Consider the following 204,226-nt stretch of genomic DNA (forward strand, 5'->3'; position numbering starts at 1 on the left):
TGGGTTGGAACGAAGCAAAGAAAAAGTGTACTTCTAGTCGCACAACATAATTCGGACTTTCAGATTGCGCAGTCTTCAATAGGCTTGAATTTTCGTGCAGTCCTCGGTTTTCAGAGCGGCAAGTGAGATGTCCAAGACGTCAGAATAGGTCGATGAATACCTCCTGGAGATGGCAAAACCTGTGTGGTAACGTGTTCTCAGAAAACAACAATGTCTAGTATTTAGCCTTGTGCACCCAAAGCCTATCGCTGTGCATACTTTAACAATATGGGCGCTTTGCTAGCGCCAGCCAGGAACCCTTCAGTATAGATGGAGGCCGCCGCAGTGGCTCAGTGGTTATGGAACTCGGCTGCTGACCCGAAAGACGCGGTTCCGATCCCGGGCGCGGCGGTCGAATTTCTATGGAAGCGAAATTGTATAGGCCCGTGTACTGTGCGATGTCTGCAGGTTAAAGTACCCCAGGTGGTAGAAATTTCCGAAGCCCTTCAGTACGGCGTCTCTTAGAGCCCGAGTCGCTTTGGGACGTTAAACTCTGTAAACCGAACCAATCAATATAGAGTAACTAGCCTTGGTCAATCCGTGCTGCTTTTCCACCTTATGTTCTAGCGTTCCGTAAGTTAGACGACAGTGACTGGAATGTGTCTTCTGATGCGGCTGTGTTAGAAACCATTAATTTTTTTTAAAATCCGGAATACACATGCAGTGTTTCGAATTCCATGATTATGAATGGGAGCCAATTGCAAGGAATAAGGAGAAGAACTGCACTTATAATTGCGGTCAACCAGCAGCATATCCTTTCAAAGACATTTCCAAGTCGCGCGATAGGACCAAGTATGTCTGTCGCGAAATTTTAATGGCCAGCACCTTTAAAGCGCCTGTAACAGCCAGTCAGACGTTTTGATTTGACTCAAGGTGAGTGGCGGAAGAAGCAAACTTGTAAGGAAGACAGAAAAAGCCGGGTCAAAACTAAGCTGTAGACAATGATACTGCGTAAGAGCGGACTGTGACAGCTACACATGGAACACAGCCAGCGCAGACTTCGAACAGTGCATCGGTAAGTCATGTAAGATCAGTTCATAGCAAGCAATCCGAAACGAGCGCCTATCTCTACCCCTGTTTCATGGGTATGCATCTGCGCCCGGTTTGAAAGGTTTGCAACAATGGAAAGGTAGCCTGTCGAGTCCGCCTTAGAAAATTGTGCAGTAGCCACAAATGATAAATATGGCCTGAATATCGCCACCAAGATTAAAAGAGCTGTTACAGCAAGTAAGGTTTATTCTTTACGAAGATCCCAGATTTTACCGCGGTGCAGGTTATCATGTCGTAGTCAGGGCGGCCGTCCTTGGACCTGCTAGCCACCTCTGGTGTCACAGCTGCAGGAGATCAGGGATTGATTGCAGCTTAACCACAAACAGCCCGCGCCACAGGCCGACGGGAGTTCTTTCAAGGCTATCAGCAGCTGCGTTCACGGCGTCCGGCTATACTCACAACTCCTAGTCCAGGAGAAGGCAACGTGATAAGGATCGGTGTCCCATTTCGTGCCATTAGAGGTGCCCTCCCAGACATCCTCTGAGAGTGGGAGGTAGCGGTCTCGGTCTTAAAGGAGATGCCCTCGACTCAGCGGGGCAAGCTTAGCCGGAAACCAGACACCAAGTGACAAAAGGGGTGGTCGTTTGGCGTCCAGCTTTCGCCGGTCGCAAGCCAGAGAATGGGTCCGAGCCAAAGGCTCACGTACATTTTTCTTTTGCAGAAATGAGAAGATACAGTGGGTTTTCAAATCACTCCTACGAGCACATACAATGTGATTTACAACGTACAGGGTCGCTCAAAATTTCCTAGGCCACAGGGTCTGCTTTTGAGCAGTATAGTTGGGAAGTTACGACACCCGCGAAGCTCATAATATCTTTAGAAGGTAAAAGAAGCATTGTTCTAACCTCTTACAACCTTGGTAGCCTTGTCGACATCTGAAGTTCCAGGATATCCTGAATAAAAGCAGACCTTGTGGCCTGGGAACTTTTTACCACCCGTGTACAAAGCCAAACATGCAAAGTAACACTAGAAAGAGGTAGAATACAAGAGAGACCTTGCACCTAAAGTACACTAATAAAAGAAAGAGACAAGCAAACAAAACACAATATGTTCACCGGGCACTACGGCAGTCCGACGACCGGAGGATGCTGGCGGAGCCTTTCCGCAGGCTGGGACGCGCTACCTCGCTCGTCCGTGGCTGGGCCAGTGGTGCTGACCAAGGGGTCGTACGGGTGCGCTTCTCCGAAGCTTAAACGGCGGCACGGGCTGATAGACAGCGGTCAACGCCCTTCATATATAGGCGTGCGTTGAGTCAGTTCTTCGCACCAAGGCAGGTGCGCAGTTACACGCAGTATTAACAGTACAATTTCCTCCTCATTCTTTCGCCGGGCGCGCGTCCTTATTGGTCGGGCGTAGAAACCGTTTTCCAGAAAGTGTGAGTTCGTTTTTCCCACCCGTTGCAACTGGCGCGCGACTGGAGTGAGACGGAATAACTCAGCACGCTGAAGACTACGCCTTCTCCGTCGGCTATGCGTACCATTTACTCCGAACTTCTGGAATTATCGACGGCTTGCGCGGGCAAGTTTCCTTTGGCGCCGCGTCGGCGGACGATGTGGAGGGGGCAGCGACACACATAAGGCTATAGGCGCACTCTCTGGGGTGCTGTTTCTCCACGGTTCCAGAATTCGATACTGCGCGCATTGGCGAGATTGCTTCCGTGCCGCTCCAGTCTTCCGAATGTGCGCCGAATTTTGTGAAAATCGGTGAGCTGTAGGTTTCGAAACGTGAGGTTGGCTTGCGAGCGCATGAGAAGACCACGCGTATGGAAGCTGCCTCAGCGCGCTCGTAGCTTATTTACTCGCAGATTTTGCCAGAAAGTACAGCCACAGTGCGTAACTACATTACCTCGCTTCCTTTAGGCAGTTGTACGTAGCAGAAGCGCGATCACTTCAAATAATGCTTTCTGAATCCACTGTGGAAGAGTAGGGCGCACTTCAGCGCTAAATTTAGCATACCTTATCACTTTTAAGCGCAGCACGCGAAAGTTCCTCCTTCGCACCTTTCCAGAGAATGGAATCGAACCTGTGCGCACCTCTCACATCGCAAAAATAAAGGGGACCCAACCAGGCTCATCCACACGATATGGCAACTTTCGATCAGACGACACTGTACTCCACTATAGGTATTAGGGTCAATTTGTGGGAAACAGTTTTGGCAGCGTTGCAAAGTCACGAAGTGCATTCCTTGAGACACTCTGGAATGCTTATACAGGAAGATAAGAAGAACGGTAAGGTAGTTAACTGCTCGCATTTTTTTGCACGGCTCTCTCACCGGTGGCAAAAAAACCTCGCAACGTCACGGCTATTAGTCAGTGAGTCAGCATCATGGTGGCAGTCTCTGCAGCGGCGGCATGCCGAAGTGGTCGTCGCACAGAAAGTTCATAACGCTGCTTTTAACGTATAAAATGAAGCACACAGTCTTATGGGGCGCAATAAAACATGCATGTGCGTTTCTTGAAACTTAAATGTACTCTTAATTCTCGAATGCTGCGTCGCTATGCCGGCTTTCCGTAGTAAGGCGAAAGAGTGAAAAAACTTTCGTTTTTTCGTCTCGATAATGCCAGGCAGCAAATTCTCTTGAATACTGTGCAGGAGATTTCAGTCGACTGAATTTCCCACCTTACCCATAATGAAATGACGACCCTCGTAAAAGAACGCAACTATACTTGCGTTTTACTGAAAACTTTTTGAACGTCAGCACTTCGGCAGGCAATAAGGAAGAAGAAAGTGCAACATGTCGGAAAGCAGAAAGAAAGCAGGCGCAAAAATACTGTTCACTCCACTTTTGATAGAGGCGTGCCTGCGGTCGTGACTCGTTGAGTTGGGGGCAAGAAAGCGGTGTAAAACGTTCCAATAACCTGCACCGCCAGTGGTTAGGTTATAGTGAAGCATGCAGGTGAGCAAGTAAGGGAAGCCTTTGATGTCACTTCAAGCTGAGCGGTCCGCTGCAGGCCTTTGCCCAATTGACTTATATACGGGGTGTGTCACGTAACTTGAACCAAGGATTAAAAAGGAGTGGCGCACAGGAGCTGGGAGAAACCAACGACATATCGTTTCTCGTCGTGTGGCGCTCCTCAGAGTGTTTAGAGAATTCTGCTTAATACGCTAATTAGCTAAGATTAATTATGCATATTTTCTATTATTCACTTTCGGGTCATGTGCCTTACCTTAAGTTTGCAAAGTAGGTTAAGAAAGGACCGATGCAGTTTTTTGCAGCAACGTACCTCCTACGTGGTCCTTTTAACGGCATTTAAAAAAAAAACGCGAAATATGAAAAAAGAAACAACGTAATTGCGCGGTTACGCTACAGTAACGTAACGCTGCCAAGCGTGTCCTGAGTGAACGAAGCGTGCGCGCTCACCGTCGCAAATTGAGCGGCCGACGCCGTTCTCAACACATTCTTGAAAGTCCGTCAGAACATTCATCCTGAACATAGAAAGCGTGCGCCGTGATCTGCGATAAGTGATAAACAGGCCATGGACAGCCAATTCATACGGATCTTCTTTTGTTTGTTGGGTTTTATGGCATATAAGCAACTAAGGCCATCATGCCCCAAGCTCAGGAGCTTCTATTTAAAGATCGCACAGGCAAAAAAAAACGAAGGGAAAGCAGTGAAGTCGCGTATTTCAAGGTAGCCTCTTTTTTTTTATCATTTAGCAGCCCGTAGAACTGAGCAGTGGCCGCTCACTTGGGCACGGTCAGCGCGCCCGCTTCGTTCTTTGAAAACACTGTTGGGAGTGCTGGAATATAGTAGCGCATGAGTGCAACTACGTCATTTTTTTTTCATAATTAGCGCGTTTTATTTAAATGCCAGTAAAAAGGACCACGTAGCAGATGCGTTGCTGCAAAAAACTGCGTCGCTTCTTTCAACCCCCTCTACAACTTAAGTTAAGGCACGTTACCCTAAAGTGAATAAGGGAAAATTGGCATAATAATCTCAGCTGATAAGCCGATTAAGCAGAATTGAAAAAAACAATTGACGATGTTTGCGTTACTTCCTAATGCGAAATTTGAGCGCAGCACATAATCTATTTCAGCTTTTCGATAGATTGAGGCAAAGAATTCGAGCAAGACATGTGTGAACAATTACAGACAGCTTTTTATTTTTCACACATAATCCTTCCTCAAGAAAAAAAAATCCGCTAACAGTTTTTGACTGTCATGACGGAAGCTTTGTGGTCGGAGGAATAGACAAATATATGCTCGACTTGCTGCATCAATGCCTGGTTCTCAAAGAGGTCTATGGAAGTATTTTGCGAGGTTGTCACAGCCATGGAAGGCGTTACGAGTGAGAAGAGCGGGATGTTCTCCCACATGAGTGGTAAGGAATTCCTGTTTGTTGATCTACATATCAACATTAAAGTTTGATTTGGTTTGGTTTGGTTTATGGGGTTTAACGTCCCAAAGCTACTAAGGCTATGAGAGACGCCGTAGTGGAGGGCTCCGAAAATTTCGACCACCTGGGGTTCAACGTGCACTGACATCGCACAGTACACGGGCCTCGAATTTCTCCTCCAAAGAAATTCAGCCGCCGCAGCCGGGACCGAACCCGCGTCTTTCGGGCCAGCAGCCGAGCACCATAGCCACTGAGCCACCGCGGCGGCATATCAACATTAAAGTCCCCACCCACGATGCCACCCTGGCAGGTAGCAGTTAATGGCTGATCGCGAGAGTTCGCTCACCGTTGTCAGCGCTAACGTATACAGCCCACATCTCACTCTTATCACACCATGTACATGCGCGGACAAAAGTAAACGGAGCACGCAACTGCCCTCGAATATGTTTCACCCGTCACCTAATTGAAATTACCAGCGGTGGTACGCGCATGCTGGTAGAGGAAGTTGGTGGGCTTTCTTATTGACAAACAACTCTTCTTCATTACCAATGGAGAAAGCGTGATTGCACTTCGAACGCAATAGTGTGCTCCGTTTACTTACGGCCGCACCTGTACCCATAAGCGCGATTCAGGCGTCCACTGTCCCAGTGAGGCAGTTATGCACATTTCCTTTCCTTAAAATGATCGGAGTGAATGGATGGATGGGAACAACTTTATTACACACACAAAAAAAAATCTTCCAGGGTGGTCGCACCAGGGACATTAACGGGATCAACGGGCCGCAGTGGCCAGCGGAGCCCTGGACTGAGGGCAACTGACCATTGATTAGAGGCGGACGACTTCGACAGAGAAGGCTCCTGGGGATAGAACCAAGACATTTCTGAAGATGTCCCATAACCGCAGGAAAAAGCATTAGTCAAAATAAAGTTTTCCCTTCCTTCCTTCCTTTACTCGTCCAGTAGTCCACGGGCTTGCACTTCACGTAGAGCCCAATCCACCAGCCATTTCTGGCCGGCGGGCTGAGCGGTCCGCAAAGCAGCCTCCCAGGAAGAATGAGTGGGATTGGGGATGGGGGTACAGCCTTTGGGGAAGGAAATTCCCAAAGGTAGTGGAAAAGTGTTGATCTGGGCACGCCACAGGCGGTACAACCACGAGGAAAGGTGGGGTGAAAGCATGAGAAATGGTGTAGGGAAATAAAGCAGCCTGTCTGTAATTGTCGCCATGTGGCGCTGGATGAGGGCGACAAGGTACTGTGGGGTGGTGGCAGTGTCATGCGGCTGAGTTTGTAGAATGTTGTGAATTGATTATATGTAGAGCGGACCGATGGAGCCTCTTGTGCAGGGTTGGGTGCCTGATAATCCGGGGTCTTTGAGGAGAGTTCTCGGGCCAGCGCATGAACGCGCTCATTACCGGGGATCGAGGCATGCCCAGGGACCCACGACAGAGTAACCGTTCGGTCGAGAGAGGTGACTGTGGCACGAATATGATGTGTTCCCGGCTGCGCCACGCCCTTTAGGTAGTGGCGGTACGCGGCCTGGGGATCTGTGTAAATTTCGGTTACGTTTTTGTCAATGGTGGAGTGGGCCTGAGCAAGTGCGATGGCGGCTCCTTCCGCTCCTGCAGGCGAATTAGTCCGGACAGTGGCGGCGGCCTCCACTTTGCCGTCTTCATAGGCTGCGACTGCCATGAAATATCCTGGTTTCGAATTTTCTTCCGAGTCGACATAAAGGATATCGGAGCGGTTGCTGTATGTTTGTTTTCGTGTAATAGCTGGCTCGTGCCTGCCGCCTACCCTGATGGAGACTAGCGCTCATAGCGCGGTAGGGGCTTCTCATATACGTGATCCAGAGTGCGCAGAGAAATCATGCAAGGTGTAGGACTTGTTGGGGTGAGAATGGTTGGATTGAGACGTAGCAGTCGCAGTAGGCGTTGTCCTGTTTGTGTGCAACTTAGGCGGACTAATTGGTTGGTGCGTTGAGCCTCTATTAATTCGATCACTGTATTGTGGGTGCCAGTGGCCCGGAGACGTTTCGGGCTAACCGTCCGTCGAAGACGTAGGGCGCAGGTGACAGCCGCGCGTATTAGGATGTCTGCCTGTTGTGTTTGCCGCTGAGTGAGTATGTGGTACGGGAGGTGGCATGTAATGCGGCAATTGATTAGTGCATTTGTCATATTGAGGGTCTGGCGTTCAGACAGCCCATGATTGCGTGCTGCCACGCGCCTGATAAGTGCAGCGACCTGTTCGGTCTGTCTTTGTCAGAGCTGAATGGTGGCGGCCGCATCGAGTGTGTTGTTAATGATAAGGCCGAGAATCTTCACCTGAGGCACAATGGGCACTGGATTCCCATACATGTGCCGTTCAATCTGGGGGTCACTGGGGAGGGGCTTCAGCTGCAGGAGTTCCGATTTATTTGGAGAGGAACGGAGTTCAGAAGAGCAAGTTGCTGGGCTAGTTGGTACTGTTGCATCTTGGTGGAGCAGCGCAAAGGACCGGACACAAGAAACAAGGAAGGACGTACACAGGCGCTGACTATCAACTGAATTTTTATTTCGAAATACAGAGAATATATACGAATCATAAGGGCGTGGAACATAGATAAAAGGGCTGCTCAGTCACCGGAATCGAGAAGACAGTCACGTCAGTGGATAAAGCATATTGGTAAATGTAGTGGCGGTGAAAGACTATAAGAAGAAGCTGAAGGTGTAAAGGCCATGGCGCGAAATAACTGATCATGAATTTTTAAAGAGGCAAGAAAAAGGGGGGCTAAAACCGCGAAACAACTAGAAGTAGTAAAGGCCTGCGACGAATAAAAGTTAACCTTATGTCACAATTAAAAGACCAAAAACCTGGAATAAACATTAAAAACAGGATGGGATAAAATCAAACAACGCAAAGAGTCAAACGCATGCCCTGCTGTTCTCAGAAAATCCAGTTCTTTTTGAGATAAACTAATGGATGGTATACTGACACAGTGGTCTTTCGCACGACGGATGTTGCAAGCCTCAATTATTTCTCTCGACGTACGATCTCGTCCTTTCCCAATGATTGCACATTGGTCAAATATTGGGGCGCAAATTTTTCTTTCACATTTTTTACAGTGCTTGGCCAGATTTCCAGTGATGGCTATATTACCTACATTGTTATTATGTTCTTGAAGTCTGACATTGATGCACCTTCCCGTTAGACCAATGTATTCCTTCCTTATCTGTACAACGTTAGCCACGGTCTAAAGAAAGTTGGGAAACGCACAGGCGTCGACGTGGTTTTTTCGGCGTTCAACAAGCTCGCCTCTCTCTGCAGGAGAGTTAACAACCAGCAAGTTCACCGTGGTTGTGGGCAAACGCACAGCAATCCCCATGTTCCTTGTGCCTCCGGTGTTGTGTACTCTTTGCACTTATCCTGCGGGAAGGAATACATTGGTCAAACGGGAAGGTGCATCAATGTCAGACGTCAAGAACAGAATAACAATGTAGGTAATATAGCCATCACTGAAAATCTGGCCAAGCACTGTAAAAAATGTGAAAGCAAAATTTGCGCCCCAATACTTGACCAATGTCCAATCATTGGGAAAGGACGAGATCGTACGTCGAGATAAATAATTGAGGCTTGCAACATCCGTCGTGCGAAAGACCACTGTGTCAGTATACCATCCATTAGTTTATCTCAGAAAGAACTATATTTTCTGAGAACAGCAGGGCATGCGTTTGACTCTTTGCGTTGTTTGATTTTATCCCATCCTGTTTTTAATGTTTATTCCAGGTTTTTGGTCTTTTAATTGTGACATAAGGTTGGCTTTTATTCGTCGCAGGCATTTACTACTTTTAGTTGTTTCGTGCTTATAGCCCCCCTTTTTCTTGCCTCTTTAAAAATTCATCATCTGTTATTTCGCGCCATGGCCCATTACACCCTCCGCTTTTCCTTATCGTCTTTCACCGCCACTACATTTACCATAATGTTTTATCCACTGACGTGACTGTCTTCTGGATTCCGGTGACTGAGCAACCCTTTTATCTATGTTCCACCCCCTTATGATTGCTATTATTCTCTGTATTTCTAAATAAAAATTCAGTTGACAGTCAGCGCCTGTGTACGTCCTTCCTTGTGTCTTGTGTCCCGTCCTTTGCGCTGCTCCACCAAGAAGCAACGGAGGCCTGTGTTTACAACGTTGTGAATGCCAACACCAATGAACGCCGACGGCCTGTGGCTTCAGGCCACCACAGTAGATTGGTTGGCTGGTCTATTGGGGTTTAACGTCCCAAAGCAACTCAGGCTATGAGGGACGCCGTAGTGAAGGGAACCAGAAATTTCGACCACCTATGGTTCTTTGACGTGCACTCACATCGCACAGTGCACGGGCCTCCAGAATTTCGCCTTCATCGAAATTCAGCCGCCGCGGCCGGGATCGAACCCGCGTCTTTCAGGACAGCAGCCGAGCGCCGTAACCACTGAGCCACCGCGGCGGGGCCCACAGTACATTCCGTATTATCTCAGATAAGTTAGAAAACATTCCGTTTGTTTATCTGGAAAGTATGCCCTAGATCAGGCAATTCGCATCCGGAATTGACGCTATGTGTCTTCTATTGCGCCAGGTTAGAGAGCGTGACAAACCAAACAACACTTGGAAAAAAAATTCATTCCATTTATTACAGCTCATCATGAGAATTCCTTGCTGTGATTTATATACCGCGGCTTCAAGCGTATGTTATAAAGAAAGCTAAAGCTGCTTCCACTCGCATCTCTCTTCTCATCTGTTGAGCGGTGACAAAAAGTTGAATGCTTTGGCTTCTGCCGGACAGCTTGTCCCAGTCGCGGCCCAGCACTTTCTGGCATCGCTGCACAAGGGAACAAATATTTTTGTTCGCGCTGTCCCGACCCCCTCCCAGATTGGTATATTACATTCGCCAAACTGACAACCTCCACATTCGTTTTTCAGACGCGTTGGTTAGCAGTAAACACGCGGCGTTTTAATTGGAAAGACGTCAAGCCGCTGCATTCGCGGCAGTAACGGCTTGCCCTCTTTCCAATTAAACCACGGCGCATTTACTTGTCTTCATCAAAACGGCCACTTTCGATAGCGCTATATGCGTGATGCTTTCACTACGAGGCCTGTCACGCCATAATATTCTGTCTGCTGTAAGAAATTCAAAGAGAGACGCCGTGTACAAGGTTCCGTTGTCAGAACGGACAGCATACAGAGCAGACCAGCCATGTACGAATCATTCTCAGTCGCTTTTTAAAGCAAACACTTTTTGTGCCCTTGTGAAGGCAGCTTGCATCACTATCTGAGATATCCCCGGCATGCCTATTGTTTCAAACAATAACACGCCCACAGAGAACTTATCAATTTTCCTTAACAACTATCTTGCAGATATTCCCACTCACCTCCCTTCCTTTGTAGAGGATACACCGCACTTTCTCCGCATAATAGAGTCTCAGAATGACGCTTCCATTATCCCAGCAGACAGCATACTTGTCACACTTGACGTCGCCGCTTTGTACACAAATATTCCCATAAATGAAGGCATCGACGCACTCTCCAAAATTCTAACTCAAAGTCCTCACCCGCACGAAACTGAAGTGTACCTCACGCTACTTGAATTGGTACTAACACTCAACTACTTTGAATTCGATTCTTCTTACTACCTTCAAGTATTTGGAACAAGCATGGGCACTCCCTTCGCACCCACCTACGCGAACATTTTTATGGGGCTACTAGAATCTAAACTTCTAAATTCATTTCTAAAAAAAGCACTTATATACCTGCGTTACATAGACGACATTTTCATGATATGGGAGCATGGGGCTGAGACCCTGAAGGAATTCGTCACACATTTCAATTCATGCCACTCCAGCATTAAATTCACCTTCAACTCCTCGAAAACGCAAGTCAATTTCCTTGACACCACTGTCCATTTAGAAAATAGCAAGCTCAAAACCACACTTTACAGGAAGCCTACTGACCGACAACAATACTTAGATTTCACTAGCCATCATCCAAGACACTGCAAACAAGGTATATTCGTAGGACAGGCAACGAGACTAAGAAGAATATGTAGCGACGACGACGACTACCTGAAACACCTCCACTCGCTAAAAAACATACTAATCACCAGAAACCATCCACAGACAACCCTTAATAATGCGTTCCAACGAGCAACCACTTTGAAACGAGATGTAGTTCTTAAAAAACGAACAAACGCTAATAGTCAACGACCTCCTGCACTTATAACGAAATACTCAAACGCGCTTCCAAACATAAACAATATACTGCGGAAATACCACTCCATTTTAACTGGTAACGACCGTCTCAAGAAAATAATTCCCGACGCACCAAGGGTAACATACAGACGCAACACAAACCTGAAGGACATCCTGGTGCATGCTAGGCTCGATAAGAAACCACCACCGACAGTAACTTCATGCTCTCGACCTAGATGCAAGACATGCAAACATTTACAAAGGGACACTACGGTTAAAAGTACGGCAAGTGATTTCAGTTTCGATATAAATACTAGTTTTGACTGCACATCGTCCAATATTATCTACATGCTCCAGTGCTCCTTCTGCCAGAAACAATATATCGGAGAAACTGTGCAAACAACGAGTGCCAGATTAAACGGGAACCGGGCTGACACAACACGGAATGAACAGAAGGCAGTGTCGACCCATTTTAATCAAGGCCATCACAAATTCGACGAACTCAAATTGTTCATTCTTCAGTGAGGCTTCAAATCGACTAGGAACAGAAAATACAGAGAAGCATTCTTAATCCCCAAATTTAAAACACTGCAACCAACAGGGATTAACATGTCCAGAGGAAACCTGGAATCTCTCAGGTACATTCCAGGGTTAGCATAATTTTAAACTAACAAATGTCTTGCACGTGGTAAGACCATTTGCTAGAACCTCGCATAAGTATATTATCGCTCTTTGCACCCTTCCCACCTCATATCTTCCACCTCATATCTTCCACCTCATATCTTCCACCACATTTCCGGCCTTCACACCCTCTCGCTTTGTTCACTTTTTTTTCTCTCTTTTTTTCTCCTAATCCCCTACTATCAGTTCTCGGAAACCATGACATTCCTGTTATCACCTCCGTCCCCACCTTTTGGCTTTCTCTGAACTCGAGCCATCCCCCCCCCCCCCCCCTGCTTTGTCCTTCCTTGGAAATTCGCCCCCTTTCTTTCTCCTTCCAGTGCCAGCCTATTTTGTTTGCCTTGCTCTCATTTCCCTGTACTGCGCTGACTAATCTTCTTATCTGAGTCTTACAGGTCCACCCAGCACCTACCCCCCCGTCGCAGCCCCTTCAAAGCCTTTGTTCATTACACACCCCCCGGATGTAAGTTTTTCCACTATTGCAGCTTAACGAATCAAAATTCACCACCCTCCCCTTACTGATACGCATCCCCTCTCACACCTCTTTCCTTCCCCACCCCCGGGGCCTTCCTCCTCGGAGCGAAGGCCCTATTTAATCCCTGCCAATGATGAACGTTTTGCCCAGACGAAGACAAGTCCCCTTGTCGAAACGTTGGCTCAAGCAACCTGAGGTTATCCCCTCCCTTGTTCATTTTGTGATTTCCTCCTGTAGTGTTATAAAACAACACCAGAGTATCGAAACGCAAAAAAAAAGGAATTTTTAGGTTCCACTGGAACCTCACAACGAAAAATAATACCCCCTATACGATCGCGGCTGCCCGTATTTCGCTACACGGGGACCGTGGACACCTGTACAGTCTTTTAAACACCACAAAAATACGGGGAAACAATCCGGGCGTGTAGGGAGAGGCCTAGGAATTACGCACTTCCACATGACAGCCTAAGCCGAGGGCAAACCAGAGGATTTAGGCGCCTGCAAACTAATAGCTCTGTCAAGCGGGTAAATTAAGTGCACTTACGGAGGGTGTCACTCGCTGTAGGTGCCCTTTGTCAAATTAAATGTCGCAAATGGAGTGTCACTCGCAGGAGAGTGCACTCCGGCTGGAGTGCGTTCACTGAACACACGCTGCAGGCCGGGTGCACAACCTCGACAGCAGCGATTTTGAAAGCGCAATATGTATGGTGCACAAAAAGCGCTCCCAAGTTTATTTTCCTTCCTTTATCACTGTTCTAAAAAAACATTTCTTCGTTATAGCTACCGGCGAAGCAACACACCAAAGGTACGCAATCAGATGCAACTACGCTGCCCGCCGCCATCTTGTTTGGCGTCAAAATTCATGACAGACTTGGCTGGTCTTGGCTTTTCTTCTCTTTTTATTTTCTTCTTTGTTATAAACTGCTTAAGATCGTTTTATTTGCGCTATAAAATCAGACAGTCAATTTTTGAGTTTTTTTTTGTCTTTTTTGTGGACCTCTTCACAAATTCCGCTCATTTCGTGCCGCCATTTTTTTTACTACGAGTCCACTTTGCCTTCCCGTTGAGAACCTCGTAGCCTAAACTATTACTCGAGATGCCTAAGCGCACTCCCTGTAAGTGCACTTAACATGTGCGCTTGACGGGTATAATACATGTCCAAAAAGAGCACCACTATACTCCAAGGTATGGCGCAAATTATACAACTGTGAATGTGTCTGGTGCGGAGACACCGCTACGTTATAGCACACAACCAGAGGATGCAGGTCTAGCCCCTTTATGTCTATAATAAAAAGCCCAATTCTTGAGTAGTTGGAGGACCTTCAAGTCGACTCGGACCCGAAGTGTTAGCTCAGGCTGGTAGAGCGAGCTGAGCATCTGAGGCCAACGGACTCCTAGACCAAGGAATGCCGACCACTGCTCCCTCACCAACCTCTTCCTAACTAACCACCCCTAGCACTGTCAACCTCAATAAAGTTTATCAATGAATCAATCAACCGAAAGGCACGAACTTCCGCTTATACTTTCAGCCAAATAAATACAATATTTAAACGTTCATCTTCATTTTTTGAAAGAACAATGATGAGCACTACACGGCAACTTCTTGCACGCAGGTTATGCTACCACGCTAGCAAAAAATGGGAAGATACTTGTCGCGGCCATTCGCGTAAATACCTGAAATCAATGAAACAACTTTTAGCGACTGCCCTTAGCGTGCTTCTTCAATTGTTTCGTCAATCTTCAATTGTTTCGTTTTCTAGAATTCTTGAAGCACTCCCATGTTAAGAGATAGCCGCCTTCGAAGTTGCATCTTAATCCGCGTAATTAACGTAAAAGTGTGATGCTTAGCGTGGAACTCGTTTCTTGTTCCACTTTTTTCTTTTATCGCCATAGCGTAGAGTAAAATTAAAACTGTTATCAGCTCCATCAGTTCTGTGCAGCCAGCATGTGAAACGGAATACTCATACATTGTGTGACATCCGGGGTAGCTTTGCGCCAATCCATAGCAGACGCAACGTGCATGCTCGCAAACCAGAAAACAAAATTGAAAGAACAAGAAGAGAGAGAGAGAACAAACATTTAGTGTCCAACAGAACAAGAAAACCCTTTTTTTTACAATCTCGTGGAGAACTAATTAAGTGACACAAAAAAAGGGCAGCATCTGTTCTAAACTGTTGGTTCTACTGCACGTAAGGTCCCAATGTCTGTGACACAGATAAATGACTGATACATTTATTTCCGATTACCTGTGCCCGTGTTAGCAAGACAAAATATTTGCCTGAGGAGATGCAGTTGTGTCCTTAGGATTTGCGAATGGCTAGTCTGCCTTTTACATTCGTTCCTGACCGTAACTACCACGGCGTGGCACTTAAGAACTTAGTTGCAAAGAGCTGAGGTAATGCTGATCAATTAATTTCTCCGAAAAATGCTCAAGCAAGACAGCTAGGTTAAGTGCAGAGGGGGGGGGGGGGGATAAAATGCCTTTCTTTGTTTTCATGACTTTCGGTATTATTTCATCCGGCAGTCGTTTCGCGAAGTGAAATTTTGTTACACAGGGCAACGATAAGCTGTTCAAAGTTGGGATATTGAGCAGTAGTAGAGCCTCACAAGAAAAAAGCTGCAAAAAATGCACAAGCACAAGAACGAAAAAGAAAGGTTAATGAGTTTCCATGTAGACAATCGGTCGCACAACTTCAGAGGGCGGGTACATAGCAGTTTACGTAGTGTTTTTTTCACCCCTCAAGCTTTCAAGGCTGTTGTATTTAGCAGACTATGGAAGGGCTAAATATCCAGAAAAAAACGCTGCAAGCCGCCAGTTTCGTGCGTCACTGGCAATGTGTGTCAGTTTATTCGCCGTTGTAGTGGCGTGTACGTACAGGTGCCCACAAAAGTTTTCGGAACGCGAAGATTGGAACAAAACTTAATTTCTGAGCAGTTTGAGCATACATCCACGAACTGACGGATGAACTCCGTACTTTCCTCCGCCAACAACACGATACACTTCTTAGTGCCTGTCTCTGCGTTTACGTACCGAGAAAATTAAGACATTTTGTGATTTCGGCGTTCCGAAAACCTTTGTAGGCACCGCTACAGGGCCGGTCAAAACTCTCCAGGCCACAGGGTCCGCTTTTGAGCAGTGTAGTGAGGCAGTTACAACACCTCTGAAGCTCAAAATATCTCTGGGCGGTAGAAACATTGTTCTAACCTCTGAGAACCTTGATAGCTTTATCGGCATTTCAAACGCCAGGATATACCGACGAAAAGCAAACCCCGTGGCCTTGCAATTTTTGACCGACCACGTACATACGGCAGACAGACAGTTGCCTTAAGGCTGATGGATTATGCCTCGTCACATCGCATGAAAAGTGCTGAACACTTGCCCGAGCATCGCGATGATAGCACATATGGTTTCCATCTTTTAAATCGTGCACAGCTTTTAGGGCGGGGTATAGCTGTCGAGAGAAATTTTGGAAGCATGTGAAATCAGGAAGTGTCCTAGTGTCACTTGTATGCGTACACCTTCTGTTTTTTAGAGCGCAGCTCTTTGGCGTCCGTTCCTGGGTTTCGCGTCGTCGTCGGCGTTGTCGTCGGCCTCGTAACCAGCTCCGCCCCCCTTTCATCCCCCCAGCGCTAGCAGCGACCGACTGATACCGCTGGATGCCGCTGACGCCGCTAGAGAGTCAAGATAACGTGACTGCATAGAACACCGTCGCCGCCATGCAGAAAGAGGAGGAAAGGGTCCCCCCCTGTTCTTGTGTAGCGGATAGGGTGCTCTTCAGTTGCCGACGCGCCGGTTATTTCACGTAGGCCCCGGCACGTCGACGAATACGTGACCACCTTCCCACGGCTAGACCTGGTTCTTAGCGCTGCGGAAGCGAAGGTATCATATTGTTTGTGTCGGCATCGGCGGCGTTGTCCCTGAAACCAACTCCGCAGCTGGGGTTGACTCACTGTTAGTGGAGTCTTTGTTAAAGGAATTCGTGTGAAAAATAAAAAAAAAAATTCTGTGATAGCGCATACATGTGTTGCTCGATTTCTTTGCCTCAATCTATCGAAAAGGTGAAACAGCTTATTTGCTGCGCTCAAATTTCGCATTAGGAAGTAACGTAATCGTCGGTAATTTTTTTTTCATAGGCAACGATTGAAATCCTTTAGAACATATCTAATCTCCTCAAGCACTCTTCCTGCTCATTCATTAATTTCGTTATCCTTCACTGGTTAAATTTTACATTTTGTTATCATCGTTGTTTTGTACAATATTTCAAGGTTACCGCAGGCATGCATTTGCTCATTGAAGGGACATATTCCTATTTAGCTGTTTTGCAAGCGTAGCGCCCGTGCTGTCCTCTCCTTTTTCTGTGTGCTGTCTCCACGCTGCGTTCGTTGTCGCAATATATGATTGCAGGCATTCAAAATAATCTTTTTTTTAATTCGAGCTGTTTGCCATCAGGCATAATGAAAAAGGAAAGAGAGTTATAAAAAGGAGTGCAAACAAGCCTCGCTTAAAAAGCGGCAAAAGTTCGTGATATAGCGATTATCTAGAGTCCACTTGGTATAGTCGTCTGCAACGTCCCATCGCAGGCCAACCTTTCTCTGACCTCCTTATCAAGTGGGCCCGCCGGTAGTTAAGTAAGCGTAGCGCGTCCTACATTCAGACGTTAACCAAATATGTTTACCGCTGCACGTGGTTTTAGAAGAGAAAGAGGCAACTAAAACTTTACAGTTAATAAATTCAGTTTGCGGCTGCTGTATTATTGCGCCTGGGTATTTTCTGTCTTAAAGCATTTTTCCCGGCCTTTGTTTTTAAGGAGTTACTGGTAACATTTCAGGATTCTATGGAGACAATCTTGCTAGAGCTTGGCTCACAGCGTTAACGGTGTCAGCAGGATTTCTAGCTGTGAGAAGTCTTTTTCCGCGAGCAACAAACTTCGTAACATTTTCTTCGTTTACTAAAATATTTATTTAAAGAAAAAAATCTTCGACCCCACTATGAACTGAATAGGTCATCGTTGCACAGAATAATTTTTTTACACTTATAGGGGTTGTAGGAAGTTCACACCACCGGCTTAAAATTTTTCATATTAGTAATTTGGTGAATTTAGGGGCTTTGTACCATGTGCGCCGTAAGTAACCTCACTTTACAAAGGCTTTAGTTCCAAGTACTACATATATTTTCGCCATATCAGTTTTAAAGTAAAAATGACGCTGAGGTAATTGTACTCTTAACTTGTGATCAAGAGTTAAATGAGTGATCTTCGCTTCGCAATTGCAGAGAAATTTCTGGCCACATTGGGAAGCAATCCGTGAGGCTTACGAGCCACTAGCACTCGGTTGCCATCATCTGTATTGCAAACGCTTTTAATATCTGCAGAAACAATCATCTCTGAGAGAGTACGAGATTGCTAATGATCTGTTTCGAAGACGTTCACACTCGGTTGTACTCAGCTGATGTGTTGAAAAGAACTATGGAGTTCTTAGAACATGCATTGGAATTGACGGCAAACCATGACGTATGGAAGACATCCCCACCAATAGATGTTTTCGATTCTAAAATCAGCATACTGTAGAAAATAAACCACATATTAACGCCGTGGTGAAGAGTAATTGCCATTGGGAAGATTTCAAAAGGCAGCTGCAAGTTCGCGAAAAGTAGGAATCAAATGCAATGTACGCCAGGTGCCCACTCCTTTCCTGGGTGCAGTCCTGGAATCTAGGTGGAAACAGGTATCGTAGTCCCAAATGAAATACAACACAATAACAGGCGCCAAGAACAAGTGTCCCCGCAGGACCACCGCCTTTGTACCACGTAACCACGGCGTAAGAATTATGATGATGATGAAATTTTATGGCGCACGGGCATCTGCGGCCAATGAGCGCCATGTCACAAGGTTCTTTTCTTCAGCTCAAGGTGGTCAAAGACTCATTTCCAAAGCATTTCCCCCCAAAGAAGCCGAGAACCAGACAGGCGAGAGCTTGTATACATTGTATCACCGGTGGGTACCCGGCGGCACTGATGATCGAAGCCTGCACCTTCCCCTTGTGAGGCGGATGCTAAAACGACTACTCGGCCGCTGCGGTCCAATCCTACGCCTTTTACAAAGAGAGCCGCTAAGGCGGGGGTAACCGATGCCTGAACCGTACTAATAACGTCGCTCTCAATGTCCCGAACACTCAGTGTGCCGAAGGTTGAGGTAACTTGGAAAAGAGTAAAAGGCTCATTATATAGCATACGTATAGGGGCTGCTGTTTAAACCGCTTACTTGGTGAAAATGTTTCATCGCGTTAACGGAAAGACCTTTCCATGGTGGCATTGCACCTGCACTGCAAATTCGCAAGGTTAACGCCATTTACACCATAAACAAGGACCAACTCACACGAGACCTTTTAGAGGAATTCGCGATCAGCGACCTTCGATAGCACCAGCTGAAAAATAAAACCAATTTCGAAAGCCAAGCCAGTCATGAAACCCGGATCAATATGAAGCGCAGCATACAGAACGCCAGACGACTTTTAGAGAGCATCAACGCCATGTCAGGATTGCGGAAGTCATCAATATTTTATGTGTAAAACTTGCACCGTGAGGTGTTGCCCTCACCCGTCTCTCATCCGTTTGTGTCAACTTTCACAAGTTCATTTCCTTCCAGCAACTGCATTCTTAGTGTAGTTGAACCCAAGTTCAAGTTTTAAATGTAGTTGTGTGGAGCATTTTTGAAAAAGCATCGGCTAGAATGAGGGAATCTTGTTTCAGGTATATCTTGAAAGCATCATTTCTTGGGGCGACTTCCTTGTTTTCAGAGCAGAGTGTAATGAATAGAAAAACTGTGACTTTTTTTTTCTTTGTAAACTTTGGTGTGGAATAACAGAGTAAAAAATTAGCTTTAATTCACCTGCTCAGGCTCATCTCTTTTCGTTTGGCCTTTTTAAATCGCAGTTCCCACAACCTGCTTGCCCTCATTATAAGCCGCCAATGCCTCCGCGCATGCGCGAAGGGAATTTCAAACGGGATGTGCCTTCGACTTAAACCGAGTGAGTAAGCGCAAGAATTGTGAGCCATGTCTCATATATTAATGTCATGTTACTACAGGTCCCGTTTTCGAGAAAAGCCAGTGATCGTACTTTTCACGAAAGAGGTGGTCGCCCTACCATCTGCTTGCCACCGCGTTGTTGCCACCCTCATGGCAGGCGGCAATGAAATTATTTCAAGTAAATTTTCTGCAATTATCACTTATTGACTGCAGAACTTCGCATAAGCTCATTGGTTGAGAGGCAAACCCCGTCCATTTGAAATATATGTGCAAACATGAGTGGTGCTCGGAAAGAGCAAGATGGGTCTCATAAGCCCCACAGGTGGCTCTGTTTGAGGCTGCCACCTGGCGGGAAGTGAAGCAACGCTTTACCACCGCCCCACCGCACGACAACTGGTGTGAGGACTCCCCGCAACCTATTAACGAGAATGAGTACGGGCGCGAAGAGTATTTTGGATCCTATTGCATTTTATGCTTAGGTTAAGAGTCGCCCATAATTCCTCGTTGTATTCTGGTACAGCGCCATCGTTTTGACGAATGTAGTGTTAGCACCCATCGCGGTGGCTCAGAGGTCATAGCGTGCGGTTGCTGAGAACAAGATAGCGGAATCAAACTTCCGCAGCAATGGCTGCATTTGGAAGGAGGCAAAATGCAAATGATGCCCGAGTGTTGTGCACCTCCAACGGGAATTGAAGAACCGCAAGTAGTCAAGAGTAATTCGAAACCCTTTACCACGGCATAGCTAATAGCCCGCTTGCCGCTTTGGATTTGAAGACTTATTCAGCAACACCGCACGTAAAGAAGCGGAACCATTTGTTAGACACACAGTGTTTTACGTAACCTGAACCAAGGATTTAAAAAAAGGCGGCACATCGGAGCTGCGTGGGACTGGCGACGCATTTATTCCTGTCATGTGGCGCTTCTCAGAGTAGTTTTAACATTCAAGTTTACTAGTCTCATCATCAGCGTGACTACGCCCACTGCAAGGCAAAGGCCTCTCCCATGTCTCTCCAATTAACCCTGTCCTTCGCCAGCCGCGGCCACCATATTCCCGCAAATTTCCTAATCTCATCCGCCCACCTAATTTTCTGCCGCCCCCTGCTACGCTTGCCTTCTCTTGGAATCCACTCCGCTACCCTTAAGGACCAGCTGTTATCTTGCCTTCGCATTACATGCCCTGCCCAAGCCCACTTCTTCCTCTTGATTTCAACTAGGATATCATTAACGCGGCTTTGTTCTCTCACCCACTCCGCCCGCTTCCGATCTCTTAACGTTACAGCTATCATTTTTTTCCATAGCTTGCTGCGTTGTCCTTAACTTAAGCTGAACCCTCTTTGTTAGCCTCCACGTTTCTGCCCCACAGGTGAGTACCGGTAAGATACACCTGTTGTATACTTTTCTCTTGAGGGATATTGGTAAACTGCCATTCATGATCTGAGATAACCTGCCATATGCGCTCCACCCTATTCTTATTCTTCTAGTTATTTACCTCTCATGATCTGGATCAGCTGTCACTACCTGCCCTAAATAGACATATTCTCTTACTACTTCCAGCACGTGGCTACCAATTACGAACTGCAGTTCCCTTGCTAGGCGGTTGAACATTACTTTGGTTTCCTGCATGTTAAATTTTAGCCCCCCCCCCCCCCCCCCCCCCCCGTTCTGCTCTGCCTGTCTAATTCATTGATCATGCTTTGCAGTTCATGTCCTGAGTGCCTTAGGAAGGAAATGTCATCAGCGAATCGCAAATTACTGAGGTATTCTCCATTAACTCTTATCCCCAACTGTTCCCATTTCAGGCCCCGGAATACCTCCTGTAAACAGGCAGTGAATAACATCGGCGAGATCGTGTCTCTCTGCCTGACACCTTTCCTTATTGAAATTTTATTGCTGACTTTATGGAGAACTATGGTAGCTGTGCAATCGTTATAAATATCTCCAATATTTTCACATAGCACTCTTCTACACCATGATTCCGAATGCCTGCATGACTGCTGAGGTTTATGCTGAGTCGAATGCTTTCTCGTAATCAATGAACGCTATATATAGGGGCTGGTTATATTCTGCGCATTTCTCTATCATCTGATTGACTGCGTGAATATGGTCCATTGTCGAGCATCCTTTACGAAAGCCTGCCTGGTTCTTTGGTTGATTGGAGTGTAAGGTTGTCCTGGCCTTATTAGCGATTACCTTAAGCAAATACCTTGAATGGAACGGACAGTAAGCTGATTGGTCAGTAATTCTTCAAGTCCTTGGCGTCTCCTTTCTTGTGAATTAAGATAATTACACTTAGAAGAGCAGAAAGTTGGGCAAGTTGGTTGATATGCATACTGAAAAAATTGCGCAGAAAAAACGAGGACGCCGCAAAGACAAGACCAGGACGAGCGCTAACTCACAACTGAAGATTTATTCCGAGACACATGCACATATAAACAGGAAAAAAAAACTAATCATACCAATCTGACATCAAGAACATCACATGTCACCCCCCTGCGTACCCGAGTGATTTAGCCAGAACTCCCTACCAGAGAAGCGGACGGAAGTCTGGCTGACGCATGTATCTCCGCTGATACGCATATGAAATGCTTCCATGAGTTCCCGCACAAGTTGGTCTCTATGCCTAAACAGAATTGTTGTTTTTTCAAAGAGCGGTTTACACTGCCGCTTCCTATCACCGGCATTACAAGTGCGGCAATGTTTTGGGACGTTGTCAAGGGAATCTCCCCTGAGTAGTCTTCGGTATTCACCTAATCTTTCGTTGACACATCGCCCTGTTTGGCCGATGTACACCGAACCACAAGATAGCGGCAGCTTATACACAACTCCCCTGGCGCAAGGAACGAACGGGGCTGTGTGCTTGATACTGCACTCAATTTTTCTCCCTTTCCTACTGCCGCCTCCTTCCTTCTGGCTGCTCACCTGGGAACAGATTGAAGCCAACTTTCTAGGGGCGGAAAACACAAGAGGGACGTTGTAGCGTCCGGCTACGTTCTTCAGCCCGTGCGCCAACCTGTGCACGTATGGTATAACGGCGACCCTTCGCCGGTCTGTTTCCCGGAGTTTGGGCTTCGAACCTGCCTTGATCCACCTTGACAACCACCCGCAGGCTTCCACAATTGTTTGCGGAGGGTATCCACTATGTTTCAGCCTTTCGAATTGAGACGCAACACTTTCGTTCATGACATGTGAGCACGACTTAAAGACGGCCGCCTTAAGACATGAAGTGACTCTCCCATTGCAACGCAATGTTGTCAACGTGCTCAAATTGTTCAAAGAGTGTGGCCCCGGTCTCAGCTCCACAGTAGAGGTACCAAGAGACGGAATGCTCCAGTTCCTAGACCTGTCATTGCATTTTCGCCCCAAACACGTTTGCTGGGCATACCATCCCAGGGCCAAGAAATCATTGCTTGATTACTCATCTGGCCATTCCAAAGTCATAAAGAATGGGATAGTCACTTCATGTCTTAAGGCGGCCGTCTTTAAGTCGTGCCCACATGTCATGAACGAAAGTGTTGCGTCTCAATTGGAAAGGCTGAAACAGAGTGGACACCCCCCGTAAACAATCGTGGAAGCCTGCGGGAGGTTGTCAAGGTGGATCAAGGCAGGTTCGAAGCCCAAACTCCGGGAAACAGACCGGTGAAGGGTCGCCGTTATACCATACGTGCACAGGTTGGCGCATGGGCTGAAGAACGTAGCCGGACGCTACAACGTCCCTCTTGTGTTTTCCGCCCCTAGAAAGTTGGCTTCAATCTGTTCCCAGGTGAGCAGCCAGAAGGAAGGAGGCGGCAGTAGGAAAGGGAGAAAAATTGAGTGCAGTATCAAGCACACAGCCCCGTTCGTTCCTTGCGCCAGGGGAGTTGTGTATAAGCTGCCGCTATCTTGTGGTTCGGTGTACATCGGCCAAACAGGGCGATGTGTCAACGAAAGATTAGGTGAATACCGAAGATTACTCAGGGGAGATTCCCTTGACAACCTCCCAAAACATTGCCGCACTTGTAATGCCGGTGATAAGAAGCGGCAGTGTAAACCGCTCTTTGAAAAAACAACAATTCTGTTTAGGCATAGAGAGCAACTTGTGCGGGAACTCATGGAAGCATTTCATATGCGTATCAGCGGAGATACATGCGTCAGCCAGACTTCCGTCCGCTTCTCTGATAGTGAGTTCTGGCTAAATCACTCGGGTACGCAGGGGGGTGACATGTGATGTTCTTGATGTCAGATTGGTATGATTAGTTTTTTTTTTTTGTTTTTTTCCTGTTTATATGTGCATGTGTCTCGGAATAAATCTTCAGTTATGAGTTAGCGCTCGTTCTGGTCTTGTCTTTGCTTCGTCCTCGTTTTTTCTGCGCAATTTTTTCAGTATGAATTAAGATAATGTTAGCGTTTTTCCAAGCTCTAGGTACGCTCGAGGACACAAGGCATTGCGTATACAGAGTGGCTAGTTTTTCTTCCACTAGTCAATTAGATAAGGATAATTACGAAAAACTTTTTAACATTCACTTTAGACTCACGTGAGTTTCGTTAAATTGTAGAGGTGGTGGAGAAAGAACCAAACATGTGTTTTATTTGTCGCAACATGTACCCTACGTGGTACATTTTTGCCACGCCGCCGCGGTGGCTCAGTGGCTATGGTGCTCGGCTGCTGTCCCGAAAGACGCGGGTTCGATCCCGGCCGCGGCGGCTGGAATTTCTTTCGAGGAGAAATTCTAGAGGCCCGTGTACTGTGCGATGTCAGTGCACGTTAAAGAACCCCAGGTGGTCGAAATTTCCGGAGCCCTTCACTACGGCGTCTCTCATAGCCACAGTCGCTTTGGGACGTTAAACCCCATAAACCAAACCAAACCAAACCAAACATTTTTGCCAGCATTTAAAGAAAGACCTTGAAATATGAAAGCACCGCGTGATCGCGATCTTACGGTGCCGTATTTGAGCGGTACGAAACATGTTCTGAACGAAAAAAAAACGCGCGCGCTCACCGACTGCAAATGAGCGGCCGACGTCGTTTTCTGCGTAGTCTGGAAATCTGCGTAATCACATTCGTTCGCAACACAGCAAACGCGTACCGTGGTCTGTGATGAATGATAGGCGGGCCACTGACAGCCAATTGAGACAGAGCTTGAAATGAGGTTTTGGACAGACAAAACAAAAAAAGGAAGAAAAAGCCGTGAAGTCGTGTAGTTGAAGGTAGCCTCCATGTTCTTTATTTTGTGTAATTGTGCAGCCCGTTAAAATGAGCAGCTGCAGCTCAGTTGGGCACGTTCAGGCCGCACGTTTTGTTTGTTCAAAACACACTCGGGAGCATTCGAATAACATTACCCATGAGCGCAGTCACGTGGTTTTAATTGCGTGTCTAGGGAGCTTTCTTTGAATAACTCGCAAAATTACCGCGTAGGAGATACGTTGCTACACTTGCAAAAAAAAAAATTAATCCGTTATTTCTTAATAGCCTCTACAACTTAACAAAAGAAACATCACCATGAAGTCAAAATTAAAAATTTTGGATCAAAATTTTATGTAATTACCTAAAGGGGGACCTAAAAAGTAGTCTGCCGCTGCGGTGGCTCAGCGGTTATGGTGCTCGGCTGCTATCCCGAAAGACGCGGTTTCGATACCGGCCGCAGCGGCTCGAATTTCTTTGGAGGAGAAATTCTAGAGGCCCGTGTACTGTGCGATGTCAGTGCACGTTAAAGAACCGCAGGTGGTCGAAATTTCCGGAGGCCTCCACTACGGCGTCTGTCATAGCCTTAGTCGCTTTGGGACGTTAAACCCCATAAACCAAACCAAAAAGTAGTCTGCGGAGCGCCAGGTGACGCGACACAACATGTCGTTGGTTTCTCCCAGCTCCTATGCGCTGCTTTCTTTATATCCCTGGTTAAATTTGCATGAAACATTCTCTGTATATGCAAATGCATATTCCGTCATGATGTGCACGTTTTATTGCTCCAGCACTCAGAGCCCCACCCACTTACTTTGCCACTGTCTGTCTGTGACGCAGGTTGCTAGGGAAAAGCAACCTGAGTTTAACAAGTCCTATCGGTGGCTGCAGATGCTATCGGAGTCCAGTGGTGCGTCGCTAAAACGACGCACCACTGGAAAGGTAGGAGGAATGGTAGGAGGAATGGCACCAGGAATGGTACCAGGAATGGTACCAGGAATGGTACCCGGAATGGTACCCGGAATGGTAGGAGGACTCCTAGCGAATTATTAATGTTAAGTACAGGATCACCAATTCCGCATACATGGGCACTAAACCATTAACTTTATCGCCTAATGGCCTTAAAACGGAGCCTAAGTGTCTCGTCCTGTTTTAGTGCGCTGGGACTATGGAGCTCACTCACCGAACTTGCCGATCTTTGTCAGGACCTTGCTTGACCATCGAAACCGGTCCTGGAACCGGAACCGAAAAGAAAACAGAAGTGTTAGCGCACCTAATTCGAATTTGGCCTGACTACCCAAAATCGCAATTTTTTTTCTGATAAGGATTCCTTTCACCCATCATCCTCTCTCCCCCCCCCCCCACCACCCCAGGCACCGCGTTTTTAGCACTATCGCTGAGGGCAGCCATTCGGCGCTGCGCACAAGAATGGAAAATAATAGTAGAAACCATTGGGTCAACCAATATGGCGGACTTATGAAAAATGCAAAGCCCCCCCCCCCCCCCCCCCGCGCTTTTTACGTTCAGTAGTTTTGGAAATATGCGACTGCTAATTAAACCAACCCTCATTCCTCTAATAAATTCGAATGGCGCTTTCTAAAAAGACCTGGGCTGCTATGAAGAGACTAATCTTTTCAATCGACTTGATTCCACGTGCGCAAAGCACGGCGCCGACCTGATGACCGAGTGATAACACAGGGGTGACAAAGCCCAGCCATTGACAAAGAACAAAAAGAAATAGTTGAGCTAGGATTGTTCTATTGTCTCGGCCATTAAATGCTGTTTGCAGCGGCGTAGTAAGTCGCTGATGCAGATCTGCGCTGCTATGACTTGAGCAGATATTTGAGCCAATGATATCCCCCAAGGCCGCGCTGCTAAAGCCAGAGTTCGTGTCGCGACGAAAACGTGCAGATTGGAAGACAATAACAACCACAGCGAGCCAGTTCTTATCTCGGCTATGGTGTGCTCAATTCAACACTTTCTGCCTATCAAAAGTGCGTACGCCCCATAAATGCGTAGACATGCGGAAAATCTTTATGCCTGTCAAACAAGGTCATCTTGTGAGCGTCGGTGACGCATACGGCATAGCATCATTGTCCTTCTCCCCCAAGGCCGCGCTGCTAAAGCCAGAGTTTGTGTCGCGACGAAAACGCGACTCACGGCGAAGGGGCCGACACCTGCAGGTCGCTCGACGCGCTCGTCAGTTTACGCGCGCACGGACGTCATTCGAAGTGCAGCTGCCGGTTATTAAGTTAGCCGCGTTCCGCTCCCTACATCATTCCGGCCAGCAGCGAACGGTGCGCCCACCAGCAGCCAGGTTATGTCCGTGGCGGCCCTACTGATCCTCCTCGTCGTGGTGCTGACAGCGGCGCTTTTCACGTAAGCCATTCAATCAGTGATATCGGGCACTATTGCAGGCCCCGTATAATAGAAGACTACATCTGCGAAGGATGAAACCGTAAAGAAGCGCCAATAAAGGGCAAGGATTCGGCGTACTTATTCGACAAAGTACAAATTGGCGGTGCATCAAAGAAACATGCGAAGAACATTTGTGGACCCATTGCACAGTGACAAGATAAAGCACATAGATAGGAGCAGTTTATTTGTGGACGGGTAGAGAGTGTAAATATGACAATTAACCGTTAACTCTTCTGTTAACTCTTTAAGATAGGAAGAGTTTTAAAATTGAAGGGGACATTTAAGCTCCGTCTTAAGGTTATGACGCGATAGCTTTAGTGGGTTAATGCCCATATACGCCGAACTGATCATCGTCTGCTTAGCATTCCTAGATCGTGGCGAATACTCACACTACTACCAGCGCAGTGGCTCAGCGTTTAATCGATGTGGCATTGCCGTGCGATGGCATTTGCTGCCATCGGTTGGGCTTTTGTGACCCAGGTTGCTCTTCGCTGGCAACATTCCAATAGAAATCATTAATTTAACCACCAACCGCCACGGTGCTCAATTTGCTCATAATCCCATGGGACATTGTGATAGCGTAGTAAGGTTACGTGACATAGGTGGGCTACCTGCCTCCAAGGTTGCTCCTCTGAGGACTTTTCGCGGATTTTTCGCTCATGATCAAAGACGCCGACTACGCCGACGCCCGATATTCTGCGACAGGAACTCCTTAATGCTATCGGATTAAAAATGATAAACACGTCATCCTGATCAGAAACATGAATGGGCACGTTGAGCAACTCGATGAGTGAAGGCACAACAAAGGGAAACTATTCATCGTAGGCAAGACTTCATTATAGTTATTAGACAAAGGAAGTGCAGGGATCTGTTTTCCCTATTCGCACATAATGTGGGAATAGGGAAAACAACAGACAATATTTAACTACAGCATTGTTGCTGAAGATATTTAAGAAAGGTTAAACAAAATGGAAAAAAACATGACCAGTGTTTCTAAAGTTAAGGCCGTCACTATAAACGGATCACTGTCGGCTGGTGCTATATGGAGAGAAAAGCATACTTAATCGAGGATGAGGACAAGATGTTTATCAGCAGCAAGCAAGTGTCGGACACAGTGCAACGAGTTGAGAGTGAAGTACCACAATCGGAAAGAAAGCCTGCGGATATGACGCACTAATTGGCTTAATCAAAAAAGAAATGGAAAGCGTAGAGGAAAAGAACTACTGGAAAAGCAGAAAGATGCCTCGAAGCTGGCGGAATGCGTACATTAAAGAGGCAACTCAACTCACGAAACAGGCATAGATGGTGCACCGAGCGGCCAAGAGGGCCGGGGATAGTCTGAAGGGAGTGGACAGAAAATGGGACAAGTACCGACCACGCAGCTTTGTTGTCCGCGAACTCATACACACGAAAATTAAAACGGAAAGTGCTCGTTGGATGATGGAGATGAGACAAAAGAATAACCGGTATACACACGAGCGATGACGTCCCTTTCTAAGTTAAGGCAAGTGCGCACACGTCACGTCTTCGAGAGGCCGCGCGGCGACGCAGCTTACGGTTTTGCTCCGTTGGCCGCCATCCGATCGAGGAAGGCACCATTCGTTCGGCCGGAATGTTATGTCCCCGTCTCTACCGGAGATGTGGTGGCCCTTCGCTTTCCCTGGCGTGCGCAGGATGCTGCCCACTGTTGTTTTTTATTTTGTTTCCCATCTTTGGATTTCCTTTCTCTCTTATCTCCCTTCATTTCGAACTTCTATTTTTTTTTCCTTGCTTAGTCTTTCAGGGCTCTGCTGTCCTGACACCAGCACAACCACTATACCTATACCCCTATACCGCCGCAGGGGGGTATAGTTTTGGCCCCTTTTTTTCCTCTTTCACCCTTTCCATTCTGCCTCGGAAGCCAGGCGGCCCCCTTTCGGCGGCTCCTCGCTGCCCATGTGAATAGTTAATCAGAGAGCAGGTGTGGAGTTTTGGGGATCGGTGACGTCGTGCACCTCCTTTCCACATTCATCCGCGTCGGGATCCCCTGCGTAAATACAGCTTTACATAAGAGTTCCGAATACATACACGATTTTATAAAGGACGAGGAAGGCAACAATTGAAATGGCAGCGCGTCTTTGGACTACATCGGTGGGGTAGTTAGCGAGAAGTTTACAGAAAATGGAGGCATGCTCTCTAAGCCAACAGACACTGCGACGCTTAAGATGGCAGACAAAAAGTTAAGTTTGAAAGACATGGAGCGGTGGACAGCGCTATGAAGAATTTCAAAGAACATAGCAGCCGGTCATGCTGCAATTCAGATAAGGTTGATTACTCAGCTGGCGCCGAAAACTAAAGAGGCATTGCTGCTCAAAAACATAAAGCAAGGCTTTCAGAGTAAGCAGGTACCAGAAGATTCGCTGCGCAGCAGACTAAGTTTAATTTATATATGTAAAGCAGAAAAAGCAATTACTGTCTCATACAGACCAATCATTATTAAGTAGGTTATATACCGGCTTGCTATGCAGGCTATTGCTGCAAACATGGGTGGCGAAAAATGGAAGGCTGGGAGAAGCGCGAAATAGTTTCAGGCATGGCAGACGCTTGGAGGTCAATCTGTTTGTAGTAACACAGCGTACGGAAACAACTAAGACGCAAAAGAGCCGCTATGGTTGGGTTTTCTGGACATGAAAGGTGCACATGACAGTACTGCGAGACTTTCTAACGGAAGTGGGGCTAGATGCCGAAGTAGTAAATTTATAGCGGTGGCATTCAGAGATATTAGAGTGCAAATAAACTGGCGAGGGCTAAATAATAAAATGAAGGGGGACATTGAACGGCGTTCACGACAGCGGTGCCCCTTGTCGCCAGTGCTGTTCAAGATATATGTAGAAAAGAAGGAACGCAAGCTCGCAAGCTAGAGTACAGTACAGCTGCGTTTAATTTAGCCTACATTCGACATGGGCAAACAGTAGGCCAATGTCTTCCGGGTTTACTTTACGCAGATGAAGTGGTACTCTTTGCAGGTAGCCGAAACGAGCTACAACTCCTCTCTGATATCAGTAAAAAGGCTGCAGCTAATATTGAATTCGACCTCACTGTTTGGGCGTTGTGGTATTTAACCATAACGGGACTGCAACAGTATTGATACAGGGGCGTCAGTTAGCCCTCGTGAAGAGGTACGGATAATGGGGGCTGTGGATTCAGCGAAGAAAGAGAATATTTAAAGTCCCATGATGTGCATCTCAGGTCGAAAGGAAAGAGCAGCGCGGCTATGATGAAGCATAGAGCTCCATAGAGATTCAAGAGCTACGAAATAATACGAAGACTGTGGCAGGGTGCAATGGTCCCGGGAGTGAGTTTTGCGAAGGCGGTACTGTGCTTAAAATGAGATCTCGTTCAAAGAGATTATCCAAAGAAAGGTGGGGAGATTAGCGTTAGGGGCCCATGGTAAAGACAAAAAACGAAGCTGTACAGGCATATATCGGTTGGGTGTCCTTTGAGGCGAGAGAAGCACAGAGCAGTACATCGTTTGAGGAAAGACTACGAAAAGTGAAGAGGTGGGCAGCCGGAGTCTTCACGTATTTGTAGAATTAAAACGCGGACGGAAGATAGAGGAAAACGACTAGAAAGCTTGCGACAGGCTACAGAGGCAACAGGGCAATAGGGAGAGAGCAAGCTTTATTTCAACAGGAATTCAGGGCACGCCCCAGGGTCCCCCAACATAAAAAAGAAGGCCCACAAAACAGAGACTGCAAGTTGTTGGCAAGAAAATGGATAAAAGAATCATTTCGTAAATACAAAGCTGGTAAGAATGAAAACCGCAAGGAAATGCTCTATGATAATTCAAGAAGCAGAATACTCTTATTTGAGGGTAGATCAGGTTGCCTTAGAATCAGGCAATATAGGACCAACTAGGAACAGGGAGATGACATTTGCGCAGCATGCGGGAGCAGTGTTGAAGATATTACAGATGTTCTGGGAGAGTGCAAAACTAAGCGAAGGCAAGTCGAAAGGACATATCAGCCTTCCAGTAGCTCTGGATGTCAGAGATACTGCTGCAGGGACGAGCAAATGAAGACTATTATTGGGGCACAAAATCTGAATGCGTAAATTGTGCCAAACGCCACAGAAATCGAATGTAATATAGATTACGGCATGAAAAATAGCCTCTAATGATGGGGATCTAAAAATTAACTGAACAGGATTCAAAGTTTAAAGAAGGTGGTGTCCAGTTACAAAAACAAATAAAATAATTAACCACTTTATTGACTGGCTAAGGAGGCACTTGCCACCACCGCAATAGAAATGGGAGGCCAGTAGTAATAAAACTAATAATGATGATCATTTTGACCATCATGCCGATGATGATACAAGGGAAGTGAAGTAAGAGGTGTCTCTCGACAGCTTGAAAAAGCAACATTCCGCTCTTTTGGCAACAGCAAACAAAGTAACGTATAAAAGGCAATTGACTCAGACAGACAGTAGGCGCTTTGATTATACTGTGCAAAGTGCCTTATAAAGATGCGATATAAAAGCCGCACTTTACGTATCTATCTCAGTGTATAGTAGACTCTCCCGATGAGCGCACTGCACTTTCCATCATGTTACTAGAATGTTACTGGTATGAGATTGAATATAGGGTTGTGCAAGATGCGTTATTAGTCCAGTTGGTTCATACAGCATACTGGTAAAAGATGAATTTGCAAGACAGGCAGGACGGGACAGGCGCATACCGCAGTCTCATTTTACGAGTGTCTGACTTGCGTAAGCGATCTCACTGTATATACAGACTTTTCAAAATTATGCTGTAAGGAATTTTTAGAAATCATGCGCTGTGCACGGATGCCGTATCTGCACGAAGGTTATATAAGCAAGCGGACAGAAAGTGACAGTATAGTTGTGGTCGTAAATTTTTTAACTAAGGGAGCTTAAATGGTTTTTGTACTACAGTTGTCTTACAGTTGCATAACAAACATTAAATGTGAATTTCGAGCATCGTACACACAGTAATGTAGCGTAAAAATGGTCCGAGATATTTGCAGAAAAATAATTTGCAGAAAAAGAAAGGTGATATAACATAACCCAAAGTCAACCAGTGAAAGATAAAATAGAATTATTGTGAAGGAAATCTGTTTTATGAGCTTAGGTATGCTTCAAAAATTAAATTTTTGGTGTAGGAGATAAACACAGGTTCACTACGGCATTTCCTACTTTCATATGCTATGAAGATTCTTCTCGTTAATTAATCTTTACCACGGCCCAACAGCTGTGTACGGTTTGGAAAGCGAAACAAATCTTTATAGTTTATTTATTTAATTTGTTTATTTTTATCCTCAGATCCGTAGAGGCATTCCAGAGGGGAGTGGGTAGCAAAATGTACAGCAAACAAAGTTTAACAAACGGAAGCATAAGTAATTAATCCTGCTAATGCAATTTCAGCGAAGAAAATAAATTCATCACTGCAGATTAATACTCTCAGAGTTTATACAACGCTCGCTAACAAACGTTTTTCATGTTAGTAATAGAGACAATTTCATTAGAAAGATCATTCTATACACGCTGCAGGTACAGGGAACAAACGGGTGTTAGAAACAAACTGCATGCTTATGGGCATAGCAACTTTGTGGGGATGATCAATGCGACGCGATCTGTAATAGGGTGCATAAAGACACTACTGTGTAGGCTGAAATGACAACATAACGTGAAATAGGGTTAGCTGACAACCCTTTTAATGCGACAGCTCCACTGCGGCAGCCACTTCGCCCCGTCGAGCGTGGTCGCACCTCGGCCGTATGCCTGTGGCTGCAGTGGAAACCCGTCATCCGTTTGTAGAGGAAGGAAGTGGGAGTGAAAGAAGAAACGGAAAGAGGGGCCGTAATGAAGAAACCGAAAAAAATTACCCAGTAACTGTCTCACATATTTCGGTCAGTAGCATATTGACGTCAGAGATTACCCAAAAAAATCGTCAGTAGCATTACATCGCTTAACCACAGCTAAGCCTATGGCCTAAGCGTAGTGATGGTCTGTAGTTCGCTAATTAATGAAGAAGTAATTCTCTGTCATCTTTGTGGACCCCCGAAAAGCACCGTACAGGAAGGGAGGAAGTGGGAGTGAAAGAAGGAAGAGGGGCCGTAATGAAGAAAATGAAAATTGTACTTGAGGAAAGGAAATTACGCAGTAACTGTCTCGCATATCTCGGTGGACACCCGTCATCCGTTTGTAGAGGAAGGGAGGAAGTGGAGTGAAAGAAGGAAGAGAAAGAGGGGCCGTAATGAAGAAAATGAAAATTGTATTTGAGGAAAGAAACTTACGCAGTAACTGTCTCGCATATCTCGGTGGACACCCGTCATCCGTTTGTAGAGGAAGGGAGGATGTGGGAGCGAAAGAAGAAAGAGAAACAGGGGCCGTAATGAAGAAAATAAATTTGAGGAAAGGAAATTACACAGTTACTGTGACTCGACACCCCGCGACGAAGATGAAGGAACGCCCAGCGAAACGCAGCGAGGAAAGACTGACTTTGCAATTCGACTCAGCGAGTTCCACTCGGCCAGCTGTAGCTATTGCGTAACTTCAGGTTTAACCATAGCTAAACCACAGCCAATCTTCTGCTGTGAAGCCAATGACTGAAGTCTGATATAAGCTTTAATTTGCGTTATACTTGCTTCCTGGTTACAGTTAGAAATCCAACGAAGTTATTTTGTAATTAGGTATTCATGTAATTCAAGTAATTAGGTATTCATGGCAGGATCCCAGACTGCTGTTTAGTATTCTATCTTTGGACTTATTAAGGTTGTATAAAGAACTGATTTCAATGAAGATGATGCGTGAGAAAAATTGCGTTGCAGATAACCGAACGTTTTGTTAGCTTTATTGACTATGTAATTTAGGTGAAGCCTCTAAGTTTTGTTAAATGTAATGTGAATGCCTAGCTATTTATGAGATTCGACGGTTTAAAGTGTCATATCCTTCAGATAGAATAAGAGAGGCAGGCTAGGGGTACGGGATACACGCGTAAGATTGCATTTGTTGAAGTAAGTTCAGTTAAGAATTGATTGCAGAAATTAATTTTAGCCGTAAAGTCGCGCTGCAGGGTGTTAATATCATTATCGCTTTTAACCTCGCGAAAAGTAACGCAGTCATCGGCGAAAGAACGTATGTGGGATGACACATAGGGAAGATAACTGATATAAATTGGGAACAATACTGGTCCGAGAAGAGAACGCTTTGGAACATCAGGGAGTACAATAACGAATTGATGAGTTGTAACCGTTAGCAGAGGCAAATTGTAGACGATTAAAAAGAAAGCACCCAGTTCATCTGAAGAGTTTATTCAGTACTTAGGTGACGTAATTTATGAAATAACAAATAATGGGAAACTTCAACAAATGCGTTTTATTCTTGCACTGCTCAATTTGCGTGCGACGCGACGAGGAATTCTCTCCAGGCGTAATGTTAACACGGATTCGTGTCCCTCCTGTGTAAGTACAGGAAACGAGCAGCTTCTTGTTTGTTCCGCATGGTGGATTCTTAGCCCTGCCTTGGCCTGCTTCTCAAGTTTCTGAAGTCTTCAAATCTTGAGAGAAGCAGAAAACTCGACATCAACTTCAAATTTCACCACCACTCTCTTCAACTTGCGTGAGAGCTTGTGCATATAAGGCAGCACCTAAAACTTACCTGTCTCTTTCTCTGCTGTTTCACTTGCTTTAGTGACTGGATTCTTCTTTTTATATGTTATTCTTAACGGCCTATGCTAGTAGTGAAAATCACAGCACCCTTTAGCTTGCCGGCGCCCCGTGTTAAAAATTTGCATCATGCGAGAGGACTATCGAAGCAAATAATGAAGATATTCACAAAACTATAGCAGGGCATTTTGGCGGCCCAATAGACTTCGTTTAATTGTCGTACATAACCACTCTTCAAACAAATGAACTAATCCGCAATACCTTAGCTCTTCGAAACCTTCTTCTTCAGTGGCACACGGTGGTTGTTAGCACTAACAGTTTTTTAACAGAATTAATTATCTGGGATGAATGTTAAAACAGACGGGCTATATGTAAATTCTGCAGCCACCTTTGAATCTCCTCAGGTTGTTTAGTCTAGATAATGCATGCATAGAACTTGGGAAATAAGTTTATCACCTACTCACTAGTGTCGCAGATACTCGGAATTTTCAAGCAACACCATCTGCAGCAAACCGATGCTAAACTTGTTTCTTCCATATGCCTTAAGCAGTTCTGCGCGAAAAAAAGAAAGCGTTCCGGCCATTCTTTCCATTTCATAACAAGTTCGCTGGTTCACGCTAAAAGCGCGAAGGCCGTATATCCTGACCCTTTTCAGTCATGCCTGCTGTCACCCAGACTTCGCGCACTTTTAGTGGGAAGCTCCCAGACACCCTTAGAGCGTGTGGGGGTAGCGGTCTCGGTCTCGAAGGAGATGCCCTCGACTCAGCGTGGCAAACTCAGCGGAGACCAGCTACCAAGTGACAAGAGGTTTTTGGGCGTTCGGTGCCCAGCTTTCGCTGGTCGCAAGCCAGAGAATGGGTCGGAGCCAAAGGTTTACAAAACAAAACAAAGTTTATGCAACAAAGAGACGATACAGAGGATTACACAATCACTAGTGCAAACACATACCAAGTGATTAACAAAAGAATGCAACGCGTGCAAAGTTAAACTCGAGAGAGAATACAATACACAGGCAATATTGCACCTAAAGTGCACTAACACAAGAGAGAGAGGTAAACAAACAAAACACAATTTGTTCACCGGGCACTGCGGCAGTCCGACGACCATGCAGAGTTCCACGACGATGCCGTCCCGCAGACTGGCGAACGTTGCCTCGTTGGTCCGATGCTGGCCGAGTGGTGTTTTCCCGGGAGTCGGACGGGCGCGCTTCGATGAAGCTTAAACGGCGGTCCGGGCTGACTCATAGCTGTCAGCGTCCTTCTTTTATAGGCTCGCTCTCACGTCTGTTTGTTCTACGCGCCAAAGTAGGCGCGCACATACACGCAGCATCTCCAGTGTAGTTTCCCTTTCTTTCTCTCGCCGGCCGCGTCCCCATTGGTCAGAGTCAGGAGTCGTTTCGCGAAGGTTCCAGCGTGTTCTAGCGTGGCGCCGGCGCCATATGCTCTGGGTCTCCCCGCTCCCCCGTAACATGGACACCGACATGCACGTAAACAGGCGACAAGCTCGGGCTCGGGCTCTTGAGAGACAACACGGCTCCCGACCTGGTGTATATTATGTAGACGTAGCAGGCCCATCGCCCACGGGATTTTACACGGCCGCTGTCGTTCACCAGGAAATGCACGTTGATGGACTCTCTTTTCGAGCCCCGAATTCAATGCGAGCCGAGGAAGTAGCGATAGCGCTTGCTGCCGCCCACGCCAATTCGAGAATCATCATTACGGACTCCCGAAAAGCATGTGATCATTACTTGGCAGGGGAGATCTCCCCCTTAGCTGCTTGTATTCTAAGACGGACTGCCACTGATCCAACACCCAAAAGAATCATTTGGGCTCCTGGCCACCAGGGCGTACGAGGTAATGAGGCCGCTGACGCGGCTGCCCGAGCGCTTACTCACCGGGCTCCTCATCCCAGCTCTTCTGGCTCGGAGACTAACCAGCCGCTGCTGCGATTCAAGGAAATTATAACGCATTATAGCGACATCCACCGCCTTTTCCCGGTCCCTGCAAAGGGGCTGAGTAAGACGGAGGAGCGAACTTTAAGGCGCCTGCAGACAGGTACTCTACTCTGTCCTGCAATCTTAAAGCATTACGATCCTAACACGGATGGGCGATGCCCACACTGTGGGGAGACCTGTGACACGGCAGTGCGCTCCCATTGAGCGGCCGTGCCTGTGATATCTTCCACATGGTGTGGGCATGTACTCAAAATCCCCACCTCCCCCCTTCCCCTACCCCTTCCAGAGAGGCATGGGAGACTGCCCTTCTCAACTGCTCCTCGCTTGAGTCCCAAAGGGCTCTGGTGAAACGGGCTAGAGACGGGGCATTGTCATGCGGTGTCCCGGACTAGGGACGCCGACCATGTAGCGGGGCCACTCTGTGGCTCCCAAACTCTATTTCAGTAATTAAAAGTTTTCACCACCACCGTCGTGGCGGCGTAGCCGACGTCCGAGTGCAGAGGAGGGGAACATGTCTTAGCGCACGCAAGGCTTCCCCTTCTTCCCCCCGTTAACAGTAGAAACAACTCGCATGTTCGAGAGAGATCGGCGTGGATGACTCATTCCTTCGGCGCACGCCGTGGCAGTGGAGAGAGAGGCACGCGCTCGGCGGGGCTTTCCCTCTCTCCCGTTGGGCTCGCGCCGGCGAGACGCCGTGCGCGCGGCGGTTTTTCTTTGTTTGTTTCTAAAATGCGCCGAATTTTGTGACACCTGCGTCGCTTAGATGACAGCACTGCTCTCTTTAAAGATTGATAAGTAGTTTTTTCTTTGTGAAAATGCTCTTGAGTTGATTGAAAAATTAAACTTCCTTGCTACGCGAACCTATGAAGCCTTCCTGACGTAATAAGGGTGAAACGACTGTATGGCAGCTAGGCGAGATTCAGTGACACTGCCTACGAAGCCATTCCTATTGACTGCGTGAGTACTTTCCAACGTCGCACTGCAGGAATGAGCACAATACTACTAATATAAGTACGTTCCACTGACTTGTATTTTTTTAGGCGAAAGAAACGGGGACTTTTGGAGCCATGCGAGCGTGCTAGGGACCTCGGCATGCAAGGTTAATTGCCGGCCAAAAGAGGGGGCACTTTTGGACCGAAGCAGGCATTTCAGGGAACTTGGCATGCAAGGTTAACACACTATCGATGACGGTTGCTGATGCGAAAATAATCGGTATCATAGCACTTACTTTAAAGCTCGCTAATACAGTCTTGTTTGCCTGACAAAAGCATACAAGACTACGTGTTTAGTGAGCCTTCAGTACATGCTAATTTACTGATCCTTACGAGGCACACGAGATTGTCAGTCTTCCTAAATCTTAAGATTCTTCGCCTTCAATCACAGGGCCGCCCGTATCCATTAAATTGTCCTTCTGGGGCTGTCGTCAGTCAAGTGGTCAAGTGCTATTATCGGCATAAATTAACTGATAGTTTATTTTCCGAAGAAAGTCCCACGAGATAAAAAGCAATGTCCGTTAGGCCGATAGTTGGAGCTCCAGCATGATCACAAATTATACCCTGTGTTCCTGCTAATTGGCCGTTCAGGAAACTTTCAACAGGAAAATGGCGCAAAAGACGTGGACAAAAGAGACAAACACGACAGGACCAGCGCCAACTTACAACTGAATTTTATTTCGCACCAAACCCGCCTTTATTTAGGCCAACACGCCCTAACATCCGTTTAATCACGCACGGCAGTAGAAAAGATCACTGTAAGATATCTAACACATGAAGCGCGATAGCAACCACGTAAAATACTATCATGGCTAAAAATAAACCAAACAAAAGTATAGCAAACAACACTAAAACGGTCATGGCCAAGCAACTCTTAAACACCAAAAACGATACACACTCATGAGCGATACGAGATGACCAACAAGAAACGTGGAAAAAAAAAGGTGAAGAATGAAGCGTTAAGACCAAAGCAGTGTCAAAGGTAAAAAAAGGTTGAAATGGATGAAGAGTGCGAACCTTAAAATTGGAAACGAAAAACCAGCAGCCACATGAATTGTAACCGATGACCAACCAGAAAAAAGATGGACGCGAAGCTGAGACCAAAGTCGGCGTCAAAGGTATAAAAACGAGAAAAAATTTTAAACGAACAACCAGCAGCCATATGAATGATAACCGATGACCAACAAGAAACATGAAAAAGGATGAATGCGGAGCTCAGACCAAGGTCAGCGTCAAAGGTGTAAAAAACGAGAACAAAAAACCGCGCAAAAACCGCACATCGTCAAAAAATCGTCAAAAATTGCAACCAATGCCAAAGGAAAGAGCGTGCACAACAAAACAAGACGAAGAGCCTACAGAAAACTTTCTAGAAAAGTGTACTCCTCGTTGCTAAGCGTAATGGATGGCTTGCTGACGCATCTGCTCCCTTCTTTCCTGATGTAAAAGGCTTCGACCACCTCTCTCTCAACGCTTCATTCTTCGGTCTTAACCCTTCATTCTTCACCTTTTTTTTTTCCACGTTTCTTGTTGGTCATCTCGTATCACTCATGAGTGTGTATCGTTTTTGGTGTTTAAGAGTTGCTTGGCCATGACCGTTTTAGTGTTCTTTGCTATACTTTTGTTTGGTTTATTTTTAGCCATGATAGTATGTTACGTGGTTGCTATCGCGCTTCATGTGTTAGATATCTTACACTGATCTTTTCTACTGCCGTGCGTGATTACACGGATGTTAGGGCGTGTTGGCCTACATAAATGCGGGTTTGGTGCGAAATAAAATTCATTTGTAAGTTGGCGCTGTCCTGTCGTGTTTGCCTCTTTTGTCCACGTCTTTTGCGCCATTTTCCTGTTGAATCATGAACCAACTAGCCCAAACTAGAGTTCTTCAGGAAACTTTCTTTGACATATATGGGCTTCTACATGCTTTGGCCTTCGTCTTTGACAAAAAGAAATGGCGCATTGTTAACGAGCTCCAAAGAAATCCAAAGGTTTTATTTTTTCATCCATTGACCAGACACACAAAAGACGGACTAGAGCATTCTCGAAGGAGGTGTAGTATGCAGAGAGTAAAAAATCGTTACTTGTCCTACAGTCATCCGCCTGGTCTCAGCACCTGTCTTCCTGTTTTCGGTCGGCAGTATATTTTAATGCGTGAGCGTTAGAGGGGTCAGTGCAAGCGGAAATGAGGACCGCAGTCCCTTATAAGCCAGCGGCAGGTGGCTCACATGCAACGATGTGCAGGTGTAAACCTACCCCCCGGGCTACGAACGAACTTACTATGCTACCCATACAAACTTTGTCTACTACCTCAGATATAATGACTTTTTTGTGCTAACCTCTTGCATAACAAACATCTCTGCGTTAACCGCGCATGTAAGGAAAAAACGTGTGCTACTTCGGATAGAGGAAAGTTAAATGTGCCACCTCCGATGTAAAGAAATTTTTGCGCCTGGACCTCGGGTGTAACAAATTTATTGTGTTGACCTCGGATATAACTAACCTAATTGTAACATCGTAGGAGTGATGAACTTTATATCATAGCCACACGGGCAGTCTAACCGTGGCTAAGCCTAACCACGCTTACTGAACCTAATTGTGGTTATCACGAATCACGGTTCACCTTTGCCACATGGCTCGCCATCGTTCTTAGTTACGGCTACAAACGGCCCCTTCGGTGCTTTGAACGAAGTGACGCGCTGATCGGCAGAGCGTGGAGGCATTTGCACATATCTTAAAACACGGTGTCCAGAGTACCGTCCGACGATGTCGTCCAGTGGCAGCACTGCCTCCCTCCATCACTGTACATTGTCGTGTTTCCGGCAGCCGTCCTTGCCAAGGCAATATCTCTACGGCGGATCGCAGGCGCCAGCGTCCAAAAACTCTGTGTTAAACTTTCTAGCTCTCGTCAATAAGAAGTCCTGGGATAAGGGAATGTCAAAAACGAATCTTTTTTGACGATAGCTGACATGTGCGGAGTTGATGGTAGGATTAGTAACTGAGGTACAAGCTAGTTTATGTTCAGAGCGGCGTAGCAGAGGCCGTCAGTGCATCGCGGCTGATCCAAACTACTTGTACGCCAGTTCCACTGCTAAGGCGCCGCTCAAATCGATCATTTAGTAAAACACGTTGCGGGCTAGTTGGTGATGCATTTCCTTTTCTTGAAATTTGCCCTGTCATGTCTATCTGGGTATCGTCTGAAAATGTAGCGCTGTTTAAGTTGGAAGAAAAGAAAATCGATCATGTATTTTTTTTAATAAAAGACAATGGGGTAGTCAGTAAGGTAGTTTCATGAGTAGACCACATGCTATAGCGCCGGTCAATTCAAAAGCGCACTCCGCTGTGGCTTCCATACGAAAAACGTTAGGCCCAGTTAGGCGAAAGAACTTAGGCCTAGCGACGACTAGGGAGCAGCACATGGTAACAGCGCCGTCGTCTGCCGCGCCCGCGGTCTGCACTATTCGGGTAAGCACGTGCAATGGGGTGCTGCGAGCTCTAAAAATGCTTTAACAATGCACAATAGCCGGTCTTTTTTGGAAGTTAGAGCCCTGTAATGCGTAGCTTGAGCACTGCGGGACGGTTCTCCAGTACGCTGTGTCTGCGCCGTCGAACGGTAATCGAAGGCTACGTAAAAGCGCCGTCGGACGATACAATACACAATGTGTTGGTCTTGAAACAGAATTTTGTGCAATAAAGTATGTCATTGAAGCGGGCCAGCTGTCATTGAAGTTTTTCACACCCGGACGCCTAAGGGTACTCCCCGTCAACAGACGCCGACATCCTGTCGGTTAGCGACGCAAACCGAGGTCGTCAAGCTCGGTTCGCGATAACCGTTGTTAGCATGTGTAACCGCAGTTTCTTTCGCGTTTTGAACAGTAGTAACTATAGTTAGCCAAAGCCGCGGTGACCTTACCCGTGCTTAAGGGCGCCCGTGTGACAAAGTTATTAGTGGGTCAACCTGGGATATAATGAACGTTCGGCTGTGAAAGAGGTGAAACGACTCGCTGAGGACCTCCTAAGAACTTCGCACAGTACACGGGCCTGCAGAATTTCGCCTCCATCGAAATTCGGCCGCGGCGGCTGAATTTCGATGGAGGCGAAATTCTGCAGGCCCGTGTACTGTGCGATGTCAGTGCACGTTAAAGAACCCCAGGTGGTCAAAATTTCCGGAGCCCTTCACTACTGCGTTCCTCATAGCCTGAGTCGCTTTGGGACGTTAAACCCCAATAAACCAAACCAAACCAGCCTAAGAACTTTATGTTCATAACTTCCCAAGAAGGCCTCCTGACGTATAAGTGGGATGAAAGGGGTCAGCACTAGCATGAAAACAAAGAAAGCAAAAAACCTGGAAGGCAATGAAAAAAGGCAGATCCCAAATTGGCATGTTACAAGCGAAAAGACATAGCAAGGACTACAAAAACTAAAAAACCAGCGGAAAGAAGAATATTGCACTCCAATGTGAATTTTTATACGGCCTTAAAACTTCAGCATTGTCGATTGAGTGGCAAGAAGGCAGGAGATTCTAGTCAATTATCTGGCGCTGCAGCGCGTGACATATGATGCGCTTAGACTTGACAGAATGACACCATTTTTGGAAAGTATGGAGTATTCTTACGCTGGCCAGCGCCTTGACATTAGCTCAACTCGTGCAATCCGAAAAATTCAGGGGCACTTTTCCGCACCACTTTGACTGCCTGTGTGGCACTGGCGATGCCATCACTGAATGACGTCAAACATAGTTAATGACTAATGAATAATTACTTTTAATGACTAATTACTTTTTAATGACTAAATACTAATCAACTGTTAATTAATTACGCTTAAGCTGCGCCTTTAGGAGTTGAACGCGACAGCGTGTTGTAGCGTTGCCAGGGAGCCCACGGAACGGCATCACCCGTTCGGCGCGATGCGTTGCCCTTTGAACGCGACGCTCTTTGAGGGAAGGAAATGACGCTCTAATTCTCCGTCATCTCGGTGGACACTTCAATCGCACCGTAGAGAAAGGGAGGAAGTGAGAAAGAAAGAAGAAAGAGAGAGAGGGGCCGTAATGAAGAAAATGAAAATTCTATTTGAGGAAAAGAAATAACGTAGTAACTGTCCCGTATATCTCGGTGGACACCCGTCAAAAGCGTGACACCTGTGCTGACAACCTTCTGTCGACCACGATGAGGCATTAAAGGCTTTCGCCTCATTACCACTACAAAGCCTGCGGACGAAGCAGTATACATGAGGTCGTCTTACGTAGCTAGCGTCGATACTTCAAAAACTATGCATATTGGTTGGTTGGTTTATGAGGTTTAACGTCCCAAAGCGACTAAGGCTATGAGAGACGCCGTAGTGGAGGGCTCCAGAAATTTCGACCACCTGGGGTTCTTTAACGTGCACTGACATCGCACAGTACACGGGCCTCTAGAATTTCTCCTCCAAAGAAATTCAACCGCCGCGGCCGGGATCGAACCCGCGTCTTTCGGGTCAGTCGTAATGCTGCGTTCAGCTTGTTAGTATACTTTGAGCTCTGAGAATTAACACACCTGATGAATTTCTGACAAAACAGTCGACTGCTCAAGAACAACAAAAAGAAAAACATGTAGTTGAAGGTAGACAACTCCAGAAAAAAGAAGCCTCTTTAAAAAAAGAAAAAAAAAATTATGTGTTCACTTCTAGGGCTCGTTCATGGGTCCTCCTATATAAAGCAGGAACATTTCCTTTTTTCTACTGCAATAGCACGTATGGCCCTTCGTCTGGTACTTTTTGATAGCTACTTGTTGCCCACGAGGTCAATTGGCTTGCTAAAGGCCAAGGGTGATTATGGCGAGTAAAAAAGTATTTCGCAAGTTTCTAGAGACGTTGTTCGGCAGACATCACACTACTGTTGTCGAAGCCGTGCATTTACTTGCAACTGACGCAAGCAGTCGCTTAAAGTTTTCTTGCGGCTGTTGTACAGGCCCAAATAATATAGTAGGTAACATGCGAGCTCGTGCCGATGCATGCCGGCCTTTTGTATCTCGTTTGTATCGACCTGCACTACCATCATTATATGCCGGCCCATACCGTAGGCAAGCGCGACTGGGCTTTCTTTTAATTTTTACAGCAGCCACAGGCGCGCTGTCGGTGTGGAGTGGGAAGTAATTCTGTTTCCGTTCGCTTTATTTATAGGTATTCATATATTGGAACCTCTCATTGAATGTCCTGTTCCGGCGTGATCTGATCGCCCCGGAAAAATCGTATATGGTTTGAGAAACGAAGCCGTTAATTTATGGCTTGCGCTTTCTACCTTTCGCTTTTGTGTGACGCTCGAATAGGTTTGAAAACTCCCCAGCGTCCAGCGTCTGCCACGAGTTCACACACTTTTGCTGTCGCAGTTGGATTACCTACCCCGTTTTTGACACTTCGAGCATTTGTCAAAAAAAGGGATCTCGCTGACTTCAATATGCGCACTTGCCCTTCTTATCGGTTTGATGACACCGGTATTCATAGCCTGAATGCTATGGTCACCTTTATATAGGCAGTTTCAAGGAGAAACCGGGGACAGACCTATTGTGTTTCTACTGAAAAGGTTGTAAGGTAAATATGTTCCAAGCGCGGAAAATGTTGCAGCATTTTACCATAATGCTCTTAAAAGAATGAACGCAATACATCTAATATTATTTAGTCTTGTGCGATGAAGCCTGAGAATGGGCCCTTTAACGCGACTACTGGGGCCGAAATTTTTACGTATAGAGTTAAGCTAGTAAACGAAATAAAACAACGTAGATGATCGAATTAATCACGCTGTCATAACTACACTTCTAGCCTTAGCAGCCATCCCACGATCGCTGTGTACTAAAGACAATAACAACATTCCTAGTCTAAGCAACAGCGCAAACAGACACGCAACACTGGACGTAACAGAAACCATTGTGCCTCGTCTGTTAGGGCTCTTTTCAAAATGCAATACCGACTAGCTCTGCTGTTCGTACTGCTACAGCTGCAATTTTACCTTTCTTTCGTGGCGGCTTGACTTTTCTTGAAATCGAGTTATTTGATCTGCACCTCCTCCATGCTTTTCAAATCAGTAACTTGATGCTTCAAGCAGTGAGACGCATTCTCATATCCGCGTTCACTTACTAGGAGCGCCAGAATTCTCAAAGAGAGGAAAAATACCTGAGATGCAGCTACCGGAGGAATTTCAGATAGCCCTCGTTTTTCGTCAGGCGCTGTAAATAAAGTTTCAGATTTTATGCTCCGTATTTTATCCTCTTTAGTAACCTCTTCGTGCTGAAGAGAATTGAAGGGATCCAGCTTGATCAGCAGCAAAACATTCTGCCCATTGTTTTGGCGACCACATGCACTCGAATTTCCTTCTGAACTTTGCCTGTCTTAATAACGGAGTGAAATATAAACAGATGGTTAGAAAGTGAAAAAAAGGCACTGTTTTTGTTCAAAAAACGGTGCACCAAAAATATCGAAAACTATAAGTAAGGCTTTAGAAACTGTGCCTACACTTTCTCTGGTATGAAATAGAATTGCGTTTCTGAGAAAATCGCGAATGACGAACATCGTCTCCTCCATCATTTAAGTTTTAAAGCAACGCGAGAAATGGTGAGACATTTTGATGAAGTAGGTTCCCATACGTCGCGATCGAATGGTAGACACCACGTTTCGACAGCAGCATGGCGGCAAGAACAACCTTCTTTGCAGCGCTAAAGAAAACCAAGAAATCCAGACGCCACCACGGCAAGTTGAGGAGGATCCGATTCTTCTGGAAATCTACCGTCTCACTCTGTGAAAAAATAAAACCAGGGATGCTGTAGCTGACTGGCTCCTTGTTGGCATTAAGCTTCTCACCTCCAAAAGCGACACATGAAGCTATGATGGAGGTCGTAGTGCAGACAATTTCGGCTACCTGTGGTTCACTAATATGCACTGACAATGCACAGCACGCGGATGTTCTTGCATTTCGCCTCCATCCAAATGCGGTCGCTGCGACCTGGACTCGATACCGCGACCTTGAGATCAGCGGTTTAAATGCTTAATGTATACATTCAAAGCTTACGCTCCTAGAGTTGCTTATAACAGTGGCTCACCAGAAGCGGTTAGCAAGGCGCCGTGTTCTCCACAGCGCGAGGCAGTGCATTTACCAGAAGCCCCCAAAGTCAGCCTGAAGCTGCAGTCACTGCTTAGAAGAACAAATTATGAGGTAGCCGGAACAGGGGCGAGGGATTTAAAATGAACAAGTCGTTCAGGCATGTTCGAGAAGCGTCGTTGATTAACCGGTCTCTCTCGCTGTCGAAATTTCGGTTACGTTATAGGCATTCGTTTCCGAGAAAGTTTCAATGGTGTTGAACTCAGATGAGTGCGGCGCGCAGCAGTGAAAGAAGAATGACGGGTAGGAGAGGAGGGAAGGCCCGAGTGAATATTTGCAGTACAGATATCGGGTATGTGCTGGAACCGGAAAAGCGGTTTCAGTAATGTCAGGAACATAAGTCAACGAATTTTGAAATAAAAATATATAAAAGCTGGGTGCGCGTTTTTAGCGGGATCACTTTGTTTTTTTTTTGTTCAGTACTGCAGCTATGCGGCAGATCAAAGCTAGACTGCTCGGCTGTAGTCGCATTGTGCGACCGTAGGCAATTACGATAACTGACCCATGCGTGCCTCTGAAGCCTAATAAGAAAAATGATGGACCGTGGTTCGTAACACCTGGCTGATACCGCTGCAAGGAACGCGGCGGAAAGCGCCTATGACTCGTACTAGAGTACGTCTCGTGAGTGATACAGAAATCACTCACAGGGGAGCAACGATCACTGCAACGATGGGCATAAACCGGACCCTTGCCCGCAGTTGCCACACAAATGTACCGTCCCCTGCGGAACAAAAGCCCAAAATATAATTTTTATACGAGCTACACTCCTCTTCCCACGTCTCGCAGACTTGGTAATTTACTGGAACAGGTATGACAAGTGCTACAGCTACAAAACGACCAAAAGAAAACGTATGCTTTAGGGCCAGCTAATACATTTTTGTAAAGCTTTTATTCATCTTGAGCGTCAAAGTCTGCGACTGCCGCCTTAATCCTCATTGTGAAACATTTGCAACGACAGAAGGACAAGAGAAAAGTCTTAACAAAGAGCAGTGTGTTCCCCTTCCTACTTATTCAGCATAGGTAGACTCACGCTAAGCCAGTAAGAAGCGTGGAAATATTCATTGGAGATACCAGATGCACTCTGAGACGCAATAGCTACATATTCATCGGGCGCATATATGACGCTCAAAAAAATTTTCTGATCGGGCTGGAAGTAATACACATCCTTCCCGTCAATACAAAATTAAAAAAATCTGCTTGTCTCTGTCAGTCTTAAGGAATCCAATCGCGTCGTCGGCGTTCTTAGGGAGACAATAAGGGCAACTCCACCAAGTCATTGTTTTTTTTTAAAACATTGATTTTCTGGCGCTCACTCGCTATGGTGCCGTTTATCAGGATGCGAAATACGCATTTATCGCAAAAATTTGGTAAAAAAATTTTCCCGTCAGTCACTTAAGAACTCTACACCCTTACCGAAAAGGACAGGTTGCTATCGTTCTGAAGCCAGCGGCGGAATGGCGTAATGTCCGGAATCCAAACTGACAAATAGGCCTCAGCGCATGAACTTTGCATGAGAAATCGGCCATTAGTTGCGACGACTGTATCTTGTTTCAAGGTATTTTCTAGCTTAAGCAAGATCTTTTTTTTGTTCAGTAAGAATGGTCTCCTTGTGATTAGCAAGCTGTAAGCTATGCGCCAGGCCAGCCTCTATTGATCTTCAGTGCCATTTAACCTGATAAGGTCCGCGAACTGAAAGACGAGTTTTATCTCTAGCAAACGCTTTCCTAAACACTCTTGCTGCACATCGTTTCCTGAGGCTTATCACACGCAAAGGGTGGCTCGTTTTATGGGTTTTTGCAGTAAAAAGGGTGTCAGGATAAGGTTTCCGCACTTACAGCTTGCGTAGCTTTACAACGTCGTACTTATGAATCAGAAGTGCCGGGAAATAGTAGAGCCGTATCTGATCACCACATCGCGCATCCCGTGCGTTGCAAAACCTTCGGCGGCGTTACACCAGGTAGAAATGAACTATCTTGAGAGTACAGCTGCAGGGCAATGAGGCTGATTGGCACGGGGGGTTTGGTTTGCCGTTTCTGTTTTGTTGTGTTTCATGCTTTGTGCGCCTGCGCGTGCTGGGTTGAAGCCTTTATAAGCACGAGTATTTCCTAATAAAATTTCATTTGATAGTCACCGCTTGTTTGTTTGAGTGTTTCTTCCCCAGTCTTGGTTTTTTGCGCTGTACATAATGTTTAGCTCTTAAAATTTGCCGCATTCTTTGAAACCTGACGGAACTGTGCCACAGGTTTCTTTCTTTCGTTTCTTTGTCCTTCTGCGAGAACTCCGTAATAAACACATTACTCAATTAGAGCGAGTCCAGAAAAAATGCGCGAAATTCGTGCATTACAGAGCCCTAGAAAATATTAAGATTAATATTTCTGCTTAAAATTGTTGCAGGCGCGGTAAATTGTACGCTCACTTGATTGTATAAAGGTCATATGGTGTGTGAAAAACCAGACACCCTCAAAACAGTTCCCTGGCCAGAATATTCGCCCGCACAGAAGGATTTAAATAGATTCTTTCCGAGAACAATCGCAGATAGGAATTCCTCGCCGGTATCAGTGATTTAATGTAATACCTTTGAAAACTGGCTCTAAAATAACGTACTTAAGGAAAATAAAGAGCGCACAAGAGAAGACGGGACAAGCGAGGAGACACAGGCAAGCGCTAACTTTCAACAGACGGTTTATTGCAAAATCGGAAGCATATATACACATGTCCAGAAAGGCAACAAAGAACAGGATCGAAGATAACATCAACAAGACACACACCCCCTCGACAGCCATCTGCTTATCGTGCCAGATATGCAAGCTCTTCTTTCGACACATTAACGAAAGGTTCACTGACACAATACGGTCCAAAACGCACGATGTTCGACGCTTCAACAATCTCCCTGGTGAGTTGGTCGCGGTGATGGTACAAGATTACAGTATCTTCAAAAATTGGACGGCAAAGAGGGTCACAGTCACATGTCTTGCAATGCAAAGCCAGATGCCCGACGACACCACCTCTGACTTTCTTCGCATGCTCTTTTAGGCGTACGTTGACGCATCTGCCCATTTGCCCGATGTAGAATCTACTACAGGACAAGGGGATCTTGTAGACTACCCCCAGCCGACAATGAACGTAGGCCTGCCTATGTCTGATAGTCCAGTCGGGCCTGCGCATTTTGACCGGGCAACTCATTCTGCACGATCTCCCCAGCCTCTCAGGAGCCGTGAACACGACCTTAACATGAGACCGCTGACCCACCTTCTTGAGGTTGTTTGATACCTTATGCATGTAAGGTATCACCGCCAACTTTTCTTTGTCTCTTCTATCCTCTTTCTTTTTCCTGTCCTCTGCTCTTTGTTCATGACCCAGGCGAAAAGCTTCCTTCCTTTTGCGATGCAAGCATTCAGCAACCGAAGCTATCACGTGAGTCGGATAGCCCGCGCCCTGCAAACGTGAAACTTGCATGTTTAAACCCTCCTCGAACGTATGCCGGCATGACTTGTCAAGAGTATTGGACAGGAGCGAAAGAACGATATTTCTTTTGACAAGTTTAGAATGCGCTGAACTGTATGGCAAAGGGGGCTTGTTAGCTCTGGGCTCGTATATCCAACAGGCATGGTTCTTTCTAAACCGCAGCCGCAGGTCTAAGAACCTAATGCTGTCATGCTCAGGCATTTCAGACGTGAATTTCAACTGGTAAAAACAATCAACAAAAGAATTTAAAATGTGCTTGACAATAGGGTGACTACTAACGAGAAGATTAGATCGTCTGACAGGAGCGTCAGTAAAAACAGACAGGTCAAAAAGAATTAAAGAGTCATCCACATAACGAAAGATCTTTAAAATCTTTAGATCAGTTAGTCGCTCAAAAAGAGCCTTGTCAGAACGAGCTAAAAACAAGAGTGACCCTCCTGTCAGACGATCTAATCTTCTCGTTAGTAGTCACCCTATTGTCACGCGCATTTTAAATTCTTTTGTTGATTGTTTTCACCCGTTGACATTCACGTCTGAGCATGACAGCATTAGGTTCTTAGACCTGCAGCTGCGGTTTAGAAAGGACCGTGCATGTTGGATATACGAGCCCAGAGCTAACAAGCCCCCTTTGCCATACAGTTCAGCGCATTCTAAACTTGTGAAAGGAAATATCGTTCTTTCGTTCCTGTCCAATGCTCTTGACAAGTCATGCCCGCAGACGTTCGAGGAGGGTTTAAATATGCAAGTTGCACGTTTGCAGGGCGCGGGCTATCCGACTAACGTGATAGCTTCGGTTGCTGAATGCTTGGCTCGCAAAAGGATGGAAGCTTCTCGCCTGAGTCATGAACAAAGAGCAGAGGACAGAAAAAAGAAAAAGGATAGAAGAGACAAAGGAAAGTTGGCGGTGATACCTTACATGCATAAGGTATCACACACCCTCAAGAAGGTGGGTCAGCGGTCTCATGTTAAGGTCGTGTTCACGGCTCCTGAGAGGCTGGGGAGATCGTGCAGAATGAGTTGCCCGGTCAAAATGCGCAGGCCCGACTGTACTATCAGACATAGGCAGGCCTACGTTCATTGTCGGCTGGGGGTAGTCTACAAGATCCCCTTGTCCTGTAGTAGATTCTACATCGGGCAAATGGGCAGATGCGTCAACGTACGCCTAAAAGAACATGCGAAGAAAGTCAGAGGTGGTGTCGACAGGCATCTGGCTTTGCATTGCAAGACATGTGACTGTGACCCTCCTTGCCGTCCAATTTTTGAAGATACTGTAATCTTGTACCATCACCGCGACCAACTCACCAGGGAGATTGTTGAAGCGTCGTACATCGTGCGTTTTGGACCGGATTGTGCCAATGAACCTTCCGTTAATTTGTCGAAAAAAGAGCTTGCATTGCAAGACATGTGACTGTGACCCTCCTTGCCGTCCAATTTTTGAAGATACTGTAATCTTGTACCATCACCGCGACCAACTCACCAGGGAGATTGTTGAAGCGTCGAACATCGTGCGTTTTGGACCGGATTGTGCCAGTGAACCTTCCGTTAATTTGTCGAAAAAAGAGCTTGCATATCTGGTACGATAAGCAGATGGCTGTCGAGGGGGTGTGTGTCTTGGTGATGTTATCTTCGATCCTGTTCTTTGTTGCCTTTCTGGACATGTGTATATATGCTACCGATTTTGCAATAAACCGTCTGTTGAAAGTTAGCGCTTGTCTTTGTCTCCTCGCTTGTCCCGTCTTCTCTTGTGCGGTATTTATTTTCCTTAAGTATGTCATACCAACATGCCCAAGCCTCATCTCTTCTAAAATAACGTGGTTCAATTTTTGGAGTTATAGTGTGTATTTTTGTGTATTTCGACACCGTTTCCCTTTTTTTTTATTTGTTTGTTCCTCGGTTGTCTGGCTCTGTGAGTGCTGTATTAAGCTGCTAGCTATCCTCCTTGGTTGTTATGCCCTTTGTGTTCGGGCGAAATTTGCCTGCCGTATTTTCGATAAGTGAATACATGAGAAAATGGAAATGTCGGACAAAGTAGCCCATAAGTTGGCGTTATTATGACGTTATTTCAAAGGCGAAGGGGTACTATTAATGCCATGGTTGCTGCTTAATTCGCCTTTAGCAGCAGTAATGATGATAACAAGTCCTTGAGCCACCCGTGTGACAGGAGCAAAGTAATATGTCATCGTCGATGGTTAGCAGGTGAGCGCGGGAGGTTTGGCTTAGACTGTGACTTTGATTTCTACTCCTACGCTGACGCCAGCGCTGATCATCTTTGAGGACGTCACTTACATAACTACCGGCCCGCCGCTTTGGTTCAGTGGCGTCCAATGTTCGAGTTCTAATATCGAAGTCACGGGCTCGATCCTGACTGCTGCTGCAGTATTTCAATGGCCACGCATTCCGAGGACGCTGTCATGTGCTCATATTTCGCCCTAAGCTAAATAACCGATGCTGTGGAGATTATTTCAGAGCCGTTCACTACGGTATGCATCAGAATTCGTGTTATTCTTTGCGACAACAATAAATCAGTTTTTTTTCAGCTCTTCAACCAATCAATGCAACTACCATAAACACATCCTGTTTGTAGTAATGTCTCCAATGTTTTTCTCTCCTAGCGTGATCTACAGCGCGTAATCCAATGCGAAACGCCTGGTTGCGGCCACTGTCTAGTACAGGACGCTTGTTTCTACATCAAGTGTGTTCACAAGACCTCAAGAAACAAATATCCGCCTTTTCTTAACTGCTGTCTCGAGCCCAGCGCCGGCTCAAAAGCCCAGCGCTGTTCCACTGTCTGAGTGTCACAAATACCTTCTGGCCCTTTCTACTTTGGTGTTGGCAACACTCCCGTTCAAATTTTCCTCTGCTTCAGGTGGCGATGGAGACACTTCTCCTACTTCAGGAGGATTGGGATCCCTGGACCGAAGCCCAACCTGATATGGGGCAACATCATGGAGTACCATTCCACGGTGAGAGCTCGGCACAATGTTTCTGTGCACATAGACCGGCACAAATGGCGCTCGCTCTAAAATGGAGACATCTAATTTGTAGCAGGATCTTGCATCGCTGGTAGAGCTCACACTGGTAGAACCTGAGGTAACGAAAAGCAGCAAAGAACAGAAGTTTTGTCTTACGAACAAAACGCGTACAAAGTCGCTAACATTTGATCCTCTTGACTTAGCATTCATTGCGCATATATTTCTGGCTGGTGGTTTTTACCCTCGGTATGTTACTACGCCTGATTGCCTGCGCACGATAGTGACCGTCTAGGATGAGGTCCAAGGCAGCCATCACTGTCTCTTTTTCACTCGAGAAGCGAGAGAAAAATTCGGCACGATTTTATGCCGGTACCTTAGCCTCTCTTTTCAAGCCGGAGCAGAGCTTTGTAATAATGTTAAAGCAATTATCTGTTCGTATTCGTATGCTGTTATGCATTTCGCATTCCTTTTGGTACCGATTGACCCATAATGTGTGGCGTAATAGCTTTCCGCCAGGTGGGTCCTTAGAGTAGCCATGGCAAAAGTAACGCCAGTTATTAATTATATTCTTTCCTTTCTTTATGGAGATCTAATGTTTTGAAGTTGGTAGCAATATTTTGGCGATGGAAGCAAGCAGTGAGTGCAGGGCAGTTAGTTTATTTAAGCTAAATATGCGCAATACTGCTTACGTTGAAGCCACGTTTCAGGTGCAGTAAGGCATTCATATCAGACTGTCGGCATAAGATTGAAGTGGCTTTCGCCGTCGCCGACTCTATCAATCGGTGCCGTGCGCTTTTGTGTAAATCGGTAGCGTTCTTAAAGGTTCATTTTTTTTGTGAGGGCTGAACCATATTTATAAAAAAAATCTCGAGTAGCCTTCCAGGTAGAACATTACTAGGTTAACATCTCCAGCAATTTAGGGGACTCTCCTTCAACATTTGTACCTCTCTTTTCTCAGGACCACTACAAGGTGATCGGCAGGTGGATTAAAGAGTACGGTGATATCTTTGGGTAAGTGCAAAACAAAATGCTCATTCTAGCGTTTCACCGAAATAAGCAAGGTGGAGTTGACTCAATCGTATAAGGAGAGCTTGAGGGTAGAGTATCCGACTCGATCGTTTGTGGGAGCCACCAGTTTCGAATCCCTATGCCCTCCAAAAAAAAACACTCGTTGACTACTAATCAGAATGTCCGCATACAAAGGAGAGCCTAAATTTGGAAGAGGATAGGGATATGGTCGAGGCATGAACACACATAACTGTCTGTCTTTTAAGCTGACAAGTGCGCCTCAAAAAAAGTGAAACGCAACATGGCCAGACGAGGGTCTTGTATGGTTGTAAGATCAAAGAATTCTGTAGAATAGGGTCACCGCGGCGGCTGCAGTGCACGGCAAACTAAAAGCGATGGGGGGAGGCCCTGATGATGAAGCTGCCGCCACTTCGTTGTTGGAAATGACGGCTGAACACATGATCACATCTGTGTGATCAGTCAGGCTGTAGAGTGATGTACAGGTAGGCTCAGATATGTGTTCGAATATTTGGCCTTCACTGTTTACAGAATTTTGCAGAAATCACTGTGCTGATTGTCTATGAAGTGCGAAAGCATTCGTCGTGATACAACGCAAGTCACTAGGAACACAGCTCCGAACTGAGAGTATTACGTGGTATCATTCTACACGCACGAAGTACGAAGTATTGCACGATTGTTGAAAGCAATGATGATTTTATGAAAACAATGGACTCGCATGTAACCCCATAAGCCCTGTTTCGTGGTTTTCTCTCATTTGGGCGTGCGTTTCTCTTGTACCGCGCTCGCGGGCCTGGAATATTTCCTGGGTCACACTTGCCTAACGCCAGTCCAGTTCTTTCTTAGCCTTATGACCAGTGTGCACGCCACTGTGGGTGCCATAGAAGTGATATAGTTATGCAGCTGTCAGACAGGCAAAGTTAGTGTGACTGCCAGCGGCTGCATTTTACCTCATGAAGTGTCACTGTGCTGACACGGTGCTACACTGAGAAGATAAGTTCTATTAGAAATCTACGTTTCCGGCAACGTACTACGCACTACAAATGCACTTTCCCTCCCGTATTTATGTAAGACGAAGCCACTATGCCTCCCTTTCACGATAGGTGCTTCACAGGGCAAAGACACGACGAAGTTCGGTACGATATATTAGGTGCTGTGCTAGCATTTTGAAGCTCACGCAGAGGTGCACGTACTTTTGCGCTGACCTGCCTGAAGTAAAACAAGGTGTCGTTCACTAGCGTTCTTCTCTCGATGATTAGGCGGGTTAAATGCAGCGCTTGTGGCGTACTGCACGGAGGTTCCGTCAACAGACGGTGAGAACATATATCTGGACTGGCAAGACTGGCAAAAAGTGGCGCAGTGGTTAAGCTACGCGCCAGGGCACTGACAGGTGGCTATTTCTCTCACAGCCACCAGTAGCGATTCTAAAACCCTTGTTACTCTTTCCAAGAATCCTATCGCAAACTAGACAAAATGAAAGGATTGTTGCTCGCGGTTGGCGCGTCTGCAGTAGTGTTTTCGCATTAATAAATTCAGTGTACAAAAGCAATTGAAGACAACGTAGAAATTCACAGAAAAACAAAGGGTGACACATGAGGATGTGTGTAATGCACTATCTCTTGTTTTTTCGCTCTGAAAGCCATATTTCAAAGACAAAAACCAGGAAGTGCATCGCTCCAACGAGCGATGCACTTTCCCACGTTTTTTTGTTTGTTCGACGTAGAACACTTCTATTAACTCCAGAGATATTTGATGATAAGGTACAAGAATTGCGCCGCATAGCTTCGGAAATTGTTTCTGAAATACCGTGTGCGCTCAATTGTGACCGCCTTTGAGAGAAGGCCACTCTGAGCACGTTTTCTAGCACATGTAGGAGATTTCTAATTAAAAACGTCAATCAATCTTGGAGTTATTGGAAGCATTTTACAGGAGGAAAGCCACAGAGAAGTCTGTCCGCCACCCGTCCGGCACGGTATCTGGAAAAAGACTCGTCTTTTTTTTTTTCGCCATTACGTACGAGAAGGGAAAGAAAAACTCAAGCACTTTCGTGCGCAATTGAGCGTGCCATCCAGGTTTTTTTTTTGTTCGTTCTGCAGTTTTTATAGAACTGTTTTAGGCGGTTTAAAGGACTAAAGATATAATGTGTCTGTGCTATACGGATCATTTTGTTTCTATTTATTTTCTTAATGTTTGGATATCATCACGGGACGAAGAGAATATGTGCGTTCTTCATTGATATTGGGAAAAAATTGACTGGTGTTTTAGCGTGCTTAGGCAAAATTTGAATTAGGTGCGTTGGCAGTTCAGTTTCTGTTCGAGGCTCGGTTTTCAACGTAGAGCGGTCTTCAGACAAGGATCGGCACTGCGATGGCTCAGTGGTTGAGGCACTCGTATACAGAGCCGTCGTACCCGGGTTCGAACAAGACCGCCAGTAGCGACCGCGTTTCGATGGAGGCGAAAGGCAAAAGACGCCCGTGTGCTGCTGTTGTTGCAACTGAAAGGAGGATGAAAAGGAAATTGCACGGGCCTGCCGACTGGATCGAGCTGAGCCGCAACCGCTGCCACGTGCAGAGCAAATAGACGTGAGTTGAAAGATATGAGAGGAAAGAGTGAATGAACAGACGCGCGTCGTAACAACCGTGTCCGCCGAAGTGAAGACGCTGCAAACGCAGCGCAGTGAAGACGCTAGCTGCAACAGATACCCCCCCCCCCCCCCCCCCCCCATCTGCTGTGCGATATCAGTGCACGTTAAATATCCCCAGGTGGTAGAAATTATTCCGGAGCACTCCACTACGACACTTCTTACTTCCTTTCTTCTTTCGTTCTGTAGTGTAGGGCGTCTTCGAAGGCGCTGCGTCGCGAACGGCTATACCGGCTAGGTTCAGTCCTGAGGCAGCGATCAGTCCCAGCGGCAGCGATCAGCGCTCACGCATGAGCATCGGCGCCGTTGTCTTCGTCGTCTTCTCCCTTAAGCTAGCCGCCGAGGGTTCGGCAGCCGAAGGCCTGTCTTACAACTTCCCGCGGGCGAAAAGGCGCCATCCTGGCGTCCTAGGGTGATGTGACGACGGCAGGGTCGTAGTATGGTTTGAGACGGGTCAGTGGACGGAGTAAGGGGTTCAATCAGGTAGACGGTGAAGGTCTGCTTAAGAACGCGGTAGGGGCCCTGGTACTTGCTGAGAAGTTTGGAGGAAAGGCCGGGACTTGAGGAAGGCACCCTGAGCAAGATGAAAGAGTCAGGAAGATAAGTGGGAAGAAGGGCAGAGGAAACATGGGTGCTTTTTTGTTGCTGCTGGGTGCGTGAACAGAAAGACCGAGAAAGCTGGCGGCTTTCTTCGGCATAAGTGGCGTCTTGAGAAATAGTCAATTCAGAAGCATCAGGGCGATATGGGAGCATGGTGTCCATTGTGCAAGAAGGCTCACTGCCGTAGAGGAGAAAGTATGGAGAGAATACGGTGATGGCTTGAGAAGCGGAGTTATAAGCTAAGGGCGATTCCTCTGCGCGAGGACGCACATGCAGTGACTCGAGGCAGGTCTTTGGAACAAGAGTTGTAATGTCACATTCTGTCGCGGCAGGGGGTCGGGCGTCGTTGGGTGAGCAGGGTCAGGTGATCCTCGGGCAGGTGTCAAGAGAGCCGGTGTCAAGAGAGAGAGCCTCGGCGGTCGTGCCTTCGTTAAGTAGGCTCCCCCGCGTATCCTTGTTCCCCCTGCCCCGCCACTCGATAGGAAGGGTTGTCGAGGCTACCCGCGGTGAGCGGCGTGGAATATGAGTGGGCCCGTGAGCGGACCCTACAAAGCATAGGTGAGGAAAGGCAGAACGCGGTCCCAGTTGCAGTGGTCGGAAGCTACATACATGGGCAGCATGTCGCCAAGAGAGCGGTGAAAACGCTCAACCAGGCCATTTGTCTGCGCATGGTAGGCGGAGGTGGTGCGGTGAACGATGTTGCAGTCCTCGATGAGAGCGTTTACAACTTGAGATAGAAAGGCCGGACCTCTATAACTCAGCAACACTTTGGGAGCACCATGGCGAAGAATGATGCGATGGAGGATGAAGGATGCAATGTCGTGGGCTGTACCAGATGGTAAAGGCGACATTTCGGTGTAGCGGGTAAGATTACCGATGGCAACAATGATCCAGCGGTTTCCGGCTGATGTGCTATTAAGAGGGCCGTAGAGGTCAATGACAACACGCTCGAAGGGTGCGCTGGGCAAGGCAGCGGTTGCAGAGGAGCGGCGGGTCGGCGAGGTTGGTTTTTTCGGTGCTGCCATGCGGTGGAGGACTGAACGCACTTGTGAACATAACGATGCATCCCACGCCAGTAGTACCGATGTCGTAGGCGGGTGAAGGTCTTCAACAAGCCGGCATGGGCACACTGGGGATCATCGTGGTAGGAAGAACATATGAATGAGCGCAGATGGGTCGAAATGACAAGCAGCCACTTGCGATAATCCGGAAGGTAGTTTCGGCGGTAAAGAAGCTCGTCTCTAATGGCGAAATGGTGGGACTGACGACGGAGAGCACGGGAAGGAGATGGAGACGATTGGCCAGATAAGAAATCCAAGAGGCAAGTGATCCACGGGTCTCTGTGTTGCTCGGAAGCTGTATCAGTGGACTCAAACGTCAAAGAACGCAGGGTGGATATGCAATGCACTGCCTCAGATGGCAGAGGGGAACGTGAGAGGGCATTAGCATCGGCAAGGTTACTGCCGGAACGATAGACAATGTGAATGTCGTACTCTTGAAGTCGCAGAGCCTAGCGCACCAGTCGACCAGAGCGATCTTTCAAAAGAGGACAACCAGCGGAGGGCGTGTTGATCGGAACGTCAAAAGGGTGCCGGTATGAGTCAGGACGGCATTTGACGATCGACCAAAGGTTCGCTAAACACTCTTTCTCGGTGATAGAATAGATGGCTTTAGTTTTTGTCATTTTTCGGCTGGCGTAAGCGACAACATATTCGTCAAAGCCAGGCTTGCGTTGCTCGAGTACTGCACCGAGGTCGACGCCACTGGCATCGGTGTGGGTTCCTTCGGAGAATGAGGGTCGAAATGACGCAGAATTGGCGGAGTGGTCAGTAGGCTACTGAGTGTCGTAAAGTCTTCATAACAGGCTGGCGACCAGGCCGAAAGGTCATGGCCAGAAAGGAGCTTGGTGAGGGGGTCGATGATAGTTGCGGACAAAGTTGCGGACAATGCGGCGGAAGTAGGAGCAGAGGCCGACGAAGCTGCGGAAGTCTTTTGCAGAAGTGGGTTTCGGAAATTATGCTACAGCTCGCAACTTTGCCGGGTCCAGGATCACACCATCCTTTGACAAGACATGTCCAAGAATGGTGAGATGCCGAGCCCCGAAGCGGCATTTTTTGAAATTGAGTTGGAGGCCAGCGTCGGCCAGGCATCGAAGAAGTCTCAAGGCGCTGGAGGTGAGACGAAAAATTCGGGGAAATGTTTTCAACGTCATCAAGCTAACGAAGGCATGTCTCATTTAAGCCCGCGTAATAGGTTGCCCATGATGTGCTCGAATGCGGCGGGGGCATTGCAGAGGCCGAAGGGCATGACATTAAATTGGTAGAGGCCGTCGGGTGTGACGAATGCAGTTTTTGGGCGATCGGCGTCTGCCATCGGCACCTGTCAGTAACCAGAGCGCAAGTACAATGAAGAGAACAACTCAGCACCCTGCAGGCAGTCGAGGGCGTCGCCGATGCGAGGGAGAGGGTAAACGTCCTTGCGTGTAATTTTGTTTAGACGACGGTAGTCGACGCAGAAACGGATGGAACCGTCTTTTTTCTTGACCAGGACTACCGGCGATGCCCACGGGCTGTGCGACGGCTATATCACGTGGCGCTCGAGCATGTCGGTCCCCTGTTCGTCAATGATGCGACGCTCAGCGGCTGGCACGCGGTACGGACGTCGGCGTAAAGGGGCATTGGTGCCAGTGTCAATACTGTGGGTAATGGTGGTTGCGCGGCCCAATGTTGTTTGCTTGTAGTCAAACGAAGCTGCAAAGCGGTGCAGGACGGCGACAAGCTGGGCTCTTTGGGTAGACGTCAGGGCGGCGTCGACGGAACGGCGAAAAACATCCGGAGAAGATGGACTGGCGATGGGAAGAGGTGTAAAGGCGCTGACATGAAGGCCGGCCGTGCTATCAACGAAGGGGTATGCTAAGGCCGGCTCGAGAAAGGCAACACTACCAAGCGATTGCCCACGGAGTTAAGTGGTAGGGCAGGAGAACGGTTTGGACACATAAATAATGCTTGAGCCACGAATAATTAATTGTAAGCACGGCATGAGGCAGCAGAATAGATTTCTGGTTAGCGCATCGTGAAGAGGGCGTATAAGTGACAGGTGCGTCGGAGGGAGCAGCACAAGAGGCACCAGCACTGTAGAAAAAGGCGGTAAGTCTGTGTCCTATGAGACGACCAAAGTAGCGGTAGCAGCACCGTGTACGTCCAAGGGAGTTTCACTGAAGGGCGATAACTGAATCTGAGCATGCGCGCAGCCAATAACGGAGTGGTGTGTAGAAAGGAGGTGCCAACCAAGGATGACGTCGTGAGGTGAGCGGGCGAGAACGATGAACTGTATTGTGTAGGCGACGTTCTCGATAAGCAGGCGGGCAGTGAATGCGGCTGATGGCCGAATGTCCTGAGCGCTGGCGGTGCGGAGAGAAACGGCAGGTAGAGCCGTCGACACTTTTTTTGAGTCTGCGACAGAGGGTGTGACTAAGAACACAAAACAGCTGCGCAAGTGTCAAGAAGTGCTTCGTCGGTGACTCCCTCACCGAACACGTTGATAATGTTGGCGGGCACGGAAACAGGTCTTTAGCGAGTCGCTGGCCGCGCAGTTCTTGCCTCCGGAACTGCGGCCGTTAATTTTCCGCTTGCATGGCGGGTTGGCGGCGGAGCATCGGAGAATGGGTTCGTCGGCCAGGGTACGGCGAACGGTGGGAGCGGAAATGGTAACTAGGAGACGAGAAATCCGGAGGCGGTCATGTGACGCAGGCGTGGAGGACGGCGGAAGATCGTACGGCGGCTCACGCCTATAATTGTACGTATGATGGTCGCGAATGCGGAACAAACGAGCCACGTGGCCAGCGACTCCACAGGCGTAGCAAATAGGGTGGTTGTCTTGCGTGTGCCAGGGTTTGACAGGCTGCGGCTGAGATCGTGGCCGGGCAACCGGACGATAAGTTGGAAGTGTAGGTCGCTGGGGTTCTAACAGGTGGTGAGGAGGCCTGTAGAGAGGAGCAGGAGGTGAGGGCCGCGGTCGCAGTACAGCATCAGCGTACGTTAAAGGAGCCGCGATCTGTTAGTGCTGAGTAGATGGAGGAAGAGGGGGCAGTACCTCGGTGACTTGCTCCTGTATGACACGCTGGAGGTTGGGAGTGAGCGGCGGCGCAGGCGTAGATGAGCCGGTAGACAAGCATAGCTGACGGGCGACTTACTCACGGAAAAACTGCTGAATGTGCTGGAGGAGCGACGGGTGGTACCGAGCACTGTCCCCGGGAAGAGCCAAGCTGAAAATGGTTGCCTCTTGAAAACCGGCCCGCCGTGTGGAAAGGCGCTGTTTGCGCAGCTGATCGAAGCTTTGGCAGTAGCTTATCACATCGGAGACAGACTGGGGATTCTTCGCGACGAGCATCTGAAAGGCGTCACCATCAATGTCTTTCAGAAAATTTCTGATCTTGTCGGCCTAGCTCATGAAAGCCTTGATGCGCTTGCAAAGGTCCACAGCATCTTCGTTGCAGCTTGTAAAGTTTTCACCGCTTTGTTGTGCCCGACTGCGCAAGCGTTGCTCGGCACGAAGCTTACGCACAGCGGGACTGCCAAAGAGCTCTATGAGGCTGGTTTTATGATCCGCCCAGCTGGAGATGTCAGCTTCGTGGTTCCGGAACCACTGGTTGGCGACGTCGCTCAAATAAAACATGACGTTAGTGAGTTTGACGCTGTCAGCCCACTTGTTATACGCACTGACGCATTCACTGGAGGCGAGCCAGTCTTCTATATCGGTATCGTTCGTGCCGCTGATGATCGTAGGGTCGCGCTGACGGATGGCACCGGAACAGATGACAGCAGTGCGAACAGGCTGGGGAGGTGGAGCCATGGTGTCGGGCAGCGTGGTAGAACCTTGTAGCCTGGGCATTGGTGCGCATCTCGACGGTGAGAGCAGGCGACACCTCCACGAAGTGTAATGTAGGACGTCTTCCAAGGCGCTGCGTCGCGAACGCCTAGCGGCACAGTTCCGGTACAGACCAGAGGCAACGATTAGTAAAGAACACGCACGAGCATCAGCACGTTGATTCATTTTTCGTCTTCCGCCTTAAGCGCGAGCCGCCGATGGTTCGGGAGCCGAAGCCCTGTCTTACACTAGCAAGAAATATCTGCTCGTAATAGCAGTAATAATTGATGTTAAGAAAACCAAAGGCACTGTATCCGCCTCACTCTCATTGGGCACCTAAACAGGGACGAGGTGGGGGAGGGGGGGGGGCAGGTAGAGAACTAATCGAGTCGGGTACGAGAAAAGGAAGGAAGATGGCCGCGTTACACTGGGAGGATTAAAGGTGCACTAAAGACGATGTTGAAGTCATATTTTACCGCGGGAACTCGATTTACACGCCCCAAGCGTTCTTACAAACTTTGAATTATTGCAGTCTGTGGCCGATTTCTCTATTACATCAAATTAAACATCCGAGCTGCTGCCTTTCTTTTTAACTCACCGCCGAGAGTTGCAGGAATCAATCAACGCGTGGAGTGCCGTTAAGCCCGCAGGCGCGTGGCGGCTTGTCACATTGCGATGTGCACAGTTATGCCTAAAATAATGTGTGCCCGCGTATTTTTATTTTCATGAGCCTAATTTGCGGTTATATTGTCTGCGGCTGAAACTATTTATTCACAGAAGCCTAAAATCAAAATATAAGGACAGCGAAGTCGCCACGCGACTGGCTGAACCGGCCTGCACGCGTTGGTGGACTCCTCCTACTATAGGAAGTCAGTTCAAAATAAAGGCGGAAGCCGGGACGTTTCATCCGATTTTATGGGGAAATAGGCCAGACAGAACAGTAATTAGCAGTTTTTAAGAATTCTCTGAGCGTGTATGTTGAGTTCCGGCGGTAAAAAAACGCGCTGAGGATGCTCTTAATGCACCTTTAATACCAATTTCAAGCACTTGGAGTTCTTTGTACGGTGACATCGCACAGCTCATCGACGACTGTTTGAGCTCCCCTCGATTGAAACGTGACCTCCGCAGGAACTGAACCACCGTCCTTGTTCTCAGAACGTTAGCATGATAAGCACTGGGCCACGATGTCGGCTATTAGAGGACTGTACAAAGAATGGAAAGGCTCTGGAAGAGGCCTTTTCAAATGTGGATGTATTGTTATATTGCAGTAATAAGTTGCTTTTTTCTAAGATCTAAAGCGCTCCTCAAAAATATTCAATTAGCTTGGACTTTAAAGCAATATTGTATAGGGCATGTGTAAATTTCAAACTTTTTCATAACTTTGCAAGCCAACATGTAGACTTCTGCAAACTACATAATTTCAGTGCTTCTGAGCTACCTCCCTACCAAATGGAAATAAACATTAAGGCGGGTCATAAAGAAATATAAGCAGTTCAGTGGCGTTGCCATGCGAGAGGACATAGCAGCTGTATGCCCAGGCAGAGACGTGAGCCTGAAAGAAAATAGGAAGAGAATTACAAAACAAAGGCAAAGGTTCTCTGACGTTAGTGGAAACCGCAGCTGTTATGAAAGTGACAGCTGAGGTGCCACGTCACAATCCTGCTATGGCGTGTTTCACTTCCGTGAGGATTCTAGCTGTCATACACATTGCGCGGTTGATGAAGGCGCAGGTGCGCGTACTCCTGGCGGTGTCAGTGTTCACATTGTTTCGCGCTGACCTTCATTTTCGCGCGCTCGCGGTCGCGCAGTTATTAGCGCCTAGAAATTTTCGGGTAGGTGCGCGGAAGGTACATAAAGGTCGCACTCTAAGGGGCCAGATTTCGTTCCGAAATTCTTCCGAAATTCCGGAATTGCGCGTCGTGCGTGCACGACTTCGCCGCGCAACTGTGCGTGCGAAGAAGAAGGGAATGCCTTCGGCGCGCACGGCCATCGGCCCCGGCTCAGTGTTAGCCGTTCAGGCGACGCTGACATTATTATCAATGGCTGCCGGACGCTTAAGCAGCGTCTACAGCATACAATAAAACAGGACACAAAGCTTTAAAATATCGTACAGGAAAAAAATCGCAGTGGGTACTGGCATCGTACCCTATTGCCCAGTACGTATTTTAGCCACCACAGGAGTCAGTCTATGTATCACTCGCAAGATTTCCCTTCAAGTTAGGCTTTCACGCCGTCATTACGCAGGAGTCAACACCCGAAATAGTTATCAGCTCTGAAAATTGAAACATGGTTTTTGAGTAAAAGAAATGACAGTAATTGTCTCATATCTCGGTAAACACCCGAACCACGCCGTAAAGGGATGGAGGAAGGAGGGTCTGGAACAAGAAAGAGAGAAAGAGGTGCCTTAGTGGAGGCCTCCGGAACAATTTCGACCAGTGGGGATCTTTAACGTGCGCTGACCTCGCACAGCACATGGTCGCCTTTTACGTTTCGCCTCCTTCGAAACGGCCGCCCGCGTACTCCTGCTCAATAGACGAGCGCCTTAACCACTGAGCCACCGTGGCGCTGATACGCACTTCGGCGGGAGCAATTATACTGTATGAGAGACGAAGCGCCGTGAACAGACGTGGAAAGTTTGATCGTCGGAGCGTATTTACTGCTTTCGAATCTCCTAAATTTCTCCATATAACAACTAATGCACGCAAGAAGTCTAATTCTAAACATTACTTGAGTTATCTGCATAATGACGATCACGCCCATGAATCTATGCAGAGAAGAAAAGCTTGCATTCGTGAATTCAGAAGCCGCTGCGCTACGATCGGCGCGAGCCGCTTTTTCAAATGACGTCTCTGGCGCAGCAAGGACGTGAGGTAACTTCGATCCTCGATTCTGTTATGTTTTATCAATAATGTGAAGGCTCATGCCCAATGAAACGCATAACTTGAGCGAAAGCCCACGGAGGCCATTTAGGGTGGACGGATCGGAAACGCGGAAGGTGGCGCACACGAACCAGTTCTGTGTGCCGATTGGTTCACTGTCGACCGACGCGAGGCAAAGCGGCGAACACCAGGAGAAAATACCTGATGTAGCGAAATCGGGGCGGCAAGTCCTGTTTTAGCGCTGAGTGCATGAAGAAATGGCCGCTGGACGATGTTCTTGTATTATTTCTACGTTTTTCTCTCTTTGGAGCTACTCCTTAACACTTTTTAACGCGAGAGAGTGTAGGCGCTCATGAGGCGGTGTAACCTTTTCGCGCACTTATGGTGAGCACTCGCAGACACCCTCAGAGCGTGTGGGGGTATCGGTGTCGGTCTCAAAGGAGGTGTCATCGACTCAGTGTGGCTAAATACGAGGCAATATAATATGGTGTCGTTAATTAACGGTAGTAAGCGTGACATACTAAATGTTCGATTTAAGAATACCACATAATGACAGAGTAAACTTGAGGCTTGAATTGACTTGTCATCAAAAGTTATAGGTATGTTATTGAAAGCACTCAACCACACCAATGTCCTTCGGAGAATTAAATTCCTGTTCGTTTTACAGCAGTAGTTAATATCTGTGTAAAAGAAAGCTTGAAATAGGTTGAAATCTGTATGTCTTGCATTGGTAATGATGCCCTTTAAATCATGACGTTCACATATACTTAGTAACCGCAATCAAAAAGAGCACTTCCATACTATTTGCGTGTAGTCGGGTCCTCGCTTGCAGAAGAGATACCGCAAGTGGACGCCTCTTCTCGGTTTTGGTTATTGAAAAAATTACTTCATAAAAAAGACCTCTGTGCCTGTAGCTTTCCTGCTCCTTCGGCTGCTTAAAAATGAGTCGGTCGGTCGGTCGGTCGGTCGGTCGGTCGGTTGGTCGGTCGGTCAATAAAATAATCATATTCATTCCTTTGTTTACTGAACTACAGCCGAAATAAATACAAACGTCACGTACCAAGTGCTTCAGGGAAGATTTTAAGTAATTATCACAATAGTGTTTTGGAGGTCAAAATATGCCTTAGTTCAGAGTTCCACGAAAACTCTTCTGGCGAGGAAATGACATCATTGTGAAAAACCTAACACTCACCAAGAAATTGAAGAACAGGGTAAAAACAAATTACAGGAGACGGGTCAGGGAGCATAAAAATGACGTTGCCAAGGGGCGCACCGAAGAAAACGCCCTGGCAGATCACCACAAAAGCACCAGTCACATTATCGCCTGGGACGCAGCCAGTATCATATCCACCGAGAAATCATTATCATCACGCCTACTCCTAGAGTCATTCCATATCCAATCAACTCCACACACACTTAATCGGACACGTGGGCCCTTGCCTACAGCATGCACATGCTCATTACAGCGACCTTCATCAGTATAAACACGGCATATCCGTTTTTCGTTTTCATATGTGAACAAGGGATCCGTAGGGGCCCCGAAACGTCATTTGTTTTTACCCTGTTCTTCAATTTCTTGGCGAGTGTTAGGTTTTTCACAATAAAAATGTGCCTTTTTCAGCAGCGCATTACAAGCGTTGGTGGACACCAGAAAACCGGTGAATTGCTTTGAGTAGTGAGCTGGTTACCTAATTCTTAATAATCACTTTTAACTATTACAGCTAGGGATTCTGTATTTGCATAATAGCAATTACAGAATTGTAGCCAGTCGTTATTTATAACCATACCAGTTTCTATAATTTAGTAAACGCGATTACCATTAGCACTTTCGCTGGACAAAATTTGACTTTCTTGACTAGTTACATGCCCTGCAAAGGTTGCTTTGCCTGCATGCTTTTCGAAACAGAATGCATTTTGGCATGATTTAGCCAAATGTTGTCGAGCCACAGCGCCGAGGCTTATCGCGTTTTCGAGATTCTATAAACTGAAATGGTTATTACTGAGGACCGGCCACAAATCTTGAATTGTGGCTAGGCACCTAAATTTAATAGTAGAAAAGTTAGGTAATAGAAATTAAACAAACACCTTATAACATAAAACGATCAACCGGCTTTCTGGTGTCTGCCAGGACTGGTAATACTATGCCGCAAAAGCGACATTTTTATTCCAAAAAGCATATTTTTAAAAATTACTTAAAGTATTCCCTCAAACACCTGGTACGAAAGGTACAGGTGCGGCCAGAATAATACGTAGCACGCGAAAAGCGGCCAAGCTAGCAGAAACTGCATCTAAGCGCCACCTATCAGAACAACAAAGACACCCCTGGCTATCCGCGCGCAGCGAGAGTGCCTGCCTCCGAGACCCCCTCTTTGCTGCAACCCTGCCGCTATCTCTGCAAAGCGGTGGCCGCGCGGACTGAAGGGCCGAGATAACACGTAGTGCCAAAACGGCCGTCTTGCGCCCGTTTGAAGCGCGCGCCGCTCCTCGATGCGAGAGACGGGGCAACAAAGCGCATGGCGCTGTCAGCAGAGTATCAGTCGATTATAGAGCAAGGGATTGCATGCTATATGCTGTGATGTTGATAGGCCTGAGGAAAAAGTGGGTCCATGCTACCGGCGCCATCTCGCCGCGACCAAATTAAGATAGTTCCTGTCGCCACTGCTAGGCAGCGCGCATAAGAACGTTTCCGCTCCTCCGTGACCCTTCCTGTGCTCCGTATTATTCTGGCCGCACCTGTACCTGGTGCCTTGTATAACGTATAGCCTCATGAAAGCAGCTGTTTACAGTTGAAATCGCTTATGATAGTCTTTATTCTCTGCACTTGTCACCTAATGTAGGTCAGCTTATGTGAACGAAGAAAGGCGTCAATGAATGTTATTCGTTACAAAAACAGTTGCTCCGAATTATCGAAAGTTTTATTCAGAACTTCTATATCAATGATCTCCTGATTGCGTGCAATGTTTCGTGAATGTCTACATGTTATACAGTTCAGGAATGAATTGCGAAGTAATGTTTATGTCTTACAGGCATTGCCAGAATTGAAGTTTAATACCGCACCATACATGGCGCGTAATACTGAACGATGAAATGCGAAGCAGTGCAGAAGAAGATACAGTACAGACCTCTGAGCCTTGCTCTCTTTTCAAGGCTGAGATCTGGACAGACTTGGCAGAGCGGCAGTCCACAGGAGATTTATTCGCTGCCTCCGCTCCGCACGCAGGCTGTCCTCGTCTCTTCGGGCGCATCCTCTGTTGTCTGCGAGGATAAATCGGTCAATCATTGCCATTTGGCAGAAACCACATGAAGTTACAATGTGGAACATGGAGAAAGCAGTTGGAAGATTTCTAGACGACGGAAACTCCAACATGAATGTAGGCTGTAGTGATACGACGAATGCCATATTTAGATAACGCTCATAAGCGGTGCCACAAGGGGATGTCGGGACGTCCTTGGAGATTAGTGGCGACGTGCCACTGCCGGAGGATCTCGGGATGTAAAGCTTCCCCGTTGTTCTGCTACTAGACGGTAATGATGTCGCGTAAATAAACTAGAGGCTTTGTAGTTCATAACAATGCAATGCGTAAGTTCCACGACAAAGGCACAGTAAGTGATCACAGGAAAGTTCCATTTGCGGTGGTGTTGACAGCAACACGTGGTGGGAGGTAGTAGCAATATATGTAATGTTAGGTACTAATATACCAGTAGTAATAACAGAGTAATATTAGCATTACTACTACTATTCCTTGTTTATGAGTAGTTGGCGAGCTGCTTACTTGATCGTGTCGTTAAGGAGGGGAATTGTCGGTGCCACTTTTGAAATCTGTAGTACGATGGAAAGTCGTGGGTACTTATCCCGGCAAATTCAAATGGTGAGGCGCAGGAACGCACAAGCAGTTGGGAGGCGACAACTTCGAAAGTGTTTGGAAGTCACACCCTAGCACACCGCTTTTGAGATTTCAGGCCCCTTGAGTTTGCTCTTTGTAACAATACCACCGGGTATATTCTTCTATTTTGTTTCACGGCTATGTCGCTCACCTTAGTGTTGCGCGTGACGCAGTTGTAATGAGTGTTTCCAATCACCACGCAGCTTCTATGACGGGGACGTGCCATTTGTCGTGACGATGGACCTGGACTTAATAGAGACGGTCAACATACGCCACTTCAAGAACTTCATGGGTCGAGGGGTGAGTGGAAATGGACGTAGATTTGTAAAGCTAGTGGTTTTAGGCTCCATTGCCTTTCGGGCTGAAATAATTGAAGATGTTTCATTACAGAACACGAACCTATGATATACAGTAAATAGGCTTTTCTGAGATGTGTTTGTTACGAGAAAACAACCTTTACTCTGATTGTAATAGACGTATATAAAGTAAGAAGTGCACCAGGATTCTTCAGTGTGACGACTTCGCAACTACGCCGGAGAATGGTGTTTTTTACCGTTGAAAGCGAACTTCCCAAATGAATTACATGAACGTTATGAAATTTATTCTAGTTTCATGCCAGCTTTTCGCCACCATTGGTGAGCAGCAAATATGCAAAACGGAACGTGATAAAATCTCGAAAGCGCCGTTGTTAGGTGCGTAACCTATAGTCTCTCTTGTATTTTGGCAGAAAAGTATCATCAATAATTCGAGCAATAAAATAAACGTACGATGTATTGAGCATCTCACCACAGACCACCGCTCATTCACCCCATGTCACCAGAGCTCTAGACCCGATAGCTGCCACTGCACCGCCCCCCCCCTACCCCCGAGCTTTGGCCTAACCTAACTGGGGATCTGGTGCTCACGACAGAGACATGGCTTGTGCAATGAAATGTTTCTCACTCACTCACTCACTCACTCACTCACTCACTCACTCACTCACTCACTCACTCACTCACTCACTCACTCACTCACTCACTCACTCACTCACTCACTCACTCACTCACTCACTCACTCACTCACTCACTCACTCACTCACTCGTAGGCGCGAAAGAACTTTTTTCATTGTAGTAAAGCACGTCTAATAGAAAAGAAGAAAAGTAAAAAAGAACATGACGAAAAACAGCCTTGCTTCCCATGCAAATTATGGTACCGTGAATACAACTTGACAAGCATAAAAGGAACAAAAAGCTTTTAATTTCAAAGATAATTCAATAAAATGCAAGCATCAGAAAGACACTACATTGTTACAAAACAATAAGGAAACACCACCCCAAATATGAAATAAAAAACGATTTACAATTTTCGTAAACCATACTCTAGATGCTCTAGGTGCCCTAATCAGGTATAAAAATTATTTTCCCGCCATAAATTCCTCCAGTTCGGTTGAAAGTTCGTTTTATTCGCTCACGGTTCGTGACCGGCTGTTGCTCGTCTTTTCAGCTGTGTGGTAGCCGAGCGTTTGGACAACAGAAGTGCACCTGAGTCAAGCGTCATTCTAAGGTTTGAAAACCTTCCCGAATCGGCTTCCAGTTTGCAGACGTCAGATGGAAGGTTCCGCTTCTGCTTGAGCAGCTTAACAAGGTTCAGCTGCAGTCGCAATGAATTGCTACAGAAAGTTGTAGCCGCAATTAGCAACAGTTTTGTGTAGCTTCAGATCTGAGTACGCGTTCTGTTTTGCCTAGTCATAGGCTGCCCGACGCGGACAGACCATCTGTAAAGTCAGAGGGAACGTTTTGTCGGGTCATTGCTCCATTAAAGCATTTACTGATTGCAGCCTGCTCTGCTAAGCCGAGGTATTAAGTTGCGAACCTAAACTGAAACAGGATTGCTCCAAGTCGAAAGGCAAGCGAAGCTATGCAAAGGAAGCTTCAAAAGAAAAACTACCGAGTGCCACTTGGGACGTCACTCGTCTCACGCAACATGAGATAAACGGATGTCATTTGGTAGCTAAATGAAGTTGTATCTTTTTAACAAACGCGACATAATCATACCCAAAAATTCTGGACAACGCCATTTTTGAGGTGTATACCTTTTATGAACGCAATTTTTTCATATAATGTAAGATTTCACACTAACAATCAATGTATTCGCAGAGCATCAGATGGCGGTCTCGCAATTTTTTTCTGTTGACGTTTTTGGTGCCGTCAAAAGTGTTTTTTTTCTGTTGGTTTCTAAGGCAGTCTTTTCTGTTCGATTCGATCTATGGAAACAATTTAAAAGAAAGATTTTGCTACATATCAGAAGAATGAGCCATCATCTTTGATGATTCCATAAGAGTAACAATTTTCCAATTTTCAAAATTTTTGTCCGAGCATGATGGACATGATAAACTGGTGCTCAGACCAGGATTTTCGTCGAGAGCAAACTAAAAACAACTGCCTGCATACGACGCCCACGAACAGCGAAGAAAAACTGCGAAGCCGTCGCCCAGTACTACCGAGCGCAGCGACTTGGAACGACACATTGCGATGAGACCACCGGCTTCGGCGGGGTCGCATTGCGTGATGCTCACGGCGTACAGGGCGCTGGAAATGATTCCGGACAATCTCAGAGCATTACTACGGCCGCGTAATAGTGCGCACAACCGCGACAACAGAACAATGGCGAACCTCTGGGCATACTTGGAGTAGATAGACCTGACGACCCGCTTTGTCATCGCCACGTAGTGCAGGCGTGCCGGGCACCCGCCGTGTGGCCTGCTTACAGTTGTGTAAGCAACAATGCAAGCGTGGCAACCCCAACATGCCAGGTGAAGTTTCCGAAATTACAGCTAGAAAAATTTGACGGCAAAGATGTGTCGTGTCAAGAATTTAAGTGTACAGTACGAGGAAATGGTTCAGAAGGATGAACGGACTACAACCTTGGACAATTTCGGATACTTAAAAATGTGTTGTGACTGTCGAAGCAGCAAGAACGCACAAGGGCCTTTCCCTAGCATCGAAGTACTAGGACGACGCCATATTGCTGAAATAGCGCTTCGGCTCAGTGATGCTATCGAACACGCTCACATGGAAAAGGACTAAGACCTTGAACCTTTTGGAATCACTAAAGACATACGTTCCCTCTGACAGTTATGCGATACCCTTGTCTTTCTCCTGTGTGTTGGAGGTGCTCGTCCGGAAACAGGTCGCCTACCTCGCACTGGTTTACTCCTACTACAGCGCGCGCTGCGGAAAGAAATATTGCTCGAGTGTCACCGAGCCGTCATGTATTAGGAGGCCTTGGAAACGTCAGCACGGCGCACGAAGCGAGCTGTATCTCCGTGCGTACTGTCAACAGAAACAGCTGCAAATTACACTCCGTCTTTATTGTCAAAGTTAATTCAATTTCTGAGGATTCAAGCGCAAAGCTGGAAGAGCTTGCTTTCACAGCAAGGGGCAAGCAAGTAGCACCAGGCATCAATGCTCAAGACGTTGAAACCAACTGGGAATTAAAATAACATCATTAAAACAAAAGCAAAATCCTCAGCAGCTGCACTGCAGCTATCAGGAAGAACAGATTGTTGTTTCATTTGTATTAAAACAGGCACGAAGCGCCGCCTGGCGTGCTATTATTTCATGGACAATGCAGGACAATGCTTTCTTCGGGAAGGTGCTGCTTCCACTCCATGTAATAAAATCTCTTTTCCTACTAGCGCGGAAGCAATATTAAATGCATTAACTGCGCAGGGTGGCATGCGGCAACAGTGTGTATTAGAAAGTCAAAGTTAGTGTGTCTGATGGGGTAATGGCCCCAATAAATTTGAAATCTATGACGGAAGAAACGCACAAACGAGAAGTACCCCTACACACGGTAGTGATATTGTGTGCCGGTGAAACCAAAGCGGTCTGCTTACGTACTCTCTTCGAAAGCGAAAGCCAACGTTCATTCATTACGAAGCGAGCATCGGGAAAACTCGTTTGCAGAGATCTTGGCAATGAAACGTTGAAAGGTCGCTTATACGGTGGACATAAATCAGCATGAGTGTAATAAAGTAGTTGTGTCGCTGACCATGCAAAACCAGAAGATTCATCACATAGGAGCTCTTGAGATAAACAATCTACTTGTACCTTTGCTTGGCCAGCAGGACCTGTGATAAAAAAAAAAGATGACGACAATCTCCTCATTGGGTCAGGGTATCACTGGGAACTTGTAACTAGAAGAAACACGCAGCTCAACGGGAAACTCCTAGCGGACGATATTGCCTTTGGCGGTGCATTCAAGGACCAGTAGGAGTAAATACTGGCGACTCACAGTGCATGCCAACAATTGCACTTCGCATATCACTTGCCGAAAGGGAGATTACAAACTGCTTGGAGCGCAATTATCAAAATAAGGTTCCCATCTTGCTCGGAAAGCCTGAAAGCCTGCTCGGAAAAAAAAAATCCAGTCACCTGCCAGCCCCATCGTCCTGATTTTGAAGTGTTAATGAAGCGTCGTGACAAAACAGAACGTGAACTTCTAGAAGCCTTTCATAAAAAGAACGAGGAGATGATTGCTCTAGTGACAGGTTAATTGTTGTTCACCGAAGCGAAATGGTTTTTCTTCATTCATATCTATAAACACGTGGATGTTTGCGGTCCGCTCCTTTGCGCATGGGTAACGGAGTCCCTATATAAACGCTCTTCTCCATATAAAGCTTTTTGAAAGTACAGAGCTTGTCCCGTTCTTTTACCATGCCTATGCTCTTTTTTTAGTGCTGTGTCTTTCTCGCATTTATAAAAAAGCTAGGAACCTCTTAAGCGTGGCCTTTATGCAAGTGCACAAGTGGGCCTACGCCAACAATACACTAAATGAGCATTTGCGACGGATGACTGTGAAGCAATAAAATTAAGATACCAGCAAGGTTGTTCTTAGGTTGTTAGGGCTGCCATGGAATCACAAAACAGACAACATCACAATCACACAACAGTCCAGCAGCTACCTAAGCCTGGAACAAGCAATAAAAGGTCTCTCCTCAAGACCACAGGAAGACTGCATCATAGACTTGAATATCTAGATGCATTCTCTGTCTTGACAAAGGCTTTAATCCAAGAGCTGTGGAAAGAAATGTAGAATGATATGCTATCCTACTACGCGATCTGAACACAAAGTGTGTGCGGTGGGGCGAGGCACTACACGAATTGAAAAGGATTAAAGCGCAGCGCTGCTACAAATTAGGCGCAATCGAGCCTGCCATGAAAACAGACCTGGACATCTTTGCTATAAGCAGCCCAGTAGCATACATGTGCGCAACAAAAGCGGATGAGATTAGAACTTCGATCATCACAATTAGCAAGCCAAAGGTCATCCCGATCCTACGAGGCTGGAACTGATGGCGTGTCGTGCAGACAAGCCTGAAGGAGCCATGACGGGCGACACATTTTTGGACTGATTAGACAATCGCGTTGTTTTGGATCACGGAAGAGCCCACTTAATGGAAACAGTCTGCAAGGAAGCGTGTAAAGAAACTTCAGCCCGAAACCGACACCTATGCGCGGAAACATTGTCCTAGATCAGAGATTCCTGCGGATCTCATGACCAGAAGTGTTATAGCTGATCAGATTATTTAGAGTTTCATTTCGTGGGAAGAATCACCATGGATGAAGGCGACTGAACACACCCGGCCGCGCTCCTCGCTTCCAAGGAACATTCGGAGTAGATGGAGAAAGAAGAAGAGTGAAAATCCTTCTAGCGACAAGTGTCCCTGAAGTTCCAACGCTGTCAGACGCAGTTCGGCACAGCAAAGCAAGAAGAGTGTGCCGAGTGTTAGTATGGGTCCTACGGTATATCAACAAGTTACGACATTTGAACGCTAACAAAGGTTCACTGACGGCGTTTGAACTGGACGTCGCCAAGAGATACTACGGCAAGCTCAGCGAGAAGGCTTGAAGAGCGAAATTCAGTGCGTGAAAAGAGGAGATCGCTTTCCACCAGACTAGACACTGAGCGACATTCCAGTTCTTACTTACAAGGACCGTATTCTTCGAATAAGTGGCAGTCTTTGACAAAGTGACAAGCCCTACGACGAACGGTATCCCATTCTACTGTGTAGCCGACTTCGCCGGGCACAACTGCTCGTGCGTCAAGTACACCACCAAGTGCTACACGGAGAAGTGCGAAATACTATGGTATTGTTTAGAGATAAGTACTGTGCTGTACAAGCCTGCTAGCTAGTAAAAATAATCATCAGAGGTTGCGTAGCCTTTCAATTCTACAATGAACGATCAATCACTGAAGTAACTGCACTGGTTCGGTGTTATATAGTGGCCCAGCCTCAACCCTTTGACGTCACAGGAGTGGAATTTGCAGGACCACGTCTGGTAAAAGGAGAAAACTCGCTGTAAACTCCTATTTAACACCTTTCACTTGTACCGAAACATGAGAAGTTCGTTTGGAGTTTGCGAGAGACATGACAGCGGAGTCATTTTTGATGACCATCAGGCGTTCATCTGAATAAGAGGTGTACCTAGAGCCATGTGGAGTGGCAAAGCGCTTTCCTTGAAAGATTCCAGTAGAAAACGTTTATAAGTCTGAAACTCTCTCCGGAAACCACAGGCGCTTAACTACTTTGCTGAGCCATGCATAGAATGGAAGTCCATAGTGGTGTGTGGTCCATGGTGGGGTGGCTTTTATAATCGGCTGGTGCCATCAGCCAAAATTTGCGCTCAACACGGTTATTGGTTTCAAGTTTGCTAGCTACGACCTCTGTAGACACAGAAACTGTCTCGAACTCAATACCTTTAATGCACGTCTACTGCGAACAGGAAGAAAAAGAACCTCTTCATCCTGCCTTCTTCTAGGCAGCAATACGCGTGATGGTATTCACAAGCATGGGGGAGAACAAAACTGACCAAATGAACATACCCGTTCAAATACTGCGGACCCGAAAGCAGGACACCACAAAAGTCTTCTGGCATTGACGGTCCAGAGAGTATGCTGAATAACAGCGAACTGTTAATCAGAATGAACGGCAAGAAAAGCCGACCGAGGAAGACGACTAGATTCTTCTTCGTTAAAGTCTTTAACCACGGTAGCAGCGGAAGATCTCAAAAGAACCTGTTTCGGGAAAGATACGGCAAGGTGCAATCCTTACTTGTGAGATAATCTGGAGCATCAATCCTCAGGAGACCAATACAACTCTTGTAATGACTAGAGTTAAAGTAAAGAGAAAAAATGACCGAATGCAATTTTGAGACAAATGTGTTGCAGGACAGTAAGCGAATCAAAACCACCCCAAGTTGGAAGGCATAGTAGCAACCAGGGCTCGAATTAGAAACTACCAAGCGCACCTTGGGACATCAGTCTTCTCACGCAAGCTGCAATAAGGGGGTGCCTTTTGTATTCGCTCAATTTTCTGTTTTTAACGATCGGAACACATTATTCAACCTTGGATAGCACTCGATAATACAGTTAGGCTTCGTATTGCTTTGGGGCTCTTTTGAAGTGACTCCCATGTTTTTGCTTTCTTTTCCTGTCAATGCTGTTCCTTATCCTGGCACGCATTCCTGGAGGACGGCACAGGAAGGAGCCTCAAGTGACAAAAGGTGCCCTAAAAACAAAACTTTCTCTTCTTTCTTAGCTCACCATGATGGTGGAAAAAATGCATCCCTTTTTGGGGAAGTCGATAATATACCTGGACGGCTGCAAGTGGAAAAGCATCCGGAACACGGTGGCCAGTGGCTTTAGCGCAGCGAAACTAAAGCTGGTAAGTTGTCTTCCTACACTCTAGACTTTGCCAGTTAACGTCGCTGCAAAGTGCTGTGGTTATTCCGCTGTGCTATCATGTAGTCATGTGGTTACTTTTTGCTCATGGTCGCAGGCCTCACTACTTATTTCAAGCTTGGGCAAAACTTCCATCATATGAATTTAAAACACTAGAGAACCACTCGCAAGAAAGAACGAGAAGGCTGACCTTATAACACTGCAGAAGGAAAGTCAACTGTCCGTGCAAATAAAGCGCCACAAATATACGAAGCTAAAAATGAAGGCTACCTGATTAAGTGATCCTAAGAAACTCGAAATTTTCTCGCTGTGACACGGTCTCAACTAATGATATAACCCAAGCTGTCACTGCTCGAAAAAGTGTGGTGGGGGCCATCGGGTTGTCTGAAGAAAGCTTTCTTTGGCAGCTGCCGTAGCTGTATATGCGGCAGGTGGAGAAGTAAGCAGATTTATTCTCATTTATTAAGTTCGAGCAAAAAAAAAACAATTCTTCAATTTACTTACATGGTGTAATATGCTCCGCCATGTACTTCTTACAACTGTGCGTCCGATACAACTGTGTGATGAAATCAGTATCTCCAGAGCAAAAAGCTTGATTGGCGGCAGCTTAAGTTTTACAAAATGTTTGGAATAAATCATTTTTCTCTCTTTGTTTATTCAGATTTTCATGTGTATGAAGAGCAGCTCTACGACAAAAAAGTTACAAGCGCTATATCCAGATTTTAATATTCTCTACACTTTTTCAAATCCACTTTTAAAAACATGTAAGAAAACACGGAATTTGTAAAATTTCTCAAAATGTTTCTGAAACAGGATGAGAGGAAAGTGGCAGAAATGCAGAAACAACATTAATTGCAGAATAATAAAATTTAATTCCTTCCATTAGCCACAGTTTGCACTATTGGCACCAGATAGAGAAAGCAGTGATATGATAGAGTGGATTTTAATGTCATTACCATTGTTACGGTATTAGTATATGGCTGCCTAGCTCTGGACTCGCCTAATTGAGTGCAGCTGTACGGTCACATGCCTAGGTGTCAGTTGTGTTGTGTTCGCTGTGATGTCTCTTTGTCTACAGATATCATGGCAAGGGGCCAGTGCTGAAGTAGTCAGCGCCAAACAGGAGATATTTATAGCAGCTGGTGTTATGTAAACATGTTCTCCCGGATGCGGCTTAGGCAGCGCGTTGCACTGAATTTTCCGCGTCTAGGAGCATCTGGGCCGAGGTTTCCGGGGGTATTACCGCGGAACTGTGATGACAGCCTTTACAATGATCGAAGTGCGCGGTTTTGGTGATTAGCACCCACAGGGAGCTGCTTAGAAGGCTAAAATGATAAGGTTGCGTTTCTGTGCGCCCTGGAGGCGTTAGTCAAAAACGAATGCTTTGTTTGTGTTTGGCAGGAGGGAGACTTTCCTCACATTTATACGAACACGTATGAGTGCGGCTTGAGCCGAATATCCAAGGGAAAGAGGCGGTTTTGTGAAGGGAAGGCTCTACTCGTTGTCTACTTTTTTTCTCGGTGTTTTTACACTTTTGTTCGAACGGAGGACTCAACTCAAGTTTTATCGAGGTCACGAAAAATGTGCGCTTCAAAAAATGGTCGGTTTGACTCGGGACTCAGTAATCTCACAGCCTAGCGCTGTGATAGTGAGCTCGTTCGTATATAGCTTGTTGTTCGCTTCAAAACGGTCGACGGCAGTAGTGCTTGACGGTCAGGTGTGGTGTGGCATTGCGCGGTCGAGGCGGACTTCAAGAATGCCGCTAGCGCCTTCCACATCACTGCAGATTTATCGCTACTACTTTGCGGTTGTAAAACATTTCATGCTTACATGTGCTCTCGGCAGAGAGAGAGCCTGCAATATTGCCTTTCGCTTCTGGACATAAAATTTCCGCTGCGGCGTATAAGGGCCCTATAAGTTGTGCACGTCTGCAATGAGTACATCCAAAAAGGCCGCGGAGTTTTTAAAACACGTAATTTTCGCTGCCGCCGTGTTTTAGACACGGGAGATTTTGTGCGGCTCCGTCTTCGCCTTTGATAGCATCAGAAGAACGTGCTATACGATGAAAGAAACTCTTTAACCTAGCTATAATGCTTAAAGCGGAGCTGGTTTATTTCCATCGCAGGCACACTAGAAGATACAATGCAATGAAAAGACCTTCTTGAGAAGTCTTTCGCGAAAATAAGTGCGAGTCATTGCCATTACAAATATCGAATAATGTTGTTACCGCGTGCCTCTCATAAACGGCGGTGCCTGACGCGAGGGATTTCTTTGGCACACATTTTATATTGAGTTTTTCACGTCTACAGATGATGCCTCTACTGGAAGAGGATGTCGCTCTCCTGCTGAGCTTACTCGAGGAGCACGCCAAACTTGGCGAGGAGGTGGACATGCTGCACAAGTACGAGCAGCTGGCATTGGACTTCATGTTCCGCGGCTCATTCGGTTTGGACGAGCGATTCCAGGGAACGTCAGGACACCCGTTTGAAGCCATCGCGAAGTCTGCATCCCGGAAGCTGATGACGGGCACTCTACATATGGTCGCACGTGAGTCTACACTCTACGGACACTTCTCTTCAGTGCGGTAGTATTATCTTAAACTATGCGCTGCAGGCTTTCTAGTCCGAAGTAATGCGAACCAGAAAATGGTTAGGATTTGCTGTGTTCATCCATACAGTGTTCACTGCAGTAACTAATCTCAGCCTTTCTGCGTTGCTAAGCACCCTTTCTCCTTTGAGGTCGACCCTGTGCTCCCTCACAAGTAACTCCTTAGAAAGGCGCATATTAGGTGGTGTGTCACCCTGGCGCGCTGCAGATTTGATGAAGCAATCGGGACGGCAGCTGTTTGGTTCGCTCGACTTTGTCCCTCGAATGCTATACTGACAGGTGGCTTATGTGCAAGAGACTTTGGCAGAATTGGAAGAGTAGACGAGAGCTTGGCATAGAATTCGATGGCATCACATATGGCTTCAGGCTTACACTTACCATGAAAGCCCCCCACTGTAGTTGCGATGGTGCTCTAATTATACTGCCGCTGTGCATGACTGATAATTGCCTTGCTTATACAGGGCAAGTCGTGTGGAAGGTGGTGCACGCTGGCGGATTCGCCTCCTATAGTGCAGTACAAGAGAACTGAATGCAATTTAATCGGGCTTCCTTATAGCATTTCTAAATCAGGAATCAAGCCTCATCGTGTTCAGCACTTGCATTTCTTACATCATATCCTTAAAAAGAGAGGGCGTGCTCATTGAAAGTGAAGCTTTGCAATTAGTATCACTTCCAAGCCGTACTAGTGTTCGTTCATTCTTCTCAGTATTTTGTCTTCTTGCGCCCTGTATTGCATCATGACCTGCAAACTAGCGCAACTTTATGCAGTAATAAATGTTTAAAGAATTTGATTTTAATAGCGCATCGCTCGTAACGTAGCCTGTGTGGCTCCTTCTCCAGAAAGTACAACTGCCTTCGGTCCTTTAGCGAAGCCACTCTCCTGGCTTTCCCTCGTTATTGATAACGTTGACAAGGTCACACGGGAGACAGCCAAAATAATCGAAATACGAAGAAGGGACCTTTCGGTGAGTAGAAAAATTTTAATCATGTAGAGGCTTTGTAAAGATCCCACAGCGACCAATCATGGCTGCTGTTGGTGATGTCTTTTTCACGGTTTTGAATTGCTTAGCATGTGTCAATGTGAAAATTTACCGCTTTTCTCTTGCGCTGCCTAAATGGCCGAGGGTTGGATGAAAGGTGTGCGTCCTAATATGGACGAAGATCAATTTTTTGCAAGAAGCGAACAGTTACTTTATGCTCTTCGCCAAATTTTATTCCTATATAATGCCCTGCGGCTTCTCGACGGCTGTGAAAGTTGGTAAAAAATGGCGATCTTTAGAATGAAAAACCACAGTGGTGATTCGCTTTGGAAGTTGCTCCGTGTTTTTGAAAATTTTAATCTCGAGTCATATGTACGCGCACATATGACACTGCGGCTGTCTACTGCACACTTCACAAGGAAAAAACGGATGGCTGCGCTTAAAAAATAAGTCTCTGCTTCAAAATAAGCACTGCTTCTCTCGTCCGAAGATATTGAAGATGGAAGAGGATATGGCTTGCGCGCATGACTTGCTTTGAAACAGTATTGAAGTGGGATTGTTGTGATTGATAGCAAAACGGGTACATACGATAGATAGATAGATAGATAGATGGATGGATAGATAGATAGATAGATAGATAGATAGATAGATAGATAGATAGATAGATAGACAGACAGACAGACAGACAGACAGACAGACAGACAGACAGACAGACAGACAGACAGACAGACAGACAGACAGACAGACAGACAGACAGACAGACAGACAGACAGACAGACAGACAGACAGACAGACAGACAGACAGACAGACAGACAGACAGACAGACAGACAGACAGACAGACAGACAGACAGACAGACAGACAGACAGACAGACAGACAGACAGACAGACAGACAGACAGACAGACAGACAGACAGACAGACAGACAGACAGACAGACAGACAGACAGACAGACAGACAGACAGACAGACAGACAGACAGACAGACAGACAGACAGACAGACAGACAGACAGACAGACAGACAGACAGACAGACAGACAGACAGACAGACAGACAGACAGACAGACAGACAGACAGACAGACAGACAGACAGACAGACAGACAGACAGACAGACAGACAGACAGACAGACAGACAGACAGACAGACAGACAGACAGACAGACAGACAGACAGACAGACAGACAGACAGACAGACAGACAGACAGACAGACAGACAGACAGACAGACAGACAGACAGACAGACAGACAGACAGACAGACAGACAGACAGACAGACAGACAGACAGACAGACAGACAGACAGACAGACAGACAGACAGACAGACAGACAGACAGACAGACAGACAGACAGACAGACAGACAGACAGACAGACAGACAGACAGACAGACAGACAGACAGACAGACAGACAGACAGACAGACAGACAGACAGACAGACAGACAGACAGACAGACAGACAGACAGACAGACAGACAGACAGACAGACAGACAGACAGACAGACAGACAGACAGACAGACAGACAGACAGACAGACAGACAGACAGACAGACAGACAGACAGACAGACAGACAGACAGACAGACAGACAGACAGACAGACAGACAGACAGACAGACAGACAGACAGACAGACAGACAGACAGACAGACAGACAGACAGACAGACAGACAGACAGACAGACAGACAGACAGACAGACAGACAGACAGACAGACAGACAGACAGACAGACAGACAGACAGACAGACAGACAGACAGACAGACAGACAGACAGACAGACAGACAGACAGACAGACAGACAGACAGACAGACAGACAGACAGACAGACAGACAGACAGACAGACAGACAGACAGACAGACAGACAGACAGACAGACAGACAGACAGACAGACAGACAGACAGACAGACAGACAGACAGACAGACAGACAGACAGACAGACAGACAGACAGACAGACAGACAGACAGACAGACAGACAGACAGACAGACAGACAGACAGACAGACAGACAGACAGACAGACAGACAGACAGACAGACAGACAGACAGACAGACAGACAGACAGACAGACAGACAGACAGACAGACAGACAGACAGACAGACAGACAGACAGACAGACAGACAGACAGACAGACAGACAGACAGACAGACAGACAGACAGACAGACAGACAGACAGACAGACAGACAGACAGACAGACAGACAGACAGACAGACAGACAGACAGACAGACAGACAGACAGACAGACAGACAGACAGACAGACAGACAGACAGACAGACAGACAGACAGACAGACAGACAGACAGACAGACAGACAGACAGACAGACAGACAGACAGACAGACAGACAGACAGACAGACAGACAGACAGACAGACAGACAGACAGACAGACAGACAGACAGACAGACAGACAGACAGACAGACAGACAGACAGACAGACAGACAGACAGACAGACAGACAGACAGACAGACAGACAGACAGACAGACAGACAGACAGACAGACAGACAGACAGACAGACAGACAGACAGACAGACAGACAGACAGACAGACAGACAGACAGACAGACAGACAGACAGACAGACAGACAGACAGACAGACAGACAGACAGACAGACAGACAGACAGACAGACAGACAGACAGACAGACAGACAGACAGACAGACAGACAGACAGACAGACAGACAGACAGACAGACAGACAGACAGACAGACAGACAGACAGACAGACAGACAGACAGACAGACAGACAGACAGACAGACAGACAGACAGACAGACAGACAGACAGACAGACAGACAGACAGACAGACAGACAGACAGACAGACAGACAGACAGACAGACAGACAGACAGACAGACAGACAGACAGACAGACAGACAGACAGACAGACAGACAGACAGACAGACAGACAGACAGACAGACAGACAGACAGACAGACAGACAGACAGACAGACAGACAGACAGACAGACAGACAGACAGACAGACAGACAGACAGACAGACAGACAGACAGACAGACAGACAGACAGACAGACAGACAGACAGACAGACAGACAGACAGACAGACAGACAGACAGACAGACAGACAGACAGACAGACAGACAGACAGACAGACAGACAGACAGACAGACAGACAGACAGACAGACAGACAGACAGACAGACAGACAGACAGACAGACAGACAGACAGACAGACAGACAGACAGACAGACAGACAGACAGACAGACAGACAGATTGATAGATTGATAGATTGATAGATTGATAGATTGATAGATTGATAGATTGATAGATTGATAGATTGATTGATAGATAGATCATCATCATTTATCATTTATTGACCCTTAAAGACCCCTGGCTGGTGGGGCATTACATAAGGGGGGGGGGGCGTTACATCACAATAATACAACAGGTCACAATAAGTGCCATATTGATATACTGGCTCTGTTTAGATGCAGAGAGAGGGGAAAGGCAGGGATGGTAATCAGAAAGCTTTCCTGTTGGCTACCCTTCACAGGGTAAGGGAATGAGGGGAATTAAGAGGGAAGAGAGAAGGAACGGGAAACACAGTCACAATCTGTCAATCAAGGCAGTTTCTCTCATAAAACAAAGCAGTGTTGTAAGCCTTGATGGCAGACGACTGCTGGGGCCACGGACCGAGGATCTTGGCCTCTGTGAAAGGGCGGGGATCAAGGCAGTCCAGAGCACAACGCAGCTTATGTCTTTCGGCTACGAAGGCAGGGAGGGCACTCACACAAGAGATGAGTGATCGTCTCTTCACATACACAGTTTACACAAGAAGGGCTGTCGGCTATCGCGATCAGGAAGGCATAGTGATTTGTGAAGGGCAACGCGGAGCCATAGACGACACAGTAACTGCTTCACGACGCGCTACATCACATAGAAGACGGAGGCGCAGACCAGGGTCGAATGCCCTGAGGTGTCGGTTGCAGAATTCTCCCGTGTTCCATGCTGAAAGTGTGAGCTCCAGCATCAACGAGCGAAGCCCACACGCTGCGTCAGCTCTCGTTATAGGGATATTGACAGGGATTCCGTTATTGTGAGCTTCGTCGGCCTGTTGATTTCCATAAATACCGCAGTGGTCCGGGAGCCACTAGAAAATTATGTGATGTCCTTTCAGTGTGACGTCAGGTACAGCTTGCGGATTTCTGCAAAGAGTTGTTCGTGTGACCCGCGGCGTAGTGCAGCTTGCGGGCCTTTAAGGGCTGCTTTAGAGTCGGTGAAAACTATCCAGCCATGTGCATATTCTTGACTGATGAATTGAACTGCAGCCCATAGGGCAGCCAGTTCTGCACCAGTTGAAGAGGTGAGATAGGTAGTCCTCACTTTCATTAAAATAGGCCTGGCCGGTATCACCACAGACCCAGCACAACTTCTTGAAGTCACTGAGCCATCTGTGTAGACATGTATGCAGTGTTTATGGTTAAAATGCAGATGATGCAGTGTCGTTTGTTTGAGAGAAGGCAGTGATAATTGAGATTTCTTAGTGATTCTCGGAATAGAAAGGTATACCCGAGGCTCGTGGAGACTCCATATGGGTGAACATGGTCTTGAAGCATGGGTGAACTGCGATGGAAGATAGGCACGATGAGCTTGAATTACTTTTACAAGTGCAGTATGTGGTCTGAGTACGGGAAGAGCTGCAAGATGATGACTCGGAACTCGCGTGAGGTGCCGAATGTACGTTCTCATGGTTTCAACATCAATGTATGAAGCAACAGGAGACTCCCCGGCGACAAGAATAGTGGCTGCCGTTGAGGCCCATTTAGGTAGTCCAAGCAAGACTCGTAGCTTGCGCTTGAATACTTTGAACTGTCTGAAGGCTTGTCTTTCTAATATTGCTTGGTACAAACGATGGTTATTCAGTAAAGACTGAGGCTGATTCTTGATATATTTATTTCTGAAAGTTACTCATCAGGCCTTTCATCACCCTCAAAGTACTCTTTGTTCAGTGAAATGTGCTTGTCCCACTGTTTTTGCCAAGCATGGAAACCATGGACGAATCCGTTTTTCAAAGCTTGTGCTTGAAAACCGCATTCTTCGCCGTATCAAAATAGCGGCCCTTCCGTTCGTTTTTTGCCATTATGTACAAGGATAAGTCGCAAGGGACCAGGTCAGGACTGTAGGGTGTGTGAATAACTGTTGCTATGTTTTTCCGAGCAGGAAATTGAGCGACACTGTTCGCAGTGTGAACCCTTGCATTGTCGTTGAGCAGTTTCCAATTTCTTGTGGTAGAAAAATGTGATCACCATTGCCTTGTTTGCCGACCTTTGCGCCTTAGCCTTCATTAGTAGAGGCTGTCCTTTTTCAACCCACTGAGCGACCTGGCACGTCATGGCTGGATCATAGCAGTAAACCCAAGGCTCGTCTGCAGTAATAACGGTATTGCATCTGTCTTCGCTCTCCTCTTCTAGACAGCACTTCCAGTCAAAACAAGCGACTGCACGGTTTTGTTTCTGGACTGGCGTAAGCAGGCGGGGATCCACTGCGCACAAATTCTCGACATATGAAGGTTTTCTTACAAATTTTTGTGGGAGCTTCCTACTGAAATCTTCGCGTATTGAGCAAGTTTCCTGACAGGCAGGCGTCCATAACTTTTGACCATTACATCATCTGCCTTGATGGTTTCCTAAGAAAAGGTTGTAACAGGTGCACCATCACCTCCCTGCAATTCAGGGCCTTCCTTGCCCTCTTTGAAGGCCTTCACCCACCGAAAACAAGTCAAACGAGACATAGTGTCCTCACCATGTGAGCGCCAGATCGGCGTAGTTTTGTGTGGCCGTTTTGCTAAGCAGCTCACAAAACTTGATAGCGTAGCGTTGTTCACGCAAGGTCGACATGGGTCACACAACCAGTACGCATCGAGGGGATGAAATACTACCTTCTGTTTGAATGAATATTCCTGCCGCCGAATTCGAGCCACAGCGAAGCGGCATCTGGTACAAATTGGTGGAGCCACAACGCTCACAAAAAACGCTGAGAAATGACGCAGCAAGCTCATAGCAAAGAAAACTACACCGAGCCTCAGTTTTTACTGGACAGCCCTCGCATTCCGGATCAACGTGGACATGCCACTGTCCATTTTAAGATTCTCATGTCCCACTGCCTCTGCGGATCAGTGGCTATGGTGCTTGTCTGCTGGCCCCAAAGACGCGGGCTCGATCCTGGCCCAGGTGATTGAAATTATCCGGAGCCCTCCGCAGTGGCTCTCCTGACAGGCTGAGTCGTTTTTCTACTTTAAACACACTAAATATAACCACAAGAAAGGCGCTGCAATATGTAGCATCGGGATAAAAGCAACAATAGACCCAGCACAGTGCATTAGTGTCTTTGGAATTTTTGCAGGTTAAATCGTCGCAAAACCAGCTATTTTTAAATGAAAGCGAAATGAAAAGAAAGCCAGTGTGCTATGCGATGTCCATACACTGTAAAATTCACCTCGACAACAGCGTGGTAGATAACGCGGACTTGAAGTGAAGACGGGGCATGCGCAGACTACAGCTGAGCTTTAGTACAAGGAAAAAAGCTTAATTTATACGTCAAGAGAGAACCCTAAAATAAAACGACAGGTACCGGCAATCAGTGCACCTATCCATAAAGGCTGGCCACGTGGGACCCCCCCGCCAAAAAAAAAAAATCAAAAGACAAGTACCGGCAATGCCCTTCATTACTGGTTCACCGTTTTTTTTTTCTTTTTAAGGGTTCCACGTGCAGAGCCTTGACGGATAAGCGCTTTGATGGCCGGCTGCGGTCGTTTCCTTTAGAGCGTATAAATTAAGCTTTTCCTGCACTGAAGCTCAGCTGAAGTCAGCGCTTGCACCGTTTTTATTTTCTTCAAGTCCGCGTTGTCTGCAGAGATTATGTTTCTCTTCTGAGACTAAGAGCACGTTGTGAGGTGGTTACGCAATTAGCTTCCCTGTGCTCTTTCCTCAGTTTTGTGAAGTTTGCGTTGGCGTCCGCAAGCTCACCGCTGTAAACATGGACCTAGCGCCTTTGGTCCCAGCTCCAACCACCCTGCTCCTCGATTAGAGAAGGCGGTTCCTCCAAACCTTAGGCCCCTGCTGCAGTGGTCTAGTGGTTTGTGACTCATTGTAACCAAATTCGTTATCAATAGCCCGTTAACATTGGTTCATTCGTGGAATCATCATGTGGTTTTTTTACACAACTCTTTTATGTTCACAAACTAGTAAAGCATTCGCTTTCATAACCTGGGAAGACACGGTCAAAATGCAAGCATCATCAGGAACCCATTGGGTTAGTAACGACCCCCTTGGAGAGTTCATGCCCGTGCTAAAACGCGCCTTACTCTTCCTGAAGGCACTGACGTATCATTCGCTGCTTTTTTCTTGTTCCTTTTGTCATAAGTGGGGGGCTTCTTGAGTGTCGTAAGATCTCGGTATTTACGCTAGAAAGTAATTGATTTCTTAACGTGCAGTCCTTTATAGGGCACAAAAAACACGGTGAGCATTGTCTTCATTGCTGGACGCAACCGTATATATTGTTTTGTGCAACAAGATATCACAAGTACTGTTGTTCTGTTTCAGTTATGTATATTTGTGGTCAAATTGTCTACGGAGGGAAGGCAAACTTGCCATACAGTGATGTCCATTCCATGTAGCCTACTGGAAATACCAATATTTTTGTACGATGAATGAGAACATCTATCTCTATATACGTTATAAGCTTGCAGGCTTCTTTGGATAGAAGTATGCCAGGTTTGATTGTGGAGTTTGCCCAATGGGGATCGACGAGTAAGCATTCGTGCTACAACCTGGGATCGGCTGACTCTTTTAAATTGATTAACCGTCTTTTACTGACCTGGGCATCACGTTTTCTCTAATTCTGTCAAGTACCGAAAGCCTGATATACTCCAAAATCTGCTGGACGCTGAACACGTCGAGGATGAAAAGTGGACGGAGAACCAAAAAAGCAATGGTAGGATGTGTTTTATCTTTGCTATACCTGATGAAGAAATTTAGCAGCTCTTCACCCGCTGAAGCATCTAGGAAGGAGAAATGTAGCGAGGAATCATCTTATGCTAGGCTTCTGGCAACCTAAAAAAAACAGTGTTGTTTCACTGCGTATTTTCGTTAGCGCTTCGAGTTCTGTTACCACTGAACTAAACTTCTAGCTTAACAAACAGTGGCATGAGATTACTTAAGTCGGAAATGTGCAGCATCGTATCGGGAGCCATATTGGTCTTCTGAATGACCAGTTTATACATGTTCTACGTTTCGAGGCAAGCACCGAAGAAGAGGAGAGGCCAGCAATTCCCCCTAGGTTGACAACGAAGGTATTGCGTGGACAGGTTCATCAGCTGATTCTCGGGAAGATCTGCTTGTGGTCAGCGGTAGCTACGCGTAATAGGCAGCGGAAGGTGTCCCATAAACAGCTTCTGCTGTACTATGCTGTGCAACTGACTTTATGCTGCAGACTACATGTGAACGTACTATTGCCTGCGCATGCGACCCCAGTGCAGTCATCTGCGGAGCGCATTCCATGTGACAAGTTGACATGTTTGAGTACTTTCAAAAGATGGCCCAGGATCGTAGCAGGCAAACTCTAAAACCGACCTCTTTTCGGCAAACTTGGAAAGTGGTAGGTGGAGGCCAAAGATACATTTTTGTATTACTAAAATAACACTTTTCAACTGAAGAGCAAGGAGCGCCGTGCTATCAAGTGTAAGGGCCGAGTGTCAAAACAGTTGATTGTTAACAAGCTGTGTAAGCGACAAGAACCGACCAGATATCCTGTGACAGGACAGAATTATTTGGCATGAAAAGCTTCTGGTATGACATGAACAGCACTAGCACGGAGCTAGTGGCTTATTAACATTCCTTGAGTACACCTGTGCTTGGTTTCTGAACAGGAAAATAACTTCTCTAAAGTTGTGCATAAATTTTGCAGGATGGGGACTAGCGGAAAAGAAAGTAACTTTTTCTGCGAATCGCACGGAGCACGCTTGTCGTTTCATTCCTCAAAGCATTTTGTTGAGCTCATTTTCTCTACTGCACGAAACACATTATTTTTCCTCGAGCTGAAATCTCCCAAATTTGGTCTATTACTTTGCCCCTAAAGGAGGCTATCAAAATAAGCAGCTGTCTGCTTATACGTGTTCTGCATGCAATGTAAACAGACAGTTGTGCGTAAATTTGGGCTGCCTCAGCGCTAGGCTGGTGACATATATTCATCTAGCGCCAAAAGGCTTCTGCAGACAATGTTTTTGAAGTGCATATTTCTACTGGTTCTCTGCTTTTTCTCCGCTAGAAGTACTCAATTCCAGGTCGCTGACCACAGCTGAAGTCATCACCGGCGCAGTCACCCTCTTCATTGCCGGGTAAGACTAGAGAAAAGTTTGCCGCTGCTACACTATACGAATTTTAAACTCGTCAATTCCACAAGCCACGTGGAAATAGGCTGTTCTTTTCTGTACATCTGGTGCTTTGAGAATAACCTCAAATATCATGATTGTCATCATCGACACGATGGTGCTGAGTTAAGGTTATCGTGTTTGAACGAGTGTACGGTAGGGAATAGAGTGAGCAGTGCCATTCAAAAATGCCGAATCCGACAACTTCTAATCTCCCTGGCAACTTAACCTATGTGGGAATGAAAATTTGAGGCTTTATTTTTCATTGTTTGATTAAAGTGAACATATCTTTGTAAAAAGGGACTTACTGCTCTGGTGCCCATAAATCTGGCCCATAAATATCATTCGGACAAATGTGAAAGGAATGAGACGCTTTTTTTTTACTTTGTGGAAAGACGTCAAATTAGAAACGCCCCTAGAAGCTTCAGAAGCGTGAATTCCTGGGCGAGTTTGTTCATGTTTTAGCAAAAGAAAACAACAACCAGGGAAATAATGGGACGCAGGCACAAGACAAGTTGTCAGCTGAATCACGGTAAATTCCTCAAAAAGCACTTATATAACTTCATTTGTATATCATCGTTTGCTTCGTATAGAGCACTACAACTAGTTTATAGTATTGCTCGTTTCACAGCTGCAGGAGCTTGCTACATGTCCTTATTAATTTTTTGCACTTGATGCACCATGAAGCAATGTATGAAATTTATGGCAATTTTTTAGTGTAAAGCTCACGACACTAATTATAAATAAACTAGCTTTCGCTTCGGCGAACGCCTTGGATCTTGTCTTCGCGGTTAGCATCTTTCTCAGCCATAGGAATTAAGTCTACTTCTTAAAGGCTTTCCAGCTTGCACACTTGTTAACACTGACAGACCGTATGTAAAATGATCGTAATGGTTCCGCTTTGTTGGTTTTTCTACCAGCAGTTGACCTGTTCTTTATTTCTGCGCGCAATAAACTAGCCAGGCATGTAGTGAAAGATCCTCTTTGATTACAACGCGGTTATTTTGACCTTCCTCTTCAACAAGTGCTCTGACTGAACAATGCACCGAAAGAGACAAGCGCAGCATCAGCTTATCGCTTCTCTGAGCTGAGGTACGACTCGTTGCAGCCTGTCACAATATTGCAAGACCTGCCACAAATGGAATTCTAACCTGTCGCCACGGCGTCGGATTCAGTGGAGCTGTGTGTTTTTCTTGCCTTTAACAGCCTCGTATAAAAGGTTTATAGAAAGGGCGGAAACAGCGCAAACACATACACGAGCGCCATGCGGCAAAATTAACCTCACTGTCGAGCAAACGTGACGTACACGAAAGAAGGATCATTTCTTGCTTACCTGTAGGCTCGCGAGATCACTAATCTTACCTGTCTGTTTGCGCACTTTAACACAGGTACGAAACAATAGCGACATCTTTGAGCTACCTCACTTTTGTTCTGGCTAAGTATCCGGATGTGCAAGAAAAAGTTCGTCAAGAAATTCACAATGTCGTGGGCACAGAGGTAAGCAACAAACAGGCCCAAGTTGCTGGTCTGCGTGCATGCGTCACTACTGAGATTGATGAAATACGTTCTGACTTCCCGCTGTCTGGCTTACCTATCGTGGTCGCGGTACATCTGTCAGGTGCTTTTCTCCCTATAGCGTGTTGCCGTTCTCGAACTGTGCGCTAGTACAGCATGCTGCGGCCCTCTTTCATTCCCTACGCTTTAGTTTGATGCTGCCATCTGTCTTCCCGTGTTCTTTATTCATTTTGTCCCGCCGCGGTGGCACAGTGGTTACGGCACTCGGCTGCTGACCCGAAAGACGCGGGTTCGATACGGACCGCGGCGGCTGAATTTCGATGAAGGCGAAATTCTAGAGCCCCGGGTGCTGTGCGCTGTCAGTGCATGTTAAAGGGAGACTGAAGCACTTTTTTTGAAAATCCGGCTGGCAGCGGCGACCTATAGTTTTTCATGCTGTATGCTCGAATATCGCATCCAAATAAGGCAAAAACAAGCGCGAATTGACTTTTTTAGCAGAAATATGCGGCCTGTGCCGCGGGGCACGCAGCGCGCCGCGCCGCCGCCCGTGATTGGTCAAGCGAGGTCGTCACGTCATTTTGAGGACTGGAGAAGCTGCCGATGCGGATCCGGCGCTGCGCTGAGTGCAGATCGCAGCTTTCCGTGGCATTGTAATAGCGAATATGGCGACTATTTTTTTTACTGACCTCCAAAGAAAAGGATACTACAGTTTGTTCATTCCACGTATCACCTGAAAGCAAAAAAGACACGAGCAAAAAATTCTACGCCTAGCACAAGCATACGCTAGCGTGAAAGACACGTACGCAGATCATGCGTAAAAGGTGCCAGCACAACCTCGGCTGGTATTCTCGGAAAGGAAGGGGTGCGAACAATACTCAAGTCAATTACCACCACCGGACGCCTCCTGGCTCGCCCGAAAGAGCGTCATCCTAAAGAAAAGGCTCAAAGCGCTGTGTACAAAAAATCCTATTCTCACTACCCGGCGTAGGTTGGGGCAAGAAAGTATTTCAAGGAAACGATGAGGCAGCACAAAGCTGATGTCAAAATTAGCGAAGCGCAGTGGCCAAGCACTGCGAGGCATGTGACCACAGGATATTGAAGGAATCATTGTGCGCTGGAAACCAAGCTAAATACGCGCACAAGGCTGCTGCTTCACTCGTGGCGCGTTCAGCAGATGCCATAAAATATTAATCGCTGCCTCGGAAACGTTCGCCCTTCCTAGATTTGCAGTTTAGGTTCAGTGAAGTAGTGGCCAACTATATGTGTGTTTAAAAGCCAAGCTAGCTGCAACTCGTTCGCTGCCACAACTTGAAGAAACCGACTAAGGTTGCGAGACATGATGTTTTTTTGCAAAAACTTGATTGGCATTCATTTCTCTGTTAAATTTGCATCCGAAATCAGAACGTCGATCGCTTTCATTTTAATCGCTTAGATACGATTAAACGAGATGCCGCATATGAAGAGCTTCAATGCTTGCTTGCTTTGCTTTATTGTGTTTTGCTTTGCTTGCTTGCTTGGACACGTCGAACCGAGTACAAAATCACTAACCGAGCCTTGCTGAGCACGCCTCAGGTGGTCTGGCCGCACCTATAAGCTGAGAAGAGCAACACATGCTTGAGCATCTATTAGGTTTCTGCAGGGGCGTGTTTCTAGTGAGCATATTTCTGCTTTTAGAAGAGGCGCTTCTTCGAAGTGGTGACACGCCTCTCATGCGCGAGGAAATGAAAGGAACTGCGTCATGGTTCAGCCGCGACCGAAATCTCCAGAGATCACATTAGGGACAAGCTCTGCATGTAGCCGGTCTCACTAAAGTGCTTCGAGCAGAGTACGCTTGCTTTGGTCGGCTTGAATTCTTCGTCAAAGCAGCGAGCGCTTGCGCTGCGAGCGTATGATCTTGCGGAAAACAGTGGAAGACGACACAGTCGCGGGCGTAGTTGTTCGTGGACACGAAAGCAGAGTAGTACCTCGTGTTGAATCTGATTCTCAAGGTCGGCTGACACGCTTTGTACGTCACAACGCACGCAGTACGAGGAACAACGCATGCAGCACGAGAAACAACGCGCGCTGAAAGCTCTCTCGGGCGCGCCGAAGTATCCCCGGCTCCTCAACGTGACGTCACGTTGGCCGACATGGACGAGGTTTCCCTCTCCGCTGTTCTCCTCTCCTGCGGTCGCGCGCGGCGCGGGAGATTTAAACATCGCGTTTTTAATTGGTGATTGCGCCACTGTTCTGGACAAAATCGAAAAAATAATTTCACAGACGTGATCAGCAATGACACTACTTCAAAACCCTAAAAAATTAGCTGATTCGAAAACCGCCTCAGTCTCCCTTTAAAGAACCCCAGGTGGTCAAAATTTCCGGAGCCTTTCACTACGGCGTCTTTCATAGCCTGAGTTGCTTTTGGGCGTTAAACCCGAATAAACCAAACCAAAAAATCTTTATTCATTTTTACTATGCACAAAGGTCTTCAGCAGGCTTCAACTTGTAAAAAAAGTCTGAGCATTGTACAAGTAAGACAATGTCGGCAGCTTACACTTCCCAAGTACGCCCATTAGTGTAATAAGCTGACGCCATTTGTCACCAGCATCAGGAGGTAGATATAAACTGTGTTAAAGATAGGATAGTAACAGCATTTAGATTCCTTTTCGACGCAAGTGGCGGACGCGTTTCCACCACTGCTCCGAGTTCTAGATGCTTGAATCTCGCCGCAAGTTGTACTGGTCGAAAATGACTCGCAATGTCATGAACAATCAAACGAAGACGGAATCCGCGGCTGACATCCTTTATGACAAAACATGTTGAGCAGGCAGCCAACAAAACGCAGTAATCTTTGTTCCTCAGTGCAGAGCAAAGCGTGAACTGCTGTCTTTTCTTTTTTTCCAAAGACAACATCCGGGTGGAAAAGGTTTCTTGTGGCCTGTTTTCTTGTCGAAAGAGCGGTATTTTTCTTCTTCTGTAGTGTCTTTTCTATAAACGCAAGGCGTTTGGGTTTTCATTATGTGCTTTCCTTGTTCTCTATTTTGTTGAACCGTGATGCAGAATGATATCTGGTTTTTGCACTCCTGCCAGGCTTTACAATTGATGGCTTCGCAGCCTTAATAAATAAAAATACTACCACTTTCTATTTCTTACCAGTTTTAGGATAAGTTGCAGATGGCGGGTGTACAAGTTAGAAAACTTATACATTAAAATATTGCAGCTCTATTTCCTTCCGCTGATTCGAATACGCTGTTACATTGAGGAAAACGAACTGCCAGCATTGAATGCTTGATATAGAACTTCCTGACTCCTGGGTTGCGCTACTTTGTCAAAATATACTACGTGCTACTTCCTCCTTCCAAGCATGCCCAACGTGAACTTATATGCAATATCTTGCATTTTCGCGAAAGCACCAACCAACCTAACACGCGTACAATTCCGCTCGGCCGTTTGCCTTTGAATTAAAGCGCAACATCTGCCACCAGGGAAGTTTTCTTTAGGCGACTGTTTTTTCTCCACTTTCTTCCTGTACAACAAGCTAGAGCATGATGAGATCCTATTAAGAGCGTTGTACGAGATTATTCTTTGCGGGTACGTTTGCCTTAATAAAGAAAATGGTTGTGTTAAACATGTTGCCTTGCTTGAGCAACAATTTAAGAAAAAACGCATCGTTACAAGTTACATTGGTTCCTGCTGTGCGCCAAATCATGCGGGCAATGTTAGGAATGGTAGTGCGAAGAGTGGGGATGGTAAGGATCATGCTGGACACCGAGTCCAACTACTCGCACAAGCATGCGCTCCTTAATGGGTTGTTTGTAAAATTTTAGGAAGATAGGGCTTGGTTTCTTATAGAGGTGCCCGTAAATTCGGAAAAAATCGGAATTCTACGTATATATTCAGGGTTAGGAGGAGGTGCTTAGCGCCGGAGGATATACCAGTGAGTACGTTGAGGTATGAGACAGTGTCTTGAGTGGAGACGCATGGATGCAATCCAAACATGAAAGGGGGGGGGGGGGGGGCAAGTTGTGTCCTTCTATGGAGTTCTAGAGGCGTATACAAAAACCCGTTTGAACAGCTTTCCAAGGTAGCAGGTGAGGGAGATTCGTTGAAGTGCTGAGATGGGTGGCGGTTTGATAGGCTTTGAGATTAAGATATTTTCGCGTGCTTCCATTTTGGCGGCAGATACCGCAAAATCCATAGTGGGTCACTAATATATGTGTGAGAGTGAAGAGCGTCGGCGGAAAAGTTGCGCAGAATGGCATTGGTGATTTTACCTGCCCCTGGTGCGCTGGATGCAGTGATGGATCGTACAGGGGCGTATTCATCGGTACAGGTGATGAGGCCGTTTATTTTGTTATTAAGGTGGCCTGAATATCGGTTGAGGGCGGGGAGTGGGTGATGAGAGCCAAAGTATTGCTTGTTGAGGTCTTCGATGAGAGCTTGGCCCGTACCCTTGTACTTGTGGAGAATTGTTTGGAGGGCTCGGTTGGTGGCGGTTTTGGTGGCGTAGAGGGGCACAAGGCTTTTGAGAATGGCGCAGCTTTGGAATCTGCCAAGCATTCTCCAGAGGGAGTCGCAGACAAGGAAAAAGGTTGTTGTTGTTGTGCCTTCCCTACGCCCCACTTCTTTCTCTTCTTAACGCCATCTGTTCACGAAAACTTGCTCTCTCAATTTGTCTTCCAGGGCAAACTAGATTTTGATACACTAATGAAGAAGCTGGAATACTTGGACCAAGTAATCTACGAGACGTTTCGGCTGTACCCTCCTGGCCTCACGTAAGTGTTCCGCCAACTACCGACGATGTTTTCAATGACCGCCAAGGCTTGCCGAAGAACGCTATAAGATCAACGTAACCTTTGGGCTCTCCAGCTGCCTCTGTAAAAGTGGTAGATGGACAAATGCCAAACATGATTTACCAAAACTGCTCCACTAGTGGAACATGGGGGGCAGATTCTAAGTGACGGCGTTGCAGTCCTATTATTGCAATACTAACTTCTCCTGAAATGTGGGTCATTCTACTTCTCCACCAGAAGGGCAATTTCCTGCAGGCTGTCATTTCACATCGTCTGTAACAGTAAATCTAGCGTAATGATCACAACGACCTAAAATTCGATCATAAAGGTCGAATTAAAGAAAGAGGATTCCCACAGTTAGAGACCTTTTCCGTCTCTTTTTCACGTTAGACTTATATGTTTTGATAATCCGGCTTCTATGCCTCGGTATTTCAATCTTGCTAGATGAGAACTATACCTGTAACAATTAGCATGTCGCTGCAAGCGCACTCAATTGCGCACTACCTCTGGCTATAAATATGCGACATGGCTGACCGTAGCAGAAGAGCACAGCACACATACGCGTCGTCGGTATCAAAACCCAATGTTTAAGATGAAAGCACAGATTTGAGAGGTAGTTTGGGGTGTGTACAAACCTGAAGGTGTGTTTCTGTAAGAAAAAAAGCAGGCGCGTCACAAGAGCGCAGCCAAAATATGAACACTCATTTCTTACTCTTGGTCTTTGCCGCATCAACTATGGCATACACTTTTCACTTTTACCACGCACAATTCAGGGCGCAAAATTAGATAGTAGATGGCATTTCACTTCAGCGGCCTTTGAGCTTTATTAGTTCATTTATGAGTACAGCTGGGACCATATGAGAGCGAACACGGCAGCGCGTAGCCTCCCCACTTCGCAAAGCCCTGCCATCGACTGCCAACGAGAATGGGCGGCACCAGAGGCATGCGCGGAAAGAGCAGCGTAATGAGCATTCATGTTTGCCGCGATTCTCGCTGCATTTCGGTGACAGTGGTCCGCGCAGTGTGGTGACCACGAGCTCCTGTGTTCTCTCTAATATTTCTTGTCTCTGTACATTAGACAGGTCTACATGAAGGCATCATGTAAATGAAGAAGTATATTTCAGTGGCCTGAAAGCTTCGCTAGTGAAACCACTGCAACATGGTTTAGTTTTAAAAACTACCATACGATCTACAACTCATTAAAAGAAATGTGGGCTCGGATTGTACATCTGTGCCCCAACACAAGCTCTGACCGGCTGAAGCAACCTAACCGGGCAGGAAGTGCATGTCCAGCTAGGTATTCCCAAGAGCAGCACTTGACTCAATGTACCTAGGTGGCATTTCGTGCTCAACGTGCAAAGTTAAGAGCTGACCATGTTGAGTGGGAGCGTTACAGTTGATGTTCCCTAAAATTCATTAGCGTAACCTGCTCTCGTTCACCTCTGCTGGACTATGAGAAAACATCATCGTGTTTTCCTCGGCCTCAGTGTATCTCAGGGCACTAAAATTTTTCGTTTCGGCACTAGAGCTCTAGTTCTATCCCTCCGTGAACACCTCGATGCTCACATTGACCAGTGCCACGATGTTGGCATAAATATACGCCAATAGGCTCCCCCGTCTTTTACTGCTTAAAGGTAAGGTTAAATGACTTTTTTTAGAATTTGAGGTTATACAAGAATTAAAATGCAAGAAGCTTGCAGGCAAAGCGTTCCAAGTAGTTTTGCGCCAACATTTAAAATGGTGTGGTAATCGCCAATTAAACACGCGACTATATTCAGGCTTCTCTTCACTGCGTTGGAGAGGTGCGGAGAAGCTCGTGATGACGTTATTGTTGCCGAAATTTCAGACTTCCACTGCCTTCGCCCATGAACTGCCGTGCGTTTTCCAACGCTTACAATTGATGCTCCGTGGGCTTCACCTTCGGTGGCGTTGGTTTCCTTCCTTGAAATAAGGGTTTCTTCGATGACGTGACGTCATCTCTTCTCGTCCCTGCGCACTGGAGAGCAATCTGTATACGCCGACGCGGCTTTGTTCTTCGGTTGCGTCACTATTTCATATCTTAACAGACAGAAAGACTCCGCATGCCTTAGTTACAAGTTCTACACATTCATCGCACTTAAACTCGCGGCATTCTCAATACTCTTCAGTTGCCTGTGTGAACGGCCGCTGACCACAGGCAAATGACATAGCTTTTGCATCTAATTTTACATACGTGCCCCCCCCCCCCCCCCCAAACGCCCCCAATATTCTGAGAGTCACGTGGTGTTGCAGGTTTGTGACGAGGCAGGCCAAGGAGGACTTCGAGTATAAAGGCACGCTGTTCAAGGCTGGAACTTGCTTCATGGCGCCTCTCTACCAGATCCATAGGGACCCACGCTTTTGGCCCGACCCTCTACAGTTCGACCCGGACAGGTGGGAGTTCAATTCTTTTGGTGATAAACGCTCCGTGGTGTCTTGGTGGCTTTGAAATTCTGCTGCTGATCCCAGGTCGCGGGTTCGATCCCGTTTGCGGTGGCAGTATTGTGTGACAGCAGAGAAGCTTCGTCAGGGAGAAAACCCGTCGACCGGTTTCGACACACCTAGCAGGTGGCCCCACCTGCCATATGTCAACCGTCCTTATCTACCCTGCCCTCTCTGCCTCCTCGTCCCAGCTTTCCATCCTCTCCGTCTTCATTTAGAGGAGAGCAGGGAGAGGCAGGACTAAGCATGGCTCAGCTCACATGAAAAAATCTAAGTGATGCGAGCAACAGTATTAAAAGAAGCGATCAGAAACAGAAAAGAATCTGAATTGGAAATTAATCACAGTTGGAAGAAAACCAAGAGTGGAATTCGATGGAAGCTGAAATATAATCAGATTTAGAATAGATGAGCGATAGAAAATAGAGTGCTGCCGCATTTGCTCCCTATCAGTCCAATAGATGACCCCTGAATGTTTTTGACGGAGGCAAAAAAAGAAAGAACGCGGTTGTGATGTGCGCCGTCAGCGCACATTAAAGAAGAATGCGCGGCCTAAACTAACCCAGAGCCCTGCACTACGGCGTTCCTCATCGCCCCACCTCCCACCCTTCCCAGTCTAAAACTCTCCATTCCCAATAAAAAAGGTAGAAATAAAAGCGAGAGAAAGCCCGCACCCAAACAGGTGTTATCCCTGGAGGAAACCAATGAAATATGAGTGAAGAGAGCCAAAAGTCCGAAACTAAGTTGCAAATAAATGCCAATAGCCCAATAAGAAAATAAACCCAAAAGCACAGAAAATTCCTTTCTCCCAAAAACGGTCGCTTTAGGGCCTCAATTGCAGCATAAAAAATATCAATCCTGACGGCTGCCTTTCTGCATTGGGCTATGATGTCTGCCAGTCATCTGCTTTCTCGGCAAACAGTGTACAGCATTTTGGTGCGCTCATTCGCGATGCGAGTTGTTTCTTTGCGGGTCGTGGTATCTGCAGCTTTTAAAGACTTTTCTCAGTGCTAAGGCTGATGTTAGTTCGGAGGCATGCGTCTAGTTATGGCGTCTAACAACTGAGAACTTACACACCGCTGTTCTTACTACAGGCTATATCAAGTTGCCAAACATTGCCAAACAGGACGGAACATAGGCAGGCGACAACACAGGGCGGTGTTGTCACCTGTTTGTGTCCCGTTCGGTTTTGCGGTTTTGCTCCTCACGATGTCCTACCAACTGGCCTGCAACCACGTCCTTTTAAGTCGAGAACTAGCCTACGAAGTATCGGCGAACGCACAACGTCATCCAGTCCTTCATTGCGGAAATGGTTCGCCCGCACATGCAGACTTTGTCAGTGTTTTGCTGTAAAATATATCTGGCGGCGTTGAAAAACAGTCATTCCTACGATAACAAGATAAAAGAGCCACTGAGTCTCATTTAGTGAAATTTTAATGCGCAAACGACATGAGGACAAGAAGATTCCAGACATTAGTATTGCGATTGCAGGGCCGTGACAGTGCAGTGTTTAAGGATGAGATGCTTTAAGCTCCCATTGTTAACGCGCCGCAGTTGACCTTGGCCCCAGAGCAAAGATGGAACCCAGAGCCGAACATCATCATCATCATCAGCCTGACTACGGCCACTGCAGGGCAAAGGCCTCTCCCTTGTCTCTGCAATTACCCCTGTCCTTCGCTAGTTGCGCTTAATCTCATCCGCCAACCTAACTTTCTGCCGCCCCTGCTACGCTTGCCTTCTCTTGGTATCAACTCCGTTAACCTTAAGGACCAGCGGTTATCCTGCCTTCGCAGTACATGCCCTGCCCATGCCCACTTCTTCCTCTTGATTTCAACTAGGATGTCATTAACCCGCGTTTGTTCTCTTACCCACTCCGCCCGCTTCAGATCTCTTAACGTTACACCTATCGTTTTTCTTTCCATAGCTCGCCGCGTTGTCCTTAACTTAAGCTGAACCCTATTTGTTAGCCTTCACGTTTCTGCCTCACAAGTGAGTACCGGTAAGATACACCTGTTGTACACTTTTCTCTTGAGGGATATTGGTAAACTGCCATTCATGATCTGAGATAACCTGCAATATGCGCTCCAGCCCATTCTTATTCTTCTAGTTATAGGTGAACCTAAACAAACTTTACCAAGCCAGCCTTTCAATCTGCCCAGTGGTACCTTGGGGCCTGCGCTATCACCGGAGCAGCGCATGCGTCAACAACAGCGTCTTCGTGGTCCCGCTGTGCGCGAAGAAGCCTACGCTCTGTGCTCTGAAGAACGAGCGGCGCACTCGCCGTCGTGTGAGCGAACCACGAATACCGCGCGCGTTTCGCAATACCCGCGCTCTCGTGCTGACCCGTAGCGCCATTGTTCAGCTCGGATGGAAACCCGTTGTCAAGCAATGAGGGCATTGCAATCTTCTGCGCGAGTTACGATTCAGATGGGTATTTTGCGTTTGTCCGGGACGAGACCTTGCCATGCAGCGATGTTCAGCCTCTAGAATCAGCTACGCCAGTACTGCAAAACATTTCATGCTTGCGTATACTCTCGACTACAGGCGAGAGTTTTTTTGTTTTTTTTCAGTGTGACATCGAGCCTATATATGTTAAAAGTTCATTTTTCCGGGCTAGGCCCGTTTACGTAAATACGAGGTGCTAGTTCGCTGCAAATACCGAACTAACACGCGGATTTATACCGCGTTTGGTTTTGCTCGACACTTTCGCTAATAACCGACCTCATCATGCATGCATGTTGATGCTATGTTTTGTTATCCGCGGATATGGGGCGGAAATATCATTTCACTCAAATTCCACTTCATTCATATTCTTTATTCCTTCATAATTGCCTTATTCCGTCACTGACACCAGAACCCGCCACACAGGCGGATAGTTATAAATGAATAAAATCTGACGAAACAGATTATATCATGAAAGCGTTGCGTTCATTACGTACATTTCATGCACTGCTCATATATATGCGTACAGTGCAAGGCCACGTTAACTGTTGCGAGAATGCAGCACACCGAAAAAGATAATCTCACTCTTCTCGCTCTTTATCTGTACACATGATTCCAACTTCAAATTCGTGTTTAACGCTGCTCGAGGTTAATAAAAGTTATAAGCCCATAAAGCTCACGAGGGGCGGAGGTTTGTAAATTAATGCTGTAGGAGTAGCGTTGCCAGCTTTTCTGCTTTGTTTTTTGCGCAAGCAACGTAACACTCCCTGCGTGAAGCTTACCTGGACTGCAAAATGAAATAAAAATTGCGGTTCTAGTTTTCTCACTGATTCGTTGTACATGAGTTTTCATTGTTGATGGCAGTGATTTTAAATCCTCTCCAAAGAAATGTGCTCACAAGGTCCGATGAAATCAAAGAGCAGACCTGAAACGCGAGCAGAGCAGCACATAAAAATAATGTTATGAACTGCGGAGAAAACGCAGGGGCCGTCCGTTATGTTTAAAAATTACACTTTTCGCACTCGTGATAGTATCAACTGCTGCAGTTTTCCCGCTATCTGGACTAAGATCTTGTTTGCCTTTTTCCGTTTGAACCGTTTTGTCTGAGCTTCATTTGATGCTCGTAGTGCGTCACTGCCTCCAGAATTATGGTGGTGTTGATGAGTGTAATGAATTCGATTGAAGAAATCTGGGCGCAGAAATCACAAGCAGGCGCCTTCTTCTCAAGGAGACCGTCAAGCTTACTTCGGTTTTATATAAGCGACATGTAACAGTACGGCCTAAAGAACGCCGAAGCACCAAGTGCATGTTAACTGTTAATATGCATGTTAAAGTACGCCAAAGGAGCCACCGCAGTTTGTCATTGGCTAGGACGATATTACTGACGCCGAGGTTACAGGATAAACACCGGCCTCTGTTGGAATTCAGCCTTCATTTCAAAGCAGGTGCAGCGGAAAAGACTGGACGAATGTGATACTCGCTAATGCGAAATTCGAGGGCAGCTGTTGCGGCGTTTGCACAATAGGCGATCACATGCGGAATATGCGCAGCCGCACGCGGATAACACAAGGCAAACGTTTCGCAGCAACGAGGGAGGAGACAGCGCTGCAGACGAAGCGTGCCACAAACCACCGCTTGAACTTTTTCTCCTTTGCTTTCTTCCTTGCGCTCTCCTCGCTGTCGCCGTACCTTCTCCTCTGGTTTCGTCCTCGTGCTATGCTAGCTGCCGCCATTCCGCCGCTTTGCTCTTTGTCTCCAACGCCGGTCACGACGGCGAAGCTGTACGCAGCAAAGGGCGCTAAAGAGCTGGGCCAAGGTAGATGTACTATGGTAGCGTAGGCTGCATAGAAGCCCATACGTTCAAAACATGGCGGCTTGTGGTGCGCAGCCAGCGCCGTCTTCGAAATGCGTGGACAACTAAAAAGTGACGTCATAATTAAAAAAAAACGCGACGTCGAAGTCACGTGTTTTAGTGACGTCATATTCGTGACGTCAGCGTCACGTGCTGCTTGGCGGGAAAAATAAACTGCTGAACGCCGCGACGCTTCAGCGCGACACCCGACAAGAGAACGAAGAAAGAAGACACGACGAGTGCCGACCACCAACGCTATTTTTAGGTAGTCAGTTCTCGTTGTGCCTTTTTCCTTCGTCCTCGCCTCAGGTGTCGCGCTGAATGTCACAGGTGTAGCGCTGAAGCGATGAAATGTGACGCCGCCAGACAGGTTATCGCTCGCACATCGTGCAACCGCACACCTCTTTTTTGCGTACGGGGGCCCCATGGCCACAGACGATGCCCTTTTGGGGCAAAAGCGACAGAACCGCACCCAACCGAACGAAACTACACAGAAGCGCTGGCAAAACGAAAAAGCGGAAACTGTACACGAACGATGCACACCAAGAACTCGAGCAACAAGCAACGAGGAAAAAGTAGGGCTAGCAGAATCGAGTTTCAAGCAAAAGCAAGCAGAATGGTCAAAAGATATGACCAGGGTATTACATCAGAGCACCGTCAACCTTGCCATCGTCCCGCTGCCATTGCCGCTGCTCTGAGCGAACGCTGTCATAAAATTTTTACAAAGCAAGCGCTATATTTTCTAACAAAATGCACACAACTAAAACATTTTAAAACGGAATCACTGCAATTGTTTTTGAATGCTTTTGAAACCCAAAATATGTACTAATTATTTTCCTCTTCTAGTAGTGTTTGTCCACTCATTTCAGTTTGGCGCTTTAGTTCCACCACTAATTTGATGTCGCTAGCACTTGGTTCTGGACCGCATTCAAGCCCCGGCTTCGCGACCTATTTCAATTGACCTTGGCTGGGCCGTAAACGCACCGTATTTGCCGATAGTAACCGAACTGCCTAGACGGCTGCGGCCGCGGCAGCGGGCTCTCAGCCGAGCTTCGGCGCTGCGGTACCCGACGCTGGCCGCTGTTCCCCGGTACGAGTTTAAACTGGGTGACGTAAGTCCGCGCTCTCGCCCTCCTCACAATTCCGCATATTCTAATTTCCTTCCCTTGTTGCTTGTAGTAAGATAGTGAAAGTTCGAGGCGTACTCTCCATGTCTGTTGCTTGACGAGCAGTGTTTACTTGCGCAACTTCTGAGTAGAGTAGCCCAATGGGTTCGAAAATGGTTCATGGATTAGAAAAAAACACGCATAGAAACCTGGCTGTTTCCCATACCTTTCTGCTTTGAGCCAGTTTAGCAGCCAGCAACAACTGAAAGTCGCCGACCACTACACCACACTGCCCGTACCCAGCGCAACGTAGCCCCGTCTTATGCGGTTGTTATAACAATAGAGCCAAGAATTCCAAACATTTTGTTGAGGACAGCCTACAAGGCGCGCTGCATTAGCGACGGTAACAATGTTTCGAGGCAGAGGGCTACATGACCAGATCAATTTCGCGTGCTCTCTGTCTTTCGTCGGAAGGCACGTGCTGTTTTTCGAAACGTTAGGCTGCAATAGCAACAATTCCCGTGACCTATGTGGATTCTTTTGAAGGGTTCGATAAAAACGTGAGTTAGCCCAGAAAGCCGGTGACATATGCGCGGCAGCGTAGGCACACTCGGCGTTGTACTGATAAGCAAACATTTTAACCCACCATGAGGCGTCGCTACCGTATACCTTAAACACTTCAGCTCAGGAGGCTCATAGATCGATTGATCGCCAGTGTGTCTTAGGATACTGCAATTTTTCTCTTAAAATGAGTACGAAATTGGTGCACTTGCTTAATTTTCGTTGAAAAAATGTGGAGTGCTGTACCACACTGCGTGGTGTCATTTAATAAAACTAAGGGCACTTGCACTCAGCAGTCGTCTGAGTGGATGTAGGGATAAAATGGGTCGGGAAAGAGGCATATCTTTGGTGGATTAGGCAACTTTGACTACCAATGTGGCACTTTCGGGAAAACTTTCCGAGTGGAGGTTTAACACATGATACAAAATAATCAAGGTACGATGCCTTAGGTAATGCTCAAAGCACAAAAAAATTGTAACAAAAGAAGTATGAGGAACGCAAATGCATTTTTTTAGTTTTAATGGAGAGCCAGACACCCAACATATATTCAGTATTCTTGATAATGATGCGGCTAATGTTTACAATCAAGCGTTCTCCGCAAGGTCCTTTACCGCTCTTTTGTATTGAAACTTCAGATTCGCTCCCGAAAACGAACACCAACTGAACAAGGCGGCATTCATGCCATTCGGCATGGGGCCACGCAAATGCATCGGCAAAAACATGGCCATGTTAAAGGCGAAGCTGACCGTGGGCAACCTGCTACAACGTTATCGCTTGGAACTTGGCCCGTCGCAGATGGTGAGAGCGTTAATGCGTACACTTTTGCTATTTCCCATTCGGCACTAAAGTAGTCTCGTACACATTAAAACAGTCTAGTAGGCCGCCACTGTGGCTCAGTACTGCAAACCCGATAGACGGTTCTCGGCTGTTAACCGGATAGACGCGGGTTCGACTCCGACCACTGCGGTCGCATATCGATGCAGGCAAAATGCGAAAGGCAGAGTGAGTGCACGTTAAAGAACCTCACGTCGTAGAAATCATTCTGAGCCCCCAGCTACAGCGTCCCTCATAGCCTGAGTCACTTTGGGACGTTAAAGCCCGCACAACTAGAAGAGTTTAGGCGGATGGTTGTTATTTGTTGTCTTTTGCTTCCAAACAAACAGGCCGAAGCAGGGCAAAAATGATGTCTTGAAACTTACTTCATTTGTATGCATTGCAATAACTGCGCCCGCACGCATAGTTGCGCCTGCTCGAAAAAGAATTTGCTTTTCTCGATCGCTGGCGATAGGTTTGATATCTATCTTTTCTTCTGCCATTGTCTGGCGTTTGGTCCTGGCTTTGCTGCGCGTGTCCTTTCAGCCTAGCCGTGAGCGTGCTGTCTTCGTTAAAGCCCAGTTTTTAGTCCAGTTGCCGTTGTGCGCTTTTGCCTTCTCGTCCTTCGTCTTTTTGACTTTTTTCTTTTAAAGAATGCCTAAAATGTTGGTTATACGGAAGTAACCGGTTTTAGTAGCGCCCTAAGCGGGCGTTATAAACTGTTGATGTGACCTCTGACTACTTTTGATTTTATTTGACGAAGCTTAAAGTACCAACACTGCCTGGTAGTCGGCGTTCAGCTCTCTCGAGGAGTAACACCAGCTCTTCAAGATGCATCCTGGGCAAACCCAATACATTAAGGAGCGTCTCTCCTGTCCTCTCTAGCTTTCTTCACCGTTTTATTATTAAATAAAGGCCAGTCTTCACGCTTGGCATCCATGGGCCGGCGATAGTTTAGGCGTGACGCTCTGCAGTGGATGTATTTCGTGCTAGATAGCATTAATACCCATAATAAGGGAGTACTCAATAGCATTCACCCAGGCACAGCCATACCGCTGCAAAGGAAATACATACAGCTTTCTCAGAATATTCCCAGCTGAAGAAAAATTCGGCTTGGCCTGGGGTAATCGTTATTCAGTAATTCGTCCCTTTTTGCAAGCTTACTCTACCTTTGGACATTTTGTTAAAACGCATTTGGATTACTACTGCTAGTCTAAATCTTCAGGTTATCTATACATGGTGCGACAAAGTTGTTGCGAAAATTTATCAGGTATTAGGGAACGTGTGCTAATTGAATGGTAGATTATATCGGACTATTGCTTTGAAAATATGGCGGCAAATAGATGGTATGCTGTCTCCGATTACCATAGATAATCTATTGAAGTGGATCTATTGCATAAGTATAATGTAAATGGATTATTAGTGGATGGAATCGCTTGGATCGTAACATCACCTGCACTCAATCCTTATCAAAATTCGTGTCACAGATAGAGCATTTCTCGTAATGCACAGTGGCGATGCAGCAACCGCAACCGCGAATCTAGGGAAGAAGGCAACCCCTTCTAACTTGTCATGTACGTGTTTTTGAGTGCATTTTGAAATTGCGCCTACCAGTGTCAAAGATCTGTTCTGTATAACCTTTTGCTATGGCCAATTCACTTTTCCCTGCCTTTGCTTTTATGCCATGTTTGCTGACTTTGAATAATATGTTTATATTTGTTTTCTTTTTGCACTGTACTAATTGCCCCTGCTATGGTCTTGCAATAAGATCAGCAGTATTGTAAATAAATAAATAAATATCCAATGAACCAAACTGTGTAGAGTTATCAAATAACAACATTTTTTTTTACAGGGTGAAATGAAGATAGGATCTCGTGCGATGCTCTCTACGCCGGTCAGCGGATCATGGATCATATTCCATCGTCTGAAGAAGCCGTAGTGTTGCCAGTTTTTTGTGTTCGTCAACCAGTTCACAATGTGTGCGATTCAAGGTCATGATGCATTGGCCTTAATACACAATTTTAATCGCTTTGTTTCTCTCGGATCTTTTACAACCTAATTAACGCAAGCCAAGAAGCCGTCATACGTACCATATTGCACTGTTGGCATTCTTTCCTCATAAGGTGATTAAAACAGCAAGATCGGCCAGTTAGCTTCCTGGAAGGCGTTCAGATAAGCGCCCCTATAAGACTAACATCTTCAGCGGAGTAGCGCTGTGCAGCGGAGTTGCCAGGCACCGCTTTCGGAAGTAATGGGTGGTAGTAACAATTTCCGGTTCGTGGTGCTATGACATCTTTAAAGCTGATTCTCTTGACAAGCACCAATGACCTAACAGGCAGATCAGGTAGGAACAGACCATTTAGGAATTGACATCCTCGGTCCTTTCACTTTGTGGCATGCCGGAAACAAATGGATCATAGCTGCTAGAGAATGTTTGACTCATTACGCCGAGACCAGGGTGGTTCTTGTGACACAGCTTTCGAAGTCACGGAGTTTTTCATGCGCAACATCTTCTTGTGGCATGGCGCCCCTTCGTACCTGATCACCGACAGAAACAGCGTTTACGGAGCCTCTAGTCACCACATTTTCCCGTGCTAGCGCTAGAGACCCCGTTACGCAGCAAATCCGGCGTCGGTGTTGACGGCGTTCTGAGCGAAAAATCACGAGCCTGGTTCTTGAAAGTGGTCCCCCAAGAGCAACCTAGGAGGCAGGTGGGCCACCTAGGTCACGTGACCTAGCGGCGCCATTACACACTGCCCACCGGATTGTGAGGAAACTGCCCACTGTGGCAGGTGGCAGTTATATTAGTGATTGTTCGCTCAGGAAGGGCAACCTGGGCCGCAAAGGCCCACCGCTGGCAGGATCTGCCATCGCAGAACACCGGCGCATTGCTTAACCGCTGCACCACTGCGACAAGAGGGGTATGAGGACTCCCAGGGATCTAGGAGTGCAAAGTAGAGAACGACTTTCTGCACAAGTGAAAATTAACTCATAACGCTGCAGTGCCATACCCCTCAGGCGGAACTCAAGCGTCCCTTCAAACTCCAGGCATAACCACTCTTTTTCGTCTTTTAGTTTTTATTCTGTTGTTTCTCATAGTATTTGTCCCATTGTACATAAATGTTCAATATGAAATTACTGCAGTTCAATTTTAACCAATCCTTTATGTATTTCCATCTCGTTTTGTGTTTATTTCATGCGCTTAATGTCTTGTGCTTTCGAATGGGAGCAAGTAGGGCGCGGACTCTGTCAGACATCTATTTGCCTTTTAGCCTACGCCCTAGGCAACTGTACAATTGAGTTGTCTGAATAAACACTTGGACTGTGATTTATTCAGTTCAGCGGCACGACCCGCCGCAAGACCCCAGCCAACCATCCACAGAGAAATGGCCTGACCGAAAGAGTGCGTTCAGACGGATCGATTGATCTGACCGAACGATGTCCACCACAAAACTGGAGGTTCCTCCGTATGTCGCCTTTGCCTACAACACTTCCCTGCAGATTGCAATGCAGCTGCAGTCATAAGCGATACAACCCTTGTCTTTCCAGTAGCAAATGACTAGAAAAGGAAAACTAAGTCAGTGATTAGTAAAAATAATCAAGTCAATCAATGGTAATTTTGCCACCATGGGTCCTTGAGAGAGCATTATTTTAGCAGCAGGCGACATCTTTGGCAGAACGAGGCGCTGTGATGTTCTTCAGGAACTAAAGCATAAGTAGTGTTTTTTTCCCTTTCTCTAAACCTCCACGCGTGGTCTCAATCTTTTTAGCACAGTCTGAATATAAAAAAGAAAAATGTTGAATATTGATTACTGTGTAGGAAGCAAGAACAGAGCTTTCAACAGAGACAAACTGCGCTGGTGTAATAAGTCTTTTTGGTGATCCTAAGGGCACCCACGGCAGAATAGTAAAGAAAATGAAAGGAAAGTTTAGGGGACGCATAATTTAAAGTCTTAAGTCTGTTCGCTCTGCTTCTGGTCCTCCGTAACTGCTGCTCGCCGTATGCGCTGAGTTTGTGCAGCCACCGATACTTCACATCACATCACATCACATCACATCACATCACATCACATCACATCACATCACATAACACCACTTTATTTTCCTTAAAGACCCCTAGTTGGCTATTAGTCACATTCTGAGCAACAAACATCCGTGGTCGCCCTCTCCACTAGCGGAGATATTTCACGACACTATGCGGCATTTATTCTCATCCTATTCAATTCAAATGCGTGGCACTGTCTAAACGCACCTGCGCACCACAAAACATTGCAGCCAACTTCCGCCGCGTTTGCCACCGAGCTCGGCATTGTCATGTGACTAGCGCATGTGCTAACTGCTAGCGCATGTGCATGCACCCATGTCACGTCCTTGTGACGCCCATGACCAAGTTACGTCGCCCAAGTCAGGTGGTCATATGAAGACGAACATCCCGCGGGAAATCATGGCTCGGCCATGTTACTTGCCAGCGCACCTTCAAGTCGGTCATGTAATGTGGTCTCACTACATCACGGCGGCCAGTCAGCTCTGGACCATGTCACGTGACTCTTTGACGTCATCACTATTTGACAAATCAGTGCTAGGTTATGTCGCATGAAGTTGTGACGCCATCACTCATCGACCAATCAACGCCTTTTAGGTCTCATCACTCCGTGTTTTTTATGACTTACCTCGCTGCTTTTTTTTTCTAGATGAGGCTTCTACCGGTATCGCATTAGAAAATGTACCGAACCTCAACGGCGCACTCTGTACACGAGCGTGAAGAGCTATTACCAACACATAGCCGGAAATTCTGGACAAGGGCAGTTTTCCTTGGGAAATTTTTTATGAACACCTTTTTATATAATGTAACATTCCACTATGGCAATCAATATATTCGTAGTATTCTGTTTGACAGGCTTCCAGTTGCTACGCATTGCAACTGTTACTTTAAACATTAAAATACCCCTACCTTACAATGTCTCGCAGTTGCCTCTAAATTAAAATTGATGTCCATGAATCCCGGACTGATTCTGAAAATGAAGCGAGTTTTATTCGGTCTTGACTATACAATCACGTTCAAAATTTTGTGTTCCCGCGCTAGGAATGGAGCCAAATCGCAGGCTCATTGAACATGCTTGATCGAAAGGGCAACCACTACGACACTAAAGAGAAAAAAAGCTGCGATTAAGGCAGGAAAACCTAAACCCGTACACAGGTGACATGCAGAACCCGACGGCGTACTGCGTAGACTGTAGTGGCCTATAGAATTAAACCAGGCTGGCTTAGATATGAGCGCAGTATCTGTCATTCGAATTGCCTCGCAAGGATTCCCTGGAACGAAATGGACCTAAGTTCGTGGGGATTCATTCAATAGATGAGTGATTTGTCTATTTTGGAAGGATGCCTTACTTTGCATCATGAATTAGGGCAAAATGCTATTTTTTGAAGTTTGAAATTTTGAAAATTTTTACTGTATTCCTATTACGCGTGCCTTTCGATATCTGGTGAGCCTGATGGCAGGAGGGCAGCGAATAATTCGACCGCATTTGTTTTCTGATATCTGTGAACAAGAAACAACAAGGACGATCTGGAAATTTGTGCCGCATCCTGCGCCACTTCCTCTGAAGACAGCAAGTCCCTCTGAGTACTTCTGGCAGACAACCTTAGCTGGAGCCAAAATACTGACACCATGTGCTCTTCTACCTTCCTTCCTAAGAATTTCTTTCCTGAGGCAAACTAACACAGGCAGCTTCAAACGTTAGGCAGTTGGCGTATACTAGCATAAATAAACCATAACCTGAGAGTGCGTGCACTGTTTGGGATTCTCACAGAACCTTAAAGCGTTGAAAACAGTTCTACGTAAGTATGTTCGGTGTATATTTCCTAAATACTGTTCTATCTTACAAATTACTGTTTTCTTACAAAATACTGTTCATATAATGTGCTTACAAAATACTGTTATACAAAATATAGTATTTCCTAAATACTGTTCCAATCTTACAAAAAAGAGCTCTTTATATTATAACACATAGTAAACGCACAAATAGACCTACTCCGCTCTTTCCTGACCTAGACATTACACCTTTGTTTGCTATATAGGATTTCAAACCAGTTTGTGTGGTTATACATATACTAAACCTTAACATCCTACGGTCAACATCTGCTTTCGTATATCCATCTCGTTCAACTAGAATTTTTTTCATTGGTCGTTTTAACCTTCCACTTGTGAACAATGTGTGCGGTAAAAAAATTATTGCCTCTGCCAGTGCTGAAATTTGGAACCAACTGCCAGTCAACTTAAAAATAGGTCCATTGTCAATCGCCGATATAGAGAAGTTTTTTCGGAGCCAGCAATATTCGACTCCGCTATAAATCAGTGTTTCTCTTGGATGCATTCATTCTTTTAATTTTTGTTTTTGTCCTCCTAGCTATTAAATAATTTCCTGAGTGTTTCACTTTTATTTGTATATAACTGTCGCATAACTGCTGTATAATACTGAGTTGTCTCGCTATAATAATTTTTGCACTCCCTACATGGGCCCAAGTCTAGCCGAGAAGGCTAAGGGCCCAGATGATTCGCATGTATTCTTTTTACTGACCGTTTGAATGAAACTAATTTTGATTTTTTTTATCTCACCTACAATTCTACTCTCTCTGCACGGCGTACAGTCTCTGTGAAATGGGGGCTAAAAACAAAATGCTTAAATTTCTGTTTTTACTGCAAAATTAGATTTTATCGCTCCCAATAGCCCTAACGCCCAGGGGAGCAGGAAATGGGGACACAGAATCAGCAGCTCCAGACTTTGCAAAAATATTTCTATGTAATATAAAATGCGGTAAAAGCTAGCACCTTATATTTTACTAGCACTAATGCTTTAGAACGTGCCATTCGTTTATTTCTAGTTTTTTATTCGTGCCTGAAAAAAATCAGAAATGACGAAATTTTCTCTGATTCCCGTGAACATTTTTATTGCTAATACTTCGATCCCCGCTGGGGATTTTAGTGGGTAGGATGAAACAAATATTTATATGTAAACAGAACAAAATAATACAGGCAAGATTACCGAGGCTAGAACATTGCAGTATACAAGCGCACACGACGCATTTTTAGAGAATGCGGAGAACAAACTTTACAGTGATGATTTCCAAACTTGTTCAATAGTTAGTAGGTTCCAATAAATTATTCGTCGTGGAATGAAAGAATATTTAACAGTTTTACACCTACTAAAGAGGGTTATTGTGAGGCTATGTCTCTGTCTATTAACATGACCACATGAAAGAAATATTGCCAGGAGGTTTGTCTTACAGGCACTAACAAAATTGGAAAGGAAATCGTATTCATGGTAGTCTGGGTTAACTGTGGCAAGCTCAGTTTGGTAAAGAGGTGTGCCACAGAAGTTCTGAAAAGATATCAACGAGGCAGCTGCTGTTTTTTTGCATCATTTCTTCTTGCTTACGCGAGTTTTAGTGAAGGCACAAAACAGGAGATGTATTGTCTAGTATCGGCCGCATTAGTTTTGAATGATAGTACGCGAACAGAAGGAGTAGAAACCCTTACGAAAATGGCAGATATGGGCCAGATATATTTTATATATGGCTGTATATACTCATATATGGGATCATATACAGTTAAATAGGTCCATATATGGTCGTATATACGGCCAGATATGACCATGGGAAACCTGATATGCCGCAATATACTGCTATATATGGGCGTATAAGACCACAAATACGGGCAGATACGGCCATAAGGTACCTTATATAGTGCCATATACTGCTATATATAGTCGTATTTGAGTCCTTATATAGATGCTCTTTCTTTATATGGGGACCTTGAAATCCTTATATGGAAACAATCTCGCAGATATGGAACATATCCTACCTCATATGTGGGGTGCTTGTGCCATATACTTCCGAACTTAAATAATTAACTTTGTGTCAAACATGATAATATTGGTTAATTAAGATGGTGAAACACACCGCACAACAAGGTACTAAGCTTTGTATGATTGAGGCTTCAATCAAGTTAGACTGCTATTACATAGCGGTGTTTAACTAAGGTGAATTAAAGTACAGTGCTATAAATCACCTTCAACTTTGCTATGATTTAAATGTACTAATACATGCATATACGCGCTTTCTGCCTTGGGTGGACTTCGAACCTTCCTGACGAACTGAACCTTCCTGACTGGGTCTAAATAAGTGGATTACAAGTCCAGCGAGTTGGTTGCGATCGAAATCATAGTTTTTAGAATTATTGATAGATTATAAAGTCCCGAACATACAACAAGTGCTTGGGGATCGAACTACGGAAATGTCATATCTGGTTTGATATGAAAAAATCCAGATATGAACAAATAGGGAATTGGGCATATAAGGCCTTATATGAATATACGGGCGTATATAGCCTGATATGCCCAATTCCCTATATACCATTATCTGAATGGAACTCATATAAGGAAATATATGTATATATGGTCGTATATGTCCTGATATGCCCAATTCCCTTTATATCCATATCATGACTGAACTCATATATGACAATATATGAATATATCTGGCATATATGGCCTGATATGCCCAATTCCTTATATATTCATATCATGATTGAACTCATATAAGGATATGTCTGGCATATATGGCCTGATATGCCCAATTCCCTATATATCCATATCATGATTGAACTCATATATGGATATATCTGGCATATATGGTCTGATATGCCCCATTCCCTATATATCCATATCATGATTGAACTCATATATGGATATATCTGGCATATATAGTCTGATATGCCCAATTCCCTATATATTCATATATGGGTTGAACTTATATATGGAAATATATGTATATATGGTCCTTATATAGCCAGATATGTCCTATCCTTATATGACCATATCTGATGGAGCCCATATATGGGATTTCTATATATGGTCTTTATATACCCAGATACGGCCAAATCCGTATATAGCCATATCTGCGAACAGTCATATATGGATGAATATACTTATATGGGCCATATATGGCCAAATATAGATAAATCTGTATATGTCCATATTTGGCTGGAGCTTATGTATGGAGCTAGTTCTATATACGAACATATACTGACAGATCTGCACATAACCTTACATACTTTTGTTAAATGTTGAGGGGAAATTTCCGCTAAGGCAGAGCAGACTTCCATTAAGCTATTAATTACTTATTCGCATCCATCCAAGCACAATCATACACCATGTCCCCAGACCAGGACGAATCTTTTTACGAAAGAGCAAAAGTTTCTGTGGAAGCTGTGTCGGGTCCCTTTGTAGCCGTGTGACGGCTTGGCGGAATGAAAATGAGTGATTACTCCCTTATTAAAACCTTATAACCTTTCATATGGAAATATATAATAAATGGCGGCCTGTGTATATGTGCCCTCAAACGGCGAGATCTACCGAAGGAGACGGTACAAAAAAAAAATTGAAGAAATCTAACGATTTGCGGCGCGCTTCATCTGCATCTCTGCAAGCACCTAGGCTCCCCTTCTCCAATGTTGCAGGCTGCTACTTTAAAACAACACCAGCATCACAGCCAGTAAAACTATTCTCATTCGAGTTCTGTACTGCTCGCTCTCAGTGACTGCCTGCAACAGCGACGCGGCCTTCTATCAAATTAGCCAATAAAGAGTGAGCCTGGGGCGCGGCGTCTCCAAACAGTGGTGGAGGGCGGCCAAACAAAAGATGTAATGAAATTAGTTACAACCATTGCAGAATGCTGTCATACATATGCCGTTATCGCCACATGCAGACGTAAGCGACTGTGCAGCACGTCCTTACCGCTACTACTTCAGATATGTGATACAGCTTAAATTTTTGACGCAGATTTTTATTTTAAAACTTTGAGAGATACGTTGGTGCTGTGTAGGGGGGTTATACAGGATGGTTAACATTATGTAAGCGATAAACCTGATTTAATAGACGATTAATTAACTAACATTAACTAATGAACATTTCATTTTGATTCTAAGGGGCAATATTATGTTCCGAAATTAAAGGCCGTCATCGTAAAAGGTGAGCCCAGTTTTTAACTTTTTTTTTAATTGGTATAGGCGTTTGAAATATCGAGCGCCAGATTTTGCGCTTTTCAAAGCTCGCTGAGTTGGTTTACCCGCATTGAAAATGCATAAAACTGTCGGTCACTTTTTTTATGCATCAAACACAGACACCGTTTGTGTATTTTGTGATGTAGAAAAAGTTTCTTTGAATTCGGCGACGATACGACGCGCAGCGACGCGTTTATGAATATCCGAAGCGGACAAGGGAATTCACTGAGCTTTCAAGTGTGCATGTTCAGTATTTCGAACCACATTAACGATTACGAAAATTTAAAAGCTAAGGTTATCTTTTTTTACTGACGGCCTTCATTTTCGGGATACAGACTTACGCCCCAAAATCAAAATTATGAAAGCTGATTAGTTAAATATAATTATTCATTTTTCAGATTATTGAGCTCTATTACGTACATAATGCCCGTCTTGCTGTACGGTCCACCTTCACTGACCAAACCGACATATCTCTCGCACTTTGTAAAATAAAAATCTGTAAACGTTAAAAAATGTCATCCAATACATCTCTAAGTGCTGCTTTAAATTGAAAAACCACTCGGTTTTATGCTGCTCTAAAGCTCCTGATAATCATATAGCATAGGTAACACAAGTAACACAATTACCACACAGAAATTGCGCAGGAAATTTTATTGGGGTACATTTAATGCTCTCGTGGTTCTATAGTTCTGCATGCTTCTTATCGTCGATGCTTCTCTTTCTCGCTCCTTATTTCGCTGAGTTTAGTGCCCACGGCCAGCAACAGCAGCTTTCCGGAGAGCTCCCGCCCCTTCTTGGTCGGCAGGGCCGTTGTGTAGGCTGCGTGGGAGATAATTTAGAGCGATCATGATATAAATCTGCGCAGAACTTGTGCACATGGCCACAGTAGCATAAGTTGAAGAATTATGCACTGAATCCGAGACACCCTACGGTAAAATCCATTGTGGGATATTAAACGTGCCCTGCGACGTACATAAAGCATGGGTTCTTTAATCTTTGTATGCAGAGTAAGGGACATTGTGAGTCCTGAACGCGCAATGAGATCACCGAAATCATAATATTTGATATTTTAATCTTCGCTAGAAATGCTTGTTTCGAGCCGATGGTGTCGCAACGCGGCGGCCATTTGCGGCAGCGGAAATGAGGTGGCATCTAGATAGAGCGCTGCCTTTCTCATTGATTGGGCGTCCAGTTTGCATATTGTTCCTTCATAATTGTGAAATGGATCCAAAATATTATGTCTCTGAGTACTGAAAGCTTTTTCGCATGCCACAAAAACTGGAAAGAAGCAGGGAAAGCGAACGAAAACTGTTGTGTCCCCTTATTGCTTTTGTGTGTGTGTGCGCCCCCTCCTAACGACCACTCGCATTCCCCTCCTAACGACAGTTCGCATCCTCCTCCTAACGACCACTCAATCCTCCTCCTAACGACCACTCGCATCCCCTCCTAACGACCGCTTGCCCCTCGTCGCACGCTGTCGCCGGATGCCCCCCCCACGGTGCGCCCCCGCACCCTCCTCCTGTTCTGGGAAGCCACTCCCTCCCGTGGACGCTTCTCAGCTCCCTCCTTTCTTCGGGCGGCCAGTTCGGCTCCTGCCTCGGTCGACGCTGGTCGCACCCTCATCGGCTTAAAATAAACGAAGTCTAAAAGTACCGTGTGCGTCTTTCGCTGCATTCAACACAGCGACCGGACACGACAGTGGCGACGAGAAAGTGGATTCGACCCGCGCTACGCAACGCTATTGACAAGCCATGGCTACGCGAGGGTTTCCCAATCAGATACCAGAGTTCAACGGCTCATCGTGGTCATCGTGGGTTGGACGCCTTCAGTTCTACTTTGAAGCTAACAACATCACAGACCCAGCCTTGAAGAGGGCCAACCTGCTGACGCTGTGCGGGGAGCAGACCTACGATACTGTCTGCGCCCTTATTCAGCCAAGCACACCAGCGGCAGTGTCTTACGACGACATCGTAAAAGCGCTGCAAAAGCACTACGACCCAAGGCCATCCGAGGTCTACAGCCGGGCTCGCTTCCAACGACGAGATCAACTGGGAGGAGAAACTGTGAGCGCCTACGTAGCCGCGCTCAAGAAGCTCGCTGCCGACTGCAATTTTGGAACGCTGTCGACAACAGCTACCGGGCAGGAGGGAGACGCAGCTTCTTCTGCTAACACCACCATGCTTCCCTTGGACGTGATGTTACGCGACAGATTTGTGTGCGGACTGAGTGACGAGTCACTGCAGCAGCGCCTGTTCGCTGAGAAGGACCTCACATTCAGCAAAGCTTACGACATCGCCGTTCGAGCGGAGAGCGCCGGTCACCAGCAGAGAGGGATTCACCGGAACACCGAGCCGGTACACCAGACAAACAACCAGGTGCGCAAGCCTTCTGTTGTTGTAAAATCGGTCAAAAAGGCACAACGCTGCTGGCGGTGTGACGACCAACACAACCCCCAGGGATGTCGATTCCAGTCAGCCACGTGTAATTTTTGCCACAAGCGAGGGCATATCGAAAGAGCATGCATTACGAAACGGAGACTTGCCAAGATAAAGTCACCTTCCCAGCCTAATCACAGCGTCAACGCCTCAGAGAATACGCCGCTATCTGATCTCCATGGAACAACATCAGCAACACCATCTGTGTTGTACGACCTGAACACCATGAATCTCGGCACGCGACCGAAGATTTTTACAGAAGTAAGCGTACATCACCAGCTGATTAAGTTCGAGGTGGACTCCGGCGCAGCCTGTACTCTGATCAGTGAGGACACGTTCCGAACTTCATGGCCATCTGACGCACCCGCCCTGCAACAAGACGACACGCACCTGCGAACGTGGTCAGGACAGAATCTGCCACTATTGGGCTCTGCCAACGTGCAGGTTAACTACAACGGCCAGACCCATACGCTACCTCTGCTTGTTGTGAAGGGCACAGGATCAAGCCTTCTAGGGAGAAACTGGTTTTCTCCACTAGGCGTGATGATATGCGGTAAACATCAAAACGCCGATGCGCTAAGCCGTCTGCCACTAGACGCAACTGTTGACGAACCATTTCCACCAGGAGACGTTCTGATGTTCGAAGCACTGCCAGAACCTCCGCTTACAGCAGGCACAGTTGCAGCATCTACGCAGAAGTGCGCAGCTCTCCGGCTAGTTTACACAGCTGTTCAACAAGGCAACGTGCATAAACTCAAGGGGGACAACTTCGACGCTTACCGCAGGCGAGCTACAGAGTTGAGCACCCATCGCGGCTGCATCATATTTGGGTCCCGAGTTGTGATGCCGAGAGAACTACGCGCACAAGCTATGTCTCTCATCCACGCCGGACATCGGGGCATCGTTGCAATGAAAAAGTGTGCCAGAAGCTACATGTGGTGGCCTGGCATTGACAACGACATCGAAACAGTGGTGCGAGAATGCAAGCCTTGCCAGAGCAGCCGGAGCGCCCCGCCGAAAGCTCCTGTCCCAGAATGGGAAAAGCCAGACACACCATGGCACACACTGCACATTGATTTTGCAGGACCAATTGAGGGCTGCACTTTCCTTGTGGTCGTAGACGCCTACACAAAGTGGCTTGAGATAAGGCAAATGGGACAGACGACTTCGGCAGCAGTCATTGACAACCTCCGATCACTATTTGCAACGTTCGGCCTGCCGCGCAAGGTAGTGTCGGACAACGGAACACCGTTTGTGTCTGCGGAGATCCTCAAGTTTTATCGCGACAACGGGATCTCATCAGTTACATCTGCCCCCTACCACCCAGCGACAAACGGACAAGCCGAGCGCTACGTAGCCGAGTTGAAACGCGCCCTTGAAAGAGATCAGACAGGCTCGCTGCAGCGCCGCCTTGCGCGCTTTCTCTTCAAGCAGCACACGACGGTTCAGAGCACAACAGGCGAGACCCCCTCGAAAATGATGTTCGAGCGTGAAATGCGAACCCAGCTCACAGCCATCCTCCCCGAGCCAAAGGCAGAGACGTTCCGGGAAGAAAAAGTAATTCCGCGCTGCGGCACGCTTAATGAGGGGCAGCGCGTCCTCGCCCGACAGTTTCTGAAAAAGCCACGCTGGGAGGAAGCTACAATTGTCAGACGCATAGGCCTGCGCTCTTGGCTCGTCAACATACATGGCACAGTAGCACGCCGACATCTCAACCAGCTGCGTAGATTTACGACGCCGTCTGAGAGCTGTCCGCCAGCGGAGAGAACACGTGCACCATTTTCCCACATAGCCTGGCACCTCTTCCCGGAAGAAGAGACTTCGCCCAGGACAGACCTAGGAGACACAGCGAACAACAGCCAGCCTACAAGTGTTTCTCCCCCGAGCGCACAAAGCCAGCGCGCCTCCACGCGTGAGCGCCGACCCCCTGCACGATACCAGGCAACTTTCTAAGGGGGAAGGAAGTGTTGTGTCCCCTTATTGCTTTTGTGTGTGTGCGCCCCCTCCTAACGACCACTCGCATTCCCCTCCTAACGACAGTTCGCATCCTCCTCCTAACGACCACTCAATCCTCCTCCTAACGACCACTCGCATCCCCTCCTAACGACCGCTTGCCCCTCGTCGCACGCTGTCGCCGGATGCCCCCCCACGGTGCGCCCCCGCACCCTCCTCCTGTTCTGGGAAGCCACTCCCTCCCGTGGACGCTTCTCAGCTCCCTCCTTTCTTCGGGCGGCCAGTTCGGCTCCTGCCTCGGTCGACGCTGGTCGCACCCTCATCGGCTTAAAATAAACGAAGTCTAAAAGTACCGTGTGCGTCTTTCGCTGCATTCAACACAGCGACCGGACACGACAAAAACTAACAAGAATACAGCTATGGGCGACACTTTCCATTCCGCTTCAAACCTTCATGGCGGCCAGCGCTGTTCAAAAAACGTTGACTCAGACCAGAAAGCGCGCGCGTCGAGACCGGCCGTGACCATACCAAGACGGCAGCGAAAAAAAAGCCAGTCGATACACCTTGCCCAAAATGTGAAGAGAAAGGCCGGACAGGAGACGGGAGTCGAGTTTGGGGGGGAGGGGGGCTACCGCTGACAGCCTTACAGTCCGACTAAAAAAGAAACTTCGGGGAGCTTCCTTTGTCGTTAGTCACCCCTGCCCTTACTACGGCGTCGCTTATACGGGGGGAAGACGCCGTCAAAATGCGCCGCTGTCTACAGCCCCGACAAAGCAACAACTGCATGCACGCTTCCGCTGCGTGGGCGCTAGGCGCGGTTCTGATTTGTAGCGCCCAATCTCGGTACTGGGTGAGTGAAATGGGAGAGTGAAATGCGTTTTCGTCTGAAATTTTCCTTTAGAATTTTCAGAGTGTAATAACTTTCGCTTGCATGCTCCGATTTCAATAATTCTTTTTGCTCTGGTCTCTGGAACGCATGGTAAATCTATTTAATAATATTAAATGGTACAGAGCAAATCATCGCGATGCCCCTTTAAAAGCTTAGCCTCATGCTTTTTTTTTCGGGCTTTACCATTAAAGTTTCCTGGCACAACCGCGAACGGAAACAGGTATACGCCAATTGTTTCTGAAACACGTTCGCTCGCACTAACCACCCGAAATAAAACGCGTACCAGCTCTTCATTCCACTGCTCCTGCTTAGCTGTAGAGCGCAAGCCTTGTGGCAAATGTAATGGGGCCATTGTAACCTAATTGGATACGCAGAACGCAACAATGCTGATCCCGTGTTAAAATAGAATTAGCACTATTACTTACGACAATGAAAAGGGTTCAGTTCCTGATACGTGCATATGACAGAATCCATGACAGGTTGTTGTCTACGTCTCGTTACTTAGAAAATACATCCCTAACTAGCCCCGCAATGTGCTTAGCGAGGTTAGTCTATGTTTTTTGCGTTACACAATTCATATCATGCACTCGAACTACCGCTGGCAGGAACGCAACTCGGTGGCGGTAAAAATTTCGCTACTGAAAAATGAGATATTACTCTCCGACTGCACATACAAATAAATCATGCATTATGATACCATTTAGATTAATTTATAGCCCTATCATCGAAAACTGCCGACAGCATTGAGAAAGGTAACCAACAAAGCAATACGGGAAAAACAGTAAATGGTTGTTCACGCTTACCTGAAATATTGATGAATGCAGGTTCACAGAAACCTTGGTATTTCCCGCTCACTTGCACCCTGGATCCTTCCGATGGCTCATCATCCCATGCATGCTTGGCGCAGGTCATTTTAACGACGTCAAATGTGTCTTCTTCCTCAAAACGCACAAGTGTGGCGCTGTACCATTATTTCAAAGGGAAAGCTCGCCCGGCACGAAAGTGCGTAGCACACTGCAGAGTCCGGCTTCTAGCTCTGTGCAACAGACGACAGTCAAGGGTGGCGCCACCAATGCCTTCCTTAGCAGATATCTGTGCATATCTGTGCATGTCAGATATCGGCACCTGCGCACGGGCGTTCGCGCGCGCGTCAGAAGCGGCGTCCGGTTTACAACAATGGGAGGACCGCGGGGGCTGTCGGGGACTCTTTTTCTTCATGGCTTGAAGCTCTCCTCCCCTAAATTTTCTTGGAATCCTTGCAGCTCCCCAACCATCTCTTGTTCACGGCTTGACATTTTTTTCAGTCAGCTCCCGAGGGAGAGCGAGCCAGCACCAGGAGCATGGAGGTTCATGCCACTTTTCGACGCCCGTCGCGGCGCGTGCTGGGCGCGCAGGCGCTTCGCGTGTATGCCTTGGAAGTGTCAATCGAGATGGGGCTTTATATCGCGTGTATCTTTATCAAAATAAATATAACGAACGATACCCCTGCTGCGTCGTGTTTTCGGATCACTCTGTAGGACGTATTATGTAAACTGAACCGAATAAATATTTCGTCCTATCTACATAAACCAAAGAGAGGCTTGATTGAGACCTGTTATATTCGAAGTGATTGTTAGAGCGAATTTCGAAAATCGCTAGCTCTCTGCTCCTTGTGCTGGACACTGCGCAATGAATTCGACCATACATCACGTCAGATACATCACAAAGGTCCCAATCGCCTTTCCTAGAGATTGATACGATGCGCAGCTTGACGTTTGCATTCGCTCGCAGATTTAGCATCTGCTTGTTCCGCAGATTCGGCACCCCATGCGTGAGCGGTCTTCTCTTCTTGAATGCCTATACTAGCTGCCCGTTGTGGCACATAATCACGTCATTTTACATGTTTGTTGCTTTAGGACAGGGTGGATTACGGGAACGTTTCAGCTGGTTATCAAAGGTAACGGCGCGCCTTCTCTATCAAATATGTAGCTAGTCAAACGGCAATTTCCGTTTTGAACAAATAGGTTTCATGAGTTTTTTGCACACATAAATGATGTTGTGAAGGTGCGGTTTCACAATTTATATTAAGAAATGATTAGCGGTACACCACAGCGGTTTCTGTATGCAAGTTATTCGACCAAGCGGCCGTATAGTGTGGTGGAATTATCACCGTTAATTTCCTAACAAACCTCTTAAAATTCTAATTACTTGCTGAGGCTTAAGTGCTTGCTTTTGTGAAAACACAGGCAGTCATTGTGTTAGGGCGTTATCTTTGCCTGAATTTTTCAAAAAACGACGGCGTTCTGAGGTATCTTCAATGTCCGGTTAAATCGACGTGATTACGACCTGACTAGAGTGACCAAGGGCGCCAAACTTTTCCCTGGTGTGATGACCAGGTGCATCTCGTGATGTTTCTTCGATTTCTCTTGCCTAGAATGAAACAAAACACTTTTCAGCTTCATCTAGTGCTCGTCGTCATGAACACACAAAAATCAGCAACAAATGCCTTCTACCAGGGAACAGCAGTTAGCATACTTCATTGGAAAAATTAGATCGCTGGTATATACTGTTTTGCATGCATAATTGCACGGATTGGGTCGGAATTTTTATTTTGAGGGGGGGGGGGGGATTTGTGTGCTCTGTACTCCACTGCAGCACACAACATGTTGTAGTTCTTTAAGGAGAAGCAGAAGGCTGCAACGGCTATAAGAACCGAATTGCCTGATCTGAGGGTCGCTTTTCACTCCAAAGTTGAAGACGGGGATCGTCATCATCCGTGATCAATTTTACAAGACAAAGAACCCTCCCATCGACCCCCGATTAGCTGCTGTTGAATTCAGTCGGGCAGGGTCAGGCTACCCTTGTTTTTTGTCACATCTGCTCATCAGACATTCCATAAGCTTTGACTGTGACTCGCTGCCCTTGGAGTCCACTCTGCCACTCTAAACGCCGACCTGTGTTCGGCTCATTACTTGGCCACCCTAAGCTCATTTTTCCGCATTTTATTAGTGCTAATATATGGATGACACCAGTTTGTTCAGTAATACTCTAATCGCTCCCCTTGACGTTATCGCTAGTATTTTCCTTGCCATGCCCAATGCGTGCTACACGGCTGCTTGAAATCCCGTCGAACCGATCGCCACTCGAGTCGACAGAACTTTGCGGAAAATGAGAAAAAGATATCTTAGCGGAAAGTTGAGCACTCAGAGGCTCTTCGGCGTCCGGCCGACATTCGACGGTTTCAAATGCTTACGAAATGCGAACAGAGACCGCCCCTGTCATTGGCGGTGGTCGTTATCTTCCCTCAGAGCCGCGTCCCGCAACTGCTTCGGCCCTCTTGATTTCGACATCTGCTGCTGACTTGTTTCTTCTCCTCTTTGTTTAGCACACTGCTTGCGTTGTCGCTAGTTTAGTGCTTCAAGTTAATGACTCGTCATTCAGCATTTACAGCGTGCGCGTGAAATTTCAGCGGGAATACACAAATGTCGACTGCACTGCAGTACCACCGTTGTCTGCATACCTGTTATCGTTTGTATATGGCATAAAATGCAAGCTATGTTGAATATTCTCTTTCTGATGCGCGGATTGTAACTATGCTTGTTTACGCAGCATGATCACTGCATGAAGACCGGATGATTGCGACGAAACACTTGATAGCCGGAGAACTGGCGCTTCCCGGTCGTGGTAGATCCGCTTTCTTCCATACCACAAATACTCGGTGCTGAACTGCTTTATCCAGAAGCATGTTCGACGATTGATCGCATCAATGAAAATAATCTGATTTGTTATCCACGAGCGGCGCCAGTGGTCGACTGTTGACAGCTCCCTAAAGCAATGCTCGGCATGCCGGGTGACACCGGCGCTTGCCGCTCGTTCTATTTGTCCTGCGATATCAGCAATCCTCCGCTAAGGGTTGCAGTTTCCAAAACTTCACTTATGACCATTTGCGCTCGCCAAAACTTGTGTACTCGCTCTCCACAAAAGCCGAGACCACATACGCGAACAATGCGGACTAGCGCTTATTCGTCGAAAGCAAGGGTCTCATCGAAGCAGCTCATGACGGCGCTGGAGAGCTCGGAAAGCGCCGTGATATGGTCTGGTTGCGTGCACAATGGACTTCAATTCAAGAGACAAAAGCTATCTTTCTATGATTTAGTATTTTTTTGCGGAAATATGGGGAGTCATCATACTAAGAAGCAAACAGAATGAGCGGGAGCGTCAGGTTCATTATAGCTAGGATCGGCTATACAATCCAGCTGGAATGAAACGCGAACACGCATATCGCCTTCTTTTTCTACATTGCAGAGAAGTATTCACTTGGAGCCAGTTAAAAAATATGTACTTAGGTAGATCCTTCACCCAGACACAGGAATCAGCCTAGTTCTGCACAACAGCTGAAAGTATACAGGCAAAATATTTTGTTTTGTTCACATGGGCTGTTCGCTTGCCTTGCTGTAGACGGAACAAAATGGGCTGTTAACATCTGACCAGTAAATAATTTACATAGCATTTTTTTTTCTCACATGGTGTTTCGAATGGGGTTTTAATAGCCGAACGATGGCTGTGGTGTCCAAGTTAAGTATAGGCTCCATGCGCTGCAGTTTGGCGAGCACGAGTGACGTCATCTGGGTAACAGGGAAGGGGGGGAAGGCGGACGTCGCTCTCTCGCTCAGTTTGCAGTCAGCTAGGAGAGCTCCAAGATATTCCCTCCGAAAGCGAAAACAAACTTCGCTAATTATGGGTGGCTCGACCTACTGCTGTGTTTATATATCGAAGATAAAATTACATCTCTTTCCATGGAGATCATGCATGCTTGCGCATGCACGTGAGGGTCCACTGGAACAGAGTGTATTTTGGAACTAAATTCATGAGTGCAAACTGGGAGCGGATTTACATAGTCTAGGGTGTTTTCAATCTGCCATCACTGGTAGGAGCCCTAGGAGTTGCTTTGTTTGTTTGTGTAAAGAGAAGTAATGCGCTGAGTAATAGGCAGTGGTTTTGGGGGGCGTTCTTGGAGCGGGCATCTGTAGTTTCAGACTACGGTTTTTTTATACATCTGTGTGGTTCAGCGGGTTAGGGCGGTATTTTTTACATGCATGCGTGCGCGTTGTGGGTACGATGTCGTTTTTCTGAGCGTGCTTATGTAGTTTTTCACGATGTTTCGCTTACAAGTTTTTCTGTGTGGATTTGTATCACGTTGCATAGAGCGGTTTGAAATTTTTATATTGATATTGGTGAATTCCCGCCATCTAAAACCCTTTTCTTGATCAATAGAAAGAAAACTAGAAAGGGCATTACATTTTGTAAAGTAATTTATTGCATTTCACATCGCTAAACCCTTCCTGAAGTTCATCATCACAATGCGATACATCACGTCAAAATTCCTTTCCTGTCCCTAATTAAATGAATGGCCTGAGGAAATACCTAACACAAAAGTCCTGTAACATACTCAGCAAGAAATGCTTAGTCTTTTTATTTACTTACACCTATGCTTCTCTGAGCGGAATACATGTACATAAAGCAAACCAGTGTTCATCCTGAGACATGCAGTATATAGCACTACCATTGTCTTTGTGTAGTAACGATGCGTTTTTCGCAATTCCAGCCGACCATGTTATGTATGCGGATGTTAGGCATGCGGCTGATTTCATTATGTGAGTCAATTAGACACCTGTTCTTCAAACTGTAAGGGCTCTTAAAGGAGTATGGACACCTAACTTTTGGGTGCGTGTTTTCTTCTTTGTAATGATGCGTGAGGCATTATTATACATGGAGTACCACGTGGTGTTCCTAGAACTGCTAAATAATTTATTATCGATTTTTTGTCTTGCTGTTTAAACTTCAATAACTTCACTATGAGTGGGACGTCAATGAGTGAGGCATGAAAAACTGCGATATAATAGCTGCGTCCTCGTTTTAATTCACTACAATGCTGGAGCCAGTCAGCCAGCTTCACTATCCGGACTTGTAACGATCCGAAATTCTGTGCGGGCACGTCGCCGGCGGAGCGCATGGAGTCAGCAACGCCTCGACTGGTACCCGTGCTGCTCGCGCTGCTGACACTCTTTCTTTCATTGTGAGCACGTGCCGTCCTGCTCGTGGGTGCACAAAAGAGGGGTTGCTGCTCGTTGTGAGTCATGATTGGAATGCCGCGACGTTGAGAGAGTGGAGAAACGTTTTGTTGAGTCGTTTGCTGCCACAATAGTTCTCACAACATCAACGGCCAAGAGCAGCCAGTGTAACTTTATAGATTTCCTGGACATATGTCCCACATTCCTGAAAAAAAAAATCAGTATTCGAAATTTGTAATCTACTGCTGAGGAAATTTTGGAGGTAACGGGGAATCTTTTCGATGTGTAGCAAAATCTTGCAGAACTTTTCCATCGCTCGCATCGAGCGATAACAAAAACATTAATAGCAAGACAAAAAAAAAACAAAACTATGCAAGCATGTCGACGGGAGGTTGGTATAGTGAAATCTTCCAGTGTATAAAAAAAAATGCGTTCATACACTTTTTCCCATTCAAAAATGGTTTTCCAGGGAATTGTTGTCTGTGAAATGATTAAAATCGAGAGACGGCAAGCCTGGATAACTTCTGTGCGCAAGCTGAAGTAGGCGGTTTTCTCTTGCTAAATTGGTTTGGTATGTTGCGCGTGTATATTATTTCTGACGAATTTTCATTGTAATTCACTAAGCATGCAGTGTTTAGTCGTAGAGCTCACGCTAACGAAACTATTTTTTTTTTCCTGTAAAGCCCTCCGCCGGTCAGGTAACGCAAACAAATATTTTGGAGGCTGACATCAACAGCTGCGTTAGGCAGACGCGTGTGAGGCAAGGTCAGTGATCGCCTCATTGTTCCTTTGTGTGACGCCCGGCTCAATTTCCAAGTTATTTTGCTACATGTAAAAAATGTCTAAAAGTAAAAGTAGTAAACATATTAGCTTGCACATGAGTGAGCATTTGAATATAAGAGATGGCTCTGCAAATAAATTGTTTTGGGAATGCACGTGCGCTGCAATCGGCATTAAATTAAATGTACCAACCACTGAATAGTGACTGACCAAACTATAGCATTTTTTCTCTTAGCCGTAAGCGAGCAGCTGGTAAGCACATTTCGCGCGTATTTTCGTTTTTGTTTTCAGCCTCGCCTATCTTTATTTTAAGTCCAAATAAACACATACTCGTTCTTATTCGGCGAAAAACGTAAAGAAATTCCAACTATTTGGCCAAAAAAGTTGCGTACATCGAAGTGCTGAGCTATTCAACAAAATTAAGTATTTTGCGAAAATGACCGTGCATAAAAAAAAAAGGTATTAAGCTCGAATTCCACGTCTTAAATGAACTTGCCATTTACTTGCGACATACATGTCGGCGCAACGGTGACGGCGGTTTCGTCAAATATCTGCTCCACGAAGTGGACCTGATGCACTGTCAGTTCTCTTTTTTTTTTCCGGTTCGGCGCAGAAAAAAAAAATCGCTGACCACTCTTTCTTGGAACCTGCACCTGAGAGGGTACTGTCGCGATAGAAAGAAATGCGAACAGCGCAGCGCCTAATTCGAACACAAGTACGCTACAGACATGAATTTCAATTTCGCAGTGCGTAGGCAACATGCTGTTCACATTATTTTCTATCGCCCTTGTACATTTTCCTAATCCTCTTAATCTCGTCAGCGTTCTAGCACGAAGGAAAAAGCAAGCGTCAGCGCAAACAGATTTCCAGGCAGTCCAACACGTGCAAAGCATGTGCGGAACTGGTTTTTTTCAAGAGGAAGGGCGTTAGGCGAAACTTCTCAATGGTATGGGTGACAGGTCTGTCCGGTCAATTGTGGGGAGTCGCGGGAGACGGTGCTTTGGTGCTTTTCACTCGCGCTGGCAACGCCCCTCTGCAAAGCTCTGGCTCCCTCGGCGTGCCTTTCGGAGCGAAAGAAAGGGGGAAAGTGACGCGGACCTGGACTATCCACCCTCCAGCTATCTGCTGAGCACCGCCGAAGGCGGCAATGTGTCGCTTTTCTGCTGTTCTGGGGGGGTCTCGAGGGTCCGCTTTTTCACCGCCTCAGCAACGCCATCTCTCGCTCAGTAGGGTAAGGAACATTTTGCCGTGTGGCTGACCGTGGACACAGCGGCGACTCATTTAATACGCAAATAAAGGATGTCTTGCTTCCCCGTGGCGGCCGGTCTCAGAACTGGCATCTGAATATCGGCCGGCAGGGGAGGTTGGATTATGAAGAGAAGAAAAAGCTGAGGCAAAAAGAAAGAGACCAACGCGCATAGTGCGTTGCATCTGCATATTTGCAGAAGATTTTTTACAAACTGTTCAGCTTGGCACAACAGTCAGAGTAGAATGGCGAGCTTGGTCAGTACACCACGGAGACTCGGCGGCGCGGAAAAGGCGATGGGTAAAAGATTTGCGTGTAGCTGTGGAGTTTTTCTCGTCTGCATTGTAAACGTTTTGCTGGCAACTCTAGATAAATGAATTTCCAAACATTTTGTATTTTTTCTCTGACAATTATACTAGAGCGTTTTAATCTTCATCACTGTGCAGCAAGGAGCGATGTGTTATTTACGCTCCTGGACAAAAAATGGCTGTATGCTGCAGCGGTTTTGCAAACGTTTGTTGTCTGGCATTACCGCAAACAATGCAGGTTTCCTAGTCCTTCAGAACGACATAGTTTTGGGGAACAGCGCCCAGAGAAGGAACGTACACCGCACCACCGGCTTGATGGTTTGAGTATTCATCACGTTTGCGAAGGGGCCGCCGACACACCATGCCGTTGCATTTCGTTTGGGTTTGGCACCGCTAATGGGAGTTGAGCCGAGGACCGTTCCCGCGCAGCGGATGTCCACCCCATAAACCACCAGGGGGCACACTTGTTGACGCCCCCCCCCCCCCCCGCTTTTGGGGTGCCGGGGCCGCCACGCCGATGCCTCTTTGAAGTCGTGTCTACTGGCAGTTTCCAGATGTCGGGAGATTCTTTGTAGGCTGGCGTTACCCGTCGTTAACACATACAGCACCAAGGAGCCGTCCCGATGCTTCGGCGCTTTAGCGGAAGGAGTCGAGCGTAACACTCGGAGTTGACGCAGTGCTATGGGCTTACGCCGTTGCTCGAGAAGTGGCTGCCCTTGTCGGAAGACGACGGCAGATACCGTCCAATAGAATAATGCAGCTTTCGATACTGCGACCTGACAGGCGCTGCCATTAGTGGCAGTAACAAGAGTTTTCTGTTTGTGATTGTGATGAGGCCCCGAGGACGGCGTTCTTCCGTGCGGATCCTGCATCCCGGCACGCAGCATTTCATTGCTCAGCTCAGACTACCCAGCCGCACTTCGCGAAACACACGGGCGCACTGAGGAACTGGCCTCTCTGCACATACAAATCTCCAAGTTCCATGGCCTGTGTGCGCTTCTCAAATTTCGAGCGCAGCCGTGTTGGTCGTGACACAACACAGCGACAGAACAAAACCGAAACCGAAATCCCGCTAAGAGCTACCGCTGCCTTGTCACGTGTGGGCCTATTTCCCATGATGCTTTCCATTATATTTTTTATGACTAGGCTTCAAGAATGAGACGTCATGCTCCCTCCTAGTTTTTTTCCTCCAATGGGCCAATCCCCCGCCCTGGGTATGTGCCATTAAGACCGAGGACGTCATCACCATCATGATGAATATCTTCCTTGTGGGTACGTGCCATCCTATGAGCTCAACAACAACAACAAACGCAGGTGGTGTTGGGAGGCTGATTTTTAGCAGCGTCCCCGCGCACTGACAAGCCCATCATAACCAAGAAAATTGCATTTTTGTCACAACTTTCAGCACATTTTTTTTATAGAAGTAAAAACAGCGTCGCGTGGACGCCTCTCGTCAGCACGCGTCGTAAAACAGGGCAGAAGGAAACCTCGGAGAGCGGTTAGCATTGTGTGTGTTGCTGCTCCCTCCGCCGCCGCTCGCCTACGCGACGAGCCGAGGGATTGTGTCAGCCTTGTGGAATGTCGGAGGCGTTTCTTCTCGATGTCGGTGGAGAGGGCGTAGCCTTGAGTGGGCTAAGCGATGCCTTCTCCACTGGCGCGTCAGTGGCGGCGCGTCATCGGAAAGTGCTCGATGCTCCTCGAAGCCAGTTCCAGCGCCGGACCAAATGGCGACGCGCGCCCGGAGTGGGAGGAGCAGATTTGCACGTTCGATACGGAGTGTATGGGGCCGCCTGACTTGGCGGGAAGGACAGAGAGCCGTGGACCGCTGTCGACTAGCCCGAGCCGCCGTTTAAGCTTCAGAGAAGCACGCCCGCTGGACTCCCGGGACCACACCGTTCGCCCAGCCACGGTCCAACAAGGCAGCGCGCGCCAGTCTGCGGGACGGCAGCGTCATGAACCTCTGGTCGTCGGACTATCGCAGTGGCCGGTGAACAAATTGGTTTTGTTTGTCTTTCTCTTGTGTTAGTGCACTTTAGGTGCAGTGCACTCTCTCGAGTGTAACTTTGCATGAGTTGCATTGTTTTGTCAATCGCTTTGTATGTGCCTCTACTAGTGATTGTGAAAACCTCTGTGCCGTTTCCAGAGGAGACGGCACTGAGGTTTTCAGCAAACAAAACAGTTTGTTTCCCGGCCACTGCGATAGTCCGACGACCAGAGGTTCATGACGCTGCCGTCCCGTAGACTGGCGTGCGCTGCTTCGTTGGACCGTGGCAGGGCGAACGGTGTGTTCCCGGGAGTCAAGCTGCTATCTCACTACTGTGGCACCTCCCCTGCATGCTCCCTGTGCGGCGACCCTCACGCCACACTCTTCCACATCCTTTTCGGCTGCCCTGCTGATAGTCCCCCGCAGCGACAGCCCGCGTTATCAAGTTGGGAGGACTGGGAGGTTGCGCTCTCGTCTATGGATCCGCCACCGCAGCTTGCTGTGGTGCTTCGCGGTGCCGACGTCATGAACAAACACCAAATGAACGATCCGACGTAGAGTGGGACCGTGCGGTGGTCCAGGGACCCAAGGGCGGTATCTTCTCATTGGTGTATAAAGTTTGTTTTATTTGTGAACCTCTGGCTCCGACCCATTCTCTGGCTTCCGACCGGCGAAAGCTGGGCACCAAACGACCGAAAACCTCTTGTCACTTGGTGGCTGGTCTTTTCATAGCTTGCCACGCTGAGTCGAGGCATCTGCTTGATTCCAAGACCACTACCTCCACGCGCTCTAAGGGTGTCTGGGAACGCACGCTAAATTGCGCGAAGTGGTGACAATTATATTAAGACGTTGTTTCGATAGGTGGTGCCCACAAAGAGCCTGAAGGCGTTTTAAGAAAATGAAAAGAAACTGCACCAAAGAAACAATGTAGAATGTTTATCACAAGTGGAATTGAAAACTCAGAGATCTTTGAGGGTAAAGCTGAGGAACAATAAAAAGAAAACAAGCGATAACATTCTAGCACATTACAAAACAAGAACAAACAACTTTCATTGTCCCATCATATCACGTCACTTTGTGCGTCCGAAAATTGTGCAATATCGGAGTCAACCATTCCCCTACCCACATTTTGCAAAAGAGCAGACCATAGTGCTATGACTCAGAAAAGATAACTCGAAGCTGAAAGCTCCTTGTCACACTTCTAAGAAGCACAGAACTTGTCCTTGCGTTCCACCATACACATTCAAGCCACAAACCTGAGTCCTTGTGATTACAAACTGCTAGCAACGCATTGGTTGCTAATCAGATGCGAGAGGTCCATTTCTTATGGCTCTTAGCTAGCCGAGCGAGGTTCATACTCAGGTGTCCAGATTGTGAAGTCAGTTCAAAACAAAACCAAACACCGGACCCTCGCAGCATGGCCTATACCTTGATAGCGACGGGACAGAAAGCACATCCTGTTAAAACACCAATATAGCGGGAAAATGCGAACGCAATTTACAAGAAGGCGAAAATATTTAGGAAAGTTTCGACATATCTCAGAAGAGAACGACTACGCCGTATACGTTCTCTTACAGGAGCGGAAGCTAAAGTGATATCTAGCGACATAATCAGGAAATTACTATTGGCTATCAAGGAGCACAGTTAGGGGAATCCTTCAGACAGCTATGGGGGCGCTGTTGTAGAGGATGGGAGGAAGTCGGGCCAAGTAAAGTTCGCGAAAAGCCGGTGCTGTGGTCCACACATGAAAGCACGCTGGAAGTGGATGGATGCCGGCAGAGCCATGTTGCAGATGGCAACCTGAAAATGCAAGAATATTAAACATATTTTGCGAGCGTAAGCCGCAGAAAGCTATAGAACAGGAAATAAGCCGAACTCAGTTTAAGCAGCGGTTCAGTGTTTTCTGATTTAAGGAAGCTACAATTTGTGGGATTATTAAATAGGGTCATAATGGTGTAATTATAAAATCGCTCAAAGAAGACTGGGTAGGAAGTAAAAAAAACAACATGTGACCGGTGAGATCCGAATCCGCGACCTCCGTGTTTAGCGTCCGAAGTTCGATTAAATGAGCTTTGGCGCCGGCTGTTCAGTCGTCCGGATTGTGTGGTATTTATGTCGAGTTGCGTATAACATAACCTTGAGAATCTTCAACAGTCCCGAATGAGAATGCATGAACAGGCGCCATGTTGGTATTATGTTTATACGAATATTAAAAATTTTAATGCTCTTCTAAGGGTGTAAATAAAATACTCCGTATACATGAAGTAAAGTAAAAGCTTTTGACGGGTGTACATTACAGGAGAAGCTATTGAGTCCTAGTTGGCCGTTTCCTTTTTTTTTTTTGCTAGGGGTGCCACCCTCGACCATAGCGGCGGACGTGGTACGTCCTCTATTACCGCGAGCGTGATGTGGAACGTGGTCGAACGAAGAGGGCGGGAGCTATGTGTGAATCCTTTCATGTTAGACATGGCGTCAAGACTGCCAGTAACCGAGGCCCTTATTGAGCTATTAAGCAGATAAGGGAAGGGAAACAAGGGGCATACTACGACTTATAGAGGGTGGCTATTGCGACGAGTTAAGTGCACTGGAGAGGTTGGTTTGCCTGAAAGCTTCTCGAAAGCGCATGCATTTTGGAACGATTTCGCAAAAATTTGTTCGGCCACAACGCCGATGGTCACCGCGTTTTCGATGCTCTTAAAACTGACATGTATGCTACGTGCGGCGGGCTACACGCCTCTCAATAGTTAAGGAGCCTGACAGAAATACTTAGAAGTTAGCTATTAAATATTATTTAACCACACTGCTGTTTAGCGCATCATAGCTGTATTTTGATGTAGTGCATTCTTGACAGTGCTATGCCGAAAAAATCTATTTCCTAACTCAAAAAGCCTAGATTTAAAAATTGTGAAAATCTTAGGTGAAACACCCTGTATACGATAAAAGTCAAGAGATACGGAAACAAGTAGCTTAGGGGGAGAATGTTTTCGCTTCTTTTATAATTTCTGCAGAGTGCTATAGTAATAGTGCAACTATGACCTGTACATAACATATAGATTTGGAGAACCTCCTGGGCTACTTCAACGTGTTACTCTCTTCCTCAGTGTTATGAATGTTATGTGCACTATAACATCGCGATGCTGCGCCTGGTATATGGAACGCCATTTTGAAGACTGGAGCGACATCTCAATGCACACAGGGAGACAATCTCACTACATCGTGCTCGACAGCAGAACTGGGCCTCCGTAGAGGGCTGATGCTTACTTTCATCCCTTCTTGAACTTTTGGTGCTTATTATTATTTAAAAAAGTACAGTATGTTCACAAACAAACCTAAAATATTTGCTTGAGCGCTCCCTTCCTGTAGTGGTAACGGCACACGAAAATGCCCTCAGGAAACGCTGCTACCTGTCATGCATGTAGGTAATACAATTAAGGTGCATGGAATAAAAGAAACTTTTGAGATGATAACGACAAAATGTGTACATAGCCAACTATCATTCTTTTCCTAAAGAATACTGGACAAAGAAGTTGGTAGGAGGGTTTCATTTCAACAACCCATTTCTGAAACCCCTTTCGTCGAGAAAACTGTTAAAGGGGAGTTTGCGTTGGGTGGCAAAAGTTCCAGCGTCTGCTCGTACAGTGTACACGTACCATCAGTGTAACGGGTTTTATGGGGGACAAACTATGACCCATCTTTGCGACCAGTATGAACTGCTGACATGACTCATCGCTTACGAGAACCTGTAGTGGCAGGACCCTAAACGAGTGAGGCGCACGCTTTTTAACGTGTTTGAATTAGCATTTACGAAAGCCTTCCACCGTCCTTGAGTAGCGCCCGCCCGCGGACAGCAGGTAAAGGAATCGAAAGAGACTGGCAGGCGTGTCCGAGGAAGGATGATGTTGATGCCGGCCGCATTCAAAGCCTTGATACCATGGTACAAGATATCACCACGTGACCAGTGACTAACTTGCTTCACTGCTGTTGGAGCGCGTGCAGATCGCGCATGGCTGCCGGCCTACTGCACGGTCCGAAGCTCTGTCACAGCGTTTACCATACACTCGTAATTGTGCCCTGGTTCAGTAACCACTGGCCAATGATAGTGTATTTTCCGGCACTGCTTGTGAGCCAATCGTGCAATATATATTATTAATAGATTTACTGACTGATGATGCTTTTCATTAAACGCTACACGATATCCAGGATGCCCAGAAGGCGTTTAAATAATACAGACGCAGAATTTATGTACGTGTTCAAAGCGACTACGACTGAAGGGATCTCTGAAGCGCATGAAGGAGGCGTAAATAATAGTTTTGGCATAAGAATGCATTTCAATGGCTATTTTGTTCGAAAGTGATGAGGGCCAGTGTGCAAACCTAGAAAAACAAGGTGGTGGAGGGTGGAGGAGTAAAACTAGCCATCGAAGCCCCTCTTTTTGCAAACATGAGGCGCGCGTAGATAACACATTGCATGGACACTTTAAGTGTTCGCACAGTTTGATAGGTTTCAATGAGTGATTGCGCGGCAATTACACAGTGTGCCCGCAAATAGCGTTGCGTGAAGCAGCAAAGCGAGCTCTGAAGTTCTCCAACCAGGAGTGAACCGCAATGTGCACGAATAAACATACGAAGAACTGACCATCCTGAGGCGCTCTCGTCCGGTCGCACCACAGCGCGAGAAGCACGTGAGCAGGAAGAAAAGCTGGTCCAGTGGGAAGCCCTCGAACTGCCAGTGCTCGTCAGGGTAAGACGTTGCTTCAGTGAACGGCCTGGCGGCGGTATCGGAGTGCCAGTCCGTCATGCCCGGTAGGTAACTGGCGGAGTGAACCGCGATGCTTGTCAGGGACACGTCTTGTAACTCCCCAAAGTTTGCGCCGGGCAGGAGTCCGCTGGCTGCGACCAGCTTAGTGAAATGCCTCACGGCGTCCAACGCCGACAGAGCACCTGGTTCTACTTGATTGGCGTCGTATTCCTGGTAGGTACGAGAGCGACGAAATTATTTTGGAGACTTGTTTCAGGGACAATTTTCGCGCTTGCCGTACTCATCTTAGTTACAGTAATAGCAAAAAGGAGCGCTAGCAGTACCAGGTTTCCTAACGTTTAAAGATTATGAATTGAAGTGTTACCGCCAAACAAAATCTTACTGATTCGAGCTCAGCCACTGCTAAATTCAGAGGCGTATAGGTGGTTCTGGATATCACTCACGAAAGTGGCGTGTACGTTTCGTCTGCAGAACGCATTGATGGTAGGCTTTAAATTGCATACAACTAAAGTGCCATCAGCAACACCAGTTCAATGACCAGCGTTGAATTCTACATGTAGCTAAATTTTGTAAGAGTCTACACACCAAAATCGTAGCCTCTTTTGTTGCTGATAATAGGTGATTATGCAGAATCGGCACCAGGCATTTGTGTCGATGAGCAGGAGTCGCTCTTCGTATCCAGAACACGCTTTCAGGCAACCCTGCCATTCGGCTCCATTGTTCGCCTGAAGCACTTCTGAAGCCGACCTCACTGAAGTGCAGATCAAGCCAGAGACTCACTGCGCTAACAAGTCATTAACATAGGAGAGTTAGTTTACTCTTTGTCGAGTCGAGCTACATCTCGTCGCAATATCTCAGACGCTTCCATTTACCGTCCTACAATCTACTTCGCGCAGGAGAGCCTGAGCGGGAGCTCTGGAACGTCGGTATTCCTGTGCCACTTTCGCGGGCAGGGAGAGCTCCCAGGCTGTTATAGAGTAATGCACAAGCGTAACTCCGCGTAGAGTCAAAGTTCACGCTGAGAACGAAACCCATTCCCAAACCCATATTCTTCTTTAACATACACTCCTCGTCTGTTGTATGCTTAGTCCCAAGCTGGGCCGTGCAGAAAGCCACCCATGGAGCGAACTTAGCTGAACTTTCTATTTGCTAGAGGAACTACACTATAAAGGAACTGGCACATAGTGAACAGAAGAGATGTACATCCTAAAGGTACTGACGCGTAACGAACAGAAGCGCACAATGCATGCCTTCGAATGTGCTCGAGTAACGGCAAAGATCGGCGCGTGATTGCGATTTTCTCTCCATATCCCTCGGAAGCCGCGTTTCCGGCTACTTCATAAAGGGAAAAAAAAGTATGAGGATAAAAAGTAGGAAGGAATGTGACGTCATATGCACAGCTTTTGCAGGCATCTTCATCCCACGCCGCTGGCTTCGTTTTCGGGGGTCCTTTTGGAGTCTTAATCTGGAAATTAGGCCCTCCATAGTATACTGGTAGAGAGGTTGGTTTCTGGTGCTTTTTAGTAAACCGTTTGGTTTGGTTTATGGGGTTTAACGTCCCAAAGCGACTAAGGCTATGAGAGACGCCGTAGTGGAGGGCTCCGGAAATTTCGACCACCTGGGGTTCTTTAACGTGCACTGACATCGCACAGTACACGGGCCTCTAGAATTTCTCCTCCAAAGAAATTCAACCGCCGCGGCCGGGATAGAACCCGCGTCTTTCGGGTCAGCATCCGAGCACCATAACCACTGAGCCACCGTGGCGGCTCAGTGGTTATGGTTCCATCAGAACCTTCAGAGGCTCTGATGGGATGCGCTACGCGTATTTTCGTGACAACTAGATTGCTTCGTTTACAAATGTTGCATTGTGCTCAGTGTTTTAGGTGCACTAGAATAAAGTGCCCGTAATGCCTCCATAAACCGGTTCGTCAGGAATGCGGACAGTACGCCCACCGAGAGAACGAAAGCCGCCGACGGCGTTATCCGTGCCGTTCTTGCATCCCACTACGTAGTATTTCACGAAGCAGTCGTCGTGAACGAGACTCACTTCGAGGAACAGAGAGGCACCCTGGCTTCCAAAACGCAGGAAGCTAAACCGAAAACCGGCTAGGAGCTACAACTGCCTAGCCATGAGAGGGCCTCTTTGTCATGATGCTTTTCAGGTGATTTTTATAGATGTTACGTGCACCTAATGCTCTCTCCTAGTTTCTTTTATTGCGAAAGCAATACTGCTCGCAGTTTGAGCCCTTCAGCGTCGTCCCGGCGGTGTAACCACGTTTGACCTTTAGTATGATCTCCGCTGTGACGTCACGCCGGACGGAGAGAGATAGAGCCCCAACTCTTCTCGACGCCGTCGTCCCAGCGTAACCACTGTGCGCCGTGCCGCAGCTGCGCGCCGCTGCCGCGAGGAGGCGCTCGCTGTGATGACATCACGCCAGACGGAGAGAGCGAAATGAGCTGTACTTAGAGCCTTCCAAATCGGGTCTCCACTGCCGGCAAGTACTGACTCAGGCGCTTCAGATAAGTGAGAAACCGGTTCAGTAGCGCTGTGGAAGATTGCCTCTTCGAATTATACTCTACTCCGCCGGATTGGTTAATTTGCACCCTAGTTTTATCGCCGAGCGCTTTTTGTTCCCCTTGAGAGCGTCTATCTATAACATTCGCGTCCTCATGCAGGCTATCTCGCCGCAGCGGCCGCATTTCGGTGGAGGCGAAATGCTAGAGTACTGTGCACTCCTCGATGTCAGCGCACGTTAGAGAACCTCAGGGGTCGAAATTTCCGGAGCCCTTCACTACGGTGTCCCTCATAGCCTGAGTTGCTTTGGGACATTGAACTCCAATAAACCAAACCAATCCTATTCTCACAGGTTAGTTACCATTTGTTCTATGGTCAAATGAAAAGGATAAAGAAGTCAATGATAAGGCCAGTGCCATATAACCAAGGACTCGCAAACGGACCTTGCGTGTCCAATCGTTGCGTCTTTGTTTAGGACAGAATCAGTACTTGCCTCGTAACGGCCATTGTAATACAAGGTGAACCAAAGAAGCTGGTAAATTTGTCCCGCCAGAACGGTTCCGGCTATTGCAGCAGGAACGGCCTTTGGGTACCAGGGTTTGTAGAGCGGCCAAGAGGTCAGGTAGTTGTCGAGGATTAGGTCTCGTCCCACGAGCAGCCGGTACAGTCGGACCATGCAGACCCCCGTCACGTGATAGATGCTGTGCTCTGGCCGACGCAGGGACTGCTTGAAGAACGCAACCGTGACCTCGGCAGCCCTCCGGTAGGTGTTAAAGAACGACCGGTCTGTCTTATTAGGCAGGTAAATGAACGCTTTGTCGATCATATCCCATGTGCCGGTCATGTTGAAGGCGTCAATGCCTATTCCTGACATAGCTGCGAGCACCATTTTTTCGGTAGTCTCGCCATAAACGCGTGCCCACGCACTTATTAAGCGTAATGTCAGACGCATCATGTCCCACATGATCGAATTGTCTCCCTGAGCGTTAAGAGTCAGCTGCCATCTCACCATCGGTATCACAGTCTCTAAGGCGTCGATGCACTGTAATATGCGATGGTTCTCAGCGCTGCTTTCTCGACCCATGTCCACAAGCATGGCTTTGGTCAAGTACGGGGAGAGCATGGGCGACAACTTCCAGACTATGTATGCACCAAGGAACATCTTGAATCCCTTACGAAGGCTCTCCTGACTTAGAAGCGTCGCGTTGAGCCGCGCAAACAGTTCCGGCTGAAGGTTCACAATTTCATCCGCGGGCCAAACCTGCGATTCGTCAGGCAGGTAGCCGTTCACTGCGCGCCGAATATCAGGATCATTCAGGCTGAGGAACTGCGGGACGGCATCTTCACTCCAGAAGGCGCTAACAAGGTCCGCAATATCGAAGTGCGTGTCCAACACATCGCGGATTATGGCTGAGTAGGACTGGCCTTCCCCGCCCACAATCTCGGCGCATCGACGCAGGTAGTCGGCCGCCTTGTTCTTGGCCAATAGCGCCTCGATGTCCCGGATCCATTCGATGCAGCGTTGCTCGAGCGTCGTGTAGATGGTGTTCTCGGACGGCCGTGAAGGGTGGCGGCCCACGTAGAAGGCCCAGAACACGGGCATGCCGAATTGTAGTGACGCCCGCACGAGGATGTCCAGAAGTTGGGGTCGCGTCGCTTCTGTGCTGCTTGGCCATGGGAGATCCAGTTCCTTGAGATATGCTCGAAGCTTTTCTCCGCGACCCTCGGGCTGCGAATGATGCGCAACGGTGGTTTCATACGCCAGGCCGCGCTCATGTGCGTCTGCGACTGCCCGCCAAAATCACAGGTGTAACGGCCACCCATACACGCGATGAGATGAGAATAGTGCCTGCAATTGACCTCTCACGCCCCTTTGACGAAACCTACTTCAGGGCACGACTGGATTGCCCAATGTGTGCAGGCGGCACTCTCTAGAGAGTGCCAGTTCTGAAACCTGGATCTCCCCAGTGGCTGAAAGCTCACCCCCATGTTATGTTCCGTACGTTATGCTCTAGCCTCTCGTGTCGACAGGCGTTTTCTTACAGGAATTCATTTATCGTAAGCCTCTTCTCGTAGCTTTATATATATGTTATCGCTTGTGCACTATGCGTTAGCCATTCGGTAGCTAAAGAGACTTGCGAAAATAGCATAGCTCCGAAAGGTGTAGGTTTGATTGGTGATGTCGAATCTATTCGGATCCCAGCAGGAACTGATGTGACATCTCTAATTTCTTTACTGTCTCAGTGAAGTTACCTTTGATGTTCCTTTTTAATATTTTCACTTGCCTTGATTAGTTCAGCCGACGTTTCACATTCCTTTAAAATGTGTTTGTTAAGTTTTAAAATACGTGCGCACTCTTAGATACATCATCTTGGTGAGCACTGTGCGTGCTTTGAATAGCCGTGATTAGATAGATGTATCGCAATAAGCGTCAGCACAGTAAAAATAGCCCGAAAATGCACATCGACATAAGAAGAAAAACACGATAGCCGATAAGAAAAATGAACGCTGGCTTTCAAGAAAGGGAAGCACACTAACTGCTTCATTTCATGGCGTACATCCGCATCACACGAAGAAATAAATTGAGGAGTGAGTTAAAAACTAGATAGATAGAGGCGCCGTAGTTGAGGTATGGGGATATATTTCGACCACCTGATAATACTTGAACCTTTTTTCACATCGCAAAGCACGAGGGCGTGTTTTTCATTCATCCTCCATCGAAATCCAGCCACGTCTGTCTGAATTACCACAGGGGTTCTCGGGCTCAGCATCCCGAACAAAACTAAACACTGAATAGGACATGCGAGTTACAGCTGCCTGGCAGCTGAAGGTTTTAGCCATCCTTCACTTTTATTTGTCTTTTTGTCCTCGTCATCGTGATGCTTCGAGAGATACACGATCGAAGACAGAAATTCGTAATGCGAAAAACAAAACGCGGGGAAGAGGAACGCAAGTGAAAGGGAGTCGCAGCCCTCATTATGCAGAAGGGCCTTCTCCAAACTTGAACTGTCATTGTCGTAGTTAGAAAACTAATTTAAATCGGCATGTTGCGCCAAAACGACGGCAACGACATCGTAAAAAAGGAACGCCGCGTATGCTTTGCGAAAACATTACGACTGCTTCGACAGTGAGAGGTAGGTGGATTGCAAAACTGTGACGTCAGCGTCCGCGACAACGGGAGGCGATGACCTGCGCCAGGCGGTTTGGACGATAGTTAAAAAAAGTAATTGCCTCACTTTTGGCGGAAACTGAAACTGCGCCGTGAGGTAGAGGATGACGGAGAGAGTGGAAAGGGGAGACAAAAATAAGGTCCTCAGTGGAGGGCTCCGGAATAATTTCCACCACCCGGAGTTCTTTAACGCGCACTGATATTGCGCCGCCAATGAGTCGATTTGGTGGTTTGCCACTATCGAAACGCGCCCGTCGCGGCCGGAACTGCACCGCACAGAATCACCGGACTCCATCTATGGCTATGGGATAGGCGAATGAAACTTCGTTGGACCGTAGGGCACACGCGGCAACAGCCATGCAAGAAGACAGCAGGGTTCTTGTATGGCAGTGTGGTTGAGTGCCCTGGAGCCGATGTCCGGTAACGACCCTTTAATACAAGCTGTTTTTTCATATATCGCTCTTCCCCGCCGCGGTGGCTCAACGGTTACGGCGCTCGGCTGCTGACCCGAAAGACGCTGGTTCGATCCCAGCCGCGGCGGCCGAATTTCGATGGAGGCGAAATTCTAGAGGCCCGTGTACTGTGCGATGTCAGTGCACGTTAAAGAACCCCAGGTGGTCGACATTTTCGGAGCCCTTCACTACGGCGTCCCTCATAGCCTGAGTTGCTTTGGGACGTTAAACCCCAATAAACGAAACGAAATGATACATATATCACTCTTCAATTCCTTCAAAACCTCTCCGTACCCTACATGCGCAGACGCTTCGGAGTCACGAGTCTGCACAACAAGCGGAGGCTTCGTATCCACTTCACTCACCCGGCTGAGGCAGCGAAATATGAATCCTGCTGCCTTGTCCTTGGCCTTGAAGGAGTGCCGAGGGATTTTATCCAGTAGAATGGCCTTGATAGTGCCCCACGTGAAGGCGAAGCTGTACTTGTCCAAGGGGGCCAGGAAACGGGTTTTCTTGCTGTCCCAGCCGCCGCACACGTGTCTAACGAGAGGGGCGGTGAGGGTTGTGGCATTTTATTAGTGATATTGCGAAGCGTGTGCACAACCGCGGCCAATGCCTTGAGCATCGTTATTCGATATCGCCTATAATATATTCATGCAAAAAAAATCTCTGGTGCACTGGCGACTAAATGAAAATATACATGCATTGTTTTCTCTCCACGTTATGCATGAGCAAAAAACTGCGCAAAAAACTTATTCAAAACTGCCCTCCTTACAAAGAGAAGCGCGTGGCGTTCCCTCTCTCGCACCGGCACGCAGTACGAGCCCTGTACATTTATAGTACGTGGAGTCAGGTCGACACTGCGAACCGACCAAAGACCTTGTATCACTTTGTATGAGAAGTGCAAAGGTGGCTATTTCCATTTGTCTCCATCAACGATGGGAGAGGTCAGGCACAGCATGACATGTCCTCGAACCGTAAAAAGCAGCAGAAGTACACGTAAAACGTGTACAATACAGAATTATACGCAGGGGAACGCAGGAAAAATAGAACGCAAAAGAAAAGAAAATGTAATGTACAGACGGCCCAATCTTAAGCTGTGGTGTGCGATGGCCGCGTATTCCGTGCTCCTGCTGCTTACGCGAAGTAAACTTGCGAAAATACCAAATCTAACTACCGCCTCACTAAGGCCGTGCTTAATATTGGGTTCTCCGCAAATTTGCTTCGGGGCAAAGTGCAGGAGCGCAGAAAAAGCGCCCACCGCGCACGCAGCTAAATATATGGCCCGCTGTATAGCTTGTACAAAACAAAAATATACACAAGACCTAATTAATTATAAGTAAAAGTATACACACTGAACTCATCTTCTTTCTTGCGAAAGAGAAAAGGTGAATACAAGTCTCCAAGGCGTAGGTAAATTGGTTATAACATATTAAACAAATTTCTCAAGGTGGTAAGTGCAGTACTATGAACAAAATGCAAGGAAAAATGAGGACACAAGGGTAATGCAGCGAACGAAGGTGACAACAAAGCACTCACAAAAGTATGCATTCCTGAAAAGTGAATTAGGCATAGTTTTTGACTATGCGTCAAAATACTCTGGACGAAAAACGGTACACTAGAGGAACAAAATTTTCACTTGATTTGGGTTAAGACCAAGGGTATCAATGTTACCCTTGAGGTAAATTTTACGTAGATCAGGAATTCGATATTTTTAATATCTGGAATCCGTCATTAGTCCGGAAAGAATGCACTTTCTAGAACTTGGGACTGGAATGGGATGAGTAATGTTTCTGTTGGACTAACTGTGCGGCTGTGTATATGAACATTCAATAAGCAGCGGCATGTTTAAAGATAATTATTTACGCCTTCCAGTCTGCGACTGGTTCCGTTATTGACGCTGTGCAGCGTTTTGGGCCAGATTGGGGAACGGTGGCTGTCGAGCAGTAATTCCAGCCGTTTTGAAGCGGTGAATTTGAAAAAGTTAGGAGTGCAGCGGCTACAGTTTTTTGGAAATGAGACCAGCTCTAATGTTATTTCTTTCAGCACTTATTAACGACTAAAAGGAAAAAGCGAACAGGGCCACATTCAACAATATATTTTATTATGGAATATTACGATTGTTATTTTTACTCTGGAATATGGAGGCGTTGCTAGGAAGATCTAAAATTAAAAACCTACACCTTTCCCAGTTGAGGACACCGAACACTGGGTAGGTTACGTCCCTTTGTTGTTGATGTGTGTTCGCCGGAGCTCTTGGTACATTCAAAGGCTTTCACTGCAGGACGTTAATTTCGTTGAAAGTTCGAGGTTATGAAGTTGAGTAAAGATGTTACACACAGGCTGAGTGCTCAGAATATGAGAAGAGAGTCTCTTCGCCCGCGTTTGCGTCCTCCTCCTGTCGGTCGTCTGGATTGAACTGGCCCCGTTGTGAATGACTTCCCATTCCTGGCGACTGTCGGTGGGCTCCCTTCCTTGTACATTGTAATGTTACTTTCCCATTAACGGCGAAGTAGCTTAGCACTGAAAGCGATGCACAAACTGTCCTGCGACGTACTGACGTCACGAACAGCTGTAGGAATCTGGGAGGAGTGTCGCCAAGTGTGCGTCCCTTTCACGCAGTTTTCTGGCATATGAAAGCGGATTCCTGTAATAATGACCTATTTTCTATGTAGTAAGGCTAAGGAAACAGTCTCAAGTGAAATAATTCCCTTTCAGTGTGGCTTCAGTGCACAAGGTCGCAAATAGGCACTTACGAAGCACCACACCGATCTCCATAGAGCTTCTTGCAATCATTATGAAAGCCTAAATAGAGGCGAATTAAGAGCACATTGACGCGGGCAATAAATATCAAATAAACTATGGAAGACATATTTACTAAAAAGGTTTCAGGCAAAATTTTCACGACTCTCGTGCTGATCAATGGTAACAAACGTTTTGAACACGTTATGCATGCCATTTGCAGAAGTATGAAATTAGAGATGTAAGGAGGTGTGAACGTAGGGGTCGTAATGTTCTAATTCGGTAATATTTTGAAAATACCCTCGGCAATCGAAACATGCATAAATATTTGTTTTATATGTTTTATTTTCATTCAACCGACATAATTTCATAACTACTGAAATATCTGAGTGTTTTCACGTTCCCTATAGCAACAAACTCAAGGCTGGAAGAAACTTATATTAATGTTAGGCCAATTACAACTTATAAACGTATGATGCTTGGCAGCCTAGGAGGCTGCCACTGATTGCGCAGTTCGGATATTGCAGAGGATGCTTGCCTATAATTTTGTGCTACACAGCTGGATCATACTGCGTGAACGAATCAGACTGCAAATTTTACTTTCTACAAGTAGAACAACTATTGTCATAGTGCTCAAATAAATTAGGAAAATACACTCAAGAGGGAGAGTATGTATGCAAAAGAAGAAGAAATGGTGAATGACGATAGCCCACCCGTAGAAGTCGTCGCACGGGTGCAAGCTAGAGTTGAGCGAGCGGCGTAGGTCTTCGTCCAGGGAGTAGCAGGCGCCCTGGCAGTCGTTGATGCGCGCCAGGAGCCCGGCGACAGGGACGAAGAGCGCCGTCGACATGGCCAGGCCCAGGCCGAGCACGAACGAGGTATAGCGGGGACAGCGGCCCGCGTGCGAACTGTCCTCGGGAGGCCATGGCTCCCGCAGCAGACCGTCGGAGTCCGCCGCAGGGTCGGGGGGTCGCCTCGGTGGCAGCTCCGACTCCTCCGTTTCCCGCTGACCCCGCAGCCATCTCCCTGCCGGTGGCTGCCCGTAGGAGAGGCTGGGAACACCTGAGCCCTCGGCGGACTCCATGAACGGTTCTGGTCTTGGTGCCTGCGTTTCGAGAACGAGAAGTCGGAGGGCTGGAACGCCGTGGCAGCAAGCTCCAAAGTCTTCTTCTTCTGCGCGTGCCGCGGGATGGCGGGTGCGCACGCCGATAGACAGGCCTTGAACGATTCTGCTGCATATTTCCTTATTTAGGAAAAATGCTGTTTTTTCCTCGTTTTATGATGAAAAACTATGGCCGTGTGAAGATACGAATTTTTCTTTTGCAGAATCGAAAAATATCCCTTCGAATTGCTCAACGAATAAAACTGTAATCGCTGTAAATTATGCAAGACATATGAATATGACCTCGTTTTAGAATAACTGCCGAGTTATTTATAAGAAACTGTAATAAAGCGCGCTGTGGTTTCCTTCTTTTATATTGTCCACGACTTTCAATAACCGCGCCCGCACGAACTCCACATATTATGCAAGATTAGTCGTAGCGACAACAGCATGGTAAGGTGTCGAATTAGCTTAGACTTGAAGAGGGAACAGAAGAAACTTGTGAAGCAGAAGCCCATTAATGAGTTAGTGGTAAGATGGAAAGTGCAGGTATTCAGGATGTCGCTTAAGAACAAATATTCGGCTTCAACAGATGGCGGCAACCTTAATGTCCAATTTATGAACGACAGCCTAAAAGCCATCACTGCGGAGTGCACAGCACAGGTAAGCGGTATGATGGCTCGAAAGGTCCTATCTATGAACGACAGCCTCAAAGCTATCAATACGTAGTGCACAGCAAATGTAAGCGGTATGATTTCTCGAAATTTTTCCGAGAAGCTCTCTGGAGGCAAAAACCTCAATAATAAGATCTAAGACATGAAAGCATCAAACGCGACAGTCAGTATAGAACGGGCACAGTTATCAGTGTTAATCAATAGGCGCATGGTCAATGTCATGAGGACATTTAATATGGATAGAATCAAGCTAGCTAAAAAGAATAGAGGAGGCTTAATAGCGGTGAAGATAGAACTAGGCATAGGCAAAGGTCAGGTTATGTGTTAAGAGACAAAGAGGGGAATGTCATTAGCGATATGAATAAGATAGTTAATTGGGCCATGGTAGCCTGTTTTCGCGCACATCCTCCTTTTGCTTCTAATTTCCAACACAATAAATTACAATTCCAGTTGATTAAGTGTGCTACATATTTTTAAAACGAATTTTTTTTCGTTTCTCTCGCGAAATGCTTGCTGGTCTGGCGACCTCTGATCGCTGAGGTCGCAATGGCGTATCCGCGTCGCGTCGTCTGCTGCGCGCTGTTGGGTGCGTTGAGGTGCTTGCATGCGCACCGTGGACGGCAGCCGCTCAAAAAGTTTTTTTCAGCTTAGCGAAACAAAAAGCATTTTCCGTGTTTTTTTTTCCGAAGCTTTCATCATAGTACGCGAGCTTAGCGATCCTTGGGAAAGCGGACCTGCTCCTGTCGCCCGTTTTCTTATTGCTGAGGAAACAAAAATCGATGCACCGCTTCTTTATTATTTACACTTAGAAGCACGTTGTTCACATGTTATGAGTGTGGTCTCTTTTGAGCAGTTGAGTGCTCCCGTATGCGAAACGTAGAACGTGCTGGGCATATCTTTGCCTATGCGCACCGTGAATGACGTAGCGTAATGTCGCTAGCCGAGGTTCTTGTCCGCTATTTGTCGGCTATTGCCTATGCGTTGGCACTGCTTGAAAGCACATCTTCGCTGGGGCACGCTCGTCACCATAAACAAATTTTTAGTTCATAAAAAATCATACCAACGGGCCCCTCCCAATACTCTTCTGGTTCCCACTAAACTCACTCTTGACGCTAATACGATACGCGGTCGTTGGTCGTGCTAGCATCGTCGTCGGTCTAACGTGACAGCTAGACCGGTGCGTCGACATCATCTGCATACCGACCAACCCATCGACCGTCGACCGGCGCCGCATCGGCTTAGTGTGACGGGACCCTACCTACTCCAAAAAAAAACTTCATTATTGTTATCACTTGTGCGGCAGCAGTCACTAATATATGACGGACGACTGCTACTTCGATCGCCCGCGTAAGCGCCGGGCACAAGAGACCTCACATTCCGGAAACGATAGCAGACGACATTGCTCCGTGTATGCCCTTGTGACGTCACCAGAGCATTCAATATGGCAGTCACTGCCGGTGGGAGGACTTTCCCGGTCTCAGTTTTGATCGCATTTTTTGAAGCATACAGAGCGTCCTGGGCACTGAAATTTTGGAAAATGAACCATACTCTCTTCTATTAGTTGCTCAAGCACAAAACTGTAATATGAAAGTCCACCATATCATGGCCCTTTAAAGCAGCACAAATTTTTATTCAAAGCTATACAGTAGCCGGTGTCACCAGAACGTAAATGAGATAGGCAGTTTAATGAAGCAATGCGACATCCTGCGAGTAATGAAAGAGGAACTAAAGAAAGTCTTAAATGCAGAGGGGAAAATCAGCTGGTGAGGATTAGGTAACAGCAGATCTGCAGAAGAAAAACTAGCCACCCTCTATATGCGATGACTACTGACCTCGAGGGTACCATCACCTTTGAATAACGCTGCATAAGTATAATCAATAAGAAAGGAGATGTCAAGGACTTGAAAAATTACAGGCCGATAAGCTTACTGTCGCTTGCTTATAAGCTATTTACTAAGGTAATCGCTAATAGAGTCAAGAGAACCTCAGACTTCAATGGACCAAATGAAAAGGCAGACTTTTAAAGGATACTTAAAATATTCACACTGTCAGTCAGGCGGTAGAGAAATGTGTGGAATATCACTAGCCCTTATATATAGCATGCATAAATTACGAGAAAGAATTTCACTCAGTAGAGACCTCAGCAGTCATGCAGGCATTGCATGATCAGGGTGTAGAAGAGCTTTTCGTAAAAATAGTGGAATGTATCTGTAATGGCTGCAGAGCTACCATAGTCCTACATAAAGTCATCACTAAAATTCCAATAAGGAAGGAGGCCAGGAAGGCAGGCACGATGTCGTCAATGCTATTCACCACCTGTTTACAACAGGTGTTCAGAGGCACGGATTGAGAACAGTTGGGGATGGGAGTTGATGGAGATTACCCAATTTGTTATTCGCTGACGACATTGCCTTGTTGAGACACACAGGAGATGAACTGCAAAGTATGATCATTGATTTAGATGGTGTCACAAAATTCGGCGCAAGTTTGAAAAAAAGAAACAAAAAGCAACGCCGCCGGTTCTCGCCGGCGCGCGTCGCAAAACGGGGGAGATAGTGTAGTGTGCACTACAGCGCGTCCGAAGAGGGACACCCGATGATAAATTTAGCCTCTGTGTTCTCACCCGGCTGAGTAAGTTATAAAGTTGAAAGGATTTAAAGTCTGCTTCCAGTAGCAACCATCGTATGCTGGAGTCGCTGGTAACACGGCGGCAGACCTTCTGGCTCAAGAAGCCCGGTCCTATCCATGTTCAGTGGCTGTCCCAAGGATGAGAACTTCGCTAGGCAGCTAGTGATGGAACACTTTTCTGAAACTCTGCCACTTTTGCATCTTGTGTGCGTTACCCAAGGCTTGTCGCGCGACGGAGCCACTCTCTTGTATCGAGTGCGCACGGGCTCTGCCTACACGCCTGTATGGTTGCAAAATATTCACCACCCACTCACCTATGCATTGTACATTGTGATGTTGTCAGTGACGTGAAGCATGTCGTTTTAGCATGCCCGTGTTTTTGTGGCGAGCGTTGGACACTCATGGAAAGCCTGAGGGCACTGAACGTTTCCACGGATGATTTCTCACGCATCGCGTACCTCGATGACTCCTGAACTAAGCCACGATATAGTGCCACGATCACTGCAGGAGGTATCAGAGGACACTGGTCTTTTGAGTCAGTTGTAGGGACGCAATATCTTAAATCAGTTACTCAGGCGCAGCAACTGGCGACAGGCCTCAGTAAGGCTCATCCCACCTACATATTGTCACCCTGTAGTGACGGCAGTCCAGCGGTCGGGAAGTACACCACCAAGACTTTCAAATGAAGTTCTTTATTTGGGCTGACTTGTGCCCGCAAAAAAAAAAAAACAGCACAGCATCGGCGTAAGCAACAAACGTGCTCGTCAGTCGTCGAACTACGAATGCCCGCTACTCGCGGCATGGTTCACTTTAAGGCCGGCAAGGAAACTTCGAGATAACAGGTCGAGATCATCTAGAGTAATCTGGAAACACGTAGATGCAGTTCTTCATGGCTGTGATCAATCGAGATTAGTCCGGTCGCTTCTCGCATAACAAACAAAAATAATAATGCCCCGTTCCTGCGGACTTGTGCGCAAACTAACGGACACTAGAATTATACGCGGCAATATATACACCACCACCACCACCACCGTGCTTTAAAATTCAGAACGAATATAGAGAAGCCCGAGAAGCTCTTCCTTCTTCCGCAATCTTTTCGCGCACACAAAATAGGGAGACGGTAGCCGAATTAGCCACGATGAAAGTGGCGTATACGCTTTCCTAACCCTTGCTTCGTCTGCTCGAATGCGCGTGCGGGACACGGTTAGGCGGCTATACGCCTCCAGGAAGAAGATATTACTGTTTTTTTTTTAATTCGTTCAGCATTGCCGTGTGGCTGTGAGGGCACAAAGACACAGAAGGCAACTGCTTAGTATGCACGTTTACCCCAAAAGGCAGCAATAAAACTCGATGGTGGTGATAGCGATGCGCACGCTTGACGCAACGATTTCCGCGGCTATTGACCGCGCTCTATGTCAGCGTGACTCCGACGTGACTCAGTGCTGCGTAAGCGGTTGCGAACGCGTCGGAACATTGTAGCGTTAGTGCCTCGTCACTATATTCCATACCAAAAAGCCGTATCATGCACAGAAAGAAAAACATTTTTTTTATTCCGACTTTTCTCGCTCTAACAAGAAAACGATAAATGTTTCAAAACATTTGAAATATAATCTGAAATGTAACATTTGAAATGTAATGCACTGTCTAAGTTTTTTGGAGAAGCCGCAGTACCTTCTGGCGTCATTTGCAAGGAATATGAGAAATGTGGAACTCTATCTTTATTACAATTTTTTGTTGCCGCATGGTTTGGTAAGTGGCGGAAATACGACTATCGGGAGGACTTGGCGGGAAATAGAAGGAGACAGCTGAAGAAAACCCATCGCCTTTCCTCCGACCACCTCATAGGCGACGCCTACTTAGACCTGAAGAAACAGGCGCTAAAAAAGTGATACAGTAAACCGAGCAGATGCGGGAAAGCACGTGTTTAGCCCGGTTGGCTCATGTTTTAGTTTTCTTGGTCGTCGGAATGTCTGATGACGATATGAAACGCGGGATACGCTCTGATCGAGTTTATGCTGATCTAATCTATTCGCGCCACGGAAGGAAGTTGGTGAAGACGACGATTTACTATGCACTGCGCGAGAGTGGGCTGCAGTGAGTGTGAGGTTGTACTGCCGTATTCCCAATCTAAGTTTCGGTCTGCACAGGTCAGGTTTGGCGCTATCTGCACTCTGTGCATTTTTCCGTAAGCCTGAATCTATCGTTCATTTTTGGCTCCATTGTCGTCGTTTCACCTCTTTCAGAAGAAGACTGCTGGAGTTGCCCTTACAGCATCTTGGCCTTAGTTTGAGCAACCCACTCTTGCAATCATTTGGCGCCACCACGCTTGGGCTCAGCCACAGGTCTGTTTATGACGCTGTTGAAAATTTATTGCTGGAATCTCATCGACTGCCTTGCTAAAGTTTACAGTATTTTCTTTTCTATGCTTTATTACATTTTGAATGATTCACTTACTCATTTTTTTTCTCTTTCTCTCTCTCTCTTCAATCAAAACTCTTATCTCTTTTCATTCCCTGCCCTCCTTGTTGTAGAGTCCCTCGGTGTTGTTCTCCCGTCTGGTTTTCTTTTGCCTTTATTATGTACAGGTGAATAGCAACCTTTGCCTCCCCATTCTTGGCCGATCCCCCAGGGTGGGTATGGGCCATCTTTTCAAAGGCTAATAACAATAACAACAACAACAACAACAACACGAGGTGTCGTCGGCTTCGGCGATAGCATATTGCTCTGGTACAGTGGCCAGCGAAGCTGTTCTGTTCGTGGCGAAGTTTTGTCGAACCCCATTGGCGACAATGTTTATTTTATTTCTGTACAGGCTGCCGCTATGCTAGGGTCACTCTCACGATCACCTTCTCATTGCCTACAGCTGGCGCGGCGCTCCTGCCAACTCATCCGACCTTCCTTCCACTGGTTGCAGCTTGCGTGACGCTCCTCCGAATAACCTGAGTTTACCCGAGTTACCCCGAGGGTTGACGAAAGGTTTTGTTGCGGAAGCAACACTACTCTAGGTGTGAGCGATTTCGCGGAGCCCCGGCGACCTCAAATGCGCATCCGCGAGGAGCGATTGACATCAGAGCAACGCCGAGCCGCCGCCGACTCCCACGCAGCGCGGGCGACTCATAGGCGCGGTCGCCGCTGCGTCAGCAGTCCATTTTCCAGGAGGAGTGACGTCACATGGCGCACAGCTGCGGCGCTGAGGCCACTGCCGACACCTCCGCTACGCGGGTGACTCAGAAGTGCCGCCGCCGCTGCGATTGCGGCGCCGTTCCTTCCGCAGTTCTACTCGGGACGGCCATTGGTCAAACCAAAGCGAATTTTTCTGGTCCGGACCGCGTCAAGTAATGCTTTCGCGCTAAAAAAAACTGGAAGATGTTTACCGTAGGTAAACGGAGTAGACGTGTGACAGGATGTGTTCATTCATGATTTGAAAGGGCACTTAATCTCCGCTTTAAGGGTAGGACGCTTTTATTTTAGTGAGTTAATGAGCATACATGCAGAACTGGTCTCTCTCTACTAAATTCATAGAACGCCGCGAGTCGTCATACCACTACCGGCACAGTGGCGCAGCGGTTCAGCGATATGTTCCACTGCATTGGCAGGAGACTTTCTATAATAGCCACCATTAGCAAATGTGCGAGCCATTTTGCTCTTCCGGAGCTAGCTCTTGCGGCCAATAATTACTCGTAACTTAATTGTCACCTGCCAGGTGCAGGTTGTGAAGGCGCCACAAGGTTATGGGACCTAGGCGGTGCGATACCCGCCTACCCGCCTCTGGTGCTGCGCTACTCCGTACTTACCCGAGTTTGTTGCCACTGCCTGCAGCTTGCGCGGCGCTCCTCCAAACTTACCTCAGCTTACCCGTGTAACTCGGGTAAGCTCGGCTTAGATCGGAGCAGCAAACATGACAAGACGATATCATAACACAAGCTTCTAGCTCAGCGTTGAAAAGTCTGAAGTAGTGCTTTCACATTACACAACAAATGCACTTGGCGAGACTTCATGCATATTTGTGTCAGCTATCTGCACGTCTGTAAAACTTTGCTTGCCCATATTTCTCACTGATGATGCCCGGCAACATCCTCGACTTTAGTAAACGCCAACTCCTGTCCCTGTGATAAAGAATGAATAGAGCCTTCGCACTTTATTTCAGTGCATAGACCAAACAATGAACGCCTTCATAACGTTCAGTCTGTTGCTGCCCTGATGCAAGAAACAACGTACAGAGCAACCATTTTCAATAGATTAGAATTCTCGTAAGGACAAGTTGGTGACCGTTCATGTTGATTGCACAGCGCGAAACTCACAAGGGCGAAGGACACGAAGCAGGAAAGTCGTCCGTCCTTCACGTTTCGTGTCATTTGTCCTTGTCTCTCTCGCGCTGTCGGGTCAACATTTTTAATGCTTGTGCGTGTTTTCTAACTACACATTTATTTTTGCTGTTATACTCCCACTAACCTGTTTTCTAAAAAGGCCGGTGCGCAGAAAAACAAGTGCTTTTGACGGCCTTGGTCGCACACGACACACAGCTGTCGGAACGATTATCGTGGACCAACAGTTTCATAATTAAAAAGAGGGTGCAACGTACTAAGCACAGTCGACCTGTACAAGAGAACTGCAAGCGACCGCACTGCGCTCTCTCCTGCCACCCTCTCCCCATTCCAGCGGGAGCATTATCTCGGAGTTTTTCGGCCGCTAGGGGAGGAATTGGCGCTGACATCTGGATTGAGCGTGCTATGGAATGTATATAAAATTTCCTACTCATGACTAGACGGTCACTCTCCACAGTCCATGCAGTTGCGCAGAAAAGAAATCGAGCCTTCTCCTCAGAACCCAGGTAAAACGTGGGCTGCGCGCTCATGTCCAGCGGGAAATATGCCAGTGACGGTGGTACTCCTCCTTTTCGTCGTGCTGCTAGTGGCAGCGCTTTTCACGTAAGCCGCATACGTATTCTATTGACTTAACAACCTGCGCCACTAAAGCGTGTTTTTTGGTTAAACATTCATAGTGAACGGCAGTCTTTTTTGCAGCATTTATGTGCACTACTTGTCTTATCTCTTCGCCATTTGAGTGATATCGTGGTGTCGTGCATTATGGTGCGACCCGCGTTCGTTTCGATTATTTAATTATTTTCTATTTACAGTTTTTGTATTACGTCAAGGCCGAATGAATTTGAGAACGAAATCGTGGCAGATATTAAACAATAAGAAAAATTGAATAGGGTTAACAATATTGCAGCAAGTACAGAGGTATCCACTCATACAATTTTATCAAAAGCGATCTTAAGGAGTTGGTAGCCGTCATGTCTGCTCCCTGTTCGGAGAGGGATTGCACATGGCACCTTGTAAGAAGGACTGTAAAACAAGCGTTTGCTGTGATTCAAATCAAATCAAACTTTAGCTCATGTGCGCTGCTAACATGGGGGGATGAGAAAAAAACTGCTTGTTTAAGCAGCTTGAAGAGTTCACATCCCCCGTAAAGTACAAGGACAGCAACGGCGTACATACTGAAAACTACTAGGTGTAAAAACATTTTTCGAATTATCCAAGAAAACATGTTAGCGCTATCTTGAGTGCGCACAACTGAATTTAGTCAAAAATAACAAATATTCGCATGACAAAAACAATAACAACATTAATTCACAGGTAAAGAAAAATAAAGAACACGAAACACGGACAGAAATTGCAACACTCGCGTCAGCCATTTTAATCCTACAAAAAATGTTTATGAAACTATGAATACCCGACATCAGTAGCAATTTGGTGAAAGTAATTTAGTGTTTTTGAAAGCAAATAATGTAACATGGAGACGCAGTATATGCTTGGACAACGGCTTTGTAGGAATGATTAGACAAGATGCAAATGGATGGAAAGAAGGGATGTGTTCTAATTGAAAATATAAATGATGAACTATGTTACGAAAGAGACAGATGCGGTGGATACTGAGGCATTAGGGAAGAATGGTAGATTAAGGCTTGAATTCGTTGAAAATTTTATCCAGCGTTTGTGTTAAAACTGGTGGGGATGACACCAATTGAAATATATTCCTGGAACTTCTGGCGAAGCGCATTTTTTTCAGCGTGATGTTAATGATCGCAATTTTTCTCACATCACAACATTTCATCATATCAGTCAATATATCTGCAGAGTTTCGGTCGGGACGCTTGTACTTCCGCTGTTTATTGCCATCCCCTTTGTTTCCTAAGGTAGTCCTCACTAGTCGGAGTGAGCACGAGAGGAGATTTAAAAGCAAGATATTGCTACGAATCGGAGGATTAGATAGCTTCAAATGATATGTTCGCAACAAAATGTTACAATATTCCGCGGTAACCTCACAATTAAAAAAAAGCTTTCGGAAACGCTTAAGCCTCGCCTTAAGAATGAAATTCGATAGCGCTCACTCTTTGTGCCATCCATGTGACGGCATCACTCGGCTCTGCTACTAAAGGACTCTGTGCGCAATGGAAACTCTCCACACAGCTTCCTCAAGGACAAGCGGTGACGTGACACTCGCGCACAGCGTTCCTGGTGGCCTCCGCGAGAAATGGAAAGGTTGTGCAAGGTTTTTCCCGCACTAAAGACGCGACGAGCCGGGGCCGCCTTAGACGGCACCTACGGCAGCGACAGCGCAGTGACGATGACGATGACGCCGGCTTTTCCACCTCACGAGCTCGTTACGCTCTCAGGTTAAAAGTGATGCCCAAGAAAGGCGGACATCATTTCTAAGGAAGGAAGATACATGGACAGCGCCTTAATGTTTTGTATATATATATATATATATATATATATATATTTATATATATATATATATATATATATACGCCGCCGCGGTGGCTCAGTGCGTATGGTGCTCGGCTGCTGGCCCGAAAGACGCGGGTTCGATCCCGGCCGCGGCGATTGAATTTCTTTGGAGGAGAAATTCGAGGCCCGTGCACTGGGCGATGTCAGTGCACGTTAAAGAACCCCAGGTGGTCGAAATTTCCGGAGCCCTCCACTACGGCGTCTCTCATAGCCTTAGTCGCTTTGGGACGTTAAACCCCATAAACCAAACCAAACCATATATATATATATATATATATATATATATATATATATATATATATATATATATATACACAGGGTGTTTCACCTAAGACTTTCTGCAATTTTTAAAAATAAGCTATTTGAATTAGATGCGCGCTTTTTCTGGCATAGCATTTTCAGTGGTGTAGTACATCATAATGCAGCTAAGGCGTGCTGACTAGCAGGCCTGTTAACCAATATTTAATAGTTAACTTTTAAACTATTACCGTTAGGCTCCTTAATTATTGAGAGGCATGGAGCCCACTGTAAGTAATACCCATATTAGTTTTTAGAATTTCGAAAACGCGGTTACCCTTGGCGCTTTGGCCCAACAAATTTCGCCTACATCGCGCCAAAATACATGGGGTTTGAGAAGCTTGCAGGCAAAGCAACCTCTCCAGTCAACCTAACTCGTCGAGATAGCCAAAATTTGTTGGGCCACAGCGCCGAGGATAATCACGTTCTGGAAATTCTAAAAACGGATATGGACATTACTTACGGTGGGTTACATACCTCTCAATAATTAAGGAGCCTAACAGTAATAGTTTAAAAGTTAACTATTAAATATTGGTTAACAATCCTGCTAGTTAGCACGGCTTAGCTGCATTAAGATGTACTACACCACTGACAATGCTATGCCAGAAAAAGCGCGCATCTAATTCAAATAGCTTATTTTTAAAAATTACGGAAAGTCTCAGGTGAAACACCCTGTATATATATATATATATATATATATATATATATATATATATATATATATATATATATATATATATATATATATATATATAGCGAAGTATACGCTTCGTTAAAGCAAACATGTTTATTCGTCTCGACGTTTCGATCGGAAGACCGATCTTCTTCAGGAGTGATTTTACTTTGTTAATGCATCCACTTTTAAAGGGGTGGCTACAGAACAGGTAAGCGGGAAACACAAAGCACATAGTAGAAAAACACATATAAAAAATTATTAGAGGCACTGCGACCCACACACACAAAAAAAAGGAGAGCGTGAGGAACAGGCAGAAAATACAATGTCCAGATGCTGCCTCTGCTTTGTTAAGCACCACAGGCTTGCTTATTGACAGGCGTGTCCAGCTCGGAGGTGCTCGACAGGTGCGTGGCCGTGCAGCAACTTTCGTAGAAAAATGTGGGAACTTTTTTCTTCTCCTGGCCGCCAGGGCAGGAAAAAAATAAAAATCTGAGAGAGAAACTTCGGAAGAAAAAAAAAGTGAAACAGGGAAAAGAAAACCTTTGAAGCAGTGCTTTTTCTTCCCATCTAGCAATAATGCACCCACGCCTGGAAGTATCGGGCGTGAACGTCTTTTTAGCGCACAGTCTCAAATATGTAAAAAATGTAAGCTTACATTGTAAGATTAAAACGGAAAAAATAAAAAAGAAAAAGAAAAAAGAATGTGACGTTCGCGGGACCACAAGGTGAGCAGACCCAGGGGGGGGGGGGGGAAGGCAAGGCACAAATGTGGCATGCAGAAAGGGGTATGACCTCAAACGACAGGGTCAGTGTTGCTGTGTTTAATTTCGTAGGCCTCTGACCTCGGAAGAGAGGTGAGGGTGCCGTAAGTTCATTAATGCCATTTTGCACTGTGTTAAATTTAAAAATAAAATATGATTCTCGTTGCTCGCGCTCACGAGTGTTTTTGAAGCCACTCTGTAGTATTGTTACTCTAAGTTTGTCAAACTCGTGGCCTTTCTCGCGGAGGTCAAACTCGTGGCACTGCAGTCTTCAATTGTTTTCCTCCGCTGGGTCCCTGGGCATTCAGGGATTGACGGAAATGAGCTGGCCTATCAGCTCACCCGTGACAAACTTTTCCAGACACCGTTCATCCCCTGGCCCAGGCCCTCGGAGACTCACCCTTCTCCCTCGAAAAACGTCTTTACCCTCCCCTTCATCCATTACTCACGGTGCCGGAGGCTCGCTTTCTTCGGCACATCGCTATCGATCGGACCCTTCCTGTCCCAACTGCCCCTGTATCTATGCGGACCTGGCCCATCGCCTCTTCTATTGTCCGGCTGCTCAGAAGTCGGGTTCTTACCATCCACCTTCTTTATCCATCACCACCTGGCTCGACTGTCTTGGCGCTGAATGGGAGGAAGAACAGCGATTTCTGGTTGCCCAGGCGGTCGACATGTTCAGCCTGTAAAGTATGGCCGAAGAAAGGTCTTCTACTACTACTACTAATGTCGCGTCCTACTATGTGCACGCACGACATACATTTTTGGTATATTTCCCATCTTTCTCTTCCAGGTGGCGGTGGCGACATTTCTCGTATTTCAGGAAAATTGGGATTCCCGGTCCGAAGCCCAGCCTCATATGGGGAAACATCATGGAGTACCACTCCACGGTGAGAACAGTGCACGAGACTACAGGACGCACGGCGGGCCATGAATTAACGCGCGGAGTATACGTCATGAGCGCTTCCTGTAGGGGCGCCTCTGAAATCCCTCTTGCGGTCGGTTCTGCAAACAGCGGCAGGGTCCGCTGGCCGCGCTGCCCCGCGTTTGTACACGTTTGCCGGCCACGCTGACGGCTTGCCGGAGCCACAGTGGCTCAAGTTAGTGGCTGAGATTTCCCCTTCATGTTTTTCAGTGGGTATTTCTATAGCTACAAAGTACAGTTGATTATAGTTGCTTGGATCTCAAACTTCTGCGCAGCGCAAACACACTGCATGTACTTTGAAGCCCCAAACACTTCAAGCCACACTTGCAATACTAGTTTTCCCCTCGTATAGCACAGCAACTGTGCGTCACGGCGCGCCAGCAATGCATACCCGCATCTTGCGCTCCTGACAGCAATTAATTGTCTTGCCAATAAATTACTACGCCAATGCATAAACCAAATCTTTCAGCCCAGTTCCTGAAGTTTTTGACTTTGGTACTACTCAGCAACTCAGGCTGTGACTTAGTAGAACGTTAAGTTGGGCGAGTTGGTAACCATGAATCAGGCTGTGAGGGACGCCGTAGTGAAGGGCTCCGGAAATTTCGACCACCCGAGATTCTTTAACGTGCACTGACATCGCGCAGTACATGGCCCTCTAGAATTTCGCCTTCATCGAAATTCGGCCGCCGCAGCCGGGATCGAACCCGCGTCTTTCGGGTCAGCAGCCTAGCGCCATAACCTCTGAGCCACCACGGCAGGGTGAAAATTCACATCAGTGCGAATAGTTAATGATGATTTCCGATTCAGTGTCAACCTTGATGCTTAGCAGGTGGTAGAAAATTCTGACATATTTCTGCACGTGAACAGCGTACAAACAACACGGCCTCTGACGAGCTGACTCTATTTGTATCTTCCAAAATCACGCTGTGTTGCTTCAAGGCCAATTTAGGCTTTAATTACGTTTTTTGGTGTAGCTGAAAATATGTTTGTTTCTTTTCGCAGGACATCTACAAGGTCATTGGAGGCTGGATTGAAAAATATGGCGACATGTTTGGGTGAGTCTGCGCTAGCTAGAAGTAATCACCGTTATTTGCTTCTAATTGGTTTGAATATGCCATTTACATATGTGGAGCGAATAATATCGTACACACTGACGCGAAAGTACTGAGATTTAGGTGAATTTGTTATAATGAACAAAAGGGAATGTTCAGAAACGAATAGAAATAGTAAATACATTTTTTTGTCTCTTCATTGTAATTTCATTCGTCCGGAACAGCCCAGGCCAACAATACACCTTCTTCACATGAGTGAACACCTTATAAGCATGTTTTAAATACCAGCGCCAGAGAGAGGGGAAGTCCACAAATCGTGTGGTGCGGAAAAAAATGACCTCCTTGTCTCGATTTTACCTAGTTCCCTAGGGTGATCATTTTTTTGCGCTTGGGCCGAATACGTCGGAGAAGTCAAGTGAGGAGGATGCAGTCTCACTGCTTAAGCTCCTTTCGGCTTCCTCCTTTCGCAAGGAACCAACCGGGTCATGCTTCTTGCTCAAGCCTCACGCCGTGATGATGGTAAACGAAAACGCGCTGGCTCCACTTCTGCTTCACGCAGTGTCTAAGTGTCCTGCCAGCTTTAGCCTTTGAGCACACATCATGACGATCGAAAACCCGGTACAAGCTGCGAACAGCTGCGAACAGCGCAAGATGATATATGGTGTGAGCTTTGCTGGCTGAAGAGTGTATGAGGATTGTCGCGTTGAAAACCGACACCAGAGGATGTGAAAGTGTAGGGTATCGAAAGCCTGTATCCGCCAAGATAAAACAAAATAAGTCTTCGTTTCAATACGCAACTATCAATTTTATTCTTCCATTACGAGGGCTTTCTAACTAAAGAAGAGTAAGGGCGTTGTTACGAAAATTTCATCTTTCGCGCATTAGCAGCTGTCTGAAAAGAAAGTTACTCCTTGCGGCAGACAGCGGAGTCAATAGCTCTCAAGAGTTCAGTGACCACTGTCATAAGGAAGCCTTGCGAAAAGTTGTCCAAGAAGAGTGCAACTATTTCTTGATGTATTAGCATCTTCAACCTAATTCAGCCGTTCATGCCATTTCCTGCCGCCGCACAGGTTTTACAATGGTGATGTGCCATTCGTCGTGACCATGGACCTGAACCTAATAGAGAAGGTCTGCGTACGTGACTTCAAGAACTTCACTAATCGAGGGGTGAGTGCGCCACAATTAGCACACCAGATGTACTTGCCGGCCATTGGATGCTCCTTCTGCCGTAAGGGTGACAACACCAATGTCGGACGGCATGCCTGCCTTTGATCCTCAAGACTGTAACCTCCAAAGTATTGTACCCGCCTTAAAGGCTTGGTTAACGCAATGCTTTTTTTAAGAGCTTACTAAAAGGTAAAAAGGTATGGCAGCGAACACTGAAAGACAGCGATTCAAGGGTAGCACTGGATGTAGCGAAGCTCAGTTGACAAACAACTAAGGGATGAACGTGTAAAGCAGCGGGATTTCCACTTGTTTACAATTAAGGTGATAAAAGCTATTCAATAATAATTGCAAGCTGCTGTAGTCAACCTGAAATCGCCGGACTGGTGGGCGTCCAGCGCAGTAGTGTTTTTGCGTGATACATTTCTATTTATCAAATATTTATTTCGAACCCTACTGCAAACGCGCTGTTGAAGGCTTTAAAATGTTACCGCCTATGGCGCTTTTTTTGAAAGGCCCCCTTACTACGGCTTCGTATCCTGGGCGCTTTAATTAAAGCACGATTGGCACGCGAAGTGTGTAAAGCATTAGGCAGACACATTCCATCAAAATGGAATGGAGTAAGAGTAGTGCTAATGGGGCGCTCAGGAAGACCCAAAATTGAAGACATATTCGAAGGGTGCCACATTAGCCGCAGAGGTGCATGTTCGCTACCTACTGCTTTCATGTGCAGAAAAAAACACCTTTGAAACCCAAATTTTGCAGGAAGTGCGACTTACGAGTACAAGTCAGGAAGACTTTTCCCAAGTGCCTGACCGACATAATAAAGAACACGAGCCCGCTCAGGTTCCTGTATGAAAATTGCCTACACAACTTTTTATTGCAAACATCCCGCCAAAATAATGCCGTATGAAATGTTCAAACTAAAAAAATTAAAAAGCATGAGGTTTAGGATGATCTCACCTTCCCGTAATGTGATCGACATAGCCATGTCAGGGCTCTCTGAAAGACTAGACCATATCGAAGGCATCGAAGGCCACATACGCTGAAGATATCAATGTGTGGTCTAATGAGGTGTCCCTCGGCGAAAAAAAACGACCCACTACAAGAAGCCATGATTAGAATGTACGCCAGGGAATAAGGTCTCTCCTACTAACCAGAAAATACCTAAATTATACGCATCCACTCGCGTACATACGACAATAACAGCCGACTCATCATTCATCTTGAGCGATAGGAGATTTCTGAAGTGGCAACAGTAAGGATCCAGGGAATGGAGATATAATCCAACAACAGAGTGGACCACACGCTCAGTCTCCTCTCCAACTCTCCAGAGGAAGTGACTCGGATGATCACACACGCAGCCAACAAAAGACGAGGATTCAAGGAGGAGGGCATGGTCAGATTGATAGGAGCTATAGAGCCACATACAGGCTACCGTACCAAATTCTTACGTCACAAGAAGTCGAGCAGGTAGAGACTGTGCACAACGGTCATAAGATGGCACTAGGTCTATCTCTGAGAGCATGTACGCGTACTTTAACAAACCGCGGCGTCTCATCGCTCAGAAAGAACGACTTTTACATACGACCACATAAAGAGCCTTACACAGACTAGGCTGCTCTGATAGATATAAGAAGATTCAAGAGACGGTTCATGTTTCGGATGACATCACACAACCCTTTCCATATCTAAGAAAATGCACCGACTGTTGCACCGAGACACAAGGTCTCAGGCAAGAAAGCGCATCGCTGGCAAGAAAGGATACGTCTTCGTAGACGCAGCCAGCTACCCAAGACACAGAGCCATTGTGTCAGCGCCAATAGACTACGCTCACAATAGCCGGACAGTGTCACCGTAAAGGATTGCGCCTCTCCTGAAGAAGACGAGGCTGCAATTGCTCTCCCAGTTGCCGGAGTCAAAAGAACAGAAGATTCCTCGTGATCACCTCGGACTTGCAGATGGCGTGTCGGGACTTCCTGAAAGGCAGAACTGCCGAGAAAGCGGCCCGTTCTTATACAAGGTCGCCAAACGAAGTAAAATGTTTCATCATATGAAGACTGGGCACGCCGGCCTGTCCAGGAACCATGCTGCGGACGCCATCGCTCGAGGATATGCTAACCGAGTGACGGCTGATGCATTGAGACTGGAGCCAGCTATTCAGACGTGCGGCGATATACCGGGGCACCTTTGAGGACTAAGGAGGGTCTGTCCTCCATCCCATAGCGTACTAACTAAAGAGCATTCTGTAAGTTGGAGACAGCTCGAAATAAACCCATATCCACGCTTAGTTATCCTAAATAACGTACACCCCACTATACACAAAACCCGCATGCACATGGTGCAGAGACATCCGCCCGCGCTATATCTCACCACGTGGGCATGGAAGCACAACTGAGCAGTTCCAGACGTATATAATGCATTGCCGGAGCAGTTGGAGGTAGCTACTACCCATTCCCAGTTGGCAGGAGGCAGTTCCCAGCCGGAACCCGGAGATCATCTTTCACTGGTCGAACGGGCACAAGCTATCGTAGCGACCGTAGGAGTCCTAGACTAGGGAATCCACTCATAAAGACTCTTATGTCTCTAGGAGCAGTGAAGAAACGTTTTGTCTCTTTTTCTTCAAGAGAGTGGAGTGTGACCAGGCATAACAAGGGAGGATAGCGAGGCATACAATTTATAATATTGACAGGTTTTAACGTGGCTAAACCGAGTAGACACACTAAAAGGACGTGTTGAGCCTGGTTTTGCTCATGGGTATGCTGTGCTGGACCGTCCGCACGCCTGATGACGATATTAGATTCATGTTAAGCTCTGATCGAGGTTGAGCTTTTCTTATCTGCTCGCACCCCAGATGGGAGTTGATGAAGATGACGATTTGCTATGCACAGCTCGCGAGCTTTGCAGTTGAAAAAGCGGCGTGTTCTGCTGCGACGATAGCGTATGCTCTGGTACAGTGGCCAAGGAAGCTGGTCGGTTCGTGGCGCCGTTGTGTCGGACTCCGTTCATAGCAATATTCATTTTGTTTCTTCACGGGCTGTTTCTATGCTAGGTTTGGCCAAGATGACCCTCACGGTCAACTTCTCTTTACCCTAGTGCCCACGTGCAGTAACCAGTGAAGCTGCTCTGTTTGCGTCAAGATGACCCTCCTAGACTAGGGAATCCACTCATAAAGACTCTTATGTCTCTAGGAGCAGTGAAGAAACGTTTTGTCTCTTTTTCTTCAAGAGAGTGGAGTGTGACCAGGCATAACAAGGCTCTGTTTGCGTCGCCGCAGGTTCGGAACCCTGTCGCGGAGATAACTTATTTATTTCTGCACGGGCTGTTGGTGCGCCAGGTTTCGCCGAGATCACCTTCTAGGTCAAGCTTTACGCAAACTTTATCAGCCGGTTAGACCTCGTGAAGTAGCGCTTCCGCATAAAGGCTGGCTCAACGGGCAGCAGCGACAGAAACTTTCCGCGCTTCGACATGAATAGTTGGACAGGGTTTTTTTATGAGCTGATGATGCCACTATTGTAGCCCATTATGACCGAAGAAGTGCAAAGGGTGGCATGATTTCTCAGTGGTCATCGTGTACCCCTAGATGACTAAGGTCTCCGTCCTGGCGTCTTAATAGCTTGTAACCGTAATCTCTGGCATAGACATGCTAACCTACCGGAGCGTTTTCAAAGCGGGAAGGAAGTGGCCGTTGTCGGGAATTGATCATTGCTGCCAGCGCCAGCTTTATATAAGAAGAGGAACAAAGTATTTAATAGGCTAGACTTCAACAAGGGGAGGAAAATAATTTTCACTATTTTTCCGAAGGATTTCACAAGGTAATGGGCTTGAAGTATCTCTTGAAACTAACTCTTGAAGCAGGTAGCAAACGTTGACGATGATTTTATGACTACGATTTGCGTTTTTTAATGGTGAAAGGAGAGGTGATGTCAAAGAACGCTATGAAAAATAGTATTTAGGATCACTCAACTAGGAGCCAGGGATTGATTTTCTAAAGATTTCAGCTAAAAAAGCTGAACGAAGTGCCACAGAATAGTTTGTACCCATTGTGAACAGGTGAGTACATGGCGCAACTGGGCCCGGAACCTCGCATCTCCGGCGTACCAGGCGGCTCCTCACACGAATAAGCCACCGCTGTGGTCAAGCAGCCAATGTGACCGGGCAAAAATTATCGGCTACATTTTCAATAAGTACATTTTCAACAAACACATGATTAAGAAAAAGCTTCGATTTCGCTTGAGAACTTCTCAGGTTTCCTCTTTCAGCGATTTCTTGCTCAATTATTTACACCACACACTTTTATTCACTCCTTAGCTGACGATGATGCTGGACAAGCTGCACCCGATCGTAGGCCAGTCGATCATCCATGTCGGCGGTTCCCGCTGGAAGAACATCCGGAATTCAGTGGCCTCAGGCTTCAGCGCCACGAAATTGAAGCTGGTAAGAGTAAGTGCGCAGGTGAGCACCGTGAGCACGTGAGCACCGCAGGTTTACGTTACATGCATTTGGCAGGTAGTCATTGTCAACGTCAGCTCACTTCGCCGACTAAACTAACAAACAGGCTTTTGCTTAAATAGAGACCTGTACTTCGTACAGATTGTATAGGTTTGCCAGAAGCTCTACAAGATGCTTTCGCCATACCGAGTTCAGCTTCAAGAAACAGCTCGCGCGAGGCAGAAATAGGAATTCAATCTGCTGGTTCCGTTTTCCGCGACAGTCATTATTTGGACCATTAACATGTCCTTTCCCTTCGACACACAATCTTTGCGAAACGTTTAGAGCCCATGGAGCTTCCTTCTGGGCCAGGAGGTTTGACTGCTATTGCATTTACAGCGTCGTCAACCTTTCCAAAACAAGAGAAGCCCTCCCCGCTACGAAGCTTACGACATTTAAATGTTCTAGAAGGCCCCACCGTTCGTCTTAGGGCTGAACACTTCGAGTGATACAGTTTGCACAAAAACTGTACATTCGGTTTCCGCACTTCTAGAGCTATTGAGGTTCATCACACCGGATGTAGTGCGACTGGAATGAACGTATCTGAAGGGACGAAAGTAATGTCATAATGTAAAAGCTGCAGCTACATAAACTCTGCATTGTTGGTTTCTTGGTCTTACCCTTCGTTCTCAGTGCGCTCTAATGTTATTGAAATTGCAGTTGATGCCGCTAATCGAACAAGATGTCCAAATACTGCTAGAGGTCCTCGAGGACCACGCCACATCGGGCGTCGAAGTGGACATGCTGAAGAAGTTCGAGCAGCTCTCGATGGACTTTATGGCTCGCGGGTCTTTCGGCATCGACGAGAGGTTCCAGGGCAGGCCTGACCACCCGTTCGCAGCCATCGCCAGGTCCGCTTGCAGCAAGCTCATGGCTGGCCGTCTGCACATGATTGCCCGTGAGTAAGCGTTTTGTCGTAATTTATAGATTTGCTAAAAAAGAGGTGGTCTCAGTCATTGCTCTCACGCGCAGATATAGTTGTTGCCGATGAGTGTAACACCTCACCACAAGAGAGTTCGGGGTGTTATAGCGTCGAGGAAATAAAACTCGCGCCCACGCACAACGAACGCTGTAACCACCCAACGCTCTATCCTTTGTGAAGGACGGCATTGAAGCAGTGCGGCTTCGCGCTTGAAGCATTTTAACAGCATGTCCAGCAGCCTTGGGAACTTCGGGAACGCTTGGGAGCGCTTTTAGGGAAGAGGCTGTGTTTTGAAGTTAGCGGCAATAAATAAGTTTCCGGCAATTAATTATTTCTGAAGAAGGCGAAATTTTATTATCTCATGTCAGCATGGGTGAAAAGCTTCAAAGCATTCAGCAGAAAAGTTTGTAAAAAACATTCTTTCGCGAACCCTATTTCTTGGCGAAGAAGAAAAAAAACTGCAAAAGACGTTTAAGCTTCGCCGTAAGGCAACTCAACCCTTTTCATTAGCCTCGACGTCTCTGCCCCTTAGGTGAGTATAGGTAAGGTAGAGGGTTGTGTGCTTTTCTGTTGAGGTATACTGGTAAATTGCTATTCATGATCTGAGAGAACCTCCTATATGCGCTCCACCGCATTGTTATTTTTCTAGTCGTTTCCCTCTCATGACTTGGATCAGCGATCACTACCTGCCATGAGTAGACGTATTCCAGCACCTCGCTACCGACTGTGAAGTGCTGTTCCCTTGCGAGACTGTTGGACATTAATTCTGTTTTCTGCATGCTAATTTTCGACCTACTTTTTTGGTGAACCTCCCTTATCTTTTATTTGTCTACTTGTTCTCCATCAGTTGGCTGTTGTGGCAGTGATAGTTTTTCTTTTTTGCCTAAGAACACACATGAGTAGGGGATGACAACGAGAGTTTGGAGGTCTGTTCAACTTGCCGTACTGTTTTTCAGCTTAAGATGGCCTGCAGGTCCGCTAGCTCAGTGAGCGAGTTGGGTACCCCGTAGACGGCAGGAATCTAGGCCTGGCGAAGACTAAGCTTAACCACGAAAAGTCTCCTTTGTTTCAGACTGCCGATCATATTCTTTTTTTTGTTTACGATATGTACACATTTTGTAAGAAAGGAAATAAGGCTGGCAGTACTTAAAAACTTAAGATTCCTGTAATTTAGTCCTACGGCGCAGTACTTGAACGCTTGAACATTGTGTGGCCTCCCTTTCCGACTCCTTTTCTATTAGAGTGCACCACCTGTTTTGGACTGCTTATGAAGCCGCTGAGCTGGTTTTCACTTATTATGGCGGACGTTGACATGATGGGGAGGCAGGTGGCAAAGGTTATTGAGATCAGGAAGAGGGACCCTTCGGTGAGTGTATTTTTGTTGTGGCTACGTGCGAGTACGGTATTTAAATGGTATATGATTGTTTAATAAATCAACTTGGTTTCGCGCCCCGAAGAAGGGAGCAGGGTTTAAATAAAGCTCCAAGCATGGACTACGAGCTGTCAATGAATAGGCTGTAAAAAAGGGCGAGGAAAACAAAAGAAGATTTAGCCTCTTAAAATGGTAGGCGGAGATCAGAGCAGCGTAAGAAAGAAGACTTCTCTGGCTTGCCTCTGCAATTAACGGCTCTGAATAACGAAGGGATGCAGCAAGCCGCCACTCACCCCACAAAAAAAAAAGGAAAGACGGGGTTCAGTGCTAAGACTTACTTTCTTAAATCTTTTTTGAAGCGAAAAGCTTCACTAGGCTCGTCAACACCGCGCTTCGCGTGGGCCACCCCTGTGCGCCGCCGTGGCGCGCCCTTTCCCTCCTATCCACCCCCTCCGTTCTGCCGCGCGGTCTCCGCCGCAGTCCCAAGAGAAGGTTCTTTCGCAAGGCGCTGCGATAACGCGTGAGCGGGCGGCGGCGGCGGCCGTAAAAGAGGTGCAGACATTCGCCATGGAAGGAAGAAAAGAAGACCCAGAAGTGATAGCGACGGAGTTGACTCAAAATCTACACCGCTATCGTGGTGCTCCCAGTGCCTTGTGCGCGAACTGCGACAGCCATGACGTCAAACAAAGCATAAATGCAGCTTTTCGCTTGTATATCCAGGCTTAACCAGAGCTAAGCCACTGCAATTTTTTTTTTCTGGTCGTTCGCTCTGAGGCTTTATATCTGTATCGCCGAACTGAAATGACCCAGCTGGTGAGAATGTTTTCCCAAAATTTGTAGCGATGAAAGTCATGCCGGTTTCTATGCCGAAGTCTTGCTCACAAAAGCCTGTTTTTCGAGCGCTATAAGGAACCACCTCTTTATGAAACATGTCGGCGCAATGCTGTTCCTGGCCATAGTGACCACACTTTTGTCCTTGGCCTTCAATAAAAGCACGTAAGCTACATTGCTGAAGCAAGAACCAATTTTTCCTGGCTGCTTCTAATCCTAATCACGTTTTCCTAATCACGATTTGTTGAACGGTTCCTGTAGCCCGAAATAGAGCCTCCCGTACTACCACTGCACAAAATGCGAAACGCAACAAGCGGACGCAGTCCTGAGAAAGCCCTCAAGAGGGCGCTTCACCTACCACAATCAACATCAACCAACAAACTACTGGCTCTGGGGCTACACAACAGTCTCGAAGAACTCCAAGAAGCGCAAATAATGGCACAGATCCAAAGGCTAAATCTGTCGCCAACGGGCAGAAGACTCCTGAGCAAATACGGCGGTAAAGCTACAATAAAGCAGACACAAAGAATGTATACGATACCAGTCGAATACAGAAACACCATCAAAGTAGTACCGTTACGCAGGAATATGGACCCGAACCTACACATGTTGCGAAGGGAAGCAAGAGCAGAGTATGTTCAAAGAACACTGGCAACTAGAAACCACACTCTGTACGTAGACGCCGCCACATAAACCGAGGACAGAAACCACAAGAAAAGCAACGTGGCAACGATGATCAACTCGGACCTAAAACAAGTCACCAGCGCATTAATTCGGAACTGTACGGTAGTCGAGGTCGAAGAGGCCGCCGTGGCTCTAGCGGCAGCGGAGGGCTACCGATCCAACAGGTCCTTAAGCATACTCACAGACTCGCAAGCTGCATGCCGAAACTACCTAAAAAGCAGTCAGCCACAGCGCGCTCCGCATTCTCCGCTCAAGTGGCAAAAGCGAAAACAACCAGGCCAAACAGACGATAGTTTGGGTGCCGGGACATACCGGCATTACGGGAACGCAACAAACCGAGCATTCAACAATTCCGACCCCGCTGAGGAACCCGAGCCGGTAGACCAAAGCTGTACAGAGATGCTAAACTACTGCAGAGGGATCAGACCAAAATAGCCGCCCCCACACAAACAACTAAATAGAGAAGACGCCGTAGCAGGGCGACAGCTACAAGCGGAAACATTCTCGTGCCTAAACATGCTAAGTAAAATCTACCCCTCGCAGTACGAGAGCGAGTGCCCGTGGTGTGGAGACAAAACAACCCTATACCATACCACATAGGCTTGCCAGAAAATAGACGAGCTAGCCATAATAGAAAACCAGAGTGCGGAACAGTGGGAGAGGATGCTATCCAGCGACATCCTGAAAGTCCAACAAGGACTAGTAAGGCGTGCACGCAGGGCTACCCTCAGCGGAGCCCTGGACTAGGGGAACAGATCCTGAAGAGAAGATGGAAAACTCCATCTGAAGCAGCAAAATCAACTATAAAATAGAGCAAATAAACGTTTTCCACCACCACCTCCCAGCGGAGCGTTACAAGAATGTCTTCAGTGGCAAAAAAATTGCCAAAAAATACGAAATGGTCAGTAAGCGTTGAAATCACCCCAGGCAACGTGAGGACAACACGCGCTACCATAAGTTTCTTTTCCGAACTCAAGGACAGAGCAGACAGACAGTTACTCTTTACAGTACAGTAACTATTACAGTAAGTGTAACTGTTTGCTCTGCAGAACATCAGTTCTTGTAACCAAAATTTCATTATAACCTATTAATATCACACCCTCACCATGTTCAGGACAGCTAGCGACAAATGCAGCTGTCCCTGGGTCTCGCTGAGCAGAAGATTGTTTTTCCCCGGAAAATGCAAGAAACCACAAGACCTATGACCTGGAATAGATAGATGCCGTTGTGCAAACAGGAAGACCCAGCGTACTATAGAAAGTACAGCAGCATATAACTTACCATAGCGCAAAAAAAAATCCAAAGGCGCCGGACATTCAAAGAATCGATTGTTTACTTTCGTCTTTCGTGGTGCTCTATACTTGAAACTACGATAATATGCACATTAATGCGGCCGCGAGGAAGTTATATACCAACGACTACCGGTGCAATTCGTGGGAAACAAACATCCTGAACGCTCCCAAAGGAAAGGTGACAGAGCAGAGCAAACGTGCCTTCTTAGTTAAGGGGCATCGTCCGATTCCCTAAAAATATGACCTACTTGAAAAGAAAAATTCAATCTGTGGAATCGAAATCATAAAAAAATTAAGTGTACTTTTAAAGGTACGCTGGGCGCTAATGGGTTTAATATCCTGTGGCACCTTAGTGTTTTTCTAATCCTTGGTGATTACTGCAGAGTGCAAGAAATGTTTCGATATCCGCTAAGACCCTGAAGTTGTCACCAGAGAACATCTGCGTCAGCAAAAATATTGCATGCATTTTATAATTCCAAAAAGCTTCATTAATTTCTCACTTTGATTCCTGCCATATGTGTTCGCCTGTTCGCGTTTTCTTTGCAGTCCCGAAAGCCGGACATTCTTCAAAACCTTCTAGATGCAGAATACTTTGAACGCAAAAAAAGCAGTGAGGATGGCCGAGGGGCATGTGGTGAGATTTGTGTCTTTGATGTTCTTATGCTAACAATCTGTTTGCAAATTTATGTGCACTTAGAACAAGGGCTGTAGAGGGCCTTGCTACCACTCCAACATCCACCTCTATCTGAGCACTTCTCTTTGGGAAACTGTAACTCCCATGTTGACGCCAAGCATGTAAACTCTTTCATGCTTCTTGAGCTCTAACTCTTGTTACATCATGAAAGGCTTCCGCTCCATGCTGCGAGATAGAATGTCATATCGAACAAATTTTTAAATAAACCGTCATCAAACATTTCCACATGGACAGCCAGGTGTTGTTAGCGTAACATCTCCTGAAGAAAGTTGTGTCATTGTTTAAGTTTAAAATATGTACTACACCCTTCACCAGACCGGCTGGCCTATTCGCGTAGTATAATAGGCAATGAATAGTATACAGTATCAGCACAACTCTCGCTTTTAGCTGCTGCTTGCACTCTGCACCTGTTAGGATTCTCGTTTTCTGGAGCCTGGAGTAGGACACTGGAACGCGGCAAGTACCCTCTTGAACAGGCCAGCTTCAAATTTGGCACTGATCCAAGCGCCGCGCTTGGAAAAGGCAAAAATAACGACAAAACACTCCCAGGCAAAAGATGAACCTTAAGGTCTGATTGGATAAGTAAGTAGAGGAACGCCCCTTGCTTTACTTGTTCGTCTATCGGCCGAAATGCAGTGTAACAAGGAAGAGTGATGCAAACAACAAGAGGTGAATAGACCTAAATGAGCAAGAGGAGACTAACATATTAACTGACGGCACTTCTTGTATCAACATTAGATGGGTTCCGATTTTGCTCAGAGTTGCAAGCGACTTATTCACAAGGGCTAGTGAGCGGAAAGGTATTCGATGAAGTTGACTTCCAAGCTGTTGGCGAAGATGATGAATACACATCTTGCACAGAAGCGTTATCTCGTTTATTTGATGTAAAAGAAAACTTAATCAAAGATTTTGAAGCGCGATTTCAATAAACAAATGGGAAAAATGCAGCCATACATAAGAATTGCTACTGTGAACAGAAGCCGAACGTCCCCAGCTTTTGTCGAACAAAGCGCACCCTATACGAAAGGTTGTGTGTAATATCACTTTAGACCCACTGAGTTTTGAATCATTCTTCATTAGATTGATTTTCGTGGGTATCAAGGAATTGCAGAACAACTGGACGAACTCGACCGTTGCGCCTTTTGCCTGTCATGTGGAAATGTTCAATTTGAGGGCATTCGATACTCACATATTTGTGAACGCACTTGTTACATACACTGTAAGATTCCACTATAGCAATCAATGTAGCTGAAGATCTTCCCCTGGCAATCGCGTTTTTTCGCTATTGATAGTTGGTATCGTGAAAAACTTTCCTCTCTAGTTTTCTAAGGCAGTTTTAACTACACGATGCGAGCAATTGACCAAATTATAAAAAAAAAAACATTTGCGGCGCATAAGAAGTATCAGCTGTTATTTCATTATTTCTATACCAGTGCCTTAGAAGATTGCATAGTTGCCACAGAATTAAAATTGGTGTCGAGGGAACCTGGACTTGTATATGAGCAGCTTTCATTTTGTGATGCTAATATGAAGCATTCTGAAATCCACAACATTGCATCGTTGTTTCATAATCGTTGCGTCGATAGTATCACACACGATTGCTCTCGTACTTCGTAGGTAACCAAGTAGTGGTTTCTGAAACAATTGTTTGCAGCCACTGCGGTGGCTTAGTGGTTATGGCGCTCGTCTGCTGACCCGAAAGACGCGGGTTCGATCCCGGCCTCGGCGGACGAATTTCGATGGACGCAAAATACTGGAGGTCCGTGTATTGCGCGGTGTCAATGCGTGTTAAAGAACCCCAGGTGCTGGAAATTTCGGGAACTCTTCACTATCGCGTACTCGTTGCATGATTTGCTTCATGACGTTAAATCCGCATAAATCATTTCTTTTGTCAACGAGTTGCACCTCGTTTTCGGGATAGAAACTGCCGTATTACAACTTTCAAGGTAATCGCAGATCTTACACTTTGAAAAAAATGTACGAAACTTTTAAAAGAACGGTTTTCATTCTTAGCAAAAGTCGCGTCAGAAATAAGTGGGAGCCTGGCTTATTTAGGTTAATATTTTGAATTACGCTTATCAGAGAAAGACTGTCTTTTATAACGAAGCAGCTCCTTAGCAAGGCAGAATACACAACTTCGCTTTGCTTTTCTTTAGGAAGAATCATTCTGGTAAGCCTTGGGAAACAATGCTCAAGTAATATATAGATATATTAGTTTGGCCAGGCACAAATATCTTTGGCCGAGTCCTCAATGCTGTATTATTTTCCATCGAAGATTCATCTACTTTTGGCACCTTCTTTCATTCTGACCGTTCAGACATTGGACCGAGCGATCTTTCCGAATCGTGTTATGTTAGCGTGGTTTACAGGTATTGTTTCTTTATACTAGGAGTGGGGAACTCCAGGCCACTCAGCATTGAAGAAGTGAAGACCAGCGCTGCTACACTCTTCGTTGCCGGGTAAGAATTAAGACGGACACACAAACCCATGCACACGGGCAAATGCACACAAAAAGAGATACAGCAGATACACTCATCCACATGCGTTGCTTAAAGAACAAGCTGCGGTGGCACAGAGCTAAGAATTTCAAGTGCTTAACACTGTCACGCCATAGGGTTCTAGCAGAGGCGGCAGTATCTCCGTAAAGGCGAACTACCAAAACGCCAAAGTGCTTTGCGATGTCACTGAGCGTTAAAGGAAAAGGTCTCACCTAGTCCTGACCCATCCGCTACGGCGCCTGTCATTGTGTATGTGCATAATTCAGCCGTTAATCATCACTGTTCCTACTATGCTATAATAATTATCATCTCAAGCCTTACCAAACCACACTGTAGCATAGCCATACCATACTATACCATACCATACCACAGGTACCACTTTAAGAAATGACGCCATCGTGTTGAATGTTGCGCCAGCCACTGTACTTTGCCTCACATCTGTTCATTGGAAGGCTGCGCCTCAAAATCTGTGATTACTGAATTACCGCGGATATGATTTTTGGCTCCGTTTGTCTCACATACCCTTTTAGTGACACTTGGTCTTTGGAGGCGGGATGCTGCTCGGTGTCTGACAGCGCGTCTCATCGGAACCGCGAAGGAGATAACGGATGCGATCACTCCCTTCAGAGGTCGCTTACCTAAAAGATGAAGCAGAGAGTAAAGCCCCTGGCCCACAACTCAATTTTTAGAAAAAAAATCCGGATTTCTTTTTCCCCGAAGGAAAAATCTTGGCTAGGAGTCAGTGCGTTTTACCCATTGGGTCAGATTAGGACTACCTGAGTTTCAGCATGCGCGTTTCGATGTGTATTGTACTGTGGAATGCCGACTCAAAAAACATGATAATACGATGGGACCAGAGTTTTTTTTCAAATAAGTGAAATTTAACACACGCCTACTTATTGTGCAAGATTGTACCTCGTGAAATACAGCGTATTGTGGGAGGCTTTTTAAATCTCACGAATTCGTTCCTACAACCCCATAGCCTTCTATAGAAAATGGTAAGGAATCAAAAGCGGCATCACCTGAAAGGGTGTCTATAAAGAACTTGACTGAGCTTTTAGTTTGGAGTTTTTTTAACTACAGTACAATTTTTTCGCAGCAGTCTTAGTAAATAGCGGCTCAAAGCATAATTTGTTGCTGCTGAAATAGTTTTCTGTATTAAACTATACTCAGGCGTGATATGTGCCCTAATCAAGGAGCTGCAGGCAGTAAAGAGATTTGACCCCATAAACTTAACAAAACAGATCACCTCTTAACTGTTCCATTTACTGTTATGAAACGAACTCTCCTCATTCGTATTTACGACGATGTACACAAGGACTTAGTGATAAACGTTTTAAAGGACAGCTTACTGTTAAAGACTAGCCTGAAGATACTGGCGTATTCGTGTTGACTTTTTTTTTTGTGCTGACGATGGCACTAGAAGAAGTCAAGATTTTTTGCAGTATTATAGCTTTTCTGCTTTCAGGACCGAAAGTATTACAGAGGGCAGTGGTTACAACAAAAAGAAATGAATAAATATGCAGTAAAAGGCTATACAAAGGAGTTTAATCTAAACACAAAACGTGAGCTAAAGAGTTTCAAAGCAGTTCAGTTTTGCCGAGTAAAAATTTCCAGCAGGAAGGCGGCTCCATTCACGAGAGTCCATTAAAAAGAATGACTCCAAAAGAGTTTTCTGTTACAACGATCCAGAGGGACTTTGACAATGTGATCACTGGGATGTAAGAGATAAAGCAGTCAAACTAATATTTGCTTGTGAATTATGCGATAAATAAAGGTTTTTAACTAAGGCTAATCGCGAAATCTTGCACCGATATTATAAAGATGAAAACACATGGCTAGTTTTCATAGGCGATATGCTGGGTGTGCGCTAGTTTTTGGTTAAACTGAAGGAAGTGGAACCTTTTTTAACATGTGCTATAAAAACTGTTTAGGCAACGTCGCCGGATCCAATAATGTACACGTGTACTCGATGTTCCGGCGTTTTAGTTTCGTAAAGGGAACAATCTAATTCAAGATGGAGTGCTTGAATAATTAGGGTGGAAGTAACTTAACATCTGATAAGCATCATTAATTATATGATTTACGTAAGCTGCCAAGAAGAAATTATTTGTAATATAAAGTCTGAGGCAATTGTAAGAGCTGATGGAATCTAAAGCAGGAATATTTTAGTAAAGCGGGAGATCTGAATCTTCAGGAGTCGCGTGCATGACATTGCATTCGTTAGTATTCAGTTCCATGAGTTTGCGGCACCAATTCGCTCTACCAATATCAATATTTTTCAGAATAGTAACATCAATTTCTATACCTATTTCACGAAAAATAATGAAGTTTTCCGCAAAAACATGAACTTTATATAGTTCAGTGGAGGGATGGCCATTCTAGTCAAGAAACAAAAGTCTCCAAAACAAGAGCATTATAGAAGACATATGCGGGGAGTTATGGCCGTTAACTGCAACGAATTGTGAGCGATTAGTAAAGAAACATTGAATACATTACAGAAGACTGCCATCAGTACTTAACTATTATAGCTTGGGAAGGCTGAGCCTGTAGCAAACATTATCGAAAGTTTTAGAGAAATCTAAAAAAATACATTCGCCATATGAGGAACGCTCTAAAATGGGCTGCATTTTCTGCGTGAAGGCCATAAGCTGAGTTTCACGCTAACATGATTTCGCAAAGCCGTGTTAAGACGAGGTGAGAAATGAGTTATACCAATATACTGACACTATTGGCAGTCGAGCGAAGGTCAAAAATTGATTCACGTCCAAAACAGACAAGTTATTACAAACTTGAAGGCTCTTATCAACATGATGCGTGTGCTGCTATCTAGCCAGCACACGCCAGCGGCACGAATTGCCTCACAGTTGCTGGGCCTGCGCAGTCCAGTGCTTGCAGCCCTTTAAAAGATGTAGAGGATGCATCAAAATTTATCCTTAGTATCTACTTAGATGCCTGACGATAGAACGCCTGCTGCGAAAAGGCACTGTGCGTGGCGATGAAGGACGAGCCCTCTGCTGTACTGCGGCGGTAGCGTTCGGCAGCCCTCATGTCCCTGAAAACAGTCTTGTACTCTTGTATGTGTCTTTACCTGGCGTCCTTACCTGTTACAAGAATTCTCGTTCCTGTCTTTCACGCCCCTTCTTACCTTTCCACTTCGCATGGCAGCTAATCAAGGTACCCTTCCGGCTAACCTCCGTGCTATACTCTTTCTCTCCCTTCCTGACACCTTTGTCGCACCTCAACGCAGGTACGAAACAACAGCGACGGCTCTGAGCTACTTGGCATATTTCCTCGCCAAGTACCCGGACGTCCAAGAAAACGTGCGCCAGGAGATTGACGACGTCGTCGGCAATCAGGTAAGCGAACGAAAGTGTGCTCTTACGTCTGCGAGCATTACTGACGGTGGCATTGTATAATGAGTTCAGTTTACCGGTCGTTATTTAACGGTTGTCTTTGAGCTACAGTAAATAAATGATTCGGTTCGCTGACAAAGGCCCGTTATGGCAGCTTTTCGCACGCAAAGAGAGAGCGCGCCCGTTGTTTGCTTAGATTGCCTGCTCAGCCTGATTAAACTCTCGTACATTTGGGCGCATGTCGAGCTGAGTGTTTATTTCATCTCAATTAACGCTCGAAGCCACCAAGTCTGGGCCGGTACCTTTTGTAGGGGTGAGTTATCTGAAATAAAAAGATCCAACGTTTCTTTCCATTTATACCAAAATCCATAAAACGGCGTGAGAAAAAACCCTCCTCTGGGGAACTTGACAGGCCCGCTAAACCAGCCATTCAGACAGCAGCCGAGGTAATGCCCCGGATTGTCACACATAAATTGTCACATCGTCACAAAATATACAAAACATAAAGAGTTTTCCTCTACATGTCGGACATTGAGGGCTACATCATCTGAATTTCAGAATAAAAGCAGGTGTGTATATATATACTACTTAATTCATAGATATGTAATTAAGAAGTAAAGTGGAATGTCACACGTTTTTTTTTTGTACCAGAGTTCACACGAGTGGCATGAGACAACCCATTTTTTTAGGATATCACGGAGAATAATGCCATACTTAACGTTGTAGTTCAGGTGCACTTCGTAGATTTGGTACACTTTTCTGTATCTCTAAATTTAAGTTAATAATTAATCGATGACTGTATAGATAGAATAATTTAGTAGTCAAAACTGAATCAAGACATTTGTGCTAAAATATCTATTCACTGTAGATTTGAGGAACATAAATCTTTTATACTAAATGAATGCGCTGCTACTTACACGAAGGTGCTGTCCCCCTTACTCCTTGGCACTAAAGGTTTTTTTTTATAAAAGAAGCTATTATACTAGAAAAGAGGGATGCCATTAGAAAAAGACATCTAATTGCGACATGATTTATAAAAAAAAATATCTTATTGTACCTGATACTTGTTACTTGGGCTAATTTTCTTGCTAAATAGTAATGTAGAGTTGCAAGAAGATATCAAATGAGTACACAGCAAAGCATAGTCAATGTCCTAATTCTCTCTGCTACACGAATTTAGCACATTATAGTTGTGTGGAAAACGTGCAATGTTTTCCGGCCTGAAAACTACAACTTTTGCTTGATTTTTTAGAAGCATGCAGTTTTCCGCCACCCTTACCAGTATTCTGACAGCACTAATGCATGTTACCCTTCATTCACTACTTTGAGGCATTCTTACACATATATTGTATGTTGAGGTGATGTGTGATACTTGAATGCCAGCCGAAAATATAATTGTATTGTCTGCGTATAATACAATACAATTCGAAGTGAAATTTATTATTTCCATTGCAGTTTATGCCGAAGTTAAAAACTAGTTACCATTTGCTTCCCTGTGGTGCACCGCAATTCAAAGTCTTCATGTCTCACGATTCAATATTTGCCTGCACTGTTGCCTGCACTGCACTGCATTCAATATTTGCCTGCCACGAATATTTTAATAGCAGAGCTGCTTGCCGGCGAAAATGGCGCTATGTTCTAGTTTTTTCAACAGCATATAATTTACTCCATCAGAGCCTTGAAAATGCGTTTGAACACAGCAATTACATTACTTTTATTTTCCAACTCGTGTAAGATTCATTACATTACGGAGTAAAAGCTTACTGTGTGAATCTGTTTTTGCTTTAGCCAAGCTGATATTTTTTTAACAAAATAACTCTTCACAATTAATCTCTTCATCAGGGAGTGAAGAATTATTTCAGAAGCATTCAAAAAGACATGTAGTATTGAAATTGGTTTACACTTTTCCAGTGCAGTTCTGTCTGCCGCTCAGAATGTGAGAGCCTTTCATATATTTTTAGATGAAGCCAATATCATCAAAACTAAGGAACACAGTGGAAAGTTTCGATCTCTATAATGTGTGGTGTCGATCAGTGGAAAACAAGTAGTGTAATTATTTTCTCTTTGAAAGGTTATTGGTTAGAAAGAATTTTCAATGCGGTGCTATAATTACTGAGTCACGGCGGCTGTCCAATCCAATAATTTCGGTAGCAACTACGTGCATGTACCCAAATCTTGACAATAATAGTTTGGTAGTCTATTTCATTATCATTTTTTTCCAAATTCTCTCTTGGCGATGCGGATAAATAGCGCCTGGTGGCCCTGCATAGAAGATGATATCGCACAAGTTTCAGTCATTAATGATAAAGTATTTGCAAGAGCAATAACACGGTCAAGTAGAGCCAAAAAAAACTGCGCGAAGACGACGGGACAAAAGAAAGGTACGAATACACACACACTGCGCTTTGTGTGTGTGTATTCGTGCCTTTCTTTTGTCCCGTCGTCTTCGCGCAGTTTTGTTTCGCTCTAACCTTAAACCGACTGGCCCGACATCATGTCTTACGGTCAAGTACCGATTGAAATTCTGTTGTAACTCTCGTTGGTTTAAATACATTGACAATGCGTCTATTTTAATATGGCTTTTCTTAAATTTCTAGTTGTATGGCTGTTAATGCGCGTGCTTGTATTAAAATCACCGACGTTTTTGGTCATCCATCAAATCTGGGTGCAGATATTTATTTATTTATTTATTTATTTATACAGAATACCTCTAAAGGCCCTCGAGAGGGTATTACATAGGGGGGGGGGGGGGCACAGGCAATTGAACAGAATAAAAAAAACCCACAAATATAAAACAAAGAACAAAAGCACAAATAAGACACTTCGGATGACATAAGTAAGCAAAAGAATCAATCAAAAGCACAAATAAGACACTTTGCATGACATATAAGTAAGCAAAAGAATCAAAAGAATGGCAGCGCGGCAAAGAACGAAGAATACTGCAGTATTAAAATTATACAAACAGAACATTAATACAATGAATCTTTTTAGTAACAAACCCTGCAAAAAAGGAAGCCATGAACAAATAAAATAACAATGTATGCGAAGAGTTAAGCAGTAGTTATTGAAGATATAAGTTTAAAATACTTATCAGGATCAGTGGTGGTTGCGATATGTGAAGGCAGAGTGTTCCAGTCAGATATTGTGCGTGGTAAGAATGAATGCGCATAGATAAATGTTCTGCACGTGAAACGTCTAACTTTAAAGGGATGACCGCGGCGGTCAATATTTTTTGCTTTGGTTCATAATTAGTCTAAGAAAGCCGTATCTCTTAATACTTTTGCAAATCATTAAATTCTATGAGTAGAAATTAAAAGCTTTTCGCATTTTTAAAGTCTGCTTGTCGATACCTTTCGCCTAGGAGGTTTAACCAACTATGTTGACAACATTCTAGAAAACCACAGAAACCATTGCGGTCTTTCAAGCGAGGGTGGTCTCTCTAAAAGCCTCCGAATTGTTTTTTATACTTCATATCAGGGGAGGCTAGAATTCGACGCAATCATGAAACAGCTGAATTACTTGGACCAGGTGATCAACGAGACGCTGCGGCTGTACCCGCCTGGCCTCACGTAAGTTTCCTGTGAACTTTACTGGTTGCGTGTTTTTTAAGGATCGCACACGTTGTATAGATGCATTTTGACCACCTGCTTTTGCAAATACGTTTTCTACATTTTGTCGCAGGAAGCATCTAGTTAGAGGGTTTGCGCTGCATGATGTTATGGTCGCATACACGGACCACCTAAGCTGGGTAAAATAGCTGCTTTAAAACAGGCCCACTCTCTCGCTAAAACCGGCGCATGCAAATGGATGGCTTTGTTCAGCTCTAAAGGACCACAGTGAACCAACCTGTTGGACGTGTGCACGCTTTCAGCTTTAGTTCTCTATCAGCAAGAGTACCTCTGCGTTCCTCTGCACTACGTGACTAATGTGAGTCGAAGTAATCACGCATGGCAGCGTTTCTTGTGACAGAGGCTATCTTTTTTGTTTTACTGGGAATGACAAAACTTTTCAGTGATTAGTAATAGGACCGCTGAGGAAGTATAATGCAAAGGAATATATTTATAGTACACAGCAAAGGTCGTCTTAAATTCGAAATTCAGCAGGAGTGCCAAAACATGGTCGAGCGCTATTTCGGCTTGATGCCGCTCATAGCTGAGTGTGGGTGCATGTGTTTCTATCTCGCAATTTCTTTAAAACCGCACAAGTTCTAAAGGTCAAGGAGGGGGGGGGGGGGACTTTATTTTGCAATAGAATGGCTGCGTTCATGCATTTCGTTTATGCTTGCAACAGGGCTACTGTTTAACAGCTGCGCCAACAGCACATACCCCATCATTCTGGAAGAATGTGGCAATTTTTGTCCATTGCTGCGAAGATTCGAAACTAATGTGGTCGCGTCCCGTGTCACAGACAAACTGGTAGAAGCGAAGCCAGAGCCTTTGAGCGTATACACATTAGTTGCTCTATGCTTCACTGCAGTATAAACAAATAATGATTAGCAATGCAGAAATATCTGCGTGCAAAATGATTCAGTGCATCCTTTTCGGATGAAGTCACGAAGCGCAGTCCACTGGGTTGGTTTTGCAGCGACGCGAAGGGCGTGCTTGCTAGGAGGAGGAGATGGAAGAAGGGGATTGAGTTTGATAGCAAAACTTTCTGTGCCCAACAGAAAGTGGAGTTTTTTATGCTCCCGCCTAGACGCCGCTCAAAATGTTCTCACTCTTGGCGGCGCCTTCGGCCAGTCGGACGTCCTCTATTTGGATCTCTGAACTAGAGCTGAGTAGTCAAGCCTCCCATTGGTCGAGTGACTTTATTTGCGACTTTCCGCAGAGGCAAGAGGACAATCTTAAAAGATATGATTAAGGTTAGCTATATTCCTACAGACCTTACAGAGATTTGAATACTGACTTGAGTAATAAAGTCTGCATATCGCTGGGATCAGAAATGTATTCGCTTGCAGAAGACGCCAAGTGGTGGACTGTGTTTTGGTTAATGCTTTTTCGGCAAGGGGTACCTAGCCCTGTTGAATCTTTAATGTTGTCAATCTGTAGATGACACAAAAGACGACCCCTAGCTGTAAAGCCCTCGGTACGACCTCCAGCTCGGAAAGCGAGGCCTCGTGCCAGTGCGTGAGCTGCTTCATCCCCCCCCCCCCCCCCCTGAGGGAGGCGTGTGCAGGTGTCCAGATTGCTTGAACTTTCTATCGTCCATTGCGGTCCTCAAGATTTCGTTCATCAACGGCTGATCCTCCCTCCGGCGAAGTTCATCACTGCAACCTTGGAATCGCTGACCAGAATTTCCGCTTTCGTGCCCGCAATCGCGAGAGCGATGGCAGCTTCCTCTGCATTTTCCTGACAGTCCGACGTGATTGAGACGCAGGTTCTGAGATGAATTTCGGTGCTAGCTACCGTTATCACCATTCTCCCGCTCTCATGGTTAGCTGCGTCCACGTAGGCCACGTCTTCTATCGAATAGTCTTTGAAACGTCTGCTGAGGACTCGAGTCATTTCTCTCTGCGATCCCTGTGGTGGCCGGGATACATGTCTAAGGTAGTGGTAGGATCCTTAGCTTATCACGCACTTTTACGCATATCTACTTTTCGGTCTGTTGATTTGCATAATTTATTCCTAGTTTCTTTAGGATTTCCCTACCCATAACAATCGCGGAGAGTCTTTTATACGACGAGATTTTTAGGGCTTCTGCACTTTCGTCCAGCGGGTTGTGGAGACCTAGTTCTTGTAGCTTTTCAGTGGGGGTTCGGATGGTAACCACAGCGCTTGCTTGACACATGTGCGAATAATTCCGTCGAGCTTGTTTTTTATACCTTCATTAGATTAAGGAAGGGAGCTACGTACGCTCTCCTGCTTATTACCAAGGTTTGTACGAGTCCAATTAGACTTGCTTCTTTCGTTCAGTGTCGCTTGTTGGAGATCGTACTCATGAGTCGCATGGTTTGCTACGTGCAGAGATCCAATTTACTTATTGTTTCCCCATTGAAGCAAAAACAGTCGGCAGATACGCGTAAAACTCTTGCCTGTGGGAATTCGAAACAGCATTACTCTACCCGGGTGCACTGACACCCACCGACGCATGGCACCACTCGGAGCGCTGCACGACGAACGGCTGCTTCATAACTTTGGTGGGATTTTTTTTAGAAAAGCAAAGAGTGCAGTAACTGTCTCAAATCTGGGTGAACACCTCAACCGCGCCTTAAGGAAAGAGGTAAAGAGTCTGGGAAGGCATACAATTGAAGGTGCATATGTGGTCGGTTCGAAGCCCTCTCGCAAGCTAGCCTCCAACTTGAGCCGTACATCTAAACTATATGAAACGAGAAATCATATGACTCCACCCCGCCGTTCCACGAAAAACGGTTGCGTGTCTATGTTAGTATCAATGTTGTCGAGAAAACAGGTACCCTACTGAAGTCGGCCAGTGAAGAGCATATATAGATGAACGGCATGTTTATGATTGTCTGAAGTGTTGGGGGTTGGTATACTGTGTACAGTCGTTTGTGAACGTCACTCTATATTTTTTTCCATCCCTGGGATTTTCCGTACCGTCTCCGAGTAAACATACACACACACGCCGCCGCCTTTTCTCTTAATGAGGCTAAAAGTGCTTACACGTTAAACCTTTTTTTAGGGTAAGCACTAAGGCCTTGTGAGAAAGGGCCTTTTTGGGCTGAGGCCCACGGATCCTCTTCCGGGCCCAAGTTAAGCCAAGCACTCAGGGAAAGCGGAAGAGGGTAAGGGAATGAAGAACAGGTATTGGCCGTGCTACATGAGTACAGGATGCGTTCTATGTGTTCTGCGAAGGAGGCGCCTGAGACATGTCCACTCTTTTTTTTAAGATCAAGCAAGTGCATGTACTATCGCGCTCAATATGAGTTGCAACGCGCGGTCATCGACCAGGGCTCGTTCCGTGGTGTGCCTCCTCCAAACAGTCGATCGGAATTCTGGGAGAAACTTCTGTTCCATGAAACAACAGCACCCCCGCTCAGGAAAAAGTTTCTCTCAGAATTCCGAGCGACTGTTTGGAGGAGGCACACCACGGAACGAGCCCTGGTCGATGACCGCGCGTTGCAACTCATATTGAGCGCGATAGTACTGTTCCGCGCATGTATCACCAGCACTGCTGAGAGCAGTGTTCGTCATTTTGCAGGTTTCTGACAAGGCAAGCCGAAGAGGACTTCGAATACAAGGGCACAAAGTTCAAGGCCGGAACCTGCTTCATGGTCCCAATCTTCCAGATTCAGAGAGATCCCCGATATTGGCCCAACCCGGCGCAGTTCAATCCAGAGAGGTGCGTTGTCATCTATTGCGTGAATGTTGTTATGCATGTGGGTCGATTCCTAGCGCTTAGCCTCAGGCTCAGAGGCAAGACTTAGCGGTTACTGGTGAGCGCTTTCATCACACGAAACAGCACGAAGATGCCGTTCTAGCATCCGTCAAAAAGGTATTATGCACACTCTTTTTTACTGAGAGTTGAGCTTCTCAGGAGACCCTAACGCTTCTCAGCTTCTGAGGAGCGCCTAATCTTCTTGAGTTTGAAGAGACAATAAAATCATGGGAGAGAGCGCGTCCGGTAAATCTCGCACTGGGTTGAGAGAGAGAGAGAGAAACAACTTTATTTACCCGAGCTAAATACGACGTCTGCTTAGACGCCGTCGACGGGAGTGGTTCCCTCTTCACGGGACCCATATGCGTCCCTGGCCGCCTGGCCTCTGGAGATCAGGACGAGCTGGTCTTCCACGGCGGGGCTGGTTAGCAAAGTCTCCCATCGCTCGGTAATGGAGGATGAGGGATAGTGTGGGGTAGTGGGGCAGGTAAGAGGTGGGGGGATTTCCTTGATGAAGTTGCATACTCCAATGACATGTTGGAGCGTGCCTAACTCAGTCTTGCAGAAATCACATTCTTTCTGGTACCTTTCGGGTACATCTTGTGTTGAAGGTAAGGGTGCAGGAAGGATCCTGCCTGTATCTGCCTGTAGATCGCTTGCTGTTCTCTGGTAAGCGATTTGTGAGGATCGGGGTAACGTCGCCTCTCCGTCTTGTAATAGTTCGTAATTTCCTTATAACTAATAATGGACTGTGGCTCACCTTCCTCTGCCCGGTGTTCCATCTCTCGGGCGAACTGGTGGGCAAGCTCGTTGCCCTCCAGCCCAGAGTGAGCCGGTGTTCATATCAACTCAAATTTCCTTTCAGGAAAGTCGCGTTTACTTTTGAGAATTCCTAGTGCCGCAAAAGACACCCACCCCTTTCTGTAACTGTTATACGCCTTTTGCGAGTCGGTGATAATTCGTCCCACTTTGGGCTGCGCGAGTGCAAGCGCTATCGCGGCCTCTTCTGCCACCTCTGGAAAAGACGTCTCAATAGAGGCGAAGGTTACGAGCATACCCCGCGTCGTAACTGCCAGCGTGGCTTTCGATGAAAACATGGGTAACGAAGCGTCTGTGAAGAGAGTGACACCCTGTTCCTCTTCTTCTATTTTCTCTAATGTATCCATCAAGGCCGCTATACGAGCCGCTCTGCGGCCGTCGTTACGACCCGGCCTCATGTTTCGAGGCAGCGGTTTACTCACGATTTTATGCGCCCACAGCCAGGGTAACGGTCCCGTTTCCTTCCGGTCTGCCTCTTGCCAGCCCAACTTGGCAAGAACGCGACGTCCCGCCGAAGTTTGACTGAGCCGGACTCTTTGATTAGACAGATGAGCTTCTATTAACTCTTCAACGTCGTTGTGCTTGGCCATGCCGAGAAGCTTGTCGGTCGAAGAATACGTCGGTATGCCCAGCGCCATCTTGGTTGCCTTGCGTATAATGATGTTCAACTGGTCCCTGTCTTTCTTGAGTAACTTCAGGTACGGCGCCGCGTAAACGATGCGCGACATCACGAAGGCCTGAACGAGCCTCAGTGCATCGTCCTCCTTGAATCCTCTTTTTCTGTTCGTTACTCTTCTGATCATGTGTGAAATTTGTTCCGCTGAAACTTTGATCTTGGCGACCGACGCCCCTCGCCTTGCCGTTGTTCTGGAAGATGACACCCAGAATACGTGCTTGCGTGGTTGGCGTTATGTTCGTGCCGTCGATGGTGATGCGGATGTTTTCTTGGACTCCTTTCTTTTTTCTTGGTTTGATGACGAGTAACTCCGACTTCTGGGGCGAGCAACTGAGGCCGCACGATTGAGCGAACTCGTGCACGGTCTTTGCCACTCTCTGAAGGGTCTCCTCCATCCAACTCTCCGACCCTGCCCTCGACGTCCACACGGTGATATAGTCTGCGTAAAGAGCGTGATCTGTGCCCTCTATGTCTTGAAGCAAAGTCTGGAGAGGGAGGAGAGCCAGGTTGAAGAGAAGCGGCGAAATAACAGACCCCTGCGGGGTGCCTCTGTCTCCCAGGGCTATTGGTTTCGACTTCTCTTCTCCAATTTTGATTGTTGCCGTTCTGTTGCTTAAGAAATCCTGCACATACTTGAAGGCGCGCTTTCCGCACCCCGTTTCGCGCAGGGTACGGAGGATACTTTCGTGTGTAACGTTATCGAAGGCCCCCTGAAGACGTCTTGCGTGCTCAGGTGCCTTCGGAATCCGTACACAGTCGGTGGCATCTGATCAGTGACGTCCAAATGTCTCTGTAGTCTTTTGAAAACCATACGCTCGGCCACCTTCCCCACACACGACTTGAGGGAGATGGGGCGCAGGTTGTCGACGTGGGGTGGTTTCCCCGGCTTGGGAATGAAACGTACCTCCGCTTCTTTCCATTCTTTTGGTAACGAACCCTTCTCCCAGGACGCGTTGGCGAGGTTTAGCAGTTCAGCTCGGCTTTTGTCGCTCATATTTTTTAGCATCTTGTATGTAATGCCGTCAATGCCCGGTGCGCTGCCTTGATTACTTTCATCGATGGCCGCAACCAGCTCCAGCTCGGTGAAGACTTCGTCCATCTCGACGTTGCTATCCCCTTCATACTCGAGAGTCGGGTTACCGCTCTTCTCGGTCTTGAGGTATTTACATGTGAGTTCACGAATGAGCTTCTCCCCGTCCCCGTCGTAACTGTAGATCGTTCTTGCGAGGTCTCGAGCGCATGCGCTCTTGCTTTTTAACGGATCTATGAGGCGCCGCAACAGCTTCCAGGTCTTCTTTGTAGACACTGTGCCTTGGAGGTCGTCACAGATCTTCATCCAATTTTCTCTGCATAGATGCTCCGCATACTCGGCCGCCTGCTTGTTGAGCGTATGTATACGTCTGCGAAGCTTCTTGTTATGTCTTTGTCTCTTCCACCTGCGAGTAAGACCGTGCCTGGCCGCCCACATGTGGCTAAGCCTGCTGTCTGCGAAGGGAACTTTCGTAGTCGTAGTAATCTTCTGCGTAAATTTCTTTACAAACTCGCGTTGCTCTTTGGCCCACGCATCATACGTCTTGGTGTCTTGGTCCTCGTCCGCGCCTTCAATGGCTGCGCTTCTACGTAACCGGTCCCAGTCTGTGATGTTTGCTTGACCCAGTTTCGCCTTGATGTCGGTCCCCCCGAGGGTTACACAAATGATGTAGTGATCTGAGCAAAGATTTTCCCCTGTGGTACGCCAAGTAACGTCGAGGTTCCCCCGAATTAACGTCAGATCAGGAGTGGTGTCTCTGACCGTGCTAGTGCCTGTCCTGGCCGGTAAGCCCGGTTCATTAAGCACCTGCATGTCGTGATCCTCTATAGCTTTTACCAATTGGTTTCCTCTTTTCTACGAATATTTGTAACCCCACATCGTGTGGGCCGCGTTGAAATCTCCTAGCACTAAAAGCGGTCTTGTTCTCGCTTCTTTAATGCAGTCCAATATGGTGCCTTGAAAGTCAATGCCCCGGCAGGACGGTAGACAATACGCATTCAGGACGAAAATGTTCTTGTCACCCCCCACTCTTCTGCTGTGAATTTCGATAAATGTATGTTCGCAGCCTCGCTGAGCGGTCACGTACTGTGTGGCCGCCACGTTGCTGCGGACCAAGATCGCAGTACCCTTTTCGCTGGGGTCCGTATACGTAATGTATCCCGCGAGCTTGGCCCGGCCGTTGGTCTCTTGTAACGCTATGATTTCCGGTCTCTGGTCCAACTTATCGACGTAAAGTTGTAACTCCCCTATCTTGTTTCTAATACGCCTACAATTCCATTGAAGTAACGTCGCAGTCTCTGTCTGCTTTCCTTTAGTCTTCGGGATTGTGTACTTTTTCGAGTGGTAGAATTGCGCAGGGAACCAACTTTTCGCGGCCTGACCTGTAGATTACGTCGTGGTGACTTCATCTTGGCAACCGTGAGATGCTTATTTTTTGCATCCAACGTCATGACTCTAACGGAGAGTTGGCTGCATTTCGCCGCCACATTATCGATTCTAACTGTTAGACTGTTCACATGCGCAGACATGTGAGAAACTTGGCTGGAGATGAGCATGCTCATGACCGACTCTATTGTCGGAGGAACAGCGGCCTCGACCATCCCTTCCTCTATGGCAACAGCAGCCGTTTCTGTCGGTGGAGCTTGCGTCACAATGTCTACACTCGTTGTCTTTGGAAGGGTGGGAGGAGCGGAGGGGAGGGAAATTGCTATTGTCGAGAGCGACGGGAGACGCCGCTGCCCAGCCCACCTGTTTCTCGGCGCCGTTGCTCCGCCGGGTCTTCGACTTGGACCCTGAACGAGATTCGCGCCTGCGAGCCCCAACTGCCGATGGTGACCTGGTATCGCTCTTGCTTCTCCCTCGCCTTGTCTGGGTGCGGCTGCGACGCCCGTCCGGCGCCTGCAACGCTGGCCCCCTCGGCTGCTGCTGCTGCTGCTGCTGCACCTCTTCTCGTTTCTGACGTTCCCAACGCCGTTTTCGAACGACGTATGGTGTCTTGAATCTCGCTTTACACTCCTTGTCCGCGGTGAGGTGGTTGCCCCCGCAGAGACTGCACTTGAGGTTACTGCAAACGTGACTTTCTTCTGGATTCTTCATGCCGCAACCACGGCATATCTTGTCTTCGGGGTTAGGAGAAACGTCTATCCGGTGACCAAGGCGACCACACCGGTAGCACATATCGATCTGCTTGCGATACAGCGAACACTCGACCAGCAGGTTGCCGTATCTGATGTATTTCGGGACCTTGTCGACGTCGAATGCGATTACCAGCGTTGTCGTCTTGCCGATGCGTTTGGCTTGCAGAGCAGTGGGATTATACTCTTGAACGATATAGCCGTTGATTTCTTGAAAAGTGTCCGTCATCGGCACACCCCTGATGACGCCCTTAGCGGTGCCGTGGGGGGCGGTCTCGTAGGCGCTTACTTGGTGGGCCGTGCCGCTGATAGTGAGGTTTCTGACTGCCGAGTAGCGGTCGGCGTTCTCTCGGTTAGGCGTACTGATAACGACTATGTTTTGCTGTTTGTTCGGGCAGATAACATTTTGCGTCACCTCCTTGCCACTCACCTTCGCAGGTGCGATGATGGCTCAGCTGATCTCGATTCTAGATACTTCCCCAAGGTTCAGGCCTACCCTGGGACGCATGACGATCTTTATATCGTGACGACCATGTAACGATCCCTCCGCGAGCCAGCAACTTCGTCACAGTCGAGTGTAATGGCAGCACCGGCACCCTTGGCATCGCTGAAGCGAACATGTCGCTGCTACTCGCTCGGCAAGTTTGTGTAGCTCGAGGCCTAATAGATCTTACCAACGGTCGCCCCGACATCTTAGTTACGAACTTTACCCGTGAACCGCAACATCTCACGAAAACAGAGGTCGTCGCTTATTTTGACGAGCTCGGAGAGTGTACCAGGCAGTGCTCTTTGTCCACGACGTCAGACAACGACGAGGCGACAGCTACAGCCATCCCGACCGACGTCAACCCGCACCTCTTGGCCAGTCAGAAACGCTGCGTAGAAAACCTCATCTATTCCTTCCGCGATTGTTTTGCATCAACTTCCAAGGTGAGACAGACGCCGCTTACAAAGCACCGAATTGTCGTTGCTGACGACCAAAGACCAATATGTCAGCGCCCTTATCGGGTATCTTCAAAAGAACGTGACGCCATCCGCCGCCAAGTTACACAAATGCTCCAGGACAACGTCATACAACCGTCCACGAGCCCCTGGGCATCACCTATTGTCCTCGTCACGAAGAAAGATGGCACCCTCAGGTTCTGCGTTGATTACAGGCGCCCCAATAACGTCACGAAAAAGGATGTGTACCCTCTGCCACGCATTGATGACTCTCTAGACCGCCTGCGCCATGCCACCTATTTTTCGTCTCTTGACCTCCGCAGTGGGTATTGGCAAATAGAGATCGACGAACGCGACCGAGAGAAGACCGCCTTGCGGCATGGGAGCAGGTCGGCGCAGGGCATCGCTGTAGGACATGACGTGTGGCTCCGGTAGTGGTGCTGGTGGTGGCTGCACCACGCGCTGGATTTCGTCACGGATGACGTCCCCTGTAGAAGGTATGCTTGCCGACGGAGCATCCATGCGGAGGTGTTGCAGTTCTTCGCGGACAATCTCTCGCAGCGCCTCATCCCCGGGGCCTGGCAAGGGCGCGAAGTATTGAGTGGCCGCTACATTTGCCTGACGGCCGTATTGGGCGCTCCGTTCCAGCAACGAACGCTCCATGGAGGTAGCTTCCTTGGCGAAGGCGGCGACGGTTAGCGGAGGGTCGCGCATGAGGCCAGCAAACAGCTTCTCCTTCACCCCACGCATAAGGTTCCGCACCTTTGTAGCTTCTGGCATGGTAGGGTCGGCCCGATTGAAGAGGCGTGTCATGTCCTCTACAAACATGGCCACGCTCTCATTGGACTGCTGCGACCTGGAGCGAAGGGCAATTTCAGCGTTCTCCTTCCGTTGGCTCGAGCTGAATGTGGCGAGCAACTCACGGCGAAAAGCTGCCCAGTTGGAAAAGGACGCCTCATGGTTCTCAAACCACGTTTTCGCCGAGTCGAGCAGTGCGAAATATACATTCAGCAGCTTCCGCTCATCGTCTCACTGATTATATGCGGCCACACGGTTATAATTGTGCAACCAGTCTTCTACATCCTCAAATTGGTCGCCGTGGAAGGATGGTGGCGACCGTGGTGAGAGAATGACGCACGGCGGGGCACTGCCGGAGGACTGACCTGTCTGGCTGCCAGTGGTGGACGTGGACGTCATCGCTCTGACAGGCCTTGTTAGTGGCTCGAACTCGGGTTGCAGGCCTCGCAGGCGACGGCTCGTTTTGTGGACGGGTGTGGCGTCCGCGGGTCGGGGAGAAGCGTCACGGCTGTCGTCTGGGTAAGCGTACATGAGATGGAACCCCGCACCTCCACCAAATGTCACCGACAAACGCAGCAGAAAAGCCGGAAGCACAGCGTTTCCTAGGACGAAGCCCGCCGAACCGCCGAGCTCATGCAGAACGAAGACGACGCGCGGCCACGCGCCTGGAGCCAAGGTTCGGCCACCAGGTGGCGCCGGCAGAGTGCCAGCAGTGTGGCAATATCTTGCCTCGGCAACACAGGCATCCTCGCTGCCTTGAGTTGCTTGGTCTTGAAATTTTTCCGCTGCAGGCGACGATACCCGGCAGCCGCCGGCCCCCCGTTCAGCGGCGTTAGACTTAGCTTGCTGTCTTGCTCCTGGGTCTTCTTCTCTCCGGCGACGCGCCAGCGAAACTTCTCGGAAACTTCCTCCGGCGTGATATCTTCACTCTCCTCTTCGACATGCATAGCGGACGCCATTTTCTTGAAACAGTTCGCCTCTAGGGCCTTGGTGAGGCCGATGACCGCGCCAGAGCACGCCTAAGCACGGGCGCTAGGCCCTGCTATCTTTAGGCTTAGCTCGCAGAGACACGCTGCTCGTAGAAGAACCCTTCAAAATTGGAAAAAAATGGTTTCCCACCTCAAATTTTGGTATCCACACGGTCCTTGTAACGTCACGGATGCTGTTGTGTGAGAACTTGCATGAGTTGGGGTGAATGGCTATGCCTTTTGCCGAAAAATCGAGGAGCACATTTCCACCCGACGCGTCAAACGCCAGACCCGCGTCCGCCTCCTCGCACTGGGGTGTTGGGTGTGTGATCACGCAATGATACGCGAAGTAACTGCCTCACAGCAGGTGAACACCCAACAACGCCATGACGAAAGCGATGAGAAGGTGGCGCTCCTCTGTATAGTTAGGCGCCGTTTGTGAACGGAGGCATTGCGTCATTTTTTCAACGTGCGGTCTTCAGAAACAGTCAGGATTTTGCTGAGTGGTGTATGGAAAAGAAGGGCTGACACAAACGCAACGACATATATGAGAATAACATGACACCGTTGCTCACACCCGGCATCGTTTTTACTAGCAGCGTTAGTGATGCAGATATTGACGAATAGGTCAACTTCTCTGCCTGACTGGTTGAATAGATTCTTTATTGGCGTGTTTTTGGATCAGAGTGCCGGCTGGAGCTCCTTGCCTAGAATGTTATTTTTACAATCAGAACTACCTGAAAAACATTCCCGAAGCAAAGGGAAAAGGTCAAAACCATAAACAACTGCGTCCAGCTGCCGCCAAATGCGCATGTGGCCGGGGTAGTTCACCGATACAAATACAAAAGATGATCGGGATAGGTAGCATTATGAACTCGCCTTCAGGGTTTCGGAAATGAAAGTAGACCGGGCAGTGGGTGAACTGGTGAGAGCAGGTTGTCTAAAGGCTACAGCTGTCCCACATTGGCCTCAGGAAGCAACTGAAATCAGTCAGCTTTTTCTGAGTGCAATATGTCTTACACTGTCTATACAGTGAACACAGTAAAGCTTCGCTCACGCAAATATTTCTTGAAAGGAATACAACAAATGTTAAAGGTTTAGGGTGCGCAAACATTTGTACAGGCATTGAGATTCTCCAAAATACTGGATATTCTAGAAATATGGCCCTATTTCACAAAGTGCCCAGCAAGTTTTTCTCCCAGATAGGGGAACCGTTTGAATGGAGTTTTGTTATAAATGTCTTTCCCATGGCTAGCTGTTCTTTTAATGTAGCATTTTACAATATGTTTATAAAACGCCCTGCGTTAACTGCAGATTCGCTCCTGAAAATGAAGCCCACTTGAACAAGACCGCCTTCATGCCTTTCGGTGTGGGACCGCGACTCTGCGTCGGAAAAAACGTGGCAGTATTGAAAATGAAGGTTACCGTGGCAAGGCTGCTTATGAAATATCACTTGGAACTTGGTCCTTCTCAAACGGTGAGCAAACACACCTTCGGTACAGAAGTTGCTGAAGAGTGCGCACAGAAACCAGTACAAATCCTGAATTTGATTTCAGCTAGCATGGCGGGTATTTTTCCGGGATTAGTAGGTAAATTCCAGAGAAATTAATTGAGGCTGCCCTTTTTTTTGCCATTAATTTCATATGCCTGATATTCCTACAAAGATCTCAAAAAACGGACCACTAAACTCACATAAACAGGAAGCGTAAGGCCGTAGGATTCAAGCGCCTCGAACTGCGTTCCACCCGCAACAAGTTTAGTCCTCATAAAGGCCAGCATTGGTTGAATAAAGTATGACTGAACTGAACACGTTTAGTGGCATTTCAAATTTTAGTGCAAACTGTATAGTTGAAGTTATTTATAGCCGGGAACACCCGTCCGAGCTTATTCATACAAACAAAAAGCACAAGGGCAACTTCTATTGTGTAAAAGGATATTTTTTCTAATCGCCACGCGGGATACTTCCAATGTTTCGTGTACAACGCCTATGATGCACCTGTATTCTCCACAAGCCCATAATTTTGCTTTGTTTCCTCACCTTGGGGCATAATAACGAAGAAAGAATTTCAGCAGCATTAATTACTTTGATTAGTGATTTCCGCTACTGAAAAAAAGCACCCGAGAACTTCAGAATTTATGCAAGTTTGCGGAACTTCTCTGCATGATATCTCAACGCATGATTCGTTGCAAGGGCCTCGAAAGAATGGAGCCGCCAGCCGCTTCGCTAGCACCTCACATTCATACCTGATGTTGGCAGTTTGATGAAGATCAATATATGATCACACGTGTATTCACCACTTCATTCGTTTGAAGGAAGATGGCAGCGTTTAAGAAAGAAACTATCCAGTGAAAACATATGAATTAAACTTCCTGACATGGTGTTTCGACGCCTTTCTATTAAAGGTGCACTAAAGAAGATTCTGAGCTCGTCTTTCTACCGCGGGAACTTGATGTGCACGCTCCGAGAATTCTAAGAAGCTTCGAAATATTGTCCTATGTGGCCGAATTTCCTATTAAATCGCATGATACGCCCCGGTTCCCGTCTATTATACTTGAAGTCACCTTCGAAAACAGGAGGAGACAACCAACGCATGGAGTGCTTCTCAGCCAGTCCCGCGTCGGTTTGCCGCTCTGCCATCGGTGGAGTGATACGTAGTGTTCGGCGAAAGCAAATAGTTCAAGCATATTTTCATTTCAGCGGGCCTAATTTGCTGCTCTGTTTTCTGCGAGTGGAAATATTTATTCACGGAAACCTAAAAAGCAAAATAAAAGCGAGAACGAAGCCGCCTCGCGACTGGCTGAAAGGAACTCCGCGCGTTAATTGGCTTACTCCTCCTCTTTTCGAAGGTGTAAAAAAAAAAGGTTGGAGCCGGGGCGTTTAATTCGATATTACAGGGAAATCTGCCGCACAGGACAATAATTACAACTTTCCAAAAATGCTGGGAGAGTGTATATCGAGTTCCAGCTGTAAAGAGAAGATTTCAGTGTCCTCTTTAGTGCACCGCACCTTTAGATTATATTAAACATTTTGCTGCCTGAACTTAGTATGCATACAACATCGCATTTACGTGCGTGCATTTTGGAGGAATTATTTGTCTTGCGCGGTAGGCTACGAAGCTTCCATGCCTTCTTTTTTCCGATGAAGCTTGGATGAAGCGCGCTGGAAGGCCTAATACTTACGCTTTCCCTTTTCAGTCCAGCACAAATTATCGCACACCATAATAAAGCTGGTCCGTGAAACACATTTCATCAAAATTAGGAAATGTGTGCACAGTTAAGGGCTGTATTCTCTGATATATCTTCCGTGTCTTCGGGGTTTGGACAAGTACCTTTTGTATTTATTGCAACAAGGCCCGTTTAAACTTTGCAGTTATGCACTCACTTTCTGTGTGCTACTTTGTGTTGGTGAGAGCACGTCAGTGAATCCCCCCTCCCGTATACACGCATGGTTGATTTATAACACCTCCCTTTTTTTGAAAAAAATAAAATTTCACTATTTTAAGGACAAATGTGTTCGAAAGAAGAAATCAACCTTAACTTTTCCTTGAAACGCTGCAGCGTTGTGGGAAAAAAAATGTGTCATGAACGGCGGTGAATGGCGTTATAGAAAATTCCTACTGCTTCATGATTTGAACCCTGCTGAGCAAAACACATGTCTCAGCCTCAGTTTCTTTTGAGTAAATGAATCAAAATGGTTAATGGTTCCATTCCCAAAAAAAGAAAAAACAGTTTTTGAAATTGTAACTGAGAAGACCGCAAATATTGCTGCAAAATGCGTATGTTTTGAAAAAGGGACCTTTGGAACAGCTGTGAGACAATCTCTAGAGAACTTTACGACGATTAAATAGCAAAAACTTAGAATTGTCTTTGAAATATCAATGCACTACCCGTGGCGGGATACTGCAGATACTGCACATTAATTTTGGAGAAAATAATTTTTTTTTGTCTCAAATTGGGAACATAGATGTCACCTCGCTGATAAAAAAGGTAAAAAATATCCCTCCTTCCAATTGTTAAATGCTCTCAAGGCGTAACCACCGAACCTAATGCGAAACCAAAACAGACAAGCAATTTGTCTCATTTGAAGTCATTTGTTTAAATTAAATTCAAAGGCGTCATTGCGGGCACACTGGCTTACGCGGCAAAAGATTACGTTGTAGCCTCCTTTGAACTTTCTCTCTGCTCAGTTCATTAGGAGTCAACGGCAGAAGAACCTACGGAAGAAGGCAATAGCGCAGACAACAAAGCTCAGACAAAGCGAAATGTGCCACATGCTTCGAAACGACTGCAAGGAACACAGCAGTGCAGCTCCAAGCCTAAAGCCTCAATACCGCTGCTGTCATTTTCTATTACGCTACTATTTCAGCAACCGGATTGATGTGCTCAGCTTGAAAGGGGTGATGTAGTGAGCTCAATGTCAAACAAGTGTATTTCACTATGGGCTGCGCGATGGCGCATTGATCACTAGAGTACTAAGAGAAAAGATGTGGTGTTTATGAAGACTGTTTCTCGGCACCGAAAGGTAGCTGTAGTGTTTACATTTGCCCGATCTTTTCCTTTCCAGAAAGAATTAGAACTAGCGTCCCGCGCTATGCTCTCAACACCAGTCAATGGACCATGGATAATTCTCCGTCCCATCAGAAAGTCGTCCAAGAATCACCGGCGCATCATGCATACACAACCAACATCGGATGTCTTCAAGGCAAACACTTAGAGTAGACATTGCAGAAACGAGATATTTCGAGATGCAACTTCTCATATTAAGGTGCACCGAACATTTTACTAGTGCGTGTAGTTAGTTATAGGTGATTTGAAAGGACGTTCTAATGCACAAAGATAAAAGTCATACCATTTTAGGTGCGTGCCATCAGGGTTTCGTTCTTTGTATGTACTGGTGAAGCAAAAAGCCATCGTCTTCTTTTTCTTTGATGAAAAGGTTGTTTCAAATGCAGTGCACGCATGGCTATACCTGGCAAAGTACTGTACATTTTTGTTGACATTTTGTACAAATAAAGATCACGCATTGAAGAAACGAAAAGTGTTACTAAAAATATTCCGCACCAAAGTCTCAGCATTTCGCCCAACGTTTAACCCACGGTGTTCATCAATTTTTCAAATATACCGTAAATTGTTCACTCCACTATGTCTTTTTGGCCTGTTTCATTTGTTGTAGGTCGTCAAATCTGTGAGCACTCAGATATTTTTCTATAGGGTCCAATAAATTGAAGTCCACACAATGCGAAATATGGACCGTGGGAGTGTGGTACTAGATACCGGCCCATTTGCCCAGTCGCCTGTAAGTTTAAGAATCTATTTTGAGGGCGCCAATTTTTGTGGACTAAACAGATTTTCACCCAATCCTGGGTTATTTTCACGAATACCTTCCCTAAAGTTTCGTGGAGGCCCACTGTAGCGCATACTACCCGCTGTTCAACTTTGCTCTAGGAAATTAATCAGAAAGTCACCTCATATGTGTCAGAGACTTTAAGTATATCGAATTTCTGTCGCCTAGGCTAGCTCGTACGATTCCACTCTAGTGACTTTGACTTAGTCGCTTGACTGGTAAGCGTATTCCCAGGTTTCATCTCAAGCCACTTTATTTAAAAGGTGCTGTTATATTATGAGAGGCTGCTCGGGGAGAGCAACCTTGTCGCTACCTAACCCAAGGAACCCCTATAACCACCGATGGCAACACCTGTCACAGCACCTGCCATGTGCCACTGAGCCACTGCTCACCTGGCCACAGGGTGGCTTACTTGCCGAGGTGTAGCCTGTGGAAACCGGGCGAGAACCTGGGGCGCTAATTAGGCGGCACAGCCCATATTCGCACCGAGCTAAGTAGAGTGAGCAGCAGCAGTTTGGAGTAGAACGTGATTCAAACGATTCTTGCACAATAGCTAAAGGGAAGAAGCTGGGGTGGTAATTAGCTGGTAGCCTGATAAAACCTAGTTGTCCGTAGCTGAAACCTACACTTCATATCATGCAAGTGCGCATATCCGCATTTGATCGAATTTCCCAAATCGACTGACATTTTTTGGAACCCGTTTTGAACAAATTTCTGCATAATCTGAGAGTTAAATCACATTTCCAAAGAATTGCAGCCAACAAATAGCGTCCTACACAATTTCCCAACAATTATAGGTTCTTCGGTCAATGCGGATAAAGTCATCAACCAACGCTTCGTTGTGAGCGCTAGTTGCTACTAATTGTCTCCTAGTACGTTGTTTCTCAGCCAGAGAAGTTTCATCGCATTCAAATGATATTCTTAAATTGATTAAATCAGTTATGCACCCTTTGTAGGCAATCATAAGTCGCTGCAGATGCACATCTGTTCATTGCCAAGTATTTAACTCCAGGCCTATCTGTGGTTTATTCTATTCTTTAACCAGAAATATCTGAAAGAGTAACAATAAATTATTTGACAAGGCTTCATTAAAAACATATAATTGCTTGATTTACTTTAGCTGAATAAAACTCCTGGTATAGGAGAACAGACATTTCTTTAGGAACACTGTTAATTGTCATGTTTGCAGGAACCAGCGCGCTAAGAGAGACGGAGCACAACAAAAGAACGGTTACAGGACGAAAGGCTGATCATGTCGTCCATCGCGTACTTGTGCTCCGTGTCTTTTTGGGAGCTGGTTCCTGCAGGCATGAAAAATAGCCAACTTAACAGCAAATGTCACTGTTCTTTAAGACAACATCATAAAAAACAAGGATGACTGCCAGCTTGAGGCTATTCCTGTGCAAGTTTTCATTGTGCTGGCGAAAGGATCCTTTTTGCCACATTGTCGCAAATGCAGCCAAAACCGACGCTGTTCAAGGTATATCATCACGTTGGTTTTTTCGCCTGACATGCTATTTCACAGGTAACTAATTCAAAGACGACGCACGGCGCGACGAAATTCAGAATATTGGTGGCAATCTGGAAAAAGCTTGGAGCAGCTGCATTACATATTCAGCTGAAACATTCAACCTCCGCAATAAAGTATTGACGTCATTGGAGCATCATGATAGCAGATGTCTGAATCCGCACCGGTCATGCTATAATTGGCAAGCGTTTGATCTTTCTCTGTGGTGTGATGTGTTCCCTTAAGATATGAGGCCTATTTTGCGGTAAAAAAAATTAACAATAGGGACAAACGGTAAATAAGAGGTCTGTCTTTAATGTATTGTTTAATCCCAATCGAAGTGTTGCAGCTAGTCTGAAAAGAATTTTTTTTTTTTAATTTTTATTCTTAAAACATGAAGTAATTATACATCTCACATCAGATGTATTTCCTGGATTTAGTTAGTATAACGGAGGCCGTATTCCATAAGCTGTCCAATTTAAAGCAGTGTCGCGCGACCGTCTGCTCCTAAGTCATTGCTCACTTAGATATACTCGCGGCTTTCAAGCTTGCGTGGAAAGCAATCCAGCCATTGATAGTTGACGACCCGACCTAACAATTGGCAGCCACTGTTTAGGTGCATGACAGCGCTGTGTTAACCGCAGATGAATGGACCTGAACGCTGGTCAGGTCCAGTATTTGAGCCGTGTCGCCAGTTGTTCACAAAGCCCTGAAGAAACCGTTGAGAAAATCGAGAACAGTTGAGCCTTAGTGCGGCTAGCGCTTGTTACGTTATGCTGCGGTGGTACAGGGCACCTTTCTAGCATGCTGTAGTAAATTCTAGTATCGAGAAGTATAATCTCAGTTCCACCAGTGCCATTACACTGAGAGAGAGAGAAACTCTTTAATGAAATACAGAGAATTTAGCCGGCGTTTAAATTACGCTGGCATACTACTCTGCGTAGGGAGGGGAATACGGGAGATAAAGACAGAAGGAGAGCAGTGTGGAAGAGGTAAAAAAAAAACGAAGATAAAATGCGGCCATGAAATGGGTACTAAGGATGCAATTGCGAGTATTGATGTAACCTATGGAATGATGGAGTGCATACTCCGACAAATGGGCTGACGAAGTTCACTGCATCAAAAATGCATGAAGGTAACGTGCAAGTGAATTTAAAGCTGATCGAGATATCCAATGTCTTTTAAATGTGTAAATAGAAAGTTCTTTGCAAGTCTCTGTTGCCTAAGGCAGGCTAAGGGACCTAAAACTTTGTCCATTGTTAGGGGCGCTGGGCAGTGCTTCTGCATGCAACGTTCATAGTACGCACGCTCGTTAACATACGCAGGGAACTCAAGCAAGATATGTTCCACAGTTTCTATCGAGGCACAGTTGTAACAATGCGGACTGTTCATTTGTCCAAAACGGTATCGCAAGCCGTTTGTATATGCAGCATTCAGACGAAGTCGATGATAAAGTGTTTCCAGATGTCGAGGAATTCTGGGTGAGAGTCTTGGTCTAAGATGTGGGCCGATTGAGTGAAGAAATTGGCACTGATGTGTCGGCAAACTCCAAAGCCGATACCTTTCTTCGGAAGCAAAACTTTTAGCTATTTGGGACGCATCAGATTTCGTGAAAAAAGTTCGAATGTATCTCCCATGTTGATGGCCCTTACGGGCCGCTTTATCTGCTTTTTCATTAGCCTGAATGCCACAGTGAGCAGGTACCCACTGAAATGTTATGCAGTGGCCTGCGGCAATAGCTAAATGATGTATATACCCGATGTCCAGAGAAACTGGCTGGCGATTCATTTTCTTCAGCAGGTTCGCCAGGATCTGCAAGAATGCTTTTGAATCGGTGAAGATATCCCAGCGGCCGGCGGTTCGGCGCAAGATGTAAGGAAGAGCTTCCTTAATGCCGTGAAGCTCAGCTGTCGTAGAGGATGTCCTCCGCTGCAGCCGGTAAGAAAGGGCATAGACTGTTGAGGGCACATAAAGGCCACAAGAAGAGGTTTCTTTAGTAGTTGAACCATCGGTGAAGATATGGGTGTGCTGCCTGTATTCCTCCGCTAAGTAGGCGAGAGTAGCTTGCAGAAGCGCTGCCTGTGGCATGCGGCTCTTTGCATTCACACCTGGAACAAACTTCTTCACCTTTAGAGGAGAGAGTGTCCATGGAGGAAAGGCCAGAGGTAGTAGTTTCTGTGGCTGATTAATAGTAGGGAGAGGCAGCAGCTGTACTGCCTGGCCAAAGCTAGAGTTGCTGTGAGTTAGGTGGACACGGTGTAGGAAGTGCTTCTTCCCTTGCAGAACATTGCGGAGATGGGTACGCATGTTTCCTGGGCTGCAGTCACCTCTAGTGGGAGACATCCTGCCTCCGCTACTGTTCCTGATGCAGAGGAACCTTTTGGGAGGCCAAGACATATTCGCAGGCAGTTGTTCCGTGCGGCATTGAGAGTCTTATTGCTTGATGTAGATAATATTTGAAGCACTGGTAGACAGTAGCGCAATGTTCCTTCAACGTAGGCTTTTTCAAGCAGAAGCATTGATCGGCAGTTGCTACCGCACCTTGTTCCCGCCATGAACCTGAGCACTTGCGATGCGGCAGTGATCCTCTCGATTCCAGCAATTCTCAGCGAACCTCAGCGATTCCCGGGTGTTGTAATCGACTATAATCTGTGATGGGCACCTCAGATCATTACACTGAGAGTCCGCCTAATCGCATTGAATGCAAGCGTTCCCACTGAAAAGGCGCGATGAAACCTCACCTTTAAGCTTGGAGATATCGCAAGAGGTCGGATTTTGCGACGACAGCACTTTTCTTCTGCAACTAATATCGCTCATACTTTCCTTCAGCTTCACTTGGGGCTCCTCGATAGTGAACAGAATCCATTCTAGGCAAATTTTATTTCCTGTAAGACTGCGTTGATATCAGAGAAGACGCTTCAGTGTTTTCTACAGAACATTTATATAAATTAAATGTATTGTCTAGAACTAGAAATACTGCGGACTAATCCGTGTTACCCTCGATTAACACACTGCAGGGATACTTCCATGCCGTGCCGTCTTTTGTCAGGGGTGCATACTGAGTATTGTCCGATACATAATAAATGTGTCCGTTTTGTTGCAGGAGTAGTAAGCACTGACGTGGCAACAACGGTGACGTAGCACTCACGTCACATCCGCCTTGAGTGTTTTCCTGCTTTTGGCAGAGCATTTGTTGATATTAACATTGTTTTTTCCAGTGGTGTGACGAGGCCGATCAGCGGGATCAAAGAAACGAGGACGCTAGCGTTGGCCCTATTGGCCCTTTCCCCTAACAATACTAGGTGGAGCCCCTATTCCGGGGCCCCATTGGCTAAGCAACGCCGCCCGCGTCCGGTGAACCAAGGCCTTTTGGGTCTTTAGGCCCTGACAGCCGAGCAAGGCCGCCTCCCAGTCCTCTCTGGTGGTGTTGGGGTTGGGGGGGATATATGGGTTTGATTGACACGCCCAAACCATGTGGAAGGTGTCAGTCCGTAAGACTTTATCTACCAGGTTAAATATTTGCAGGATGAAGTTCTTACATAGAACATAGGCGGAAATTCTTATATTACACTAGCATTAACAAAAGCCCCTATTTAAAGGAATCACGTTACTCATGGGAGAGAGTAGACAACACAAGAAAGCTTAAGGATTATCAATGCCGTAATAAAATATTTAAGTATTAAGTTTTCCCTAACAGAATTTTTGATAGGAATATTCTTCTGAATGTGGTTGGCACACCAAATTTTCAAAAATATTGAAAAGGTAACTTGATGTTACTGACCTAATGTTATCGTGGATACTAACTAATTTTGAATTCATTTCTTCTTCTTTTCTTATGTTCTGATACCTTGTTGGCATGTTCCGAATATCTTTTTCGCGTATGATAATAAATGGCGTCCATCCCCCTACAATCACGCTTCACTGGCGCTGTAGCTGCTTTTAATAAATAAATAATTAAAGAAAGAACGAAAGAAAGAAAGGAAGAAAGAAGGGAAGGAAGAAAGAAAGAGAGAAAGGAAGAAAGCAAGAAAGAAAGGAAGGAAGGAAGGAAGGAAGGAAGGAAGGAAGAAAGAAAGAAAGAAAGAAAGAAGGAGAGAAAGAAAGAGAGAAAGAAAGAAAGAAAGAACAGAAGAAAGAAAGAAAGAAAGAAAGGAAGAAGGAAGGAAGGAAAGAAAGGAAGAAAGAAAGAAAGGAAGAAAGAAAGGAAGGAAGAAAGAAAGAAAGAAAGAAAGGAAGAAAGAAAGAAAGAAAGAAAATTCTGATATGGTGAGCAAGGGAAGCCACTATAACTAATACGAAGCAACCAGAAGTGGAAATAATAGCGGTAAAACCGGCCACTAGCAAACACAGCTAGAATGTTTTGAACAGTATTTTTCAGTTCCTCTCTCTTTTATTTTTAAAGTGAATAAACGGGAGCAACAAATGAAAGCGCAAAATTGAAATGTCTTGAATACATGAGATCTTTAATGAGAAAACGAGCGTGATGTGAAGGCATCAAGAATTGTTATCGATTATAGAATCCAAAAAACGATGCACACGAGTATGTTTTAAGTTACGAAAGTGGGATCCAACAATTAACGCGGTTACGCAACTAACCGAGAATTGTGAGGGGCAGGTGAAAAGTGTGTGGTGTCTAAAACAGATAAAAACAAAAGGGAAAGGGCAATATGTAAAACGTGCCAAAAACGATGATTAAAATAACCTATAATTAGAGAGGAATCCAATATCGGGAGATATGGGTGGCATGCTGGAGCATTTGATCTTGACTTTCGCAGTCTTGACAGCTTCCAATATCTCGTGTGTCAGCTTATTTTGGCATTTTTTTTAACATTTGTTTCTCTAAACATAGAGGAGCATTGCCCTTCATTCTCGCTTTTCAAGAAGTGAGCCGGCACGCTTCAGAACGATCACCATGATAGCTTGAGTCGTATTTAGTACATTAGACAAAAGCCTTTCTTTAATACATCAGCCTACTTGGCCAAGGTACCTTTGGCAAAACGATAGTGGGCTAGAATAGATTACACCTCCGGCACATGCTACTAAGGCATTTTTGTGCCGCCAAGTAAAACCGCTGTTTCTTTTCGTCTTTTCATTTACGCGACGACAAATTTCAGACAGGTGCTGCGGGGCTAGAAAGTTAGGTGGACGAATGAGATTAAGAAGTTTGCAGGAGTACGGTGGCCGCAACTGGCGAAGGACAGGGTTTATTGGAGAGACATAGGAGAGGCCTTTGGACTGCAGAGGGCGTAGTCAGGCTGATGGTGACGAGGGGCTTAAATGACCACGTATACAAGTGATTTGTTTCCAATTTGATTCAGGTTATCGGAAGCATGCCGCATGTACGGACAAACAACTATATTTTTGTTTCATTATTGCAATTCAACTGAGGCATCGTTCCTTGTGTTCTTGGCAGTTTCCACCAATTTTTTCTACGGTGGGCGAAAGGTGTTGCGGCTGTCCAGACTGTGTCAGCCTGCCCTCTTGGCCTGAAACGCTTTGCGGTAGTGTATGCTCACATGGCTTCGCCAAAGCGTTATTAAAAGTTCACTCTACAATATTTCCTTTCATTGACATTCAGTGAGTGGAGTCGTATGCCAATGTGGGTTTTTTGCCCCCTGATTCTGAATCCCCGCACACGTGCTTAGTAGTGAGAAAAGTCTAAGGTCCATGAAGAAAATAGAATTATTATCCAGTTTTGGACGGATAATCCGAGTACTGCCACTGTCTTCGTAAAGACACTCAAAACTTGAGGAACTTCTAGGAAAAATTCGCCATCAATACAATCTAAGAGAAATGAAAAATTCTCACAAAGCGGAAATGTTTTCAAACGGGCCAATGTTCAAAGCAGTCTTTCAGAATTCTGTTGTACATCGCAAGGCAAAGACCACTACGGACGGGGGCAATACATGGTCCCATAGGGACCCTTGGTTTTGAATGAAACGAGAATCATTCCAATTCTGCAAATGTTGTGTAGAAGTAGTCGAAAAGCCTTTCCAGACTATTTCACACTCGTTTTGGAAAGCTACAGCGCCGCGGTTGTCGGTAGAAATGTACGCATTTCAGGGCGTTCTCCTGACATATGGAACCGACTATTTCCGTCGATGGAGAATCCGGGAAAAGTCTGTTGTCATTCAAGAACCCAACTACTTAGTCTTCATTATTTGCCAGAAATGAGTCACTGACAGGAAGCAAGTTGAGCTTAACTTGAAAAAGTTTAGCAACATTATTTTACCAGGTCCTCCTTGCTGAAACTATCTTCTCTTCCAATAAGATGTCGCGTGTCATGCAAGAAGCAAGTCATGAAAAATACGGCTCCATGCTCCGCCATTTATCGGCGTCGGCAGCGATCTGCTACTTGGAGATGAGCTCGGAACGGGTTTGCGCAGGTAGCATCACGTGCCTCCTTCTGTCAGGACAAGGGTAACGTCTTCTGCCACGGCAATGTCAATGAGAGTAGCGGCAGCCAATGGCAAA

General features: G+C 46.5%; 3 protein-coding genes and 1 long non-coding RNA gene across 9 annotated transcripts; 2 read left to right on the forward strand and 2 right to left on the reverse strand.

The window, feature by feature from the left end:
• Positions 1-26,557: 26,557 nt before the first annotated feature.
• LOC149360285 (cytochrome P450 3A14-like) lies at positions 26,558-106,954 on the forward strand. Of its 4 annotated transcripts, none has more exons than XM_089572248.1 (14): positions 26,558-27,338; positions 52,438-52,534; positions 53,502-53,554; positions 68,643-68,739; positions 76,022-76,147; positions 78,474-78,711; positions 79,591-79,736; positions 87,604-87,688; positions 89,021-89,090; positions 90,512-90,620; positions 95,301-95,392; positions 97,682-97,822; positions 100,027-100,154; positions 106,494-106,553. In XM_089572248.1, the coding sequence occupies exons 1-14, from the start codon at positions 27,280-27,282 to the stop codon at positions 106,496-106,498; spliced, it is 1,446 nt and encodes a 481-aa protein (XP_089428374.1). In that variant the 5' UTR covers positions 26,558-27,279; the 3' UTR covers positions 106,499-106,553. The 4 variants fall into 4 exon arrangements, with proteins under 4 accessions (XP_089428374.1, XP_089428375.1, XP_089428372.1 ...); XM_089572246.1 differs by lacking the exon at positions 100,027-100,154 and adding an exon at positions 104,464-104,626 and having other exon boundaries at positions 26,562-27,338; positions 106,494-106,954; XM_089572247.1 differs by lacking the exon at positions 100,027-100,154 and adding an exon at positions 104,464-104,626 and having other exon boundaries at positions 26,566-27,338; positions 79,612-79,736; positions 106,494-106,951.
• An 8,384-nt stretch (positions 106,955-115,338) lies between these two features.
• LOC149360286 (uncharacterized) lies at positions 115,339-121,132 on the reverse strand. Its single transcript, XR_016288318.1, has 2 exons — positions 120,785-121,132; positions 115,339-115,523 (listed from the first exon to the last, which is right to left on the reverse strand). It is a non-coding gene; the product is annotated as an uncharacterized LOC149360286 (long non-coding RNA).
• Positions 121,133-131,315: 10,183 nt separating this feature from the next.
• Positions 131,316-154,810, reverse strand: LOC149360287 (neprilysin-11-like). Its single transcript, XM_089572253.1, has 6 exons — positions 154,784-154,810; positions 144,699-145,090; positions 141,609-141,783; positions 138,116-139,351; positions 134,985-135,317; positions 131,316-132,149 (listed from the first exon to the last, which is right to left on the reverse strand). The coding sequence occupies exons 1-6, from the start codon at positions 154,793-154,795 to the stop codon at positions 132,015-132,017; spliced, it is 2,283 nt and encodes a 760-aa protein (XP_089428379.1). The 5' UTR covers positions 154,796-154,810; the 3' UTR covers positions 131,316-132,014.
• LOC149360288 (cytochrome P450 3A14-like) lies at positions 153,143-196,006 on the forward strand. 3 transcript variants are annotated; one of them, XM_089572250.1, is made up of 14 exons: positions 153,143-153,317; positions 157,711-157,807; positions 158,845-158,897; positions 159,965-160,061; positions 164,370-164,495; positions 165,210-165,447; positions 166,713-166,837; positions 170,197-170,284; positions 172,734-172,803; positions 176,093-176,201; positions 179,676-179,767; positions 183,357-183,497; positions 192,216-192,378; positions 195,466-196,005. In XM_089572250.1, exons 1-14 carry the CDS (start codon positions 153,175-153,177, stop codon positions 195,613-195,615), a joined length of 1,692 nt encoding a protein of 563 aa, XP_089428376.1. In that variant the 5' UTR covers positions 153,143-153,174; the 3' UTR covers positions 195,616-196,005. The 3 variants fall into 3 exon arrangements, with proteins under 3 accessions (XP_089428376.1, XP_089428378.1, XP_089428377.1); XM_089572252.1 differs by lacking the exon at positions 192,216-192,378 and having other exon boundaries at positions 195,466-195,601; XM_089572251.1 differs by lacking the exons at positions 166,713-166,837; positions 170,197-170,284 and having other exon boundaries at positions 195,466-196,006.
• The last annotated feature ends 8,220 nt before the right edge of the window (positions 196,007-204,226 follow it).

This window comes from Amblyomma mixtum, chromosome 2 (assembly GCF_055824585.1).
Source record: "Amblyomma mixtum isolate Tamu chromosome 2, ASM5582458v1, whole genome shotgun sequence".
In the NCBI taxonomy this organism is placed as follows: domain Eukaryota; kingdom Metazoa; phylum Arthropoda; class Arachnida; order Ixodida; family Ixodidae; genus Amblyomma; species Amblyomma mixtum.

What these genes read in the sequence shown, in the direction of transcription:
- LOC149360288 (XM_089572250.1), top strand. Translation starts at nt 153,175, where the DNA reads ATGCAGTTGCGCAGAAAAGAAATCGAGCCTTCTCCTCAGAACCCAGGT. An exon ending in CCGTCTGCACATGATTGCCC is followed by an intron (nt 165,448 to 166,712) that starts GTGAGTAAGCGT and finishes CTTTTCTATTAG; the next exon opens with AGTGCACCACCTGTTTTGGA. An exon ending in AACTTGGTCCTTCTCAAACG is followed by an intron (nt 192,379 to 195,465) that starts GTGAGCAAACAC and finishes TTTCCTTTCCAG; the next exon opens with AAAGAATTAGAACTAGCGTC.
- LOC149360285 (XM_089572246.1), top strand. Translation starts at nt 27,280, where the DNA reads ATGTCCGTGGCGGCCCTACTGATCCTCCTCGTCGTGGTGCTGACAGCG. An exon ending in GAGTACGGTGATATCTTTGG is followed by an intron (nt 53,555 to 68,642) that starts GTAAGTGCAAAA and finishes ATCACCACGCAG; the next exon opens with CTTCTATGACGGGGACGTGC. An exon ending in CTGTACCCTCCTGGCCTCAC is followed by an intron (nt 95,393 to 97,681) that starts GTAAGTGTTCCG and finishes GTGGTGTTGCAG; the next exon opens with GTTTGTGACGAGGCAGGCCA.
- LOC149360287 (XM_089572253.1), bottom strand. An exon ending in ATTACAATGGCCGTTACGAG is followed by an intron (nt 135,318 to 138,115) that starts GCAAGTACTGAT and finishes CGTACCTACCAG; the next exon opens with GAATACGACGCCAATCAAGT. An exon ending in GACGAGAGCGCCTCAGGATG is followed by an intron (nt 132,150 to 134,984) that starts GTCAGTTCTTCG and finishes TTGCATTTTCAG; the next exon opens with GTTGCCATCTGCAACATGGC.